Source organism: Notolabrus celidotus, chromosome 10 (assembly GCF_009762535.1).
Source record: "Notolabrus celidotus isolate fNotCel1 chromosome 10, fNotCel1.pri, whole genome shotgun sequence".
NCBI classification, from domain to species: domain Eukaryota; kingdom Metazoa; phylum Chordata; class Actinopteri; order Labriformes; family Labridae; genus Notolabrus; species Notolabrus celidotus.
In genome coordinates, this window is record NC_048281.1 from 7608272 (window position 1) to 7852064 (window position 243793).

At 41.2% G+C, this 243793-nt stretch overlaps 1 protein-coding gene across 1 annotated transcript; it reads right to left on the minus strand.

Annotated features, from left to right (window-relative positions):
• Positions 1-125792: 125792 nt before the first annotated feature.
• Positions 125793-227409, minus strand: tns1b (tensin 1b). The gene is made up of 32 exons (XM_034693520.1): positions 227132-227409; positions 207912-207950; positions 192357-192398; positions 183064-183113; positions 175674-175845; positions 174992-175042; positions 174793-174915; positions 173255-173319; positions 171972-172055; positions 171073-171185; positions 170929-170989; positions 167922-167997; positions 161933-162062; positions 161655-161720; positions 161232-161348; positions 145844-147310; positions 144862-144942; positions 141405-141598; positions 141171-141309; positions 137357-137452; positions 136439-136619; positions 135166-136208; positions 134707-134796; positions 133497-133625; positions 133228-133320; positions 131940-132017; positions 131733-131801; positions 131533-131559; positions 130911-131079; positions 129854-129922; positions 129683-129712; positions 125793-128583 (listed from the first exon to the last, which is right to left on the minus strand). The coding sequence occupies exons 1-32, from the start codon at positions 227150-227152 to the stop codon at positions 128445-128447; spliced, it is 5304 nt and encodes a 1767-aa protein (XP_034549411.1). The 5' UTR covers positions 227153-227409; the 3' UTR covers positions 125793-128444.
• Positions 227410-243793: the final 16384 nt, after the last annotated feature.

Genomic DNA, 243793 nt, shown 5'->3' on the forward strand with positions numbered 1-243793 from the left:
CAAGCAGGGAATGAATCCAGCTTGGGGTGGTTCCTGCTCTACCCCTGCTACGTGGGCCTGGTGTCATTATCTGACTTATACTGCAAAACGTTTCCACAATAGAGAAACCCCCCTGTAGATTTTATGAATAAATCTGTTGCATTCATTTAAAAAATCATCAAAATTCATCACAAAGCTGAAAAAGCACTTGCAGTATCCTCTGCTTCTATCTGCAGCCAAAGCTCACATGGTTTTTCTCAGCTTCAGCGTAGGGACTCGTGCACTTACTTAGAAATCTTCGAAAGTTGTCGAGAAAACATTTGAAATAATATTCAGCGATGTCTCATGACAGCTGCCGGAGCTGCAGCTATTTTCCTCAACCTGCATCTGTTTGCAGAGCTCTCTTGGAAAAGGTACCATGGGATCTCTTGTTGGATGTAAGAGCTGAGCTCGTGGGGAACATTTGGCTCAATCAATCTTGTTATTAATTAATCATAATATTTTCTCTAGTCACCACAGATGGAAGCCCTTACTCTGGGCTGGAACTTCCATTATCAGATGACGATAGCAGCATTGACCTAATGGAGTGCATTTCATACACATGTGTGCAGCTTTGCTCCAGTGTATGTGCTCATGAGTTTACTCCTCACAGACGTCAGTGCGAGTGAATCAGTCTTGGAAGTATTTTTTTAATTTCAGAAGAAGACTGATGTGGGCTGATGTGCAGTATTTGACGTTTCATCGCCACAAGTTCAAAACAAAGTGAAATGGCAGAGGGTGAAACCATTAGAACATTTGGAAAGGCCTTCAGCTCTCCGCTCGAACTGTAACATGTTAATCGATTGGCTCGGAAAATCCAAGTCTGTAACATAATCTATTGGATCACTCAAACTCAATAACACACTTTGATTGCTGTCAGTTTGATGTGGGTTATTTTAACTTCCAGAACTCTGTCGAACATTTGTGGAGAACAAGAAAGCTACAAGTCCGTCCAAGATTGAAGAAAAAATACCTCTCGAACGCATCATCAGATACTCTTTTTTTAGAGAGTGATATGAAACTTTTTATTTCTGTTAGACATCTACAACTCTGTTGACAGTACCATGACACAACTTTCAGCCCAGTGATGGTAAATGATATGTCCCTTAGGTCCAGTCATAGAACAGATGAGGTCAGGTGGTTGGGGTCCCAACCCAAAATACATTTGGCTCCTTTTATAGGAAGTAAGGGTCGACGATTATCATTGGCTGATTATTTGCATCACATTTTATTTTACCCAGCGCAAATACAACTAATCAATTAAAAAGTGCTCTGCTTTGGTCTACTGTAGGTCTGTCTTTCCCTCTAGGTCTGTTTTCACTCACCGCTCTATCTCACTTATGCCAGACTTCCACCAGACCCGTGTCTGGTCCATCTCTGCTATGGTTTGGCTCCGTGCACCATCGTCCATCATCACCTACTGGCTGTGTTTTCAGAACACAGCATGGAGCAGACCAAGGATTTCACAAGGTAATTACTGAATCAATGGTTTTCCACCTCTATGATGAGCCTCTGCACATCCATGTTGTCTTTATTGGCCTCTGAAAACCTCTAACCTGTTGACTCTAGGCCTGGCGTCCTTCACTATGATGGTATGTTGTTGGAGTTAAGTGAAATTCTGAAAATTGACCAGTTTTTTGGGGTTTTTTTTAATCCAGAGCCTGGCTTCCTGTCCTGCTCGATCTGCCTTGTGCTGTTTGATGCGTATTGCTCCTTTTAGCAAAAGTAGAAATCCTACATAGATGCTGCGCACGGCTCAGGATTGTCGGAGCTGAAATAGAGCCGAATCTCAACAGAGCAGATCCAGTGGAAGCACACACATTGACCAGAATTAAAACTCATCAGTTCCGATGCTGAACACGGACCTGGTGGAATAATGTCCCACCAATAACTACTGCTACTTTTACTTGAGTGAAGAATCAGAGCACTGGTACATATTCATCTGAAGTAGCCTGTTTTATTCTTATTGTCATGTCCATATTCTACATTTTGACAGAAAGATGTTTTATTTTTAGTGTAAATTGATATCATTTCCAAATTTTGCAAATCTGTCTCGTGAATAACTAATAATTGGTACGGGTATCAGATCCAAAAAACAATCTAGTTTCTTCCATAAGAAGCTCTATAAATGACATCCTGATGTTGTTTTGTTCTGTAGGAGTAAGGTTGTTCATAAAGTTCAAAATGCTCATCGTCCTGCTCTTTTGTGTAAAGGGACTTTTCTCACATGTGTTTCTCTTTGAATGGATTGAGTTCAAATTCATCATGAAAATCCCTCCTTGACCTGCTGAGTTTAATAACCATGCTGCGCTGTCACTTTGAGTAATATTAAGGCCTAAACCTTATCTCCAAGCCAAAAACGAAAGCGATGTCAAACATAAATATAAAGGCTTTTCTGGCTTTGTCAGAGAGGACAGAAAAAATGAAGAGTTTCTCTGTGTTTGGCAGAGAAGCTGAAGTCGTGCTTGGATTAGCTGATAGGCATATTAGCTGTTTCATTCATGCTTAACAATCATTGGCTCGTAATTCTTGTTTGGCTGCCAGCTGACTAACAACATCTAATCTTGTTCATGCAGATGTCTCTGACCTGTTGTCTGAACTCTCACTGTGCTGATAAGTCAGAGAAAACAGAGATTTCTGCTGCGGCTGCCTTCTCAACGCCAACCTGATGTGGTGTAGCTGATGTGACTGAGTTTATTTTAAGGGCTCAGTTCTGTATAAAGAATCCTCTCCTCTTGCTCCTCTGCTTCTTTGAGAGTTCTTTTAAATAACAGATCCGTTTTTGCCAAATCTGATTGAAAAGGAAAGATAAGGGAGGAAAACGACAGAATCAAACTAGGTTTCTGGAGAGTTTCAAGTTCACTCAGAGGCCGAGCTGAGCGCTGTGCATTTACTGGATCATATTAGAATGCTTTCACACCTGTAGCTTGTTTGCTTTGTTCTGATTCAGATGATAAAAATGATATATTGTTGCATTTTTCCCTCGGGTCGTTTCATGTTCACACTGCAATATCGTAAAGCGAGCCAAAGCACACACCATCCCAGAGATGTACAGCATTACATCACAGTCTCCTTTTCCGAGGTGTAGGTAAACAAATGCCATGCGTACTGGCTTCAAGACGCTAATGATGAAACCCTGACAGCAGTATGCAACGTACAAGACAAGCTTGGCAAAAGTGGAGGTTCTAGTGATGAGAAGGACAAACTCCCCTGGTTAGACGAACTGGACTAAATTTGCAGAACTACATCAGCTGTTAAACCAGGAGCCTGATGTTGCTGCTTGTAGCTCCTCTGCAGATGTTTCATTGGATGGAGAAGCTGAGTAACCATTAACCTATCACTATTCTTATGCTATCAGTAATAATCAAAATTGTCTAGTAAGTGTATTACTGCATCTATTACTTCTCGTGTGATGAGCCAAGCAGCTATTTGTTCTGTTTGTTGGGTTGATTGTGATCTGAATGTCACAAAACTCTCCAGGGTTCGATTGGAAGCGAACTGAAACCACCTCCTCGAGGCATTCTCAGGTCGCTTGTTCTGTTACACATCAGAGTTTGAGTGCTGTGTTCCCATATGTCCAAACGATCCAAGCCAGGGTGGAAAAACAAGCTCTGTTTCAGAAGAACTCAGGTGTGTAGGCACCCAAAGTCTGTGCATTGAATTCCTGATCACAGTCCATCTCCTGTCTCCTCTTCAACTCTCACTTCATTTCTTCTCCAGATACCCTGAGTTGCCCTTGAACTTTCCCTCCATCATGATCATCTGATCTATTTTCCAACCAGCCTAACCTTGCCTCGCCAACTTGTCCATCTGTCTCTACTCCACTGATCAGCCTCATTCTATAGAAGCCAGACTATTTCCTCTCACTTGGAATCACTTGCTTGAACTTGTGTACATGCAAAGATTTAGTGATGTTGATTTTATGAACACAGCACTATATGGAAGTGGGGTAATCTATCAATATTTAACAGGAGGAAAAAAGTAGGACTAATGTACAAGAAGGTTTTGGTAGCTCGTGAATAACCATGCAGCGGATTGTTTTTTTGTACAAGCTCAGGAGGTCAAAAGAAGAACATCCTGCTCCAGAGTTTCTGATTATTTTAAAAAATTCCATTTAAACGTGCTCATTATTCAGTTTGAGACACATGAAAAACTGAGAGCAGCCTTTCCGTTTGAGGAAATATTAATACAAACACTCTTATGAGTCTAAGAGAGGTCAGCTGGGGTAGTATTTCCTAATGGTTTGTTTCCTTTCAGACTGCCAAAAACACCAAAAGCGCTGTATTTATAGTAAATTGCACTAATTCATTTCTGCAAACAGAACATATTCCATCCTGCCCATGTTTTCCATTTAAGCTTTCTGAAGTGCCAATAAAACCAATCCCATTCCTCTCACTATTCCTCACTTCCTATCTCCTCCATTCATAGACCAGAAATAGCCCCTGAATCATTTTGTGGCACCGGCATTGATGTTTACACTTTGCTTTCTTCCGTACTGGAATATTGAACCGTACTTCACACCAAGCGCTCAAAAATGTTCCGTTAAAATCAACAAAAGCAACCAAAGTGTGGAGTTTCAAAGATCTGAGTGGAACTAGCTGAAGTACATGTTGTGTTTTATTTAAAAAACTCTGATCTAAAGATAGATCTCTCTGTTTCAACCTGCCAGAGAAAACTTGTATAGCGTGGTGTGTGGTTTTCTCTGTGCAGTCAAAGTTTTTGAGAAAAGCCAGAGTTCATATCGCTGCATCAAAAGTATGAAACTAACACCACAATATCTTTGATGATTTGGATTGAAACAATGTTTTATAATGCATCTTTGTTTTAATCCACACCTGAAATACGTTAGCGAAGGTTTTTGCTGAAGTGAAGCAAAGAGATGAACTTGAGCCGCACACGCAGAAAGGAATTCCCCAAATTTACAAAGCAGCCATTTTCCTCTTCTCCTCAGAGTAAGATAACGAAAAGATGTCACTAAGTTGTGCTGCTAAGTTCGAGTTCACATAAAGTGGTGAATCTGTCGAATCCTTATAGTTTCCCTGAATCCTACATTATTAGCAACTAAACAGTCCATGCATAGAGAAGATCTGGTGGGATATTGATCAATATGCAAGGTCATTTATATGATAATCCGTTGGCTATCTTTGCAGAAGAGTCAATATAAGCAGTTCTTAGCTAACCCTACGGTTTGATATAGTTGGAAATAGAGATGCATGGATTCATAGCTAAGGAAAGAGTTACTTTAGGATCATTTGGGATCTCTCCAGCTCTCTAGTCACCACAGAAGTTTTTCCCCGTCTCGTTCGGTCTGCTGAGTCTTGTTCTTGTCCACAGTAAACAACATGTCATTGTTGCTAATTTCTTTAATTTGGCTGTATTTTTTCTCTTTTGAGCCCAAAGACCTGAACAGCCGATCAGTGAGTTACAGGCCTAGAAATAAGCATGTGTTGCATCCACTAATGGTGCAGAACAAACTGGCTTTCTATATGTGCTCAAAAATGTCTCATTATAGTGTACTTTTGCACCCATGTTTTTCTGGAGTATCTTAAAATCAGCTGAATTACATGGAAAAACGGACCCTGCCTGCAGCTGTGGATAGCCACTGTTTTTGTTCTCCTGCCAATTTCTCAATAAGGAAAAAGAGCTGACCGGGATCACCTGAGGGTGATACACCCACTGTTCAGAAGTACCTCATACAACCCCTTTAAAGAAAACAATTATGTTCCATTTTGATTCCCTTTGCACTGATATGTTCTTATATTTCTTACATTTTCATTAATTCATCAAAAACAGCACATTTTTTTAACTTTTCTCCTTCTGATAAAAGTTATCTTGGGACTGACAGCAGTCATTGTTCACTTTGCAAAATACATCTTCATTCAAACTCTCAAACACTTCTTTTCTCTTACAGTGAAATTACAGAGATTATTGTGATCTCACGTTGATTAACTGCAGAGGTACCTCCACCGCTTCTTGTGCGGAGCTGTTGAGCTCTGCAGGGCAGAGTGACTGCCAGTGCAGCGGTGTGGTCACTCCACTTCCCAGATTTGTATGTGTAATCCCCCCTTACCCTGCCATGACTCCTTCCTGTTTTAGCAGAAACTGTAAATGCCCTCTGAGTTCACATCCAGGCACACAAGGGTTTAGGTTTCTTTGCTTAATTCCTTTAAAAATTCTGCTGCAGGAATAACATGGGCAAACATCTCCAATGAGAAATGTCTGGCTGTTTTGGCAGTGTTTGTTTCCTTCCACTACTTAACCTTAAATGTTACACAACCCACTTGAGTTTTCACTGCTTTGGAAGCAGCCCTAACTTTAAGTATACGGGCAGTTTTATGTGTTCATTGGGAACTAAATCTACAGTTTATACTAATTAGCCGGGGCCCTAACGCCAACATGTGATGAAGGTGATAGTGAAACTTTATTTGTTATAGTTTGGCTGTGTGTGTGTGTGTGTGTTTGTATGTTTCTGTGGGTTTATGAGGTCAGAACCTACAAATTTAGGCTCCACTGCTTCAATTAGTCGGTCAGTTTTCTGCCTCAGAGCTCGTCAATTAAACACATGGCCACATCCTAATTGAGCTTGTAGTCCAAACTGTTCTGCTCTGATAAATGAGACGCTGAGTAATACGTCTGTTTTCAGAAGGCCCTGATTCTGGAGGATTTAACAAGGTGTTGCATACATGAAAGACTTTTATTTTGGTCTGATTCTGAGTAAGTACAACAACAGCGTTCCAGACGGGCACGTTTTTAATGAGCGAGGCCTTTTTTTAAACAAGAAACTTTTTTTTAAACAGAAGTCAAAGAGTTTTTACTAGCAATGACAGTATCATTATGTTGCATGACAGATGCTTCTCAAGTCTGTTTACTTTAATTAAAAGTCAGCACAGTGACAGATTTAATTAGGGAAGCACATGTCAGGAAATGAAAAATGTGTGCATTAGCTTACAGCGAGAGAACCGCTTACTTCTGCTCTGGAAGTATGAAGTCAAATAATTTACATTCTGGTGTTTATCCTTTTTTTTAATTTCCAAGCTGACGGCTCTCTGACGCTACTCATCATTCACTCCACAAACTGAAAACAATAAATCTGCAGAGAGTACCCACGTGAGATGTGTTCTTTTTACATGCTTCATTTTTGAAGATGTGTAATCATCTGGCACACTTGTGTGTAGAGTGCATGGATCAAAACGCTGATTGAATACATGTGCAGTCAAATAGCACTGTGCTTACAGAGGAATAAATGGATCATTTTAAAGTCTTGTTGTGTATTGAGGTGATTGGTAACATTAAAGAGGATAAGGGTTCAGGTTGTTTCATTTTTCCATATGTTGAGAGAAAACATGCTCTGGATGAGACAGCAAAAAGGTTCAAGTTAGTCAGGCTGGTATTAACGTCAAATAGTACCGTTTGCAGGCAAATTTTTTATTTATTTTTTTTTCAAATTTTTTTTTATTTCAAATCCTGTTCGTCTATTTTACACGCTGCTATCTTTGATCGGGAGTGTGCCTATGTTCCCACATTTCTACGATTACTTTCAAAATTAGGCCCTCTGTTTCCACATTTCCTTTTTCATAAATTTGTCTCAGATGTTATCCCCCTTTCTCCCAATTTGGTAGCCAATCACACCGAACCTATTATCCAGTAGCAATGGACTACAGATGAAATATAGCTTTTAGCTCAATCTGGTGCGCCCGCATCTCTTTGTTTATTGCAAACGTTTAATGTAAGTGCACATTGTCCTTTTAAATAAACAAACTAAACTAAGCAGCACATCAGCATGTCTTATTTTTTCTTGCAATGATTGTGATTGAGACGATTTCTGCTGCTGCTGATTGAAATAAAATTACTTATTCATTCATTAATTTACTATAAAGTGCTTGTGGGAGGATAGGGCTTAAATTAAAGGGAAATGTAGGAACACAAGACCTACATTTGAAAATGTCCTAGAAATGTGGGAACAAAGGGCTATGGGACCATAGGGATGACCACCCTTTGATTTATGCACATTACAATCTTTGCATTAACCTGCCCTGAGGTAACGTGTGTCTTTAGCATGACTTCTCATCGTGTCCAAGTTTATGAAACTTTAGACTTCAAAAAATGTAGCCCTGAGATGGACGCAAAGAGCCTTCTCACCACCTGTACAAGGCAGTAATCACGTCAGTGGTGAACATCAGTGCTGTGAGTTGTGGATACGTGTGTGATCAAATGACAGCAGGTAATCTACCAATTCAGAAACACGGCTCGTGATTACCCTCTGAGCTTCTGGTTAAGCTGCTGTTGACACCTGAATCTTTGCTACAATGAGCATTCCCAAGAGTCCTCGTCTTCTCTCTGTCTAGACTGCTGTAATAACCCAAAGGGAAGGTGTGTGTGTATGTCTGTGTATGTGTATGTGTATGTGCGCACAGAATGGCACCTATTTCAATTGTGGGGGTGTGAAAGTGTGTACATACCTTGTAAAAACTGCTGGAACAAAAAGGAGGATTGTCATCAGAGTGTGTTTACGTCGTTCTGTCTCTTTCTTCAGTTTGTCTGGTTCCTATATTCAGGACATTTTTCCATGAAATGTCATCTATTAAATGTGGAGGTGTAACTCAGCATGCTTCACACAGCATGCTCCCACACTGCTGAATAACTCTCTTGGAAAACTAGTCTGTAAAGTTTATCTGCTGCTTCTAAACCCAATCATCAAAACTTAATCTTCATTTTTTTCTTTTCAAGAAAGATTTCTGCCGCAGAAGAAACTCATTTCCATTCTTGTCCCTAAATCTACTAAGGTGAATGTATGAGAGTATTTTGACTGAGTCAGTTTCTGATTCTACAGAAAGCTGCTGACTGTGAGCCTGTCATCACACCACCTCATAGGAATCCCTGAAGAACAGAGAAAGGTGATGGGAGGAGTTTTTTGATGTATGGACGGCTTCATGGCAGCACAAGAGGGGCATAATATTACATTGTAAAGCTAATCTTAGCAGTGCGTGTTCTGGTTTGGTCTGCCCCATCCCCTGCTGGGCCCAAAGCACCTGAGTTATGTTGTCCAGATGGGGAATAACAGCCCACACCTGGGCTTTGGCCCAGACGACCCCTGCATGGCCCCAAAGCCTGACTCAGTTAAACTTCCACTGAGACCTGCCCCCACACCTGGTGTGTCTGACCAAAGTCTGCTGACACACAATAAAACAGACAAACCTGATTATGTAACACCAACATCATCTCCAGGCCTGAGCAGTGTGCAGTAGGCAGTGTTTCCTCCTGTTGCTCTTTTTATTGTCATTCACAAAAGCTGCTGTTCTCAAGTGGTCCAGCACAAACTGGTGCAGAACCCTTCAGCAGCTCCTTCATGACAACTGATGCATGATACAAATTCAATGTTACTAGCCACACTAAAAGGTAACTATAAATCTACTTTGTTTCTATCTTAGGGTGACCATACATCTCAGTTTGACTTGGACCTTCCCTTGGAGTCCCATGAAATGCCTACAAACACGAATATGTCCTGGTTTTGAACAACCCCTGTCATGGTTTTAACAAATTAAAATACCCAAACAATGCACCATGCTTGCAACAGTGATTTGTCTCTATATATGCCAATCAGTATTGTTGTCAAGGCTGCTGATGTTTTAATCAATACAAAAACATCCCTCATGCACCGCAGGTCAAAGTTCAATACTGATTTGTCTTGGCGTGTGGCTGTTGCTGAGCGAGCTGCCCTGTAACATCAGGTAGGCTTGCTATCACGCCAAACAGGAAGTCATCTTTTTCCAAAGAGCTCCATGAGAGTTACAGTTCCTTCAAAACGTACCAGGCAATCAATACACTACACTACCAGTCAAAAGTTTGGACACACCTTCTCATTCAATGGTATTTATTTATTCTAATTATTTTCAACATTGTAGATTAATACTGAAGACATCAAAACTATGAAATAATCTGGTTTTGCCATAATCTGGATTACAACTAGTCAAATAAGGCTATCCATTGTGTACTAACCCTACCTCTGAACAACACAACTGATGGTCTCAAACACATTAAGAAGGCAAGTCATTCTACAAATGAACTCTTGACAAGGCTCATGTTAATTAGAAACCATTCCAGGAGACCACTTCATGAAGCAGACTGAGAGAATACCAAGAGTGTGCAAAGCTGTCATGAAGGAAAAAGGGGGCTACTTTACAGAATCTAAAATATAAAACATATTCTGCTTTGTTTAACACTTTTTTATTAATTAACTAATTCCATATATGTTCTTTCATTTGTTTGATGTCTTCAGTATTAATCTACAGTGTTTCAAATAATTAAAATAAACACAAACCCTTGAATGAGAAGGTGTTTCCAAACTTTTGACTGGTACTGTATGTTTTGCACACAGTGCAAGTGTTTGTTTCCCGTCCCTCACGATGGAAATGCCATATCAAAACAAGCAAATGCAAACGGTAGGTAGAGGTAGAATTAGAGTGTCCCTATTTAGGTGTTTGAAATAAGGTCACCCAATTCTATCTGCCAGGTAGTCTAACATAGGCAGGGGAGCTAACGCAGACCGTACTGCTAGTTAACGTTAGCTCGCCAGCTGTGTTCCGACATAAAGCAAATATCAGGCAACACAAAGAGCCGGTGATGACGAAGTGTGCCAACTTCTTGACTTTACTGACTCAGTGTTTATCCTGAGGCCTGTGAAGGAGGTCATTTATTGTTCTTGTTAAACTGTATCACATGTCCTGTGATGAAATATGTTGTTCTGAGTTCTGGAGGGTACAATGACAGTTTGAACAGGAGAGAGTTGGTAAATAAAAAACAGGTTAACACCTGACAGGCAAGAATGATTTTAAAAGTCAAATTCAAAGGACGTGTTAAACATTAATAAAAACAATATTCAGAACATGAATCAACTTTAGTCTTTTCTGTTTCATCTCTTTTCACTGCATCTCCCTGAGACCTTTGATTTCAATGTTGGATGGTGAAAGTGAATCTGAAACACTGGCATATAATGATTTGTGATTTATAAATGTCATTGGGATAAACAAAAATTAGTATCCAGCTTTGTTTCATGAAGTCCTCTCATTTTGCAGAGCGTCTTTCATCTTTCGTTTGCTGCTCAGCATTAAATGTTGATTAACGGCATTACTGCAGGTAGACGTCCCACAACACCTTCTTGTTTTTGTTTTTCTTTCTGAGGTGAATGTAAGATAGGAATGCAACCAGTCTGCTGTGCTTTGAGTAACTTTCCTTTCTCAGCATCGAACAGTAAACTGAAGCAGAGTCTGCCCTCAGTGCCCTCATACAGTAAATGCTCCGTTGTTCATTTATGTCTATATCCAAATTCCATTTATGCCATGAACTATGACAGGGTAATTTTATAACTGTAACAGTGCTCCTAAGTTCAAAGACCATTTCCCGAAAAGACAGAAAGCTCCACCCGTCCTCCCCTCCGTTTTTACACATCCTCTTCCTTTGGAGCACAGATAGTTTGGCTCTTCCCCTGAAACCGGAGCGTGGGCACACTGGTTGGACCTGAGAACAAACAGCCTACATGCCTTGTGGCTTCTTGATGGCATACTTTTCAGCACTCAGGTTTTGGAGGGCTACTCGGAGAGTGCATTCCTGGTAATTAATAAGGCAAGAGCAGGTTTCCATTTGGAGTTTTTGAACATGCCATGATAACAGAGCGTGAACAGTGCTGTGGTGCTGAGTGTTGCACAGTCCTGTCTTGTCCTTCAGTTTCGTAACTGTGGAAACTAGAAAAAAACTGTTTCCTGTTACACCCTGTCCTACAGAGACATTGTTTCTGTTGTTCTTTTTCTTTGAGAATATATATTAACAGTTCTGTTTTGCATATATTTTTTGCTTATTTTCAGCCAGTATTTGAACCTATCTACTGTCTATTGCTTCTGTCTCATGGATGTATTCACTTTTATTGCAGCAGTAGAGCACAGTTTGTGTTTAGCATATAGCCTCAGACATCATTGTTATATCTCAGATATTTATTCACACGCAGATATTGAGAAATGATGAGATAATATCTGAAACCCTGTCAGGGCCTGCAGGTTGATGCTGGGAAGGGTGGGGATGAAGTTTGAGTGCAGTCCAGGAGTAGAGTAGCAGGGGCAATAACAGAGCAGAGGCAGTGACTGGAAGTCATGCCGCTCATACACTACCAGTCAAAAGTTTGGAAACACCTTCTCATTCAATGGTTATATTTATTTTAATGATTTGAAACACTGTAGATTAATACCGAAGACATCAAAACTATGAAATAACATATATGGAATTATTAAATGAACAACAAAGTGTTAAACAAAGCAGAATATGTTTTATATTATAGATTCTGCAAAGTAGCCCCCTTTTTCCTTCATGACAGCTTTGAATACTCTTGGTATTCTCTCAGTCTGCTTCATGAAGTGGTCTCCTGGAATGGTTTCTAATTAACATGAGCCTTGTCAAGAGTTCATTTGTAGAATGACTTGCCTTCTTAATGTGTTTGAGACCATCAGTTGTGTTGTTCAGAGGTAGGGTTAGTACACAATGGATAGCCCTATTTGACTACTGTTGTAATCCAGATTATGGCAAAACCAGATTATTTCATAGTTTTGATGTCTTCAGTATTAATCTGCAATGTTGAAAATTATTTAAATAAATGCAACCCATTGAATGAGAAGGCGCGTCCAAACTTTTGACTGGTAGTGTATATATATACAGTATATAGTCATTTGTGTACAAATGAATAAATGATCTATGTATTGACATTTGTTTACACCAGGCTGTAAACAAGTTTAATTCTACTGTTGGATAATTGGCTCTGTAGCCAGCCCAAGTGGCAAACTCCGGTCTCAAACAATGAAGCCAATGCGGAAGTGATATAAACTGCAATACATCGAAAATCGGCTTGAGGCTGGCTGCAGAAACACCGGAAACCACATAGACATGAATGGGAAAAAGACGATCTTTGCAGCATTAATAAACATGTTTACAGCCTGGTTCAAAAAACGGCTTGGCCCTACAACGCTAATCTCTCTAATGGCACACACTGTACGGGGGTGAATTTTTTTCTAACGTGACGGTTAAGAAGATATTACGCTTATGAGTTTTGCCCAAATAAGGACATGACTGACGTGACTCCCGGTCGGGAACACACAGCCATTGGCTAAGAGATTCACACTACGTCACACTCTGTCTAGTTGAGTTCCGCATTACCAATATGGCTGCTGCCGTCGATTGGCTTCAAAACAGCTCTCAGGAACAGATGGGTGACGTCACGGATACTATGTCCATATTTTATACAGTCTATGAGCCAGCCTCAAGTGGGCGCTCGAGGAACTGCAGTTAGTCGCACTTCTGCATTGACTTCATTCATCCTCCAACACTAGAGGTTGCCACTTCCTTTAAATCCAAATATTGTAATGTAAAGGCCAATGTGATTTTTCCATTTGACTGGAGAGCAACATTTTCAACTTTGGCTGCACTTAGCGAGTCAGTTTGAGGTACGATCTATCCAAAACAGTCAGTACAACAAAGTGAAAGCTGCCAGAGCTCGCACTGTCTTTCCCACCGCATGAATTCACTGATAAGATTTATTCACCAGATTGTGAAAAAAAAACTTGACATCTTTTTTGTAAATTAAGCGTTGTAATGCAAAGTGTGCAGAGCTTTCTTTGGCTGTGTCACTGTGTCAGGGTGCAGTCAGTGGGAGAAGTTGTGGTGTAGTTTTGATTGGAATATCTTCTGTTCTGGTGGTTTGGCTCTTTCTAGGAAAAGCATACTTGGTGAAGGGGAATTTATCAAACCAACAAAACAGAACATATTCAACCCGGTGAAGCACTTATCTCCTCCTTCATCGCTGGGACTTTTTCTCTCACTGCTGCTCTGCTGAGTCAGCTCCTTCATCATGTGCAGACCAGTGCAACCAGTGACCCAGCAAACCTGTACTCTTACACTGGAAGCACACATCCCCTGTTGTTAAAGACAGATTTATTTTATTTATAAAGAAACTGTTGAGTAAATGTGTGTTGACTTATTCTGCTTGTGGACAAAGCAAAGGAACACCACAATGTGTGTTCCTGTTTTTGTTGGAGGAGCTTTGTTAGCCAGGCAAATGAAAGGAGATAATATTGCATGCTTTACAAAACACTACAGCCTAACAGTAGTTCCACTGAACACAGAGGGGAAGTTGATACAATAAATGTCCAAATTACGGGTCTTACTCAGCTTTGCACTTTTGATAAAATGAACCACAAGAAATGCAATATTGATCAATTACTAAATTAGAAATATTACTGATCTTAGTTATCCGTTTGGCTTTTCAAGAGCCAGCAGTGATAGAGGCTTAGATTCAGGGTCTGTGTTCCCAAATTGCATTTTTCCCCTGTCAGCACCCACAACTTTAATCACAGAGCACTTCTCACAGGGGCCTACTGCTGCTGGGTTAGAAATGCCCTCACAAAGCACATCCACAAAGAAAGTGCAAAACTGATCGATAAATATCATGTTGTATTAGCAGCAGCTGCAATTGTAGCTAAAACAAACGTGAGAGGTTATTCTCTCCTCCATGTGAATCTCTTTTGTTTTTGTTGACAAAGTTGATGTCAGAAGTCTCACCCCTTCTTGATTTATCTTGTTCATTTTCTCCCGAATGCAGCTTACTAAGCTAGGTGTATCCATACAAGCTCAATCACAATGCACCCAAGTTTGAATCCTCTATTACAATGTTGTGAGAACATTTCAGAAAAGCACAATACAAATTCTCATATCAAAAGATGCACAAGAAATGCACATGTGATCAATGTCAGTTTGTGCAATCCTGCTTTACGTTTAGTTTCATGTGCACGCTCTTTTTCAGCTTCACTTCTTGACACTCTGTCTTCTGATAAGATACTATCAGTCAGTGTTGCACAGAGAATCTGACAGAGCTGAGGCCTTCCACTCCACTGCCTCCTCGATCATTTCCCAGATTAATTCATTCAAACCAGAAACCTCAGCCTCGGTTTCAGTGACAGCTTAGCCTGAAGCAAGCATTTACGGTAATTATGTGTGACTAATAAATTCTGTAAAACCACAAGCAAAATTAAAGTTCATGTACATACGCCTGCTTACCTCAGTGTATGACCCAACAAGAACAAATGAGGCTGAACTGATATCAAATATCTAAAATCCTGACAGGCGCAGTGCAGCCTGAAGTCAGACAGAAAGGTGTCTATTCAGATCAGCGCAGGCTGCAGCGTGAATGTAAGTACTGTGCTCTCTCTGCTCTGTGATTTAAACTCGTCCTGGATATGAATCAGGGAGTTGAGCTGTGTTGATAAGCAGAAGCAACAGGGTCTCGTCACAGACACACACAGAGCATCTGTCTGATGCACAGCCGTGGAGCTGGAACCGACTGGCCTGTCAGCAGGGTGTGTGATGGCTTACACACCTCGCCAAATCATCCGACGTTTCCCCCCAGAGAAGTTAAGAGGGAGTGCTCTTTTGTCTGATACTCTGTTGGACGCACTTGCAGCGCTCCCAGCCCTCAAACACAGCAGCACAGCTGGACCAGAGTACAGCTCCTGCAGTGAGACCAGAACTGTTTGTACCTCAACTTTGAACTTTGTGGCTTGATTCTGTCAGACTGCTGCTCCTATGGAGTGAGACTGGAATACCAAGACATAAAGGCAGCATACATTGCCTTTCCTGCATTCAAACCATGATTTTTTTTTTGAGTACGAGCCCAAGTATTCATTGAGACACAGTGACAGGGTGGGGAATGCAGTGAGGGGCGTGCCCAGTCAGAGTTTTGGACATGCCAGTAACTAGTGGGCTGATATTTGACATTGGAAAAAGTCCTGAGTGTAATTTGTCAAATGTGACACCATAAATAGGTCCCGACTAAACCTGTGAAACCATTAAGCCCTTAGCAAAACAGAGGAACTCCCACTGCGATCAAATTCTTTCCCAAAAAACAATATCGGTTGGAATCAGCTCGGAAAACTTGGGTGGGAAAAGAGATTGAGTAATGTCCTCCCCCTCAGAGAAAACAAAGGGAATTTTTAAGGATCTAATTTTCCCCACCTTACCCACCTATTTTTCATTTTCTCTGCAGCACTGCAGATAACTCAACACCTGTTGTGCTGTTTCGACACGGTGCTTTGGGTGATAATAGACATAACAGAGCTCCTTCAGAGAGATCTACATCTCTGTCTAACGGCGAATAATTGATTTTTCAAAAACGGTGCTGACAGCATTGTGCACTCAGGATGAGGATAAATCCAGTGTTAAAAGAGCTAATGCAACTTATCAAGAGGTTTTAGTCAAAAATAAAACACTGCAAAAGACGTTAAGTCGCCTTTTGATACACATCACCCCATCTCTCTCTTTCAATTCCCTTCTCTGTCCAGCTTATTTCTTATATTTCACATCAAACTGAACATTAGGGCTTTGACGCCACTTTTGAATGCCACTAATGTTATGACTTCACGATTAATGAATGAATGATTATAAATCTGTCACACCCTGTGGGAAATCAGGAAGCAATTCATGAGTAACTTTGTGGATGGCAAGCAGAAGCAAGCTTCCATGAGCAGAAATGGAGACAGAAACAAGCTCTTTGAATGACAAGTTCAGCTTCAAAGCTCTGCCGGATGGTTCTCTCAACAAGACCAAGGTTATTCACAAGCACACAGCTAATGTAGCAGGCTACGCTGGATAGTTTAAATGGAGATGGCTCGACAACTCTACATGCTAGAAACATTCAACAGGGATAGCTAGATGGACGGCTTCAGCTTGCTGGATGATTATCATCCTGAAAGCATACCATCTAGGAAGATGAGGGTCTGTTTGAAATCATTTTTCTAGAAACCAATGAATGCACTTATGAGTTGCCTTCAAGAACCACTACTGTGACCAAGATCATCTTATTCCCAGATCAAGACGATGGCAAGAAATGTTTTAGGTTGTTAAAGCTGGGGTTGGTAGTCAGAATTAGATACACTTGTTGATATACTGGTTAAAATGATCTTTATGTCCCGATGGTAATCAATACATAATGTGTTCTTAAAAAAGAGTGAAAAAAAGCTGCTATCTACAGCCGGCGTAAACCTGGGAAAACACCAAAGAATCACCGTCATTAGGGTCCAATTTATGAAACCAATCAAATCCCGTCCTGCTGTTCTGCCCGCCTCCTGCGCGTACATTTCCCCGGCGTGCACTCCCCGTCCCCTGCCTCTGCATCACCTGACTCTACTGACTGCCCCTCTCGCTCGACCTCTGGCCTGTCCCATCTGACCAGATGAGGTGCTTTGCTCAGGACTGTAGTCCGGATCAGAGTCTAAAAAGCTCTCACCACGGGGGCTCTGACAAGCAAAAGAATTAATGACATTTAGTAAGTCCTACAGAAATGTATATGTATTGTAGCGTCCATCCGTCTTGACGCTGTAGGGATGACGAGATGATTCGTGAACATGTTGAGCTTTAATAACCGGTCACTGTCGGCCGTGATCACGCCAACCAACAAAGTGACAATTGATGTTTGAATGAATGAAGAACTTCTCCTGCTTGTCTCTCCTCTTTCCCGCCCGCTGTGAGTTGTGAGTACTAACATTAGCCAGGTTTGTTTGTGTTTTTAACTTTCACGAGGACCGGTTTTGAATAAGTCAGGATCATATGGTAGTGAATCAGCTGCGCTCGTGAATGTGAGCGTGGGCGTCGTTTTGGAGGAGCTCTGAGGGGAGGGGGAGGGGTTAGACGGGGTCCTGAAGTAAAATGAAGGAAATGCTACATCCAAATTCATGCTAGTTTTCCATGACTACCAACCCTAGCTTTAATATGGCCTTAAATACTGTTTTGAAAAAAATAAAAAAAATGTAAAATGATACTATGAAATTCCAGCGATTTAGTGCAGTTTTAAAATTGAATCGTTTGGCAGCCCTAAGTGAAATATATCAAACAGTTCCTTTAATTTATGTGACGGTTATTTTGAACATCTCATCCAAAACTTGGAGAAGTGGCCATGGATGATTGTCTTTGCTCCCATCATGGCCCCACCTTCAGTAAAAATCATATGTGACTGTAGCAATCGAACCTTAACCTTTCTTTCTGCCTGCAGTAGACAATTGTCCGCCCTTGTCAGAGTGCTTCTAATGACACAAGTTCCAGGAAGAACGGGTCAAACTTTCTCCAGTAGAAGAGGTTGGAAATAAATTGTTCTCATGCTCCGTTGGTAACTGAGTGCCAGCGTGTTTCAGTTTACTTTGATACGGTTGCTTAGGAGCACGCAGAGTTCAGGCAGACGCCTCTATGTTCCCAGGCCCATTACAGCGTTCACATGAACAGTGGAGAGCATGTTCTCACAGACACAAAGTGAGCATGTGTGTAAATGACGTACCTCTGAAGCAAGGCTTTCAAACATGTGCCAAGATCAATTTCCATCAAAGGTCCACGGGGAACAGTCTTCCACCATCTCCTGGAGAGGAGTCAAGTGTATTTTGGAGGGAAAACCACAAAGCAGCAAATGTTTAATCCACAACAGTAGACATCACACAGCTCCTGTGTCAAGTTTGCAGAAAAGGTTCTCAAGGTCCTTTCATGAGTGAGTGCAACGCTAAGTGAAGGTTTCTTTGTTTCAACATCCCAAGCGTGCAATTAAGGGTTTTTAAATTGGTAGCATTGCAACACTTTGACTACTATTCTGGCACTGCTCAGTTTTCTTGTTTGGTCTAAGACTGCCTGTTCCTCTGCAAAAAATGTGCAACTGAAAGTGATCCAAAATTACTTTTTTTGTAGGAGTTATTGCTCAATATATTCTTTTACTACCTTATTTTCATAGTTCTGGGAATCTTTCATTTGATTTATGACAGTCATTTATTCTGCAGTTTTAGATAATGAGTGTGTTTACCTTTGTTTTAATTTTCAAATATATGGGTTGGATTACGGGACTGTCATCTGCTGTAGATCTGTGGTGTTAAAGAATGTCTGGTGAATAAAATAAACCTAATAAATGCTGGAAAGGTTTGCCATCCAGCCCTTAAGCAAATCTGTTGTTTTTTGAGGTCTGGGATTGTGTTTTAATCATCATGAGACATGCATCTGCCTACATGCCCGCTTAATGACTTGAACAGAAGCACAGAAAAATACCTAGAACTCTTCTTAACCTTTAACCCAGACAGCTTAACATGAAGACAGAGCTGTTGTGAGGTTGAATGACAGACTCCTGGACGTTTGACAACAGTCCTGCAGCTCAGCGGAAGCCTGAGAGTGGGCGGTGGCTGTGTTTCTTCTTCCTTTGCTCATCTACATCCTCTCCCACTGTGAGGTCAGAGGCATGTCAGCAGGCCATGGCTGTGTCATTTGCTGGCTGTATCACTGAAAACATCCAGCACAACTATGAAAAATGACTCACTGAGGGGCAAATCCACAAAGAATGGATTAGACACTGATAGGACCATGAATTATGCAACTATTGCAACGGCTATCTTCCCTGCGTTCAAGATACTACGGTGTAATGTGCCAGTAAAGTGTTGCAGCTGGCAGTTTTCCATTGACTCAGACAACTCAGGAGAGCCGTCAGTGCCACTGCTCTGTTCCTGAAGAGCTGAACTACTTTAATTCCTCTCACAGACAGATGAGAAGCTGGGAGTCTTTATACAGTTTGATGCGAGACCTTAACTCAACAGATGTGATACCAGTTTACCATCTCGTACACAAACCCTCCATATAACCCGTATTGGTCTGAATGTAAGACCGCTTGATTATAAGATCAAAAGCAACCACATGTAGCCTTTATGGTGATCTGCAAGGCTTTAAGCTGGATGACAGCTCTGGTCGTGGACATACCTGACATCATATATCTTGGCTGCCTGACAGTTGTTTAGTGTCTCTGCTGCATGGATGACCATTAAAGATCAGCATCATAACTCTGCCTAAGTGATTGAATAGCTTGACCTACCTTCAACTCATTTTGTTTCGAACTATCACTGTGTCTCTCCCTCTTTCAGCCCCATGGTGCTGTAGTTGTGAGCCTCAGTCATTAGTGGTACTGCTGATTTGCTGTGATCAAGCTGCATAATAAGGAGACAAAGTAAAGGCTGATTTATGCTTCTGCGTCGCCCCTAAGCAGCAGGGGTTGACGCAGACATGAGCCACACATACTTGTGCGTCGATGTGTCCGTGTCACGCAGTAATTCTCTTGCGGTCCGCATCGATTCAATGCGTAGTTACATTTTGGAGGAGTTGCAGGTCAGCTACATGCGTAGGCCTCTGTGTAGGTATGGGAGCTAAGCTGACCCCCGGCGTCGGCTACACTGATGATTCGATTCAGAAGTAAAAATCAGCCTTAAGTCCCAACAGTGTGCATGTATTAGAAATTAGATACATGGAAATACTGCAACACCAAAAACCAAGGTGCTCTCTATTCTGCAGTACAGTCAGCGATGGATTTAACCTTTATCTCTGTACTCTTTTCTTTTGTATTGGTTTATGTTACTTGTCACCATCCACTAGAGATAAAAAGGGGGATTAGCCTCTGGTTTAAAAGTGCAACAGTACCTTACACCTAAATTATTTCCAAGGCCATCAGGTGGTGACACTGAGGGGTGACATTGTTTGAAACCAGATTCCAAATTAATTACACCTCCCAATTGATTTATTGCCTCAGTAGAGGGGTAAACAATATTTCCCAGTATATTTTCACATTTTGCAGACTCTCGCCCTTTGACCTTGTTCACAATCAACATAGATGAGGCAAATATTGCACGTCCTATTGCCATCGGTAGGTCATTTTCTCCCTTGGATAACTGTGTAACTTGAGAAGTTGTGCTGTGGATTTGTTCTCCTTAAAAATCCATCAAAGTGTTCCTGGATCAGTTTAATCTATGTGCTAATCCTTGGTGCCTCAGAGGGCATAATTAACGATTCTTAATTCCACTGCTACATCAACATCTCGCTGTCTGTAATGTGTTATGGTACCACTCATCATCACTGAAGAATGACAAAAGAGAGTTTAACCTTTCAGCCGTTGCTTCACACCATTATCGTTCAACTGGACTAATTTTAAAATGTTTTTTCAGCTGCGAGATCAACTTTGAGCCAAGGAGCTAAATCCTCATTTAAATGCTTTATTCTTCTTGTTACACTGTGTACAGAGAGGAGAAATGTTCCAAGATGAATAAATCAGAAAATAAGTACTTTCACTGCATAAGCCATACTCCAGTGCAGGCTCTCACTCGGGAAATGGATTGTGGTTTTGGGCATTAGCACTGTTATATATTTCATCCAGACCCACTTGGACTGGCTGATTTTTAAAAAGGCAGCTCTGAGGTCTTGAACCTCGAGGAAGGTTACTGGTTATACATGCCAGTGGTCAAATGTTGCTTCATTTTCAAGAAGCATAACAGTTTTGTTTTTCATGTTTTATTTTTTAAACTTGCATAATTAGAAAATAAATAGTACTATGGTAAATGTAGTCCATTTGAGTAGGAGTTTTGTAAAAACAAGACATCTTGAATTGTGATGCTTGCCGAGCTGCAGACCACTTAGTTTAATATTGAAGCATTGGAACTAATCAGTGTCAGGAAGTGAGAGTTTACATTCAATCATGCATTTGTGTTCTCTAACTCTTCTCCTTGTTCCACCTTCCCATTCTTTCAATCTTCCTCTCGATTGACTCTTAAAGCTGGGGTTGGTCAGGTGGGAGTTGAGCTGGGGCGTCGTTTTGGATGAGCTCTGAATTCATGCTAGTTTTCCGTGAATACCAACCCTAGCTTTAAGGTTCCAAGGTAGCTGAGGTGAGACTGGTTGACAGGTTTAGTGTGTAGAGGATCTGTAAGTACAGGGCACAGAAAGTCCATTTTCCAACGTGGGCTGTAATGGCTTGATTCTAACAGTTGAAAGCTAACAATTATCAAGAATTCAACATTTATCAAGGGTAAAAACGTATTTTGTCAAAGTAACTGGTGATTAACTTTCCCATTAGGTTGGGTGTGTGACATCCCGCCCTCTCAACCTGTATTGACCTGGTTTATTTGGCTTCCTGCTTCAGGAGCCAATGGACAGAGAGAGGAGGAATATCAAGGTAACTGTCAGTTCCTGAGTCAATCAAGCCTCAGCTTATTTAAGCTGCTCCCTGACATCTCTCTATCCTCTTTTCCTCAAGTTTTTGATGCTGTTTTCTTTGCACTCAACACTCATCCATCCACTGCCTTCATGACTAATCAATCAGACTTACATAATTATATCTTATCTTTAATTTACAATAATTGAAGTAACTTAAAATGTATTTCCCATCAGTGTTACTGGCGGCTTTGAGTAACTACATGACACTGCTACAACAGTAAAACTCCTGCACATAGTCTTACTGTCAAAACAATGTTCACGCTGCCAACACATGTATTTTGATAGACCATGTGCAGAAGTTTGCCTGCTTTTCTTGGGAGAATAATTAATCATCTAAGCACTTGTCCTATGAATTGGATGTGTGAGTTTTTTTTGGTTTTTTTTCACAATTTAATAAAGAAAATGCGCTACATTCAAATGCAAAGAAAACTTCTAGCTTCCTGTTGTAACTGATTTTAATACAAGTCCCACACAATCAACCAATCACGTTCAGTGTTTTGGGGTGACACCAGGGCTGGCCAGACAAATTTTAAGAAGAGTCCCAAACCACCCCAGGTCACACCTCTGGACCCCGGGTGACTTGCAGATTAAATATTTCACAGGCACAGCCATAAGCACTCACAACAACGAACGCCACTTTCATTTCTTACTGCATTGACTCTGTGTCGACTCCTTGAGCATAACTCATGCTGTTTGGTGAATTGGTGAAAAAACATTTTCAAACCTCAGTTAAACATCTGAATTCCCCCGTAGAGTTCATTGATCCAGTCCAGATTCATGACTCAACCTTTGCTCAGCAGTTTTTGAACAGTTTGCAAACTTTGCAAAAAAAACTTACTGGAAGTATAAATGGGAGTTCTTTGACATCACTGTGAGGAACAAACCTCCGTTTGGTTCATAAGCATTCACAGCAAACCACATTATTACACTTTCATTAGCATGGTCATGAACCTTCACAGTAATAAACTTGATTGATGAAAGTGGAGCAATGTGAGCCCGGTTATTACAATCTGAACCCAGAAGGATAAAAAGTGATGGGTGTTGGTTACTTCAAATAAGTGCAGCGTGTCCAAGAGAATTGAATTACAGAACCTCTTCTCACCTTGTGAAGTAACCTGAAACCTAAACTTTACGTTGAGAAATGTGGAGCTGGCACAAACAGGTCATTCCCTCCTCAGAGTTACCACAAACCACCTGCCCTCTTCATCTGCCTTGGCCGACTTAATGTTTATTCCCACCTCTTTCCTGAGCACGATGAACTATTACACCAAACCTTTCTTTGTGGGATTTTCAGCAAGGAGAGAGAGAGAAGCATAATCTCAGCTCATGAGGAGCTTAGTCATTCAGCCCTCATTGGCCATATTTTCTGAAATAAAATGATCCATGGGTTGAACACGGAATGAAAGTCTAATGTGTGTGGTGTTTGGATTGGTATCTTTTTTAGCTATGAGTAATCCAAGCTGTGAATTAGTGCCGTTGGTCTGGTGGGAGGCCTCAGGATTGAGAGGTCACCTTTAGGTCAAACTACGTGGTCTCATATGAGTTTCTCCCTCTTTAGTTTTACGGAGGGCCTTGCCCTCCTCGTCACCCTTTCTGCTCTTTCTTGGTAAAGCGATATATCTTCTCGTGTCTCGGGAGCACTGCACAACTCAAACTATGTAAATCATGAAAGTGTAAAGCTCCTGTCAGTTTCAGTGTTTTGGCCTTCAGGGTGTTAGAACTTGAATGGCGCTTGTGCATTCCTCTTTCTGGAGATCTCTCTGTAACACAATCTCATGGCAGTTTTTTGAATTAGTCACAACCTTTATAATATATAGAATCATCTCAGGACATGGACCCTACTCTTTATGTGTCAGTCAGTACAGTTTTAACCTGATGAATCCGAATCTGAATTTTATTTCATACTCCAAACAAGAAAGTCTGTCTCAGTCAGTCAGCACGAAAGCTCTAATGGTGGCAGTACGAAGTACAAACCCGACTATCCCACAGAGTTGCGCCAGAGAGACCACTTCTTGTGTGAAACTTAAAGCTCCTGTGAAGACCTTTCGGTTTATGTTGATTTTTACGACCCCTTTTGGAAAAAAAGGACATCTTAGCTCTTTGCTGATCCTGTTCAGTACATCCAAAAGTAGTGTTAGTTGATGAAAAATCTCATCTTTTAACTTTAGCTTTCTTTTAACCGTCCAACTTCTCACTTACTTTGAATCTTAACTGTTGAAAATATGACACCTTCCCAGTAGAATTGGTTACAAGCATTAAATATAGCCACACAGGGCGTTGTAATGGCGTAGTTGATGGAGTCTGCGTCCCATGCTTAGAGGCTGTGGTCCCCATCCAATGGTGATGGGGTAGATTCTGTGCTTGACTGACTTTGGTGCATCTCAACCTCAACTCTCTTTCCCTACAGTGCCCGTCATCTTGCAAGCTGTTCCATTTAATAAAGGTTTCAGAATTTTTTTGGCAACAAAAAAACAAAATCACACCTGGGCTAAGAATGTGATTTTGGTTAAAATCCAGTGCTCTGGTATTAAAGGGGATATGAAATCTAGTCTCCTGGGTCCATGATCATCCCATCACTCATCCATGTCTTCAATTTGCCACGACAGCCTCTGGACTATTAAGGCTACGTCCACAATCATTGTAAATGTTTTTTTCACTGAAGGCAGGAAATGATCTTCCAGTGGTGACTCATTTGTTGTATTTGCTGACTGTTATGAATAACGTGTTGTTTAAAGTGGTTTATAAAGTATGCCAATTATATGTTAAGTTTTGGATGAGCTTAAGTTCCAAAGTGAAATGTCAGATAGCTGAATAGTGGGCTAATATATGAAATTGTGTGACTTTGTAGAGGACAGTTAAGTTCACCTGACTATGTATTTTCCCTCCAGGTTTCTCTCCAGTTTTGGCTTCTGTGTTGAGGGAAAGAATGGATCCAAACTGGAACTGGCTTGTAGGGCGAGTAGGAGAAGTTATACCATTTGTAAAAGGATACACTTTATATTATGTTGGTTGGAGATCAACCAAGGGATTCCAGATCTCAGCTCGTCTTACAACATATCTGATTCTATTTTTCTTGATGTGGTCAGAAGGATACTCAGCTGTTCCAACAGAGTGTGCCACATCTGTCCAATTTCTTTGTTTTATTGGCCTCCCTTAAACACCCTGCCGCTATCTATACACGTGTATATGCCTCCAAAGTCTCCCTTGGATGAAAAAAATCTGCACTTGCCTTGGAATGGAAACTTTAAGAGTCGTGGGTGATATCAAATAAAAGTATCAATCTGGAAAGTTGATTCTCTTTGGTTTCCTCTCAGATTCCAAGAGCAAACTTTATCTGAAAGCCTGAAGACAGAGCTTCAGTCCAGCCTGCTACAGCCTGCCTGCACGCATCTGAGACGCACTTATGAGGGAGTGAGGCGTTACCCTCACAACTAATACTTTTCCATCAGCAGCCATAAAACTTGTGCATATTATTATTTTCCATAATCAATCAGGAGCAAAGTTGGACTCAGAGTTGGTTAGATTGAGTGCTTCAGCCATGCTGGGATCTGGGATTTTCCATGCAGGCTGAGCTAAACTAATTAGCTATTTATTTATTCACATCCATAATGCTCCAACTTTCAGCACGGTTTTGTTCTTGTGAATTCAACACAAGATAAACCCTGATTTCTGGGAAGGTAGGCATGAAGTGGCCACATTATTAAATTTCCTTTCAAACATCTGTGTTTTTAGATTAGACGTGGTGTTTGCTCAGCATCACTCTACACAAACAACATGAAACAACAGATCCAGTGGAGGCACTTGCCAAAGAGACACAACAATTCAGAAAAGAAAACATTTATGAAACTTCTGAGGGTTTATCTTTTCAGCGGTGTTCTCTCTCTCTCCTGCGCCGTCTCTCTTTTCCCCCTCCATGTTGCGGTAGGATTGTGTGTTGGATTTGTTTTGGATGTCAGGCTGTCCTTGCTGTGTTTGGATATTCCGGATCTCGCTGTGAGCTGCCCTCATGTTCACCACACAGTTGTCTTTCTCAGGTTTTATAAGTCGAAGCGTCGTGGGAAAACCCAATAACCACCCTTTCATCCTTTCTCTTGGCTTTTTTCTCTCTTTTCCTTTTTATTATTACACCTTTTTGAAACATTTTTCCACCCTTCCTTCCTGCGACTACCTCATCGTTATCTCCCTTATCTTTTATTTTTATTTCCTGCTCCACCTTTTGTGCCTTTATCTGTACTTTATCTCTGTTACTTGCATGTCTCCATCATACGTAGTCTGAAATAAGAGGACAAATGCACATGTTATGCCATGTTTCTGCTGGGGGGGATGGTGTCTAGCTCTCAGCTTGTGAGTCATTCTTTTCACTGGGGGATGATGTCATCCTCGAAAGCTGTGGAAAAGTTACCTGATTCAGTCACCCGTGGCAGACGCCATGGTAGAAAAAAAGGCTGAGCAGTGTTAGGACTGTCTTTAAAATTGCATAGCCCTACTTTCCCCTCTTTTCCCCTCTTTTCTGCCATCTCTCACACTCTTTTCTCTCCAACAGTAATGGCCTTGCTTTGTTCACTCAGCAGCATGCTATATGCTCCAAGGCCAGATGGTCTGATTTAGGAGGCTGATGGAGACTCAAAGAATATGAATATTTCACTCCATGGCTTATATGTGTGAGAGAGGGAGGGACTGTTCATATACAGACATGTTTGTGAGTCGTGTGAGTGGATGTGTGCTGAGGAAGAGGCACAGTCAACATAAGCGATTGCCTCATAGACAAAGCCTGTCCCCTTAGAATGACATGCTACACCCGGTTAGAGGAATTCACTCTCGCGGGGAAGCAGTGGATTTCTCAGCAGAAGAAGGCCCACTGCTGGGTCAGAGTTCATTTCACACAGCCAGCTGGTATATGGGCCATGCATGAGCTCCCTAACAGCAGCTGTGTTTACATCCAGATTAGATTTATACAGCAAAAACAGGCCGCAGTGCTGCCACTGTGTCCTGTTCCCCTCTCTGGCGCTTTCATCTCACCCTCATGCTGCATGTCCCAGAACAACAGCTCAGCTTGAAAGGTTTATCCCCTTTCAAGCACTTTGACTCCACTGAAATGATGACAGGAAGTGCCACTGTTTTAATGTCTATGTTCCGTGTCCCCTTTGTCATCACAAACACCTGCAGCATGTGTGCACATAGCTCAGAGATGCTTCAGCTGTTTGTTTGTGCAGACACTGACAGATGGATGGATAGATGGATCTGATTACAGCAGGATGCTTCAGGATCGTTTTACTTATCACCTGATTGATTCAGTTTGCAACAAATCCCACAGCTATGTTTATGATCAATGATTCCCCAGTCTGCTCTAATGCACAAGGCTTCACATACTGCAGCTTTGTCTTAGCCCTCTGTGTCTCATAGAGATATCTTTTAGAATTTGAATGAGACATATCCATTTAATGTCATTGACACTGATCAGCCATAACACTATGACTACCCACCTAACATAGTGTGGGGTCCCTTCTTACCAGGTCCCATCAGGTCAGGAATAAACAGCCCTGAGCTGATGAGACATAAATCCACTACACCTCTGAAAGTGCGTTTTGGTATCTGGCGCCAAGACATTAACAGTACACTCTTAAAGTCTTTGAAGTTGGCAAGTGGGGCCTGAGGTGGATCCAACTTAGCTGTCCAGCACATCCCACAGATGCTTGTAGACCAAGTCAATGCTTTAAACTTGTTGTCATGGTTGTTGCCTTCTCTCATTGCCTCGTGGTGCAGTTCTGATGCTCCCATGTCCATCCTTGTGGTGCTGAACAAGGGTCAGCTTGGACACCCTGACCGGTCTGCAGCTACCCAGCCCCTTGCTGTGTGTCTGTTCTGACACTTCTCTATCAGACAGCATTGATTTGTTTAGCACTTTGAGCTCCTCTATTTTCTCAGACCACAGGGTCCAGTCTTCACTCCCCACAAGCATCAGTGACCCCATTTGGTACTGATCATTGCAGACCAGGAACACCCCACAAGAGCTACAGTTTTGGAGATGCTCTTTACTTGAGGCAGTACAACTCAACTCTCACCTCTTAACCTCTCTGATTGTTTTCATTTGATCCACCTTGAGAGTAACGTCTTTATTACTGTCCTCTTTACTTACTCTATGCTCGCGTTAAAAGTAAAAAGGCTTAACGGATGTCGCTCACGCAGGGAAAGTTTTGGGAAGAAGAACAGAGAAACCTTAGGCTGAAGAATGTGTTATTTAGTACGACTTACACATGGAAGATAACAAGGTCAACATCTCTTATTACACAGGATCTTTAAACCATCTGTGAAGCCCTGTGAGATCTTGCTCTGCGAAAGGTGCGACTCCATAAACTTTACTGACTGGATCACTTTGCTTGTTAGGCAGACGTGAAAGAGTGGCAAAAGTGATTGATTTAGATCATTCCCTTTAATGTTTTTTTTACTTTATCGAGGTTGTGAGACTTCTGTTCCCCGTTGAAACTTTAAAGACATTTATGTAAGAGTGATGAATGTCTTCATAACAGCAGTGGATTTCAGAGCCGTGCAGAGGAAGCGCAATCAAACCGAGGCGGCTCAGAAAGCCACTGAGAGGTGAGAGTGCTGCCCTTAGTTTGACAACTGAGAGCAGTGTCATTAAAACACTTACTATGTTATGCCTTAGAACTTGAAATTAAAGCAAGCATGTTATGTTTGTCATGCACAGCAAGGAAACACAATTTGCGAGAGGTCACAGGGACACTGAGCCTCACATCCGTTTCAAGCAAAAGAGAACAGGAGGAGGAATATTAGACGATGGCAGAAGCAATTAGCTTCCTAAGGCTACTTGGAGTTCAGGCGTTTTATATTTCCAAATCACCCAGGCCATGAATGAAGAAACAGCATCACCCTTTTCAATAAAGTTCACCTCTTGTGCTGTTGACATGCATGGAGGCCCAATATGACTCAGATATAATTAGAAAAAATCTGAAGGTTTCAAACTGGGACAGGCTGTAAGTTCATGAGAAGTGTCCAAGTTTTTGCAACCAAGTTATCAAAGCCTACAGGAAATTGGGCCTGAAATAGTTTAAAATGCATATGATCTCAACGTCGAAGGTCTCATTCAGCATCCACTTATGAGCGAGAAAATAAACTTCACTTTCAGCAAACCTAGCTTGAAAATATGTTGGCTAGACCACTCGTCAAGGCTGTCCTTAGGTGGCCATTTACATTTTTATCGACGTCTTCATGGCTCTGCACAACTGTGAGAAGTAAAATCAACGTAGTGCTGTCCTACAGAGTAAACTTCAGTCGTCTGAATAAGAAACAGAAGACGACGAAGGGAATTCCTTATGTCCAAGGTCACTAAATCATAAACTACAAAATGTTATTTAATGCATACTATGGTTAGCAGTTAGCTTATATGCAGCAGTAAATGGTAAGTGCACTGTATTTCTATGGCACTTTCTCCAGGTGCTTTTACATTACATGTCACATTCACACCATGTTCATACACTGATATTAGAGGCTGCTCTGTAAAGCACCTGTCAATTGTAATATCATTCACATGCCTGTGGCAAGGCAATCAGGAGCCATTTGGGAGTGTCTTACCCAAGGACACTTTTCCATGCAGACATTTGAACCTGGGATTGGAGCCCAACCTACCTGCCTGACCCTTATGCGGCCCGGTCATAAAATGACAGGAGCAGGCACAGAATAAATTTGATGTGGGTCTTTATTCCCAGACTGGACTTACAGAAAACATAAGAACAGCATTAATCCTTTAAGATGAGAAGTGTAGATAATCCCAGTTTTGATAATAATTAATGGCTATCTCACACTTCTGATCCAGGAAAATGTTTCAAACCATTCACTCCAGGTAACTACGCCTACATTTGAAAATTAGCAGGTTGAAAAATGTCTGAACTCTATAGACAACAGTAGTGGCTCTTTTCTAAACAGAGAAAGCAAAAAATAAAGCTCTCATTAATACATTTCTTCAGCCACAAAGATACTCATTCATCTCAGTCACCTTAACCTTAAGTGCATAACTTAATTACGAATTCACTGTGCACTTCTATTAAAAATTGTGCAGATACAGCTCTAACAGTGCAAACAGTTTACATGAATATAAAATACATTTCATTAAACTGAACTCACTTCCACTCCAGCTTGTACTCTGCACACACACATCTGGATTTCAACTCAGCTATCACCCCTCTAAATATAGACCGATAAATACAGAATACAAACATTGTAAAAACAGCAATTAGATCAGAGTATTTTTACTCTTTTCCTTAAATTTAATGAACGACCAGTCACACTGCACTGCTGTTCAGGCTTTCCCTCAGCATGGCAGAAATCACACACTCAGCACATTCTCTCAATCTACAAAAATTGTCAGGAATACAGTATCTTTAATTCTCAGCCAAGCCCTGCAAACTTAAACATAACTTTATATGATGCGGCTGCTGACCCTCTTTGGATTACATTCATGTTTACAGGTATATTTCCTTCTCTATGGAGAAAGATAGACACCTTAGCGGTCTAACATCTAGTAGTCTTTTTGTTTACTTTCACTCTCCTGTCTAATGTCTCGTGAGATCTCATGAGATCTCGTGTTCTCGCGAGTCTAGCCCTGCGCCGCTTTTAAAGGGACAGCGTTACCTCGGTAATGTGAAACAGCTCTCATAATACTTATGGCCATAGGTTAACATATCAGGCTATCAAAACAACACGTAACAGTCTTTGGTTCCCCCGGCTACACTTAATTTCCCCAGAAGACGTGAGCATCACTTTAAGTCACTGCCACACTCCAGAGCCGTTCCCCTTTTAGTCAATGCTAATGTGTCCACAAGAAGCGCCACGGCACATCTCAGCTCCACCTCTTTCCAATATGGCGCCTGCTATTGTTGGGCTTCAAAACATCTCTCCTGAACCCGATGGACGACGTCACAGAGACTTTGTCCGTGTTTTCCACAGTATTTGGTGCAAACAGATGAACGGCTGTCTTGTGACTTTTTCTATGATTGGAACATTACCATGACAGAATTAGATTCAATACCAGGAGAGTTTACAAGACTTTGACAGAACTTTAAATTTAGATTGAAGATTATTTCTCATACTGCTTGGATGCTGACTTATCGACATGATATCCTAAATTACAAAGTTAAAGATGTGGGTTTTGGTTTGCAGCAGCTTTAACTCCACATTATTACTGCAGAATGGTAGATGTATTCATATCAGATTGACGATTCCTTGTCCTTTGACCGAGTGTCCTCACACAATCATCCCACAACAAGTTGATAAACGACATCTGCAATGGAAACATGTTAGTTTTGTAATGCAAAATACAAAAGGGATCCTGTTTCTATCAAGGGTCCTATCAGAAGTCCAAGAAAGTGTTGTCGCAAAGGATACTGAAAATGATTGATTAGAAAAAGACTAAAAAGCGCTCCAGTTCCTCACTTAACTCACTTTGACATCACTGTTTTCCTCATTTGACTCCTTTACCCCCTCCCTGTTATTTTAATTCAAACCTGCACTCTACGCTGCCTCCCTCCTTCTCTTCCTTCCTTCCTTCCTTCCTTGACAGCCTTTGGCCTCATTCCCTGACCACCACCAGAAGCCTCGGCTGCCCCTCCCCCTGACCCCCTCCACCCAATCTGCTTTACTTTTCCAGCTGCTGGTAATCATGCAGGTGCCTGATTGGTTGACAAGCCCAGCTGCTGGCTGATGGGAAGACCTTTGCACATCCAGCTGCAGGAGGGAAGATGGACTTTGACCAAAAGGAAAAGGTGACAATTGCAATCCCCCTCACTCAACCATAACAGAGAAGCAGCCAAGAATGCAGATTGAAGGAAGGGATTAAAATGACCAACCTCCCAGCTCCCACCCTCTGCTTCACCTCCTGTTAATCATCATCAGTATCATCATCAGCATTGGACATCTTGCTAAAGTAATGGCAGGACAGGGCAGGCTTGTCAAAAACTTTGTTTGGGAAGGGCTGGGGTTTACCACAGCCTCCATTAAACATGTGACTTCATGTTGTAGGCACAGAATAACTTTGATGACGTGCATGTCTTTGTCTCTGTGATCATCTCTTGCACATGGGCATGTGTGCCGAACCATGTGTGCGAGATCAGAACGGGGCCAAGTGATCCCGGGCAGACCTTAAAAGGCCTGGCTGCTCTCCCACTGTCAGTCCATAGGTGGGCTCTACAATTCTTCCAGCATAGCTGCTTCATATTTCGTACAGCCTCAGAACAAATAGTGGAGCTGGTGGGAGGACCCCCTGTGGGTTTTATTACCCAGTAAATTCCATTACAGGGAACACACATTGTTCCTTAATATGGCTTCAACAGAGCCTCATAAAAATTGCAGATTGCATGTTGTGGACAAGAATAATATGAAGTCTGTTCACCTACCGCGATGAACTATGACATGAGAATAAGTTAGACTGCATGGGAACAAAAGAAACTAGACTAATAAATATTGCTGGTTCATTCAAAGGTTAATTAATATTTTCATTTTGTTATAGCTTCACCAGTCAATCCGTCAGCAGCTACACAAACAAGGATCAGATATGATGTGGAGGTCACAGGGGTTTGATTGTAGAGATGATTAAAAACCAATCTGAAAACCTGTATTTATTCACTTTCTGTATTCTGGAGATGTTTACAGCGGAGAAGCTCGAATCAATGCACCCTCAAGCACCAGTCAGAGGACAGCTAAAGTTAACTTGTCAAACATCTACAAAGACAATTGATTACTTGATTGAGTTGGTGGAGATTCAAACAGAGCTAAAAAAACAACAACACAAAAGCAGATGTGTAACTCAGGTGGCAGGAACCACGTCACTAAATGATTGCTAATTGATCAATCAATTAAGATCGCTTACAATTATGTCACAACTCAACCTCACAATCAAAGGAATATCAATGAATACGGAATTGATAAGATCTTAAACTTGAGTCTTAAATTGCAAATTGCAAAGCAGAAGACACTAGGAATGAAAAGGTACGATATTAACATACTTTTTTATACCACTCATACAGTACAGGGCATCGGTAAGGTGCATCTGCATACTGATCTGAATGCATGCAGAACTAAAGGTACTTCAAAGACTAATGGTCAAATTCCACCAGATCCGTGTCGGGTCCATGTCTGGTCCTTCTCCGATCCGTCATGACACCGGATCTGGTAGGATTCTGTCCTAGTCAATGTGTTAACTTCCACTGGATCCACTCGGATCAGATACGCAAGACTTCTATCTTTGCCGGATACCGGAGCACGACACATCAATATGCCCAGAGCAGATGGAGCAGGACAGGAAGTCAGGCACCAAAACAAAATGAAAACATCCTGTTAATTTTCAGAATAAAACACTCTGTGTTATCACCAGATCGTATTTCACTGAAAACCTCGATCACATGACTCCAGCTGTCTGTTGGTCCTGCTCCGTGCTGCGTTCTGAAAACGCAACCGGTGGGTGTTGACTGCAGCGGATCGGAGAAGGACCAACAAGGATCTGGTGGAAGTCCCGTTTAATTCTCACTCGCTCCTGTTCTTCACCTCTTCTCACTTCGTACACACACCAGCCTGCCCCACCCCTCTCTCTGTATCTCCCTCACTGTGTGTCTTCAATGTTGATCACCTCACCACGACACATCCTGAGTTTTGAGTCTCTTTACCTGTGATCTGTTTTTTCAGCATCTGAGCAGCAAGAGGAGGAAACTTGATGTTATTTCTTGGCGAATCAAAACAATGAAGACCAACATGATTACTTTACCAGACTACATCAAATTTAACCAGCTCTGCATACTAAAAAATGTCAAAGTTTGACATTACATACAGTGGGAGCGGGAGGGGCAGAGTGCGCTCATGAATAGAGCGTAGATCGAGTCACCTCTCAGGGAAAAAAACACCCAGCCTCTTGTGGGGTCACTTGTTGTTGTTTGTAGGCCTGTCATAAAGTCTTGATTCTGAAACTCAAGGTATTTAGCAGGGTGGCTGATGTCCAGTGTGGTGAACAGTGGCATGTAGTGGCTGGCAGTCCTGTATGTGTGCTTGTGTGCATTAGTGTAAAGAGGCTGCAGTGTCACCAAAGCACGGTAAAAAATCAGCATTATTATTTCTAATAACTTGACTATTTTTGTAAACACATTAACCGCCATGTGGCCAACAGCCGTCTGAAATGTACTCGGTAAACAGAACATCTGTCTGCATTTGGCCCTTGGCAGGTGTTAACTTCAGGCCCTGCATTACTCTCTGTTTTATTCTGTTTCATTTGAAGACTCAGCAGGGGTTTTGTCGTGAGATTTCAGTGCCACGCTGCCAGCTCTTCAACAAGATGAGGGTCATGGTCCCGTTCCCGTCAGTAAGTCATTGTGCAGACTCGAACTGAGGAATTTGGGGACTTGGAAATAGTTACAAGTTTGTGGAAAGTACAGGAGGAAGTAATAAAAAACTCTCTCCAGTCCTTGTTCTTCTCACAGAGACTCAGGGCCAGGCTTGCACTTTTAACACAAAGCTGCTGCCACTGCAGTGAAAAGTAGAGGTCTAGATGTATGAACTCAAACTGTATAAAGGTCACACTGACAGGCATCCTTTAGGCTAGTGTTCGCGCTCTAGCTGATGTCCAATGACGAGTCTCAGAGCTGTACCTTTCTCTCCCCTCGCTCTTTAAATACAGCTGTTGGATTTAGACGGAGCAGCAGAACACGCCTCACTCTGCCTCTGTGGAAAAGTGTGCTAATGTGTCAGGTTTTAAACTAATTTGTCAGGTTTTTAATGTTTATTGGTGGTGCTGTGGACATAATGCTTAGAGGCTAACATGGACAGGGTAAAGGATCATTGTGGATAAAATGCTGGATGGATGGCATCAAACTTTTAATGAAGCCTTCCTCATGTTCCTATTCTAAAAAGCTGATTTGAATTCATCTGCATTTTGATCAAAAAGTACAAATTAGACTCAAAAAGCCAGTTTGAACACATCGCTCACTGATGAGGCTAAAAAAGCGTCATATTTCTCATCTCGTTGAGCAGAAACAGAGCAACACGGAGTTCCTCCTGCGTGTGATCCATCAAATGTAAGTCAAATAGTAACTTGTGATTCAGCTCAGGTTTCGTCTGTAGACTCGTGAGAAAAACATCTGGGTCTTCTGTCCTGTGCAACATCCCACTTGACCAGTAGCAGCTGGTGTGTGGGTGACTCTGGATGGACTGCTATGACTGCAATGAGTGAGCTAATCTGTTAGCATGTTAACTGCTGGCTGGACACACTCAGCTGTGCAAGCTGTTGCAGTGAAACTTCACAGACCGTGGCTTTAACAGAATGTTTTCTATTATGGTTTGAGTAAATAGAAGTGGACAGATTTGTGTGAGAAATGATTTATGACAATTATCTCTGTTGTTTAATTATCACGGTGCATTCAGATGTGCTCATGTGAGCTCTCCAGACTTGTGCTGAACACTGCAGCTGGAAGTCTTCAGCCGGGCATAAGACCAAAGAATGTGAGGAAAGTTCAATAGTTGTGGGACAAGAGTACATTTGAGGGGATCCTAAAGTTTAGTTTTTTTTTTTTTTTTTTATCTGGCTAACTAGTATTTGCATGAATATTCATAATGGATATGGTGTCATAGTTGTGCAAGCTCTTAACTCGCAACAAATTACTTTTGTCCATAAAAAGAAGAGGCAAAGTGGTACTGAATGCGTCCCTGTTTTCAAAGTTTAGGAGTTTGTCAGGTCCATTTCAGTTCCCATTTCCTGTCAGTATCTCGCTCCCCTATAAGTACTGGTCCACAATTTAGAGCGAATACCAAATATGAGGCTTCTGACTGCTTTGGCTGTGTCCATTAGTCATGCTGTTGGTGGTACTGGTCCATTTAGTCTCCAAATGTTTGTTTAGACTGATTATATCTGAAGTTGTTGATGCTTACTTGTATTGGTAGCGTAGCAACCCTTTTATTAAATTATCAAATTTATTGCCCCTATAAATCTGCTCTCAGCATGTAGCAAGCAAGGGATTATGCAATTATCCATTCTTATTCATCAAACAACCAAACGACATTGCTCAAACTAAACAACCAGTGCAAAGCGGTTCTGCAACCATCATTAACAAGGACATGAATCACATTACAAAATCTCAAGTGTCATTATGCTATTCTGGACCCACACTCTCTATGACATTTAAACATGACCACAACAGGCCAAAATCTGATTGCAAGTTGTTCTGAACTGTTTCCTCAAACCATAAATCCCGCCTGTTTGAATGTGAGAGTTCTCCAAAGCTTCAGTCATTAACCATTGGGGGATTAGATAAGTCTTGTTGGGGATGTTGTCTTTTTGCTATGGAGTGCTTAACTAATGTGTTTTTAACAACTTTCTTACAGCTTCTTAGGAATGGGACATTTCTTTTTTTTTTCTAGCTGTCCCATAACCTGAGCTCTCTGCAGTAGTTCAGTTTTCCAGCAGCAGCACTCTGAGATAAATGTGTGAGCAGAAACAGTTTTTAATGAATCATATAACGGCTTCTTAAAGAAATGTAATGTATAAAAGTAGATAACCTATCCCTATAAGTTAAAGTTGTCATGCTTTAGCTCTCTTAGCAGACACTGTAAGTGCTGGGAGTCTTTTAGTATGGCCTTGAGTTCCTCCTGCAATTGCACAACCCAAGTGGGAGCACTGGAGCAGTTTCTCCCATGGAGATCATCTGGCCTGATAGCTCTGTGGTGAATACAAGCAGAGAGTTCAAGGGTATGATAAAAAGTGAGAGATATCAGTTCCCACAGACGTCCTTGCCAATAGTCAGTCGATTGGTTACAAAGTTGTTGAGTTTGCATGTGAACATCAAGCTTCTGAAGAAGTATAACGATGGTGAAAAACTGACTGAAATACTCACACGACCTGGAAAACAGAGCTTTTGGAGTTACACTTTAATTAAGTGTATCCTCTTGGCTTTTTAACTTGTTTTGCACACTAACTGATGCCGATTTGTGAGAGAGACAATTCTGTCATGGTTTCACCCTCTTAGCAGCAATGACAAGGGATTTTACAGAAGTTACCAATTTCCAAGTCGTTCAAATGGAAATTTAAATTCTGACCAACCAAGTGGTCTAAAGGTAAAACAAAACTCACAAAAACTGAGCACAATTTGTCTAAAACAACCAAACACAGGATCACTCACAGCCAAATTCCACAGGATCCGTGTCCAGTCCATCTCCGATCCGTCACGGCACCAGATCTGATAGGTTTCTATTCTAGTCAATGTGTTAACTCCCACTGGACCCACTCCGTTGCATTTTGGCTGTGTCTCTAATCCAGCAGGTCAGAACGCAACGGATCAGATTAAGCACGATGGATGCATCCATCTCAACAGAGCAGATGGAGCGGGACAGGGAGTCAGGCACCAAAACAAAGTGAAAACATCCTGTTAATTTTCAGAATAAAACACTGTGTTTTCACCAGATCGTTTTTAACTTAAATATAACAACAAACCGTCATGATGAGCCGAGACATGCCTGGAGTCAACAGGTCCCATGTTAGTCTGCAGGTAAACAATGCCAAATTGGTTTACTGAGAGTGGCTAACATTAGCAAAGCTAGCACCACCAGCCTTCGGTCCTCCTTGCAGGTTAAGATTCACATGCCTGTGCTAGTTCCATATAAATCCTTGAGGCGGTTATATGTCAGTTAAACTAGACCCAGCCTTTATACAACTTTATCTCCACTTTCTAGATTTAAATACTGCCAAACCACACCACACTGGATGCCACTTGTCATATGGGCTTGTTTACATCCGAGTAGACTAGCATTACAGCATTGTGGCAGATATTTAACAAACTACAGCTATGTCTAGTGGCACACAGCAGTGCTACAGCTTATACAGAATATATTACCTGCATTTCAGACCTATATTAAAAATAATAATAATTTGAAGAGTAATTGTGTTGCAGACAAGCAAGGATGCAGGCGTTTAATTGTTGACTGAAGGTTCATATCCTTAGCAAAGATGCTGATCACAGCTCTGTAGTGGTAAATTTCCCGGACTAGACTCATGTCGTCAATTTTATACAGTCATGTGTCTATCTGTCCTGGGGTGATAAGCAAGCATGCTGTTTATGACACTTTTATGAAAATGTTCTTTTCACATTGTCTTAAATCTGTCCCCACTCTCCCCATGGTGAGCTTGGCACGTCACTAACCTTAAAATAAGACACTAATAATGTTCTGTCAAGATGTGAGGTCACATTTAGAGACCTCCGACTTCTCTCATTTGTATGAGATTAGGATTGCATAGAAAACCACTTAACCCTGACAGACTGTGGTAACCTCTTGTCAGACTGCATGTGCTATTTAGTCTGTAGAAACATGAAAGCTGGGACCAAGGAGACACCGGACAACTAGTGTTGAAGCAGCAGATTAACTTTTAGCAGGTCAGAAATGACTGAATATGCTGATACTGTTTTCCTGTCATGCATGCAGTGACAGTCTAAGTATTTCACTTTGAGACTGACATGAGAGTTTAAAACAGATCCGTCCCTGATGTCTTTATAGCTTAATGTGATTTTTATAGATGTTTGCACGATGGTTTGTAGTTGCTGCGGCTAAACAACCGATTACTCTCTGGAAATAGTAAAGACATCTTCTGTCCTCCAACACACAAGAACATGGACAAGCCTACAAAAGTTCATGTCTGAAAAACCCAGAGGTACACTATGAACTTAGAGCCAGGATGTGATCATTGCAAGCCTGTTGTAATGCCATCTGACAACTTCACTGTTTTTAATAAAATATAATTTAACATTTAGTGAATGCATCTCACACAGAGCATGTGAGCAGAGGGAGAGAGATGTAAAGACCGGCCACCACACCCTTGGCAGACGTTGACAGGCTATATGGACGTCTGCAGTATGGGTGTGCCTTTCCTATTACAGTCTATCGATCGGTTGTGTTTTCCCAGACTTCATTCATAGAAAAATTGGAAGCAGCTGCACCATCTGCCTTCTCTGTTTGCAAACCTTAAGTAGGATATGTATACAGGACATACTTTCGGGGTTAACACTAAAGTCTAACGGGCTAACATGCTTCAGACAAATGTTTCTTACCATCTTTCTTAATCATTTCCTTGTCATGATCGTAGCCAAAGTTGAGGACTAATGAAATGAATGTTGATACTTTTTACAACCTAATCAGCTGTTTGGCTTTAACCTTACGTGACTTTGATTGTGTAGCTTGTTGGACTGAAAATGCAATCTGTGCCTTACCTTACAATGCAAGAGGTGGTACTGCTGATATCTCCAACCAGGTCAAAAACTGCCCCATCTCTATGAACAGATATATGCATAAGAATACAGAATCAATTTATGAACTGAAAGAGTTCTGCTTTTAAAGTCTGAGTTACTTTGTTAAACTGCTTTTCAGCAGAAAAATAACGGCTTTAAGGGAAATGAGAGGGTCTTGATTTTAGTATAGGAACTGTTCTGTTCTTTTTTATTTGTCCAACATATTCATTTATTTGTAGTCCGAGTTGTAATGACCAATAACGTGCCAGCAGGTTTAAGTATATGCAGGAAAATCTGTCCATACAGAGAGCAAAGGAGGTGAAATGCAAAGACAACCCAGCTCCCGAGCGGCAATCATACAACATTTATTTACCTCTGTAAACAAATGTCTGCATGCAAGTGCAGCTCACAGTCAGTTCTAGATTTAAAAAGTCTTCTTGAGTAGCTTAACTCTGCGTCACATCAGCCGAGCATTTAGTATTCCTGATGTAGAGGGCTTCATAGATTATCAATCCAACATCCACTCAGTGAACAAACTTTTAAAAGTTGTTTTCCTCCTTAAACATCAGAAATGTAGTTTCAATTTAAAAAAAAATCCGTATCTTAATGTTATTTCAGTAAATGTAAGATCTGCTAATTTCACTAAACACACTTTTTGGGTTTATACTGATGGAGTAAGTCTAGGTGAAGCCCCTGCATGACTTACTTTTGACCGTGAAACTGAGACCCATCAGAAACAGATGAACAGGTGTCTGAATAGGGGGTGTAGTTAACCATGAAATGACGGGCATATGATGCAATTTTCACTAAACTTCTGATCTGAAAACAGAGTTGCTTCTCAAGTTGATAGTTAGACTTTAAACAGAAAAATGGGGTCTTGGCTGGATGTTATTTCTGCTTTCTGCTAGTTACACCAGAAATACAGAGGGAGAGAGTTGACCTTCATCTCTATTGTTGATGGTTTCAGGTTGATCTGACTTTAAACAATGAACACCACCCAGAAAAGGACATTTGGGCCTGGATACATTGGTGATCTAAATACAACTATAATCTACTGAAGCCCTGACAAATTGCATCACCCTCAGAGGCTTCATGTTGACAGACAATAGCTGGTGGTTGATGACCAAATCTGTCTGTTAGTGGTCCTCCGGGTTGATCCTCATATCATGGCCAGCTGTAAGGACAACATACCACTGGTATCCAATTGTGAATTCAAACTCATCACATGCGTCATCCCTCTGAAGCTCTTCCCTTATTTTGGATGTGGAGAGGTTGGTCTCTTTTCTCAGAGTCCATCACAGATAAGTCTGTGCTTTGTTATGAGAGCTTTATTGCCTTGGCAGTCTTCAATCAGCCATATATGGATTATTCATTGGGGCCTACGACTTCAAAGCTGTAGGAAAATTAAATATCAGGAAATGTCTCCTTTTCATCTTCAGATCTTTGTCAAAGCTTAGAGGGAGTACTGGAATATCCCAGTACTGGCAGTAAGACAATAAAGATTAATAACAGAGTACAGACAGGCTGAATGTCAAGGCCTCCAACTTAAACAGCTTTTAGATTAGTATAAATATTTTAAGAGCATTATGTACAGTTTCAGGGTATTAGATAATGTGATACTAGAGCTCCTACATTAATCTTCCATAGAAGAAGCTGAAACATGAAAATACATGAATCAAACCTTCAAAAAGAGCTCATCAATCCACAACAGCGTGGCACTCTTCTTGTGTCTGTTTCTCGTCATATGTTCTAGTTTTGATGCACGTTATCATCGACCTTTGGCAGAACTATCAAAGCACTTAAAGCAAAGATGATCAAAGATACAGAATAATATACTTTTCTGGCCACACTGACAAATACAATCATCTGCTTTTAATACAAGACACACAAAGTCAGATTATGATATTCTGCTACAGACCTTGATGGTTCAGTGCTAATATGGCAATGTATGTAAAGGTTCTGGACACAGTCTGGTTGTACTTGATTTGTGATTGCACATCTTTGCTTTGTGTCCTTTTCTTCTCTTCCTCACTATGACTGAGCTGGACAAAAATGTTTGCCCTTTTTTTCTCTTGTTTGGTTTTTCACAGCGTCATACGTCGCTCATATATCAAATGGCAAAGGTTCATCTGTTGCTGTGACACCTTTAAAACTTCATCACGTCTCATAAGAAGAGAGGAGAGGCTTTCTTCATGAGTACAGAACAGAAAACAGGCAGAGCCAGCGACTTCAACAAGCTGTGAAGTGATTAAACTGAAAGAGACCTTAACAAGAAGTGATCTAACTGAAAAGGGTGTTTTTCCCTGTCAGCACAGTAAGAGGCCAGATCTCATATGTCAGGATAATAAAGTGACATTTTGCACAGTGAGGTGTGTTTAGGAGAGCACTCAAACTTTTCACTGGGACACTGAAAAGGCTGCACAAGAGGAAGCATCACACACAGTGGCAAAGAAAAACCAGATGGTCTTTTACCCACAGAGAAGATGAAGGGGACATAGTTTTAGAATGACTGGCAGAAATTAAGGATGAACAAACGTTCTTTGACATTTCACGGTTAATCTATGAGTCACAGACTGGCTCTACTACGCTCTCAGACAACGACTATTATAACTCAGGAGACAAAGCTGGGCTGACCTCTAGTCTCACAGGAAACTATCTGACAGTGAACTTTGTAATGTCAGTAGCCATTGCTACAGAGGCAAGTAGCATATGTTGCTAAGCAATAGCAAGGACAACAGTGTAAGACAAAATGATGCATTTGCATGATGACATTTTATGCACAAGGAGAGGAAACACAATTTGAAGCCATGTAATTGTTGAGTTTTGTGTCCCAGTCAGATAACATCAACTCTCTTGTTGTGTAGGGACTAAAGATGAGACTATCAGTCTTTGCTTCTGTTGCCTTTCCTCTGGCAGGACTGAAGTCCTTCCCCCTGTAATCTATACGGCCTCATGCCAAGAAAGAAACACCCTTAGGAGTGTAAGCCTGATCGCACTGATGCATCTTATCTGAATTTGTTTTTTTTAACTTGATTTATACATGCTGTTTTGGCTAAGCAGTTAAATCTTACAATTTATGTACAGTGGCTGTGGTCCTCTACGTAGCAGCTCTTGGTTTTTCCCTGTTTGATAGGTGACAGGTCAGGTAATGGGCATACCTTTGATCCGTTTTTCTGTAACACACTTGAGAGCCTTTTAAGACAGTGTTTATGCACATGTCACATTTGGACATCCTGATTCATTTCTTGACTCTTTGATGGTTGTTTAACATTTCTGCTTCCTTGCTTTCTCTTAAAAAAGAAACGAGTGACATCCGACCTCAGTCATGAGGGGTACAGTCACTATGCAGGTAAGTGGCACTCTCCACTGTCTTGGTATTCAATTTCTAAACCCAAATATATATTTTTCACCACTGTGTTGGTATTTTAGCTTTACTTATTTACAGTGGGAGGATATGGAGACACATCATCCATATTTGTATACAGTCAACAGCACAGACTTTAGAACAGTCAGTATAAGGTGGGGCCACTTTTAATGATGGCTTCTCGTACTCCAAGAAGACCTGGCTCAGTGGAAAGCATATCCATGTTTAAATCATCCTGAATATTACGTAGTGATTGTTTGTACCCTTGCGTGCTAAATGCTCTTTGCATCCCTCAGACACAGACTATGAGAGAGGTTACGGATGCCAAGTTCCAATCTTGCCAAGCAGCAAGTCATAAATTATCATCTGTGTGATGCTGAAGCGGCTTTGTGCTGACGTCCATTCCAATACACTGAGGTTTCATTGCTTATCTATTCCTTGCCCATGGCAAACGTTCTACCAATAATATTTACATCACTTACTATGTGGCGTGTGGGTCTTTCTCTCCTGTCTTTCATGTGAAGGCTGTGTTTGGGTTAGAGGCGACACTGGTGATGAACTTTTCTCTCGAGTGCAGCTATCATGCACCTTTGAACACGGATATGTAGAGATCATTTATTGATATTCTCGCAAATTGTGTAGACCACATGTGCAGAGTGCCAAAATGGTCAAACAATCACGGGGTAGATCGTTTCTGTTACAAATCACAATGACTTACATCAAATGTGGTGAGTGTAAGTATGTCGTTTCTCTTGTTGCAGTTGTGTCTGAGTTTTTGTGGAAAGTTTTAGCTGCATAGTTCACATTGTTGGAAATATGCAGTAATGTTATTGTACTGTATATCCATGGGTGTTCACCCTCCTGACAGGCAAATTTCAACTCTCTACTTTAAAGACAGACGGTCCAAAAGTCAACTACATTGAGGAATTGTTTTTACAGGCCATTTTCTTTTCATCTGGGAAAAGTTTGTTTAGGCACCAGTGTCTCAATTAGCTTCTATGTTTTGATAAGGTGTGGCCCCACTAATGTCCTCACTTCAACCTTATCCACTTTCAAATGATTATATGTTTCCAGCATAGAATAAAGCACCAGTTCACCCACCTCCTTTTCTAAACTATCTTACTTCAGGATCATAGCCTGCCTTTGATTTTTCCTGTCTCATCCAGGCCCTGCTTTTAAGACTCCCGTGCAAAAGCAGTTGACTCCTTACCTTCTCACACACCTTGGCTGTACAATGCTTTGATCTTGACTTAATTACTATCCTATATGTCACTGAAAGGAGAGTGGGAAGTGAAGTGTTCTTGAACAGAGTCCACAAAAGAGCACGCCAGGATCAATGGAGCTGCCTGTTGGGTGGAGGTAACTTAATCTGGTGGTTCTTTTCAAAGATCGGCCAAGGCCCTTGTGATTGACTGTGCACTAACCTCAGGAGAAATTTTCGGGATTTGGCCAGTCAAAACATCCCTCTGTGATTATAGCGAGAAGGGACAGAGCGAGGGGGAACACGAGGGAGGATATATGTTGAGCAGTAAAGCATGTGGAATAGAAGGCTTACTGCACAGAAGGCTCCATTTAAAAACATAAAGTGATGTTCATGAGAAACACATCTAGTGTCGTCTTGTCTGTAAGAGCTACAGCCATCGCCAGAGGGAAGGATGAAATAATAGCAGTATAGGATGTGGCATTTGGAGCACAAAGGTACAAAAAAATTCAAGACCAAAGGTATACATTATCCACAACGCAGGTTTGTACTTGTTGCAAAAGCTTCCAGTTCAACTATGTGCCTCGCTGCAGATTGATATTGTTTCACAGGGGATAATTTCACACTTTTCGCTAAGGCTATTCCGTCAAAATCTTGTTTAGCAGTGAGACAGTACATAATGTCAAAAACATGCTTTCCTCAGGACTGTTTCTCACAGTAAACTGTTTCCATTGCTTTCAAACTTGGAAAAGCTTGTTCAGTTTGAAGCCAGACAACAAGCTTTGAAAAATGAAGCATCCATCACTTGTCTTTGCAACTTTCCAAGTAGCTGTGAGACAATGCTTCACACGAGACTGCACGGGCAAGAAAAACTGTTATGTTGGGATTTGTATGTGATTGCCAAGTATCATGTCAAAACCTTGCACGTTTCTAGCTGTAACATATTGGTTGTAAAGGCAATTAGCTCTGCCAATTGCAAAACCTGTCCCGTCAATGGAAAAAGCCATTTTTCAAAACTGTAATTCAGCTTGTGATGGGAGAGCCCGCCCAGAAACAGATCCTTGGCTTCAGACAGCCAAAACATGGAGGCCAAATGTTGTTCTGTGGAGATTTTATTTGTTTCAACAGGTGTCTGATCATTCTTCATGAAGCCTGGATCAATCCCAAATTTACAGCAACAAACAGATCAGCCTCAAGTCCACGGTTCAGCATTGAGGATGCTGTTTTTTGTTACTCATGCTACAGTGCCTGTACCAGGGACATGATCCATCTTAAGACTGTCTCAGACTGGCTGCTTGTTTTTGGCTGTGAGTTGCTGCTGTCAGCTCTGTGTTCAAATTTTCACCCAAATTAAAACCATAAACTATCTGTTATTAAGATTTCTTAGCTTTAGAAATGCCATATGGATGAATCTTTACAGGAAAGGGCAGAGACACGTGTGCTCCACTTTAAATATTAATTAATAATTACATTTTGATAAAAAAAAATATAGCCTGTATAAAAACCCTTTGCTCAGCAACCTGATAAATGGGGCACCAGGGGGCATAGCTGTGTAGCATACCCAATATACAGAGGCCATAGTCCTTGTCCCAATGAATGCTAGTTCAACTCCCAGCCACAACCCTTTGCTGCATGCTTTCCCCTCCTCTCTACTTCCCAACGTTTCCTGTCTCTCTTCAGTTGTACTATCTGAAAAAGACAAAACATGCTCAAGAAAATATTTTAGAAATAAAGCAGGCTGTTAGATATACCCAAGCTTTTTGATGTACATAAATAAATGGACTACAGAGATTTTATTCTTGGGGGTAGTGACTTGAAAAGCTTGATAACTGCTGTATGGTTTTATTCAATGAGTGAAACATTTATTTGTTCTCTTCCCTGCCTGTGTTTATCAGTGTTTAAACCAACATACAGCCTCCTTTCCCCCTTTTTTCCCCCTCTCATTTCATTCCTCAGTTACTCAAATATGTGTACATGTGCATGTGAGTACATGTGCATATGAATATGCAGATGTGTATATGGGTGTACATGTATGTGAAAGTACTTTTTGTTTATTTGTATTGTATTTTTCTCTCATTAGACTTACTGCTGAGGTTAAATTTTGTTTTTGTTTTTTCGGTGTTTAAACTTTTATTTATTTCTTGTTTGTGTTCCGATGTTTGTGCGTTAAGACTAAAACATTTAAAAGCATAAAAAAATAAGGGAAAAACTTGATCTAAAGGAATTGTGAATAAAATACGCTTAAAAAATCTGAAACTGTGCATGAATCAAAGTGAAAAGTTCTGCTATGTACTAAATGTAGCCCGCTTGGATTGCCAGCATTGTTAAAAGAAACGTAAGCTAGCTGTTTGTCCCTGCTCCCAGGCTTTATGCTAAGCTAGCCAAATGCCAACTTTTGCCTAACCAGAGCGATGTACTTAGATACAAACATGAAAGTGAAATTATCTCATTGCCCTCTTGGAAAGAGAACTTATTAAACTGCAGCTTTATGTCTACCTTAACTCATCAAACCTTATTACTGTGTAAAAGTGATAAGCTGCATATTTTGTTCAAATGAGATCACAAAGTAAGTGAAGAGATGAGTGTACTCCAAACTGATGAATGATTTATGACTTTAATAACTCTGCTGCTGGCATATTTTGATTCAGAGGGCCTGATATAACCTGCGCACCATCATCTAATGTTCTCTGACCAGCTTGATATTTCATATTACTTTGTATTTATAGAATATGATGAATGGGACACCAATAGAGCAAATGTAAGTTGTTCCAGCGATTACCCTCCCCCTGACAACTAACTGGAGCCCAACTACACATGCTTCATATTCATCTGTCTCTTCGTGAAATCCTCGTCTAGATGCTCTCTCTTAAAAGCTTTTTCCAGACATTTTATTAATGATACTATAAAAATAATAAACGGTCTCCTTATAAAAATGTCACATTCCTACTCAGTCAAGCCTCGTCCTGTTAGACTTGTAAATTTAGCAGGTATTTCCCTCTGTTTTCCTGTAATCTGTAAAATCAAACCCCCTTTAATAAACCGTTGAAGACAGAGATAGATAAAGGCGCAGCTAGCTTGCTAAGGTGTGGCCATCTTTTAGCTGCAGGTGGAGGATCTCTGTGCAGCAGAGCTAGACTTCAGGATTACGTCTTTTTTTTAAGCTTGACAAATGACTGCAATCTTTAAATAAGTAGCTAAAGTTGGCAGAGTATTGAAAGAGACAGGGTCAGTGTACTGTGCCTTAAATCACTGTTATCAACATGCATTTTAAACCCTAGAGCTAGCATTCCCCAGGGCTTCGATATGTAGATTACTTATAGTTCATTCAGGGACATTTCAAATAAAATTAAAGTTATTATTCTCTAAACTTGTTTTTTTTGTGCAACCCTTTATTGTGGAATGAAAACGAGACAAGTCTTTTATTTACAACTTGAAATAAAGAGTGTTATCTTGATTCAGCCCACGTCATGGTCAGATAAATAAATACTTATATTTTAATTGGTTTAAAGCATCTGAAGTCAAGCTAAGTGGTGCTGGGTATTCTCTGGGAGCTTTTCATACTTGCCATATAAAAAGCTGCATAATAAAACATTCAGTTTTCAGGCTTCTCTAACATTACATGCAGGCTGCTATATGAGGATCATTGCTAGAGGAAAAAAGTACTTGCACTTGTATTTGGAATATATCACATGAACAAACTCCAGCTCAAAATGACTGTTATAATGACTATGCTCCCTTTTCCTTTGCTGGGGAGCTTTGTGTCAGGTTGCCTTTCAAGGAATACAAACTGCTCAGATGTCACCTGAGATCTGATCCCAATGTGGGCTACATCACGCTCCTCAAGGCACGATGCAGCAGTGCTGATCACATACAGTACACACTGCAAGTTTTTGGCATATTAAGACACACATTGAATGTATTTGAGGCATTTAAAATGTTCGAGTGGAAATATGCGAATCACCTTTTTGAATAAACAGCTCAAAAGTGTTTTAGGTATGATAATATTTTAATGGCAATGTGTTAGTTTGAACTGTAAAAGGTTCAAAAATTGCTTTGGATAGAATCATAACTCATTAATGTCAACATGAACTTATGTATCAGCATGTGAAGAATCAAGACTGTAAGTTCCCCATCACAGTGGACCTTCACGGATTGCTGAATTGATTTAAACATAAACTCTGATCCAAGTCTTGTGATCCTTTTTCTAACTACTTGACCCTGATAAGGTCCAAACATCGAATGATTTACATTTTTTGACAGTTGTTTTTCATTTTAACTTTGTCTCAAAATGGGAAAAAAAGGAAATAAAAGTTTGTAACACATGAAAAGGTATTTAATGCTTATACTGATCTACAAGACCCCCTGGAGTATCAGGCTTGTTTGCAAAGAAAGGGAACATATTTTACTCCAAATGAATGCATGATGGCTCATTAAAATGTATGCAAACAACACCAGCAGACAGAGACGCTATTTGCTCTGCAGTGCAGTTGGTGGAACATTTAACCCTTTGAGCATTCTCTGTGATTAAGACAATGTCATTTTGTCTCTTTTGTGCAGGTGTACTGGGTGCACAAGCCACCAAATCCCTTCATGTATCAGGCCCTCCCTTTGTACTAAAATATAACACTTCTCACACAGAGAGAGTTTGATGTAAAAGCCTGCCTCTATTACAAGCTTGCTTCATATAAAGGCCTGCCACTATGCTGTAAGAGCAAATAAAGGCCCTGGATTATATTTACGGTACATTTGGTTTTGCTGACATGTAACCAAATTGCTACACTTTTTTTTCAGCACGTTTATGATTTCTGCATATCAAATAGTTAAAACAAATCTACAGGCCTCTTCATAAAACTCTGAACAGGTGGTGCTTAAAGGGTAAAAATATTTTTTACACATTATTTACCCTGCAATATACTTTATCTACCATGCAACATACACGACTAATAGTGAAATATTATGTTTTACTGAAATGCATGTTTGCTGTTACTGTGGATGCTTGAGTTGTGCACTTAAAGTCAAGCCTTTCTTAATTATATTGTAGATTGTGTGAGGCCAACAATGGCTTAATTTCTTAGTTTTAATTATACTGAACTTGAAAGCCTTATTAGGAGATCAAAGCCTGATGATTCATCATTATTATCTAACTTGACCGCATCGCCTTGCTCAAAGCTGCTGTATTTGATGAGTTGAGCATGAGAACATGTTGAAACACGGACTTACATCTCTTTAAAATGCCTTAGGATTGTGAATACCTTTACGCAGTGACAGCACGCAGTCTTTAATGTCATAAGTGTAATTAATGTCAATAATATCCCCACACACTCAAGCTCATTATCATTGCTCCGTGTCACGCTGATCTTTGTTTCCTTGTCACACTCAGCAGATTGAATACATCTCATGACATTTTCCCCCACTGCATATTTCATGTAATGAGAAGGAGAGACTGTGATCTGGGTGTCGTCTGTGTAAACAAACTGTGCATGGGAGTAGCTTGTTAGCCAACATCACTCCCCAGCACTGCTGATGTAAGCTCAGCTATTTTTCCTAATTTTCCAGGCTCCCTGCTCGCATCTGTTTAGCCTTTAATGCAACCACATGACAGAGAGTCAATATTATCCAATATTCTTTATAATGAGTGTAATTTGAGCAGAATGAAAATATGCAGTCTGCATCAGCTCTGATTATTCCCTGGGATTTTTCCTTGCTTTGTTGACTTGAATCTTTTGGGAGTGGAATAACCTGTCCCATAGAATTTTGAAAAAAATCAACATTAAACAGATTTTTTTTTTTTTTTTATTGTAACAGGCCAATTACTACTTTTAATCCCTACTTTTAGTTTGTTTGACAGTTCCTTTCCAAGTGAACCATTTATTAATCATTCCAAATAAAGAAATGTTTGCACACACCCATGCACTGATAGATATGAAGAAGGACTTCTTGACAGATGCAACCAGTCAACACATTAAATGAATAGGCAACACTTGACTTATCACAGCTGGACTGCAGAACTGTTCGGGGGAATTTTACTTTGTGTGCTCATACAGAGTGTCTGATACAAATATTCTAAATTTATGGGACGTGTAGGAAAGAAGAAGGTTTATGATATAGGTTAAATGTGTGGGAGCACAGACTGTATGGATTTTGAGAATTTAGGGAGTTGGTGAAGTAGCAGGAAATGTTTTGGGTGGGGGGAACCGAAGGAGTAGGGCAACAAGGGCAGGGCGATGTTTGGAAAAATATGGGAAATATAGGATGTGCTGGCTGGAGAGGGCAGCGAAACCTTGGCTCTTCCTTGTGTGCACAATTAATCATTTACTGTGTATGATGATGATGTGCATGTCAGAACTGCACAGATGTAATCAGTTAAAATGCATGAAACACAGGACTACTATGAAAGATGTCGTTTCGGGTTATGATAAAGGTTAGGTTAGTCCATCACTGGTTTCATACAGCACCGCATTTATTCTAATGGGCCAATCTAAAATGATTATTGTTAGTGTGAACTTTATTATGTGTGGACATGAAGAAACATGTTGGATACAGTTGAGACGAGCAGGTTGAGAAGATTTCCAGCAGCATATGATGACATAATGGCATATAGGTGAGGACAACTATGAGAAGAGCGTTAAAAAGTGGCACAGCTAGACTGGTTGGCCTCACTTTGTATCCAGCATGCTTTGTGCACTGAAGCAGTCGCTTGATTCTGTGAGCACCATCTTCTGGGTATAATACATCAACACTCTTTGTTTTATACTGTTGGTCATTGGTTGCACCAATGTCCAGGGCACAGTACACTTTTAAGATGACAATAAAGGTATTAAAAGTGTGTCCTATATTTAAATTTTTACAGTATATACAATACCTACACTACCAGTCAAAAGTTTGGACATGCCTTCTCATTCAATGGTCTTTATTTATATTAATTATTTTCAACATTGTAGATTAATACTGAAGACATTCAAATTATGAAATAATCTGGTTTTGCCATAATCTGGATTACAACAGTAGTCAAATAGGATTATCCATTGTGTACTAACCCTACCTCTGAACAACACAACTGATGGTCTCAAACACATTAAGAAGGCAAGTCATTCTACAAATGAACTCTTGACAAGGCTCATGTTAATTAGAAACCATTCCAGGAGACCACTTCATGAAGCAGACTGAGAGAATACCAAGAGTATTCAAAGCTGTCATGAAGGAAAAAGGGGGCTACTTTACAGAATCTAAAATATAAAACATATTCTGCTTTGTTTAACACTTTTTTGTTCATTATATAATTCCATATATGTTCTTTCATAATTTTGATGTTTTCAGTATTAATCTACATGTTTCAAATCATTAAAATAAATACAAACCCTTGAATGAGAAGGTGTTTCCAAACTTTTGACTGGTAGTGTATATTTGAAAATGTCCCTTCGTGGTTGTGCGTGGGGTAAGACTGTTTCTGTTAGGTACAGCGACTCTTCTAGGGCAACACTAGCTGTACGCCTTTTTCCAGTTTCTGTGCTAAGCTAAGCTAACCATTCCCTGTCTTCAGCCACAGAGTAATAGGTAACAAATACGAGTATGATCAATCTTATCATCCAACTCTTGGCAACAAAGCGTATGAGCAAAATTTAGAAGTCCCTGAACAAAACTGTTAAAAACCACATCATCAGTGCCCAAGTTTTCATAGCCCCTCTTCTGCCCTTTCATAGCAGGAACTTCTCATCTAATTTTACTGCTCTATTTTACTGCTTGTCTCCTGTCTCCTGTTTCATCTTCAGAAAACCCATCTTTCATCCTCCATTTGTTTCCCCCAAGCTCACCGCCTCACTTTCCCTTTCTTGTTCAGTTCCAATTCATTAAACATTTTTGGCGCTGTAGGAACTTTCTTTTCCATTACTGTACCATTAATCACATCAGACATTCATTCTCCCCACCGGCATGTGGACACCCCTGCCCCCCTCCTCTCCCAATATAATTAGTCTTGTTTGACAGTTGTTATCTTGGAAAACGGCAGTAATGGCTAGTGCCACACAGAAGAAGCACATGAAAGGGAAAGGAAAATTGAACGACTACCATCTGAACACTGAAGTACACCAACCTGTGAGCTGTCACAGGATGGGTGAAGAGTAGCTGAAAGTAGTGCATCCTTGTAAAAACAGGGCAGAGCAGATGAGGGAGAAGCTCAGCAGTTGGTAAGACATTGCAAGACTTGGATGGGCTGCTGTAGTAGACACTTAAAACAGATGAAATGTCTGTGAGTCATGCTGGCCCATGGATAGTTAATGGTGCAAGAACACTTGCCATCTGAAGCTGTTCTGTGTTTGCATTCGTATGTTTGTGTTTGCCTGTGTTTTTAAGCCAAGTGTTGTGAGACTTAGATTAAACACCAGTGAAATTTTGTGATTCATTTTGCCTGAGATCCTGCTGAGGTTTAAAACTGGATCTCTTGACATGCACTACAACAAGTGGAGCTCTAAATACACTTGAGTGATAATACGCAAGAAAGCTTTTCAGTGGCATGAGGTCAATCACCTGACATGACCTGATATAAAAAAGCCTCTGCAGTGCATCGGGTTCAGCAAGTTCTACCACTTATTTTCAGAAAAGCTCTGACTGCAGTCTGAGCTCCATGTGGAATACTGCAGCGCTATTCAGACTGGAGCATATGCTATGCTGTACGTCATTGTAGGCTAGCATGTCACATTCATAATGCAAAGTCTTCCTCGGGCGCACATGCAAAATGCATGGTGATAGGAACACCGAGCAAGGACTATAGGACACATTGTGTTGTTGAGGCACTGTTAAGGCCACTAAAGGGCAAGCATCTTTAATTGAGGAACAGTTACACAAGAATTGGCACTTCTTGGGTGTCTGACCTTTGTGTAAGGGGTTGATGAGTTGCGGTCTTGAATAACTATAAGTCACTAACAGAAAATTGCCATTCCTGATGTCATGCATTCTCATTAACTAAGATGGCACACACACATAAACTCACACACACACACAAACAGGCAGAGTTTGTTCACAGAGAAAAGACAGAAGTACTGATAAAACTTTACTGAAGTAAAAGTGGAAAAGCACAAACTGAAGGACACATTTTAGTGTTTTTCAGAGTTTGTGCAAAGACAACTTATGTGTTTATAAAAACCTGAACCTGGCTGGTTAAAAACAATCAATAATTCCCCATGATGAATTGAGTCTCAAGTAAAGAGCCTAGCCTGGAGTTGTAAGGGGAAAAAATTACAGATATGCTATACTTGGAAAATGTTGGGGATTAAAAGTTAAAGCATCAAATGAAGTATAGATATCAGAAACTCTATTTAGGCACAGTAATTAAGAAGCTGTATTAAGTTACCTCCCACCTTTGTAAATCAACAGATGATTGTTGAAATATTCTACCCTTCTGTTCATATTCCTGATATAGTTATTTTTATTTAATTTTTGGGCTTTCATAATGCTGTATTATCAGGTATATAAGTTGTACTAGTATTTATGACATGGTCTGTTTTGCAGGGATTCAGCATGCTTTGCGTATTGAAGCAGCTGCTTGTTTCTTCAAGGGCCATCTTCTGGGTAGAATACCATCACACTAGAATTCCTCTATCTCCATTTTATACAGGTAAATTTGCACCCATAGGACGCACCCTACTTTTAGATGAAAAAAAAAGTTTTAAAAGTGCGTCTTATATACCAAAGTTGGAAGCAGAGCTGTGCATCGTGTTCCACAATCTGCAATGTCATCCTTTAGAGATGCTTGCAAGCAATGAATTCAGTCAACACAAAACCTCCAAGGTCAGCCATATAGTTCATGAACATTCTAGAAGTACAGACTTGTTATGTGCTGGGTTGAAAAACTTGAGCCAGACGGGTGCGGTATTTCCATAATACTGCTGCATTTTCACTGAGACCGAGGACAACTGCGTTGCATAGGCCACCCATGTTGTGCCGTGACGAGGCTTGTGCAGTACAGTAAACATGGCAGGGGCCTTTTGGACGGGCTTCTCAGGCCCCTGGCCAAGCTGTCTGTAGTGGATGCCAACCAGAACTGACTGAAAAAGAGGCAGAGTGTCCTATAAGTTAGCCCTGCCAGTGTATTCCAAGGGCTTGCCCAAGTGGATGAAATATTCACAGGACTGCCAATGGAGATGAAAGTAACTGCAGACACGTCATTAATTTGTCATGTTGTCCGGAGGAAGCCTTCTTCTAATTCTACAGCATGGGTTTGCCTTTACAGATCCCAAATTGTGATGGATTTTCCCAATAAAAAAAATTACTAAGGGCAGAGCAGCTCCTAGTCTCTTGAGATTAATAATACTGATGACATATGCTGGTTATTCTCAGTTTATACAGACTGAAGTGAATCATCCCAATCATAAACAGACCTTGTGTTTTTGAGCTGAAAACACGGCCACATATTTTCCCTTGAACATGAAACAAGTGCAGTCAATATTGACCTGAAGTAACTCTCCAATAAAGATGGACACATTGATTATACCCACGAACCTGAATCTGTCTACCATTGGCCATCGTCCCTGCTGTCACTGCCACCCAGTCAGCGTGGGAACACACACAAGCTCCACACTCATGTAATTTCCTGGCTTTTGTAAACATTCCACGGGGAGCGGGATATTACACCACACAATCGTAAATATATTGGACACTGCTCTTGACACACTCTGCGTGCGTGGATGTGTTTGTGTGAAGGAGCATGCATCCCTTCACAATAGGGCTGAAGAGAACACACTGTTGTCTCTTTTTATGTACACTTCTGATATCTGTTAACTTTTACTGATGTCTGTTTGGGTTTTGAATGTTCTCACTTGTTCATGTAGACTTGATCCAGATGCTTCTCGTACATGTCCAAAAGTCGAAAGAAAAAAGTGATAAAGTTGAGCTGACAGAATATGTACAGTGTGGGCCAGTGTTTTACTGAGGTATTTTGCACCCCTCTTGTCAATGCCAATTCAAAAATTCAGCCATAAATACTGTTATTTCTAAAATGATTATTCAGTTATACTTGAAAAAATGTAAATCTTACATTATGAATTGTATTTTACTGTTAATTAATTATGTTGCTAGAATTTTAAAGAAACCATCTCTATTTTTTAAGGTATGCTATCACCGTCAATATGATGTGTTCATTTGTTCTGTGAGCTGAATCAATCTTTTTGATGGAATTGCAAAGATATTAAATAAATATATGGCTGATAGGTACAGTGTGTAGGATTTAGTGGTACTTTGCAGAACAAACTAGGTAGAGATGGAATATAATATTCATCAGGTATTCAATGAGTGAATAATCACCTGAATATAAAAATGTCATTTGTTTTTAACTTAGAACGAACCTCTTACGTGTACATGAGGAGCAGGTTCCCTTCCACAGAGGCCGTTATCCTGCGCTGCCATGTTTCTACAGTAGCACAGAATTGACAAACCAGGAAGTGCCATTCCTGTTTCTGTATTTAGTAAGTTGCCATTCAAAATGTGTTGGTTGGAAGACAATGAAGAAGATAATGATTACTGATGTGTGAAAAAAGAATTTGTATTGACGTGTATTGTACAAAACAATGATGGTATCAGGGAGACTAACTTCTGTGGAAAATATTTTAACCAGCTGAATGAATGTGTTGAGTGAAGTCAGCAAAACACAATCAGATTTTTTTTTTGCAATTACAGGTTTGAGCAGGTACTGATGGTGTAGCACATCAAAGTCTTATCATTAGAGGCTTTTCTCCACCTTTAATACTTTATTGTGTTATACTGATCTTGGCTAAAAAAAAAAAAAAGTAACGCAGATAAATTATTTTATTTAAAGCTAGGGTTGGTAGTCACGGAAAACTAGCATGAATTTGAATGTAGCATTTTCCTCAGGACTCTGTCTAACCCCCTCTCCCCTCGGAGCTCCTCCAAAACGACGCCCCCGCTCACATGCACGAGGGCCGCTTATATGATCGTGACTGATTCAAAACCAGTCCTCAGCACATCGTTTGTGATTTGCACTACGTCAACTCATGTCTCACTCATGTCTCACTCAGCAGTAATAAAACACCAAAACATTATCATAGTGAAAGTTAAAAACACAAACAAAAATGAAATGTACGCACAGGGGGCGGGCAGACTGGCAGGACGGGATTTGATTGGTTTCATAATTTGGCTCCTGATGGCAGGGATTGGTTGGTGTTTTCCCAGGTTTACTCTGGCTGTAGATAGAGACTTTTTTTTACCTCTTTTTTGTGATCAATTGTTTATTGGTTGTTTTACAGTGGCTTTGACATTGCAAAAGCCACTCTTTTTTAAGAACACATTATGTATTGATTGTCATCCGGACCTAAAGATCATTTTTAACCAGTATAACAGAAAGTGTATTTAAATCTGACTACCAACCCCAGCTTTAAGTGTCACACTTTGCAAAATCAAAGTACATTAATAAAGCCTTCTCTTTATCACATTGTAACCTTTATTCATAAATATTTTGCATGCTAAAATAAACAACTTCATCTTTTTCTTTTTCAGAATTCAGCTGTTTTTTCTGAAGCTCACGATGGGAGGCAATTTCTCTTGTTCAACCATTTCAAATATCTATTACTGTCACAATATTATAATAAAAAGGTGCTTTCACATTACAGCAGCCATTTATCCACACCTTTCATATTTCTTTATGTTTTAATTCATTCATTAATTCATGCATTTAATTGCACACATAAAATGGGTGAAACAGCGCCCCCCTGGAGAACATTGTAGGTTAATGTACGTAATCGTGTGGTGAGACAGGGTACTGCATCTTTACTTACCGTAGCAGAAAGCAATCACGGCAGGTTTACCAGAAAGAGGCAAGAAGGCCACACCTGTTAGCAATCAGCTCACAGGTGTGTGTTCACTGTCAGGCGGCTGCGGGACTCCGTGAAGACTCTGGAGAAGAGGAGAAAACAGTTGTCCTCTTGTCAAACTAGAAACAAATGACAGAAAAGAAGTGTTAAGAAAAAAGTTAAGCTTACTAATTCCTCAGTGCTAGGTAGCCGAGTCAGCTAGCTTGTGAAGCTTTGAGTGACATTTAAGCTAGCTGCGCTGAACGTGGAAGATATAACAGCTTCAACTTTGTCAACATGAACAAGTCCTGAGGGAAACTGAAGAACATGGATGTCAACAGCCTTCTCTTCAAAAACTGTGAGTCTAACACAGTGTTTATGTCTTAATTTCTGCGCTTTTTGCTGTGTTTGTGTTGCTAGCTTGTGACCCTGTGGCCAGCTGACACATATGTACAGGGCAACTTACAATGAAGGGGTGGTTGTGGTGGATTGGATCCCTGACAGGAGGAGCAGGCCCCTGATCCGAAGCGGAGGGTTCTTGTACATGGCCTGAGTGAGTTTTCCTGCAGAGTTTTTTTCATGACTGTCTCTTGCTCACTTGTGGAGGCTGTGTTTACTAAATGTTCTGTGGAGGCTACCTGATTGATCTAACAGTATGTGCATTATCCACTGCTCTATGACTGCTTAGCATCAGACATTAAATCCCAAAGTTCTGTGATTGTTCCCAACAAAGGCGTTTTTCGACCAGAGGAACTGTACCCTGGGACTAGGGACTTTACACCTGAACTACGTGCAATTCGATCGGTGGACCCAGGGTCTAAATTTAGTTCAGTGGTAGATAATCTACTTCCTAAAATAACCCTGCTATGGGGGGCAGTACTTTTCAAAGGTCCCGGGGCTTTTGGGGGGCAGGGCCTGCAATGCTGAATGTGTCTGATTGGTAGATTAACCGCAGTGTTTTTAATGCGCCCGCCGTCCACAATAATATCACACACATCTGTGATTCACTTGATTTCTCTTTCTTTAATGTGTTCTATCTTTTTTGTATGTGTGTACTTTCAAAAGAAGAAGCTGGGATTCTCTTGATTTAGCAGCTTGTAACAGTAGTCTTCTCTCAGCCCACCCCAAAATTGTCTTTCCCGGTGTTCCGGTTTTAAAAGTGACCCTGTAAACTGGAGACCTTCAGCTGAACGTGTCAGTGTTTGTGGAGTTTACACAGCTGTTGAAACACAGAGGGAGTTCCTGGGAATGCAAACTAGTTTAGTTTTTATTAAGATTTCAAAAAATCCTCATCAGATATTTCATGATCGTCTAAATACGTTTATGAGGGATGCATCCGGCTGAGAGTCTCCAGTTAACAGGGTCGCAGTTTAAACCAAAACACAGGCCGATCTCTGCCACGGCTTTTTGAGTTCAAAAGGATTTTAAAGCCGTGTTGAAACGTCTTTGCTACTCGTGCTTATCTCCTCTCACGTGTTGATTCAGTGAATCCATCTGTGATGAAATATAGCACCATCTAAAACAGCGCCAGCTAAGTCTCTTCATGTTAACAGGCTAACTGTTGTGTTGCTCATAATGATACCTGCCTGCCTGTCTGCTTTTATGGTGTCATCTGTGATGAATGGCATTTGTCTTTGTTTTACTGCCCTCTACTGGTCTGGTGGTGTAGTGTATTTACCTTTTTTTCCCCTCCATATGTCACTGGCCTGATTTGCACAATATACCCAGGACATTGGCCCGTGGTCAAAACGCAGACAACAATGGGGGCACAGGAACCTTTTAGTTCAGGGTAAAGTAGTTCAGGGGGCTAAAAGACTGGAACTCTTGCGCAAAATGTACCTTAAGAGACACTTCGGGCATTGATCCCCTAACTTGTTCTCTTTTTGGATTGAGATGTTCACACATGCAGTATTGTCTGCTTGGAGTCAGGCAAGTGGAGTCCTGATTAATGACTGCCTGAGAGGATATCATGTTTGTTTCCAAGCATGTCAAAAACTCATAAGAGCTCTGACAGCTTTACATTGTTTTCTGACACTACTCTGTTATTGCTTTATTTTAATTATCTATACAAGTCATGCATAACTAACACCAGAAATAAGACTGGACTGTGTTCCACCGCCATCAGTTTTTCTTCCACATCTCATTTCCTCGAAATTGCCTTTTTTGTGGGATATTTTATTGGATTTAAATTCCTAACAAGAAGTCCTGTGAGGGCACAGCTCATTCATGGGGATTAAGTGTCCCCAAACTGTGACTTTCTCACGTTGGGTCATGTGCTACAAGTTGCTGACGGTCGAATTGTGCAGTTTCTAAAAGAAAAAGCAACACAAGCATTGTTTTTCTGATTGTTAGTGATAATCTTATCCTGGGTAAGGTCAGAGAAATTGAGGAAGAGATCCTGGAAGGTATTGAACTCCCATCTAACTCATATCAATGCAGAATGCATCTAATGCCTATCTTGTTTAATCATTCAGCTGTGTCTAGTAGATGTTTTTAACTTGCACAGCTCTCACTAGAGATGCACTCTTATTTAATTCATGCTGCTGTCTGTGCCAGCCTCACACAGGCTCACATCTCGGGTCCATTTCACAGCAGTAGTGCCAAAAAACGTTTCTCTTTAAGCCTCTTTCTCAAAACAACAACAAAAAGCAACAAACAATTAAAAAACATGTAAGGTTGAACCATTTTTATATTGTGGAGATTATATCCTAATTTAAGCATACCTATTAATAATATAGTATATATATATCACGTCTGTTCTGCTAAATGCTGCTAATTACTTCACCCTGCACCTTGAACTTGGCTGTACAATTAGTTGCAGTGCAGTTAATGTTGTTCAGGAGAAAGCTCTGCATTCAGCCGCCCAGTAATGTGTTCCTCACAGGAGTGCAGCCCTGCTGACACACAGACATGATGTGCTTTCTTTTTTGTTGCTGCAGTTTCCAGTTAAAGCTAGGATTGGTAGGACACAGAAAACTAGCATGAATTTAAATGTAGCATATCCTCAGGACTCTAACCCCTCCCCCCCTTCCCTCGGTGCCCCTCCAAAACGACGCCCCCGCTCACATGAACGAGCCAATGATTTGGGACCATATGATCATGACTGATTCAAAACCGGTCCTCAGCACATCGTTTGTGTTTTGCACTACGTCAACTCATGTCTCACTCAGCGGTAATAAAAGACCAAAACATTATCACAATGAAAGTTAAAAACACAAACAAACATGAAATGTACGCGCAGGAGGCGGGCAGAACGGCAGGACGGGATTTGATTGATTTCATAATTTGGCTCCTGAAGGCAGGGATTGGTTGGTGTTTTCCCAGGTTTACTCCGGCTGTAGATAGAGGCTTTTTTTCACTCTTTTTTAAGAACACATTATGTATTGATTGCCATGGGGACATAAAGATCATTTTAACCAGTATAACAAAAAGTGTATCTAAATCTGACTACCAACCCCAGCTTTAAAAGTGAGCCTGAGGAGAATACAAATGGAAATATATTGCTTTTTAGGTCATTATCTGAGTCAGTTGGCTCTTAGTTTGGCTTTTGTCTGCAGAGCTCAGAGAGGCATGAACAGCACCTGAGCACCTGAAAGTTTCTGACTGCCTCAGGTTGATTTTCAGATTTTCAGATAACTGTCTTTGTCTTAATCACTGTAGTGTGTTTCTCGACTTGCTCCTGTCATTGTTTGTTTCTCAGATTTGTTACTTTCTTAAACTGCTATCGTTTCTTGATTCCTGAATAGAAATAGCTAAAAAAAACAAAGAGCACCATTCAAGCACGAGAAGCGATGATGCAACACCTTCACCTCTTTTGCAGATTCAATCAGGCTTGAGTTACATTTCGATGTTTCCACCTGATAAGATGAATTCACATCATGATATATTTCTGTTGCTCTCTGCGGCCGTAACATACTTTGGCTCAGACGCTTGTGAACGTGATGCAGCTGTAATAGCAGCTGCATGGTTGACTTCACCTGTTTTAAAGAGGTGCACATCACTCATCTTCACCTTCTCCTCTTTGTTGGAGCGACTGTACTTTTTCCAGTGAAACACATTTCACCTTGTTAGGTATTTTAAGAGTAATTGAAGCACTTGGACACCAGAAAAAAAGTCTTAATATTGTATATACAGTGTTTTAGAAAAGCAAACGTGTAACTGATAGGTCTCAGGTATAACATGTCTGAGATGATTTATGTTGAATTGTTCCATCGCTGGTACTTGGAACATTTAAACCCTCTATGTATAACATCAGCCTCAGTCCCTGGCATCAGGGTGGAGCAGATTGTCTGGGTGCAAATCATGCAAGTATAGCGCTGTCAGAACGGTACAGACAGCATTCATCACATTCCTCAACAGATGCCACAGACGTAAGACCAGCACGCCTAAAGTGCAGTGAGGCTGAACCTGGTGGCTAAACCAAGGAAAACAGAGCTGCCTGGGCCTCTGACAGAGAGCGCTTTGAGGTGAAAATACTGTTCAATGAACAGATTCTTGCCATTTCCCTGTCTGCTGCTCGCACCACCCAAAATGTATAAACAGACCTGATGAATATCTGTGTTGATAGATGCAATAGCTTTCAGTTTAACAGCCAATTATGCTGCACAGGGCAGTATGGAATGCACTCACTCACATCGCAGCTCTCAGCGCTGTGTAAGGTCCAGCTCTGAATGATTGTAGAAGAAGTTTTACTGCAGACAAGAAGATTCTTCATTTTACTGTGAACTTTTTTGTTCACTCACAGAAAACTTCCAGTTCTTAAGAATCTGGCAATGAACTCTAGGAATTTAAGAACAGCCTTTTATAGTCCTGTGGATCATTCAAGATATCTCTAAAAATGCTGTGATAAATTTGACTTTCTTCATCTTTCCCATACCTTTTAGGACGTTAGGCTGATTTGTGCTTGGAACTTTTGTTTGAAGTATCGGTGTAGAGATAAGCTTATCCAAATGTCCACAAGGCCCTTTCATTTGGTAGCCAAGAAATTTAAGTTCCCATTATAACAACACAGAGAAGGCAACTTTCTGCAACTTTCCACACTAACTAATGCTGGCCCACTTATCAAAAGCTCTGTCTGTGTAGGTGGAACGATTAGGAAGGGATTTCATTGAACGTCAAGCAGTCTGTTTAATTTGTTACTGTATAGAGCAAGGGTTCCCAAAGTGTGGGTTGGGACCCCCTGGGGGGTTGTGAGACACAGATGGGGGGGGTCGTGAGATGTCTTCCAGAAAGTTTTTTTTTAATGATCTAAAATAGTACATTTAACCCATTATAGTATAAAATATCGACAAAATAGTAGCTAAACTTGTAATAAAACCTTGAAAATAGAAAATATAATGTGCCTGTCTTTTTGCCAGATGACTCATGGAGCGACGCCTGCAAGCTAGTTCAGGCAGACAACTCGAGCTGTAATGCCATACACATCACATCCCACTCTCATAACCATCATCCAATCCTGCCCTCTGCCTCTCAAATTGGCGGTCTATTTAAACTGGGAAAAATCTCCCATCTCTCCCTCTGCCTGTCAACGCCTCTGCTGCTGCATGCCTATTGCTGATATTTCTTCTTCCCCGCCGCCTCCCCAGCTTCCACTTGCAGGCTCTGGGGGTGTTTAGTATGTTTGCTCATCAATGTCTGCATGTAAACTTATCTGCAGGAAGTGATGAGGCCGGAGCCTGGGCGCCAAACATGAATATGTATTTGCTGCTACAATAAACAATTTAAACGTGAGTTGTCTGACTGAACTAAGTTTAGGGTTAGCGAACAGTTAATCATCAAAAGCATCAGTAGTAGTAGGTTAATTCATAACAGCACAGGAAACACAGATACATGCTCATATAGGTGGGCTAATTTTCTGCAGACCAGCTAAATGAAGCCACATCAAGTCACTTTGAGGGACAGTGGGGGTCGCGAGTCTTTGGCACCTATAATTTGGGGGTCGTGGGCTGAAAAGTTTGGGAACCCCTGGTATAGAGCGATATAAAGTTGTGGGAACAAAGGCACGCTCCCCTTCCTGCCTGTAGACTGCCTCTCTGCTCCGCCCTCCGTCACAGTCTCCATCTTTAAAGCTGGGGTTGGCAGTCTCGGAAAACTAGCATGAATTTGAATGTAGCATTTCCTCAGGACTCCGTCTAACCCCTCCCCTCCTCCCTCAGAGCTCCTCCAAAACGACGCCCCCCCCGCTCACATGCACGAGCGCCGCTGACTTGCGACCATATGATTGTGACTGATTCAAAACCGGTCCTCACCAAAACATTCTCATAGTGAAAGTTAAAAACACAAACAAACATGGCTGCTGTTACTACTCACAACTATCATTCTAGCATTATCCAGTTGTACTGGTGACACGATATCAGGAGAAAAGTTATAACACATATAAAACTGTAACAGCTCTACTGTTTGTTAAACGTGGTCAGTGTAGATCCTCTTAATTCCTACAGTGTTGACAGTCAGTGAAGGCATCAGGAGAGGTGTAGAGTGTGTGAACGGGAGAGAGGAGAGACAAGAGAAGTTCTTCATTCATTCAAACATTGATTGTTGCTTTGTTGGTTGTCGTGATCACGGCCGACAGTGACCAGTTATTAAAGATCAACGTGTTCACGAATCGGCTCGTCATCCCTACAGCGTCCGGACAGACGCTACGAGACATATACATTTTCTGTAGGACTTAGTAAATGTCATTCATTCTTCTGCTTGTCAGAGCCCCCGTGGTGAGAGTTTTTTAGACTCTGATCCGGACTACAGTCCTGAGCAAAGCACCTCATCGGGTCAGAGGGGACAGGCCCGAGGTCGGGCGAGAGGGGCAGTCAGTAGTCAGGGGAAGCAGCGACAGGAGACGGGGAAATGTACGCGCAGGAGGCGGGCAGAACGGCAGGACGGGATTTGAATGGTTTAAAATTTTGGGACCCAAAAAAGGCTGATTGGTTGGTGTTTTCCCAGGTTTACTCTGGCTGTAGATAGTGTCTTTTTTCACTCTTTTTTTAAGAACACATTATGTATTGAATTTCATCAGGACATAAAGCTCATTTTAACCAGTATAACAAAAAGTGTATCTAAATCTGATTACCAACCCCAGCTTTAACTCTCCTCATTCATAGGACGGTTATTATATTAATCCTGACGTTTTGTGCAGCCCTACGAAAGAAGTGTGCAACATTGATGTCTCTTGCAGAGAGACAACGATATCTAGTCCGGGAGCTTCACAGCACTGTGCAATAACTGATGCCCATCAAATGACCAAAATAGTAATGAAATTAGAAAATAGAGACACAACTCCATTCCAATGAGAATGAAAATACATTTTATCAGATACTCCTAAACAGAGAAAAGGATACAGGGTCCACTTGCTATGTGATAGTGTCTGCTTCACCTGCTCAAGCTCTTTGCAGCTTGAGGGTTCAAACACTGAAGCATTTGCATTTGTAAAACAGAGATTCAACTTGTGAGCCACAGGTATTCATTTAATACTCAGTGGTCACAGAATATGTGTTGTGGTCACGTGTAATCAGGTCAGGCTTTTTTATTTACCCAGTGTTTGTATAGGGACACATCTGTGGCAAGAACACTGATGCCATAGACCAAAACATACCGTGCCTTATAATATGCATGTTATTCTCAGAGGAACACAGCGTATTGTGACTGAGTGTGCTCTGATTCTTTTTTAAGTGAGGTCCCTGTGTTTTTCCATCGTAGCACCACATTAAAAATAGATCCGATTTTTGTAAGCACACACTGTCCGGTCTTGGAAGTGTAGCAAGTTTCTGCATGATGTTTTTTCAAGTTCATCATCCTTGACTTTTGTGGTGTTTCAGCTTTAAAAGAAAGCTTTGGCTCTGTGATGAAGAATTTCTTACTCAAATAATCCAAAGTGATGCAGCTTTCCAAATCTCAGTTTCTCATCTTAACCTAGTTTGTCAGTGCGGGACATTCCCAAGAATCTTAAATAGATGTTTAACTTACAAAAGCAAGACGAGCTGCTCTGTGAATGGATTTGTGCCGTAATGGAAGGGCATCACACGTGTGGTTTGTAAAAGAAAACAACAAAGAAAATGTTACGTGAGGAATAACTTGCAGCTAAACAGGAAGTCCTCAGAATTAACTTAAAGTGAACTTAAGAGACTTTTTCACAGCACATTTTTGACATTTTGTCTCCCTTTTTCCTGTTTCTGTCTAGTGCTGTGGCAAAACACCAGCAGGAGAGGGATTGTGTTTGATTGTGGTCGACCAAAACCCAGACTACTGACCAATACGTGTTTGGAATCAAGACTGAAAGGATCAGATTTAAAGTGATGGAGTGGAGAATGGAAGTAGGCAGAGCCCTGCGGGTTGGCAGAAAGAAGAAGTTGTGAAAGATTTTAACCAAAGGACAGCCAACTGGATGGCATCTGTGGTCAGAAAGCCATGGCCTTTATTTCCTTGGATCAAAGGTAGCCAGTTCTCTAAGTCTGTTTGGAGTATGTCTGCTAAAGCATGAACTTGGCAAGTCTTTTTCTGTATAATAACACAGTTGATTTGTAATCCACCTTTCATACAAAAATGCAGCTTTGATGCCTGTTTCTCAATATGGAGACGTTTCCCATCCACTGAATATACACATTAAGCTTTTTTTGCTTTAGTGTAGCAATGTGGGTTAAAGTACATCATTTTAAATTTAGTGATGAGATGGAATTCATACAGCTGTTGTCTGTAATCCACGGCTGACAATGGGGAAAAAATATCTCCATTAGCTACTAGCTTACTTAAGAGATACCAGTTGCTTTTATTTATACTACCTGTCAAAAGTTTGGAAACACCTTCTCATTCAAGGGGTTGTATTTATTTTAATGATTTGAAACTCTGTAGATTAATACTGAAGACATCAAAACTATGAAAGAACATATATGGAATTATTTAATGAACCAAAAAGTGTTAAACAAAGCAGAATTTGTTTTATATTTTAGATTCTGTAAAGTAGCCCCCTTTTTCCTTCATGACAGCTTTGCACACTCTTGGTATTCTCTCAGTCTGCTTCATGAAGTGGTCTCCTGGAATGGTTTCTAATTAACATGAGCCTTGTCAAGAGTTCATTTGTAGAATGACTTGCCAGATTATTTCATAGTTTTGATGTCTTCGGTATTAATCTACAATGTTGAAAATAGTTAAAATAAATAAAGACTGGGAAGGTGTGTCCAAACGTTTGACTGGTAGTGTATACTATCAATGTGTAGTGCATGACCTACCCTACAGGGGCCTCTGCAGCATTCTGGATCCTATTTGAACATATTTCAGAGTTCATTTGACAAATAGAGACAAAACGTTTTAGGATTCCTCTAGTACATTCCTTTTAACTGGCAGCCACAAGACGGGTTGTAATGTCTGCAGCATAATCCCTGTGGGCAAATCCACCCTGGTCAAAGAACATCCAATAAATGTTCTTTCTTTTCCCTCTGACTGCCTCAGACTGCTGGTGAAACACAGAAACTTCTCTTTTTCTAAAGCCACAAGACGAACACTGTTATTTGACTGAATATGGGAGTTGCTGATCTACCGTTGCCCTGTTCAGTTAGATTGTTAGTGAATTTAGTGTCCACTGGGTTGTGTTGTATCTAACACAGACCAAACAAAGTTCAGTAGAAGTTGAGGTAAATGAAAAGCCAACTCTGATAGCCGTAGTGTTAAGTTGATGTATAGTCCTTAGAGTGGTATTATATTACTCTGCGCCAGCACAAAGCACAATTACTTCTAGATCTGTGCAGAGTCACTCGTTCAGATTCAGAATATTATAGAAATACAAGGGGAATAAAGATTGTTAAAGATCTGAATGCACCAGTCTGTGACATCCTGAAACGGTAAAATGGCCCTGTTTCAAAGTTGTGATCCAGTTGCTCAGCGTCTCCAATCACTGGAGGTCATAGACTGTATGAATAATGGACGTAGTATCCATGACGGCACCCATCTGTTTCTGAAGCGCTGATTTGAAGCCAATCGTCGGCGGCAGCCATATTGGAAAAGTTGAACTCAACATAGCTGCTGTCGAGCGAGTGTGACGTAAAGAGGCAGGCTTTGAGCCTCCTAGCCAACAGCTACAGTGTTGCTGCCTGTCAATCAAGTCAGCTGTGCCTCTTGTAACTGAAAACGAGTAATCTCAATATATCTTCAAAATTGCAGCGTTATGAAAATATTCCCACCCCCCTGACAGTGTGTGCCGATAGAGAAATGAGCTATCCAGACTACACTCATTTTTGTACCAGGTTGTAAACATGTTTATTTCTGCTGTAAGGATCGTCTTCTTTAAATTGGTGTGTATGTGGTTTCTGGTGTTTCTGCAGCCAGCCTCAAGCGGATCCTTGATGAACTGCAGTTTATAACACTTCCACATGGGCTTCATATTTTGAGACCGGAGGTTGCCGCTTGCTTGTGAAGGAGATACATACTTTATTCCCCATGAAATACTGTATCTTGTGATTGATGAAGGTCAGTTCTTGTATTTGCTCACGTTGAATTTGTTTCTGTTCTGGAAGACATGCTGCAGAACACGCCTGTTTCACTCATGGAGGTCATGGTTATGTCACTAGCTTAGCTCTGTTAGCTTGCCTACAGTTCTAAATGACTTCCCGTACTGTAAATACAAGTGTTTTTCCCAGCTCGCAAGGCACTTCATGTCTTGCTTGTGTATTCTAAGTATGCTGCTCATGACACCAGAGAGCAGGCCAGCTTTACCCGGGCTTTTTCACAACACCTGGCTCATATTTAACCAGCCTATTAATAGATTCTCCTCCAAATGTAAACCACTTGAACGAGGTCAAACTGCTGACACACGCATCCATTTCACCACCTGCAGCAAAGGACGATGTGAGATGAGAAAATTCTAGTATAGTGCTTTTCATATTTGACATGTATCATCCAAAGCCTTAGCCACACTACATGACTGTTGGAGCCATGTGGTCTGTGGACTCTGGGCACATGTATGAAAGATGGCCTCTCTGAAATGAACCCCTCCACTGCTCTCTAATGTGAGTGAAGAAAAAAACCTGCATTTACTCTGAGTGACTTTTAATCGTCTTGTAATGGTTTTACTGCTTAGTCCTGTATAACTGATGAGTTTGGGTGGCCTCTCACATAAAACGTCTGTGTTTGGTTTTCACTAATTGCTCTTGCATGACTTGGTCGCAGGTGTCAGGCTCAGACTTTTGGTAAATGTTTGGCACGGTTGAGTAAGCAAAGTTTCAGGGCCTACCTGGAATAGTTGAGGCTTTAAATAGAGGCAGGGCGTTACCCGTTTCCTCACTTGATGCAAACACACACCAACTGATGAATTACAAGTGGACTGGAAATGATGAAGACTTTGAGAAAATAAGAGTAATTTTGCAGTAATTGCCATCAAGCTGCTCAGTCTTCCAGTGCAAAGGCTCTTACATGTTGGGAGTGTGAGTGTGGTGGGAGGTGGGTATTTTTAGCATCAAACTCCTCTGTTCCAGTGGCATGGCACTCAAGCACAGCATACCTTCTGTGTTGTGCTTTCCTCCTTAAGACAAGTACTTTCCCCTCAATGTTTTGTGTGCTGGGCTGGCTGCCAAGGCTTTGGCTTCACAAAGGGTCACTGAGCAGGAGCTTTAAATAGAACTGCCTTTTGCTGACTCAAAAAAACAGTGCATCAGATTCACTGCCTGACCTACTAGGTGGCACTTTGGTACCCCAGTTTAGAGCCTAAAAATTCATGTTTTTGTCAACTACAACATTCAGCAATGACTGTTTTTAAAGGATTTCCCACTTTATTAGAGTTTGTATAGACGATGCATAAATATAGGTACACATGAATCAATTAATCTTTATTTATAAAGAGCCAAATCACAACAAACTTTATCTCAAGATGCAAACAGAGCAGGTCTAGACCATACTCTGTTAAATTATTAACCAAGACCCAACACCAAGACAGGATAGGACTCAGTCTGATCTCATCTTAATCCACCATGAGCATCACATCTCATGAGTAAGTCACAGCGGCGAGGAAAAACATCCTTTTACAGGCAGAAACCTCGAGCAGGACCAGATTCATGTTAGACACACATCTGCCTCAACCAAGTTGGGGTTGGAAAGAGGGATAGAGGAGAATAAGAGCCAGAGGGAGCGGTGATAGTGATGAGACGAGTAGTATTTGTAGTAGTTGTTGTGGCTGTTCCCGCTGGAGTCCAGCACGTCTGTATCAGCTGGAGTCTGGAACGTCCACAGCAGGAGGACCTCTATGGCAGCTCAGAGCAACCTATGAGACAATGGAGCTCAGGGTCGAGGGAGAGAGTTAAAGTAATTAATGGGGGAGATCGGAGGAAGAAGGTGAGATAGAATCCCAGTGTGCCAGTTCCCCCGGCAGTCTAAGCCTATAGCAGCATAACTTAGAATTGGTCCAATCCTGATCCAACTCTAACTATAAGCTCTTTAAAAAAGGAAAGTTTTAACTCTTAAAAGTAGAGAGTGTGTCTGAAGAACATGAAGAACTCCAAAAGTCAGACCAAGCTTACAAATTCAATGTTCTAGCTTACAAGGTCATTACAATTTTCAAAGCAGAAAGAGAGAAAAAATGAAGACTCTGCCGTTTAAATTCAAACCCTACATTGCCACAGATATCAAGAAAGTCTGAGCAACTAAACGTAGAACTGTAACGTGGTCCTGAAGGACAAACGTGTGACTTTCTTTATTTTTTTAAAGCATTAACTCGTACAAAAATATACAAAAATAATGCTTTCAGTCATCCCGTATGACCCACAAGAGTTATTCAAGCTTTTCTGTACCTGCTGAGCCCTTCTCTCCTTTGTCTGCTTTTTCAACTTTGTCATCATTTTTCTATGCTTAAGGTGTTCTTCGGACATCTGCGTCTCTCAGCCAATAATGTGGCCAAAAGTGAAGCAACCAGGATGCATGGCTGTCTCCATCTCTTCCCGCTCAGAGAGGCTGCATACAGCAGGCAGGATGAAGTCTGGGGTTGGGTACCCTGCAGAGATTTGTGGCAGGTGGGTGCGTTTAAACACAACATGGCAGTGTGGGTGGCTGTGGCTCATGAGAGGATGTGGGTGGAGACTGGAGATTCAATCCTCTGCTCCTCCGTGGTTGAAGTGTCCTTGAGTAAGATATGATACTCCAAATGGCTCCCTAAAGCATTAGCTGTGTGAGTGTGTGTGAGTTACAGTTGGGTGGAATATGACAATATCAAGGATGAAACGTCAAGACTGAAAACCATTTTGTACATAGTATGTTTTGAGGTGACCTTACTGAAGCCTCAGTTTTCTTTCTTTTTAACCTGTGATCAGTTTTGTTCTGTGAGCTCAAACAGTGGTTACCTGTGATCATCTGTGTGTGTGTCTGTTACAGTGGAAAGTGGAAGAGGCAGGGCGAGTGGAGAGTGCTGTCACTGAACATATTGCGTCGTCTCTCAGGTAAATCCTACACATCATGCCTCTTACGGGGCCATAGAACACAAAAACTGAAATAAGTCTTTAGTAAGCAGCCCTGTCATGAAGTCTTGATCCTGAAAACCTGGTTTCAATGGCGTAGCTGACATAAAGTGGCGCGAAAAGTGGCGTGTGGCGTTCCTGAGTGCATTTGTGTGCGCTAGTGTGTCCCTGCAAAGCTGTGACATGCAGGTAGCAAAGGGAAGCTGCAGCTCCACTAAAGCATGGTAAAACTCAGCAAAGATTTTTATTAATGATGTGGCCAATTTGGTACAAATATGAACTCTGTATGTGGCAAATAGGAAAGGCTCCGAATTCAAAACAAGTGACCAGCGGAGGTGGGTTGTGTGATGCCTTGGCAAATTGTTCATGGGTAATGAGCACCGAGCCCAACAACTGTAACAGTAGGATGATGAAAACAGACAGTGTCAGAAAAGGCTACACAGCTGCACAAAACGGCACATTGTGGACTATGTTGAATGCAATGGAAGCCTTCATGCAGGAGAACAGCTAAAACCTTTTTACCTCTAGGAGATGCCAAAAAACAGGTACATGTTCTGGTTGACTTATGTCTTGTATTTTAGGGTAGGGTAAGTAGATGAAATAAGATGACGGCTGTCAGGTGAAGCCCAAACTCCAGTGTGATTTTGTCTGATGAGGACTGTAAGAACATTATGGATGGTGATCTGATCTCAATTTATAGTCTATTAACCATAACTGCTTTCTGTTAATGCAGCTCCATCTCCTCTTCAGTTGTCCTTCAGTTAAACCAGCTCTTCTCTCGTCTAGTTCAGAAGGAGGGGGCGTTTTTCTGAAACATTAAATAACATCAGCCAAAGAAACCCTACCTTTTCTGCCTTTAACACACAGCAAAGCACTCCCAGTGTTGTTGTCAGCACCCATGTCTGAGGATTATCCCATTGGCCCACCTATCATTAAGTGATTAATGTGCCTCCTCCACCTTGCGGGACCATCTTCAGCCAAAATGAGCGCACTTCCTGGAAAAGTTTGGGGCAGCGTCAACCATCTGTCAGGCTCCTCCATGCTAGCGTGCTGTGACAGATATCTGTTAGTGAGCTCTTTACATGTACTTACAAGTGTATTTGAGCATGTGTCTATGTATATGTGGTTGGCTGTCACGCCTTAAATGGTACATCGTCCAAGTTACTGTCTGTTTGGTCCAAACAAAATTAATGTGTGGATTCTTCACATGTAAAAGTAATTTCTTTATATTTTATTTAATTGCTTAATTCTTGAAAACATGGATGGAACGCTACATTCCCATGAAAAACAATCTCATCGCTGGAATCTGAAACATTATAAGATGTCTCACACAGTGTCAAAGTAATCCTGCCAAGCTGCACTCTGCTGACAGTGATCTGTTTGTAGCCACCCATGTGACAGGTTATCAGCCAAAACATTTAATATTACTCATCATGGTACCGTGGCAATAAAAATATAAAACCATCCAAGGAACTATCTGTACCTCAGCCGTGAACACGTTGATAGCATCAATCAGCAAAGAGAATCAACATGCTAACTGAGAGAGATAGAAGGGATTATTACTGGGTGTGGGATTTTCAGCCGTAGGCCTTTAAAAACATGAAGCAGTTCTAGGAATACATAATGAAACTCACCCCTCTTGAAACTCTACTTTCTACAACGCCAGGAGGCAATCCTAATGGGGCTTGTTCAATCTCCAGCTGTTGCAATTAGGCTGCTGGATATATCTTAATAACCTTTGCACGACATGTCTTTCATTTGTATGACTAACATGATCATTCGAAGAGATTGCAGCAGACTTTTTCTAACTTCCTCTTAATGAGACGTGCCCAAAAAACACGAAGTGTCACTTTTGACTCCCAGCTTTAATTGGGTGTTATCACGTAAGGCCTGTATCTCTCATAACAGATGCATACTCTGTAAGTGTCTGTATGTAGAGTCAACAACACCTCTGCTTTTCCCTTTTAAATATCTCTTTGAAATTATCTTTGTCTTTAGTTCTTGCTTCTTGGTCAAAAAGGTGATTTAATGACTGTTCTGCATGTACAGTTGTGCTCATAAGTTTGCATAACCTGGCAGAATTTCTGATTTCTTGGGTAGTTTCTGTTGTCATTATGATATAAAAAGAGTAAACACAGTTGTTTGACAATAAATGGCTTCACCCAACCACTAACCATGAGTTCATTCATATTCTCTGAAAAATCCAAAATTCTGCCAGGGTATGTAAATGTATGAGCACAACTGTATATTCTCCAAAGTCTGGACAACACAAGTGTTCTCAGAATGTGAAGCTAAAACATTTAGAGCTCCCTCTACTGGCTGGCAGCAGTAAAGGTCCTAAACCCCACCTCCTTCATGTTAACAGATGAAACATTGGTCCAGCTATAAAATTAGAATACATTTTTCTCAAACATGGTCTTTGTCATTACAGTTAGTTCCTCTCATGCTGATTTATGTACAGTGTTAATTTTTCAGAGAGGTTTAGTTTTAATCAGTAATTAGTTGTTAAAAAAGACGATTCATTGACAGCTCTGTTGACACATGCAGCTCCAGCAGTGTTTTTTGTGGGATTATCAGAGTAGAGGAGGAACGTCGACAGGAAATGTTTCGAACACTTATATCTTAACTTAAGATAAAGATTAGATATTCCTGTATTCGTTCCGCAACTGGGAAATTTAAAGTGCTATAGCTGCAAAGTAGGTAGTGCAAAACGGTATAAAGTAAACAAGAGCATATAAAAGAGCAATTATTAAAAGTTATTAGCAGTTAAAATGAAAGAAAGTAAATTAAGCATATCTTAAGAAGTATAAACACAACTAAATAAGTAAATTTACATTTATTTATAAAATCAGTGATGCAGTAAAAAATGTGCACAGACCAGTAACAGGTTAAAAAAACTTCTGATTGAGCTTCCTCTCTTGAAAGTCTAACATTGGAGCGATAGAAATCAAACGTCACATACTAATGCCAAGTTAAACTGCAGATAGTGCTTGGATTCAGCCTGATGACATTGTTTTAACAAATGAAGCAGTGCTGTCAAAAATCAGGCAGCCCCAAGTTGTCTCGCATTTTGTCTACGAGGTCTGAAAGAAAGGTTAGGTGCTTAGTCGGTTTTCAGTCTTCATTTTAGTTGTTGAGGAGGTTTTTACCAAAAGCTGGTTTATCCACGGAGGTCTCCTCCTCTCAAAAACAAACTGACCAAGTGATGAGAAACATGAAATAAGCGGTCTGATGTCAGAAATCAGTGTTTCTCAGATGCCATTTGGCCGGGCTCTGTGGGCTCTGAGCCCGGCTGCTGCTAACTTAACTCACTAGCTGACTAAAGTCATTTATTCCGTTCAATGACATAGTTATAAATGAAGTTGACAAGACATGAAACTCTAAGAAATTAGTTTGTTGGCATAGTTTTAATGTCAAGCTGACAGCTGTGCTCATAAAAAAAAACCCTCTCAGAACATACTGTACAGCTACATGTTAGAAATGAAACCAGCGTAGGCTGATGTTGGAGTTTGTTTTGGCACTGATCATAAAAAGAATCAGACATTCTCAGGTTTGTGTTGAATAGGCCAATCTGATTTAATTGAAATAATCTGAGACAGGTACGGCCCTAATGTGCAGAGTAGCAGACTTGTTTCTTCTCAGGACAGAGCTCAGACAGAACTCAGCCAGCCTGCAGACAGATCCCTCTCCACTCTCTGGGACTCGGGGATGGAAGAGTGGAGGTACACTGGAAGGAATGTCTCTGTGCACATGTTTCTGCCTATAGTGGAGAGGTAAAGTAGGAGAAAGGCATGAATTCTAGTGTCCGCCCATGAACCGTGGCCCCCAACTCTCAAGGCTTCAGTGCGATAGCGTGCACAAATAATTTCTGCATAAATGGGTTAGAGACAGGGCGGGCCGGGGCGAACATGAATAAATTGACAGACAGACAGACATATGACCTGCGAGTGGCTGCACAGCCGTTTGTACAGCCTCGCCTTTTATTGGTTTCAGTTTAAGCCCAATCTCTGAATCTACACACTGGTCTCATTTAGCCCGACTCATGCTAGGTGTGGCACAGTGGCAGGCGAAAGGAAACCAAAACCAAATGGGCCCCGGGCTTGGCCCCTGAGCTGAAGCCGCCGTTGGTCCCTCCAGGAGCTGGCTGCTGTCTGGTGGCTGCCCAGGAAGAAAGGAGTGTAAATCAGGCTACACAGGCGTGGTCGACCGCACAGCTCACCACGGCTCAGCCAGCCACATGGTAGATTGGCAGCGCGACAGTCGACAGACACGAGCCCCGAATCCTAACGTGCAGTGAAGGGTTCACGGGAGGTGGGAGAGGCCAGCTGTGTGTGTTTCTGTCTCGGAGGGCATTCGCTCCTAACGAAGAAAGACACCTCTGGCAAAACAGATAGGGTAAGAGGAGGACAGGGAGGGGAGGGGGTAACAGCAGCTCAAGTCCTTTAATGATCCAGTACCATTGGAGGTTTGAAGGACTACGAAAACAAGCGCCATGACCAAACTTCATGAGGCGAGCAGTGAACATGCAGTCTGGTAGGAGGAGGAGGAGAGGAGGTGACTGAGTGCCCTGCCAGCCCCCAGATTTAAACCAGAGCTCTTGAGTTTGTTGACTTTCTTGTGAGAAGGCGGCGGCCATGCCAGCTCCATCTTAATTCACATGCTTACTTTGCATGAGAGACAGTGAATGCGTACCTTTTAGGATTCTGTAAATGAGCCATTTGTTTTAATCCCACAGTTAATGTACGTGTGTGGTGGTGTGTGTTTTAGCTCTTGAAAGTGTTAACATGTTTGTGTAGAAATTATTCTGTTTAGAGAATGACTAATGAAACTAAAACGACTTAAACATGATCTCTAACCATCCATTTAAGGTTTATGTTGAACAGATGTTGCCAACCTTTTCTGTGTCTCTGGGGCACAGCAAGGTTGAGCTGCAGAGTCTGTACTTTGCCGTCCATCAGCTCAGTTATTAGATTTAGCATAAGGGTCCAGTCTTTTCTTATAGTGTAGTGTATAGTGTCCAAAAACATTAGGAATTGCATAAATGGCCCCACCAAAAAAGTACTGTGGATGTTTTGGACGGGGAGTCAGATATTAAAGCTAGGGTTGGTAGTCACGGAAAACTAGCATGAATTTGAATGTAGCATTTCCTCAGGACTCCGTCTAACTCCTCCCCCCCTGTCCCCTCAGAGCTCCTCCAAAACGGCGCCCCCGCTCACATGCACGAGTGTCGCTGATTTGCGACCATATGATGGTGACTGATTCAAAACCGATCCTCAGCACATCGTTTGTGTTTTGCACTACATCAACTCATGTCTCACTCAGCGGCAATAAAACACCAAAACATTCTCATAGTGAAAGTTAAAAACACAAACAAACATGAAATGTACGCTTTGCAGGAGGCGGGCAGAACGGCAGGACAGGATTTGATTGGTTTCATCATTTGGCTCCTGATGGCAGGGATTGGTTGATGTTCTCCCAGGTTTACTCCGGCTGTAGATAGAGGCTTTTTATCAATCTTTTTATGAACACATTATGTATTGATTGCCATCAGGACATAAAGATAATTTTAACCAGTATAACAAAAAGTGTCTCTAAATCTGACTATCAAACCCCAGCTTTAAGCCATACAAGAGCAAGTCTGCCGCTGCTTGTGCCTAATGCATCCCTGTACATTGGCACTCAGCATGGCTCTTCAAGAAGTGTACCTCAGCTTTCTCAGTCAGTACATGCTCCGAGGAATTTATTTCTTGATGAGCTACATTTACTCTGATGTCTATTAAAAAAAAATAAAACGTGGCAAAATTCCCTTTGAAATGATGCAACACTGAAGTATTGTCTCGTCTTACCTCTTTAAAAACTCCTGTGTGGGTTCTGAGAAGATAACGAGTAGCTACATGTCGACTGGAGCCTAAAATATAAACCTGCATGAGTCAGAGCGATAATGATCAGCACCAGAACAATAAACGTGCCCCTACACACACGAGAGATCACACATGCCACCAAAGCGTATCTGCATCTTGACTGACAGATGTAAACAGGATAAACTGGGTACGGGTTCTAAATGTTTATTGGGATAACACCTACGCTTTAAACCTAGTTTTCCAAAGGCGTGTGACTTCAGTGCCTTCTGCTTGCAGACGTTGCCATTAGGCAGAAGTGCCAACCTGGCAGATGACTCATGAAATTCTGTCATGGAGACTTTACTGTGTCCAACTGCTTGATTTTGGGTAACTTTTTAGTCTCCAAAACTTAGATTATCTTTTACCCCCTTACTTTTAGCTAAAGGTTAACCAGACACCACGTTCCCAAACATTCTCATTTGTCCTGAGAAGAAGCTGCTCAGTAAGTTACTTAAGAGACTTGCATTTTCAGAAGGCATACCCAAACCAACAGATGCCTTTAAATGGAGAGCAGCAGTTGCACTAAAGCTGGAATGTTTACAGAAGTGTCCCCGTGACCACAAATCACTGGTGTTTATACACAGGCCACAAGCAGAGCCACACACAGCAGCGGAGGAACATGGGAGCGTCATATGGCTCTGATGCAGGAAGCCAAAGACAACCGGATGACATCAGTGGGGTCTACCACTAAGCCCAGTGATACGGCGGCTTTCGTTTACTGAAAATTCAGAATCACAGTTTTCTGGTGTGTCCTTGTGGACGGCACTGATGTCAGAGTCTGAGGGAGATATGTTGTTGGTTTCATAATAAGAAGAGGACATAGCTTTTCATAATACTGAGTCTCAGGATAAACAGGGGGTCATTTGAGTGGATCAGAGGCAAATCTAGGGCAAAATGTATGCATTCTTTCTCATCCCAAAGAAAACTACTTAACTTATTGTATTATATTGGATGGATGTCCATGTCCACAGCTAAACAATTAGAAGATTCACTATCAGAATTCTGAAGAAGTTATTAGTTTTATTTTATTGTTGGATCAAAATGCCAGTGTCTAACATGGGACAACCCCCAGATCTGTGTCTGGTCCATCTCCGAAACGCTGCGGTCTAGCTCAGTGTGCTCTCGTCCGTCAACACCCACCGGTTGTGTTTTCAGAACACAGCATGGAGCAGGACCTCCGGACAGCCGGAGCCATGTGACCTCTCTTTATCCTTATTGTCTTTCTGGTCCTCTGAAAACCTCTGACCTGTTGACTCCAGGCCTGGCTCCGTTCATCATGACGGTTTGTTGTTGTAGTTAAGTGAAATACGATCTGGTAATAACACAGTGTTTTATTCTGAAAATTAACCGGATGTTTTCATTTTGTTTTTGTGCCTGACTTCCTGTCCCGCTCCATCTGCTCTGTTGAAATTGATGCGTCGTGCTCTGGCAGCCGGCAAAAATAGAAGTCTTGCGTGTCTGATCCATAAGGCCCCAGCCTGCCGGATCAGAGACGCAGCTGTAACACAACGGAGCGGATCCAGTGGAAGTTAACACATTGACTAGAATAAAAACAGATCCTGTGCTGTTACGTATCAGAGACGGACTGGACATGGATCTGGTGTAATTTGGCCATAGGCCACATGCTATTAGCTGGGACTGTAACTCTGTTCAATGGCTACTGTCTTAATGTTATAATGTTCTACATCTTGATGTAAACAAGCACAGATGACAGGTGGCATCTCATAGTGCGGTGCAGTTTGGCAGTATTTTGAGATACTGAAATAGAGATAAAATGTGGTTGATTCTTCTAGTTAAACTGTCATATAACCACTCAAACCTGAGCGATGTGTAACCAGCACATGTGGACGTTAACCTGCAAAGAGGACTGAAGGCTGGTGTTGCTTGACCACACTCTGTAAACCAATTTGACATTGTTAACCTGAAGACTTTGTGATCCTACATTTAGCCATGTTGAATAATTGTGCTAAATTGTAACTTTCCTGAGATTTTCTTATCTTTAGACTATTTCTGTTTAAACAAATAGGAAATGAGTTGCTTTGGAAAATCCTCAATGTGTAAGTCCTGCCGTTTAAATAAAAATATGCTCACTCTTTCACTTTTTGAGAGGTGTACTCCGGTATTGATGCTTTTTTTTTTCTTTATTGCACTTTTGAGGCTCACATTATTATTAATGTAATCTAATGTTTCAGTTCAATGCAGTTTGGCAAGAACAGGTACATATGAGTGTTATACTGAGCTCTATGGGTAACAGTCTCTCAGAGAAACTGATATGGAGAAGGTGGAAAGATTTACTGGCAGCTTGTGAGGATTGCCGATGGGTAGAATCAGACCAACTCTGAGCACTGATGGAAATGAACTGTGTTCTAATGTTTGCTGTCATTGGCAGTGGGGTGTTCCCCTGTCACAAAGCTGAAAACAAGATCCCTTCTTATGAAGAACAAAATACACAGAAATATTAAGGAAGCTACCTTAAATTTTGTAACCCCAATTCCAAAAACAGTTTGAACGCTGTGTAGAATGCTGCTAAAAAAGACATTTGATGGTGTGCAAATCGTTTAAAGGCTGTATTTATCAAATGTTGAAACTGAATTATTTTTTCATTAAAAAAATATGCTTGTTTTAATGTAATGCCAGTAACACGTTTCAGAAACATGTGGACATGTGAAATAAGAGGCTGATATTTAAAGCATTAACATTTGAACCCTCCTCGAGATGCCTTAGTAACCATTCAAAACATCTCTGTGAAAACTATAAAATCTCAGGAGGTAAAAGTTATTAGAAGCTTACCAAAGATCTTTGAGTGGGTCCCAACATTTTACACAGACCAACAATTTTATAATCTAATCAACTTCTCATTATGATGTGGGTCTATTTTAGGTCCCTGTGCCAAATGGTTAACACCCCTGTCACAGCTTCCGCCAAGAACTAAATGAATTTCTCTTTTGCTGCCAAATACCACAAAAGGGGGGCTTAAGCAGGCCCCTTTCCAATTGCCTTCCATTAATGTTAACTTTTTGACCCAAAGTTATTAAAACCTGAGCAATGTCTACTTGGATTTGGAGATATGGAGGTTGTCACCAATGCCTCTACTTCTACTACTTTTTTAAAATACTCGCCAGTCAGAAGTTTGAGAGAATCCTATAAATATTAGTTTTAGATTGAGTCCTGATGCAGACATTAACATCAGGCATCTCAGAGTCACTTAAAACAGCCTTTAAGTTGGCGTAAGTGGAGGTTAAAGGATGAAGGTTGTTTCACTGATGGTTTTTCCACATTACTAATCAGTCTAGAGAAATCAAAAGAAGGACTTGGCCATGTAACTTTGGGTGAAGGGTTCACTTCACTTACGTGTGAGAATGACAAGTTTATTGGAGATCAGCACTGACATTATTGCAGTCATTTTGAATGCAAGCTGAGATATTATCCCTCTGATCTTGACCTTGAGATGGGCTCTCAGAGACCATCTTTTCCTCGAACCCAGACATGGTCGATTGGCAGGCCACAGCTTGTTAAGCTGAGCTCCTTAGATCTGCGCTGTGTGACTCCTGCAGAGAAGCATCCTGTCAGGCCAACTTTCTGTCAGCAGCTTACAAGTTACGCTGCCTCTCTTTGGCTCCTTCATGGCTTCACCTTAAGAACCAGTTGGAGAGGAGGGGAGTTTATACAGACCTCCCTGCTTAGGGATTCTGGGAACAATACTTTGTAAGTTCCCATGGCTCTCCTTTTTAAGTTTTATAGAAAAGTGACCCATTTGTCTTCAAACTAGGTTATTCATGTCCCTCCAAATGTCATGTGACAACAGAGAGTAAAGCTACACCTGAGCAGTGTTTATTTCTCTCTGTTACACTTCTGCAGACGTTTTTCTCTCAGACTCAGAACCCTGACTGTACCGTAATCAGTGTTAGAAGACAGTCTAGTAGATAAGGCTTGTGTAAATATTATCTGAGTATATTTAGGTAGACATGTTGAATGAAGGTACCAGCATAGTAGCAGGCTTCAGTGTTAGTGTAAGGCTAATGGAACGCAGGCATGAAAGCCTCATGCAGAGCCTCTATGCTTTAAAGACTTTGTTTTGTGTCACTGACATGATTGTTCAGAGTCCCTCTGCTTGCCAAAACATGCATTACACTTGTTGAAATGAACACATGAAAGTTTTCTTTACTTGAAATCTTAGACGTGCTCTTGCATGTGCATGATGAAGTTAAAGTCCTGACCCAGTTTGAAAAGGCCTTAACTGAGAATCACAACCTGAGCAACAAGGAGTCGTGTATCGCTTATTTCTTGTATCATGATGATGCCTGAGAATCCATGCTCTTCATTTTATTGAGGATGTCTTTGTTAAGTTTCTTCAATGAAATCTTACTATACAGTCATGGCCAAAAGTTTTGAGAATGACACAACTATTAATTTTCACAAAGTCTGCTGTTTCAGTTTTTATAATGGCAATTTGCATATACTCTAGAATGTTTTGAGGAGTGATCAGCTCAACTGCAATTAATTGCAAAGTCCCTCTTTGCCTTGAAAATGAACTTTATCACCAAAAACACATTTCCACTGCATTTCAGCCCTGCCACAAAAGGACCAGCTAACATAATTTCAATGACACACAGGTGTCACACACATTAACACAGGTGTGGGTGTTGATGAGGACGAGGCTGGCGATCAATCTGTCATGATTGAGTGACTGGACACTTTAAAAGGAAGATGGTGCATGACACCATTGTTCCTCATCTGTTAGCCATGGTTACCTGCAAGGAAACACGTGCAGCCATCATTGCATTGCACAAAAAGGGCCTAACAGGGAAGTTTATAGCAGCGAGTAAGATTGCACCTCAGTCAACCGTCTATCGAATTATCAAGAACTTCAAGGAGAGAGGTTCAATTGTTGCCAAACAGGCTCCAGGGCGCCCAAGAAAGTCCAGCAAGCGCCAGGACTGTCTCCTGAAGGTGTTACAGCTGCGGGATCGGGCCACCACCAGTGCAGAGCTTGCTCAGGAATGGCAGCAGGCAGGTGTGAGTGCATCTGCACGCACAGTGAGGCGAAGACTTTTGGAGGAAGGCCTGGTGTCAAGGAGGGCAGCAAAGAAGCCACTTCTCTCCAGTAAAAACATCAGGGACAGACTGATATTCTGCAGAAGGTACAGGGACTGGACTGCTGAGGACTGGGGTAAAGTCATTTTCTCTGATGAATCCCCTTTCCGATTGTTTGGGGCATCTGGAGGAAGGCTTGTTCGGAGAAGACGAGGTGAGTGCTACCATCAGTCCTGTCTCTTGCCAACAGTGAAGCATCCTGAGACCATTCATGTGTGGGGTTGCATTTCGGTCAAGGAAGTGGGCTCTCTCACAATCTTGCCTAAAAACACAGCCATGACTAAAGAATGGTACCAGAACGTCCTCCGAGAGCAACTTCTCCCAACCATCCAAGGGCAGTTTGGTGATGAAGAATGCCTTTTCCAGCATGATGGAGCACCTTGCCATAAAGCAAAAGTCATAACAAAATGGCTTGGGGAACAAAACATTAAGATTTTGGGCCCTTGGCCAGGAAACTCCCCAGATCTTAATCCCATTGAGAACTTGTGGTCAATCCTCAAGAGGCGGGTGGACAATCAAAAACCCACAAATTCTGACAAACTCCAAGCATTGATTATGCAAGAATGGACTGCCATCAGTCAGGATTTGGTCCAGAAGTTGATTGACAGCATGCCAGGGAGAATTGCAGAGGTCTTGAAAAAGAAGGGTCAACACTGCAAATATTGACTTATTGCATGAATTCTGTGTAATTCTCAATAAAAGCTTTTGATACTTATGAAATGCTTCTAATTGTATTTCATTATACCATAGAAACATCTGACAAAAACACCTAAAAACCCTGAAGCAGCAGACTTTGTGAAAATGTAATATTTGTGTCATTCTCGAAACTTTTGGCCATGACTGTACAGTCGGGGTGTGGAGATTGAGATACGCATAACATCCTTGCTGTAAACACCTGGCTCATCACTTTTTTACTTAAATATTTTTTATTGATTTTCACACAAACAAATAGACAAATGTACACAGAAAACTGCACGATGGGATCAGCTGGTTCTAACACAAAACCCATCCCTCATAACCCAACAGTCCCAATGTCCGTATAGGGGCTCAATAGTGCAAACATTTAGTAAAAAACAGTCCTGGAGTAAACAGTGTTTAAGTGCTGGAAGTCAGGTCATCAGTTATTTTCGAGGATTACAAAGGTACTAGACATAACAATAATTGGGTGGGAATACATAGAATAAAGAGTGTAAACAAATAAAAATAAGAAAAATAAAAAGACTATGAAGATGAAAATTGTAAGGTCAAAGACAGACAAAGAAGGAGGGTGCTTCTTAAATTGACTGAAGTTGCTGAAAGTGCTCCATGAAAGGTCCCCACATTTGATCTGGCTCATCACTTTTAAAAGACTATCATTCAGCTTGTTCGAGTTTTTCAACTTAAGCATACTTCTCATCTTATCAGGTCACACGCTACTCCTTTAACCCTGTCATTCCTTGATAAGTTGAACTAAATATTCTTTACGGGGCCTTAAATCTTAACATTCAAAGTTTTGAGGGCAGGCAGCACAAGCTCTCAAGCTTTCCTTGATCTATGCAGTCATAATGTATTTCAAATCCTTCCATGTGGACTGTCGTACAGCAGTTGCTAAACTACACTTTCCTTATTAAACAAAAAAGGATATGAATTAAATTTCTATTTCTATTTTTTCTGAACTGAGATGATGACAAGAGCATTAACAGAAGGATTGAAAATCCTTAGTGTTATTTTCAATGCCTGAAACAGCTGCAAGAAGGGAGGTGTCGGATCAATCAATCAATCAGCTTCTACGACTCGTCTCATCACTATCACTTCTCTCTCTTACTCCCCTCTGTCTTTCCAGACCCAACTCGGTCGAGGCATGATGGCTGTCTAACATGAGTCTGGTTCTGCCTGAGGTTTCTGCCTGTTAAAAGGAAGTTTTTCCTCCCCACTGTAACTAGCTAAATACTGCGATGTGCAATGCTCATGATGGATTAAGGTGGGGTCAGACTGAGTCCTACCCTGTCTTGAAGTTGGGTCTCTGTTCATAATTTGACATAGTGTGGTCTAGACCTCCTCTGTTTGTAAAAGCGTCTTGAGATAACGTTTGTTGTGATTTGGCACTATACAAATAAAGATTGATTGATTGATTGAATCAATCAATCAATCAATCAATAAACCTTTATTTGTACAGCGCACAGTCAAAACAAACATTATTTCAAGACGCTTCTACAAACAGAGCAGGTCTAGACCGTACTCTATGTTAAATTATTAACAAAGACCGAACACCAAGACGGGATAAGACTCAGTCTGATCTCATCTTAATCCATCATGAGCGTTGCACATCACAGTATTTTGCTAGTTACAGTGGGGAGGAAAAACTTCCTTTTAACAGGCAAAGGCCTCGAGCAGAACCAGACTCATGTTAGACACACATCTGCCTCGACCGAGTTCTGGTTGAAGAGGGATAGAGGAGATGAAGAGAGAGAGAAAGCGATGATAGTGACGAGACTATCATCACGCTCATGAAAACAGCCTTTTTTAAAGTATTTTCTAAATGGGGGTGCACTTCATTGTCTAAAGTAAATTGAATGTGATTTTTTTTTTATGAGATAACATGACTTTCTAATGGGACGGATCTGTGCTTTGTCCATCGGGGGGCGCCAACATCAACACAAAGTGAAAGTTATTCACAGGAGCTTTAACAGGCAACATCAAGTGTGAGAGGAAAGTGTAAGCTGTGCACATGTATCATAGAGATCAGCTCAAAATGTATTATGTTTATATTTTGCAAGAGATGTGAACAGCAATTTGACTCAGAAAAGGGTTCTGAAGTGAAATAAGACTATTTGTTTTATTAACAGGTGGAGGCTTTTCAAATGTATAGTATTTGAAATTCAGTAATAAATTAAAGCTTTAAAGATGAAAAATGATTCTGAGATGTTTAATTGGGGAATTGATGAAACTCTAAGACATGAATCTTTGTGACCTTCTCATATTTTCTGTCATTATTTCAACAAATACCAGATCATTCTGATTCCTGTCAGTGTGATGGTGATGGGAGGAGGTTTTTCACAGCTTAAAACAAACTTATGACATAATGTTAAACTTATTATCTCAAAAGACAATTACATCCTTCTTTGGCTTCAGTTTGGTGTAATTAAATCTTGAGAGACCTGCTGTGAAAATCTAAATACCTTTCCTCATTACGTCATCGGCTTCTAATGTGTTTGAGTTTCCAACTGTGCAAAAGGGCAGCCATTATCAGCAATCTGGCTCTGTGGCTGGCCGAGGATGAAGAGGGTGTGTGTGTCAGGGCAGTGTCCACGTTCAGCCCTCTGTGGCCAGTTTACAATGGAAGCTTCACTGTTTCCAAAGTAAAGACATGTCAGAAGCATTCAGCTTCAGAGGTGACGTCAGATTATGTTTTCTATCATTTTTCAGTTCTAGAAACAACAGAGATTACTCAGATCCTCATGCCTGAATGAACACAAACATTGAAACGATTATTAGGAGACTTATATGGGTGTTTTATTTTTCCATTATTACTTGACCTGGAATGAAAAACCAGCCCTCATTACTCAAAGATTTCTCCTTTTTATTTCCTCTCTTTAAAATTTGCTTTGAATGGAGGAAGTCTGGGTTTGTTTGCAGATAAAATGAAGTAAAGTTTGTCACAGTCAAGAATGACTTTCTCTGAGTCTCAGAGTGAGAAAAACATATTTGAAGAATGTGTGGGATGATTTTATAGAATGTAAAACACTCTTTTTTGTGTGTTTGCACAACAAGCGCTGTTGTGTTCGACCACAGTGTGACACCACAGTGGAAAAAAGTAAAATTATGGACTCTTTTTTTTTGGCCGGATCCTGACTCATGACCTCGTTTATTGATGAGGAATTTTTGTGTTTTATAGTTTTTCCAAGAGGAGTGGATTTGCTGTGATATGGTGCATTACTATTGCAATACACTAAATGCAATTATTGTTTTATAATATGTGAATATTTAAAACCATCTCTATTAAGACAATAGACAGCGTTTATGTTGAGGTGGAAAAGACCCTTGTATTTATTTATTTATTGCAGTTTTTGCACTGGTAATGACTAGGGATTGGCATTCCAAGACAAAATAATACTCAATAATCATTGGCATCTATTCGCTGATAATTCAAATGTTTCTGCCACAGGAGGTCCATTTAACTTCAGAAATCTTTGTGTTTTTTGTTTGAATTGTTCAAAGGATCTTAAGTTAAACTGTAAGCTAGTTCACCGTCACAGTCGGTAAAATGGAATCAAACTTTTAGTCCAATTTGCAGGGTTAACAGAGACACTGTAGCCTTTACAAACCATTTGAGTTAGAACTGAAGGTTAACTTGGAATGTTAAAGTAGCTGACTTCAATAGTTTGGAGACGCTTGAGATGTTAAAGCTTCAGTGGGAGAGTTTATGTGATTGGGTTTGATGAGCAAAGCACCTTACATGGCAGCTTTAGTCATCTGTGCTTGAATGTGTGTCAGTGGGTCAATCTAAAGTGCAAGACTAGAAAGGCACTACATAAGAGCAGACCATTTACCATGACCAACAGTAAAGTCAGGGATTTGATGTGCAGCATTAAAGAGTAGCCTGTTTGTGCTCATAGAGTCACAGTGCTCATTCATCATTATATTTCATACAGGCTTCCCTTTCTTTCACTTTCTATAGGTGTAGCAAGGCAGAGCCAGGCAGAGCCAGGCAGCCCCCCCCCCCTGCTGTGAAACTTAAAGAACACAACATAAAGAATGTTTTCTTGTCACATAAGAGCAGACCACCTTTACACACTCCCAACACTATTACAGCATTTCCTAGTTGACCTCACATGAGAGGCTGGCGCTAGCACTCCGCTGCTCGTAACCACATCAACCAAATTTGAGGGGGGGGACAAGAAACATGGCTGCTGGACACATGTACAGATCAAAGCGCCTTATTGTGCCCTGTGGTGCAAACACCAGCCACTGGAAAAAAGTCCTCATGTGTGAGTATTTTTTCAATCATCAGCCTTGCATGTTTCATTAACCCACTACACAGTAGATCTGAATCTGTGCTTCCGAGTTGCATTTTCCCCCCTCTCTGTGTTGTCCAGTTGATTTCACTGTACAATCTGATGGCCGTGCTCTCTCCAAAGACTCCTCTGTGCTGCTCCTCCGCTCTGAGGCGTCATCCCAAACCTCTGGCTTTGTCCAGGAATTAATGCGTCTCAACCTCTGCAGTTCACTTTGTCTTTTCCTCTGCAGCTCCATTCATGGAGCAGCACAGTGGGTCCTTGGACCTCACCCAGCACAGGATGCTGAACTTCTTGTGTCCACCTTTCATGTGGTTCCAGGCAACAGGGAAAGAACAGGACACACAGCCCCGCACACACACATACACAAAAGGAGAGACTGATAGAGCGAGAACGAGAGAGAAAAATAGAAAAGAGAGTGATAGTCGTACAGTGAAAACAGATCCCTTGGACAAATTTCATTGTCTGTGTTCAGTGGCTTGAATTTCTGACCTCAGCAGCTGCAAACAGTGCTGCCTCTTGCCTGTTTTGGGGGCTGCGTTGGTCACGGCACTGACTTAAACACTGTCCTCAATGTTGTATGTTATGACCAGATGTCTAGAAAGTCAAATGTTTTTGTCTTTGCCATGTGCTCCTACCGTAGCGAGAGCCACCCTGAGGTTTCCGTTTTGTTGAAAGACAAGAACCATTGAGGAATATCGCGCCAAATGAGACACAACTTGAACTTGTGAAAGGCAAAAATTATTGCTGGAATGAAAATAAAGCAGAAGTTATTCTTACTCCCAACACTAACATGGCTCCCTGACACAAAAACAGAAACCCCTGAATTTATCTTTCTCTCCAGTTTGTCTCCATGCTCCTCTCTAATCCCTTGTGTACTCTTTAAACCACTCAATCACAACCACTTCCCAGTGCCTTCAGCCAGTGCTCCAGCTCCGTAATGACAACCCCAGATGTGGCTTAATAAATACTCTGTGGCCTGATGACTGACCCTCGGTTAACTCTGGGAAGTTCACCGGAGATCCATGTTTTAAGGCACCGTGAGCCTGCTTATTCTACACGGAAGATGTTTTTACTCTTTTAAGAATAGAGCGTGCAGGAGGCTAAGGAGCTGGAAGGGAACCATACTCTCCCTGCACGCCCAGAAAGTATGGTTCCCATTAGGGACACATCATATTTCATGTCTTTTTATCAAGAAGATGGTCAGGAGTACGGGCTGCGTGGAGCTAGTGAGACCGCAAGCTAAAAATATATCTGTGCGCCACGATTGAGGCGGCAGTAGTACGCCCATTGCATGCATTGAAATGATTTACCACGGATCAACGTCAGCAGCATCAACAGGCCTAAAAACACACTGTGTACTTACATGGTCATGTGTTATATAAGCCTGACGGGTCCTTGTCAACACTGACCACGACAGGCAGATGTGGAAGATGGATGCACGGGACAGTAGCTTGATTTGTCAGAGTTAAAAGGTTGAAAAGAGACAGACGCTCATGTTGTTGTGCTTCTTCTCATATCAGGTGTTGGTGACTCATCACCAGGAGTCAGCCCCTGTGTTACTTTCCAAGCATGTGACTGTCAGATTCTTTGTTGTCTGAATTCTGCTCTTCAGTTCTTTTTAGTAAGTGCAGTGCCAAATCAAAATCTCATCAGCTCACATGAGTCTCATGTTTTACCTGTAAGATGTTTGTTTGTCACTTTATGAAGTGGTGACTAACACAAAGAGCACTGCAGAGAAACTATCATGTCATGTGAAGCTGCTGTCTCGGAGCGTTCACTTGTATTTTTCCTGGTCTGTTTGTTTTGGAGAGGAAAGAGCTCTAATGATAAATCAGCTTCTGGCAAAAACTGTATCAACAGTAAACTCTGGAGAGTCATCATGAGACTGGTTATCGTTAACAGCCTTTCATTGATTGTTTAAGTCATCAGCCCTTCAGGGAAGCCTCATCAGTCTTCACGAGTAAAGTTAAAGGGATAGTTCTTTTTTTTTTTTTAAGCAGGGTTGTATGAGGTACTTGTCAAGTCTATTAGCCACAGAAGATCCCGGTCAGCACGGCCCCTTTTGTTGAAACCGTCCAGAGAACTCCAACAGAGCTTTTGTGGGATGAGCAGGACAACTAAGTCCCTTTCATGTAGGCCACTGTCACCACTTCCAGGACTCAAAGAATCTGCTGCTATCGTCTTGATGCCAGATACCACAGCACACTTTTACAGGTCTAATGAGGTGTTTTTCGACCGCAGGAACTTTACCCCGGAACTATGTGTGTTTCGACCGAAGGAACCAGGTTCTAAATTTAGATCAGAGGTAGTTAATCTCCCTCCTGAAATGCCCATGCATGGGGGGTAGTTCTTTTCAAAGGTCCCGGGACTTTTGGGGGGCAGGGCCTGCAATGCAGAATGTGTCTGATTGGTAGATTACCTGCAGTGTTTTTATTCCGCCCGCCGTCCACAATAACATCACACACATCTGTGATTCACTTGATTTCTCTTTCTTTCATTAGTTTTTATTTGTTCTATCTTTTTTGTATGTGTGTGTACTTTTCAAAAGAAGAAGCTGTGATTCTCTTGATTTAGCAGCTTTTAACAGTAGTCTTCTCTCTCAGTCCACTGTGAATGCGTCTCTCCCGGTGTTACGGTTTTAAAAGTGACCCTGTAAACTGGTGACCTTCACCTGAACGTGTCAGGGAGTTCCTGGGAATGCAAACTAGTTTAGTTTTTATTAAGATTTCAAAATATCCTCATCAGATATTTAATGATCGTCTAAAGACGTTATTGAGGGATGCATCTGGCTGAAAGTCGGCAGTTAGCAGGGTCGCTGTTTAAATCAAAACCCTGAACGATCTCTGCCACGGCTTTTTGAGTTAAAAAGGATTTTAAAGCCGTGTTGAAATGTCTTTGCTACTCGCACTTATCTCCTCTTGTGTTGATTCAGTGAATCCATCTGTGATGAATGGCATTCGTCTTTGTTTTACTGCCCTCTACTGGTCTGGTAGTGTTGTGCATTTATTTATTTTTTCCTCCATACGTCACTGGCCTTTTCACAATCTACCTGGGACTTCAGCCCGCTGTGGAAACGCAGACAATAATGGGGGCACAGGAAGCTTTTAGTTCAGGGTAAAGTAGTTTTGGGGGATTAAAGACCCCAGAACTCTTGGTCGAAATGCACCTATAGAGACCAGGTCTCATCAGGTCAAGACTATTTCAGCCCTGATCTGAAGAAAGGGAGGCCTAAACAGTATAATGTTGAGCCTGATCAGTGTTTGTGTCACATCCGAGAGAAGTGCAGAAACAAACCGGCTCTGTGATTCTCTGAATGTGCAAATACAGTGAACACTTAAACGGACATTCGTGTTTGGGTTTCTTAAAATTAGCTGAATGAATATGGATGACTCATGAAGACTTTCACATGCACTGAACACAAAAACATCAGTGCGGTATAAAGTCACGCTACTTCCATGAGTGTAAGACCAGATTCTCAGAAGTAAGAGTAAATACTTAATCAGGGAAGGATTTTATGCGAGTGAAATGTGTTTGTAAAGAGCCTTGGATCCAGCTCTGCACCTTCTTGGCTGTGAAGTACCAGAGCACATCCATCTTTCTGTCTCCCTCCTGGCTGCCATCTCTTTAACACCTCTTTAACACCACCTGTGACTTATTTCACCTCCAGCTTTGGCACACATTTTCAACACCACCCACTGCCTGGCCTGTTCCTGGTTGGCCTGCAAGTTAAGGTCAGATCGTCCTCCATGTGGGGTTCATCCTGTATTCATTTTTGTGTTGGGTTAGATTATTATATGACTCATCTTTTTAGCATAACACACCCACCCCACCTGTAGGCTTCAGCTGTGGTCAACTTGGATTTATGTCTGTTGTACTGGATTTCATCAGGGTCGATTTCATGCAAGTACAACAAATCCAATCAATCCCAGCTTCTGCAGCAGAATCATTGACAGCTGGCAGGCTGGGGAAAATACTTTTTATTTCAAAGATTCAGCCTGTTTTAGGTTCTGGGAACCTTTTTGTCATACAGAAGGTGGATGTGACATTTAGAGTTGTAGTTGCTTCACTGACAAAGTAAACAGGTGCATCTAAATTAAAAGGGATTTCATGAAACGGTTCAATAGTTCCCATCAGTTATTTGAGTGAAAATGTTATATATTCTGGATTTATTACATGCAAGCTAACGTGCTAATTGTGTCCCTAAGTCGAATTTAGTACACACAAACAATCATATGGAAGACTGCTGACTTGTTAATTGTCCAGAGGATGATCTTAGACACCCACCACCAGGAGGGTAAGCCACAGAAAGTCAAGCCACTAAAAGGGCTTGCTGTTCAGAGTGATGTATTGAAGCAAATTAATGGAAAGTAGACTGGAAGGGAAACGTGTGGTAGGAAAAGGTGCCAAAGTAACAGGGATGACCGCAGCCTTGGGAGGATTGTCTGTAAAAGTTAGTTCAAGAAGTTGGGAGAGCTTCACGAGGAGTGGACTGCAGCTGGTGTCAGACACGTCTCCAGGAAAGTGGCTTTAGCATTTATAATACTTAGTAATAATAATCATCCTTTGTTCTTAGCTGTCATAGTTTTAATTACTGAGCTATTTTTCATATCTGTTAGGGACATGCTGTGTCATACAGGCATTAATAAGGGAAAATGTATTTAGTTTTTGTGTTAGCATTAGCCTGCATTTGTGTCTGAGCTCAATATACCTGGCTTTTTAGCTTGCTCGTAAGGCTGCACAATTGATAACAATTTTATTATTATCGTATTTATGAGCATTTGCAAAACACAACCTAAAAGTCTGAATTTATTGTGGTAAATTTTTATATAATAATGAGCCACACTTTCTCACTACTCCCACTTTGAGGCCTGGGTATAGTGACCTAGCTTGAGCTTCCCTCAAGCTAGGTCACTATCCCCAGATTATTCAGTGCCAGTGTAGTACAGGAAGAAAAACTGCAGATATCATGAACCTTGAACAGCAAGTGGATACTGAAACTGTGAGTAGTAGCTAATACTCTTTAATCTTAGTTTTCTTTTCACACTTTAAACTTCGAACAATATGGTCACACATCACATCACTTTCTTATGTCTACTTGCTAGTGCTAGTTGCTACTGCTCTCATATAGTAGCGAATCTATGGCAGCATGTGCAAATTTAGGGGGCGATATGACCGAAGATTTATATCACAGTATTTTTCCTTCATATTGCGCTAATGGTATTATATCAGGGTTTACCAAAATTAAATGGGGTAGTCTTTTCAAAACATGATTCTGGCCCTGTTTGCTCTGTGTTGTAAGTGTACACATCCTAGCAGGTGGAAAATGTCTACTAATGTTAGAAAAAGGCCTTGGACACAATGGGCTTTTGGAAGAGTAGCTTATCCCATTTCAAGCTGGAAGTTAACTATACTGGTGAGCGAACTGAGTCTGAGGAATGAAGATTAGAATTAGGTTGTATCACACATTAGGTTTTGAGGTTTGACCATAGATACTTACCTATAGTGATGTGCAGCCTGTGTCCAAAACAGGGTAGCCTGCACCACCTGTTGAGCTGCAGTGTTCTAAACATGTTAGCACCACTGTCTGTCGTCATGCACACCAGACGAGCCTGGTCTGGGCCTCAGGCAGACAGTGCTTCCTTTATCCCAATTGCAATTATTTCACCAGTGTGCTCGTCAGGGAAAAATTATGTTTGGAGGCATGTGCTGCGCAGATTCCAGTCCTTATCAACATAGTGTATTGTGAGGCTGATATGGCTCGGTGGTGCGGCTGGACCACAAATCAATGGTGGCTGTAAAAGCTTGCAGGTTGCAGATGTCATTTCATATTTTCTCCCTACACTCTGTGTAGAGCTCTGGCCGACACTTTTGGCTGAAATATTTTCGCCGGGGCAGCTGGTATCTTGGGTCCAAGACATGGACCAATTTCTTGAACCCATCCATTTCCACTGTCTGGATCCGCACCATGTCCATAGCGACGTATTTTGCAACAGCCTTTGTGACATCTTTCCATTTCTTGCTGCTGCTCTCGTACAGCACAGCAGTAGTGAACATGGCCGGTATTGTCATTTGCGTTGCTTTCGTGCGCGCTGCTGTTGTTGTGGAGCTGCCTTTGGCTGACACAGCACAATGGCACTTCTTGCAAATTACAGTAGTTTGCTCTGTGTCAGACGTTCTGAGGCCGAACCAGTTCCAAATGATGGAAGAGGTATTTCCTTTTTTCAGCACCAGTTTTTCCAAGCCAGTCTTCCCATCTGTTCGGTATCTTTGCTCATTGGGTTGCTGATAATAGTATCCTCTCTCAGCGGCGTTTTGGCTCACTGTTTTGCTTTCTGCTCTCCGGGAAATGTTTACTTCCTCTATTAAGCGTCATCACTGACTCGGTGTCACCGGCATTAAAGGTGTATGTGCATTTACTTTTAAGAACGGCTGTAGCAAAGCAGAAACGTGATCTCTCACTATGTTGGGAGAAATAAATTTCCCACATACAACTACTTGGCCCAAATTATGTGTAACAACACTTTACCGCGGAAATTACGTTATTTTGCAAAATCCATTTCGTGGCAACATATTATACCGGTGACGGTAATGACACCGGCTTACCGCCCACCTCTAATGCATTGCAATAATTAATTTTGTTAACTTTTTCCAGGGTTCCCACGCGTCCTGGAAAAACTGGAAAACCTGGAAAACAGTTGACCAGTTTTCCAGTACTGGATAACACCTGGAAAATGGGAGAAACAGTTAAATGTCCTGGAAAATCACGGATTGTCCTGGAAAATTATTCCAACATGACTGTGTGCGATCTAACAAGGTTGAAAAAACACATCCCCATTCAACATTCGTGGCCATTTTTGTCATATAGATCTATTTAGGTCAATTTATGCACTGACACTGATTATTATTGTTTATTATTTCAGTAAGGCAGCTTCCAGAGTCCTGGCTCTTTTGTTTTATACTTAGCTAATTTTATATTTTTTGAGAAAAGAGAAAGCTGAGATGAGAGTTGTCCATCATTGTTGCTTGGTTGCACTAATAAAGTGAAGTGCTGTACATCTGTGGTTGCATTATTCTATAATCAATTTGCCATAATTTGTAAGCATGTAAGAGATGATTTGATGGATAGCCATAGACTGCATGTCTTCAATGTAGACTTCCACTGAGAGGAATATATTAGACTACTTAGGAACTAAATTAGGAACTAAATTTAGACTGTCATACCAGCTTGATCACCACTGAAAATGTCCTTGAAATGTCCTGGAAAATGATCTCTGGAAAAGAGTGGGAACCCTGTTCTTCCATGCAGTGTGGAGAGTGAGTTGTTGTGATGTGAAGACAGGGCCTTATTATCAGCCAGCTTCATATCGTTCAAACACTCCTCTCTAACTACGAGTGCGGGCAGTCCACAAGTTCCCATAAGTTATTACATACACTCTTACTCTTGGAAACACCATGAAGAAGTTGCTAACTTCTTCTGCGAACTAATGAATTTAGCTGTCAGGTAGATTGTGTTGCTGGAGGAACTTAGCATTTGGCTAACCCCCCTAATCTCCAGGCACTGTTCCATTTTGGTCAAATCTGATTATTCAAATAATCTTTGAATAGATGCCAATGATTATCAAATAGTATTTTGGCTTGAAATGCCCATCCCTAATATCTATCATATTCAATTTTGTAAACGGGGAATGGTTTGTCATCCATGACGTTTGTTTTCATTTAAGATGTGCGCTGCATCATGTGGTTTGGCTTCTACTGCCGGCTTTTGGCTTTCTTTTTTACAATATCATGGACGATCTTTCAAAACTGCCTCCATGGCATTCGCTACCATATCAAGTATTTAACTTGTATCAATGCATGTATGGGCAAGGAGTATATTGCGATATATATTGACATATACATTTTTGCAGCACAGCTCCACATGTGTGTCTTGTGTTAGCGCCCAACACACTCCTCAGCTTAACAGAAGGTGTGTCTCTCATACTGAATCAGCCAATATTTGTCCTCATACACCATAAAACAACATGAATAATAACACAAATGTGTGCCTGACAGCCACTTGAACCTCATACCATGTGTATGAGGACATGTTGAAATAGTTTATTATGTGTGCAATCCACACAATTGCACAATGGGATCACAATTTATAAAGCAGGTTCAAAAGGGTGCTAAATGCAATAAATCACACCATTGTTTGGTATCCCCAAGTTACATGAGAACCAACACTGTGGCCAGTGCCCTTCAACTGCTATTTCATGTGTGCAGTAAATTATGTCTCCAGCTTCCCCTCCAGGCGATATTTCCTCATAAAGTAAGGTTTTTTATTAATTTGACAATGCTGAATAGACAAAAAGGCTGAATTTTACAAGGAGACTTGATGTCTGATCTCTGCCCTGCTCCATAATTCCTCTAAGGAGGATTTCTTTCACTGATACATTAGTCTAAGATGGCATACATGTGTACATTAACAGTTTGTATTTCTGGTTTAGGGGAGACCTTCAAAGAGGCTTCACATGTAGCATGATCTCATATTGTACATGGCCCCAATTTACAACCATGGATGCAGAAGTCTTCATCTGAGTCCCTGCATGTGCATGTACTTGGAGAAATGTGTGCTTGCTCTGACACGGGTGTTCTTGTCCGTCTGTTTGTTCAAACACAAACTCTGACACCCTCTTAAGTAGAGGTCAGTGTTTACATGTGGGTGTGTGTTTGTGTACAGCACATAGAGCAAAATGACTCAAAGAAATGGGGGGGTGTAAAAAAAAAAATGTTCCCATGGAAGTGCTGTGAGCTATACGGTGCCCTCAATTTGTTTGGTCGCTCCTGTCAGGCTAATGAGGTGAGTGAGTGAGGGCGGCCTGGTGGAGGCAGAGGTCAGCCAAGAGCCAGCGCTGCCTGCCAGGCTGCTGTGCTGTGAGGCTGTTGCCCAGAGCCTGACTGCAACTCTGGTCACGGCAAAGCCCCCTGGCAAGACCTGGCACACGGTGAACCCATCTGCCACAGATGAACACACACAGCCTGGCAAAGGCAGACTTGTAGTCATGTATGAGTGGGACACTTGTCAATGTAAGAAGTATGTATGTTTGTATTTTCTGTACATCTTGAAGGCTTGAAAAATAAAGAAATCACACACACACACATACACAAGTGTTCAGTGTTTGGAGAGGTTTCCTTCTAGCCCCCACAAGACCGCCATGAGGGCGGACTGCCCCCACCAGCTGCCAGTAGAGCACTGAGAATGGATGCTTCAGTGCATGCATCAATATGAGCAATTCTTTTAATTATGGGTGTTGTGCGGCTGGTGACGCTGTATTTCCTGGATATGGTTCCAGATATTGGGTCATTCTCACAGACTGAAACCAAATCTGTTCACGATTTAAATTCCTCCAGAAGTTAAAATCTACTTTTTATCTTGTATGTGGTGTAAAATATATGCATGTGTGTGTAACTTTGGTTTGTTTTCCAATGTTATTTGGCGGTCGATAGGCATACTTAAATGTACAAATTGGGCTTACCCAATATTGGAGCCACATGTTGTGCTCAGATGCTGTGGAGTATAGCTGTCAGGTTAAACTCCACAGTGGGAATATCATATCTTCTGTATGTATTCTTCCTTCATATGCAACTGTATGCACTTTATTATAATGTTTACAGGACTAAATAGTTCCACTTATCCTTAGAATCACATTTATAAAACCCTGATAACAGAGAAGCAGTTGTACAATAAAAAGTGAATCTGAAATTGGACAAATCAGGTGTGTAACTTCACTGTTTGATTTGATCTGTTCTAATATTTTAGCAATGACATCCCTGGGTGTTTTAAAGCATACAGGCCCTAAAATTGTGACCCCCATACCCCCCCTCAATTCCTACGCTGTCTTCAGAGTTGCAGCTCTGTGCTGAAAATGAGTCGCCACACCTGCTGGGTGCTGCAGCTGTGGCTGTGACACTGAGTCCACAGAAATGGAGAAAGGTCAGAGGTGATCACCTTTACTCCTCTCAGTCTCCCCTTCAGCACCTCCCACCTCTCCTGCCCTTAAACCCCTCAGGGTAATGTAGCAGCACCAGTGTCACACATGTATATTTCAACACAATCCCATACACAGCTGAGGGTGATTTGATCCATGGGTCAAGGTCAGGGAGCAGATGGGGCTTTCTATGTTGACCCTTGTGTGGACAACAGGGCCTTGATTAGTCCTCTGCTGGCTCCTCCCTCACTACTTCTGACCCTTTTTTGTAGAGGTCCCCCATTAATGAGAATGGAGGGCCCATCACCATACCTTTCTTTAATACTGACCCAACAACACTGGCATGTTGTTGTGCCATGTGAGACGTATAACAAATGTTATACGTCAACATTGCAACATTGCTTTCAATAATATGAATGATCCTTCATGATCCCTGATGTAAAGATGTTCATCTCAGCTTCTAGTTGAGAGGAGTGACAGAGCTTCTGTACATAATAATCTCTACAATTCATTGATATTTCCAGTTGCCTATCATCATGGACTTGAGGGTTCTTTGATTTTTGGTATGTGTACAGTTATGTTTAGGGTATAGCTATGATACTATCATTTTCAAGGGCCAATTACTGTGTATTATGACATATGGTATAGGGATGGGCATTTCAAGCCAAAATACTATTAGATAATCATTGGCATCGATCAACGATTATTCCAATAATCCCCGCCCCCCTCAGCAGAAGGACGAGGTGCTGCTAGTAGTGGGCAGTGTCTGTCTCAATCTTTACGTCAGTGTTTCTGTAACGCAGTGTGGCGTGTGTGTTTACATTTTACAGCCATGATCAGTCTCTTTTGAAATGCGTGTATAGTGGTGTTAGATTCAGAAACAAAAATCGCTGGGACTGTCGCTAATGTTTTCCTTTTCTTTTGCTATTTAATGCAGTTAGCATTCTTCTTCTGTTACTTAATGCAGTTAGCAAACAGCTTTAAGACGCTCTATAGCCACCGTCTGACGGAATACTGTATTACAACCAGTAGGGATGGGTACCGAATTCGGTACTTTTATAGGTACCGACCGAATTCTGTCGGTACTACCGAGTACCGACTCGCGTAAAATCAAACGGTACCATGTTTTGGTACCTGAACGCATCCTTGTGACTGTGAGGGAGTGGAAGAGTATGTGATTTTCCATACTTTCACCCTGTAATAAAGTCAGAGACTGACCGGGTGGACGTCTCTGCTCTCTGCATCTGCCCCGGAGCGTGCCAAACGGAGCATGCAGCTGACGGGCGCGCGCACTCACCGCGAGGCAGAACTTCATGAGGATTAAGTTTATTTTCTACAGTCTATGGTTTAGACTGACCCTCTCACTCCGACTGCTTAACCCCGTTTATAACCGTTCCTGTGTGCGTGAACGCCCAACAAGTAAGTTGTGTGTCCTGTTATTATAAAGAGACGGAGAACTGACTTTTTCCCGTCCGCAAGCATTCATATGTGTTACTTGATAAACTCCTGAAAGAGCAATTAGACGCCACGAGCACGATCACCTATATGATCCTGTTTCTGTTCATTTCATGTTAAATTGAATAAATGTTAAATTCAACAAATTTGAGATTTTTTTTAAAAATTAATATTTATTACTACATAAAAACACAAAAGTACCGAAAATTGGTACCGTTGAGTACCGGTACCGACTCCCAGGTACCGGGTATCGGTACCGTATCGGTTCAAATGTGAAAGGTACCCATCCCTAACAACCAGGCACCGTTAAAAACGATGACACATTTTACTTTTTAAATGAGAAAATATTCAAAGTAACTCTTCGATCTTTACAAAGAGAACGAATATTAGAATATTTGAAAATCATTGCCCATCCCTAATATGATATTGTAGTGTACAGTATCTTATCGTATCATGAGTTACCTGTTGATGGCCGTCCCTACATTCAGAGACAGACATTCATACAATCATCCTGTATGGCAGTGACAGATAGTCAGGCTCAGTAGATACAGTAGGTGTGTGAAGTAGACTTTTTAAAGCTAGTATCATTTATTTATTTTATTCTAAATTATATTTTGGTCCAGAAAAAAAATAAAAGCCAAAAAATGTGCTTTTATTTGATAAGACGGCTGAAGAGCAGCAGGATAAATGAGGGAGAGAGTTGGGGAGTGAAGTGCCTCTGGTTATTGGGCTCATGCTTTAACGCTGAGCTGTATCAGCACCCTGTTAAATTTATTCTGGAACTGTCGGGCAGTATAGCAATTAAACTTTTTAACAACTTCCCTGACACTGAATTCTGAAACCAGTTCTCTCTGGTCTCTCCAAGTTGTGTGTAGTATTTGTGTTGGGGATGCTGTAGAGGAAGGGCAGCCCATCAAGCCCTCCGGTGTTCCATGCCTAAGTGGACCACTGTAGGCTCCCTGAGGAGACGCTGCTAAAATAAACAGGCAATCCAGCAAGAAATGAAAACAATGAAAACCAACAGTGACTGACACAACACCAGCGTGCGTGCTTGTGTGTGTGTGCCTGTGAGTGTGTGTCTGTGAGTGTATTTGCTCACATATGTACGTCACTGATATCTCTGGGAAAGTGTTCTCCCGCTCAGGCCGGATCTTCGCTGGCAGATGCATTTGCCTGGTGGGATTGTGTGGATGTGTGTGTTTGTGTGTGTCTGTGTGGAAGGAGAGGGATGTAATCGTGGCAACTGTAAACAGTCAGTTTATCCGTCTTCCCTCTTTCACAGTCAACTTCCCCCATTTGTTGTGTGCCAGTGCATGTGTCTGTGTATGTCCGTCACCGCCTGTGAGTAATGATCAGATCCCTCCTCTGGCTGCATTGCGTGCAGAGGGACACGTATGACGTGAGCTGTGACTTCAATCCAGTTATATCAGTTTAGAGTACATCTGTAACTGGGGAAGTTTAAAGGACAGTCGGCTTCCAAACTTTTAACTCAACTAAAGTCAACTAATAAAAGTGAATGCAGTGACTCCTCAGATTCAGTCCAGTTGTGTCTCATAAACTCACATCAACACTCAAGAGGCAGTGTAAAGCAGAAGTGGCATGCGATGGCTTTATGTAAAAATAAAGACTGGTATGAAGAGAAATGTCATTTTCAATATGACTTTTGTTACATAACTATTATGTAATGCATGCAATAAAACAAGATGGACTAGCTGCTTGTGACACCTGTTCTCATAACAATTCCAGTCATAAGCCAGATGAGGAAGAAGTCTGCCCCTTGCAGTGGAAGCTGGCGTCATTGTCACGTTTGCACTTGTGCTGTGAAAGAAGAGACCCTGACATGAACCCAAACCACTTGCCCGGCTTGTGACTCCCACCGCAGTAAAACAACAACTGATCCTCTGAGTGTTTCATTAAGTTAAAAACCTCTAGGTCTTTCTTTTCTTGACTTTTTCTCCACACTAAGATCCAGAGATTTCCCCTCAAAAAACCCTCAGACGTAACCTCAGCAAGGACATGTGAAGGAGCCAGAGAGTTCTGGAGCTATGCAGCTACTTCCTATACTGCTGTGCAGAGTGCAAATATGACACATAGGTGACTTACAATACGAAAGGAGACTATGTGATGATATATAATACAATATGAAATAATATGATACACACTAATGGGGGATCCATAATCAGAATCAGAAATACTTATCCCATGTTGGGAAATTCAGTCATTACAGTTGCTATACACAATAAGTTATACAAATACAATAATACACTATCTAGAAAATAAATGGTTGAAGTCCCTGGAGATCAGGAAGAGGGCACTCTGGTGGTCTGTCTGGAGTCTTGCTATGGCAGTGTTGAGAACGCTGGAGCGTTTTCTGCATGGAGTCAGAAATTTGTCTGAGTTTGAGATTACATGGGATCAGCAGCATGGACTGACACAGCGAGCAGTGTGGACATTAAAACCTCTAAACGGTACAAGGACTGTGATAGAGATTCTGGGATTTGAGGATATAAAGGTGGGGTCTGGTATGTGTTAAGTTATAATGGACATTAGGGATGGAGAGCTGAAGAGGATGCCAGGGCAGGTAGGATTGGACACAAGTTCATTCTCAGGTTCTGGAACAGGCGTGGATCGGAGTCTAGACGCTTTGCAGGCAAGATGAGAGCTTCAGTGTTTGCTTTCCAGCTGGGAAACCAATCTACCCTTCTCTCGTTCCCTCACTTTTCTACCACTTTTTGTTTTTTCTCTTCTTCACCTCTGACCTTTAATTGAGGGATTTGGAACATAGTTTGCTAAGTCTGACTGGTGTGGTCAAGGTATTTTGGCTGTTTTCATGAGAAATGGTATAGTTACAGGCTTGGACAGACCTTTTGGAAACTACTCCTGTGAAAATATCTCCTGTCAAATAGAGGATAGGATACATGCTCACCATCCTTTTCCTTTTTACCTTTCTTACCTGCTTTTCAGCACTCGGCCTTTTAAAAATGTGTCGCTCGTTAGTCATAAGATGAAGTATTGGAAACTTAGACCTGATACTGCTGCCAGATAATAGTAAGTCATCAGCCAAGCAATTTAAATTCATCTTGAGAGGAACGATGAAGTCCATACCAAATTTCTTGGAAATCACTCCAGTAGCTGCTGAGAAATCGAACTCAAAACGTGAAAAGACAACTTCATGACAGTCGCAGGAGAAAGGTCAGGAGTCCACCAGAGACATTATGATTCTGCGCCAGGAACAATAAATGCTTGAACCATATTTTTTGCCGATCCATGTGGTAGTTGTTGCTGTTCTGGTCACACAGAGTTAGGGTTAGGGTTTTATTGTCATGATTTATGTCTGGGAATTGAGAATATTTTTGAACACATTGCTCTCTGAGCCAAAAACAACCTGTGAGGGCGGAGAGATCCTCGAAGTTTGTGTGGTTGAACTCTTCTGGGGACCATGGGTTCACATCTGTGCTAAATCCCATGAAAATCCGTCTTGTAGCTGCTCTTTCAGTCTTGACCCAAGTGACGGACTGACCAACCAGCAAACCTACAACAAGCCTACTTTCTAAGAGCCTTACCAACACGGCTAAACAGATAATCAGTGTGCACATGGCTGCAAAGAAACACTAGGTTTCCTGAGGCCCTTTTTTCTTGACTTGCAGAAAAAAATCTTTCAGGACTCATTCATTGTCAACGTACTCATTGTCAATTCTTTGAAAGACAAACATTCAGTCAAGTTATTTCACAAAATCAAACAAACACGATAAAGCACAACTTCAATAAACCAGAAAGGTCAAAGGTCCTGGGGGTTAATATGCTCAGAGTAATCATGGTTCCATATTGGACAGGTTCATCAGTCTCTCCTTGTGCCCTGTGTTTGCTTTGGTCCAGTCCCGTCCCCCCCAACCCCCCTCCTCAGCTTAACACTGCACTTTTCCAGAGCACGTGCGAGGGGGTGCTGAGTAAGCTGAACACGTAGATTTTTGGGGGTTGATCTGGGATGACCACAGAATCCCTCAATCCCGGCTTCTTGACCTGCAATCAAAGCCCTGACTTTGGGAGAATACGGGGGTTGGGGGGGAGGGGATTTGAGGCCACATGCTACTCATCCACCTGCACACTGACAGGCAGACAGGCCATGTCACAACAATCTCAAACACCCCTGTGCCCCGGCCTAACCTTAGCCAACCCCCCTCCCTGCCCCAGCTAACCCCTACTGACCCCTGCAGCCATCTGTTACAGGGCTCTGGGATGTGTTGATTGGCCAGGGGGGAGTGGGGTGAGGGGTGGGGCCCGGGGTAAGGGATTGGGGCTCCTGGATTGTTGAGGGGTGACTGAGGAGCTTTGAGGGAATTTGTACACAAAGCATGACGGGGTTCAAAGTGACACCTTGCACAGACTGTCTGTAGAGAGCAATTTAAACACCTGTCTGCTTCAGTCTGTTGCAAACAATGGTTTTACAATTCCCAAACACGTATCTGGCAGCACTGCACTGGATCTTTCCTTTAAGGAGCCCAGCATTCATTCACAACAGCTCGGGATGAGAGCTGGCTCATGTTACAGTGTCGCATCCATCTCTGCCTGCTGTCTTTCTTCACCGGAGCCATTAGCGATGCTGTACAACCCATCATGGGGGGACAACTACCCACTCCCTGCTAAATGCAACCAAACAATTTGTCTCCAGAGTTGCACACATTCGACCAGATGGAAAGGTTGTTCCATATGTGAGGGCCGGGTGTTACATCTATATTATCATTAAGTTGTATGATGATTTCGTGATACATTTTTTATGTATATTGTTGGATCATAGCACCTGTATTAAATACCATGCTCATAGTGTGTGGCTCTGTGCCCAGCATGAAAGAGTTAGGTGGTTCCTGGGATACCATGCTGCACTTAAGGACGGTGTAAGATGGCAGTCCAAGTAAATGAAGACTCCAAAAACTCCAACCCCAAAAGAGTGAACCCTACGATGTCACTGCAAAGTCTGATTTGTTGAATACATCAGCTGCAACATTTCACTCACCATTATTGTAACTTGGTTGAGCTAAAAACACATGGGGGCATCCAAACAGCTGACTCCCTTTCTCTTTCATAAAGCCTGTTTTTTTTTTTGTTGAACTTGGGGGGGGGGGGATTGTTGGAACAGGTGAATCTGCTCCTTTATGCAACAGACTCATAATACCGGAGACGTCAGGTGCATTTCTTCCCCCTGCCCATTTTTGTCCTCATTTGGACCGAAGGCCACTCTGCTCCTCCAAACCAAATACTGCAGTACCAAGACTGACCTTTGCCCTGTACCTCCAGATCTATTTTAACTGACATGTGTTTGACATGTACCCAGTGACCAGATAGAGGGGGGCGGTCCTCGTCAGTGTCAAAGGTAACGCGCTCAGATTACGCAAAGTAGTCAGATAAAGTCATCCGTGTGTTTAATGACACTTTCAGATCTGCACACATCAACTTTGCTGCTGCCACTAACCTCTGTGATGATGGTTTGACAGGCTTGCACCGCACTAGCAAACTAATCAGGAAAACCTGTCTGCCAATAACTCTCTGGATATTCAATTATTTGAACACTTCTTTGTTGACTTGCTGATGCTAGCTACCAGCTAGCCTTCATTCAGTAATCACTGTCTGTTTTTACCAATAGTACTCGTTTACTAATCTGGTTAATATAATAATGTAATCAGTGTGGTGACGTTGGGGTTGTTTTAAGGAGCTTAAACATTAGGTGCACTAATTAGAGTAGTTAAAAAAAATAATAATAAATAAGTTAAAAGCAAAGTTATGAAACTACGTAAAGAAAATGATAATGTTCTGGTAATTTGCTGTTTGAAGGTCAATCTTAGGCTTATGACTGTCATTCTCTTAATGTCTATGGGCTAAAGTTCTATTAACTTGGGGTACAACAAATATCAACACATCTGGGATTGCAACAATATTTTCTATTGATTTTTTTAATTGAGCATAGCATTAGCTCATACAGGCCATGAAGTCAAGCTCTGCCCACATTGCATCAGCTGCTCTTATATCAGCCCCATCAGCTGACAGCTCAGCTGATTACATCTCATTGGCAAATAGCAAAACATGCGTTCTATTTAAACTGCTTCAGCTTGTTGTTGCTTCCCCTGCAAACTGCTTTGCAACCCATCTCCACCCCTGCTCCTACTTTTATACTGTCTGATTTTACCAGTGTCATACTTAGGGGTGTAACTATTCTTTTTAACAATGAGTCGATTCATATCATGATTCGTGGTTGCTGATACGATTAAAGGACGATATTGGTTCATTTAGAACGATACGATCCGAAACGATTCAGTGACTTGAAATCAGTTCAGTAACTTTTTAGCCAAAAATTCAACCAGTGTGACTGTGAAATAAATCCCTTGATGCTGAACAGTCCTAGATTCCTGTTGTTGCAGTGATGTTTTTTGCCCAAGCCAAGTTTTGACCTAGTCCCTGGCTAAACATGCTGGTGAGGCCTGAGGCCTGCTGCTGCAGCGGGAACGCTGCAAGAGGTACCTGGATGGTCGGCGTTGTGTGAAATCCCATGGCGCCTTAGTAGGTGGTTGGATATCCTACAAAAGCGAGCGACTTATTTAGCTGGACCGCAATGGTGCCTTGATCATTTCTGGCTCGCCGGCTTCTCTGCCATCCGCCATGCTATGTTTTGTTGTCTGTCACAGACAGGCAGCCTGAGTTCAATAACGTTTAACATCTTTATCATTAAAAGTGCAAAAAAAACACATCCATATAAAGTCTGCCGTGCTTAAATCCAATGTGTTATTTCCTAGTATGGATACAATCAATTTGTTACCTTATAAAACGATGTTAGATCGATATAGGTCCTCCTGAAGGCCAGCTTGCTGAGCACAGATGAATGTAGTCGGATCATAGGAATATAAATGGATACATCGATGTAGTAGATAAATCGTTACACCCCTTGTCATACTGTATGTGTTGTCACTGATGCTTGCTCTGTTCTTTAACCCAGGGGGTCTTTGCTGCTGTTCTCTCTGCCTTGTATGCACATCAAAGAGAAGAGAGGTGTTCTCTCCCCACCTCAGGCTTTGGCATTCCGTGATAGCATGTGAAAGGGCCGGGAGCTCCCAGAACAGAGCCATACTAACAAATATAACTTTTTGCATGCAAATTATACATTATCTTGACGATGGTGGTCCTGACTGAACACATATTGCGTAATAATAGAAATGATAGATCTGTTGCAGTGGTTTCAGCAGGGCAGCTGAACTAACGCAGTATAGCCTGTGGTGGCTTGCATTCCTGTGTGTGCATCAGTGTAAGTGAGAGCGCTGCAGATAAACTAAAACACATAAAAAAAAAATAAAAACTTTGACGTTTTTATTTTTTACTAATGTGACTATTTAGTTAAAAACAAATGAGGTGAATCGCCCTCTGAGAGTTACTTGCCAAACGTAAAATCTGCCCAGGTTTACACTTGATGGGTGTTGATTTCAGACCCTGTTTCCAAACACATAACTAGAGGTAATCTTTCATTCATTTGAAGTCATGTTTGTAACCATCTGACAGATGTAGGTGCAATATTCGTCTGTCTTTGAGCTCTGTTTTGGTCTCTTTACACCTCCTGAGGGATAACCTCTTTACTTGTAGCTCTGTGTTGAACTTTCTTAACTCACTTCCTCCTTTCTTGGTGGGTCTGCTGTTTGATGCTGGGCAGGCAGTGTGCAGTGGTTTCCATGCAGCTGCCAGTTACAGCTTAAAAAAAGTTGAATAGAGCAAAGTTGCAGGATGTGAAAACTTTGGACAAAGCCAAAATAACAGAAAATATGAAGGCGAGCTGCAAAACTGATTGTAATTCTGTTTGGGTTCACTTTCATAATGGAGCAGATTGAAAAATCTGCCTCTGAACCCTCCAAATTACTTTAACTCTCCAGGAAGTTCCTGTAATCAAAGCCATTGCATGCCTATTAGACGGCGTGACAACATTATTACTACTGTATGATGCGTGTGTGAGCAATTTTACCTTTGTTATTTATGGAAAGGAAACAGAAACATCAAACGCCAGCAGCAGAGAAATCCAGGCCAGTCATGAGTTTGTGCGTTTGCAATAACATCCTGAAGGTTGTATTTTTAGTTAAAGTCTTTGAGTCAGGGACATGAGGCGGGCAGCCTAGGAGGGCTCTTACTGTCCAGATGGTGACAGCACTCTGATGGTTTTGCTTTTGAGCCGCCAAGATGGAAACATTGGAAATAGGAGTGAGTCACGCGCACCGGTCACAGGATGGACAGTCATTCATGACTCCAGAAAACACACACAGATACAAAATATGTGTGGTTACATGAAAACACACTGGCTCAAGGTGATGCAGAGGATGCACACTTTATTAGAATTGCTTTATTGTTGTTTCCTTACATACACTGGTGAGTAGGTGTGACCACAAACATCCAGCACATAAAAGATGAACTTATTAAGTGCTATGTGGCAAAAACACACGCCATACACTACCAGTCAAAAGTTTGGACACACCTTCTCATTCAATGGTTTTTATTTATTTGAATTATTTCAACATTGTAGATTAATACTGAAGACATCAAAACTTTAAAATAAATTGGGTTTGACATAATCTGGATTACAACAGTAGTCAAATAGGGCTATCCATTGTGTACTAACCCTACCTCTGAACAACACAACTGATGGTCTCAAACACATTAAGAAGGCAAGTCATTCTACAAATGAACTCTTGACAAGGCTCATGGTAATTAGAAACCATTCCAGGAGACCACTTCATGAAGCAGACTGAGAGAATACCAAGAGTGTGCAAAGCTGTCATGAAGGAAAAAGGGGGCTACTTTACAGAATCTAAAATATAAAACATATTCTGCTTTTTTTAACACTTTTTTGTTCATTAAACAATTCCATACATTTTCTTGAATGAGAAGGTGTTTCCAAACTTTTGACTGGTAGTGAACATAAAAAATAATCTCTGATGGTTTTTCTTCTCTTTTTGCCGACGCGGTCACGCTTTTAAAGCTGAAAGGAAATGCTCGCAACAGAGATGTCACAGAAATAAGTGAATCAGTGCCAGATACATGGATGCAGAGCAGTTTTTGGCAAACTAATGACAGTTTTTACATCATTTAGTATCATTTTAGTTTCTATATGTCCTGCATTGTGCATGAATAGGATGAGTACAGTATATGTGTACATTTGCTTTCTGTTTTGAAGGTTTACACTCCATCTGGCAGAGTGTGAACTGACTTCTCTGTGTATCAAATTGGCTGCACGAGGCCTGACACTCTTCCTCGCTCCAAATGGTGACATGTTTCCATGTGTGAAAAGGGCAACTGGCTTTAGCTGGAAACAAGACACCTGTTGCTCTGGTCCAATGCTTTTACCAAGCAGACCAAAATAATATGTTAACCAGATTTATCTTGTAGTTTCAACGTTATCTTTCAGAAACTGTAAGGATACTTTAACTTTATTGAGCAAAAGTAGAAAAATAGAATAGTAGAGGGAAAATAGAACAGACCGGCAAGATATGTAATTATATATGTGAAAATAAAAAACATATTTTCTTAGAACTTGAACATTGGGTGTCTGGACAACAGCAATCAGATATTTGGTTTCCTTTTTCATTCATTGGTTATATTTAACATGTAACTTCAACCTAAGATGCAAGAATGGAGTTGAAGTTGAAACACTTGTATGCAGGTAGCTTTTCATAGAGAATTAGAAAAGAAAAAATTGTCCTCAAGCAAGAGCCATCATTGCCCATATTGTATTTTGGCCATATTGGTTTGCCTCCTTTTGTTTTCCACACTAGTGATTCTTTCAACCTGATTCAACCAAAGCCTGCTTTAACCGCTCTAGCCTTTGACTTTCTTTAACCATCAGCATGACATTAACCACACCACCACAAAAGTCTTGCAGGGGGGATGCTAGGAAGCTGAAGTTTGCATCTCATCACCTACCCATACTCTAGGAGTAGGGGGAAAAATCCATTCAGCATAGTATCGCGATATTTTGAGTGACGATATTATATCGATTCAAGACGGCCAAATATCAATATTCTATTAGCCTATATATCATGTAGTCTATGGTACTTTTTGGAGAGGGAAGTACAGAATGCACCATCTGTGTTTAAGTCCAACGTGTGGACTTAATTTGGATTTTTCAACAAGGAGGGGCAGAAAGAGATGGACATGACCCACAGTGTTTGCAAGGAATGTCGTATGAAAATAAAATACTGCGGGAATATGACGAACATGTGGGCTCACTTCATCCGCCACCACCCTTAGACAGCGATTGAGGAGGATGGCAAAGGTAATGCTAAGATATATCCACTGAAAAACCAGCCAACGCTCACCGCTGTAAGTTTATCTAAGCTGCCCCCCAGTTCAGAGCAAGTCTATCACAAACTTCATGTGCAAAAACTTGAAGCCATACAACGTTGTGGAAAAAGAGGGCTTTTGCTACATGCTAAAGACACTGTTAACTCTAGAGGAAGAGTTGGTCAGTCTTTGCTTTCCTTTAATTAAAATAAACTGAAGTGAAGTGAACAGATTGAAAATACTTTGTTATAAAATAAGGCACATATTGATCAAGCTTTCCTTTGGGAACATAATGTCCTGTTGAAAAGTGATAAATTGCAAAATATCGCAATATATCGGATTGTAATACTGGCATATCACAAAACCGCAATAATATTGAATCGTGACTTGAGTATCGTGACAGAATCGTACCGTGGGGCAACTGGTGATTCCCACCCATACCATATTCACAGTCTGTGCAGTGGCCTTTTCTAAGCATCTCACTTCACCCTTTCTTTACACTCTTCCACTACGCTTGTGTGCCAGCATGGAGGATCTGCCATATGGAGAGCCATCCAAAACCTCTGAATGAGCAACACTGTGTCTGTACCAATGCTGGCTTACTGAAGAGATGCAGTGCTGTTCATTTTTTTTCATTGAAGTAAATAAGAGTTTTAGTTTGTCACCTGGTGAGTACTTAAATGTTTGCCAAAATGCAACCAAAGATCGTTCTTCTGATATTGTGGAGGGATTGGTTTGGAGTGAGGGGAGTCTGTCCCAAAGCTTGCTGCTATATCTGTCCTCTCTGACCCCTGCACCTCAAGGAAGGGTGCTTCATTCAGCTGTGGACGTGATGTCAAACATGGTGCACTCTATGATGGGATGAGTAAGGTCAGGTTTTTAGAAAGACCGGAGGTTCTATTAGCTATGAAGCTGAACTCCGGCCTCAGGGAGGAAACACAAGGATGTTGATAGATGACTCATTCCAGTGCAGCATCAGTGAAGCATCAGATGCTCTAAACTAAAAAAAGGTCTCATCCTGTCTTTAGCTTTGACAGATACTATTATACATTCAGTATATCACGTATGAAGCTGTTTGTACTACCTGACTCCTCTGAACTTAGCCTCTTACAGGATTGACCTACTTTTGCTTCTGAGGACCTCAGTTGTTGCAGGGGAAGCAACAACTGAGTGTTGCATGATTGATCATCGTTCTGCTTGAATTTCAATTTCTCTCTTTTTTTTTTTTTTTTTTTTTTTTGAACTTTATTGCCACAGTTTCAAAACAACAGGCAATTTATACAAATTTACACAAAAAAAGTTTCCCCTTGAGATTGGGCCCCTTCCGACTCACAGAAAGATATTAGCTGAGCAGTCCCACACAGGGTGGAATATGCACACATCAGCCATACATTGCCACTCACAATCATCCTCATTTACATATACAGGTACGCACAGGTAGACCTACCATTCACATGACACATAACAATACATACATACAGACATAAATTTAGACATACATATATACCTAATATTTATAGAGATGAACATCCAAATAATAAAACATAAAAGTCCTAATTAAAATAAACAATAACTGTTCTCCATCTTATTTGAAACACAGGCAGCGTCAGCCATAGCTGGGCATATGTTCCACCATGTATACATGTTTGACTTTTTGTAACCATTGGTTAACTGAGGGGGGATTACGCTTCATCCAGTTTATAGTGATTTTTTTTTTTTAGCAGTCATCAACAAAATGTGAAGAATAAAACACTGATCCGAGGTAAACAGGTGTCCAGGCCATATTTCCAACAGAAACAGTAAAGGGTCCAGGGAAATGTCTGTTTCTAAGATTTTCTCCATCTCCTCTTTAACAGGTCTTTATTTTTGGGCAATCCCAAAATATGTGGGTATGGTCACTCACCATATCACAGTTCCTCCAGCATTTATTCATAGAGTTGATTTTGAAGGTACAAGTTATCAGTTGAGTTCTAAAAAACCTAACTTTAATCTTCCAGTCAAACTCTTTCCATAACTGACTTCCAATCCCTTTGTGACATCTCAAACATGCATTTTCCCATTCATTGTCATCCACTACTTTATTTAATCCCAGTTCCTATTTACCTTTTAATATGTACAGTGTCATCCGACATGTCTGATATTAGATATTTGTATGGGATATTTGTTTTTTTTCTTAGTTGCTATGCCATGTTCAAACAGATTGATAAAATAAGACTCAACATTATTTGGTTGTCTTTTAACATTATCCCAGTCGGTATGTTTAGTAACATAATGTCACTAGAGAGCAAGCCAAACTGTTCTTGGAGTTGTGAAAAAGCTTTAAATATACTACCTTTAAACAACTGATTTATGAATTACTGAATTATTTTCAGCCCACTGTCAGCCCATCTTCTGTAGGCATTATCACACGTGGATGGGAGGAACTCAACATTTCCTAATATGGGCATGACCCGTGACAGAGCCACAGCCCCCTTCAACTACTTCTGGACTAAGCTCCAGACTTTCAATGTGTGTTTGATCCAAACATTTTTAATTTTAATCTTTTTTCTGAGATTTTTCACTAAGAAATGGGAGGGTAGAAAGTGATACTCCTGGTAGGGAGTTTTTTTTCAACAGAAGCCCATCCGTTCTCACGATCCTTGACCACCCATGCTTTAACTGCACAGAGCTGAGATGCCCGGTAATAAAGTTTATGGTTAGGTAGACCTAAACCTCCTTTTCCTTCTATTGACATCAAACTTTTCAATTGGACTCTTGGTTTCTTGTTTTGCCATATAAACTTTGATAATTCTCTTTCTAACAGTTTAAATGTGGGCTGCGGCACTGGGATGGGGAGGGACTGAAACAAGAAGAGCAGTTTTGGTAGAATATTCATTTGGACTGACTCTATCCTGCCAAATAGTGACAGGGGTAGCACATCCCATCTACTTAAATCTTTTTTAATCTCTTTGACTAATTTGTCATGATTTGAGGAGAATAGCTGTGTAGCTTAAGGTGTGAGAACAACACCAAGATATCTAAACCCCTGGTTAGATCTTTTGAAAAACAACTGGGATGGCCAGTCGCCTGTAATCATCATAGCTTCAGATTTATTTATATTAATTTTGTATCCTGACACCTCATTATATTTATCAAGGCTATGTAGGAGGGCAGGGACAGAAGTGATAGGATTTTCTAGAAATAACAAAATATCGTCTGCGAAAAGTGATAATTTGTGTTGATTTTGTCCTTAATCACATATTCCCTGTATGAGAGGATTAGTCCTCATTAATTCAGCCAGAGGTTCTATGCTGAGTGCAGATAAAGAGGGCAATAGGGTGTCTCCCTGGCGTGTACCACGACCCAGAGGGAAAAATTCTGAGCAGTGTCCATTAACCCTGACTAGATCTAGGGTTTTTATAAAATATATGAATCCACTTCAGAATTGTATCATTAAAGCCCATATAGCTAAGGGTTTGTTCTAAAAACATCCAGTTGACCCGATCAAATGCTTTCTCAGCGTCTAGGCCGAGAAGCATCAACGGGGTCTCTCTCCCAGCTGCAGTTGATTGTAGATTTAACGCTCTCCTTACATTGTCAGTTCCCTGTCGGTCACTCATAAAACCTGTCTGATCTGGCTTTACAAGTTTTTGATATGTTTTTGAAGTCTGTTTGCAATAATAGAAGTCAAGATTTGAAGTCTACACAGAGAAGGCTAATTGGACGGTAAGACATACATTGTGTGGGGTCTTTATTGTCTTTATGAATGACACTTATTACAGCATCTGACCATGACCCCGGAGGATTTCCCTCCATTAAGGCATAGTTAACTCTGCATAAAACCGGGGTTAATTCACTTACAAAGGCTTTATAATATTCTCCAGGGAAGCCATCTGTCAAGTTTGAGGATACTTTCTTTGATGTCTTCCTCTGTAATAGGGGATGTCACCATATCTGCCTCATCTGTTGATAATGTTGGTAAGTTAATAAGGCTGAAAAAGATTTAATTTTTTCTAGTTTTGTCAGGTCCTCCTTCTCTTTATACAATTCTCTAATAATTAGCAAATGCCTCTGCAATATCATTTGGTTTGGATAATATTTTTTTGTTAAGTGGACATTTTATCTTATGCACTACCCTCAAATTCTTTTTTAATTGCACATGACAATAAGCTGTTGTATGATGAGTCTCATAGTGGGGACAAATATTATATTCTTTAAGCCCTGAGACCTGCTGCAAGCACACAGATTTCCCAGTCACTTGACACACAGAGTGTGATGTTTACAGAAAAGAAAAAATAGATTATAATGATAAAGAAGGTAAAGTTGACTATTATGGACCCCTCTGCTCCAGCATGAACAGTTTGCTTGATGGACAATGTTGTATACAGGGACCACTATACTACTACTACTACTAGTAGTACTACTACTACTACTACTACTAATAATAATAATAATAATGTTTATTAATATGATATATGACAATAGCTGCTTTTGCGTTGCTAGCTACATTTCTCTTTGGGTATCTTTGGTGCACTGAAGCTCAATTTAAAGTTGAGTAACTTGAAGCATAGCTCACTACATTTAGAAGTAGCTCGCCCATCATTGACTTTTTATTGTGTGTGGCTCTGTTGCAGTGGGACGTATTAACACATTTTCATTACAAGGATCAATATTTTCAATTCAATTTGCTTTATTGGCATGAACAAAGACATGTTGCCTAAGCACATAAGAGTTATACATATATATTACATATATATTCATTATATATTATATGCATTACATATTAGGGCTGTCAACGAATATTCTAAATTCAAATATATATTTGAATAAAAAAAAAAACGGAGATTCGATTGTGAAAAATAATATTCGACTGTGGAAAAAAACACATCGGCGGCTGCTTTGCGAGTGGGCGCACTGCATGACGGGTCAGGGACAGGTCACAGGAGTCACACATGCACAGCATGAAGCAGACGGATGAGAGAGAAATCCTTCCGTCCCTGGATCCTCAGAGCGCTCTGAACGCGTATTTTCCTTCGTTGGGAATACAGTGAATAAAAAGAGATCGGGCCTCTTCACATGTGGACTGTCTCGTGTTTTTGGCAAATAACATGTTAGGCCTAAGGCCCTACATTGACAGTGGACTAAAAGAGCCTGACAATCCGTGACACTGGGATAAAATGCAGTTTTTCCTCTTTTTTTTATACAAGCGCCAAGAATGTAAGTGCACTCCTTTTTCGTTTTTAACTTCAATTAATGTTAATGATATTTGCTTCAATCACTGAATGAAGTCTGCCTATATTAGGGACAAGAGTCGGGACCTTTAATTGCTCGCACAAGACTTGTTCAGCACCATAGACTGTTCAGCACTCACTCAGCGCATTACGCACAGAGAGGGGGGCGAGCGAGCAAGCGAGAGGTCTACGGTCTTAAAAGTGTTAAGATATAGACCATTAGGTCATTTACTTGTTTTGTAATGTGTAGGTATGTTTTAGGCATGTTATATCTTAAATAAAAATATATAAGTAGTTATGTCTCCTGGTATCAGTTTGTCCACCTGTTATTGACATAATGCGCAAATATAGATATTCGAATGGTTCGAACCTCTGGGGTTTCTTTTTAGAGCGAATATTCGAACGTCATTTTGGAGCAATTTTGACAGCCCTATTACATATATGTTCATTATATATTATATGCATTACATATGTTATCATTATATATTATATTCATTACATATATATTCATTATATATCATGTTCATTACATATATTCAGAAATACATTTCTGTGTTGTTGCCATGGCGATAAGAGGTGGCATGCATGAGTTGCTCAGTAGAATGTTTCGCTGTGACATCACAGTCCTGAAGACATCCTGCGCAGGCTTTAAACCAGGACTTCAATCCTGTTGGAGCTTGTGGGTTTGTTAGTTGGAGATTAGAGAGAGATAGAGATCGTTTTTTGTTTGAGCTACTGTGTCGTATTTTCCCTTTACTCATGGAGTTCATTGAAGCAAGTAACGGTATTTACAAACCGATCAGGGTGCTGTTTGACACACCCATTTATGAGCGTGCCAAGCAGATCTGCTGGCATGTTCAGTCATACAAAGCCAAGGTGGCTTTCATGGTCGAGCTCCTCCAACTTCAGCAGAGAAACAAGCTTCCATCTGAGCTGACTGCTGAGGCCATGATCGACCTCTTGGTGGAGGACAGCAAGAGCACTACGAGAATCCAGCTGTGGGAGTTTGAGATGGAGGATTTCGACAGTGATGTCAAGCCTCTACTCCACCTGGTTTGGGAGGTCAACACCAGCATGCTGAAGCGGGACGTCGAGTTCGAGGCAAGAAGACTCCTCGACTCACCAGCCAGCATACCTGCCTCCTTTAAGCACCCCAAGGTCGTCAGGAAAGCATGGGAGTATGCTGGGACTCTTGTGGAGCAGCATCAAAGGGCACCTGGGCCCAAACAACTTGGCCCTCAGGATGTGGTCTTGAATGTGGTTCCAAAAGTCCTGCAAGGCTTTTGGAGACCAAAAGGACCCATTCCCCGAGAAATGCCATCTCAGAAGCTCAGTGAGATGGCTGTCGGAGTCACCAAAGCTGTGCTGGACCGTGTCTCCACAACACTGTCGTCAACCCTCCGGAAAGTCACCTTCTCTCGGTCTGTGAGAGATCAGATGGTCATCCAGATCGACAAAAAGGTCAGACAGATGTACACAGCGGACACCCTGAGGAGGAAGCTGAACTCCTTCGAGGCTGAGGTGCTAAAGATCCTCACCTGGTTCACTGCCAATTCCATCTGTGAGCTGTTTGAGCCTCGAACGCAGACTGTCATCCCTGCTGCTCATCCTCGTATCCTCATTGCCGTCAAGGAGCCAGATGTAAACCAGGCCGCAAAAATCCCAGCTCCCGCTGTAACCCTGCCAGCTGAACCTCCAGTTAAGGTTTCAGTCCTGGAGGGAGAAGTCATGGAGGAGGAACCATCTGATGAACCAGACTCTGCAGTGTTACGAACTCCATCACCTCCTGCTATCCTGCCAGCTGTTGCTGTTGACCTGGCTTCAGACCTGGAGGATGAAGTCAAGGAGGAACCATCCAAAGAACAAGACTCTGCTTTGGAACTAACGCCATCACCTCCTGCTATCCTGCCAGCTGTTGCTGTTGACCTGGCTTCAGACCTGGAGGATGAAGTGATGGAGGAACAGTCCACCAAAGAACAAGAACCTGTCATGCTGGACCATCCAACAGCTGTTGATACTGATGAAGATCCTGCTGTGGTGCCATCTCCACTACCTCCCTATATCCTGCCAGTTGAACCACCAAACATGGTCTCAGTCCTGGAGGATGAAGTGATGGATGAGCAGTCCACCAAAGAAAAAGAACTTGCCATGCTGGACCATCCAACACCTGTTGATCCTGATGAAGATCCCGCTGTGGTGCCATCTCCACTACCTCCCTATATCCTGCCATCTGAACCACCAAACATGGTCTCAGTCCTGGAGGGTGAGGTTTGTGATGTGAGGACCAGCGAAGGACCTGCTAGTGTGCAACCTCCTGTGATCCATGAAGAAAAGCCTCCTGCCATCAGCCAGGTACCAGAAGAACCATCACCAGTGTCCCCTGTGGGAATGACTTCATCGCCTCCTGCTACCCTGCCAGCTGTAGCCACTGCCACGGCTTCAGTCCTGGAGGGTGAGGTCAAGGACAAGGTCAAGGTCCCAAAGACCAGAGTCCAAAGGTTCCTCAGGCGGCTCAGAAAGTTGCTGTGCTGCTGTACCCTGCCCAAAGACGACTGAGCAATCATCAGTGTCATTATAAATGACATATACCTATAAATAATTGTTCATTCAAAAACTAAAAAAAATAAACATGTTTCACTGCAGTCCGTTTTCAGATGTAATTTTCACTTGAATATATAGTGAATGAATGAAATCTAATGTAAAGGTGTTCTCTGACAGGTTATTGAAGGTGCTTTTCATCATGTTGGTCTATTTTTAAAGCTGTTACAGGGATTCTGTCAATGTTAGAGAGTTTGAAGGTTTTAAAGACAAGAAGTTTTCATGCAGACATTTTCATACAGCCAGAAAAACACTCGACACAGAAAATATAACATACAATGGTTGATCAGAAGCTCTTTTGAGGTACAAAGGTTTGGTCTTTTGCTTCCTTTTTCAAATGTTTAACATTTTTAAACTCAAAACTTGTTGGTTTGTGTGAACTAAAAGATGAGCCTTTCTCACTGTGCAGCAATGACGGTATAACTTTCTACAGTATGTGATCATAAGTGATGGTGCTTTACTGCCTCACTGCAGCTCTTTTTAAAGGTGACATAATATGCTCTTTTTCATCAAAATATATTGTTCTAAGAGGTCCCCAAAACATGCCTTCAAAGTTTATTGCTCAAAAAACACTTTGAAATCAGATTTTGGTGTGCCTGTAAACACCTCTGTTTCAGCCCTGCTCAGAACAGGCTGTTTTCTGCGTCTGTGCCTTTAAATGAGAATGAGCTCTCTGACCACGCCCCCTCAGGAAGTGCATGTGGCCTGGGCTGTCCAGCACGTTAATCTAATGTTTCCATGTTGGCTGAATAGACACGGCTGCTCACAGACCTGTGTTACTTCAACCCTCTGAATCTGATCCAGAATCTGATCCTGACGGAGAGGCGCCTGCAGCAGGACCTTTCTGAACGATTAGTCACAGATTTAGTGTTTCTTGTTGTTTTATTTGTCAGTATGTCAACGTGTGTCTTGCTCAGAGGTGGGTAGTAACGAGTTACATTTACTCCGTTACATGTACTTGAGTAGTTTTTTCAAAAATTTTTACTTCTGAGAGTATTTGTTTTGCAGAGTACTTTTTACTCCTACTCAAGTACATTTGTGTAAAAAAATATGTACTTTTACTTCGTTACATTGGGCTGTCCAGTCGCTACTTTTACCGTTCCTTTTTTTCTACATTTTATATTGTTTTATACTCAGCCGATCTCTCACGCAGCTCCTTCTGATCCAGAGCTATAAATAGCCTCAACACTGAATGAACGGAGAAGTAGCTCCGCCCCCGCCTCCACCTACAGCTGGGGAGAGAGGCTGCGTAATACCTGCGTCCCCTTTGGAGGAACATGTTTACCCTGTACCCAACATCCGGACTCTCTCATAACTTCTAAATGACGAGGAGAAACAGTCACATTATGCGCTGCTTACTTTATCTATACGGTGGAAATCTTGAGCTTATAGAACAATTAAATCTTAAAAACATGTCATGGTGGGTTATCAGTTAGGTAAGCTAATGATCATACTGGTTAATATTAAATCTTAAAAACATGTCATGGTGAGTTATCAGTTAGGTAAGCTAAGGGTCAAACTGGTTAATATTAAATCTTAAAAGCATGTCATGGTGAGTTATCAGTTAGGTAAGCTAATGATCATACTAGTTAATATTAAATCTTAAAAGCATGTCATGGTGAGTTATCAGTTAGGTAAGCTAATGATCATACTAGTTAATATTAAATCTTAAAAGCATGTCATGGTGAGTTATCAGTTAGGTAAGCTAATGATCATACTCGTTAATATTAAATCTTAAAAGCATGTTATAGTTAGTTATCAGTTAGGTAAGCTAATGATCATAGTAGTTAATATTAAATCTTAAAAGCATGTCATGGTGAGGTACAGTTAGGTAAGCTTAGGATCATACTGGTTAACATAAAATCTTAAAAGCATGTTAGAAATGTTGGAAAGTAATCTAAAGTAACTTATAAGAGCAGTAAGGTAGCATGCTAATAAAAACAGCTGCTTCTGAAGCCCAACAGTCACCTCAGAGAGATTCTTCAGGACTGAGTTCATGGCCTTTTTAAACACTTCCAAGTTGTTTTAGTATTTTCAAGTTATGTTTTTAAGTAAGATGTACTGAAAATAAGTTAAAGGTTAAAAAAGAAAGTTTGGAAGGCATAGATATATTTTTTATTGTAATGTTGGAGTATTGATGTTCTGGAGTTCTGATGACATCTTAGACAGTTTGAAGTTCTAGCTTGTTTTAAAAAATGAAAGTGGGTACATTAGTTTGTGCACATTGCAGCTTCTCTTTCTTTAATGTTTGAAAGTAAACCATGCCTAACAGCATTCATTTTGGCATTTTCCTATTTATGTCACTTTATTAAAGGCAGTGTGCACTTCACATTGTTATTAGCATTTCCAATACAGTACAATTTTATATATGATACTACTCACAAGTTACTCATTACTTGAGTAGTTTTTTTTTTAGGTACTTATTTACTCTTACTCAAGTACTTATTTCTATGAGTACTCTTACTTCTACTTGAGTAACATCATTAGAAAGTAACAGTACTTTTACTTGAGTACTGTTTCGGTTTACTCTACCCACCTCTGGTCTTGCTACACAGCGACGAACATGTAGCTATGTGGCTATGCTAACTAGCGCTAGCACTTTTCCATGAAAAATAAAAATCATCCACTAGATCTTCAAATCTGCATATATATATACTGTATATACATACGTACGTACATACATACATACATACACACAAATAAATAAATATGAAAGATAATAATGTTAAATAAAATAATTGTATATATGTACTTCTAATGGGTCAACAGGTGAGTAGCTGAATAAAGCAATGAATATAACAATGATAATCAAAATAAGAGGAATAATAGTTATAAGATACGAAAAAAAAATGTAGATTCAGACTAGTGATTAAAGAATCGTTAAGAGAAAATAAAAATGAATATAAATTAATGTACTTACCTAAGCTCCTTTTTAGCACACATGTGCAGGTAATGAAGAACGAAGGAAGAGTTGAGTTGTATTTTATACAGTCTATGGGCTGAACAAGCTCCGAGCTCTAACTTCCGTTACAGACCAGGTGTCATTATGACCTATGAAAAACACGGAAAACTGAAACGTCTCGTTTCAGCACACATTTACAGAAAGGTGTAGAAATCAAAACAGGGGCAGAATGGATTTTTTTCATTTTCAGGGGGTTTGTAGACATGTCAGGGAAACATATTTCAGGTAGAGAACCATTAAAAAGTCCATTTTGCATGATATGTCACCTTTTAAAGCAGGTACCTGTTCCTAGAGTTAAGTTGGGATCCAAACTCTTGCCTGGTTTGCCTGTCGCAATGTTTCCCTTCTGGCTGTAGGTAAAATACTTGATCTGTTTTCTTCTCTCAGCGGTGACAGAAGCGGGGAAAGTTGGAGACCCTCTTGCAGAAGTCTTTTTCCGTGAGGAGTACATTCTCAACAATGCTATAGGTACGTTTATTCAGAGTTCTACCTGTGTTATCTATTGAATGGAGACACATGAACTTTATCAGTTTGTTTATTTTAAGTCAGATTTATTTCTCGTCTACATCTTTGATTTTGTCCTTCAGGAACATACAAGAAACCGTACATCGCTCTTATTGATGGGATTACGATGGGAGGAGTGAGTACTTTGATTTTTTGTATTTGCTGCACCCTGCCTAAAGGTGACTGAGCAGTCATCAGTGTCATTATTACTGTAAAACTCCTAAAAATAAATGTTCGTTTGAAAGTCAAAATAATTCATTTGTTTCACTGCAGTCAGTTCAAACATATAAGTTTCAATTAAAGATATGTATGAATGAAATCTAAACTAAAGTTGTTCTCTGACAGATTGTTGAAGGTGCTTATCTCCATTTTGGTCTTTTTTGAAGGTGTAAAATGTGGTTTATGTCAATGTTAGAGAGGTTGAAGGTTTTAAAGAGAAAAGTCTTCAATCAGACATTTTCAGAGATTACACTCAACTTCTAAAAATGTAAGAAAATTCAATTTTTACTGCCTCCAATAAAAAGAAAATATTTGTAAGTTGTTAGATAATTTAGAAGTTAACTCAAGAGATGGCTACCTTATATACCCTGTGTTCAAGTGTTTCAAAACTTCAGATTAAATAGTTCTGTTATCAAAACCCAAAACATGATGATGAGGTGGACACATTTTGTTGGACCAGTTTTGGTGTTTTTATAATCATATAGCTTTTCAGGAGCTCTGCTGTTTTATTGATCGAGTAATGTGGTAGCGTCAAGCTAGCATGTTGGCACACTATCTTCTCCTGTTTGATGGTGACTTCTCCAAATTCTTTTAGAAACTCATGACGGCCCAGCAGCAGGGGATCATGCAGACCCATGAGCATGAGTACACCTGTAGGGGACACACATACTGAATGACCAACCAATGAAGTCAACCTTCACCAGGTCAGTCTGCTAACACCTGCTGGTAACACTCTAAACAGCTGACAAGGTACATTCAGACACTAAGAGGTGCACAATAAAGGAGGCTTTAGAACAGGGGTGTCAAACTAATTTCAGTTCAGAGGCCACATACAGCCCAGTTTGATCTCAAGTGGGCTGGGCCAGTACAATCATAGCATAATAACCTATAGAGAAGGACAACTCAAAAATGTTTCCCTTTGTTTTAGTGCAAAAAAGTACAAGTACATTCTGAAAATGTTCACATTACATGAACTATCTTTCTACAAAAACAGCTGTTGTATTGTTCGCCATGATGAGTCTCATAGTGGGGCCAAATATTATATTCTTTAATCCCTGAAACCTGCTGCGAACACACCAAGCACACAGGTTTCCCAGTCACCTGACACACAGAGTGTAATGTTAAGAGCAAAAGAACAGATAGATTATAATAATGAAGGTAAAGTTGACTATTATGGACCCCCCTGCTCCAGCATGAACAGTTTGCTGGTTGGACAGTGTCACATGAAGGGGTGTGGTGCTAGTGCTAGTAGTGACAGAGCGCACCCAATACGTACACACATGTATGGTAAGCACGCACATGATATGTGGCTCCTTTTTTTTGAAAAAGGTGGATCCACCGCTCCTGCTTTTACAAGTTTACACATACAAGTCTACATATACGAAAACTAAATATCTTCGAAATTGCCACCTTAGAAAAAAATTACCCCCCCCCCATACGGTGTGTGCCGATTGAGAAATGAGTTATCCAGACTACACTCATTTTTTGTACCAGGCTGTAAACATGTTTATTTCTGCTGTAAAGATTGTCTACTTTGAATTGGTGTTTATGTGGTTTCCGGTACTTCCGGAGCCAGCCTCAAGCGGATCCTGGATGACCTGCAGTTTTTAGCACTTCCGCATTACTCATATTTCTAGACCAGAGGTTGCCGCTTGCGTAGACCACTAAGCTAACGGCGCCCCAGTGGTGCCACTTTTTATCAGCTGTACCCGCACTTCTGTGTATCATAACTATCAACGCTGCCCCATGCTTAGCTCAAATACCGAACTGGTAGCTAGCAGCGTGGCGTGAACAGAAAGAGCTACACATCTGCACAGAAACTGTATGTTGCTGAAAGCAATGGGAGTTGTCATGCAGGAACACCGTTTAACCCCCTCGACAGACAGTATCTTATACCAGTGCGACTTCTATTCTGGATTTTACATCAACTTATATCAGTCTTCATATCAGGCAGATATGTCTAAAATAATCAAACAAGGTTAAGCTAGGAGCGATAGCAGACAAAGAAAATACGTTTTTGTATACTCTTTATTGGATTATCAGAAGCACAGTCATGCTCTGAGAAATGTGTTTGGAGCCAATTAGTACGTAAATACAGACCAATATTAAAGGTGTTAAAGCTGGTCACAGAGTGGAGGAGAAACTAAAGGGCAACGGCACACAGAAGCAAACCCAGATTAAAAGGATAATCCCCCTGTCATCCACCCTCTCTGCCCCCAAACAGACCATCTAATTCCCCCCATCTTGTCATGTGGACCCCCTGCAGAGACTAAATTACCATTTCCAGTTACCGCTCTATTCCATGGTGTAAAGAAGATGAAAAGATTATAATCCTCCTCCTCAGAAAGACTTAAGCAGGACTTCCAGTGGGGTTGTTACATTTTGCTGGAACTAAAGCTTTTTTCTTTTTTTTTATGTGCTCTGACTTCAAGTTTGAAAAAGAAGAGAGCAAGTTAATGAAGACTTCTGTAAAAGACACAGAGCATCACATTCGACTGGCAGAACACACATTTTAGTAAACATTGACAATAACTTGCATGGGAGCTGTTTGTTTGTATTTTACTGATACAACAGTTTACACTGTTAATTTTTCCAAATTAAAAATTCAAATCAGAATGAGAAACACGTCATGCAGTTCAATTCAGAGAAGCTTCTTAGTTGCGACAGAGATAGTTAAAGTGTACCATGTTGGCACAATCGTGGGCAGCCTGCTTGGTCTCTTTGTCTGAAAGGAAACACTGGCATCAAGTGGCCAAACATATCATTACAGACACTTTACTTAGAGAGAAATACAGATATCTACTGTGATTCAGTAAACTGTAACAGTTATCATTGTTAAAGCCATTTGAAAAATATGTTGTCTAGTGATATTCAACAACATGATGAATATTGAATAGCTCCAGTAAAGAAACATAATTTATCCAGCACTTAATGATGAAGTGTTTATGATACCTCACACTAGTAACAGAAAGCAAATAGGTGATCATTACAGCTCTGTGTCTTCTGTATGAGTTAAGAAACTCTCTTATTAAAACTGCTTTTTCAAATCTTATTTCACTTTTGGCTAAATGCACACCAACAAGTCCTTATAACGTGTGTCCATTCATCTCTTTGGATAGGGAAAGTTTAAAGAGCAGCCGTGCACCAACCTGACAGAGTGATATTTATTTCCTCTCTAGGTTAGCATGCAACATTGAAGGGTGCAACTTTTTGTAGTTAGTAGCATTTAGCAGGACAAACTAGGAAGAAATGTAATAAAATATCAATCAATCAGACTTCATTTATAAAGCGCTTTTCATACAATGACATTTTAACACAAAGTGCTGTACATAATAACTTAAAATAGAATAAATTAAAAAAACCTCTTAAAAAAGACCTCCCACTCCTAATTCCAACCCCAGCCCCGACCCCTAACCCACCCCCCAATCCTGAGGTTAAGAACACAATATATGCAACAATAATAATAGTAGCAATACAAATTAGATAAATAAATAAATGAAAAATAAAAAAGAAGTTGCTGAACAAACTGAGGAAACACTCAAGATACCTTAATGAGGAAACACTGATGGAAACATAAGATGTTAAAACTCAGCACAGGAAATTAAACTCACCAAAATAAAATACATTTCTAAGATAATAAAACACTAAAATATTACACCATCAAAATAAAATAAGATGCTCTACTTCAAATAAATAAATAAAATAAAATGAAATAAAATAAAAAGTAACTAAAATTTGAACTAGATAAATAAATAAATAAATGAATAAAGTAAGGGGAAATAAAACTGCTATAAGAATATAAACTCAGTTAAAAGCGAGACTAAAAAAGTAGGTCTTGAGTTTGCTTTTAAAAAGTTTTTTTTATCTTAAAGCCATACACTTGATGGTTTTCATATGCAGCTCAGGCTGGCCGTTTCTTTGCTTTGTTTTAAAAGCTTAATCAGTGATATGTGTCTCAAAAGCAGAAACGCAAATCAGAAATCTGATCAAGTTCATCTTATGAGTCAAAGCGTTGTTCAGGACAGGAAGGGCTGCATCTCAGTCAGACCATCTAATTCCCCCCAGTGAAGTGAATTTAAAACAATGTGGCTGATTTTGTCTTGCAATATCGTAAAGTGCTCAATGGAAGTAGGTTCTCTGTCTTTCTTTAGCCCTTCGTTCAGTTAGTTTCTCTGCCTAATCATTGTATTCAGTGCTTTCCAAGCTATGCAAGTTGCACCTTTTAACTTGTGAAGACAGACTCAGCTTCTCTCAGTGCTTCTTATGTTTGCTCATCCTTACAGCATCAGATACTTTCACTTCAGAAGTGTGTTAGTGATCACTTTGGCGTGCACGTGATCTCATTCTGAAGTCTCACTCTGTCACTCCTTTTGTACAGCGAGTTAAAAAGTCTTCATAACATCCCAGTTCCTAAATGTCCCCATGCTTTCTTACGTCTGTGTATTTTATGAGTTGGGAGTTCTCAGGACCAGAGAAAGGGCAACCTCATTACATCACTGGAATAAGATGGATGTCAAAGTTTATAGTGTCACATTCCTGAAGCTACTCATTTTAAATGTCTGCATTTTTTTATCATTTTATTAAGCTGCTAAGGGTACAGAAAATTGCAGCCTATAAAATTTTACTATAACAGTTTCTAACTTGTATGAACGTATGCAGTGATGTCATGAGAGTGCACCACCAAAGATCCCTGTAGATTGATCTGGACATCATGGCCAGACTGTGTTTTACTGGGAAAGGGTTTGTTGCTGTTTTACTGTAATTCACAAAGTATGTCTGAATGTCTGAAAAAGAGGACCCCATGTTTTACTCCTCCTCTAAAACAAGTGGACTGAGACTTAAAGCAGAGAGTGAGCAAAGCTGGGTCAATCAAAGAGATGTTACACATTAGGTTTAACATCATCTTCATATTTCAGATAACATGTCTCAAACACTGATACGTATATTGAGCACTGAGTTAGGCTGAGACCTCTAAACTAAACTATAACCATAGCTCAATGACTTCTTCCAATGCTCTAGCTAATGTTTGTAATTTTAAATTCTCGGTCACTGCATTGTGATTTAGGTTTGAATTGATACTTATAATGAGAAACTGTGTTATAAGAGAGTCAAACTTCTTCCATCTTCTGATATACACTACCAGTCAAAAGTATGGAAACACCTTCTCATTCAAGGGTTTGTATTTATTTTAATTATTTGAAACACTGTAGATTAATGCTGATGGCATTTCAACTATGAAAGAACATATATGGAATTATTTAATGAACAAAAAAGTGTTAAACAAAGCAGAATATGTTTTATATTTTAGATTCTGTAAAGTAGCCCCCTTTTTCCTTCATGACAGCTTTGCACACTCTTGGTATTCTCTCAGTCTGCTTCATGAAGTGGTCTCCTGGAATAGTTTCTAATTAACATGGGCCTTGTCAAGAGTTCATTTGTAGAATGACTTGCCTTCTTAATGTGTTTGAGACCATCAGTTGTGTTGTTCAGAGGTAGGGTTAGTACACAATAGATAGCTCTATTTGACTACTGTTGTAATCCAGATTACGACAGAACCAGATTATTTCATAGTTTTGATGTCTTCAGTATTAATCTACAATGTTGAAAATAATTAAAAGTAACAAAATCCTTTGAATGAGAAGGTGTGTCCAAACTTTTATTTGTAGTGTATGGTAAGCAGAGCCTCATCAGGTTGTTGTCAAGGAAGCACAAACATTGAAACGTCACAGCATAATGATTTTACAGGTTGCATTTTGTTTGACTTGTTTCAACCTCCACTCTTAACTATTGATAGCCCGTAAAAAAAGATAGTGAACAGGTGGTGATGTAAATTAGAATCTCAACAGGGTGAGCAGGATCCTGACTGCTACTGATTTAATATGATGTGTGATGTGTTAGCTCTACTGCTTAGATATTCCTCCAATTTTCGCTATCAGCAGTCTGTGTCCGTTAATAATAAACAGGGAAGCAGTTAAAAATGTGTCAGATGTGTTGTTGCAACTTCGGAGCTGCTTAATCCTAGCATGACAGGAGAAAAGAGTGTGTTAAAATGCTGAATAGGTGTCTGAAAAACGTACTAAGTATTTGTATGCAAAATGGAAAGGTTTTAACATTTTTTTATGCTTTTATCAAAATTAATTGGAGTTATATTAGTTGTACTTGTACGCTTGAGAGCATTTGTTGATTGATCAGGAAACAACTATTACAATCAATAAAGAAATAAAGCTATATTATATTTATGCCTGACTCACTATCAGGAGGATTTTTACACACATACTGAAACATTTTTGATGGAAAGCTGAGCTCAAACCTTGTATAAACCCTCAGTTTTAAGTTGTTTTTTTAGGCATTTGTACCTTTATTGATGGGTCAGCTGTCTATCTGGGGTGCATGTCAACCCATAAAACCCTATTTAATAAAAATAACAAAACAAGATTGAACATTTTTGATTTGTACTGCTTTTTAATGTGTTTTTCATCAGAAATAGTAAAAGCCATACAATGTAGCAAACCAAAAAATAACAAAGCTCTATACAGGCATAGTAGCTCATTCACACACATTCTTCAGTCCAGGCTGATCTGTCGGGGTGGGCAGATGTCTCTGGAGTTTCCATCTTGGTAAACCAATGATTAACATTCAGTTTCCGTTTGAGGACGTCCTGTGTTTGTTTTTATGTTTTTTTTTAAATCTCGACAAGCACTAAGTAGGCAAAAATACAGATTCTTTTGTCTCATAGGCCAAGTCAATACACTGAATTCATGTGAGAATCAAACCTGATAACTATCGATGGCATCGTTCAGTAAAGGGCGGGATTGAGTAAGACTGGAGAATACTGTGTACAGGTTACAGTCAGCAGCGTTATGCTAACAGCGTGACTGAAGCATGCAGACTGTCTAATAAATATTGGAACATTCTAGTCACATATAAAAGCCCTGTAAGTGCTGCACTTTGTATTTTTAAAGACATTAGACTTAATGTATGCACCTACACTAACTCTTATATTTAATGAGTTAACATCATGCTGCCAACTAATCGTAGAGCATCAGGCACTAAAGAGGGAATCATAATGTCTACTTCTCATTCTCTAAAATCCAAATAAAATACAAAAGAGCGCATGAGTCAACATTTAAGTTCTTTAAGCTCTTCTTCCCTGTGATCAAATTACTCCAACATTAACCCTTTGAATTCACAGCTAAAACACTGTTTAAGTATGCAAGATGTTTTTTTGTGTAATGATCTTTCAACACCACATGGGGGCAGCAAACACTGACTGATCAGACTAGATCCCCATCGCCTCACTCCAGATCGTTTAGGGGAGAGGGAGTCTGCCTCCACACAACATGAAATGGGCCCATCAATGTCTACGCGTTCTGTTTTTACAAGTCAAACACACTGATAATACTTCAACATATAAGTGCTAATCTTGGACAATGTTTTTTTCTAGGCAGGTTTAAGTTAATAAAACATTTGAGTTGGCATCACTTTGAGAAAACTCCAATTTGGACTTAGTAACAACAATCGTTCATACAAAATGTTTCCCCTCGCTTAAAAATGAAACATAAAAGAAAAAAACCTCCCCAAGAAACAATAATGTTAACAAAAGGAAGTAATGCTGTGAAAAAACATTCAAAAACAACAGTGATACACTTGGAAATGCACACACTTTACACCTTATATACGTCAATGCACTTGACTTCAGCCAGAATAAAGAGCAATCTTTTCTTCTCGCGTTCAGTAATTTGATGTATACTTTATAATACATGTATACAAGATAACAGAGCAACAAAGCAAAAAAATAAATATCTTAAGTCACTGTTTAGAAGTTTATATATATATATATATATCTATATATATGTATATTCATATGAATAGCTTACTTTTGGGTAGGGTGTGGGTGTTAACAGTTTTGGCCGGCTGACGCAAAGAGCTTCTCTGTAGTGATAGAAACATTGAACATAGGAAACATTCGAGCAGTGTAAGCCAGACGTTGCTTTTTATGTGAAGATTGTCCTCATGAAGCTTCCTCAGGCCCTTCAGTTATCACTTAAATAACGGTGCTATGTAGGTAAGCCTCTTCTTTGCATGTCTGAACGTAATCAAAGAAATGTGTGAAGACATATACGCGTTCTTCCTGATGCTTTCACATGATATCACCGACTGCAAATATCGTCTTGGTCGTTCAGAGGAATCTGTTGCATCTTTAGCGACACTACTGCATCGAACAGGAAAGGACCAGCGGAATTTAAAGGACAATCTTGTTTCCAGATTTGGCTATTTGCATATTTAAGACAGCCTGGAAGAGTTATACGACTTTTTTTCTTCTTACAAAGCTCTGCGTTACAAAAAAAAGTCAGGCACCAAATGTCATCTATAACAGTCCTACTCATAAAGCAATCTAGAATATTTACAGAGACGTCACCTGCTGCAAACAGTGCTCGCAGTGGTGCAGAATTGACCTACAGTATCAGTACGTACAGAAAGAGAGACAGTTCAGTATTTTGATTAAGCAGCCATATTTGTTTTACAAAAAGAATACTTCTGACCCTCCGACAGTGGCACACTATACATGCCCTGACTACTTTTTTAAAATCTTTGGTTTACCAGTCAAAAGCCTGATAGATTTACAACCCACCTTTACATCGCACTACTTAACTTCTTCTTTAGAAAAATAAAAAATGAGACAATTGCTAAAAAAATAACATTTGAACACACAATGTCATTCCCTCTTCCTGTCCACGTGTTACCCTGCCAGGGAGGTCACAAGCACCTCCCGTCCCGTTGTCACACACAGCCCGTCCCCATCCTGCACTTCCTCTGGTCCATTCTGAAAACCCGCCCAAGAAGAAAAGCACATGCATGAAAGCTGCTGACACATACACACCCACACACACACACACAAACACAGTCAAACCTTTTCTCTCTCACATGCACTCAGACTCAAACATGAACGTAAAAGAGCAGGAAAAAATAAGGTGACGTGTAGAGCTGGAGGCGTAAATGTCCAAATCAGAAAGAAAGTGTCTGTGGTTAAAGGGAAAGAGAATAACCAAAGGCATTTAAAAAAGCGCCAGGGTCTGCTGACAGCTTTCATCGTTTCTGAGCCGCGATCATCTTGGAGACGAAGTTGACGATGGCGCTGGCGGGCTGGTCAGGGTCCATCTCGGCGAAGAGGTGGCTGACATTGTCGGTTGTGCTTCCCTGCTTACGAGCCACAAACCCAAACAACCTAGAAACACAGATTTAGATACTGGTCAGGTATTTAGAATCAGAATCAGAATCAGCTTTATTGGCCAGGTATGCTTGAACACACAAGGAATTTGACTTAGGTCAACTGTGCTCTCTTTGTACAAGGCATAAGAATAAGACCTACAAATAAAAATAAAATAAAAATAATAATAACATCAGCTATAAATACAAAAGAACAACAAATAGGCATGACTAATATGTACAGGCTAAAAAATATGATAAAAGTGCAGTAGTGAGTAGCTGCTATTCCCTGTTTCACCTGTGCTAAACTTTGACATGGTCCTGTAGTTTGTTAGAACTAATGTTATTTGATCTAAGGCCTACAAATCCATGCTTCACATGTCCATCCTTTGATCTGATGGAACTGTTTGGGCACATGGATGTTCATTATGTTTGGTCAAGTTAGGGAGAGGCCTAAGAACCCTAAGAACACCGTTCCAATAGTTAAACATGGTGGAGGGAGCATCTCGCTGTGGAGCTGTTTTTGATGCATGGCATCATGAAAAAAGAAAGTTATGTTGACATTTTGAGGGATAATGTGAAGGTCTCTGCTCTTATTCTAGGGCACTGGGTCTTCTAACAAGACAATGACCCAAAGCATTTGTAAAATTGGTCCAACGGCTCTTAAAGATTACCGAAACCAAAGTCCTGGAGTGGCCTGCACAGAGCCCAGATCTCAATCCTGTTGAGAATCTGTGGCGGGTGCTCAAAGTGAATGTCCATGCTCAGAAACCATGTACTTTAGAGCGGCTGGAACAGTTTGCATTGGAAGAATGGGCCAAAATCCCTCAAGAGACATTTGCCAACCTTGTAAAGAACTACTCTAAGAGGTGTCTGTCAGTTGTGGCTCAGAACGTGTACACTATTGACTACTAATGGCCAGGGGGCTAATCATTTTGGACATGTCATTTTTACCTTTTCTTGTTTCAATTCATTGCATCTATATAATATCCTAATCAAACTCAGTGAACATTTTGACTTTGTTATTTTGGAAACAAAAACTATAGACACTTGTTGTTAATGGTCATTTCCATTGAAAAATCAAGGGCCTCCACTGTAATTAACAGAAGTGAACTTACTTGGCTGTGCCTCCCTCAGGCTTGCTCCACCTGTAAAATTAAAAATACATAAGTTAATATTTAAGCTCACTTAGAGGAACTCGCAGGTCTTACACATTCAGCTATAGTATGAAATGCACCTTAAACTATATCTGGTTTATTGAGCAATCAGTTGCATGTTTTTGTACTCACTTTCTGTCCTGAGGGTCAATATCGCAGAACGTGACAGTGTTAGTTGGGTAGTGGCGTCGGAAGAAAAGCCTGTAAAGGAAGAATTCATCCGTTTACAACAACTCTGAGAAAAGATGCATGATGGGGAGAGGCAGATTATGTGGTTCATTTCATTAAATGTTTCCTCTAACACATGGTTTCTTTTTTAAAGTTATTTTAAGGGAGATATTTTTGCCTTTATTTAGAAGGACAGCTTAAGAGGGACAGAAAATGGGGGGAGCAGAGAGCCGGGGGATTACATGAAGCAAAAGGTCCTGGCCTAGGAGTCAAACTAGCGACCTCTGCGATGAGCTCAGTACATGGGGAACACTCTTCAAGCACAAGGTCAACCGGCGCCCAAAACATGCAGTTTTCATCAGGATGTTAACTTTACATTAACTGTATTGATCATTTATTCTAGTGCAATTTACAGCTTATTGTCTGCTCTGTTTGTTTTTCAAGTTTATTATAATTCAGCATATAAAACACTTTGATAATGTGTCATCATCTAAAAAGTGGGCTGTGTCCGATGCACAACAGATGTACCAGAATGAAATGTAGAGGGGCTATGTTGTTGTTTTACAGTACTTTACCCAGAAGATGGTGCTAGACTAGCTTTGAATGGACATGTGCCATCATAAGAGCCACAGACCCACCAGCCCAAATTAGAGAGAGACAATATTTTGGCTCTACTGCATTCATCTGTTCTTATCTCTTCAGTAGCAGGAGGAGTAGCATGACAGATAACAAAGACAATGGTGACGTCTCAGTTTCTCTTAAGTGTGGTTGAGTTACAGATTTATTCTTCTTGGATCACTACAAAAGAATAAAATGTTATCCCTGACTGAAATACTGCAGTAAATTTTAACACCCTGATCCTTTAATCCCATTTTAGCTATTATAGTGCTCCAAATTAATCCAGTGGATCATGTTAATGTTCCATTTAAACACACAGTTAGCATAGACTCCCAGAACTCTCTGCAGTAAAGTTTCCTAATGTCTTTCAGTTTGATTTAACATCAGGTGGACTCAGACTTACTTCCTCTGGTTGTCGGTCAGCGTGATGCCTTGTGAAGACACCTTGAAGTGCACGACAGTGGCAGTAGATGGAGAAGTGGCAGCCAGTGTCTCAGATATGGCCTTGGAAACAGCCTGAGGGCCTGTCAGGGACTCCATCTCCACTGAGTTGATGTACAGCACATTGCATGCTGGGAAGAGAGCAGATGTGACAGTTAGATAGAAGTGGGGAAAAAGAAAAAAAGAAGTACGTTGTCAGTGAACGAACCAGAAGGGTTGGTTTGTATTCAATACCCAGTCTAGTTACTAATGTTATTAATGCTCATTTTGGTCCTGTTCATGCAAACAGATTAATGTCCTTGCATAAGGGAACATGCTGACTGGAACAAAGCTTGGGCCGAACAGTTTCAGAAACAGATCCATCCAAATCATTCCACATGAAACATTCTGCCTGTTATGAAGAAGAAGCTGGGCGCTTGTTAACCAGCAAAGTCCAAAAACAACCCCCAGAGTCCGGTTTGCATGGGGACATGAACAGTTTGTCTCATTATTCGGTGCAAGTTTAAACATAAGCAGACAATCGACAGACAAAAAGGATGCACATTCCAGGTGAGGGTTTGCAAGTAAGAGTGCACAGGGTTTACCATGGGAATCAGCAGGGGCCCTCTGCACTGGGGTAACAAGGATGTCATGTTGTCAGTATGAGTGATCCATCAGAGTAAATACAGCAGATTGAGTATGAATAAAGTCATCTTGTTTTATGTCCTAATATCTCAAAGCTGCTCTTGCTGACACTGAGTCTCAGAGATTAAGACATTAAATGGCGAATGAGTTGATGTTCTACCTGCTCCTTGTTTCAGCCTTTCAGCCAGGGGATTTGGTGCTGCAACTTCAGGCAACTCCTCCAGGAGATCTGCAGAAAACAAGTAAATAGGGACGTTACCAGTTATGGCATGAATTCCGTGTTTCTGTAGTTCTATAAAAGAAAAAAAAGTAATAACCACTTATAAATGCATGAAAATGACTGAAAACATATATTTGTCCAACAGACCTGTAGTGGGGATAAGTAGTTTGCAGGGCAGGGCCAGTGGTGTGATGGCATGTTGGTAGACCAATGCAGACAGACAGCCTGTTTCAGGGACATGGGAAAATGTGAGAAACAAACATAGATTGACTTAATTCATCTTTGGAGCAAAATCTCACTCAGTGTGAGATCGCGTGATGTACCCGAGCATGCTGTGTAGTAGTTCTTCTAGCCTTTGAAATGTGCTTATTTTTCAGTGTTGTATCATATTGTTCCTACTTTACTGAGCTTATTCCTGTGTGTTTAAGATGAAGGGGCTGAAGCGGTGTGTTGTTTTACATGTCTTGCCTTTTTTCAGTTCAGTTGTTGGATGAAGTAAAGCGTTTTTGCAGCCAGTAATATCAGACACTCGCTGAAGTTCTTTCTGAATTTGATATCCTATCTTATGTGGCTAGAATAGTTCTGACTCCACTGATATAACATTACACTTCATTAACATTCTCAGACTCTGATCTCCAGCTATTAAAGAGATAAGAACAGATGAATGCAGCAGCGCCAAAATGTTGTCTTTCTCTAATTTGGGCTGTTGGGTTTGTGGCTCTCTTAAGCAGGGAACTTTTAAAACCAGGACGCTCAGTCAAGCTTTCATGCATGGTTTACTCTTGGGACCAACTGCACTGCTCTCAGTAACGTCACTTTAGTTACATTAGCATTCATATGCAGCATTACTCCCCAACACAAGCATCTAAAGTCCTTTGATTTCTGAAATGCAAAGTGACGGAAATCTGACACTTCTTTCTGTACTTCTACGCTCTGCAGCTTTTCTTTTAGTTTTGTAGAAAATCTCTTTCCATCATTTGGTTTCAGTGGTTATAAGATAAAAACAAAAAGCAGTAAAACAAAAGGAAACAACGATAAATTGAGTTGTGAGTTGAAGACGAGAAGGAGAAGAAACGAAGAGGAACAACAAAAACAGTTCACAGAAGTCAGCTCGCCTTATTTTGGATTTGGCTGAGGAATCGTTGTTGCTCTGTGTTCATGCAAACAAACACGCACTCAAACAAACGTCATACAGCCTTGTTTTGTAATTAGTAGGAGGAACATGAGTTAGATCCCTTCAGTCAATACTATAATTACAGAAGAATTACACGTTCCAGAACTCTGAGAGGGCTGCAGATCTGTGGAGGATGCACAGGCAGCAAACAGACGAGAGTGATCATGTTTAACTTTCATTTATTCTAGCCTCTTCCTGCCTTTATTGATTTACCACTGTATAAGTGAGCATGTGGTTCAATAAGAAGGGAGAACAACTTACCAAAATAAGGCTCATTGGGACAGCCCTTCAGTTTCACTCCTTTAGGGCTGCTTTCAATCAGGAAGTGCCTCACCAGCTCGTTACTGACGTCACCTACAACAAAAGAGGGAGGGAGGGCAGCCAGTGACACAGCTGGTTAACATGGAGACATCAAATATATTTTGCAATAAACATATCAAGTATTATTCTGTACTCATCTTAAATAGAGACCATAATAAAGAGAAAGAAGACCTTGATAAAGTCTTTAAAATGACCATCCTGCCCCTTACCTTTCTTGCTCTGGTGCACAGTCGGTGGGGGAGAAGCCACCTTCATCGCCAGACCATAAGCCCCCTTGAATGAGTGACTGTCGCGAATAACGAAGGCCCCAGGCTCCCTCTCTCTCAGCAGGCCAATAGCTAGAACACAAAAGGGCGTTCAGTAATTTCATTCCATCAGAACATTGAGAGTAAGGCTCTGTTTACATGTTTCGAGAGAAAGTGATAAACCGTTCATTTACACAGAAACCGCAATTCATGGGACCGAACAGCACTAAAAACATTAAAAGAAACATGCATACAGATCGGCACAGGTGAAATACCAGAAAGCAGTGTTAGAACATTAGAAGTGGGAAAACCATTCTCTGTACGGCACTGGCTTAATATGAGTAAAATAAATTGGAGGTCAGAGAAAGTCAGCTCACCAAAGGATCATGGTAAACTACAGAACAGGAAAGAAGGGCCTGAATCTGTCTTTGAAAGATTGCTGTAAGCCTGTGTTTCATTAAAACTACAACTTCTAACATGACACTTTGTTAAAGACACTCCATTGTTCAAGCAGAAGGGCTTTAGATTCATTACTTCACCCTTTACATTCAATGACTCAGCCTGTCCACATGTGATGGTTTAAGGAAGGAAGATGGATGAGATGAGCAACACATGCAGATGTTCCCTAATTCTGTACATATGTTGCGGCTTTTCTTCTGGGAGTGCATGGCACTACGTATAAACTGTGTGTGTATTTGTGTGGGTGATGTCACTGCAGTCGAGCATGTGCTTGTTTTTAACATGATGCTATCCAAAAGTGTCCATGAGCAGATGCAGACGGAGCTGCCAATAGCCACTGACCAAACAAACACCAAACACATGACTTCAGAGAAGTGTCCTTCCCGGTAAATGCATATGTGGGTACTTTTGAATCCACAAAGATTCACCATTACATTATTTTAAATGCATTAATCAAGAGGGTTTAGACACTCAAAGCAAAGCATGAATGCAACACAGGAATGATTCAAAAAAACAATGTAGCCTTGAGGTTGGATGATTGTAAATTGTTTAAAATGACCAAAAGCCTAAAAAACTGTGATGGAAGTTGAAAAGGGTGATGGAATAATCCTTTACTTATTTGGGCATTTGATCAAAAGCCAGATGGAAGTCATGGGAAAGACATACACACATCATTGTCAAAAAGACAATTAAAAGAAAAGTCTAAGCATCTCACCTTGCTCCCTGGAAATGTCTGGCTTGTACCAGAACTTGGACGTGTCTTGGACAAACTTGACATTGAGCCGGCTCTCAGGACTGCCATCTGCTACAATGACAAAAAGAATGTCACAGAACATCACATAATCTCTTAGCACTAGTCTACATAGCAAAGGCACTATGTTTTGCTGAAAACCCAGTACCATTGGATGACAGAAAATACACATCAAAGAAGTTACACCCCAAAGATTTACAATGCACTCAGTATAGTCTGTTGAATAGCTGTGATGTGCACCGGCTTTCACAACAAATGGAATAAACTAATAGCTCAATATAAGCAGAGATGTGGTGGCAAATACTCTGGACTGAAAGTGACTCTAGTGATATGGTTGTATTTTCTTGGAATTGTTGAGCAAGAAGAAGAATGACAGAAAGATCCCAAAGTCATTTTTCCTGACACTCTACAGAAGAACCTTACCGGGCATATTGAACCTTGAGAAGTCCGACAGGGTGTGGAAGTAGCCAGGAGTGCTTCCTCCGCTCATTGGGGACATGATCTTCCCGTTCATCGTGCCATAGGACACTGCTCCATTTGGTCTATCACCACTTGACATGCGCCTCTTCTCTGGAAGTTGGGGCTGGAAACTTGGAGCTGGACTCCCCTGCCTGAACCCGACACCCATCCCCATCATCCCTCCATCTTGGTAGCCTGCAGGCGAGATGGGGAATGATGGAGTGGGAGGTCCCTGGTAGCCTGAAGAGCTGCTCTGTCTGGATAGGTTCCCATGTCTCTCATCTGGGGTGGTGTAACCGCTGTGCATGGGATGGCGGTCCAAACTTGGGCTCCTCTGGGAGACCTGCGACACAGAAGGGTGACGGCCCAAAACTGGACTTCCTTGGGAGTGTGTGATAGATGGCTGTCGGCTGAGCACAGGACTGTTCTGCATTGGCTGGCCCAAGGACGGCTGTCTGCTGAGGACTGGGCTGCGCTGAGACCCCTGTCCCAAGGAGACTTGTCTGCTGTGGACTGGGCTGCTCTGAGCTCCCTGAGACGGACGATGACCAAGGATGGGACTGCCAGCGAGCCCGACCATACCCACATCAAAGCCATTGGCTGGTGATGGTTGCTGACCCAAGATGATACTGTCCTGATTAGCACTAGGGTACTGCTGTAGAACAGGACTGTGGATGGTGCCAAGCATATTTGTTCTGTGTTGTGCAAGGGGACTTCCATGGTTGAGTGTTGCCTGGGGGGGCTCTGGGTTGGGTAGGCTTGGTTCTGAGGGCACATAGCCCCCCAGGTAGGTGTTGGGGCCAAGATAGGACTGTGTAGGGGTGGTAGTGCCAAGGTAGGAGGAGGTTGGGGAGCTGGAATCTAGGTAAGAAGGAGTAGGGGTATTCAGGACTTGATATGAGGGCGTTGGAGTGGGGTAGGCACTCTCTGTAGTCTGGGAGCGGAAGCCTGAATCAGTAGTGGGTTGGGACGGAGTGCTAACATTGCTTTCTGCCGAGGGGTGTTCACTGAAAGAGGACAGAAAAAATGTCACCTTTATTCAATGCATAATATATGAGCAGGAAAAGCTTATTGTTACAGAAATATGAGCTATGGTGTGATTGAAGGTGGAAGAAATCTATGATTGCAAGATACAATCCTTAGTTTAGAAGTTGTATTTTTTTTACATTTTACGATTGTCTGGCCTGCAATCTGGTCTTGGACCATTAACCAAAAGGGCACAAAGCACGTGACTCACCCCTGTGAGCTCTGGATCGGGCTGCTGCTGGACAGAGGTGGGTTCAGTGTGTGGGATGAGGGACTTGGGCTTCTTTGTTGACCCATAGTTACTCCTGGTGGGCTGGCACTTTGAGGTGATGGTGGCTGCTCTCCACCTGTCACTGCCGACCTTGCCACAGACTCTACATAGCTTCTGGGTGCTGAAAGAGAAAGAGACATTTTCTGTGTAAGTTGGACGTTTCTTCCACTGCTGCTTTTAATTTGTCCTATAATAAAGTTGATTCATTCATATATTTAAAAATCAGAGTGCTTTACAAACTCAAGTGAATGCTACAACAACAGAGAGGAAGAACAAACCTGTCATAAAGACTGCAGTTAATAACCAAACACTGAGCCCAAACAGTCTTTAAAAAATGGATGATATAATGAAACATTCAAAGATAATAAACAAAGAAATGCAGCAGGGTGTCAGTTAGAATGTACGTTGCAGTGGGAGGTGGTGGTGACTTTTCAAGACAATGAATAAAATGGTTCTTCCAAACATGGCGTGTATGTGGACCACGACTGAACACTTGTGGACACTTTGTGAAAGAGATTAAAATGATGAGGATCTGTTGCATCGTTTACTCTTACCTTCCTCACCCTCACTGCTCTCATCATCTGTGGAGCATCAGCAGAAATAATCCAGAGAAACAGAATAGTATAAAGAAACAGAAAGACAGCAAGGGAGTTGGATAAATGTTCCTCTGTGCTATGCTTGTTCAGTTGTGTGTTGGAGTGTATGTATGTGATTGGCAGGGTGTTTGTTTAAACACACTTGCTGTCTGTTACATTTTTGTCTCTCTCAGTTTAAAGCTGCAGAAGGAAACAATAGCATGTCATTTGCCTGGAAGTCACCACAAGTTTTGATTCTAATGAATTTAGTGAAACAACCAACCTGAACCTGTTTGGTTGAGGTGGATTTCTGCTGGGTTATGGGGCTTCAAACCCAGGGCTGACAATGGAGTCCTGGCAAGACCAGGAGGGGACCGACCTGAAAAGAAAGGGACATCTTTCAACGCACAGCTTTGAGCTTCATTGATATCTTGACAGCTGTCACCCAATCACAGTCTAACAAGGATTTAATATTATTGAGGATCAAAATACAGCTCTCCGAAAAATCAAGAGACAACTGAAAAAGTGTTTTCCTGTGGATCAACTATCTTCAACATTTCTCTCCACTTCGGATCTTTCCATTTATTTTCACTGTTTGCAGCTCAAGTTCAATCAACAAAATACTGTTTTTTAAACTTATGAAGAGTTCAGACATCAGTATTTGGTGGAGTAATCCTGATTTTAAAACTACATCTCTCACGCATCCACGAGCCATTCACGTTGCTGCGACGTTATGTCACTCTTGATGCAAAAATTTAAGCAGTGCAGCTTTGTTTGATGGCTTGGCGGGTGATCATCAAATCAGTACCTCATGAAGCAGACTGAGGTGTGTCTGTGTTGAAAGTTGCTGATTGAAGGAAAAGTTTGGAGTGGTCTCTTCATTTTTACCAGAGCTGTATAATGTCACTGTATAAAAAGAGTCAAGATAAATTCAAAATGCCTGATACCTTTAATTTTCATATCATGAAGGTAATCTATACAGTTTAAATTATAATTATTTTATATCAGCTGTCAAGACAATAGATAGATGCTCATCAACACAGGTTTACACACAAGAGCAACATGTTCAGAGGGGTGTGCTCATGCTCTGATGAGAGGGCAAAACATGCATGTGATCAATCACACTGTGACAACACCTCACTCTACGTCAGCAGAACAAAGTGTTTGTCAAAAAACATGGAAGCAGAGCTGGGTCAAACTGAACGCATACACAGGAGGATAGTATCTGTTTCTAAATGGTTGGACTTGTGCATTGTAATCATTATGCACCACAGTTTGTAGTTTTGCTTTCTTGAACTTCTTAAAAGATACTACCAAGATATTACTTTTACTATATTATTAAGAGGAACAGGAGCTTTGACTCAATCTCTGCTGCACTAAAACTGGAGGGAAAGATGGGGAGTAAAGTCGTCACAATAGCCTTGTTTATATTACTGACACTTGAATTACTACATCTTAACTATGAATGGCTGTCATTCAAGATGAAACTCTCTGTGTCATTAATCTTTCTCACATCTAGTCGTTCTTTACAGAGCCGACTTCTCCTTTATTCCCCTCCAGCACAAACACAAAATAATCACAGGGAAGCACAAAAACAAAACTCTAATGCTAGCAAAATAATCAAAGGCCAAGACATAAATGTCTGATAATCAGACTGCTGGGGAGGGCAGGCAGGGTTCTGAATGTGGTTGCAGCAATAAGGAGCCAAAACAGCAACACAGAGAGCAGCAGCTGTTGAGAGTCCTAAGGAATGACTGATGAGTCTGTGCTTTACTTTGGTTACTTTGTGCTAGCACCGCTTTGGTCCAGACTATTTCAACAATAGTTAAATACATGACATTTGAAATCCATGGTCCCTTTAAAATTCATGTTTTCTACCCTTCCACATTTTTTTTCCTTTTTCAATAATGGACTGCTCTAAAATGTGGACTTTCACATTCCCTGCAGACTGAACTTTACCGGCTTCAGTGACTTTACATCCGGCCTAATCATCAAGGCAAAATTACATTTTTTGCAGTACTTTGGTTTATGCAAATCTAGAATATCAGCTCTAATATTTTATTTACTTAAAATGTTAGCATGCAGGGGCGCTGGTTGCCTAGCGGTGTAAGCGCCCCACATACAGAGGCTATAGTCCTCGTTGCAGAGGTCGCCAGTGCGACTCCCGGCCGCGACCATGTCCTGCATGTCTTCCCCCTCTCTGCTCCCCACATTTCCTCTCTCTCTTCAGCTGTCCTATCATAAAGGCACAAATGCCCAGAAATATGACTTTAAAAAATAAATAAATGTTAGCATGCTAACCCAATAAATGTTAATCTAGGTTAAAATCATGCAAGCTAAATATCTGCATGTTTGAATTTTGACAATATCTTAGCATGCTACACTTATCACTTTGATTACAGCACTGCTGTGCCCCTGCACAGACTCATACAGCTGTTGGCGTGACTGTAGCCTCCTCTTGTGCTACCAGTCATACTTAACTATCAACTAAATACCTCACATTCAATGCTAAATCGCTAAACAAACAGTCTGGTATGACTACAGTCTGAGTGTTCTCTTCATTGTGTCTGTTTCGCTGCCAGTGCTGCTCTCGTGAGGCTCTCATGCCAAAGCGGTGCAGGATTGTGATAAGTGACAGACAAAGGGTCACTCGGGCAGAGAGGAGGGATGGGGATTGGGAAATGGGGAATCTGTTTGGCTGACATTGTGGGACAGTGGAACTCTGGTAGAGACACGTGCATCCTCCACTTACCAAAGAATCCAAATCAATTCTTTGTCCTTGAAACCTAAATGCCCCACATTAAATCATGTGTGGTGTGTGGGGCAGGCTGAGTGAGCGCTTGGGAATGTGATTTGAGGACACATTACTCAAGGTGACAGTGTAATGGGAAGTAAATCTGTGCAGATATCTCACCATGCGCCACTAACAAGTTTTGCAAATTACGGCAAAACTAATTTTAGTTAACTGGTGACAGTTAACTCCATTAAGTGCTCAGCTGAGCAAACTGTGACGAGGTCATGAGGTCAATCCAAAAATACAAACAAGAAGGTATCATGAGTATTTTTCGAAAAATACACTTCTGATACACTGTGTACTTCTTTTCTATTTCATTTTGTATCTCAACAAGTGGCTCTGCTAAGTGTCACCGTGTACAAAATGTTCCCATCCTGAAGAGAAGACAGGATGTTACATAACAGAGTGGGCGTTAAAAATATGGTGTGTTTTTATGGCTGGCTTTTATAGGTGTGTCCTGGGGGGGATAGGCAGGAGGACTGCATGAGGTAATTGGTAAAGTTGGCAAATGATGCGTTACCTAATCCATGACTGTTGTTCTAGAGGAGGGTGTGTTTGTATTCTATGGACGTTCAGAGAAAACGAGGGAAAATAATCTACTGATCCATTTTTTAAGTCTGATTTCAATTGTTTTTCTTACATTGTTAAGGACTCAAGAAAGGGGATTGTTTTTGCTTGAATAAACTTTTAAACTTTCCCCTTCTCTAAATAACTTTCTTTTATCACAAAACTTCAACATGAAGCTTTTGCTGCCCGACCTAGAATCTTTTTTAGACTTATTTTCTGTGTCCTTAAGGTTCTCATTTTGAATCTCAAAGGTTGTAAGTGTACTGCTGAAATACCGTAAAGGCCAGTCAGTGTACAGGACACACTTTTAATACTATTTTAGTCATATCAAAGGTAGGCTACATCCTGTGTACACCAGTGAAACCAATATAGCAGTAAGAGCGGAGAGAGGTTTTTTATTGTGTTGTGATATTTTTCCCAGAAGATGGCGCTCCAATTGTACTCCAATTTAATCGTACTGAAATGAATCGAATCGGCCTGAATCCTCACACCACTGGAAACCACTGAACATATAAGGGTTATAACTTTTATAACTTTAAAAAGAAAAGTTAAATATTTCCATGTCAATTTTTGGAATAACGTGTCAGTCTTGGATAATTGTTTCAATCAGTGTCCAGCCTTACTGTGTAAACACAGAATCTGAGGATAAATCAGGAGATTAAATCATTTGTTGGATATGTACAGTAAATATGCCTGAGCCTCAGAGTGCCTTCTGTCAGCCACAGGGACAACTTACACAGGTTGAAGTAAGGGGTTTGCGGCGAGACGGGGAATGCAGGGGTTTGGGGAAACACCTCACCACCAACTGTGGGTGTAGGGCTCATGGAGCCACCGTCCATTTCCTCGAAGGCTTCGCGGTAGCTGTGCATGTGTCTCTGAGGAGAGGAACATTGATATAAAAACAGATGCATGTGTCAATGGACAGTGTATAAAAAGTGGGGGAATGATGTTATTGAATGCATGCTTTTACCTCCTTAGGTCGTCCCCCAGGATTCATTGCAATGGCGTTGACAAACTCTGGAGAAACACAGCGGACGGGGGAGCGAATGGGGCCATCGGGTGAAGCGCACTCCTCTGGACCATTCTGGTTCTGCCCATCGCTGGTGATGCGACGGCGAGGCAGGGTTGCAGGTTCATCTAAGGACACTGTGCGGGACTGGACACCTGAGTTGACCGACAGTAAGTGTTAACAATTCAGCTAATGAGTTTCTCTGCTGCTCCAATTCACTGTTCTCCTCCATCACTGTCATCAGAGGTTAATGGATGTCAGCCATTGTGAATGCTTTCTGCACAAGCCATTGTGTGCAGTTTGCAGTCAATGCAGGAGGCTGTGGCTCTAATAACTTTAGAATACAACATGCACGCTTAAAGGTTAATGATTGGTTTTTGATCAAACACAAGTTTAAAATTTCTAAATCAATAATAATCACATTCCAAGAATTAAACCTCCAACACAATAAGCACACACACAGTTAGTTCAGGGGGAATTAAAACTTGACCTTGTAAACATGTTACATTAAGTAGGCAATGTTCATATTCTGCAGCACCAGCTTGAGCTCTAATAATTCACTTTTGTTGCTATATTAGGAAAAATGTCCAATCTCATAACCCTCCCTGATAAACAGATGCAACTTTTTATGACTTATCTAATGCGTCAATGTGGCCAGTTCTGGCTGAACCTCAAAGCAGCCAGTAAGCTCATTTCAGTTAATCTGGTTTGAGCAGGGAGAAAGCTAACAGTATAAAACAAACAGGATTTGAGTAAAGAGCTTTAAACTAATAAGAGATGCCACTGTCTGGCGGATCGAGGCAGCAAAGCATGATGTACTGGCCGAAGCAGCAATCACTGGCAGTGCTGTTTAAGACAAGACGAGGGTTAATGGGAGAGAAAAGGCAAGCTCAATACAGAAGTGAGGAGAATTAGAACAACAAACTCTAGTGAACAAAGTGTAATCCTTCTGACTCGTTCTCACAGTGAAAATAAGGAGGGACCTTGAGCTATCTGTTTCCGTTTCAGAGTTTATTTTTTACACCTAAATGCAACAATGTCTCAGCAAGAGTCGGATGACCTCATAGAGGAAATTGGAAATGTCCACCAGCTCATGGTGACTTTCACTCTGTGATTGATGTTTTTTTTCAGTTTAGTACAGACAGACCTTTCCATACAGGGAAAAACCAATAAACACACCCTTATGAACCTGACTGTGGTGGAAACAGTGCAAATATTAATCCCCCCTTCCCTTCCTTCAGCTGCACTTTGAAGTTAAGGAGCTAAATCCTGTCTGATGCAGTATCTACGGGGAAAAGTGAGTGTAAAATTAGGTGTTAGAGGCCCTTTTATTACCATTTCTATCATCTACAAAGTGGGCTGCGTCGTATACCCCAGTGTGACCAGTGTGCACCCATAAGATGCAGAGAGGTGTTTTATTGTGTTGCTATATTTAACCAGAAGATGGCGCTTGAAGAAGCAAGCCACAGCTCCAGTGTGTAAAGGATGCTGGATACATAGTGAGGCCGACACGTCCAGGTGCTCCACTTCTCCCTCATTAGGTTATAATCATGCATTTAGAGAATATAGTGGTATACTGTTAAGTAAATGAACCTTGTGGAGTGCAAGAGACCAGCAGAAGTTGATGGTGCAAGTCTGAGTGGATTGGTCACACAGTGGGTCTGTCTGTATCTCACAACTATCGACACTACCACAAGTTGTGCTCAGTGATCGTAAAGGGAGCTGTCAACAGATAGTAGCTACACATCTGCATAGAAACTGCACAAATGGAAGTCTTCAAGCAGGAACATAGTGAATACTTTTTTCCCTCTGGAAGCCCTAAAAAATACAGACTACCTCTTAAATACCTGTGTAACTTCTATCCTGGATTTTAAAGTAAATACTAATACATTGAGAAATAATTAATTTAGATCTAAGGTGGCAAAGAATTGACATAGGATTGTTTTGTGTTACTACTATCAGATTGTTCATCATTGTTTGATGCAATACATGCAATATTCTCGTGTTGTAGAATAAAAACGATGGTATTCAAGCATTGATCACAACATATCTGCTAGGTTTCTTTCCAGCTTCAAACATCTCAGTGTTTGCAGGATGTTTGTTAAGAATCTTGGAACTGACAGCTTTGAGAAGCATGTAGTCAACACCCCAAAACAGAAACACACCCACCGTCACACTGAGCCCTGACTCTGAGAACCAGATGTACCAACGATGCACTGCTCTACAGTAAAGTACTGTCAAACACTGTGCTGTTGCCTTAGTGACAGCTAATGATTTCCAGCTGGGTGGCTGGAGATCCTCAAAAAGTGACTTTTTGTTTTTTCTCCTCTCCCGCTTCTCAGCTATTTAGAATCCAGCTTTCACGTGGAGAGGCATTGGGTACATTTCAAAAACATAAACTTGACGGTGATCTTTCTTTTTTCTTTTGGAGAGAGGGAACTCATAGTTTCCATATGTGCACATCTGCCTCTGACAGAGGTTTCCTAAGGTAAGAGTGCGGGGATCGCATTCCTTGTAGGGTCAGTTCAGATGAATATGAGAGTTGTTTTTGATGGTTAAAAGAACAATGAAATTGTCATGAACACTACTTGTAGAGTAAAACTTCAATAATGACGACAGATATAAAGTTCTCAATCCAAGTTGAAATATTTCACTCTGATGTCGTGTTACTAAAAACAGTACTGTCAGTTAAAAGGAGGCCAGACTGACTTCTGTCACCCAGGGGCCCTAAACAGAACAACCCCGTCTGCAAAGGGGTCACTATCTTTCACAGTCGACACATTAGGATTTAGTTGTGTTTCCAACTAGGCCTGTCGTCCCTCTCTGAGATTTGGTGTCCCTTGTCCTGGCTTTATAAATCCTCAAAATAGTGCAATAGAGAGAGGCAGCCTTGAATGAGGCCAGTGTATCCTGGCCTCGGTATTGTTCCCCGAGTTTGGCGAAATGGATCTTGTGACATTCACTCTCTTGGCAAGGGACAGAGCCTCCTTTGTACTTGCCCTGTCTCGTTCTTGTGAAACTTTAACATTATTCAATTCTTTTTTTTTTTTTAGGCTGAGGTAATTCTCAACCTTGAGGTGGAGAACTTCAACTCAGAACAAACATGAACTAAGGCTGACTATGTATGCAGAGAGGAATCAGTAGTTAGTTTGATGATGCTGCTGCCGTTTGCAAATCTGATGACAGAAAAGAATGTGTAACATATGAAAGGGAAGGAAGAGGTAGAAAAAGACAAAATGAGCAGCTGCAGACAGAGCGGTTAATCATAAACAGGAAATGAGAAATCATTAAATGCAAACCAAAGCCCACCACACTCAAAGGCCAAACAGATACAGACTTGAACTTGGACTAAAGGAACACTTAAGAAAGGAGACTCTCCTTTTTTAATTGTTCCTTCAGATAGGTCAGGAGAACCAACCCGAGAGGGAGTGAGAACGGCGGTGCTCAGACTGAGAAGAGGTCATGTTCGGGATGACTCTTTGGGCACGAGCTGAGTACTCTGGGTAAAGAGATGAATGATGGGAGAGAAAAGAAAGATGATGACAGAACTAAAAGGAAGGATAAAGAGTAGGATGAAGTCTGCCTGTGATGAGAAAAATGATCTTACAACAGAAATTAAAGATGTAAGGAAAGTTTGTACAATATTCTGTTCATGCAGATGTGCCTGCTTTGTAAAGACCCAAAGAAGAAAAAAATGTGAACTGTTTCCAAACAAATGAAAGAGATTTAAAAAAAAAAAAACTCCCTGTTGTCTTAAATTAATTTCAGTATTTTGCTAAGTAAAACACTTTGCTTACACCTGATAACAATAAAGATAATTGAACTTAATGAATGTTAATAGAGGGACTCAACTATTACTCTGCTCTAAGTTGACTTTATTCCATTTCCTGCTCTGCTGAATGTCCAATGTGCTTATAAAGGGACAGTCAACCTGTCAGACTGGAGCGGACACTTCCTGTTTGAGCCGCAGCACTGGGGACTGATGAAGTGACATTCAGGAAACAATAGAGACCGCAGTATTGTCCTAGAGGGGTCATTGTATACAGTGCAGAGCTTATTGCATCAACATAACAGATCAGTTTATATTCCGTCCTGCATTTCCTGCTACAAACAACAGGTAACCCACCACTGTTATAATAAAGATTACTGCAACACTAGACAAACCCCAAGAGGAGGGCTGCATACTGTATTTACTCTTGTAGTTGTGCTGCGAAAAGCTAAACAGTGTGGCTTCAGTAAAAGATAAAGGTGTCAGACTCTTCTGTGACCTTCTGCGATTATCACATAGGTGCTCGGCATAACTGTTATTAATGAAATCAAAACAGTCTTTTACGGAAGGTACTGCTCTCACATATGGAACTGAGTATCACAATGAAATAACTGAAACATAAAGTTCTTACCAGCAACTCTTTGGGCAACCAGACCTTCCACATTGAAGACCTCATCTGGGTCACTTTCTCTTGTTTGGGGCGTCGCTGAAGCAGCACTAGGGCTTCTCATGGACTCAACACCCTCTGAAGACTGGGGCAATGTGCTTGGTGGGTAGGTGTTGATAGGCTTTAGCTGGATGTGACCAGTCACTGTGGGGGGCGCTTGCATGGAAGGTGCCGGCTCTGGTGTACTCTGTTTTCCAGGTGACACCTGAGCTGATGAAGAGTGGCTTGCAAGGCTGGCCGCTGGGCCAGAATAGTGAGTATGAATTGCTGCATCTCCCTGGTAGGAGGGCCTGGTTTGGGTCTGGGAGAAGGATGGCTGCGTGGTCACTACAACACTGTTTTCCCGCGATGGTGCGCTTTGGGACTTTGGCACCAGCGAACGTCCAGGTTCCAGGTCTAACATTAGGAGATTGAGGGTTTCAATAGATTGCTCGATTTCTTGCTGGGAGGCACTGTTGCGATGTGGGAACTGTGGGAGACTGTGGTGGCTGGGCATCACTGCTACAGAAGGAGGTGGACTAAAAGTGAGGCCTTCCGTTACAGGCTCCTCAGGTACCCCAAACTGCTGCCAAACATTGAGACCACGTTGGACGGCATCCCTGCTGCTGGTGGTGCGGGCAGGAGCTGGAGGCATAGATTTTGGCTCAGCACCAAATGACTGAGATCGATACAAGTTACCATTCTGGGTAGCCATGTAGTTGCCAGAGGATGGAGCTGAATCAGTTTGGGTCAAAGTGACATGTTTGTCGGACATGCCATTCTGTCGCCGGACGGTTTCCAGAGACTTTTCTGGGACGCTGCGCTCCAGATACGGCACATGGTCCTGGCCATTGGTAAGCGACTCAGACTGGTAATAAAGATCAGCTGGAGTCGCCCGACCATCCGTGGAAGAGAAGGTCCCTAGACTGTCCACACTGTTGCCCTCTTGACTTGTAGGCAGTTCATCATCTAAAATGTCCGTCTCACGATCAATGCTGTTGTGCCCATTGACATGGACCTGGGCAGGCACAAGGTGAAGCATTCCTCCAGCTGCAGAGGACGGGGTGGACAGGTAGCCCTGTCGATGCATCGGCCCCTCCAATCCACTCAGCAGCTGCTCCAGCTCCTGTTTCTCTTGAGGACTGATTGGTTGTTGAACGGGCGGGGCTTGAGGATGGGCTGAGTGAAGCTCCTCACCTACAGGAACATGTGCCTGGATCACTGTGGAAGTCTGAGGAGCTGCTGTTGCCTCATCAGTCCGGTCAGTTTTGATGGAGGCAGTAGAGTTTCCTGAGTCGCTGCTTACTGACAATGCATGGTCAACTGCAGGGAGGGCATGTTCCACAGCACTGGGTGGGAGGCCATTTGCTGTAACTGTTCCTTCAACAGAATCCTTTTTGCGAACTTTGGCATAGAGGCTGCCGTCCAAGGGCCCTTCGGTGTGGATGACTTCTGAAACAGATGGGTATGACAGAAAGTATGTGATGAATATGACAATCAAAAAGCACATATTTTTCTAGAATCAGTCAAGTAGTTTTAGAGCAATGTAGTTTGGTCATTACAGAGGTTAAATCCATAAATAGAAGTCCACAGGATTCATTAAAACAGTAAAAAGTCAAAGCAAGGGACTGTGATACAGGGTATCTTGAGGTTGTGTGAACATGGACAAACCAGCTGCAGTTAAATGAAATACTGGCTCATGTCCACCTATTCTACCAGCCTCAGGAAATGAGCAGAGACTGTGGCATGCACAGTGGAAAAAGCGATGAAATCACAGGAGCCTGCCTTACACTTTCTCAAGTCAACTGGATAAATCTGTGCCACCTGAGAAATACAGGCGTAATAGAAGATTGATCAGTTGTTGATTCGCTCATGAAGCTATGCTCACTCTGAGAATAAAATAGCCATTGGTGAGTGTCTGTCTACTTTGGCTAACTTACAAGCTTAGTTGGATATGCATACAAATCCTTTATGTGCATTCCCATGCACACGGACACACAGCCATCACAACACTCCAACATAAAGAGGAAAAAGGGTGTCCCAATCGGAAGGATTTAGTCATCACTGGAAAACTGACCTCACTGGGAAAGGAAGGCCTGGATGCTTTCCTGGCTCCCTAAGCCCAAAGCAAAACAAAAGCTCAGCTGATAAATCTCTACTACTTCACATACTCAACACCATAAAGCTAGAACTCTGACAACACCTTGTTAGATAATCCCTTTAATGCTGTGTATTCAGTTATCAAGAAACCGTATAACCCATGATGAGGCATGTCCTCAAATAAAATCTGATTCTTCAGCTGGTAAAAGAGCTGCACAAAGAAGCGGTTTGTATCCCTGTAACTTATAGATATCTCTATCTCAGCTTTAGTGAATACAGCCTCTGTAAATGGAGCCTGGTGGGCGTGCACAGGCTGTGTACTGCAAGGTCTCCTTGGCTGGCCTGCGGCAACTTGCCAAGGGAATGGCGCACTTCAGTGACTTGACTGTCAGGCTGATGGTTAAAACAAATCTTGCAGCTTCAAAGTGCCAGAAAATCACAACTCATATTTTCTCTTACTGATCTGTCAGTGACTTGGATTGGTGGAATAAGAGGCTTTTTTTAGAGGCTTGCACCTTGTCCAGCCAGATAATAGCCAATAACAGTATCAAATGCTAGCTTGACAGTGTATCTTCAATGTCATGAGCTGAGGTCTAACAAGCCAAGTATATTACTGACTGATGCCATTTTCATAACAATAGCTAAAAAGCTACAAAATCCACAAAGACCAGTTGTAGTGCAAATGTAAGGATTTTTCCATTGCTGTTGATGTGAATATTCCTCCCCTGAAAAGTAAGCTGCTAAGACCAGAGGCTCCAAATTAAGTCATCATTACATATTTATACAGAAGAAGCTGCTAAAGTATCAAGTTAGGGCCTGTGCATGCATTCCCATCCATATGAGTGCACACACACTTCAAGAGCATCAGTTGAGAAGCAGAAGTCGTGAAAGCAGAGCTCCCCAACCTTTCTCCATTTCATTACCTTTAGAATCACCTGCTATGTGGCCAAATATAAATCACACAACACAAGTGATCAGTCACAAATCTCAGCTGACTCCACATCCTCAGTGCCTAATCTACAACACATTAGCATGTCTCCTTAAACTAGTCAAAGCGCTGCCAAAATAGATAGCCTCTCCACAGGAGGAGTTTTCCCTACCTGTGTGAGCAGTGGACGTCAGTAAGTCCTAATGTAAGCTGGGAAAAGCCCTGCAGAGAAGCCCCAGGATGGGACATGAGGGATAACAGCAGGAGTTGGGGGAGTATGTTTTGGCCTGTGTTCCTTCTCCTCCTCCCTCTTCTGAGTAGCTGTCTAGGCAGATCAAGACAGCTACCGCTGTTGCTCACTGCTCAGTGGCTCACACTACTCTGAAGGCTGTCCCTGCTGTGTGTGCGTATGTGGGAGGTCTATCACAACACCCTGCCTGACGGTATATCTGGGCGGAGGGGGCAAGGGGCCTTTTGAAATTCAGGTTTTCATGGAATGACATCAGTCTGTTGTGGTTCGCCTCTTTAGCACTTATTTCCCAGGGATATAGTTTGATACAAGCCCCCAATGCAGTTTTATGCTTTACATACAGACTTTTCATTCCAAAAGTTGCCTACAACTTAATCCAATTTATCTCACTTGTTTATGCCAGAGCTGAAAATCTAATGTAGCATGCTCCAACATTTGTTCCATGCACACATCATGTATGTACAGTTGCCCCTCCTTCAGCTTTGGCCCAATGGTGTTGAGAACACTCGTAATGGAAAGAGCTACTTGGTCCAACAGTCATTTAACAAGCTCTCTTCAAGCTAGGAATGAGGGTGAAAACTCCACCCTGCTGCAGTCAGATGGGGAAAACAGAAAGGCTTAGTGAGTCAGAAATAGAAAGACCATTGCATTAAGTGACGGATGATATTGCAGGAGAATAAGAAAGGCTCTTAGATGTGATAAAGTTAGATGTAGATGATTTGCAGTCTTGTCTATTGAGATTGAGTACACAAAACACTCCCTCTTGGCACTGTTTACAAGCTCTTCAGTCTTGGGTCTAAGCTATCAGTACAAATTAACATGCAGGACAGTCATACTATTGAACACAACTCAGAACAATTGACAACACATCCATCGTTCTGGCTGATGAGAATAAACGTGCGACTGTGGCTTCCATAAAACTTTTAGACATGTTCAACAAAATGTACTTGATCACGGATAGTCCCATGATACTGGAGGAGAGGATATTTTAGTCTTTTTTGATAGGGCAGCTTGAGAGAGACACAAAATGTGGGGACAAGAGAGCAGGAGTACAGCCTCTGTAAATGGGGTACATATTTGAACCACCAGGCCAACTGCCCCTGTTTGTCTCTTTCTACCCCTACTCTATCTGTACTTTCACTGATGATAATGGTGATGATGATAATAGCTGGTGAGGCTTGCTGTGTTGGTTTAGTCAGCCCCCTTTAACTTGCTCATGTCTTCACTTTTGAGACATGTCGGATGAGCGATCCACTGAATCCCCATCTCTAAAACAGGAAATCCAATCCCTCTTTTTACGGCAAGCAGACTATTTATGTTGAGACTGCAGACTATTTATGTTCCGTATGTGATACTATGTCTGCTGCTGTTTTAATTTGGTTGAAATGAACATACGTAAGCCTCTACAAATAACCTCTGACGGTGTTTCTTTACTGTGTGTGCATGTCGATGTGCTTTTAAATACTCTCCAGGAGGTAAATGCTTGCTCTGTGATCCCAAGCACATTAGTCAGAGGAGAATGTCTGCGATCCTGACCTCATAGCCTTAACAAATTATACACCAGCAGGGGAGAGAGAACCATTTCTGACCTGTCTGGAATCATCAATTGGTCATGTCACTACATCCTCTTATTTAAGGTCATTATAAAATGCTTATGGAAGCATCAGCAGACAGTCAGAAAGTTAATTTATAACATGAGCATCATGATCATGTGATGCAGCAGGATAAAGTTTGCTGTAATGTAGACGGGCATATTTAAAGAAAAAAGAGGGGACTAACTAACAAAACTAAGTGTTGTGGATGGAAGGTGCTGCCAGATATTTTGAGGTTCTGCAGACCAGATGGTGCAACTGTGTGACCTCCTGATCTTCAAACTTTGAGCTCTGACCTCTGTGGCAATAGATCCCCCTTTACAGCGGAAATAGCATGTTTTTCTTCTAGCTTACACCGACAAACACACCATGTGCAACTCTCTGCCGTCGAATGTATGTCTCCGACGGTGTGTGGGCATTCCAAAACAGTAGGGGGTCCATGAGGGTCTCCTTGCCACAAGTGTAACATTAATAAAAAACAGTGATGAAACACTTTCTGAGAATTTCCCCCCAGGACTCGACTCTAACACCACTAATAGCCCAACAAGAATAGAGCTAAGAGTGTTGTTTCATATGAGAAGCCCAGGAGAATACACAACTTTAATATCTGTGCAGTTAGTCTAACAGTTTGTAAGTATAGCCTGGTGCCATATTTGGTCAAAGTTAATGGCTAAACTATTGATTTGGCAACAAAGCATTGCTTTACTGTATGCTGGGGCTCAAGGACAGCTATCAAAGTAGCACTGTGACCTTGTAAATGATCTACACAAGACTGTTGCATCTTCCTAGCAGGATTAATTTGCCTTGTGAACATCAGAGACTAATGACTGATGAAACTGGAGTCAGCGGGGAGATTGTGGAAACTGTGCAGACTTGAATCACGAAGCAACACAATACAGTTATTGATGTGCAGCACTTCATCACCTAGCACATAGGCTGTGTGTAAAATATGCCTACTATGTTGACTATCAATAATTTAAATGACCAAACAGTATAAAAACTTGAGTGTATTGGGCGCTGGTTGGCCCAGTGATTGAAGCGTACGTCCCAGGTAAAAAGGATACAGTCCTCATCCAAGCAGTCACTGGTTCAACTCGTTCTCCTGACCTGTTGCAGCATGACATCCCCACTCTCTCTAGTCCCCACATTTCCTGTCAGCTAATAAAGGCTAAAATGCCAGAAAATTACCTTAAAAATAAATTATTTGCGGAGATAAGTTTCAAGAGCAGCTGGCAGACCAGCTTATATTTGCACAAACACCATCACCAACTTAATTTCTCAACACGATAAAGGCAACAACAACACAGGTATTGATCTTCAGTTGGCTGATCAATCCTGTGACAAGGACAAGGAGGAACTGCTGCACGAGTCGGTGCTGGAAGTTAATCCTTAAGCAATACGAATATCAGCTGCTCAGAATAATTGCTATGGCATGTTAACACCAGAGCATATTAGATCACATCTTATTTAGACAGTTCACCTAAGTCTTTAACCAAAATGCTTTAAATTTAATTTTAAAAAGGATGATTGTGAGAAAACTTTGTGCCTGCAACACAAAATATATGTTTCACTACAGACAACATAAGTTTTTATAATCAATCAACTCGTAAAAGACTGATGATGCTGATGCAGGAAGCTCAAATTTGAATTTAGACATTACTTCTTGATATTTCAAAGGAAGCCACACCAGGATTTAAAGTGAACTTGCAGCTTATTTTTTGCCAACATCCACAGCCCCAAAACACTTAGTGAAATGTAAGTACTGGACCTCGTTGCACAGCACCTCATTAAATATACATCAAAGATTACTGGGAATCAATGTGTGTGAGTGCAAACTTGCTAGGAGTGGGGAAACAAAGAACAAGGTAATGGAGAGTGGTGCAGAATAGCCAGGAGAAGATTGATTACCACTCATACAGCTGTTCTGTTCAACTCGCCAAGAGGTGAAATCATGGCGTTACAGCAGGTCTTAATGTTATTCCAAAATATAACTCTGCTCTATAAGGTAAATTGATGAAAGATGGAAACCAACACAACATTGCTTATATCTAAATATATCAAGGCTGCTTATTAGAATTAGTCTCCTCCATAAACTGTAACCTGAGAGCCAGGTGATGAAGCCCAAATTGTCCTGAAATCAAACACAAATGCAAAGACATAACGAACACCATGTGTTCTGTATTTGTTGGACAGTTCGCCTGTAAAGAACATTATGTTTCTTTTTGAAAGAGTTTGCGTCTCAGGTAAAGTCATCAGTGCATCCTAGCAACAGGGTTGTACAGGGATAATCTGAGGGCCAGTTGAGGAGAGTGACTGATGAGCTGGATATACCTCTTTGGTTCTGGAGGTAAGAGAATCTTTGAGGGGATTATTCATTCTAACTATGGTCAGGAAAAAACTACAAGAACAGAGCCACTTCATTCTGCCTGAAGACTTAATAGCTTATGCAGATCCTGCTCCAAGCAACCCTTGTCAGATCTTGCTCTTATCATTATCTTTGTAAATGCTTCAGACACAAACTGGTCTTTCTCCTGACCAGACATTTCCTGGTATCTGAGCTGTACCCACGATTCTTTACAGTGCCAGTTCAGATAACCTGTCAAAAGTCCTTTTCCTAATGTCAGCTGACAAAACTCACGGACCAAAGGAAGAGAAAGAAACAGCTAAGAGGTATTCCCTGGCCTTGATTAGGTAGTGACTTGCAGTGTTTTACTGTAAAAGTATAGGCTTTAGTGTTTCTAGAATAACTAATTCTTCACAGGCTAAATCGGCTGTTCAGATTCTGCTTCCACTTTATCTCAACTTTTATGAGCCGTTCCCTTTCACCTAGATTCTTTACACTGCCGCCTCAATGCCCCATTTGGCAAACATATTGTGTCAATGACCACTTATGTGCACCTGCCAGCAGGCACTACAAGGATGATCAAATGGCATGAAACGTGCATAGTTTATTGCCACTTATTCCCATCCAGTCCATGCAGCTGCCATGGACAACCAGAGAGCGTCACTTCAGCAGTGACATCACCGGCTCTCCCATTTCCTGGCTCTGTGTTGTAGGAACACATGAATAGTCCTGAAGTACCGCTATCAGGGGCAGAATCTGGGCAGAGGTTTGTCTCTCTGAAATTCTACACCAACTGATGAAGATGTGCAGTTGAGACAAATGCACTGGGTCTGTATTGATAGTATTAGATTATATAATGCTGTCTTTACAAGCGTTGCTTCTTGTGAAGAAAACCTTTGCAAAAATAACACGGGAGGCGAGGCGAGTGTCCCCAGCAGAGCCAAAGAGAAAATATTTCAGTTCATTCCAAAAACTTTGTCCTTGTTTCCTTGTAAAGTTCACCTCCTGTGTCTGTCCACCCCTTGGCTCAGGAGGGGTCTATTCAGTAAGCGAAGTGACCCATTTAGAGTTATAACACTCCTTCAGAGACAGTTTTTCCTCATAAAAGAAAGGGTGGAAGGGGACCTGGTGCTAGACAAGTGCCTTTGTAGAGTCATCTTTGATTAAGAAAATAGAACAAACACTTCATCACCTGTGAGAAAGGTGTGAAAGAACATTTCATTATCACCTGAACAGTAGCAGTCAGCTGCTGGCTGCTTAATGTGACTTAAAAACTGGTGTTAAAGAAGCAAAGTTAGGCCTAAAAACTGAATCCAGTTAGTTATAACAAATACTAATCGTCCAAGTTGAAGGAAAAAGTGGATGGCCAAGATAAAGATATTTGCAAAGGTCCTCCCCCTACATTGCAAAGGGATCAATACTGCATGGGTAAAAGATTAATTGCAGATCATGGAAGAAGCACTTGTGGTGAGTGATCATTATTAAATATGTTCTGGCTTCCCTGTGGCATTTATATCCAGATCAGCTGTGTAAAGATGACTAGAGAAAAAGAAAGAGGGAGAGAGAATGTCTGGAAAACAGCTGGAGCAAAGCTGCATGCAAGATGAGCAAACAGACCACTCATTCATTACAGCAGATAATTAGCACTGTCTCCCAGGATTAACAATGTCCTGCAAAGATCTTTACAGTACCTCAGCCAAGAGGAAAAAAATGCACACTCTCCGTTTCCCTGGGTGAAATTCAGCTTTACGGATTTATATATGATTGCATCTGGCATTCTCCAAGTTACACAGCCTCTGTCCAAGAAGATGCAACTTTAATTTTGTGGATGATACAAACACTTCATGGTTAGTGGCCGTCTCCTAGCAGAGACCCCTGTCCCTGTGCCCCCACAGCCAGGGTCCAAACGGGGACATGCCACAACACAAGGCACTTGTTCTCTCTTTGTGTTCCATACAGTCTTGCCTAGAAGGCCTTTATTTTTCTGTCTTGGCTGTTATGCAATCAGAGCTGTGCAAAGTTTGAAGTCAAAGCAGTCTAATCCTCCAAAAAGCCTCAGACCAGACTGAGGGATTGATAGCATGGAATCCTGTTGACAACACAAAGGACCAGACATTTCACCTCTGCATCTTCTGGGAGCAACGCCAATAAGATCATGCCGCTGAGCAAGGTGGCTGTGAGCATCAAGAGGACGGCTGACAGAGACATGTCTCAATACTCAGACCAGCAGATATTACAGAAGGTTGTGCTTCCAACCAAATCAATTTATAAGTTAAGCGTTATCTTGTAGTCACTGCCATTGTCCCTTATGGCACACCATAGTTGACCGAGCCCAGGCTCTTCCTGCTTTCTGCTGATGCTGGAAAATAACACCATAACAAATTTCCCTTTAAGAACTCTCAGGTGGATCCGTTTACAAATCAGACTTATAATGCACGTTGTGTCAAACAGAATTAAAACATCACCAAAGTATTTCAAGTTCAAGCAACCGGCTGAGTTACGCATACAGGTGCTGCTAAACAGATTGATGTCAGCTACCGCATCACCAAAGCTGGAAGAGCACTAGTTTGGAGAGTGTGGATCCCCACAGACCTGAGGACTGAACACTAAAGCTGTCTCCCCCCTCTAAGTCATGGTTTCAGACCCCACTAATGAAGCAGTGCAGCATTTATTTTAAGAAATTAATCTAAAAGGTCACGATCATTACAATTACTGTATTCCCAAATCAAGACACTGGTAAGAACTGCTTTACATTTTTAATTTGAACTTAAAAACTGTTGCGAAATGCAAAATAATGGAATTTGTAAAATGTGATGAATATGTGATCAATTAAAAATTACTTGTTTGACAGCCCTCATTGAATTTACAAAAGTCCAGACAGCTGTTCCTGCAGAATAATACATTCTTATATTTCTCTGTGGAGAGTTTATTGTTGATCAGGTGCTTTGACTGTTCTTTGGCTAAAGAGACGTTTAAATCTCAGTTATCCTCTCAGCCAAAACACGGCCTCATCAGTGATATCATTTTGTTGCATCAACTTCTTTCTCCACCAAGATTATGTAACTGCCCTGACCCCACCCCTGTCTGTAACTCAGCAGGCAACACAAACACAGACTTACATTTGACCTGACTCATTTGAGCCCCGCTCTCTGGGTTTAAGAATGCAGCAACAAACAGTCTGTGCCCAACAGGGCAGGCATGGTCAACTCATCCCTGCTGTTGAATTAGCCAAGGCTGCAGGAATGGGAACACAGCCATCTTACTCTGACTAACGCATACGGGATCAAAGAGGAGGCTGTGACCTTCAAGTGAGAAGACACAAAACTATGTTCAAACACACACACAGACACACACACCTGGGCTGCCCATTCTTTACACAAACACTTATTGGACTTCAGATAAACAGTAACTTCATGTCATTAGAGAATAAGCTTACAAAGAGGAAATTAAGGAACCCTCAGAAACATCATCACAGAGCTCTAACAGCTCATGCAGAGACCCTTCATGCTTCCATGATAAAACTGATTTATTATAACTTGTGACATACTTTTGTCCTCATTGCTATCATTCAAAAATTCTGAGTTCTGGCTGAGCTGAAATCTGACCCCAGTTGAACCAGGAAGTTAGTTTGCGACTCTGAAGGAAGTTTACATGGAACAACTCTTCTTCTAAGTAGATTTTTTTCTTGCACTCTTGCATTTCTTGTCCTTCTTGTCCCACATTACAGCAAATAACTTGTTAAATCCAATGCTGTTTTTCTAATAGGGTTAAAGGCCAGAACGACTACAAAGGACCCAAGAGCTAATAAAATCTGAATGATTATTAAGTCACTTTAAACAGCCGTATGTGCCTGCAGCGTGCCTCGTTGTTTCATGAGCACTGAATAAAAGCATTTGTAAAAGATTAAACTTGAAAGGATAACTTCCATGTGAAAGTGGTTTAAACAGTACAAACGATAAGCATATAAAACATTAAACAGCCTGATGTCAATAAGTAATTCAGTTCATTTCTGGATAAAGTAAACATTAAGTTTCTGGTAGGCTATGAATCTCACATGTTCAGCACAGAGCACCCTACTCACATGTTGTGAAAGACATCAGCTGTTGGATTTGAGACAACCTTTCTCTTCAGCGATTTAAAGACCAGAGGACAGACTGGATACAGGTTCACAGCTCAAATCTTCAACACTTTAAAAAGCAGGATATCAAAGATACTCTAAACATAGACCCCACAGTGTTACTCTGACAAACTGAGTGTCTGTGCAGAACAGCAGCATGCCCAAACCCACACTGACATTCTCTGTCACTCCTCCTCCTGTGAGTTTGTGCACAAAAGAGCTTCACAGTCCAGCGGAGGAGTGTGGCTTTAACTCCTCCGGCTCCTCAGAGGAGAGAGAGGAATCTCCTAGAAGTCGGAGTGAGAGTTGAAGTAGTATTAAATGCTAATTTAAGAATGATTAGAATTAAACTGAGCCAAAGTTTAGAACCCAATAAATGAGTTTAACAAATGCATTATGATCAGGAAGCCAGTAAATCCTCATCTGAATAAAGAGGCTCTGTACTGAAATACAGTGAAGCTTATGGATCAAAAGCTTTGTGTTTATGACTTTATATGTATGTTAATCTTTCTCAATGATAAAATATTGGATACTTTAGGATTTAACTTTATCTCAGGCGTTAAATGTTAACTGAACATCAAACAATATGATACAACCAAAGTGACTATCACAAAAAGGAGTCCTTAAAATGAATGTTCGTAAGAAAAGAAAGTATGAAGCTGTCCAATATTTAAATCCATCTTGTGGAAGCTGTCTGTCTTTGCCATCTCTATTATATCTTAATCATTCCACAACTAATTTGTTTGACCTTCTTAAGGAATCACTTCAACTTAAAGATAAAGAAAATCCAAGGTAATTTCGAGATGATCAAAATCCCTTGATCCAACCAAAAATATGTCAGAAGAAAACTGCAGCCTTCAAATTAAGTTGACACGGAGGTTCCTGATGCTTGTTTTATGGTGGTAAGCCCAGACAACATCATAGCTCGGCAGGTAATAGGGTTATGTGAAAATAATAATGCGTGAGGAAGGTGACTGATGGGATCATCTTTAAATTTTTAAAAAAAGCTTTAAAGAAGTGAGTAAGGTTTCATAAAATGAAAAAACATCACCATAAAAGCTGAAAGGTGATGTTTGGTGCTGAGGTTTTGCTTCGTATGGGTGTAAGTGTGGATTCTTTGACTTTTACTGCCAGCCTCAAGTGGCCAATCATGAAACTGCAGTTTTGTTGTCTTCCACATTTCCTTCATTTTTCAACACCTGAGGTTTCAGCTTGTTACAAACTAAGTATTTGATAATAGAGATGTACTCTTGATATCTAAAAACACTTTGGTTTATGGTGTAAGTGCTATGTTTTGATATGTCCTCGCTGTGTTTACGCAGGGTGCAGGCTCGACAAGAATCCCTGTGCTGAAACTCCCCCACAGCAGCTGTAGCTGTTTTTGATGGAATAAACACAATGAACATCAACATCCATCTTTAGAAACCAAAGACCACATAGACAGAACTTACCCAATGCACATCCCAACAAAACAACGGCCATATAATTTAAGCTTTACGCAATGCCTCGACAAGAAGAGGGGGCAAGAAACCTGCGAGGCTCGCTCTTTGCTCGGAAAGGCAGTTACAATCCTGACAACCCGACAACAACACCTCTTTTTTCTAACCAACACTTGTGAAGATATACGTCCTCTAGGCTCTAAAGCCGCTCTGTGAGAGGAGCTAATTGTCTTTTCAGCTCCAACAAGTGTGAAGCCAAATTACAGTGGAAACACTCCAGTTTCCTGGAAACCCTTTCTCTCTTGTTTCTGTGAGAGGGAACCATACTTCACTGTCCTCTCAAGGGCTATCTGCTGGCTCAACCCATTTAAAGGACACCATGTTTGAGTCTGGCTGTGCAGGAGAACGAAGACATATCCTAAAAAAATATTTACAAGTCTTATGAAGAATTCTAAGTTTAAAGTAGAAAATAAAGAGCTTGTGAATGCTTACATTTGTGCTTGCACACTTACTTGTGTGTTTCATGTGTTCCTGCTCCCGTCTGAATCTTAAGTGAAGTCTATTTACGTGACAGTCAGATTAACTCTTAACCGCAGTGTAACCATCATATGACAGAAGGCAAGATGAGGCACACAACTTGGACTGGCCTTGATTTTACATAAATACACACACACACACACACAGACACACTCACACAAATCACCTCGACTGAAACAGAATGAGAGGAGACTTACACCTGTTCTATTTTAGAAAGGCCTATTTCAAGCTGCCGCCGCCGCTGTGTGGGGAACACACTTTATGAGCAGTGATAGAAGCCAGCCAAGTCACCTCTGACCTTTAGGCTATCTGGGAGACAAATAAAGACGCTCTGGGAATGTGTGGACATCAAATATTCAGCAGGATTCTGTCAGTTACTTGCTAACATGTTTCCTTTTTCTGTCTCTTACATTTTTTTAAATGGCAACATTACAATAACCAGTTTTCAAACTATGTTGATCTTATTGTGAGATCCTGAAGAGTGTACAGGGTCTTTAGATTAGTGGACAACCAACTTTACACCCTGAGTCAGAGCCACCGCCCCATGCAGGTGCCTAACAACTGAACCTCTGCAAGAGCACAGAGAATTAAGCCATCTGATAGATCATGCAAGAATATAGCAGTGATTATTTTCTTAACATATTCAAACAGATTTACATTTCAATATTTACCTGATCTCAGTACTTTCTCTGAACGGTTACATAACTAACTTTGAAAAACAGTAAATATCAACTTTCATTTTGCCAACAAAACACAAAGTGACCACTCTGACACTCTCTCCTCTTTCAAAGACAACACAGCAGACTGTCTGCTATCACTCAGGGCGTAACATTGCTTCCTTTTTGGGTGGCAGAGAAAGTATCACTTTGGTCACAGAGTGACCACCGCTCCCTCAACAGGAAGGCTCTGTCCATGCCTGTGGCTCAGCCCAGGAATGTCTCGCACTGCACTCGGGTCCCACAGGGCCCATGGCTTCTCAGCGGCCACAATTTCACCACAATTGAATTCTCTCTTTCGTTTCAAAATATGATTTACCACTTACATCTAGGACAGCAGGAAAACACCGTAACGCTGATTTGGGTGGCTTTAGATTCTTGTTCCGGGGAAAAACGACAGTTGTACCCTCAATACCACCTGAGCAATACTTTATAATCAAAGAGCTGAAGCATTACGATGCTATGACGCTACAAAACCTGAGTCTCTACTCATTCAACACTCAACACTAGCTGCACTTGGATGTGACTTCAGTTTGACCCCATCGTGTGGGAGTTCAAGAGGTGAAGTTGTGAAAAAGTCTTTTAAATCCATTAGGAGGCAGGTTGGATCTTTCCCCCGGGTCACGCAGAAACACAACAGCATCCTTGTTACAGCTCAGTTGCATGATGTTCATGTGTGTGTGTGGGACACTTTTGTCAAGCCCACATCAATGCATATCCACAGGCACATGTACTGTTAAAATTCATTTAAGGATGTCTTAACAACTACTCCATGAGGAGTGTATCACTAAAAATACACATCAGACACATCCTCCACTCACTGACGGCTGATGAATAGCACTCCTTCAGTCTATTGAAGCAGACTGAAACATTGTTCACACAAATAGACAAATGCTCCATAGCTCCTGGATCACATGCAGTAACATCACTGAGATCTGTCTCTTCCTCATCGTTTAATGCCTTAGATCGAGTAAGAAACACATGTTGTGAGAGATGATTGCTCATAAGTGGTCATAAGGCGCAGGGCTGTAAAAGCTGTTGTAATTAACACCTTGTTAACTTTACAACACACAAGAGGGGAAAGCAGAAGGAGGTCTGCCCTCTACGTATGTATATAAATATATGTGTGTGAATTGAGCTGTGAATATAACAAGATCATAAAGAAACCAAATAAGACTCAAGCTACTTTATGAATCACTATTCTAATCCTTAAAACGAAGATATTACATCTGAAGTTTCATCTCAAGCTGGTAAGGTGTGTGTATGTTATTTTTGGTGTGCCAAGCTGCACCTGGTTCAGTATGCATGACATAATCTGCAAACTATAGTCTATAATCCAGCTGCACTTACCGTCCGTGTTGTCCTCACAAATCTGATTGAAGTTTTCGTACGAGTCCCAGCGGATCAGAGAGTCCTGTGTGTTGTAGTCCACCGAGACGCTCGGCCCGTTTTCCAGGTGGTCCACACCTTGACCAGAAGGACAAAGAGACAGAGCGGAGAACGTGAATGTCCAAAGACAACAAGACAATCAAATAAAACAAACAAAGATACCTTTCAGAGACTTACTGGAGAAGAAATCTGCTTCAAGTTCACTTTAAATTACAGACTTTTGAATTACTTTGGGTTAGGGTTAACTCCACGCTATTTCCCCCTCTCCCTCATAATGCATGTCCTCTATTTACAATATGCTGACACAAAACTAAGTATGAATGTAATATAAAAAGAGTAAGAAATGCTCCAGTATTCTAAAACACCGGACACTCAGAGTCTTACCATGGATTTTCTCTGGTCCAAAGGAGAAAATAAATTCAACTTTTCCATATTCTGGAAACCTGTCATCTGCACACAGGACAATATAATGAACAGTTATCAAATCAATCATTGTTCAGTTATTACAGCAGCAAAGAGACAGCAAGAAAACAGACAACAATGCATTTGATTACTTCAATATTAATGTAGAGGGATATTTTTAGAGGGTCAGATTTGAATCTTATGAACAGAACAAAAAAGTCTGAGAGGACATCCTGAGGACTTTTTCAGGAATGTCTTACCTTTGAATGTCTCATCAAGCTCGTTCTTCCCGAACACGATGCCCAGGTCGTGAACAGCGCAGGTGTGAAACTGCACCCTGAATATCACGTCTCGACACGGGCTGCGGTAGCGTTTGTGGTAGCATTTCAACTGGAGGAAGAAAAACACAACAAATACAGGCATCACTGCATGAAAGCGGCGCTGTTTCACCTTCACTCCACAGATGAGTTAAGATGCATCGACCCTTATTTGCTCCACATGTGCAGCCTGTTTAGCATCTTTGAAGGGACTGCTTTGTTTGTTTTCTTCCCAAGAGGTTGTATGAGGTACTTGTCACTAGTGTCACGGCACACTGTCTCCCTATTGGCTGATCACCATGGCTGTCAGGCTAGGGGGTGAGCTTACCTAGTCAGCATGGCTGGAAATTAGGAAAAAGAGTTGATTACGGGACTCAGAACAGGTGTGAGATGCCAAGAAAGCAGCAGCCTATCTAATGAGAGTCACGGGAGAATTGAGGAGTCGCCGAAGACCCCCTTTCCGTTGTTTTGTTTGAGTTTTTGTCCGCGTCTTATAATAACTGAACTGGTGTCGGAACCACGGAGTGACGCCGACGGACCGCAGTCAGGGCTGACCGAAGCCAACCGAGTCGAAGCCGGAGGAGATCCACCGAGAGGGCGAGCCCACTATTACCTTTCCTCTAAGCTGGCAGCCAAATGTGTGCACGGGCATCCCAGCCTCGGAAGCCCTAGGCGCACAGTAAATACCCGGGGTGGTGGTGCCGTGACACTAGTAAGTGTACTTTCCACAGTGGGTTCTGGTCAGCGCAGCCTCTTTATGAGCAACCAGGTGGAGAGCTAGCTGAAATAAGCCAAATGAGGTGGTGAAACTGACCCTGTCTGCAGTGGTTCATGACCTAGCTTCAGTGCCGCTTCTCTGCCTCGTTTCAAAACAGAGGAGCCCAGCTGACCTGGATCCCCTGTAGGTAATACTACTCCTATTAAGAAGTACCTCATACAAACACACTTCAGAAGACTTGAACTATTCCTTTAAGATGTGGCTTATACATACAAAGTGTCGATTCTGATTTTGATGATATTTGTTGAGAAAAGAAACTGATAATCTGATTACTTGTATAACTCAGCTGAATGTGGCTTTAACGCTGAATGCACTCTAAATATGAAGGGAACATAATACAAAACTATCTTTGCAGACTTGAGCCAGAGACATGTCAGCTTGATTCAGCACTGCCTCTTCCCTTACCCTGGCTCAGAGCTACAAAAAGCATTTAAGACCTCTTTATATATATCCCTCGTAATGTAAAGCCTCTCCACATGCATTATTATCCAAACTGTTTCTACCAACACAAACAGCTTTAAAAGCAGCACTAAAAGTCCACACAGGAAAACCTCCTCTCTCCCTCCTGCTGGTTTCCTGACGGGCAGCCTGGACCTGTTAGTCTTTTTACAAGGACCTCACATTTACAGGTACTGGAGGAATATTTACCCTCCACTCAGAGCTCACAGGCTGCTGCTGGGACGAATAAAAACAAACTGAAAAGCATCCTACCGTTACAGTGAAAGTGAGCATTTACAAGACGTACATTTAGACATGTTTGTGTAGATTTGACCAACAGCATCAACTAAAAGCCTTTTTTAATATGATTTTTGAGGAATGTGGGACTGCCTTGCTTCTCACAAACCTATTTTCAACTTGTGGGGCCAAGCAAGACCAACACATATAAGGTTCCCGAATCTAAAAAAGCAAATAAAGGATTGAGAGCAAGAGGAGGGAAGAAAGAATATCCAGTGGCTTAGAGTGGCTTTCTGGGATCTGGAGAACCTCCCACAGAGGGGTCTGTTTCATGAGGAAAACAATACTGGCATGCCAAGTTTGTGAAACAGAAAACTGAAGAAGTAAAACAGTAATTCCAAGCTTACATGTTGCCTTTGGAGGTCTGACACATTTTACGACTAACGAAGACCCCCTCATGAGAAAACAAATAATCCTGAAACATCTGGGAAATTAACTCGCTGCCTTTGGTTGCCAAGACTTAGAAGAGAAGATTGATGTCACTCCCATGTCTGAATGATCATAGGAATTTACTCTTAGCCAGCTGTTAGTTAGCATAGCATGAAGCCCACCTGTGACCACATCACCTACAGAGGTGACCACACATTCTCTTAAACGTCTGTCTATACATGAAAATAAGAATAAAACCTGTGCTTAAATTCACCACAGTACATCTTATTTAACATGACATGTTCAGACATGATGAGGGCAAAGCACGTCAATGTTCGCTACCAAAACAAAAGCTTAGAAAACACAGTCTTATCATGAATCAGAGGGAGTCAAAAGTTCTATTTGGTACATCTATTTGGTCCACAGAAACCAAACCCTGCACAAAAGTTACAAGTCTAAGAACTTTGATCCCATACCACATGTGCTCTATAAGGGAGCGTGTCTATGTTCACACATTTCTAAGATTTTTATCAAAATTAGGCCCTATGTTCCCACTAGTGATGGGAATTCCGGCTCTTTTTAGAGAGCCGGTTCTTTTGGCTCGGCTCACTACAAAGAGCCGGCTCTTTCGGCTCCCAAGTGGCTCCCAAGATTTTTTCTTGTTTGAATGACTGTGTTACCTAACATAATGTTAAATTATATGTCAAATGATTTACTAATGTAAAAAACATACATTATATCAAATGTTTATCATTTAAAATGCTTTATCTTTATACTCAACATGTAGCAGAGTTCTACAGAAATTAAATTATAAAGTACAAAAAACAAGACTCATCACAGTTAGACAAAAAGGTCCAATCTGTAATTGCATGTATATTATTTATAAACTTTGAAACACATTCATTAACAGCAGTTTACCTTCACTGTCTTTATTCTTCACTTCTTGCACTGATGGATAAACAGTTCTAATGTCCATGACCTAGATGACTGAGATCCTTCACAGACAGATCTAATGTGCCTTTGCAGGTTTTTTGTGGACCCTGAATGATGACATTTTCACCTTGCACAGTCTACACTCTGCCTTTAAACAGTCTATGCCGTTTCAATGTGTCTAAAGTTTTCTGTGTTTTCTGCAGTCACTCGTTTTTCCACCTTTCCAGTGCGTTCTCTGTGTCGCGCACGTTCTCCCTCTGGTCTCCCTCCTGTTGGTGTGCTCACTGTGCTGTGTGTGTCTGTAACCCCTCCCCTCCCCGTTCTGCTCAATGTAGACACCTGATTGGTCAAGACGCCACCATGTCTTGACCAATCACGTGAGGCTTTATCAGAAAAAGACGAGAATTTTTTTTTAAAAACCCAGTCAGGAGCCGGCTCCCGTCGTTCACTTCAAATAGCCGGCTCTTAGAGCCGGATCGTTCGCGACCAACACATCACTAGTTCCCACAGTAAATTTGTATCAGATTTGATCCCCCTTTCTCCCCATTTGGTAGCCAATTACACCCAAACCATTATCCAGTAGCAATGGACTAAAGATGGAATGTAGCTTTCAGCTTAATCTGGTGAGCTCTGCTTCAGCCGAAACCATTTTCGATCTGCCTATTTTATTTGATCTTGTAATGATTGTGATTGTGACAACTTCTGCTGCTGCTGATCGAAATAAAATTACTCATTCATTCATTCATTCATTCATTCATTTACTATAAAGTGCTTCCAAAAAATCTTGTGGGAAGATCGGGCTTAAATTGAAGGGAACTGTAGGAACACAAGACCCAATTTTGAAAGGTGGTAACATAGGGCCTAATTTTCAATGAAAAAAAAAAGTCTTAGAAATGTGGGACCATTGGGCTGTGGTACCATAGGGATGACCCCCTCTATAATACAGGTATCTCTGCAGGAAATGTCCATGACTTTTCAACTGTTTTCTGTTTACTTTTTCAAAAACTTTTTCAGTTGTTGAAACTTCTATTTTCAAATTCCATGACTTTTCCAGGTTCTTCATGATCGTACACTTGTAGTATGTCACAGTTTGGCAGTGTTTTCAAATCTGTGAGCTTTACTGAAAACCGTCATGTAAATTACCGGTAAAACCAAGAATTAGTTCCTCTTAAAACAGCAACTATTTATATTTTAATTCAGTGATAAATTCTAAATAAACCAAACAAATCTGGTTGATAAGAGAGCTTTAAAACTTCATGGACGCATCCTTTCTGACCTTATGTTTCTGATACTCTGTTCATGCTCAACTACTACCCTCTGGCCCTGGCTTCATATTTACAGCACAGACATGAACGTGGTTCTGAACTGAACTTCTCTTGAAACTCACGGCAAAACAGTACACAAGCACATTGTTCAAAACGTTGAGCTTTTGCCTCAAAGTCCCAAAGATTCTAATTTTAAGCTTGTTTGGAAACCAAACTAAAATACGCCCAAAGCCAGCCGGAAGAGGAGCAAAGAACAAAAACCTGAAGAATTCAAATCATGTTTACAAAGACTCTCCTCTGTGATTACACCTCTTTTTAATCTCATTGTTCTATTAGTCATTTCTTGGTAGTTTTATAATCCATAACTTAATTTTACAAACACATAGAGATACAGTTTTAGATCTTGGTGCTGACTTCCGTCTCCCTCATTTGTCCATAAGGCAGCAGCTCACGCTCTCTGCCCTGTCTGTGAAATATCGGGCTTTAGCAGCCAGATCTTATTCTGATGATTCATTCAGCAGAATCCATTAGTCGTCTTAAATAAAGCATGAGATAGAAGTTCAGCTCTTCATGGCCGAAACGAAAGCTTTGAGAACAGTGTAAGTGCTACTTTCAAATTCTCCACGCTGAAATTATGAGCCCAGAGGACATCTCATGGATAACATTATGACCTGAATGACAGCAGAAACAGAAACTGCTGATGTGTGCCATTATTCTGCTTGAACATTAGGCAATATGAGACAGAGGCAATATTTTATTGGAGCAAGAATGATTTCTGTAAAACCTCTAAAATGACAAAGAATTCATCAAAGAGAATTAAAAACATCCATGTCTCCTGTATTTTACTGCTAACTGTAATCTAAAATAGTACCTTGTGTTTTTTCACCCTGTTGGGCAGGAAGCACATGGCCATTTTGACGTCATAGTTTCCAGAAAACATATTGTGCGCTAATGAGGGTCTATAAAAGTGAGGTATAGGAACATGTCCAACTGTCTTCCCCAAGGATTTTATGGCCTTAATTCTTCTGTGAATGGATACTATAAACTGCAGCAGCACATGCTTTCAGTACATACAGCCAACGACAGTTTGGAAAAAACCAACAGGATTCCCTCATTACTAATAAACCATAAAAACCTGTGCAAAGTCTGCATTTCTGCAGCTGCTTTCACTGACATTCTTATGCTAATTGTCTTTAACATACATTTATTTTGTCTTACTTTCTGGCAGAGTCAAACTCTGGAACAATTAAATCAATAAACTGTGTCTGTGCTTGGCTTCACACTCCAGAGTTAACCCATTGATGTCAAGCGGTAACCTCCGGTCTCAAAATATGAAGCCCATGCGGAAGTGTTACGAACTGCAATTCATCGAGCATCCCCTTGAGGCTGGCTGCAGAAACACCGGACACCACATACACACCAATTCAAAAAAGACGATCTTTGCAGCAGAAATAATCTACGTCGCTAATTTTCCTTTCGGCACATGCTGTATGGACGCGCCAATTCAGAAGATATTAAGATTGCAAGTTTTGCCCAAATAAGGACATGACTGACTTGACTGACAGGCGGGAACACATAGCTGTTGGTTAGGAGGCTCAAACCCCGCCTCTTTACCTCACACTAAGTCTGGTTGAGTTCAGCATTACAAATATGGCTCCCGCCGACGATTTGCTTCAAACAGCGCTTCAGGAACAGATGGGTGACGTCACGGATACTAAGTCCATTATTTATACAGTCTATGACTGATGTCAGGAAAAAAACTCTCACAGTGTGTCTTGTTTCCTGTTCAAAGACACCACATTTATATCACACACATGTGCTTCTGTAGTACAATATGTCTGTACTCTCTTACCAGGATGTCCCCTTTCAGAAGTAGACCAGGTTCAATGGTGATGCAGATGCTGGTCTGGCTGTCACCCTGGACATTACTGTGAAAGAAAAAGAGCCACATTTAGTAAAGAAGAAACAAACGTGCTTCCATCATTAATGCTGCAAAGGTTGTTACAATACATCCAACATCTGACATCAACTTTAACCATGGGCACATGATGTTCATCGTCTACTAACAATCCACCCATTTACTTTTCACAGCAGTGTCACAAAGCGTAACTGCGGTGCAGTGTGAGGCTAATTTTGGGTATTAGTGTCTACATGATTGGGTAAGTGGTGGAGTCAGATCAAAGGGAGGAGAGTGCTAATGGTTATCATGTGAGAGAAAGAGGCATGTGGACTTTAAGGGGTTGATAGAGTGGAAGTCTGTAACATGTGCACTGACTGTTTCACACATAGTTATTGTTCCTAGTGTAGATGTGTTTATAGCACTGACACTTCAGTGAGGATGTACATGATCTATAAACTGTTGAACAAAGCTACAGGCGTAACTTAAACACACTTTATAGTAGTTTGTGGGCAGTGGTGGACAGTAACAAAGTCAATTTACTTGAGTACTGTACTTAAAGGTGACATATCATGCAAAATCGACTTTTTAATGGTTCTCTACCTGAAATATGTGTCCCTGGCATGTCTACAAACCCCCCGAAAATGAAAAAAATCCATTCTGCCCCTGTTCTGATTTCTCCACCTTTCTGTAAATGTGTGTGAAACGAGCCGTTTCAGATTTCCGTGTTTTTGTTACGTCACAACAATATCTGGTCTGTCACGGAGTCAGAGCTCGGAGCTTGTTCAGCCCATAGACTGTATAAAATACAACTCAACTCCTCCTCCGTTTTTCATTACCTGCACACGTGTGCTAACAAGGAGCTTAGGAGGGAGGCATGCTAGTTGTAGGCTGTCTTAATAAACACAAAGGTCGGTTTTACTCCCCACGTCTGCAGATTTGAAGATCTAGTGGATGATTTGTATTTATCATGGATAAATAGTATTGAGTATCTATACTTTATTTGAGTATTATTTTTGGGGGAACTTATTACTTTTACTCCACTCCATTTGAAAGACAAATATCATATTTTTGACTCCACCACATTTGTATCAGTGCTCTAAATACTCACTACTATTGATTTGAAGTCAGCTGATGAATTCTCTTTTCTGAAATCAGATCCCAAAGAACGGAAACTGTTCATGTGCTTGTGTTTGGTTTGTCTCAGTGGTGTAGCCGTACCTCAGTTTAGCATGGATCAGATCAAATGTTCTTCAGATCAGTGCGTTCATTTAGTCGTGGTGATGATGGCTATGGCCAAGAAGGATGATGATTCTCTACCTGAGCACCACGGCCATATTTTAAACCCACGTTTGAGGTTTTGAAATAAAGAATGATTGTTTGTATTGTTGTAAATCTCTGATCTGTTTACCACACAATCTTCATCACAGCCTACAAAACATCACCATCTAACCTGAGAGAGCATGTGGAGGTCTGGAGCTAACACACTGCTTTGATTCCAGATGAACATTTGAAACTTGTCTGTGTTTGTAGTAACTAAGCTTATATTTCATGGTATACTCTTTAGATATGAAATCATGTTTTCTAGATAAACAGAAATGAGCAGAATGTACACCCATGCATTCTTGGCTGCACTCATGCTTTGTGAAATACGTTTAGAGATATTTTAAAAAGTACTTTGAATACTTCAGTATTTTTAAAAGCAAGTCCTCCAGGACTTTAACTCAAGTACTAATTTGACGGAAAAACTTTCACTTGTACTGGATCTATACTTTGACATAAGTAATGAAGACGTGTACTTTGTCCGCCACTGTTCATGGGACAAAAGAAACAAGGATAGAAGAAGGGAGTACTGTCTTGGGTTGTTGGTATCAGGGGCCTCAGCACTGCTCTTCAAAACTTTGCTTCATTAAAGATCCTGAGAGAAACGTCCTGGGCAAAGATGTAAATCTTCTGTACGTCCCAAGGTAGTCTTTTCTAAAAAAAAAATATCATCCTGCTTTCTTTAAATATCAAATAAGCCACTCATTGTGATATTTGCTGTTAAGTGAAGAAGAAAGAAATGCATTTTCTCCAGTATGCTGTCAGTCCTCTGGTTCTGACACAAGTAGCAACATGTGGTGTTGAAATATGAAGCCAATGCGAAGGTGCTTAAAATTGCAGTTCCTCGTATGTCCACTTGAGGCATGCTCCAAAAGCACTGCCATATATACATCCCCCCCCCCGCCAATCTTTACAGCAAAAATAAACCTGTTTGTAGCCTCATAACAAAAAATATATTTGTCTAAATAGTCAGTTTTCATGTTTAGAACTTGTTAGTTTTGAAGAAATTAAGGTTACAATTTTGACATATTTAGGGGCATGGTTGACTTTGGTCTGGTAGGCTGGTGCTCTGTCGCTGTTAGTTAGGAGGCTGATAGCCATACCCTGACATGCTTAAGTAATCTTTGTCTGTTATATTTAAACAGTGACATCTTCTACAGTACAAATTCAGCCTGTATGCCGGTTCCACCCATGTGACTAAAGCACAGCCCTCCCCTTCATTCTTCTAAAGTCACCTCATCCCAAAACAACAACATTAAAGCATCAAATCCATTATTTCCTGTCTGGCCCTGAGAACCAGCGGGGTCCTCTGGCAGGGAAACCCCCGCAGGCCTCCACACAGATGCCTGTCTGCCTGTTTCATTGGCTCTCCGGTCACAAATAATAACAGACGTGATTGAAGGATCTACAGAAGGGAAACAAGAGCCTAGAGCTGGGGAGGCTAGCTAAATACAATAATGTGAGACAAGCAGAGAGCTCAAACCGGCAGCAAGGACCATGTATGTGTATACTGGGGGACAGGGGAGTTAGGGGAGAAGCTATAAAGGAAAATCAGGGGTTTTATTATTGAGCCATTACGAGCTTGCTATCCCTGGAATCCCGTAAAAGCGTTCAAGTGTGAGTGTGCTTTAAGACTTACTAGATCCCAGATGTGTAGACAGGCTGCATGGCCTGGTAGATTTTCAGAAAGGGACGACAACCTGAAACGCATGAAAGTTGTTACAGAGTGAATAAAGTGAAACAACAGCTAACATATGAGTATGTATCTGTGGAGGAGACCGACCTCCTTTGGACTCAAAGTTGGGGATGCCGTGCATGATGACGTGGTGCAGGAACAAGGGTTTGTTGTTGATCTTGATGTGTCCGGACAGCAGACCGCTGAAGTACTCCACATACCTGAGCGTGACAGAGGAACAGGAGTAATGACATTCATCTGCCAAACTGTATCATGACTCCTTTTTGTTTTACAACAGAGGGAAAAAGTTATAATCCTGTGTTCATCATAACAAAGAGATACAATCTTGGCTTCGACCTCGTATGAAAACAATGAATGTTTTCAGCTCGTCGGCCCTGAAGAACGAGCCAACTTCAAACTCAATAAACGTATTACTTTAAAGCTGCACTGAACAGTATTTGTTACACTGATGTTGGATCAAAAGGATGTGTGTGTTGTGAAACAGGGTTGAAAGTAGTTGGAAACCCCCAAAACAATAACCACGTAATTCTGGAATCCCCATTAGGACGAATGATCCTCTTAACCTCTTTAGAAAAATTGTTTTTGTTTTGTGAAATTCAACTTTCCTTCATTCTGATTCAAGAAACTGCAGCCAGCTTTTCAGGTCAAAAGAGCTCTTTAAAGTATCTTAATACATCCCACCAACATAAACAGCACAGAGACACAGTTGGTGACTACTTGTTGAACATATCAGAGTCTCTAACAGCTCAAGAGCCACAAACTGAACTTACAAAGCAAACCAAAGGACTTCTAAGGCTGCTCCTCTTTCTGCTGTGTATCAGTGTATCAGAAATATCAATAAGCTATTAAAGTGTCAGTATTTTCTTTTCAGCTTGTTCTGTTGTCCTCATGTGGGACATTATTAACAATTAACACAACTGTTTTCAAAGACAGAGGTATCTTTGTGAGACAGTTCACCCTGGGGTCAGACTCGAGAGGTCACTGACCTTTTCTGAGACGGCTGGCCCACAGGAAGCACTTTGTCTTCATAGAAACGCTTCATGGCGAACCTGTCCAGAGCCTGGTCAGCACTGTAAGTCAACAGAGAGATTTGATGAGTACACACAGAAAAATAGACTCCAGATAAGTAAAGCAGCTACCAGTGTTTTTATAAAGGGACTTCAGGAAAAAGGCTGTTGGAATAATGGAATTATGGAGAAATGCAATTAATATTTAGATTGTGTTGAATGTGATCAGTCTGTGTTCTTTAAATAACAACAGGCAGTCATGCGCTCCGTGGAAGGTCTAACAGTTTACATCTTTTCGGTTTTTGGAACAAAAAGTCATTTAATTTCATTAGGTCTAAATTGAATCCAATGAAAACTGAAAAAATAAATCTTTAATTTGACTTTCATGATCATTTAGCTATACAAGATAAGGAGCTGCTTCATGCTTACAATTATCTTATCAAACATATTTTTTGTTGTTTTCCAAAAAAAGGGAAAAAACGAAAAAGAGAGCTTTGTTCTCAGATCTCATGTTCTGGACTCCTCCTTCGTTTTCACAGATCTTTGTCAGGTTTAGATGTGGGTTTTGGTCTTGTGATGAACAATGCTGGTTTATCTCGTTTTCCATTCGAATGTCTCAGTTTTTTATCCCTTTTAGTTTTCTACAGATTCATGATGTTCCCTCTCAAACATTTGTTTCTCACGCACTGTTATGACTACTGCAGTCTGACACACCATTAAAGATTAAGACAGATAAGTCACAGACTATAAGATATGGACAGACTTGGTATCTTGCAGGATCAGTATTTACTAACTACAAAAAGATTCCTGTTTAAATTATTTCTCATCCTGCTCCTTCCTGGAAATTGACAACAACAAAAATGAGAAATGGAGATTTGAGCCATAGTTAGCCTTCTACACAGAGGTTTATCTTCAAAGACTGTAGCAGTTATATTAGCTAGCTTATCATCAAAAGCTAGCAGGACACAGTCATGGAATTTATCCATCCTACTTTAAGCTTTCACTTATTAACAGAGCAGATGTTTATATTAAGTGTTACGTTTATTATGCTCCTCTAAAGAGATTTATTAAACGGTGATGTCATGAATCGAGGAAGTCTCGTGTCTCTGTTGCATAATTCTCGTGTGACTTTTTGAACAAGCTGTTCAGAGCAGCCTTCGGTCTCATCCTGGGATTACTCCAACACACGATTACCTCACGATTTGAAACTTTGCTCATGTTTAGTGTTGACATCCAACATTTTAACTTAGTGTTACACCTACCTGGCAGATATGTTGCTGTAATGCATGTACGCCGCCACCACCACTCCAGTTCTGCCGCGATTACCCTGAAGAGACATGAATCAAACAAAAGTCAACTAAAGATTTCTTGTGAGTTATGATGGCTTTCTGCAGGACAATCAATAACAATGATTGTTCCTCAGTGGAGTTCTTCAGGGCAGTTTTTACATGAAAAGTTCAGTTTTAAAATGGAAACCAATGAGAGGCCAACAACTGAACCCAAATCACTCCTACATAGATCGACTATATCAGTTAGCTTTTTAGTAAGTCAAAGGAGACTTGAGAGTAAATCAGAGGTAGGTCTAAACATCATGCAAAATAGAGTCCTCTACTAAAGGTGAAAATAATACTTGTGCAACCAGACAGCATCTTTCTGTAAAGCCATTTCTGCCCACAGCAATTGATGCCAGCGTTTGTTAAAACCTCATCACCCTGTTAGTAACTCAGGCTTTCTGAAGCACCGTACATATGAAACATTTGAGCCCAAGATGACGTCATCCAAGGTTTTATTTTAGACTTATAGTCCTCCATAAGAACCACAGAACACATTAGAACACTTTACAGAAGTTAACGACTCATCAAGACTTAACCACAAGTGACTGCCCCTTTAAGATTTCTCTGCAGTAAAAACATCACTTTTGATCATAAAGAAATACACAGTTGTATTTGTGTGACCATATTGATATTTAATGGGTAGTTTGCTCAGCTGATGTCATATGTTCGATGGCACATCTATCAATCTTCTAAACAAAGGTCACTGTGGAAGAAACGTGTGCTCCACATTATAAATATCAAACAGTGTGAAGCTCGGGGGAAATGATTTGTTGATATGAGGAAACGCAACACGGCTTGCTTCCTTAGTGACCAACCACGACTTCCAAACCCTTGGATCACCAGCGTTACTCAACTCTCTGAAAAATAACCCTGGTTGTCATGGCAGCTGACTTGTTTGTCACCTCCCTGTGGGAACATCCTGGACCGAGGCACTGAGCCGGAGGATCCCATGGTTTAAGTCTTGTGTTGCACAACACATCAGACTCACAGAGGGGTTAACGTGAAAATGATTAGGTATTACATCTGGGACTTTGGCCCCGCGGTTGTATTTGGATCTACTTTTAATGGCCTGCGTCGGCACACTGAGCCATCAGATGAGTGTGGTTTGCCACAAGAGGATAATATTATGTAAGTAAATTTAGGCAACAGCAGAAACATATTGGTCAACTCAGTTTTTATAGTATTGTTAAAAGATAGAGGATAAATGAACATGAGTAGACATGATGAGAGGCGTGCCTCAGCCACTAATTTGTGTTTTTCTAACCCTCATCCAGCTCAACCCAAACACACACACACATACAGACACTCTCACACACACACACACACTCCACCCTCTCCACCCTGGATGTCACAGTTTCACTTAAAGAGGACGTCATTACAGAAACAGCTACAGCGTCAGGGGGGACGAGGAGGTACTGAGCAGAGCCTGAGAGCACCCTCTGCTGTCCAGCGTCTGTCCCTCTCACCTTGTTGTGTATGACCACCACGTTGTGGCTGTCAGCGCTCAGCCAGGTGTCCATGGCTTTGCAGATGCTGCAGATTTTGTCCAGAGCTGGGGCATGGTGGTCAGGCCAGCCAAAGTCCAACACCTGAGACAGAAAGGAGGTGATGTTAGATTCATGATTCTAAAGGAAGGGAGGGAAGAGGAGAAAGATTGAAGTTTACCTTTGGATGAAGTTGGCTGATGTCATAACGCTTCTCACTGAGGTTGAAGAGCTGAGGTGAAGAGAATGAAATGAAACATGTTCATTATTATTGCATTGTTGGCATTACATTGTGCACTGACAGTGAGGAAGGTTATCAAACATATGATTTAAGGCTGAACACCGTTCTGTATTTTTACAGATCCATATTGGCTCAAATGGTTCTTCAGTTTGCATTCGATCTCTACAAACGAGTCTAACTTACAAACCAGTAAAGATGCAACAAACACTGAGGCTACAGATAAATTGTTGCATTTGATATACATAGAAATAAAGAAGGACTGATGTTTTTCAGTGCAGGGAAGCACTGATATACAAGTACGTTTAAAGTTAGTTTGACAGAGAACACAAAAGTTATCTCTATGCTTTGCTGGTTTTAAAAAGTAAAGGTCTAACATAATGTAGCAGCAATAGTGCAGAATGGCATCACACGTATGATCACAAGTAAGCAGCCATTCACCAGTAAACACCAGATATCAGTAACATCTGAATCACAATAACAGACACGGACACAGCATCAGATCTAAATGTAGCTGTGTAGTTTGGGCTAACTCCTGTTCCTACTGTGTCATTCACTTCTTTTATTTTGAAAGTTTAACACTGTCTTCCTGCTCAATCATCCAGATGTTCACAGGGAAGCGTACCAGGTAGTTGTGTCCGTGTTTGGAGCGCAGCATGGAAGCGACCTCCTGCAGGTTGGCGGCATAGCTCTGCTCCTCCACACTGCCGGGGAAGGAGACAGAAATGATCCGCTCTGTGATGTAGACCAGGTCCAGTTCATAGTTCTCCTCCAGGGCCTGCAGCAGACTCACACTCCTGACAGAGGAACAAAGACACATTTACTGCAGTGAGGATTAAAATGGAGCAACTCGATGACTCAAGACAGAGAGATGGTGAGGGATACAGTACGCAGACGTGATGCAGAATGTGTGATCTCCATATGTACGCTTTATCAGTTCAGCTTATGAGTGAGCACTTCAAAGGTGTGTTTAGGCTTTTAGGTGTTCTGTAACTTTCTATCCTAATATTCCTACAGGGCCTGAGTCTTACACTTTAACATAAGTTAAAATGGTTCGATAGCTACAACTGTGTCACCACACCTCAGTGACAGATGCTCCTCAGTGTCTGATTTAGGAAATAAGCTGATCGGTCTGAATACAAACACTTTCCTCAGAGTTGTTTTTCAAAGTATTCATTCCGTGAATTTAAATCCTTGAGTAAATATTATGACCTAAATATCATCATGAGGATGACTTCATTGCTTTGATTGGATCCAGTGATTTTATATGGGAACTAGGGATGACCACAATTAATCGATTATCGATTAATTGATTGTTAAGAAATTACTGGAAACACACATTTTTGTTATCAATTTTCCAACACGTGGAACAAACATCATGTGGTCTCATATTACACTCATCTATCAGGGAGGTGTTTTAAGTTTATAGCATGTTTTGATGTGATTCAGCTGTTAAAAGTGTTGCGCACAGCGGAGACGCTCAGCTGGCGGCTGCGGCTGCGCGTCAGGTCTCCACGTGCGTTTTTTAAAGAGGATCAATACAAAACTGCTGCCAACAACAACACGGACACAAAGGTTGACAGCTTTAAACAGGATATTTCCCACCTTTGGATACGAAGGCAACAGACAGGAAATTCTGGTACGCTACGTTTACAGACCAGCAACATCAGAGCTGTCTGGGCTTTTCTGCAGCGGGACTGATTATGACCCGGTTGCGCTCCTGGCTGACAGCTGACCGAATACACATGTTTATTTTTCTCAATAAGAACGAGTAGACAGAAAACTGGACACTGTGAGTCTGAAGTACTTTTCTCTTAGTATTATGAGCCTTCACTTTATAAGATTATGTCCACGGAGAATATTTGAATGAGCCTGATCGTTGATAGTCCGCGTGTCAAACGTGCCCGTATTCAATCCCGTCTGTTTTATGCATTTTGTCGCTGTAGAAAATATAATTTAGGGGGAAAACAACGTATTTGGCATTGTTTTTGACGTAAGAATAATATTTTTTGTTTTATCAATTAATCGATAATTGATCGTTAACATTTCCAAAAATCGATCACGGAAAATACTTAAAATGTACATCCCTAATGGGAACACTCATTTCTTTCAAAGAGATCACAAGATGGAAAACAGAGTTTCATTTCAGTCTGTAGTTTCAACCCTGATCATTCCATATTTATTATAAGGATGTCCACCAATGAGAACCTTCTCCGTTTAGCAGATGCGTTGCCCTCAATAGTTTTGTTTCCTGTTTATCACCTCAGCACAACCAAACTGAGCCAACAAACATTTTCAGCTGAAAACCTTTTTTTTTTGCAGGACAAGTCAAGCCATCGTCTTTTTTTTTTTTTTAAATAGTGAGAAAGTTGCATTTTAATACAGATTTTTCTTTTTTAAATTGTTTTTATTGGCATTCACAGGATTATACAATAACGGTATAAGATACATATATAACTGCCTTTTATATAGTGGCATCAACAATGTGCATATGATTAGATTTAAAAAATGGGGGGGAAGAGATATTAGAAAAAATAATAGCTGCATTAACATGTTTGATGATGTCAAACAGACAACATTACAAATAACAATGAACAAGTCATCTTTCAACCATGTTCATCCATCCATCCATCCATCCATCCATCCATCCATCCATCCATCCATCCATCCATCCATCCATCCATCCCAGCTCTCAGCCCGATAAGTCTCACCAAGAAGCACTGCAGAAACTTTGGTGTGGTAGCTGCAGTATATTCTGTGGTCTTGCTGGTCTAAATTACAAAGTCCATCATTTGGAGGAGACCACTGTGGACAGTTTGGATCTAAATTAAACACTGTGGGAACACTAACCTAAAAACCTAAAAGCTAATCTATTGCCCCTTTGTTACACAATTCTCAAACCATCTCAAATCTCTAGATCATTTAAAAGCACAGCACAACACTCTTCCTCAAGACAACAAGAAACAAACATCCTAATATGGAAACAGGCAACACACCACATGCACAATGACATCATTAAAGCCCAGAGGGGTCAGAAAATGCCTTTAAAATGTAAATCCACTCTCTGCTTTAAACACATGTGTTGTTGTTAGACTTCTGCAGTCCAAGAGCAAAGAACAGAGCGAGCGGGAAATTGATTAAGCAGATGAACATGCCAGATTATGGAAATTCTGCAGCCCACAGACCAAACATAATGTGCGAGCACTGGCAGGGGGAATTACGTAAAAGTCAGCTGAGGAGGTTTTTGACCATGGCTGGTTTATCTGGAGTCAAATTAGGTCAAAGATGAGAGAAGCAGAGGAGGGAAGGAGGGCAGGCATAGAGGAAGAACAGTCCACCTAAAAATCTTCCCCCGATCACGACTCTTTGATTGATTTGTAATAAATAAAGTCTTAGACGTCTCATTATGAACAGAACAAGAACACATGTTGCTCCAAAACCAGCAGAAATTGTCCATCAAAAATCTCCTGACTGCTTGTGAGGCATGATCCAGAGATGCAATGAATCCCATCCAAACGCAGAGTATGTGAATCATTATCCTCTTGATCTACTTTGCTGGAGTGCTTCAGATTCTTTGGAGTTATGACTAGTGGCCTGTCTTAGGAGCAATTTAACATCATGGGAATTGCATTTATTCACTCAATAGGAGTTAGATGGGGAGATCTCTTTCTTTAAACAATAAACCTGTGGATATACAGCAACAGAGCCGAGCATAAAGACCTGGCACCATCTTGGCTCCTACCAAGGTACACATCATTTTATATTGCTTCAGCCTGCAGCAACTAGAGTGGTTGTAATGGTTGCAGCATAAATCTTACAAGCACCCAATCAGAGTACGTTGACTCAAAGTGCTTGTCTCTGCCGCAAACATGTTAGGACTGTTCAGTTTGTAACATGACATAAAGGGTTGTTATGTAGACGGGACTTTCCTCTAGTAGTATGTAGTAATTGTAGTTCTGTAGGGTTCCTTTTTGTAACGTCAGATATTCCCGGCTGGGAGACCAATCTGTTTTGCATCTACTTTTCATTTAGCCTTATATGTACAAAATATTGCCCATATTTAGTGATTAAGGATATCAGTTCAAGTTCTTAGCTGTAGAGGAGCTAGGGTGCAGGGTTTGTTATATTTGGACAGAACCATGTGAACTGTTTCCCCCTGTTAAACTGCTAAACTTTTTCTCATCCAACCTTGAAAAAAGTGACCGAGCGTAACTGAAACAGATTGAGCTCTGCTCTGACTTCAGCTGCTGTCTCTAAGTTTCAGAAGGTAAAGACAAATAAGATGGACTGCTCCTTTAAGTGTCCAAACTGCTCTCTCCTTAAAGCACTCCTCTGTGTCAAACTGTCTGCAGAGAACAGTGAGATGAAGAGGTGAAGGCAGAGGTGTCTGGACGGCAGCATATTTCCCACATTTGTCAGCTCTGAGTAGCCCCAGAGGAAATTGCTCATAAGGCTGAGACAGAGGATCTCTCCAGGCTCGCTCTGCAGATACTGTAACCTGCTCTGCTCCGTACATCTGGAGCCACTCAAAACCTGCTTACTGGAAATTATTCATCATGGGCGATGGAGGAGATATGTCACACATGTCCTCTCTCATGCAACTCTCACATCTTATTTAGAATTTTTCTACAGATCCTATCTTTCTGTGTTTGTGATCTGACTTTTTTTCCTTGTTTTTATTACAACTCTCACCCAGATCACTTTCTCATTCTCTCCTGATTTCCATCTCTCTGCAGTAGTGTTTACTTTTCTCGTGTGTTTCTCTCTCCGTCTTATTCTTTTCACATCCCTCTCTTTCTCTGCATATGTATGTGTCTCCCCTCTGGGTGCAGTCGGGGCCAATATAGACGCTGTGGTTTGGTCCTTTTCCAGGTCCACCAGCATGCGCTGACCGGCCGAGAGCCAGCCTGCTTCTCATCAGCTGAAGAGATGAAGCGATTGCTCTTTTCTGCACACACTGTTTGATGAATGACGCCTTATCTCCACATGCTCAATTTCAGCGCTGCAGTGATCTCACGTCTGCATTTGGACAAACACCAAGTGTGAACCAGGAATGTTTTATCAGGAAACCTGAGACATGAGGCTGTAAGAAATACCACCAGATATTTCTCCATTATAAACGTGACCGGACTGTTTATTAAAATACATGAGAGTCACCCTGATCCCAGCATTTCATCAGACGTGCTGTATTTCCTAAAGGTGCAAACCTACAATTTCTCTCTCAAGAGTCAAATATCATTCTATCATACTCTTCTACTGTAAATAATACATTAAAGTATGCAGTTCACCAAGCAAAATCCAACATATTTGTGTTAGTCTGGAGTCAAAGAGTGTGAAATGCAAAAGGAACTTCATGCAGTGACATGACTGCAGTTATCATTCCTCTCTGAGATTTTTCTCCATTTGTAGCACACAGTTTTAAGATTTTAGGCCCTTAGGCTGAACTCCTTCTTGTTTACAGCAGCAGGAACACACAAAGACTCGGACAAAACTCACATAAACAGACTGAAAACTTCCTGCCAGAACCATACCAGATACAAACAAATCCAACAACATGCTGACTCTACCTTAAAAGGAAATATCCTTGATTTTCAACCTTGACTGAATCTTTTTCAAGTTTGGTAAACTGTGTGAAAAATGCCTGCAGATGTTTCAGTGTCTCTGTAAAGCTGCCTCACGCAGCATTCTTCTTCAGCATCATTTGACGATGTTGGCTTCAATGATTGATATATAAATGATGATAGTTAAAAATGAAACTACAGACAGTGAAAGTATACATCCCACCATGTGCAAATGCATGTTATGAACCAGGATACATATTTCAGTGTTTTGGCTGACTGATAATTAGCTGTTCAATTGAGCCAGAGAATCCACTAAAGATATGTTGCTGCATGTTTTAAAGAGCAATGCATCCTGGGATATGTAGGCACTGCCTGTTGGGCTCTACAGCAGGAGAAATCTGCTTTCTAGGTCAGCAGAGTAAAGGCTGATTTATACTTCTGCGTTGAATCAACTGCGTACCCTACGCCGGGGGTCCGTGTGGCTCCCGTACCTACGCCGTGGCCTACGCACGTAGCTGACGTGCACCTCCTCCAAAATGTAACTCCCCGTAGAGCCGACGCGGACCGCAAGCTCTGTGATTGGTCCGCTCAGCGGCTTTGTCTTTCCCGCATTTACAACACTTCCGGGATCCCGGACATCGGCCGCACATCGGCCGTGTATTTCATCTCCTCCTCTCTATTCTTCATGTAATCATGTCTGTATGATAAACAGCAACATGTATCAGCTGTAGATTAACATAACATGCTCTGAAACTCTGTGGAAAAGTAAACAGAGATCGTAGCGGGGCCAGAAGCAGGCGGCCGGCTATCAGAGAGACCGCACTGCCCTCAGGCGTTTCGGCGGAAAATTGCTGCGCGACACAGACACACCGACGCACAAGTATGTGGGGCTCATGTCCGCGTCAGCCCCTGCTGCGTAGGGGAGACGCAGAAGTATAAATCAGCCTTAAGATTTGGTAAACCCACTGCTTCAACTGACTTAAACATGTTGGTGTGTTGTGTCTGTGTGTCAGCTTTGTGTATGAGGCACTCCAACAGAAAAATCTGACAAATTACAAGAAGCTGATGTTCGGTGAAGCAGTGAATGATTTTCGACTTTGACCTTTACTTTCTCTGGAACATTACTCTTCACAACGATGTTAAGGTCATCAGGAAGAAGCTGGCGAGTTCTCGGCTGTCAGTCATATATAATAAACTTTAACTTCAAAGAAAGAGTGCATTTGATTCATGAAGAGTACCCCTACATTAGAGCAAACACTTGACATAGATCTACTGACCGCTCAGAGGACTAAGATAATCTTCTGAAGTGGATCCAGAGCGTTAAAATCTTTAGTATCTTTAGCCTTCTCTCAGGGATCTGGAGATCGTACGTTATCATGTATTGGCAGGCAATTAATGGAATGATTTCACATATAACACTCGTAAGAGCTGCATGTAATCATTACAGACATTCACATCTGCAAAGAAACAGAACACACTCCCTCATATGGATATCTATTTAAAAAAAACGTATCTGCTAATGCAACCAGTCGGTGATGATTAAAGCAGCTGTTAACTGATTAGGCTCATTATCTATGGATTAATATCATATTATACAACACTTGTTTGTCTATTTCCTTTCTTATTGCTCTATGATGTAATCAGGCTGTTGTTGTAACAGTGTGTAATATGTAAAATGTCATCATCCGATCACCTGCATCAGCAGCTGTCTAACATATTTAATCCAACTATCTCTGCTGCTGTCACAGCCAGCAGGCTGCAGCACACGCTGAGTTAACAGCAGAGTAATGGCAGCTGTGGAAGATGACAGAACACACACACTGCCTGCCAGACGTCTGCACAGATAAGAGTATCTGACTCTAAAACATAAAAATAATCCTGTCTCAACCAACTATTCTGACTTCATGTGGAGTATTACATAACGGATCACTGTCGCATGATTGCACTGTGAATAGTTTTCCTTTATATGGATGAAAAATGAAAACACATACTCATGTGTTCAACAGGGATGATCAATCTGGTCAGAAACTGTTTCTAATAAGTAAAAGTTAACTCAGCTTTCTTATTTTGCTGTGAGGGAATCAAACCACCACCCGAGCTGGGCGCAGCATGTCAGCCTGAACTGTTTTGGTGTCAAGTTTACACATCAATTACACAACTGACAACATCTGTGACTCCCTGAGGACCGAGGTGAGAGGGCCTGACACCAAATATCTTTGTGTCCAACAAAACAGTGTGAGGTGCGGTTCAATGGCAGGGCATGCGGCTGCACTGATTCAACTGTTTGAATCAGCAAATATCAGACTACAGCGAAACTCTGTAATCCTGATCCTGCAAAACTCAAGCTGAGTGAGGGTGGATCATATTCGAATCATAAAGCAATTGATCAAACACAGTCTAAATGAAGCTTTTAAGGGGAAATCTTGTGTAGAGGAGAAGAGAGAAGATTCCTACCTGGATGGTCTGCGCCGAGACTCCATGCTCTTTGAGGATTTTGTGGAGCCCTGCAAAACACAAAGGAAACACTTGAGCTTTATTGCACTTATAACACACATACATGCAAAGAAACACCTCAACATCATCCATTTCTTCATCTCCATTTCTTACAGCTCTCTTTCTTTAATGTCACAATAAGGTTTCTACAGTAAGAAGTCCGCTTTGATCTGCAGCTCTAGAGAGCAGTTAAAGACACAGTTTAACATCCTTGTATGGTTTCATGTCTGCTCTGTTGAAATCAGAGAATATTTGGTTGATAGATGCTGCTATGAAAATTATGTGTTTAAGAAATACAGTCTCCCCAAGCAATGAATGAGCACTCATTTATAAAAGTGACGGATCCAACTCAGGTTACTCTCTCTTAGTTTCATCTCTCTCTGGTATTCTAATGTCTATTGAGACTCTCAGTGGTAACAGGTGATGTAGGATGTTTTGTAACACAGTGCTGTAGAAGTTTAAGTTCAAGCTGGGGCTCTTTTGGCTCAGAGATTGCATTTTAAATCACACAGGAGCTTGGACAGTCCACCACAGTTGTTATTTACACTCAACCAACCTCCTCCCACTTCCTGGAAAAGAGGCATGACATGTAAACAACGATGCCAACATCTCACTCAGACATACACCCGTTTACACACACACTGTTTCAGACTGCATAGAGAGTTCATTTACAGTCCTCTTCTTGACCTCTATAAACAGTAAATAGGGAGAAGTTTAGTGATTGAGTGATTGTGGACTAGCTTAGTTCAATAGGCAGTAATCACTGTAGAGGTAAAGCCGACCAGGTTCTTGCAAGAACCAACATACTCCAATGCTGTGATGTCGTGTGCGTAAGTGGACATAAACCAATAAGGACAGAAATGTGATCTCTTATATGTTGTAGGTTGTTGTTCAGCAGCGTGTCTCACGTGGCGCCCTCATAGAGCAGAGAGAGGCCTCACAGAGGAAGTGTGGCTGAAGGTGATTGACTGTGTTTGGCTCCGCTCTGCCTCGCCTCCCCCTCAGACCAGCTCCAGCAGAGGGTCAAAGGGCATGTGGACTTGTTCCCTCCCCTGTGGTGTTTGGGTCACATGTACACAGGAGGGGGCTGTTATCCATCACCAACCATTAGATCAGACTGTAGCTGGCTAAGCAGCGGTGTCAAGAGCACTGGCAGTCTCTGAGGATGAGCCTCAGTGTGCTCTGCTCTTCTAATGCCTCAGTCTGTCCGTCTGTCAGTGCACACGTTTCAATAAGCTGAGAACACACCCTGTGTTTGTGTGCTGTTACTAATAGTTGTTCTAATACTGATACTTATTATGTAATGCCCTCTGTACTTAATTTCTTCAGAGGTCACCAGTCAAATCCCATCATTCCTTTGAGACTCTCAAAGGCTCAGATGATTTAAAAACTGCAAAAGCACAAAAAAGCAGCTTCATGTTTGAAGTTTGGGTTCCTTCAATGTTTTTCAAAACAGGACACAAGGAGGGGCAGTGAGTCGAGCTGCCGCAAACATAGGCCCAACATGATTCAGGTACTCAGCTTGTTTTTTGTACTCTTTTGAACCAGTCCAAAATAAAATGTTATAGAAATATGTCCACCAATTACAACCACCTGAAAGTGAATTATAGTTAAATTGGCATTTCTTCAAATGCCCTGTTGGTGAGCAGTCCTATAGCGAAGTTGTTGAACTACAGTAACTTTTTTCTGTAATTTTAGTCAGTTAATGTTTTTTTGTTCTATTTCATGCCAGTGCAACAACTCAACAACCATCACTAGCTGCTTTCTGATTGTATTTTACCAGCTTCAGAATTTCCTTTTCCTACCCCTTATGTTGCCCAGCACAGAGAGCACAGCAGTACAGGTGTGAGGAGTATACACTACCAGTCACACATTTGGACACACCTTCTCATTCAATGGTTTTTATTTATTTTAACTATTATCAACATTGTAGATTAATACTGAGGACATCAAAACTATGAAATACTCTGGTTTTTCCATAATCTTGATTACAACAGCAGTCAAATAGGACTATCCATTGTGTACTAACCCACCTCTGAACAACACAACTGATGGTCTCAAACACATTAAGAAGGCAAGTCATTCTACAAATGAACTCTTGACAAGGCTCATGTTAATTAGAAACCATTCCAGGAGACCACTTCATGAAGCAGACTGAGAGAATACCAAGAGTGTGCAAAGCTGTCATGAAGGAAAAAGGGGGCTACTTTACAGAATCTAAAATATAAAACATATTCTGCTTTGTTTAACACTTTTCTGTTCATTAAAAAAAATCCATATGTGTTCTTTCATAGTTTTGATGTCTTCAGTATTAATCTACAGTGTTTACAATAATTAAAATAAATACAAACCCTTGAATGAGAAGGTGTTCCAAACTTTTGACTGGTAGTGTAGATCTTCATGGGACAGTGCCCATCTGCAGCTATTTTTGTAGTTGTCTTGACAAGACTAATCTCAATACTTGAAGCGAATGTTCAGCAACAATAAACTGATCCTTAAAATATAAATAAACAACAAATTGCTTTTATAATAAGCTTTGTAGTGTTGAACACCAGTGTATGTTAAAATGTGTTCATAAGCAAAGTATTGTTAATAGATTGAAAACAAAAATATAACACATGTAAGTGTTCTTTGCTCGCCAAACACACCTCATTCAAAGTGTTCACATTAGTCCATGGCCCCAACCAAGGCGAAACAAAGCTAATCCCCCATTTTCTGCCGGTGCTTCAGCCTAAACGTTTCAGTATGTTGCAGAGATCTATAAAGAGCACAGAGTCGCCAGAGGAGGACAGAGATGAATGAGCCAGAAACGGCCTCAAAGAGTCGGTTCAGTGACAGACGCAGAGCGTGCAGAGAGTTAAGAGTGCTCGTGTTGAGTGGAGCGGAGGGACTTCACATGAAAGTCAGGAAAGCCCAAAGTGCTCTTAAACGGACCTGTGAGAGGTGATCCTTCGTTTTCTGAAAGGCGAGTTACACATGTCAGAGAGACGCTGCTAGCTGGGCGCCAACACACAACACACAACACACTCCAGTTCAACCAGCGTGCAAACAAACGTCTTAATTACATAGCAGAGAGAGTCTGAGGAGATGGTGTTTATATTGTGTTAAAAAAAGCTGTTAATTTGTAGTTTTTGTCTAAAATTAGTGACATGAGCCACAGTATTTATGTTAGAGTGTAACCATCTGAGTAAGTCAAGGCATCACACTGAAGTTACGGTAAGTTAGAGGAAACCGATTTCCTCTGTGTCATGATGTCGACATTATGATGTCTGAGAATCAAGATTTTTCAACAGGGGCGATCAGTACATGAGTATATGTCACAAATCCTGCTTTGAATGTTTCTCCTTTTTCAAATAACATCTGCAAGACTTGTGCATCTTCACAACCAGACACAATGATCATTTGTGCTCAAATCAAATCCATCCCCTCGCTGCAGCTGCTCTGAAACAGACTCCACTCAGCGCCTGAAGACTTGTCTCTATTCTTGGACAACTTGCATTGGGAACCAAAGGAGGAGGCGAGGTAGTGGGTGAAGGGGAGGAGGGGGAGGAAAAAGAGGTGGGAGGTGGAGTGGGGGGTCCAGCAGGCCTGTTTCCAGATGAAAACCATCTGTGGAGGTTGACTTTACAAGCAGGCCATTCAAATTAACCATCTGAGAAAGAGTGAAGGAGCTGCAGAGGGAGGGGGGGACGGGGGACGTTGGGGGCTGGTAAAAGTCCGCGAAGGAGACGAGAAATGCTTTTCCATAACAAAGAAAAAGCAACAAGTGATAAAAGAGGTGAAGCTACAGGACCAGTGTTTACAAAATCCGTCCTTTGCATCCTACCTTCCTGAAAAGGTAGCCCGTACTCCATCTCCAGGCCCCCCTCAGAGAGGAGAGCCGCCTCCTCAAAGACCCTCCTCGGTTCATCTCCGGAGAGCTCCCTCTGCCTCTCCCTGCTCTCTGTCCGGCTGTGAACTTTTCTGTGTGAAACCTCTCCCTTTTCTCTGACCGCGGAGGAGTAGAAGAAGAAGAAGTCGAGGAAGAAGAAAAAAAACAAAAACAGAGGGCTCTATTTTGGGCAGCAGCCTGCAGTGGACCGCTGCATGCTCCGGCTCAAAGTCCTCCACAGCGCTCAGTCCTTCTGTCAGCTCTCTGTTCTCCCTCTCCTTCTTTCCCTCTCTGTCTGAGAATCAGCCACCCTCCCCCTCCCACTATGCCTCCCATCACGTTATCTCTCCCCCTCATATTCAACTTTTCCCTCCCTCTTTCTCATCTGAGAACAGATCTAAATTGTAGCTGCTAAAAGTTTCTATCTCCTCAGGCATGTGGGGTCTGATGCATGTTTGTATACACGGACGCATAAATCAACTGCCTGTCGCTCTTTCCTCTGTGTGTGTTTGTGTGTGTTTGTGTGTGTGTGTGTGTGTGTGTGAGTCACTTCTTATGAACTGAAATTTTGTAAAGCATGTGCGCGTCTTACATTCTGACATTTCATTCACCCATTACGAACATTGTGTTTTTGCTCTGTTGATTTCCCAAGCCGCCAAATAATCCATAATCTGAGTCATCAGTTAAAGTCAATTTGCAATTTGTTGACTGAAGCTCTTCACTTTTTTCTTGAATGCATCATTGATTGCTCAACATGGCATCTGTTTGCCGTCACTTTGACAAAACATGTCCAACAGGCTTCCTCAGAGTTCATCTTGAGAAGGTTCTTAATGTTGGGAAACTACCATCAAAGGTTTCTTCACTCAAAAACATCAGCTCTGTCAATAAAATTAGTAAAGAAAAAAAAACACACTACGTAGAGCAGCTTGTTTCTGTTTCCCAGCTTGTCTTTAGGAGAGGATTGTATTTGATTGTACTGTATATCAATATGTCAAAACAAGGCCACAGTACTGTTGGGACTGGGGCACTGACATAGTGCACTGATGGGGTATTTTGATTAATTAAGGTAATTTGCTGATAAAACAGCAACAAATCCCTGAAGTCAGTATGCTCTACAGCAGAACTGCCACTTCCATACTGCGAGTTCAAGGCAGGATACTCACGCCTGTGTTACGCCTCATCTGCAGATCTGCAGTGTATAACACATGGAGCAGAGTGGTGGAGTGAAGTCGTTCACTCCATCTGCGTGTGTATACGTGGTGTTTCGGCTGTGTTTACACCAAGTGGCAACCTCTGGTCTTGAGAAAGGAAGCTGAAGCAGAAGTGCTTATAACCGCAGTTCCTCGAGTGTCCACTTGAGGCTGACTGCAGAATAACCGGAAACCACATACACACTCATTCTAAAAAGAAGACCTTTGCAGCAGCAATAAACACATTTACAGCCTGGTATGAAGAATGTTTTGGTCTGAATAGCTCAATTCTCATTTCGCACACACTTTGTGTTGAAGATATTGAAATTATGAGTTTTGCATAATTAGGCTCTCAGTTGGCTTGACTTTCATGCGGGTGCACTGTAGCTGTTAGTGAGGAGGCTAGAGCCGCTTTAACTCCGCCTCTTTGCTTTATGTTAGGTTGACCGAAAGTTAGGTTGAGTCTTTTCAATATGTAAACAAATCAACATGATAAGAAGTAACTGCTGACAGAAAGCATGAGGGAAAACTATTTTACAGTTGACCCATGTTCCATCTGTTATCATAAAGGAGGCCGGCTTTATGACCTATACTGCAGACAGTCAGTAGGGGGAGCTCTAAGTGTTTTGTCTCCTCCCCTTCAGAAGCTACAGATCAGTTCATTGAACACATTAAAAACTCTACAGTTGTCTCTTTGACTCTTTCCTGGCACACCACTTGGCTGTAAGCTGGGCTGCTGCTAGCTTTAGCTCACTCAATTGTTAAAATCCGTCTTTGATTTGGTAGCATGGTTTAAAAACAAAGGTAAACTGAACACGCAGAGAAAGTGGTCCATTTGAGTGTTCGGTGTCTGGTTCTGGAAAACCCTAAACATGAAACTTATAATGTCAGATAGAGGAGTTTGGTTTGGCACCAAAGTGAAGAGAGTAATTTAAAAAGTCAAATCTGATTCAAATGACAGAAATCTGAGGCAGATACTGCTGCAGTGGTTTCACTTTCAGCATTTGTGCTCTGTTTACTTTGTATTATGAGTCTGTGTAACTTCAGTTGAACTTTTTCTCATAAACAGTCACATGATTTCAAACTTCATGTTTCTAGATTTTAGTGTTTACATCACAAAGAGAAAAATCCTTCTACATGGAGTCAACAAAAGCAAGAAGCAGAAGAGCACGAGACCGACAGACAAAAAGTGATCTGGTGAAGCGAGAGGAGCTCATGTAGTCATAAGACAAATCTCTCTGATGCTGCGAGGCGCTGAGGCGCGGCCAAACATCCCCACACGTCACAGCGTAACCACACAGTGAATGCCCGTGACCAGACAGCAGCAGCTGCACACACACACACACACACACACACACACACAGAAACACAGACAGATATACACTCATGCATACGGCAAGGATGTGTGATCATGCAGTGTGTGACGCTCACTTCATCATACCCGTATCATGGCGCTGTGTTTCTGGCTCTGCCTTTTAGTGAAGGTACTCAGCTTATCATGACCTGAGCCTGAGAGATTTGAATCTCTCTTAGGACTTTAACACAGAAGCTTTTTACTACACTGTCTGAGAAAAGTGAAGAAAAACATAAGAAATGCCAATAAAAGCAGTCGTGCACACACTCACACACACATTCACACACTCGCACACACACACACACACACTGCTGTGATTGTGTTTATTTTGGTCTTTGTGGATAAGGCGGGCATGGCTTTGGGTGGTAGCTCTAAATCTGTTCTTTCTCCTTCCTTTCCCAGACAGAATCCAAAGCATAGGAAGTTGTGTCACTGCTGCACAAGTCCATGCCAAACATGTATGTTATCATTATTTAGCGTGTGTGTGTGTGTGTGTGTGTGTGTGTGTGTGTGTGTGTGTGTGTGTGTGTGTGTGTGTGTGTGTGTGTGTGTGTGTGTGTGTGTGTGTGTGTGTGTGTGTGTTGACCCAAGAAGAACAGGGAGAAAGTCTTACATAATGAGGGTCTAACAGGTGACAGGCCGTACAGTTAGTGGAGTGTGTCTTATTACCTCACTTCATGGGGTCTGTGCTATGAAGCAGGGGTTGCTGCAGTAACTTAAGGGTTAACTCAGGTTTCAGTTCTCTGGAGGTGGTTCACTTCTGAGTGGGGTAGATAACCATGGTAATTTATGCTGAACACTCAATCTGCTCCAGAGCAGGTTATGTTTAGGATGAAAGATTATCCTCTGACAAACTCCGCCCACTGACCAATCAGTTCCCACAGAATGACCAGGACAGAGGATATACTAGTGTAATGAAAGTATGTGAGAGATTACATCAGCTACCTTAAAAATAATACAACACAAAACAACAGAATCATGTGAAGAAGAGATATAAGAACAGTTTCTTTACTGTGTTTCTCTGCTGATCTTGTGACTGTGACAGAGGAGTGCAAAAGTGCAGAAGGGGAAGAAGAGCTGAGGGATGAAATGCTCTAAATATATCCATGATGTTTTCCTCTGGGATTAATAAAAAAATATCAGATGTCATAAAATTCCCTCCAGACTCTGACCTGTGACCACCTCCTAAACATTTTTATGATTTTAAAAGTTTGGATTCTTGAGTTTCAACCAAAAACATTTCTTCAAAGCTCAACCTTGACCTTTGACCACCAAATATTATTATTAATGTTGGAGCCAAAACTGAGGATATTCTCTCCAGGCCTCAGCGAGTTACTGCTCTCCAAAGAATTTGAGAGGAACATTTGCCAGAAGAGTTTTTCTAGGACATTGTGATGCTGCTGTAGAGTTGACCCATTGTCATCATCTAATCCTATTAGACATATGATCCCCAAATTTCAATCTATCTTCAGGTTAAAATAGATATTTTTTTGTGTGTAAAGTGAAGATATGCCCTTCAGTTTTTTCTGGGATTTTGCATTTACATGAATATGAGAAATAACCAAAACTCATTGTGCATGCTGTTACTGATGGTGTTAACAAATAAACTCAGTGGGGAAGTGTAGTTCAACCACTCGGCAACCTCCGGCCGTGAGAATTGAAGCCAATGCGAAAGTGTTATAAACTGCAGCAACGAGTGTCCACTTGAGGCTGGCTCCGGAAGTACCGGAAACCACATACACGCCCATTCAAAAAAGACAATCTTTACAGCAGAAATAAACATGTTTACAGCCTGGTTCAAAAAACGAGTGTAGTCTGGATAGCTCATTTCTCGATCGGCACACACTGTATGGGGGGTGAATTTTTTCATAACACACCAATTTCAGGGATAATAAGATTTAGAGTTTCAATTATGGGCGGGAACACTGAGCTGTTGGCGAGGAGGCTCAGAGCCCGCCTCTTTACGTCACAATTGCTCAATAGCAGTATGTTGATTTCAGCATTTCCAATATTGCTCCCGCCGACGATTGTCTTCAAAACAGCGCTTCAGAAAGAGATGGGTGACGTCATGGATACTACGTCCATTATTTATACAGTCTATAAGTCCAACTTAAAGCTGGATCTAAAAGCCAAGGAGACCTTATTAGGTCCCAGTTCAGATAAGGCCACATTTGAGAAGTAACACCAGCTAGGCCTAGTGTAGTGAGGCTCCAATAAATCATTAGCCTGTGGAAGCATGCATCTTCCCACCACGCTGAAATCAGGCTATTTAAAGCAATGAATTCAAATGTTAAGCTCCATTACCTTTGAGTAGTGAGAAATGTTTGATGCCTTTCAAGATGACAGTTCTTGAGATGCACAATCTAACTGGTCATGATTAAGAGTCATGTTTAACACCTCCTCACATCACCTGTGCTTGTATTCCAAACAGCGATTTTGCTGTCTGTTTACAATATTTCAAAGTACTTCCTCAGAGCCAACATGTTGAAGCTCATTGTTGCCACATGTAGGCTGTTGCTGCCCAATCATATTTAATGCTGATTTTTTTATCTTCACATGCCGACAATTCAATGTCAAAGCTTTTATCTGCAGATCCCAAAATGATGCAGATAATATTGTGCACGCCTAAAAACATGCTGCTCCAGCCAGCTGGAGCGCCTCCATCCGCTCATTGTTCACAACAATCCTAACACAAATACAGAACCCGTCCACAAGTGTTTCAGAGGCGGATGAATCGGCTCCTTTAATGTAGTAATCCAAACAAAAGAGACGACTGGACCTGAGACAGAACAACAGAGAGTGAGGTTAAAAAGAAAAGTAACACCCAAGTTTAACTCACCATGGTGTCTACATGTTTGAGGGGGAGATCACTGCTCGGTGCCTGTGAAGAGAGACAAAAGAGGAATCAATACCTGAAACACTTCATACATCAAAATCTCTCCACCATATGCTGTGTTTGACGTCACAGCGTCCCCTCTCATGCTATGCTGAAGCTACACTCAGTGTCATTCTTTGCCCTAATGTGGCCTGGAGCAGAGCGGCTCCACCTTGAATGTGTGCGACCATCTATAATCCCTCTGTGCAAATATTTACACAAAGAGACAGGTCTACTTCCATTAGCCAAGAGCAGAGAGTCCATCCGTGGAACGCTCTTTTACAGCGCCATATACAGCTATAGACGGAGAGAGAGAGAGGGAGGGGGATCAAGGCAGCAGAGACAGAAAGAGGGGAGAGAAGAAAGGGGACAGAGAAAGAGAAGATGAGGGGGGAGGAGAAGAGAAAAGAGGGAGATAATGAGCAGTGGGTGGAAGCAGAGTCAGGACAGGCTCGGAGACAGAAACCAGAAAAAAGACTGAGACAGATGGACAAGGAGGCTTAGGGGTGAAGACGAGGAGAGATGAAGGTAGAGAGAAGAAAACATCAGAGCAACCTATGATGTCATGAGCATGTGTGGGCTTGGCTAACTGCAGACAACCACACATGCACAGATGTTACTTTCTAAATGAAGCATCACACAATCTGTCCAAGCAATATTGAAACCATCATTCATATATGTATGTGAAGCTGAGAGGACAGTTAATGCCTGTAGCACTTTTCATTACAGAAAACTATAGTGCTCATGATGTACGACAAATTATCATCGTGGCCAAAGACTGTTTAAAAAAAGTGGGTGTGGCCCCTTTAATGTCACTCATTGGTGGTGGACTTCAATTTTGATATTTTGGGTGTCACCATCTTGGTTTTCTCAGCGCTACACCTCAGTTGTATCTTAGCAGAATGTTTTGGTGTAGTCAATCACAAAGCAGCCACACCCTAAACCTCCCTTTCTTCATGAATCCCAAAATAAATGGGACTAAATGGGGTGCTGGTGGCCTAGCGGTCTAGGCGCCCCACGTATCGAGGCTATAGCCCAAAAACAGAACTTACAAAAAATAAATTGGACTAAATTTAGAAAATTAAATCCTGATACATTTTAAAGGACAACAAATCAATGATTGACTAGGAAAATGACAACTTAAGTAATAAACCAATCGAGAAGTCCGGCATGATCGAGGGGCTTTCATGCTGTTCTTTAGAGAGAGGACAGAGCAGTGCAGGAAACTATGAAATGAGGTTTGGGGATGACATACAGCAAAGGGCCGCTGAATTGAGGACAACAGCCCCTCTGCATGCATGGGGCACACGTCCTAACCACCAAGCTTAACTGGTCCTCCTCTTTAATCAGCTTGATAGCCCCCCCCCCCCCCCCCCCCTCCCGCCCTTACTCTCTGTCACTTGTGTGCATTGGCTTCACTTTTACAACCAGCCAGGCAACAGATAACATATTCCCTCTCTCATTAACCTAACCGAGCCGCCTGTCAGTCTGATGAGGTGAAATTTCATCTTTGTGATTATTAGTTGTTTCAATATTTGAGCAGTTTCCTGCAGATTACTGGACTGCTGACTTTTTTCTTATCTTGTATATTTAGTTTCCAAAAATGGCGGTTAGCATAGAACGGTCAGTTAGGATTGGGACTTTGGTTCTCTGAGTGAAGGCACCATCTCTCCACCCAGTTAAGACAATGTGTCCCGAGTCAATTTGTTCTTGCTGGGGACTTCAATCTCAAAATCTCACGCTGACACACAACTGTGTAAATAATTCAACAAAAGATTCAAACAGCACTGAACAAGCAGGGCTCTGTTGTTGTTGCTGTTTTTAAATTCTGTTTTTAGCTCAGGGTTATTACATTTTGGCAAATCAGAAAGAATTGAAGGCAGCAGGACTCTGTGTTAAAGATTAAATATAAAAAATAAATATGTTCTTGTTCATAGAATTAAAATACACTGTACACCAGTTTAGTTCACTGATGTGTTATTAATAACTATTGGAAGGTTATGATAAAGGAATAAAGTGAATCAGACTTTATAAACACAGAGATGATTAATGCTGTTAAACATTAAAAGTGATTCTCTGGTAGTCCTCACCGGACAGTCCCACACAGAGAGCTGGACTGAGACACAGAGGATGCTCCAGATGAATATAAACAGTGAGAGCAAAAGGGTAAATTACAGTCTGTCTGTAGAGGCCCCAGAATACAGACTCAAAACGCCCAGAGAGAAACCACCAACCAGAGAGAGAGAGAGAGACTAGAGCATCATCCTCGCTTTACCCCAAACTTCAGCCTGACAAGTGACACCACCTCGAGACGTGAAGACAATCAAAAGTAACAAGAATGAAGATTAAAGTACAAATACAATGCTTACACCACACAGTTGTAAATCTCTAGATGTCAGATCACCACTTGTCTGCAGAGTAGCTCTCTGACTGTGTGTGCTGTACAACACATGGAGCACAGAGCTTCTTCTAGGAATGAAAGAAAAGGAACCACCAGACCGATGTTTGAGCCTCTAAATGCAGAGGCTGTGGCCTGAATCTGCAGCCGCAGGCATTTTCACACAAATAGATCCTATTGTGCGTGCACACCAAGAAACACACACAGAGACACAAACAATTCTCACCATCATACTTTCTAGCATGTGCGTTTCCGCTTTGATGAATTGCGGCCAGATGGCTGGAGTGTGTTGGTGTGTGTGTGTGTCTGTGTGTGTGTTTGGTAGTTGAGACTTGTAATCAATTGAGAAAGCATGAGACAGCTTGGGAAGTTCTGTATCAGCACAATATTACACAGTGGAGGTGATGGCAGAGAAGACACTTTAAGGAGAACTCCTGCAGTGAGGATAGAGATGGTATCAAAACCTATTAAAAGTTTTTATTACTCATGATTGATCGTCTATATCTAAAGTGAGGGCTGGGTCTTTTATAGACGTAAATTATTTCATGGTTTCAAATCTCTGGCTATGAGCGATACCAAGTTGTCAGTAAACATAACCGTCTTGACCCTTGTCACACACAAGGTGTAAGCATCTGCAAAAGCTTTACTGAGAATCTACACAAATCTTTGATGTGAAGTTCAAATGATGGCAAGTCGTCTGATCAGTGCTGTGAAATCCAGAGTGCAAAACAGAGCACTGAATAATGGCTTGTTAGCTGTGATTCTCCCTCCAATATTATTGATGTAACCTTCTTTATTAGAGTTTAAATCTGTCCACAAATAGAAATAATTACGAGACAGTTATCAATCAGCTATCAGCGCTACAAACAGGTTTATTGAATAAAATGTTTGAACTTCTTTGTCCACTTAATGATAGAGTTAGCAACCAAACCCCGCTTGTTTTCCCTTTTTAGAATCTCTTTATTGAATCAAATGATTTATAATTCCAGGAACAAGTGATCAGGGGGAGTAAATGATGACAGAGGTGAAGAATAAAGGAAATAAGAAGCACAAAGCTGTTGTGACTGCAGCACTATCATAGTCATTAAGGCATGAGCAGCAACAAAAGATGATCAACACCGCTACACAGCAGGTAGTTTCAGGATGTTCAAATGCAGAACAACAGTATGAATCAAACAAACAAGACGATGTGAAAGAAAGGAAATGAAAAAGCTGAGAGCACTGCAGCTCCTGCAGAGTGAAAATCCAAACCTGATCAATGCACTACATGTGTATGCACACACTGATGGCCATGTTCATCCAGCTTCATACACAGTTTGACGGTGAATCTAACAACAGCTTCTTTATTGAGGAGAACAGAACATGGTTCATTGCAGATACTCAGATTCTCTGACTTGTTGGCACATCCTTCGCTCAGAGCAATGCCCTCACCTTGAGCCGAGTCAGCTGAGCATCATAATGCATTTGTTCCCATGAGAGGAGCTAAATGCAGCCTGTTTATCTCCTACATGGGAGCAGAATAGTAACAGGAATAATAATAGACAAATAGTATGATGAAATGTTGCCTCAATAGAAAACATGATTTGTATTTCCTGCCTGTAAGCTCAGGAGAAATAGTTCTGGGAGAAGGAAATTGTTCAATGATGATGACTTCAATGTGTGCTTACAATTACCGACATGAACCTACACTAATACTGACCTCCATACTGGACCATATCTATAAGGGATCTAACATTTTAGAGTAAATGGTGCTTTCCTGTGTGTTTAAAGACCTTATCATAAGCTTTGCATCAACTAACTGACACTGCTCCAGACAAGGCAGTAATCCCTGGATTTGACGGCATACCTGCCTTAAAGTACGTCAGACACAGCAAGAAACAAGATCCCTCGAAGAGAGATGTTTACCTTTCACCTTTGACCTTTCCGTACCCCTTAAAACCAGCTGTTCTTTAGATAGAAATTGAAAGTCATTCAGCTTGACATCTTGATGCAACCTGCTGTTATACTTTTAATCCAGAGACACTGATGATAAGTCATTGTGTCTTTGTAAGCATTAGCAAATGGTTTATTGTATTTAAACAGTGAAATAATACCTCTCAAGCCCCGGGGTGGATCCAGACTATTTGGACTGGGGTGGGCAAACTGGGTTACTGGCTTATGCAGGGGAAGAACAACAGAAGCATCTTTTCGGCTCAGTTCTTTAAGAACTCAAATAGAAGATCTATCTTGAAATTGAAAGAAAGCGTTTAGCCACCTGCTCAAGCAGCAACCTCCAGCCACAAGAATTGAAGCCAATGCGGAAGTGTTAAAAACTGCAGTTCATCGAGTGTCCGCTTGAGGCTGGCTCCAGAAGTACCGGAAACCACATACACACCAATTCAAAAAAGTCGATCTGTACAGCAGTAATAAACATGTTTACAGCCTGGTACAACAAACGAGTGTAGACTGGATAGCTCATTTCTCGATCGGCACACACTGTACGGGGGGTGATTTTTTCATAACACTGCAATTTCAAAGATATTAAGATTACAAGTTTTCCATAATGAGAGGCACAGCTGACTTGATTGACAGGCCGGAACACTGTAGCTGTTGGCTAGGAGGCTCAAAGTCCACCTCTTTACCTCTTACTAGCTTGACAGAAGTTATGTTGAGTTCAACATTTCCAATATGGCTGCCACCAATGATTGGCCTCAGGACAGCGTTTCAGAAACAGATGGGTGAAGTCATGGATACTACGCCCATTATTTATACAGTCTATGCACCTGCTGCAAAAAGTCCAAATTGTTACACTAAACTTAAGTCCCGCCTCTGACAAAGAAATAGCCAATCCCGATTTAGGATTTTGAGGAGCCTGGGGTCAGATGCAGATAAATATGTTGTTTTCTTCCCAGATGGAAATATATAATCCCCACCTTCACCAAACTTTATTGAAATCTATGAGCCTAAGCTAACCATGAAGATGTTTTCTATTGTGTACCTGTTTTGTGTAATCATTTGTTTCTTTGAGTTTTACACCAAACGTTGTTTACATGTTTAAACTGGTTTCAAATTGGCGAACCTCAGGGTTTGCTTACAACTTTAATACACAGACATTCAAAACCAAATAAATTAGATCCAGTGGTTAGAAAGGTGGAATTCCCCTTATTTCTCCTTTTCATGGAAGTAGTCTCATCTTTACACAATACACTGCTTGTTCTAAAAGTAACACCAATTACCTGTCACAGGACTGCGTTAGGACTGTTGTGCTCTGTTGATCAAGTTCATCCGTCTTTCTTAAAATCTCTCGAATGAAATCACAAAACTGACGGACACATTCACCACAGCCTCGTGTCTGCCATCTATAAGAACAACACATCAGAGTCACTTTCACCCAGCTCTCTTTATCGCTGTCACCATCATACCATGTGCTTTCTTTCACATGAGCACAGTGGCTCCTTTGACCAAATTACTAAATTATAGCCCGCGTCTTTAGGAAGGCAGAGGTAGCTAGCACACAGGGAGTTTCCCCCCCGAGCAGCAGGGATAAACGCAGCCTGAAGCTGAGCCCTCCAGGGAAATGACCCAGGGCTAAATATACAGCTGTGCATCTTTAGAGCTGGAGACACAGCCCTTTTAGCCAAGCCCGGTCAGCCTCAGTGTGGACAGCAGGTTGGTTAAAATCACTGCTTTGGGTGTGTGAGTGTGGGTGAGAGAGGAGGAGAGGGAGACAGACAGAGAGTGTTACTCTGAGAGGAGACAGACAGCACTGATTGTGAGTTTTGGAAGGAGTCAGTGTTTACATTCATCCAGAGAGCTGAGCATGCAAAAATTGATTCTGAATGAACAAATGTCAGAGAAGCTCAAACTGGGCCTTTGATTACACATGAGGTAGTCCAAAGGAGTTATCACAACACCAGAGTTATGAACTTCAAGATGATACTAGTAAAAATCACAAGATATTGAGACCGGTTTCATAAAACAGCAAAAAAAATTGAAATTTAATATCAACATATAATTTCCAACCCACACACATGTTTTTGTGGGAGTGTGGTAGTGTTTATTACTTCTTCAGAGCATCAAACAAAGTATTTACCCATTTTACTGCTTTGTACTTCATCTTAATGTCAATCAACCACTGCTGATATCTCTTACTGCCTGCAGCAGCTTTAGATTGAAAAAAAATCAATTGAGCTGTTGTTTTTGTAAGCTTTGCAATATTTCTGACCATACAATTCACATAGATTGTATCATTTTAAAGTCGTTATATTGAGAAGTACAAAAGGAAATCTAAAATGTTTGACAACCCTATTATAGGAGGTCCATAACTTTAGAAATTGCTCCAGTAGATTGCGTCTGCAAGCAGCGACATGGGCTGCAAAGGCTGAAATGTAATCCTATGCATCCACATGGAGTGCTCGTTTTGCTGGCAACAGGTTCAAAATGTTAAAAGAGGGATGACTACAGAAAAAGTATTTTGTTTGGGTAAGATTTTCTTTATTTTTTTTAAAGAAACAGCTAATAAATTGTTCTATTCAAGCTATGAAGCTCCATCAACAAAAACAGTAATTTTACATTGAATAACACAGGAGTTGCTGGTTTACCACTGCCTCCATGAGTAAACTGTATGTAGAACATTTTGTTTTGGACCCAAGCGTACCTTTTAAAAAACAAAATCACAACAATACAAATAATATAACTAGTTAATGGAGTAGGAGACAAGAAACTCCAATGAGCTGAATGGTAAATGTACTGTTTTTGTGTGTAGGGTTTGGTGGCGTTGATAAGGGCAATGTAAATGCCCATTTTTGTACATATTAGTCATTCAGGCTAAAATATATTTTTCAAATTGTTCCAGGATTAAAATAATGTTACTATTTAAGCCGTTCTGTAAATGTACTTCATTCTGTGTCTGATTCGTGGGGTGTGTGTTTCAGGCTTAATTAACTGACAGTCATGTCCGTCACATGCGACGCTCTGCTGTTGTTTGGTTTACCGCTCTGTGTCGATATGTCGGCATGTGAGTCAGACTGAGGGTGTGTGCTGAGAGCCACTCATCCTCTCCTCTCCTCCCTCCCTCTCTCTCTCTTTGGCCAGTCTGGCACATTTTTAGGACAATTGCTTACTTTGGAAACTTACACACACCCCACACTGGCAGCAGAGTGGCGACGCAGCAGCTCTACTCCCATGTTTACACTGTATCCTGGACAAAAGCCCGCGCTGAGAGGTCTTAGATCGCTTCACTTATGTTTCAACTAAACTTCTGTAATGATGCAGAAACTTTGATGAAATGTATCCAGCGTTTCTGGCAGGTGAAAGCATGAAAAATTAGAAGCTGAATATGAAATATCAAGCCGTCTTACACTATTTATTGTTTCAACAGAAATGCAAATGTTTTCTGATGTACAATATGAATCTGCTTCATGCCTTGTTGAATAATCCCAAATCAATGCAGGAGGAGGAAAGAAATGAAAACATCAATCTGATTGTTTTCTCTAAAATGTGATTTCCTGTTGTGGTTGACGGTAGATCAACCTCATATTAAATTACATTCAAAATAAATTCAGATCTTGTTTTGAATCATCAGGAGAAACAGCTGTTTGTGGTTACAACATCAGAAAGCGTTCTGCCTCAGGTACACTCATAAATAAAAGTGAATGACCTTAAAATACTTCCTTTTGTTTTTCTCTGTGCTGGACACTTGGAGATGCTCCTGCTGACTCGTTCAGCAGTGCCTTCTAGTGGGAAGAGACACAAACTGCAGGAGTGGACACTGACTGTCAGGATCATAGTTTACACCTGCAGCCTTTGTCTTTCACAATCAAATCCATCCCTGTATTTCTGCAAACAGATGCATTCACAGAGTCCCCTGATGAGCTCTAAGCAAACTTAAGGTTGACGTGGTCCTAATTGCTCCTTCAGGTCTGCTACTTTTAGAAATCTGAATATGTTTGTTTGCCTTTAAAGTAAAAGCACAGCTGTTTGGCAAAAGCCTTCACAAACGCTCTGAGACAGAAACTCTATTAGCTGCCTAAAAAGGCAATTTAACTTCACTAAAGTCAATCCTGAGCTGATTACTTCTTCAGTGTTCCAGATGCAGTGTTGAAAAGTTGATGTTTAAGTACAGAGAGAACAAACTGAACATTTGCTATCACCTGCAAAGGATGATGGTTCACCCAAGGTTTCTGTTTTCTCCTCTCCAATGCAATTTATTTTTATCGCAATCTGTTTATCTCGTTACCTTGGACTAGTAGCTTTTGATTAACTTGTTTCTGTTATCATGTGAAAAAAATAGTGTATAAAACCTTTTTTTAATACAATTCTTTGGAATTTTATTTAGATAATCAAATTATCTGAACTATACAAATATATTTTGTTTGTATTCTTTAAAATAAGATTTGGCTTATTGTAATAAATTACTACTTCACTGCTCTCAAAAAGTCACCAGCAAAGCACACACAAACACACACTTGCACAGAAACATACACGCACACACAAACACTTGCACAGAAACATACATGCACACACAAACACACGCACGCGCGCAAACGCACACACATACACACACACACACACACACCCACTAAAACATATACAAACAAACTCACACACACAGATGCATGTGCACACTCACACAGTCACACACAGATGCACATGCACACTAACACACAGCTGTTCCTGTCTCATGTTCTGTGCTCGTTCATCTGCAGCTTTCACACAGTCATGTCCCTCTAATGTAAACACAGTGTTGAGAGAGGAGGGGGTGTGTATGTTTGTGTGTATCCCATGGTTAAAGTTAGAGTTAGAGTGCGTGTATGGGTGTGTATGGGTGTGTATATGTGTGCGTGCGTATTGCTGTTCCCACCCCTAGGCTTCATAATTCCAAGGATCCCTGAGGACCAGAGGAGAGCAGAGTGGACGGTCCTTCGCTGTGGGAAAAACCCCTGAGCCGTCTGTGACCCTGAAGCACCTCTGACTCCTGTGTGTTTCTCACCCGCCTGTCCCCGCTCCTTCTGATACCGACCCCGCCGCTCTGTTATGTAACACAAAGCCTCTCCAACATGTGAGGGAGCGGAGAGGAACCTGCCAAGTATTTTTACTCTTTGGCAGTGTCTCAGTCTGTGTGTGTGTGTGTGTGTGTGTGTGTGTGTGTGTGTGTGTGTGTGTGTGTGTGTGTGTGTGTGTGTGTGTGTGTGTGTGTGTGTGTGTGTGTGTGTGTGTGTGTGTGTGTGTGTGAATGCAGAAAGGGTCTGCTCAGTCACACCCACCACTGCATACACACACACCTATGAACAAGTTGTTTTCTCTCATTATTTCTACTCTGCATATGTCCCTATAAGGCAATAACACAGAAACAGCAGAAAAATCACTTAATAAGAGCTAATCTGTGAGATATCTAGACTACTGCACTTCATCACTGCACTCTTTCTTGGCTGAACCTTTCGTTCATATGAATGATGAGGTGTTCTGTCCACTATGGGATTGTTTTTATAATTGAAAGGTATGCATGCAATGTAGATAGTCACCTTAACTACAAAAAAAGACTGTATGTCAGTGCCTTCAAAAATCATGCTAGAAGAGTAAATCTTAAGAGTAATCAGAGAGGTATGTTTCTGTTAAGGGACGCACAAAAAAGATCTCTTTCATGTAACTCATTAATGTGCTTTTATGTTATCATCTGTGTGATATAATATCTGCAAGTCACACACAAGAGTGGCACAATTAATCATGTTTTTCAAAGAGTTTATGTGCAAGGAATTCAAATCTTAATCATTTCACTTTCGTTGATGTTTTTCATCTCATTCAGTCAAAAAGAAAAGCTCACCAAAAGCTTGTTTGCTTTCTGTTTGGAGACTTCCAAGTAGTTGTGTGTCCATATATGTGACATATATTTGCAGAACTACATTTATATTGACTCATGAAATAACTTAAAGGATATCTATCCATGCTAGCAGCATTTGTGAGGCAGTGAGCGTGCACTCACCGTGATTTTCTTTTTTTTTGTATATGCAAGAAGCAAGCTGAAGTTCCTCCAGTGGCCACATGAGGCTCACTTCCAAAACCCAGGAAGCGCAATAAACACTCATATCAGAATGTCAATTTGGCAACAGAAATAAACATAAATCATTCTTTATTCCTACGTACTTTACGGGGTGATTTTTTTCATATTAGGGCTAAAAGTTCTTCATAAATATGCACGCTTGGTGTTGCTGAGTTAACTAACATGTAGTAGCATTTTAGCTGTTTTAAGGAGGCCTAAGACCTGCCTCAGCTCCACCTCTTCGGTGAGTTTGACTGAAAGTTACACTGGGTAATCATTTCCAATATAGTGACTGCCATTGTTGGGCTTCTTTTCAGAAACCAATGGGTGACATCACAGACACTGCATCCATGTGTTCACAGTGACAATGCTAGCATGTTGACGTTTGGTAAGTTCAACTGTTGGACTCTTTAAAATATAATTGTGATAATGGCTACATAAAAACTTTTTAAGAATTCCAAAAACTGTTATGGTTTACCCTTTGGTGGATTGTGAAGGTCTGTGCTTCATTTCATGGCAATCCATGTTTTAGTTATCTTGACATTTCACTGAAGACCACAGTCAGTTTGTGGTGGTACATGAGGAATAGTCAAGGGAGTGAGGTTAGGAGTCAATCTGTCAGTGTTTTACATAATTTCATGGTGATCCATGACAAAGTTTCTAAGATATTTCAAACTAAACCAAAGAGGTTGACCTTCTTACCAATATTGCCATCCCAGAGCCGTGCTGTTAGCAGTGAAACACTTGTTGGTTAGGTTAGAGGGAGAGATTGTGGTCATGGTTAGAGGAAACAACATTAACTGTTGGCAGAGAACCTCCTAACCAGCTGTCCTACTCAGTGAGAGGCTGTGTCATAATGCTGTTGTTTTTCTGGAAAGGACTCTTTTGAGTTTATTCCTGCAGAGGAGAAGGGTCAGTGTTTCCAGGTATATGTTACCTGAATGGGTCACCTTAGTATATTCACAATTTCGAAATTCCTGTTTTATCCATCTAAGATCCCCATCCACGACCAATGAACCAGGCGAGCTCTAATTTCTCTCTGCCCCTCACATTAGATTACCTGCAGTGCCTGACTCATGTTAAATTAAATATGAACTCATATTGCTGTTTAAAAGATATGTGCAGCTGGTTGCTGCCAATGTCACCCTGCCTTCATTTTGGATTGTTGTAAAACGCTGCGTCATTAAGAAGACTCACTCATACACAGATCACCTGTAGTGATCACAGAATATTCTTGTGTTCTTATTTGGATGTCTTTATTATTTGTGCTGCTGAATTACAGCTTGGCGTGCAGACGAGCACATCCTTATAAAGGTCATGGTCAATGCAGCCGGAAATGTCTCACCTCACTTAACTGCAACACGTCAGTTTATGGGATGACTTCATAAACCTGCAGTTTACAAGCCGCTGTTCACACATCATGCAACAACGCTAGCTGAGAGCCTGGGTTATTTTTAGCCACATACAATTCAAGTGTGTTTACAGTTTATGTAAACAAATTCAAATAAGAACGTTGTGTGTTTTTTAGACTTCATAAGACTTGATTTATTTAATTATGGACACATAAGTCCCAAACCTTTCTTAGACGTCCTTAGGTCTTATGTAAGAAATACACACTTCATAATGATGATTCTCATGATGTTAGTAACACTAACACATGACACCACACTCTATATTAAACATGTATTTTGTGGTCTACTTTGTGCATTCCCAGAGAGCTGGGATCATACGGTGTACGGTAACAGGATACGTGGTTGGTGCTTGTATACACAGAGTAACACAGGGCACATCAGGGAAATATGTGTGGTTCTGAACGCAGCACTAATTGGACCACATCTAGACCATCTTTGCCCTGCAGTTACTCATTACTCAGCGATGTCCTGGATCTGCTCCCCCTCTGCACAAGAGCTATTAAAAAAAGGAGCTGGATGACGTAGGTGTTCGTGGGTTTTGGAAACGCAGAGAGTGTGTGCCAGTGCTCGTGAGCACATACATTCTTTCTGTGTGTTTCTGAGAGGAATGCATGTTCAGATGTGAAGTCTTCCTCACCTGATTACCTATTACTCCTCTTCCTCAACTGACCTCATCCTGGCTTTGTGTTTGTGCAAAATAAAACATGCTCCTGGCTGCGTCGGCTCCACATGAGGGCATATCTGAGGAATTCTCCCAGAATGCTTTACACCAGGCCGGGCATGTCCAAGAGCGGGGGTCTGGTTTTGGGGTAGTCATTCTGTTGGCATGACTGGACGGGGTCTTCCATCAACACATCATCAGTCAAACCAAACAAGCTGCCAGCTGACATCACCTCCACACAGAGGGGACTTTTTCATTCCAAATCCCCCCTGTACCTCAGAGCTCACTGTATTTACCTTAACTCGGGACTAAAGCAACAGGTGTATATTTTTACTCATATTACTTTCATATGGAAGTGAACATGGATCTACAATGGTCTTGTTTCTTTCAGTTTTTAAAGCAGCAGATCAGAGTTGTGACTTTATTGACAAAACTCTGTGAAAGTAGACAACTTCTTTCACATATGCAAAACTATTCCTGATGACAGCAAACAAATGCTCCTTACAGCAGTGAAGCTTCCAGAACAAAGAAACTCTTCCCAGTTCAGTGGCATGTCTGCATTTCTAAAATAAAGAGTGATTCATTCAAACCCTTCGCTTCGTCTTAGCTGACAAAAAACAACATAGGACTCCGTCTGCACCTGAGTGTGGCAGTCAATCATGAGGCAGTCTGAAATAAGTGGAGGTATTCACCAAACAAGGTGCTGAGGAGGGCTGAGACACTTGTTTGGTGGCATGCATGCATGCTCTCACGTCCGCAGATTATCACCCACACACACAGCATCACACACTTCCTGTCACACAGAGTCACTGACATGGCTGAGAGGTGACGCATACTGTACGCACAAGAAGACATATTTTCTCATCTGTGTGATATGTACATTAACGTAAAGTGAATGCATCACAGCGTCTCAACACTCTGACTCAGGTGATCAGTACATGTGCATAAAGCAACTTTTACGTATAGCGACTTACGATCTTCAGATGTTCCTGAAGGCCACACTGCTGTCAGGCTGCTCGACCACTGCTGGCTTTAAAAGCCTTTTTCTTAACGCTTTATTGGCTTTCCTATTCCTCCTCTCTCCACTCTCTCTGGAGGTAAAGGTACATAAACAAATGCTTTACACCTCAGCTCGTCAGCTTTTATGAGAGCAATCAGCACCTTTAATGCAGCCATGAAGCCTCAGGAGAGACTCCTGTTGGCAAGCTGAGGGAAAAGGGGATAAAATGGAGGGAGATGGCTTTAAGCTTTTGTGTCCTTCAGCTTTATTCCTCATATTATTAATACAGATTTTGAAATGAAAAGAAAGGAAATATGTCCTATTCTTTCTTTGTATTGACTCACTGAGAAGTAGACACGGAAGTACACAATTTGAGAGACAAATGTGTCTACAGATGTCATCATCCAAAAACAATAACATTTTAGTGTTTGGTGTATAAGGAGGGTGCCCAGGGGCTCCAGTTTGGCCTAGTGGTCAGATTGCACTCCCACAGGGTCTGCTAAATGACATTGGTGTGGAAGTGTCGATTACCTGCGATGATCCTAATGACCAGCAGGGGGCGACTCCACTAGTTGCCGTAGGAAGCCAGATAAGAGTGTCTGAGAATAGGGGCTTACTTCCTGCTTGAATTTTTTCCTAGATAAACATTTTCTAATAACTTTATGGCCTCATTTGCTTTTTCTAAGTCTTCTTTGATAGAGCATGACATCTATTTTACACAGTAAGCTCCCATGAAGAGTGAAATGGGCGGTGAAATGATACTCTTAGGGATTTGGCTTGACTGTTACTGACAAGTTTTTACCCTGATGACTGAAAATATGTTTGGTTAGTGGACTAAAAGCCCCCCTAAAGAGTTGGCTTTTATTTTTTTCAGGGAGTACATTTTGTTTTATTCACCCGTACCAACCAAACATGTGTACAGCACATATCTTATGGATCACAGAGTCATCTTGTGAACTAATCTGGCGTTAATGTTAGCTGATCACTTGGTGTATGATAACTCTTCTCCCTCTCTGAAACGGTCTCGTTCGAGAACAGTCACTTCTGGCTCCAAAAAAAGATGCACAACAACCTCTCCGGAGGCAACACATTAGTCCTAAAGCAAAAAACAATGCTATCTGTAATGTAATGTGGAGTTGTGTATGATACACATGTAGGCGAACAGGTAGTGTGGCAGAGTATGTTTGTAGTAAATTCTTGTTCAATGTCCAAAACTGTTCAGGGGCTGAAATCTTGAGCGGCCCGTCAAAGCGGGAGAACTCAGCCAAAGCAGCCGCACATCTCAAACAAATGTCTTCATGTTGAAGGCATTCACTGCTCAAGCATCTGCAGAGGGTAATAACATGTTGTTGCTTGATCACTGCAGCTTTTATGAAAGAAAAACAAGACATTTTGAGAAAATATTTTCTCTGCGAGCGCATAAAAGTTCAGGGGGATATTTACTTTGGTTTGTCAAGAACCCAAAACCATTTAAACACACAACATACGAGGAAAAGAGCGAGCAAATTATCTCCAAGTCTAACACGGCTTCTGATGCCAATACCAAATAAGGCAACAGAGCAAGCGTGGTTTTTATTGCCCGAGCAAAATCACATCATACTCAGACTACTTCCCACTTATTTCAATGTTCTCGTAACCACCAAGACGTCACCATGATCTAGCAGATCCATGACTCAGTCCACAACTAAATCATTGACTGAATCCAAGCTGCAGAAACCGAAGGATGAAATAAACTGTGAAGCTCTTCTTTGTTACAGTTAAAGCAACACAGAGAAAACAACTTCCAAACATTTTCCAAAGCGAAGCCTGGTTTATTTATAAAGCCCCAAATCACAAGTTTGTCTCAGGGGGCAGCCCCATAATGGGTCATTATCTGCAATAGTACCTGCCTTGTTAGTGTGGCTGATAGAGGCTGTTAGTTTCCAGCCCAGTGTGCAGAAAAATCTGCACCATGAAGGAGCCGATAATGCCAGCTAAGCACGTACAGCATGGGAGCAATTACTAAAACAAACAAGAAAAGGTGTTTCTTACCAGCTCGTAGTTTGTCGTTGGAACACAAGATGAGGACACCTGGAAGTAAAAATAGAAGAGTCAGTCATTGTGAAATTTACTTGGAGATATTTTGGTAGACAACCAAACACAGAAATGAAATTGGAACAATCTTGCTTTTGTCACCTCTATAACAGGGTTCAGACTTAATACTTCATTAAACTACTTAACTTTGACGACCACCCAGAATTATCACCAAGATCTGCAGCTCACTTAAGATTTAGAGAAGGTTGCACCTTTGCTCCTTTCAGTGAACTGTTTTGGTTTAGTAGCCTCAAACTGTGCTGTTTCTGTGTAGCTCAGCTCAAGCAGCCACAGGCAGATATGTCAGTGGAAAGACTCTGATGGTTGTACTCAACACTACCTGCCAAGCGCCAAACAACGCCGAGGGAAAACTAGAAAGTTCCTGGTGGAAGCAGTAAGGTGCTAGGAAGCTAGAAAGCAAGATGATAATGCTAGCCTTACACATTTAACATAATCCTTGGAAGCAATCATATTCAATCAAACTACAAGTACAAAAAGTGCTTGACTATATCCATGTTTGATTCAGTCAATGAATCAACACAAGTAACTGTCTGGATCCAACCAGTCTCACTATCGCAAAAACAAACTAACTTATCGAAGAAAGGTTTGACCAGCAACTCTTCTGCTTATTTAGAAAAACGTGCTGTATCACTTTAATCATCAGGTTAATGAAAGCATGTTAGCATACATCAAATTAACAGGAGAGCTTTATTTTCCTTCTTTTCTTCTGAAGCGCTAATCTTGTGTTGTAAGATCACTGTGGTATCAGCAGAAGTTAGCCTGTGGTGGGATTGCTCCAACAGAACTCATGATCTGTCATTCCCCGGGCTAATCCGATTACCATCCGACTGTTTCCATAATCATTCTGTGAGCTGGGAGCAGGAGCATGAGGGCTGAGGCTGATAAACAGGAAGGATATAATGATAATGGCCACTAACTGAAGATTCAAATGAAGTGCTTCCAGAAAAAGATGGCTGCTTGATGGGAGGGTGAAGACGACCAGGATGTCACTGCTGATATTTCTTTCCTGTGCAGGTCTGTTTGCTGTCCCTTTGTTCCTGTTTCACCATCATTTTTCTAACCCTGGCCATGGGAAAAAAGTCCCCACAAATTAAATTTCCTGCAGTTAGCACCAGCATCTTCTCTGTAGATCATTTACAGATGGCAAACATTAGCACGGGACAGCTTTTCCAGTAGGCTTTTGACTTGTTTGTACCTTTAATCTTTCTTTTATTCCTATCACAGAACGGTGTCTGTTTTAGCTTTGAAAGATTAGGCCTTGGGTTATCTGAACTGTCGACCTCTGAAAGCACCTTTCATCTTGGCTACTGCTCCACCACTCTCCTTATCCAGGACTAATTGTGTCATTGCAGGAACACAAGCCGTCTGCTCTGTTGGGGTCTGCTTTGTGTTACTGCTGAAGGAAGCACAACATTCCTCGTCTGCCCGCAAAAAACATTAAAACTCTGACTCTCTTTAGCACATCTTGCCTTTCCAAAACTTTATGCTTTTATTCGTTTTTTAAGCAGCTTTACTGAGTGTTGTTGGACCATAAGTGGAGCATAAGATACACTCATGCAGAACCTTTTGTGGCTTAGTTCAGTTCATATATTTTTAACTTTAGCATGCCAGGATTTTAGGTTCATTATAAATTGCCTCAATTTATTTTCATGTTTCTCTAACTTGATGTCTTGTTTCGTATTAGCTCATGTACAGAATACATTCACCCTTATGAGTCTGCAACAATGCCACAACGAAGCTCCACTGCCATCACGCTTCTGTACTTCTGCATTGATCTCACAACAACGTAATATTGGCATCCCAGTGTGTGATTGTCACATCACACAACAGCATTTCATAAGCACAGGAGATAAACACAAAGCAGGAGCTTCACATACACACATTCAGACATGCACACACACAAAGCACTGCTTCCTGCCTGCTTCGTTGGCTCACAGCAGCCATGATTACTTGAACCATTGATAAATCAGAATAATGGCTGACACAACTTTTTTGCTGGAGACTGTCAAAGAACTCAGGGTTGATGACAGAGTACAGATATCCAAAGTCACAGAGGAAGAGAATACAATCTCTGGAGCACAGCAAGAGGGGGAGTGGAGAAGCTAGGTGCAGTAGCGTGCAGCAATAGCAGTGTTTTTTTAAACTGTATTTGAAACATAGCTAGCGGTGTTTGCTAACAACGAGAGCAGGTGGAAGGAGCCTCTTCTGCTATTTTTGGTACATCAAACCAGCAGAGCAACTCTGTGCATGTCAAAATAGTGTTATTAAGAATAAATGCTCGATGCATGTACACACACATCTTAATTGGATCACTTTAGCGTCCATGAAAAAGTGAAGTTGGAATCTATAATCAGATTTTAAACAGGTTGAAGACAAAAATGCACATGTAAACATAGCTAGTGATCCCATGTCTACTCTAACACCTCTGTTGACACCTCAAAAGTTGTAGCTCCACAGAGGAGGGACAACTCTGTCCCACCATCACGCCTCTGTGACATTTGTATCAGTGGTGGGATGTTATATGGTTTTAAATATTGTGCCTTCAACTGGCAACATGAAAAGGGCATTCGTATGGATCTCAAAGCAAAAAGACAATAATGCTTCCACAGACCACAAACAGTTTGTGTGATTCAAGCTTTATCTGACTGGACAAACAAACCGTGCTTTAAGTTGTTTGCCTGTTCCCCCTGCAGGGCTTCAGTTTGATGCTTTCAAACCAAACAAGTACCACTGCAATGTTCAGACAGCTGATTAAACTCACCATGTTGAGGATTTGTGAGTCATCAGGACTCTCTTTTATAGCTGTGACTCCATCTACAAAACAGGAATGTTAACTCTAAACAGGAAATTCTCTTTATCAGATTTCATTTTTTCGTTCCGTTTGTAGTAGAAGCTTCTGATTCACTGATATCAAAAGAAGCACTGTAAAATATAAGACATCCAACACTGGCTGTTAGAAGTTTCTTTATACCAGTTTGCTTGCAAAAAGGGACTCTTGACCTTATTGAGGACATGTTCAATATCTTCAACCACATCTAGTTGTGGAAACAGTTTAAGACTGAGAGCCTTTTTACATGTTTTAAGTAATCAAAATGTTCCTCAGTGACTGCTCTCTGTCACATTAACCTAACACCTCGTACATATCAACAACCCTCTTGAACGATGGTATCTCAGTGGAATGCGTTTCTGTTTTCTGAGAGTTTGGTCTGGCCTGGTGTCTGAAGTCGACAGGATACTGTATCTCTGTCTGGCTCAAATCGCCTCCATAACAAGTTATTCTAACCCTCCCATCACCCCCGTCCTGCACCAGCATCCTTATCACGCCACGCACAACGACATGCCGTTCTTTTCTCTGAGGCCCCTCGCTCCTTCAGGTTCAACCCCCCTCTCTCCCCCACAAGCCCAGACTCCTCAGGCCTGGTCAGTGTTCCCACCTGATGCAGACCCAGACCTGCTGACAGCCGGTCCACCTGCAGTCACAAACCCTTGAGTGTGTTTGCATGAAGATCAGCAGCAAGTTCAAACTCTGGTTTAGGAAACCATAGGATGACTGTGTCCAGTGAAAAGTCTCTGAAGGTAACCATGAAAATAATGGTTTCTGATAGAATATAAAAGGTAAGGATGTAATGATTGTGAAATCAGAGCTAATTTGGACATCAATGTTTATTTCATTACCAATTCTTCATGTCTGATTTTAAAACAAGACATGAGAGTTCAAGTATAAAAAATTGTTCATGTTGGTCCCTCTTCTTGAGATGTCACTGGAACATGTCTTCCTAACTTCTCTTATCTTTCTCAGACTGTTATACTTCCACAGTGTTCACACTATCTGTGACATTTGACCATAAAAACCAAACACACATGTACACAGCTCCCATTACCCTCTTACATCATGCCAGAGTTTGTTCAATAGGTGACTTCTTCAGCCCAGAATGAAACCTCTTCTCTTACTTGACGTAACACAACAGACACAAATAAGCTACTGACATCAGTTCATGGCACAATATTTGCTGATGGCAGATGTTCATAGGGACGATATTGGCTGATACCAATGTTTACCTCATAAATCACTGCATGCGTATATGTATTCACAATAAAGCAGGGCATGCTTCAGCATATGGCTACTTCTGATACCCTACACAACTATCTATAGAATAGGAGAGACACGGATCAATTAGTGTCCACTCTTGTCCTAATCTTTCCACTTCTGATGATGTTGACCACAAACACAAAAACACGAGACGATACCCTGTACTTGTGTAACTTTTGCTCTGAACACAATAAGAGACTTCCAGCGTTGACTACCTGTTTTGTGAGCTGCATTGTTCACAACTGTACTTAAGATAGAGAATGCAGTGTTTTCTAGCTGAATCTGCATTCAGAGTTTAAATAAAGATCAATCATCATCAGGGGACTGTCACTTGGCTCTCATGTTGCATAATGGCCAATTACATTCTGTGTCTTTGCTCTCCAAACAGACTGTTTTTCTGTTCACAAACAAAACACAAAGATACCTCTGGGACAACAAATGCAAACCAAAAAGCTTTAGACACCAAAACAGTGTCATCTGCATACAGATCTGTTTTCTGATTCGTTTCTGAATCAGTAAGTTTCATCAGGAGCCTTTGTGTCAGATAAATCTGGACTGCTGTCTTCATGACTCCTCTCATAGTTTCCCTCTTGGACAAACATTGGTTCCAGTAAAGTCCCTGAGTTGATGCCTATCTGCACCACCATGTGGATTAATACAAGAGATCTACCAGTTCATTCAAAGATTGAGATAAACTGTTGGATTCACCGTGAGCAATTTATGTTGGAAATTAAATCAAGGTTAGGGAAAAAAAAATTGGGATACTTTACAACTAAACAAGGCAAGAAAACACAAAGAGCCACTTCATGAATGACTCTCCTCTGCAAACATCAATGACACTGGCATCTGACATTTAGCTGAATGTCATGTCTAACTAAATTCATACTCATTATTTGTGCCAAACAGAGTTAATCGTGTTTTTGATAACTTGAATTCCAAGTTAGCCGATGACGCCAGTATAATCAGACTTCTGATGTGCGGTCAGATTGATGGAGTAGGTAGTCTGCCCACATCAGAATAGCTCACATTCTCACTCACGCTAAGCAGCCGTGTATTAATTTATTGCTTGAGTGGGTCTTTGTACTATTTCAGGCTGATAGAGCGGTCACATCTAAGATCTACCACCAGCCACATTTATCCAAAGTCAGGCAGCAGGTTAGCACTTAGGGTGAACCACTGATCCAGACATTTGTCTTATTTTTTCGGAGTTTGATGATAATGATAATAATAATTTGATTTGTAGAGCACTTTTCAAAACCAGGTTACAAAGTGCTTTACATGGGCAGCAAAATAAAACAATGATGTCAAGATATGTAATTTTTCCAACATTTTGGCTTATGTAATTTAATTTGTCAAAACAAAAAACACTTCCCTTCAGCCTCCAGTATACATTGTTGTTGGTGCTACTCAGAAAATATTACCTATCTATCAGAGATGTGCACATAAGTACACTAAATTATAAAACATCGTCAACCCTCGTCAGCACCAGAATTACTGGTAAGTTTAACTAATTGTTAATACTTTTAGAGCATGGTCCCAAAATGCTGGTTGTATATGGTGTCTCAGCTGTAGCTCAAATTTCTATTTGACTGACGAGGACAAAAGTTGCTTCGGGACATCTTTACTATCTACCGCAGTAAACCAAGTTGGAAAACATGATGAGTATTTACCTGCATGCTATCAGAATGGTTGCATTGTAACTGTTAGCTTGTTATAATGCAGATATTTGCATTCAGTTCAAAGGAGCAGGGGTCCTAAGTTTAGCCCCACAAAGCTGTCACATGGCTGTGGATTGTTTCTGTGCATTTCAGTACAAACGGTCAAAAAGTGCATTTCTTTTCAAGTCTTTCTTGATGTAGTGCTTTCATAGCATGCCTTTTATGTGAGTGTATATTTAAGCTATCACAAGACAGGATCAGAACATACCACTGGCTTATAGACCCATACTTAAATGTATATTTTTACATCTGGACCCAGCACGGAAACAATCCATGAAAGTAAAAGCAATGGACTCAGTGTTACCCACTTCTTCTGAATCACGTTTGTGTTTTGATGAAAAGCGACACAAAGTCTTTGTCCGTGCTCTGCGGTGCGTGGGGAGGAGGCCTGGAGAGAGTGTCTGTTGATGCTATCGGGAGTATTCAAATGAGTGTAATATAATAAAGAATAATTGTGTTGTTGCATTCCGTACATGCTTGTGTTAACTGCATTAAACAAGGGCCCATTTCCTGCAGACAAACGTCCATGTCAGACGTCTCTGGCTTGCAGGACAGCGTTCACATGCAGTCAGCTCCCTGCTCACTACTGACACACTCCAGACACAGTAATGTTATGCAACTGATGTCAGGCTCCTAGGTCTTATTATGTTAATGCGCCCTGCTAATGACGTGAGCAGTTCAGAGCCATGGATAAATTATGAATTCAATTATTGTTTCTCTGCCATGCTTTTGTCTCTGAATCTCAAACTTTTTATTGGAAGATCATGAAGCAGAGAGATAAATCCTGTCAGTAAAGCACATCCAAAGCAGTAAATGATTGCCATGCAGGTCAGTTAGTTTCTACCGTGGAAAAAGAGCGTGGGGGCCGTCTCTCGGCCCTCTGTGCTGGCATATAAACACACAGCTGCCCCGAGTGCTTTTATGTTTATCCAGCTCCTTGCATCTGGCACATCCCAGCAGAACTATTCACTGTGCAAATTCAATTTGTGAGCCGTAACCGGTAACAGAAGGCCTCACTGCTGCCGTGATGCTGGAGTGTGCCAGAATGCAGGTTTGTATGGACTCGTTGGGATGTTATCAAAGCAACAAGGAATGATGGGAAAGCTCAGGTCCAAGCGCCTGTGCCCTATCACTATGTGTTTATTTGATTCTCCATCTGTAATCATTTATTTTTAACAATTACGTTGCCTCTACTGAATGATCATCCTAAAGAAACTTGTCGCTTTATTCTACGTTACATCCATTTCTCTCTCCCGCCTGTCGCTAAAAAAGATAAAGCTTCTGTTTTTCTGAAGAGAAATTTTGAAGAATCTCAGATTTATTGAGCCGACTGGACTTCAGGACATGAACACAGCTGAGCAGCAGTCTCCAAACACTGTTCCCTGTGTCAGTGCGGCGGATTTATGTTCAGAGCTTAAGAACCACTCCAGGAAGGCAGAGCATGAGCGTGAGCATGAGCGTGAGTGTTTAGTGTCTTTTTTATGGTGTATGTAAACATGAGTACCATGAGTTCACAGTCTTCCATACACTTAAAACTCAAGAGCAGAAACTTTGAGTTTGTCGAGCAGTCACTGAACAAACAGGAAACAGTTCAACTATTTTGATCATAGTTTAGGTGATGTCTTGAGTAAAAATCGAAACTTACTGAATTTAGAACTTATAATAATGCTGTGATTGTAGCCAGGATATCATGCAGGGGTGTGTGTTCCACCTGCTTTTGCTCGCCACACTTACGGTTTTTACTGTAAACACCCAAAAGCTACTCAAACATTATCGGTCGATACTTCTCAGACAACAAATGTACAACAAACGGAAAACCAGAATGCTGAAAATGAAAACCCTGAGTACAGATTCTACATTTCTTGTAGAGTTTATAAATAAAGATTAGTACATAATCTAAGTGTAATAATCTTGGAATTAATTCAAGTATCCATAAGCCTTACAAAGATTCAGATCGACATCACTGCAGAAGCAAATCAAAAAGAGATAAAACTGTTGTCGATCATATAAACGTCAGGATAAAAAGCGTGAAAAGAACACACACTTTCTGTTCTGAACGTGTGAGTAACTCGAGCTTCAGAAGAATCTGACAGCCTCTGTATGTCCCTGCCATGTTTCTTCTCCATGGCTGGGACTCAAAGCGGCCCCTCGGCCGACCCGAGTGCCTGTTCAAGCTCAGCCCGGCTCTGTTGGACAGGAGTGACGGCGCGCAGAGGGGAGAAGCTACGGCTTGTTTCTTTTGTTCCAGAGTTACAGCGGGGGTCACGTTCCCTTCCCAGGCCCTTTCAGCTAAGAGCCAGTATTTACCAGCACGCTAATTTACACATTTAGCATGGCTCTCACTGTCTGGCACCAGGCCAAGTGGTGAAGGGGATCGTGAGGGAGGGGGGGTGGGCGTGGGCGAGAGAAAAAGGCAGCCATGGAGAATCAGTGTTGAGGGGGGTGAGAAGTTCCTTACTCAGAGAGCTGGTTGGATTTCCTCTCCTCTGTGCAAACTCTGCCAATCCCTTCACAGATCATCCTGCACTGACGCCACTCTTTGACATTTGGAGTAATTTGCTTGTTTGCTGTCTTTTCCAGACACAGACGAGAAGATCAATAACCATTTTTCTGTATGTCCGCGCAGCACAGATGTCTTGGGGGTGTTTTGCTTAGCTACAAGACAAGAAGCAGGGGAAACGTTGACGTCTGTGAGAAATGAAAGAGGGTCTTTTCCAGTGTATCTTAGTGACAATGTTAAGACAAAAACATTTCTCCAAATGATGTCATTGAACATCTGCTCACTCGCAGGGGATATAAGCAACAAGAAAAGTGTTGTAGGATGAGTGTAAGCCAAGGAAAGTGGAGTCAGTCAGGGAAGAATGAAGAATACCTCCTTCAGACATGTTTGAAAGAAGACAGCCTCACAGTTTAAAAAGGGAAGACATTATATCCATCTGTTATTGCTTCTTCATAAGAAAGTTATCTCTATATTAAAACTCTCACTGTGCATACATTTGCATACTTTTAATTCTAAAGTAAGAAGCTCCTGTGAAGAGTGTTCAGCTTCTAATCAAACAGACTGAGATTTATCGTCAGTTGCTCACTTTTTTATTTGAAAACACGACTTACACATGAAGTGGATGAGATCAGCAAAGAGATACATCCCAAATGCCCAAAGAAACAATGTAAGGTGCTTAAAAAACTGTACACTGGTGGCTGATTCCTCTTCGAACTTCAATCTAAAGTACCAACAAAAGAAAGTTTGCACAGAAAGCTATAAGACGTCTGACGGCTGCAACAGTCAAAATAGTTCATATTGATTTAAGTTGGCGTGGCACCTGGGCTAGACATGCCCTTCTGTTTTATACACGGGGCACCAAAAACATTTCAACCTCTAACTACTTAATGCAAGATGGCTTCTACGTCTTAGGAGTCTATGGAGGGTTACAGTTTTGACATCACACACACGTTGGTTGCATAATGTACCATAGATGGCTTCAAAACAGCCCTACATACAAAACAGAGAAACAAGTCTGTACATTTGCACACCTGGTCCGCCATAAAAGACAGACTTTGTTAAGTTAGATGATGTCTTCTGCATCTAAAACAATTGCTGGGTATGCCACCTTGCATCTTGCATTGGAAATTAACAACAATGCACAGCTATTTTTTGGACATAATGTTTGGCACTAAAAGCTGGGACACACACATTGTTCTGCGAAGTGAAGCAACAATAAGAAAAACATTTTTCTGGGCGAAGAGGTCCATAAAGCTATAAAGTTTAATTCTACCCTTCAACCACAGGACTGACTGCCAGGGCACATCTGAGTCCCAAAACTGATTGAACATTTTGATGTATGTCTTCCACTGAAGCCTTAAACACACAGAAAAATAACCACATAATATGATACTGTGGTTATTACAGTTATTGTGGTAACTGTGCACATAATATTTAACATGTTAGAGAGCAGGAATTTGCCACAGGCGTAGCCATAATCTTATATCACTGTACTGTGCTCTTGAGGACAGACAAAAGAAATGGGATGTCATTATCTCACCACAGGGTCCACTTAGTAGTTGCTCTGGAGCTTTCAATCACACCATGTGACCTCATCAGAAAAATCTTTAATGTTCAAATAAACATTTCTCTGAGCACTTTACACATAAGGTTCCAGAGAGACGGAGCACAGATTAGTCCTGATCTCAGGGGAGGATAAATCACAGCTCTCCATTAATTTTGTAGCAGGCTTTCCTTTTTACTTTTGTCTGCAAACAAACGACAGAAAAGTTACACAAAAGCTGTTGTGTGGTGCGATGCAACACCATGCAAGCGGGCATGAGTAACAAAGTCTGACAAACTAAATTGTTTTCTATTTTAGTGGCTTAACTAGCTGTAAGCAATACAACACTGAGCTACATGATATGATATATAAATCAAATGTATTATTATTATTAGTATGATTCAACGATGGATGTGGCTCCAATGCTCTGTTTCTATTTTCATTCCTATCGCTTGCATCTACCTTGATGGAGTTAATTCAGGACGTTTTCTTGTATTATACCTCCTCGTGTCACAGTCTTCAAGGCATTGGAAGATTTCAATGCTTGTTAGCTTCTTTAAAAAAGAACAGAAGTGTATATTTGACCGCTGCTAAAAGATGCAACACAATGTCTGACACTCACGTTGTTAGGACACAATGTAAGACTCGAGAAACCAGAAAGAAGAGGAAACTGTGGGATACTAAGGCTGTTTCCGAAATCGCCTACTATACTAGCAGTACATACTGATATGTCCAAAATTCAGTATGTAGTAAGTAGTATGTGAACAAGAGCAAAATCTGCAGTATGCCAAAACTCCCCGGATGTCTACTGATTCGGGAAAATATCTCAGTATGCATCAGACCAGTCTGCCTCGCGTACTGTTTCCCATAATGCACAGCGCTCATTCTGCTTTTTCTTTTTCCTCATTTTTTGACGGGAGGAAATCCGTTTTTGGGTGCTGTGAAAGTTATCAAATTACATATAAACCACTTCCTAACTTTTTAAATCATAAATGGATGCTAAATAAGCATTTTATTTATCGGCTTCGCTGTTGTTTACTTCCGCTTTCCGAAACCGGAAATCCAGCGAAGTCTGGCTCAGCATGCTGCATGACAGATCGAACAGAACAGTCATACTACATACTAAATTCAAACGCAGTATGTAGTAGGCAATACCTACTGCCTACTACATTAGTAAGTAGTATGTAGCAGGCCGTTTCGGAAACAGCCAATCACTCAGACTGTGATCAGACTGCAAACCTCAGTGCTCCATTTTGTTTTATTACTCAGATCAGATTTTTTTGCTGATGTGCTTGTCCATGAAGGTTATTTTACCCCTTTGCAAAAAGTTACCTTGCAATATAAATCGCATTTCCCTTCCTTCTTATCTTTCTCTTTGGTAGCACAACTTCAGCCCTCTTCACACGTTCATACCTTCATATCTACAGTTTCTTTTAAACTCCCTCAGAATAAAACTCCTCATGCATGCAGCAACAGTGAAACATAAGAAATATTACGATAGGTATTATGTGACACTTAATGTATAAGGCATTGCTCTGCATCTACTTTGTATAGACTTTAATATGTATTTAAAATATACTGAAGAAAAACACTGATGCAATCTCAGATCTGCATAACCAGCTTCATGCAAGCATTCATTACAACTGCACTATGTTTCCAGCACAAATATTACTGTTATAAATATTAATGATGTGCCCGGGAAGGCTGAATCAACACTGCCATTCACAGGTCACGAACAAGCTCGGACCAAAAACTATCAAGGCCATTAAATGATCATTTCTAACATTTATTCAGCTGTTCAAATATGTCTTCAGGGTCATATAAAATAAGAAAACAATAATTAAGAGAGATAGTTAGAAACCTATTATGTACAGTGCCTAAAATAAGAGACATATTAAAAGGAGTGCACAGTAACTGTTTAGATGGAGACAAACATCTCCTCATCTTTTAGCACTCTTTAAGTCTCAGCTGATGTTAGGTTCAGGAACCTGGCACTGATGTTTCCTGTCTTTCTGTCCGACTGAGCCCCCCTTCCTCATCAATCAGCCCCGAAAAGCAAACAACAATATGAACGCTTTCTGGCAAAACCAAGGAAGCAGGTCTGCTTTCCATAAACATTCCTCTGAGAGACACGAAGGTTTGATAAGAGGAAAAAAAAGAAAAAGAAAACAACCTCTCCACCCTTTCAGTCGACTGCTGGCACACACACACACACACACACACACACACACACACACACACACACACACAGACACACAGACACACACACACACACACACACACACACACACACACACACACACACACAGACAGGGCACATATTTCACATAGTGTTCACATGGATGCTCAGTCGTATGGAAACAAACCGCAGCTCCAGTGATGTTTTTAATTGATTTAACAGAAAAACCTACTAATTTCATGCTTTGACTGTCGCCTGAACACAGAACTTTAACTCTTACATAATCTGACAGCTTTCATTTTTATTGGCTGAAACATTATAAGGTTGAGTGTGCCAATTTGAAGGGTAGCTTTTCATAATATTTACCACTTTCCCAGCAAACTCAAAAAGACTTTGACAGAAGATTATCTTCACCCTTATCTTTTGTTACAGAAGCAAAGAGTGGGGGTTACATGTGATATATCTGAAGGTTTAGGGATGAAAGACTGAGTCAAAGTCATACAAATGTTATCAAATCTGATATTAAAACAATATGTAGACCTTCAGATCACAGCCTGGAGCTGCTTCTCTAAATATCTCTCGTTAAAGGAACTCTATGTATATTTTTTTGGCACCACACAGGTTAAAACAAAGAGTTTGCATCTTGTTGAAGCTCATCAGTCAAAGTGAAATGTTAAGTCCAAATTGAAATTTCAAACACGTCAGAGTCTGAAAAGTCATGCAACGATAGCTCAATGGGTTAGAGTCCATGAAACTACATCATCCACTGGTGTTTGAAACACTCATTTATTATGTCACCACACATATGTTAATACACTTTTTATAAATCTATGCAAAAAAAGAGCTCCTTATACAGATGACACCACAACATTTAGAAGCCAGAGGACTTGCTCTTGAGCAGCTTATGCTCTTAACAGCTGTCCGTGCTTTTGGTTGATAGTTTGGCAGAACATCACATCTGAACATGTTTTAAAGGCTTAAGCAGATCACTGTGTTTTTTCACAAAACCTCATTAGTGCTGAAGCAACACATCTGTGTGGTCTATCTTTGAAACAATCACAGATTCTTAACACAGGATGACGTGGTTGTGGTGGCAGGTTGTTTATTAAATCAGCACGATGACACCACAGAAAAAGTAAATGGAAAGTCTATGCAGGATCATTTTCTTGTTTGGATGCATGGATTATCTGGTTAGTTCAAATAAGAGTGGTCAAGAGGAGAAGTTAACCACCTGAAGAAGCAGTTGAGGGGGAATAGATGGGTCACGTAAATACAGGATTTAAGACCGGAGTCGCTTGTAAGACTGAGAAGTCAATATTGACTTGTTTACTGTGCAACACACATGTAACATGAAGTTACTCATGTCATGTATGAAACAAAGCAGAACATACTGTATGTGCAATCATTTTCTTAGTTTTTCTGCCTCTGCCTAATTCATCTGAAACATTTACACATCAACAACCAACTGTTCAATGCTTCTTCTTTACCTGGTTCACTTTGCATTGGCTTTGTTTGCATGCTGCATATAAGCACTTCAAATGTCATTACAGTCTACCACTATTGAACAGTTTAGGAGGTCTATGGGATTTTAAGTATATCTGAGAGATCATCTTGCAAAACATCCACAGTAACCATTTTTACTATCCTCAGGAGATTTGAGTATTGTAATTGATACTTTACACTGAAATTGGAAACCAATAGTCTTCTTAATATCACATGACTGAACTGTTGACTCTGTTTCATCAGGTGAAGGGTCCCTGATCTCAAACAGAGGCTGAAATTCAAACAGGACAAAGCTGCAGCTACACCGACATACGGCATCAAAGCCAGCAAATCTCATCACACCGAACATCACAATCTGAAGGAAATCTACAAACTGGCAAACTCAAAACCCTGCACATGGCCTAAACAAAACAAACTGTCAACTGAGTTTCATTGGAGGAGCCACATTCAATAAGCATCACAATGCTTTGAAGCTCAAGTCCACCTGTGTTTAGAGGAGGCCCGCAAGGGTCAAACCAGGCTGTGTGTAACTGTAAGATAACCTCCTCTACATCCAAAGTGTGATGGTTAGGCAGCTGATAGAGCAGCCATTTCTGTTCTGTCATGCTAATTGGGTAACAATGTCATCACGTGATCTGAAAAGCCACGTCAAAGAGTGGGAACAGTGGACTTGCGTGTTTCTCAATATGTCCCTTGATTATAAAATGCAAATGTAGCTCAAATAGGTCTCATTATACCAGGCTGTGAGCTTGATTGTGTGGAGTCATTTGAAAGATTAGCTATCATTAAATGTTTCACTCTAATGCTCCTCTTTTTTAAGGGTTTATTATAAGTAGTTCCTCTATTTAAGGGAATTAGTCTGGCGGGTCCGCAGAGGCATTTGGCCTGAGTCACTGAAGGACAGACGAGGAAGAATTAATGACTGTGGGCAACTGTTTTCATTTAAAGCTCCTCCAGAGAGAAAAAAAGTGATGCAGACTTTGTGAAAAAAAATTCTCTCACATAAAGGTTTAATTTGAAGCACAATGTTGGTCAGAGTGAAGTTGAATTTGTAGCACAAAATAAAACCAAACCATTAAAGTGACAGCAGAACGTCAGCTCTGAGTGAATGGATGTGAATATATGGTCCAAGATGGTGGGTTTTGTCTAGCCAGGTGTTACGGCCCCAAAGTAGCCATTTCCAAAGGGGGTCCGGGGTTCAGTTTTACTGCAACATTGTGTGTGCACAAGCTCCGTCATACACTCTGTAAACTCCTTCCTCTGGGCTGTGACAGCAGTTTCTCATGCGGGCAAGTCCACCTGCTTTGTAACTACCTTAAGTGAAACATTACATTACGCCCTTGAAATGTGAAGCTTTTACTGTACCCTTATTGGATGCTATTAATTATACTAAAAGCCCGGCTGTAAGGCATGATGCTTTGGCAGAGCTATAGGTTATTTATGTTGCTAAAGGACTGCAGGTCTACTGTATGTGCCAGCATTTAGTCTAGAGGACAAAGGGTATAAACAAACTGCTGTGCAGACATTACAGTCCTTCTGCAGAGCCCTTTGTGCAGATGGAAGACCAACAATGCAACATCATTTGTATAACATAAGACCAGATGTGTATCAATATATGTATTGATTTATCCCATGCAAGATATGCTAACTTTGTTCTTGAAGATAACAGAGAGAATTGTCCCACTTGAGTATGTTTCAGTGTACCTCAATGCCCTTGAGTCGAGAGCCTTTGCCAAGTTTTCCATCCATCTATCTATCTATCTATCTAAAGAATGACGTATGGAGAGTTAAGGAAAGTGGAGGAACAAAAGAGGACAGAACAGATCTGACAGAAGGACAGAACAGGGGGAGGGAATTCACAAACAGAGTAAAGGAAATAAAGGTTTGGTTTAGCAGCTCGTCCAGCTTTCCCTCTTGAGGTTTCTGCAGTGATGATAAAATGAAACAAAGCTTCCACTCTTATAAACAGGACTCTTAAAGACAGGCATTCATCACAGTGACAGCCTGAGTGTGTTCTGTAATAATGAGAAAAACAATAAAAAGCAATACATAGTAACGGAAGAGGTTCAGCGGTGTCTGCAGGGACTCAAACGCACACAGACGCACACTCGCACACTCACCAAGGAAGGATTACATCAGCAGAGAAGCATGAGAATTCATGCTGCTGGTTTTATATGGTCATGGACCGCTGCCTTAGCTCTAATCCCAGAGACTCTCTCACACACACACACACACACACACACACACACACACACACACACACACACACAGACACACACACACACACACACACACACACACACACACACACACACACACACACACAGTAAGTCACTCAACACACACCTTCCCAAACTGCCCAGCCTCGTCTTATAGTACATGTATGTCTGTCCTGGCTGCATTTGTGGTTGTGTGTGTCTGTGGTTATGCATCTATCATGAGTTGCCTGAAAGAGGGGAGGGGAGGGGGGGTGAGTGGAGCACTGCGTCCCTGGCAGATGGTAATGATGAAAAATGTCTCCTCTGAAATCCAGTCCGGTGCAGGCTCGCTGCCAGAGGATGTTCACAGTTCCCACACGAGTGATGGTTACTGCCGCTGTCCACGCAGGACAGAGTGGCGTTACGTTTATGTTCGACCAGAAATGTGTCCAAGAAATGTACGCCTCACAGACATGACAGAAAAAATGATGTTCTAATCAATGTTATAAATCAAGGAGGGGGGAATCTACAAAGAAGTATCGCTCCCTGGTGTATGAAACATTTTAGCACCTTTCAGTGAATTGTTTTGGTTCCACTGGAGACTCACTGCTCGTGACAAGTCCATTCCTAGAAGTAGCAGACAACAGAGACCTGCTGGTACACTTCCTGCTCATCACCACACAGAGGACAGACACACAGACACAGTTAGGATCTGTCTGGTGAACACAGTGGAGCATTTAGCAGCTTTGATTGAAATATTTTCCTCATGAGTTGATACAGACCTAATCTCTATAAACACATTTTACATATAAACACTAAACCTGTATGCAAGGGACAAGATTTTAAGTGATGGACACTCTCTGGGCCCTTCCTGACCAATCCTGCATGAGCAAGCTATAGTAGTTCTTTAGAAAGTGTTCTGTGTTGGGAGCAAAAAAGGCAAAAATATTGGCCGAATGCAACACTGACACATCTGTTATCATTCGATGATAAATTATGCTTTATCATATATAAATATATATATATATAACGTTGAGAACAATACAGTTCTCAGTGTCTTCAGCCAAAGTAAACACAATTCTTGTGTCACACATTTGATAGTCCGGCTGTGAACAATAACCAGTTGATGGAAGAAGAAGTCTTGGCTCGTATGTTTCATGTCATTAATCCAGATAAGAGCGTAAGATCCAAAATATTTGAAGTTGCTCTCTGAGGCTTAATCATCAAATGATAACTAATGAGATTTTACTGACAGAGACTGAGAATAGAAACTAAATTCCTAGTGTTAATCAGTTTTGGCATAAAAAGTAAAACATGTATTTACTCGCATTCACATCATCCATTGGTTTCTGAGGAGGGGTTCTGAAGCCCAACAATGGGGGACACATTATTTGAAATGCTGACTCAACCTTACTTTGGTTGCGCTAACAGATTTTCTTTGTTGGAAGCAAAAAGAGGTGGAGTTAAGGTGAGCATTCAGCCTCCTAGCTAACAGCTGCAATGTGCCAGCCTGTCAATCAAGTCAGCCTTCACGCCTTATTATAAAAAGGTCATTATAATATCTTCAAAACCAAAAGGTTGTTTTTGTACCAGGCTGTAAAGATGGGCTTTTCAACCTGAGTGTTGGCAAAGACACCTGAGCTTTCAGAGCCAGCCCTTGTGGACATTCGAGGAACTGCACCTCTGCAGTGGCTTCATTTTTTAACATCAGTTAAATGATGCTTTTGTAAGACCCTTTGGATTGTGCCAAAGTCAAACAAAAAGATTTGTACTTATCATGCAATCCTTATATCTTGTCCCCGTGCAGAAGAGAGGCCTTGTTTCAGAACCTTAATGTTTGGTCTGTATGTCTTCATGAAGCTGTTTTCGATCCATTAACCAAACACCAAAATCCAGTATAGAAGTTCTGGTTAGCTTTTTGATGACTGAAGCTGCTCTGTACAATATGTCATGCTGTTCACGCTGTGTTTGGAGGGAAGCTGGAAGTGACAGGACACAGACACAATGCTTGGAAGTGTGCAGAGGCCAACAGGGGCAAGTGTTCAGCCTTGGGCCCCCTAACAGGTTGACCCCTGGCATGTAACTGATTTGACTTGGTGACTTGGAGCAAGAATGCTTTTTAACTGGAACATCACAAAGAGGATGCCAGCAACAATGAATCAGTGTTCACGTTTAGCTGCATTGCGTTAAATGTGCTTAATTAAACTACAGTACAATGAGGCATCTATAAAAGCCATGTGTGAAGGACTTAATGTAATTTACTTGGTAGATATAGTTAGCTGTAATGTGCTACTGACAGCTCAACATCAATCCATTAAGAATGCAGACAGCCACACAGACAGGGCTGAAAATCACAGCTGACAGCGTACGTTACTGTCCAAGAATACGTCCTCCGCTTAAACACCATGCCTTCATTCTTTTCCTCCCAAATCTGAGGCAAATTGGAAGCAATTGCTGCTCACTCAACGTGCCAAAAATTCCCAAAGTGCTGTTGGGTTTTCTCAAGCCTAGGGCGATGTTTTCAGTGCAACAACTTTTGCAAGGTCCTATTGTGAAACACTGCGGCTGACTTCATGGCTGCAGACACAGCAACACTGAATCACTGGAGGAGGGCGAACACACACAAACTTTCTCTTTCTCATGAAAAACAGAACTCATTTTTTTTTTAGATAAAATATCACTTTTACCACAAATGTTTCTCTGTCAGACTCTGCTTTGATCTCCAGGTCACAAAGAGTTAGCTTAGCACAGTGGGATGAAAACAGACTTACACTGAAGAATCCTCAAAAGTGCAACAAATTGTTTTCAGGCATAAAGGAGAGGAGGAGAGGAAGACTGAAAACAAGAGGAGACATACGCCACCACTGTCATTCCAGCTATGACCGAGGGCCACCGACCACAGAACATGGTAAGCCGAGGAGACCACACACAGACACTGGCTCTACAGAAACAAGCAGTGCTGTACATTACACAAACACACAAACAAGTCCACACTGATACAACAAACACAAACTCCAATCCGTCTACATTACAGGATCATTTACACATATTCCTGTCATCCATATGGCTACAGAGCACAGTGCAATGTGAGCACATAAACATTTATAATGAGTTTATCATATTTCTGTACACAGACGTGCACACAAGCAATACATCTAGTGTGCTAATGCATGTGCAACAACAGAACAGAACTGCATGTAAACAGTAAATCCAAATCTAAACCACAGCAGTGCCAGGTGAAACACATGCCTGAATCAAACATCTGATATCTGTTAGAGCTTTTCTTCCAGGCTAATAAAGCAGATCCATACTGCGGAGGGTTTGCTGGGAAACCGAGCGCAGCACACACAACACTTTGGACAGCCAGACACTCAAATCTCAGACAGGCAGCAGCTGTGTTCCCCCTGTTACAGCCACACTCCTTACCTGAAACACTGCGGTGGCCATCCTGTCTCACAGAGCGTGTGTGTGTTGTCTCTCTTCCACTCTTTGGCTTTTCTCTGCCTGGCTAGTGCTGCATCGTCCTTTCCCTTTTTTCCCCTCTCTGTGCAGCAGAGAGGTTTTCCTCTGCACTCCGACCAGATGGTTAAAGCTAAATCCACTCTCTGTTACCTTGGTGCAGCGCAGAGCAGGAGGAGTGTACAAATGTGTGTGTCAGAAAGAGAGAGAGAGAGAGTTGGTGGGTGTGTGTGTCTCCGGGCTAATAGGTCTGGCTAGTCTCTCCCTCTTTCACTCCTCCTCCTCTGAAGAAAATGAGCATAAAAATGTCTAAAGAGTCTTTATGTGAGCGCAGGAGTGGAGAGAAGTGCAGCCAAAGGCAAATCTTAACATCCCACAACTGGAAACGGCGCAGTGCAGCACTCAGCGCTGAATAAGCAGGGAAAGTCTGGCTACGAGCTATAGCTATTTCCCTCTTTTTCTCTGCCTGCTTTTTCTCCTCCCTCTTGTTCAGACCATTTTCACCCTCCTCCCAAACGGGGAGACACATGAGTAACGAGGAAGGAGAGAAAATACTGAGCTGAATTTCCCAGGAAGATTTGAGCAGCTCAGGAAACAAAGGCACAGATCTTTTATTTCTCTGTCACTGTCCTTTCCCCCTCTTTCACACACGCAGTCCTTCTTCACAAGCTCATACCTCATTCTCTCCTTGTTATCAGCTTCTCAAGTTACAGGTTAAATATGAGTCCCCCCTCCTCTGCCCGCCTTTTCTGTCTCTTTTCGTCTCCCTGGCTTTCTCTCCCTCTCTCTACAGCTGCAGAGAGAGAAGGTGCCATGAATGAATCCATTGACTTCACAGCAATTCAAAGTCAAACAGTGTCAGCAGCGGCGTGGAGATACATACTCATCAGTCAGCAGCACAGTTTGTCCTCAAGTCAGAGTGAAGTTATGACAGGTTTGGAGTTCAAATATGTTTGAGTACACTAAAACACAGAGAAACTAGTTCATAGTTCAGATTAAAAACTGCAAATGTGCACCGTCACAAAGAGATAAAGTCATCCAGATGAAGATGACTCAAGATAACTGTTCAATTTCTTGATATCTCATCAATAGGCAACAACATGCACCTAACATTTCGAGTCTCGGGACACCAGTTTGATCACAAACCCAAACACAGAGGCTATTGTCCTTGTTGCAGCAGTTGCTGGTTCAACTCCCTTCACAGCATGTCTTTACCCAATCTCTCCCCACATTTCCTGTCTCTCTTCAGCTGTCTTTTCAATAAAAGCAAAAAGCCTAAAAACATTACTAAAATAAAAACCTAGTATTTATTTTCACCAGTTTGGCTCAGCAGTAACAAGGCGTTCCTTGACTCGGCAAATCTTGGAGTAGGAAGCAATGGTTTGACTCTGTCCCCCTGCCCTTTACCACATGTCATCCCCCTTGTTTCCTACACCATCCACTGTCCTCTGAATAAAAACACAAAAAGCCCTGAAGACATTTCTTTGAAGAGAATTTCCAGTAGTTTTTTTAAATAGAGGACAGTGGAGTCAATGTTGGGACAGTGGTTTAAAGACAGGGTGAGGATGCACTCGAGTCTGCAGGGAGTTGCACTCACCTGTAATGAGTGAACTTCACATGCATTGGAGTTTTGCATGATATTTACTGCCCGTTGTATTAATGCATTCCTATGGGCAACAAGTTTACAGAAATACTCATATGGCAGAAGTTGTATTCAAGTCTATGGAAGAATGGAAGCTGACTGGAAAAGACTCGTCGTAGGTACAGACATCGTGGTGAATACGACCTGTAGCTGTCACAGATACAGTCACGTAGGTTGACACATAAAAACCAAGCTGCAACCTCCGGTCTCAAAATATGAAGCCCATGCGGAAGTGTTAGAAAGTGCAAATCATCGAGCATCCGCTTGAGGCTGGCTGCAGAAACACTGGAAACCACATACACACCAATTCAAAAAAGACGACTTTTACAGCAGAAATAAACATGTTTACAGCCTGTTTCAGAAAACAGCTTGGGTCTACGTAGCTAATTACTCTATCTGCACACACTGTACGAGGGGTGAATTATTTCTAACTCGCCAGTTCAGAAGATATTAAGATTCCGAGTTTTGCCCAAACAAGGACATGACTGTGTTGATTGACAGGCGGGAACACATAGCTGTTGGCTAGGAGGCTCAAACCCCGCCTCTTTACCTCACACTAAGCTTGGTTGAGTTCAGCATTACCAATATGGCTCCCGCTGACGATTGGCTTCAAAACAGCGCTCAGGAACAGATGGGTGACGTCACGGATACTACGTCCATTATTTATAGTCTATGATAAAAACAAATATTTGGCATTGTTATAACATGAAGTATTGATTGATTGTAGCAGCTTTGGACGTCTGCCTTTGAGCTCCCTGATTACAGTCTTATAGTAAAGCATGCACTTGATTCGGCCCCACCCTCAGCAGCTATTATCCAGTAGCAGACAAAGGGACATTACTGAAGAATGTTCAGTACGAATTTGTAGCACATTAAGAGTTCCACCACAACATGGAAAGAATGACCGTTATTCTTTGATGTTGGTGGGAAGTAATTACACGGAAGGTGGCTCTAAAAGTAACACCTTTAGATGAAGCCGTGTGCACCAGATGTCGGCTCAGTGAACGATATTTAATCGGCTATTAATGACAAGGGCCAGGAAGGAAGGGAGGGCTGGGACAGAGCACACATATGGTTTACGGTAACACAACAACATGCTTGTTTATGAGAGATTACCTTTCATGTAGGGACCATGCTGGAGTGTGGGAATCCCCCTTGTTCTCAGGCATGAGTTAGTGTCCTCACTGTGCATACCATCAGTCAGGGAATGTAAAGCATGGGGAACTAATCCGTCTGTGTTTTGTGGTTAATATCCTTCAGTCTGTTATATTTCCTGTTTTTGGTGCTTTTATTACCTTCATGATCTCATTATGTTGTCTGTGAGCAAACCGACACTGCTTTGAACCACCATAACACTGCCTTGGCATATTTCTTTTTTACTTTCATCACTGATTTTCGTCAAGCGAGGCAGAGGATTGTTGGTTTAAGTCTGGTAGATGTCACGTTTTGAATGATTTATCTCACTTTCATGGTTACAGTTATGCTTCTCACCGGGACATCAGCATGAATCCTTCCTCTTCATAACTGTGGACTCATAACGGCCTATCTTAGTGTATCGCCCCCTACTGGCTATCAAAAGAATAAAGGTTGAAGCGATTACTAAATTGGCTTCACTTTTAAAACCAGATGCGATATCTGCCTCTTATTTACAGTCAGCAAAGCAGACAAACATTCCTATCAGGGAGCCGTCTCTTTACTTGTATCTGATTATTCAGACTAGAACATAAAGCCTCTCCCAGAAATGTTCACTGAGAGGAAAACTAGAAGAAGAGATGAGTAGTGTTGTGCAGATTCAGCTGTTGAAAGAAAGAGAGGGCATCAAAGAAGAGAGGAGCGAGGGACGGTTAAAATGAAAGAGGAACAGAGAGGAGGACAGAGAGAACTGGAGGACATATAGAGAGAGAGAGCTGTTTGGGTGAGGTCCAGTTTCATGAGTCTGACTCAGGCTTTCCCGAGCAACATCAGAGCCGAGCAGATCCCTCTCCCCCAGTGACCAGTGGAACTTTTCACCAACGCCCCTGCAGCGCTGAGAGCAGATTTAACATGCATTTTCTCCTGGATGGTCATGATTAGGCAGCAGCAGCAGCAGCTCAGACACAGTGGAAGAAGGCATGGCATGGAAAAGCTGTCACTTTGAATCCAAGGATAAGATGGCGATAAAGGGGCGGGGATCTCAAGACAAGAAAGTCCCAGAGCTCCTCGAGCGTGTAATGAGGAGTCATCCTGCAGCAAGGCATTTCACTCACAGCTGTTGTGGTGTTCAGAGGGGCTTAGTGATGCCGGGAAACAGGGTGCACACTCAGCAACTGTTCCTCCAGTTTCCTAAAGCAATGAATTTATTAAGCGTATGTTGTACGAGATCATTCCCCTCACTTACTCCCTCCGTGGATGTCTCCTGCATGTTTTTGGCCCATTGTTGACATTCTTTCCAACAACTCTTGATTACTCCATCATGTTAAAAGCTGGGCGTTCCTGTTTGTTTATTCTGCTGTATCTATGCACATGTTGCTACCATGCGGTTACTAAATACATGGCATTAAGCCACAGCTCCTTGTGTAACTGGAGCAAGTAGAGCTAATGGAGTATTGTTTTGGGTTGAAAAAGCTCTTAAATCAGTAACCCCATGTTCTTCTCTACGAAATGTTTTGATGCATCAATAAGGATGGATTGAATGAGCAGAATTCAGGTCTGGCTCAACAAACCCAAAGAGAATCACAACACCTCTCTGTATTTCCTCTTAACTGTGCAAACATTTCAGCATTGTTCCTCTCAGTGGTTTGGTTTTACAGCATCCACCTTCACTGGTATGGTTCAGTCTCTCTGTGCTCATCAGCCCCAGGTGGCCAGAAACAGGACTCCAAAGTACATTTTTTGCTACGTGCCAACTTCATGTTTAGATACGCAACTATTAGCTGTAGCAACTTTATGAGGTGATAATATGTCAGTGTTGTGTTTACAGCTTTTTTCACTGCCCATGTGTGACTGGAAAAATATCGATGCAGCTTTAAAGTTACAGTGTGCAGAATCTAGCATGTTAAGCAGAACAGACTCGGTAGAGATGGAACCAAATACTCATTATTGTGTTTAAATTAGTGTTTAATCACCTGAATATGAAAAAATTGTTTTGTTTTGATCACTTAGAATGAGCCTTTTATATCTACATAAGGAGCAGGTCCACTGAGGCTGCCATCGTGCACCACCATATTTATAAAGTAGCACAGAACGAACAAACTACCAACATAAGCGAAACACACCAATGGAATATGAAGAAGAACAAGTAGAAAAAAAAGTGTGGTTATTGTGTGCAAAAGGATTTGCACTGATCAACATTTTTGATGTTAAAAATTAACAAATGGGGGATCATGCTTATCATGCATCACAGGGACTTCTTGTCCTCGAAGGCCACCATCGCTTCATCAGTGGGAGGGTTGAGCAAGGGAGTGTTTCAGTCTAGAATCTAACGGTTAGATATCACTAAATGTTCCCCTTTCTAAAAACTTTAAATGATCTTATTGTTCTCTCGATAGGTTTTCACCCTCATGAAATAAAAGTCTTACTCAATCAGAAATTATGTTTAGAATTTTAGTTTTATAAGAGTTCTCAGTATTAAATTATTTATCCTGGGCTCATGTTTTTATCATTTTCCTGCCGGTGCTTGTTGTTGCTTGAGTAAGAGTGCAGAGTCGTGAGCATGTGTTCTGTCCTGTGACTGATAATTCAGTTTGCCTCAGCGATGTTGGCCTGCTCTGATATGATCACACATTTCTGATAATATGCCCACTGATGTCATGTAAGCCGTCCCTCATTCCCCCCCTGTGACGTCTGCAGTGATCTGACTTTGACACGGCTCCATGCATGTTTCCTTCACAGGAGTTCACTCCGGCTTCCCCATCTCACTGCTGCTCTTACTTCTCACTTACTGCAGAGCCGCCTTACATGGAAAAGGAAGGAAGTTGTTAATGTTGTTACAGGGGTTCAATACCACACTGACATCTTTGAAGCTTCACTTCAGGTCATGTAAGCCTCCTGTGCTTACAAGTCAGGAGAACAATGTGAGGCGTCCTCCGTTAATGGACCATTAATCTCACTTTCTCCTGTGAATTATAAATGAAGAAGCCTGCTCTGGTTTTATTGAAGTCCCATGTGTACAGAAAACAACAGCATGAGCAGGGGGGTGTTATCAACTTGTAAAAGTATGTGCACATGGCCTTTTGTTATTATAAAATAAGCACTAAAATACTGTTGTAGTGTATATCTAAATTATTAGACCTTGATAACAACAATAAGTACTATTAATTATGTGTTAATTATGAGTTAAAATAAAATGCATGTCATGGAGTGACGCTGACAAACAACAGAAACTCAGTTTGCGATGGTCAGTATTTACAGTTCTCTGACTTTATAATTAAAACCTAAAGTCCCTCATGCCCAGTCTCACCTGTGCCAAAGCTACAGCGCTATAAAGTCAATAAGGTTGTGAAAAAGCTTTGCTGGCACTCTGCAGCACTGAAACAGCTTCCAAAGTTTCCAATTAAAGGCCGTTTGATAAATCCGCCCTGAAGCAGTGTGTGCTATCTGAAAGAAGTCAGTGGAACGGAGTGTGAGGTTAATCATGCCAAATGATCTCCGCGGCTGCAGCCCAAGAAAAAGGTTACGGGACAAAGAATGAATTTTGGGGACGTAGAAAAGGCTTACACAGTTATTTCTTTCCACTGCTGTATGATCCTTCTTTAAACTGAGTCATAGAGACTGCAGCTAATAAGTGTAAAGTTAATGCCAGAGCTGTAATGATTAGTTCTATCAGTCAACTCACGTTGTGTTGATCAAAACTTTACTGCAGCAGCAGATCAATGTTTGTGTTTGGCATGCAGAAGTTAAGAAGTGATGACATAATATCTGAAACGCCCTATCTTCAGAGCCTGCAGGTTGACAGTTTGAGTGCAGCACTGGTGCAGGGCAGCGGGGGCATTAGAGGAGCAGAAGCAGGTACCAGAAATCTTGCAGCTCAAAGAGATCGCCAAATTGGGAGGACACTTTTTCAGATGATTGTGAGAATGAGGCATGGCAAATGTGAAAGTAGTGCCTGTTTGAACTAGCTTGCATGTGTGGCTCCATTTGAGACACATTATAAGATAGAGGTAAAATAATGGACAACAGCTTTGATAATCGATTCAATTTTTGAGTAATTTATGAGTCTGTGACCATGCTAGCAGTTCTGAAGGCTGCATTGAGAGCTAAATACCATCTAAGGTTAGGATACGTGCACCAAAAGTGGCTGTTTTAACACACATTCATGCACTGATGGCAGAGTGTTCTTTGTACAGTGCTCATCAGAATTAACTAATCCCATTCACACACACTCACTGACTGCTGGCAAGGCACCAGGAGCGATTCAGGGTTTGGTGTTTTGCCCAAGGACACTTTGACGTATAGATGAGTGGAGTTCAGAATCGAAATGCTGACCCTCTGTATGAGAGATGACTTGTTTGGTTTATTGTAGCTCGGCCCTGTTTGGTGTGGTAGTCTTGGTTTAATCATAACTTATAAGCTTTTTGTTTACAGGGAAAACTTGGGCATTATTTGACCCATCCGATACTCTGAGCCACTGCTGTAATCAAAACCTTATTGGCCTTCTTTCTTCCAATGTGATATAATTGTAATGGTTAGGGTTGGGAGTAGCAGTTGCTCTAAGTGTATATTATTAGCCCATACAGGTGAAAAGCTGGCCCATAGTTTATATGAAAACTGCAAAGTCAATTTCCAAAAGACTTAAATACTCTCTCTTTTAGAAGCATGTAGAATAAGTAAATGAAAACGGCCTGCCTAAAGCTGAACTCCTGGTTTATGGAAGTCTAAGGTCCCCAGTCTGAACTATTTGCAAAACAAATCATGAATATGAAAGAAATATTCTTGTGCTTCGAGAGATGATGATCCATTTTTCTTTATTTGGTGAGAAAAGAGTTAAAGGTATATTTTGGGTTTTGGGGAAATCATTGATCAAATAATCTAGCAAGTGAATCAAAAATAAACCATTAGCCTAACAAGAGGGTAAAGGTTAAAAGTTCCTTACCAGCTGAGCAGGTAAGGATCCAGTTTTTAGTTAATGTGACTTTATGTTTGCTGTCACTTGGGGTTTAGGTCAGGTCTTATGTTTGATGCATGGTCTCTTTAAAGCCTGCTCTGTGCATGAAGCTCCTGGTGACCAGACAGCTACTATAACCATCCACTGTAATAAATCCAACAGGTGAGTGGGAGGCCAGCTGCAAACCTGATGTTCTCTCTCAAATACTCTCCTCATATGTGAGGGCACAGGTGTTTGGATATGTCATGGACTCTGGGGCAATAAACAACAAAAGATAGATAGCCTGACTTATGCTAAGCCACGTGGAGGACTTTAAATCTCCAGATGATCGCTCAGAAATGTTAAAAATGTCAGGGAGTGGTTGCCACTGAGCTGCACACTGTGCCAGAGTGAGTGCTTCTATAAACACAGTGATGTGTAGCTTTATACAACAGTAAGTCTTCACCACGTGTTTTGATTGGACAAGATGCATTTCACCAGTGTTGATGAAGAATAACATAAAGCATCAGCGGGATCACGCCAGATCAGTTGTTCTGAACACTGTTGGACAAAGTTCCAGTCTTTGCCTGGACTCATCTATTATATTTATCTCCAAAGCAAATGTCAGGGATTGGCTGTTTGCTAAATGCCAACATGTAGATAAAACTTGCATTAAATAAAGCAGTAACATGAAGACGAAGGGGAGGGTGCAGGAATATGTGTTATGTGAGGTTTTGCACAAGTCTGATTCCAGCTAAGGTGTGGTACGAGTCGTGTTGTGGGGCAAAATGAATGACTTCATAGATTAAGGACAGTAGGCTTTTCATGCTTATCATTCGTATACTATTCAAGCCATTTATAGAAACAAAGCTGTAGCAGAAGTCCATCCTCTGCATGCCTGTTCCATCGTTCATTTCCTTTACTGTGTTTATTCACTCCCCACGCAGGGTCACTCATACTTCTCTGTTGTCATCAGCTGGTCTGTATCACCTCGTCACATCCGTCCAAAGGCTCTGCTCCCCTCCCTCACTGTTAGCCTATCATGCTGCTGCTGCTTTTTTTTTAAAGCCCCTGTGAGGAGTTTGTAAGAGGTCATTAAACAGACGGAAATTACCAGCAAGGAGGAAGGTGTCAGACCAGATGATTTACGGCACAGTGATGACAAAACCTTCTTCACCTTTTCAACAGTAATTTATTTATTTTTTGGTCTGAAAACCAACTTCACACCAGACATGAAGAAAGTAATTAGCTCACTTTATTTGCCAAATTTACTCACTTTATAAAAGACACGACATTTTTCCTTCATTTCCAGATGAATGAATCTCAGTCGATCCATTCTTCACATTTTATGTCACCAACTGATCTCCGTCCTGATTGACAATCAGGGCGAGAATGATTAGCTGAAGGTTAGATTTTTCAGCCCCTAGGTATAAGCAAATTTGCAATTTTCCTGCATTTGCATGTATTAGTTGTGTCATTCCCTGTGTCTGAAGAACTTGTGACTTAGTGTTTTCACATTGAATTTACATGTAATTCAATCATAAGAATGATTTTATTTGCACATTGTGTGAAGACGACATTCCACATGTACAAGATAAGATCAGCTGAGAGATAAGAGGTCTCCCTTTTTTTACTGGGGGCGCCAAATCACATAAACAGAGAGTTCTTCACAGGAGCTTTTAATGTGGCTTTTCTCTGCTTTCAATTCATTCAAGCCATTTTTATGCTGATCCCTGCACCTCTCCAGCAACGTCCAGTCTTTGCAATTTAATCAGCATTGTCTGAGACATCATCTCATCAGCCTCAGTCAGCATCATCGTACAACATGTCCACTACCACTGCCGGGACATCACAGGGGCATAGTCTGATCATCATATCTGCCTTTGGAGTTCAAGCACCAAGACTCTCTCCTGTTTTGTGGTATAAAAGTGATATCACACTCTAGGCTGTGCTATTTCACTTGATATCTGCCCGGCTGTGATTAACTTCAGCACTCAGCCTGTGGCCTCAAACCTATGATCAAATCCCAAATGTAGGTACAGTACAACACTCCATCTTGTATGATATGGCTTGATTAACCAGATACTTTGTGAAGTGGAGATCATTTAGATAACCGATCCCCACAACTAGAAAACAGAAGTTAGAGCCGTAATTGAAGCTTACAGTTATTGTTATTTTTGGATTTGAATAGCACTCATTTGTAAAGCATGAGAAGAATTAGAGGGACTCAGACTGTTACTACACTCAGCTATGTGAAGAAGCAACCCGGAGCTCCTCCCTTGGCAGACATGATGAGCTAAACGAGGACATCTCCATCAGCGAGCCTCCAACAGCAGATCACTTACTGAAGCATGTTGTGCTCAATGAGAGGAACCCAAGGGGTCACCAATAACAAATCTGAAATAACAAAAACACACAGTGGAAACCGGGCCAGCACAGAGGAACACGTGACTCTCCTCCAGACTCTCAAAACACACATTCTGAGAAATTCAGGAGCCGGAAAAATGAAAACAAATGCTTCATCATTGTGGAGCGGAGGATGAAAAATGAGTGGAGTGAGAGCATGTTCGTGCTCTTGCACTTTGCTTTCTCAGACCCCCTTCCTCATTAACGGTGGAACATGCTCGTTTCCTTCTCAAAACACACTTGACAGGCAACCGAGGATCAGTGAAATCCAATAGGGTGAACTCAGCACCTCAGCTTACTCTGACTGTAAGTGCTACCAACCCATTAGAGTCTGACCGCTGGTAACGTAGGGCTGACGTTTAGACTTATCAGACTTATACTAAATGAGTCTGTGAGTAAGCTGACCAGTAAATATGAATTACAGAACAACATGCCACAACAATGTCAAATTAGGAATAAATAAATAAAGTAAGTCAAAGATAAATCTAAATATTAAATTAGAAAACTGGTGTTTGCAAGTCTGTATTTGAACTTCAACAAACAACCCCTTGAAAATTAATTATGACCCTTATTCCTTATCTCAGTGTAAGACGTTTTCAACTCTGCTGTTCAGCAAGAAGTCTTTGAAGGCTCTCATTCATCCAGGCCATGGTAATTCAAAGCTTGATCCGAAAAGGCGACTAGACCCTGGGTGACCAAGTCCTTTTTAGCAAGAAGTTTTATCAAAAACTGATTTAGTTGCATGGATACTTTATAATGTCTTCCCCGACTTGCACTTGACTTCAATATGAAGACTCAAGACTCGCCTCAAACTCGAGGTTTGTTGATTCAACAACAACACTGGGCTCTACAGTCTACATTCATCCACAACAGGGGAATTTTAAAGTCCAAAACAACAGCAGAGAATAACAAACATGGTAAAAGGAGTAACTCTGTGAGCTTTATATACTTTACACCAACAATACATAACATAAGAAGGACAGCCTCAGCTTAGAGGCTGTAAATAATGGGAGTGAAAGTCAGTTCAAAGGGCTGAGGGTGAGTTGTTGCCATCAACAGCTCAGACCACAGACCACAACTGAGAGGCGTATTAGTTTTTACAGTGTGTTTATGCTTTAAGTCAAACTTAAACTTCCCTGAATTGCTTTTTAGCAGGGTTGGATTTTTTCTTTACACAAAAGAGGGCGTCAATTTCAAAGATGATATCTTCGGGTTTACCTCAGTTATGTGCGGATTTGATGCAGAGTAGTGTGCAGTGTGGACAAACAAATATAAGATGACATTTCATCAACTATAACATTGAAGTTACTGATGTCATGTTACTGATATGCAGATAGAAGTTGCGAGCTTCTTCTGTGGTTGATATTGCTCTTCAGAAATTACAGAGAGAAGACCAAGAGCTCTTAGCACCGAAGTATTTAACCTTTCCTCTCCGCTCCTAAAGCTGTCTTACAGAGAGAAATCCCCAGATTCAAGGATTTAGGGGTTTTATTTAAAGGGGTGAAAAGAGGGAGTAAAGGTAGATGGCTTGTGAAACAGGCAGGAAGCTGAAAATGACAGGAAGGGTATTCAGCACATCTGCACAAAGACCTGAAAAAAATGGACCCTGAAATCACTTTCGTCTCAGCTTCCAGGGCGACCTGAGGCTCGTTCTCTGGCTCTTTCCTGTCGTCACACAGGAGTGAAATCTCACGGACAAGATTTTAAGTATTTTTCACAGCCACTTGTTAGCAAACACACATGTTTTCACACACAGACGCACTCAGGTCTGACCATTTGTTTGCAGCTGCCAGGTTAAATATGGGCCTCACATCAGTCTTATCTGCAGACAGAGATTTATGGCTGTAGTGTGTGCTTGGTATAACTGTCCCAGCTAAGAGTTATTATCAGGAGTTAAGATTCCTAACACTTAAGATCATGTATGACTGACGGTTCACGGAGAAAAGCTTTATCAGGTTTTTAAGATAAATAAATCTTATAATGTCCTCGACAGCCTTACAGTCCGGACTGAGAGCAGATAGTGATCGAGTCTGACCCCGTCTTGGTCACTCCCTTGTTTTTCATCTCAGGCTTGTTAGCAAATTGCTTCCTGCCAACGCTACGACATTTTTAGTTGAAATGTTTGTAAAAGGAAATGCTGCTGTGAGTTTTGGAGATGGAAAGTTTCGGTTTTGTATTTATAGACAATGGGAGTGCATTGTGCATTCCCTGTGAACTCCTTTCATCAGTTTGACCTCTGAACTCCAAAAATTCAAAAGTTATCAACAAATACGTACATCAAGCTGTCATATATCACACTTTGTTCTTTAACAAAGCAACAGGGAACAAATACATTTGACTCCCTGTTTTCAGCTCAGCACTCTTTTCATCCTCCTGTGAGCTTTGTTTGCCTCAGTAATAAACTTTATTTAAAGGGGTAGTCTTATATAATTTGATGTGGGTTTGTAGGAGGTACTTGTGTCTTATCCACAGGGGATCCTGCTCAGCTCGGCCCCTTTGTTGAAAAACCAGCCTAACCCTAACACTAAAGCTGGACGATCAACTGCTGCAGTCGGGGTCAACTCTACCACACCATTTAGCTAATTTTAAGAAAGTCAGACCATACTCTTCAGAACTGTACTTCGCGGTCAGTAAGCCTATTTCTTATTTCACTATTTGCAGACATAACAAACACGTGTTCCTCCGCCTGCAGCATAAACCGTACTCTCCCTTTAAGATAGCGTCAGTATCATTTTGAATATGGATGGGGTCAAAGAGATTAATCAGGGAGAGAGGGGACTATGAGAGAGAATGTATGCCTGCAAAGAACTGAGATTTTCCAATTCAGATAGCTCAAGGACGATGCCACCTTGTAGTAAACTGCTTTTTATTTTTCAACATAAATGAATGCTTTAGGCACCAGAAATGTACTCTGAACACCAAATACAGGTCCTGATGGCTCGGGGCGTGAGTTCTTAGACATATGAAAGTATTTATCTGCTTTGGAAATGTTGAAATGTAATATTTTTAACACTTTGTGCTGTAAAGAAATATCAAAGAGACAAATATCTCAACACCTGGAATAATAAAAATTGGACATTTGTGCACTTAAACTCGGTGGTTAAAGTGGGGGCATTTTTGGTAACCCAGTTTTTGCAATCTCTAAATCCACTTGCACTTTCAGTGGCAGAGTTGCAAGGCTGCAGCTCAAAATCAAAACAGAAAGTTGGCATGTGCTGCTTTCATCATTTCATCCATTTTGTTGATAACTTCCCCCCCGAGGCATTTCCTGCGAGCCCGTCCAAAGCCCCCGCCTCATACTGAGCCCGGCCTGCCTGCCCTGCACCCCTGGCATTTCCTGTGAATAAAAGAGGGATTGGGCAAAGCTGGCAAGTAGCACCCATTTCAATAATGAGTTCCAGATGAAGAGTGTGTATAAACATAGATGTGTATGTGTACTGTATGTGTGTGTGTGTGTGTGTGTGTGTGTGTGTGTGTGTGTGTGTGTGTGTGTGTGTGTGTGTGTGTGTGTGTTCATGTAACTTGTGAGTGCAAATCCTGCTGTAAACCTCTCGTGGCAGTCGTACCTTTGCACGTGCACAAAACATACAACCTTCCCTCCATGACGACCCGGCGCAAACTTCGGCCCCTCCCTTTTTCGACTGCGCGCCCTTTGCCTTTTCAAAAACAAGTAAATCAAGTGACGGCTCCATCCAGAGGTCTTTTATTTTTAGTCAGGGGGCGATCTCAAAGATGCAGAGTTTATCCAATATAAACACACTCTGGTGCAAACACATTTGTTTAGACATTCTCAAGATATTTTTCAGAACATACACTCCCATAACTCCTCCCAGCCCAACGTCTGCATGTATAGGCACACACACACACACACACACACACACACACACACACACACACACTTAGAGAGAAGCTGACTCCACCTTAAACATAATATTTCCTCCTGATAAGCTCACATAGACTTTAATGGGCAATTTCAGATTTTCTCTCTGGCCTTCCGGTGTTCTTGTCATATAGACAGCAACACACATTTGATGCATAAACTCAGGGGAAAACACTTCAAACTTTATTTTACAAGAAAATTAAAGTCTTACCTTGACTTCACATTTCTTGTGGCAGGCAATTCGGCACACTAGAGAAAACAGAAAAAAGAGAAATCAAATCAACTTCACAGTTCATAAAAGTCTCCCAAACATGGAGTACAAATCCAAACACTGTGGTCCAGGATGAATCATGACATTGAGGAGATGTCAGGGAGGTATGAAAAAGCAAGAGGTTCATTCAAATTCCACACAGTGTTTGTTCTGCGGTCAGAGTCAAATATTGTCTGCTGTTAGTGGGCTAATGCTGCCACAATGTTAGCTCTGGGCCTTTAGGACACTGGCTCTCTATCAGAGGTTACATTTATTATACTTAAAGACACATTAAAACATCAGACTCTTTTTTGTTTGCTTTAATAAAATTATGATCAAATATTATAGCACCCCCCCTTTACTTCACAGGTTAAATAACTTTGAATCCAATTAATAATCCAGCAGTCATGTTACTTCCTGTATGCAAACACAATATTCAACCTTACAATCACAAACTGGGCTCATGTTCACATCCAGGCTTGTTAGCATGCTAAAATGCTCTCATCTCATAGATTGTATAAAACATAGGCGTAATCTCAGTGGCATGAACCATCAGTTTCTAAAGTGGGGGTTGTAACCAAATGATGGTAGCAGCCATATTGGAAATGCTGACTCAACTAAACTTTGGGTCTACCTTGAGACAGACCAAGAGGTGAAGCAGAGGCAAGCTTTTATCCTCGTAGCAAACAGCTTCAATGCACTCACCAGTAAGTCATCTCAGCCCTGCCCCTACATATTCAAATTTAAGTACAACTAGTTGTCTTAACATCTTTAAAAGAGATAGGTTATTAAAACATTAGCCCCCATACAGCGTGGAAGAACCAAGCGGCAACCTCCAGTCTAAAAATATGAGGCCAATTTGGAAGTGTTAAAAACTGCAGCTCATTGAGTGTCCACTTGAGGCTGGCTCCAGAAGTACCGGAAACCACATACACACCAATTCAAAAAAGCCAATCTTTACAGCAGAAATAAAAATGTTTACAGCCTGGTACAAAAAACAAGTGTAGTCTGGATAGCTCAGTTCTCGTTCGGCACACACTGTACGGGGGGTGTTTTTTTCATAACGCTGCATTTTCAAAGGTTTTAAGATTATGAGCTTTCCATTACAAGAGGCACAGCTGACTTGATTGACAGGCGGGAACACTGTAGCTGTTGGCTAGGAGGATCAAAGCCCGCCTCTTTACGTCACACTTGCTCAACAGCAGTTATGTTGAGTTCAGAATATCCAATATGGTTGCCGATGACGATTGGCCTCAAAATAGTTGTTCAGAAACAAATGGGTGACGTCACGGATACTACATCCATTATTTATACGGTCTATGTTTTTAACATGTTCGTTGATGGGGTCACCTTCAATATTGCAGCCAGCCTCAAGTGGACACTGTAGGAACTGCAGGGTTTTTTTTGCACTTTTGCATTGGCTCCATTTGTCAACACTGGTGGATTGCTACTTGACTAACCTATATATAAGGCAAATGCACTTCGGTTTTTAGCTTTGTGGTTGAAACCAAAAAGGTTGGGAAAATCTTAACTTTCATTCCAATTTACACACCATCTTTCATTAATACTTGTACGGCTCAACAAAGTTGTTTGGACAACTTCAAGTCTGAACTTTGAAAATGAAAATGAACTTTTGTGCCAGACTTGTAGAAGTTAATGCCAGGAATGATACCGACTCCTCCGGGGATCAACATTTATAGAAGCACTTGATTCTGGATCAAATTGATGAACAGACCAATGAACTAACATCGATGCTTGCATGACTGGAAACACAACAACCCTAACCCTCAGCTGCACTTTGCAAGATTTAAACCTTTCAATAACACGTTTCTTTGAGCTGGGGAAGTACAAACAAGCTGTAAGCAAAGATGCTGCAAGTAGCTTTGGCAGTGATATAATCTATTATCTCTATAAAAATATTATCAGAAAACTCTTAAAACTAAAACTAAATAAAAGAGCTCTCACAGGAGGCAACCATGTGAGCGTTCGGTTGAGAGGAATTTATTAAAATCTCACACACACTCAAACATAAAAGACATTGTTCTACTATTGAATTTCCACACATTTTTATAGCTCCCCTCCTGAGCTGAAGCCCCCTCACTGCTCCCCCACTGGGTCTACAAATAAGGGTCAATAGGGGAGAGCACCTGGAGCAGCGGCTCATAAATTGTCAGATCCCCTCGAAGGACAGAAGAAGAAAAACACTCTGTGTGTGCCGAGGCGTGAGCTTTCCAAATAAAGGAGAAGACTGTATGCTTTTACTGGAACACGCTACACCTTATGTAATGAGTTATTCTTCCTGTCTCCAGCCACATTTTTCACAGCAAGTGTAATATCTGCTGTGATTATAAGTCATTGATATGAGAGCTGGAAAGTGGCCAGTCCCCACA

Excerpts from the sequence above, each read along its gene's own strand:
- tns1b (XM_034693520.1), bottom strand. The coding sequence starts at position 227,152 with ATGGCCACCGCAGTGTTTCAG. Across the intron at positions 167,998-170,928 it reads GTCTACACATCTGGGATCTA|TAATGTCCAGGGTGACAGCC; the intron begins GTAAGTCTTAAA and ends TTTCTTTCACAG. Across the intron at positions 128,584-129,682 it reads CCTGAGGGAGGCACAGCCAA|GTTGTTTGGGTTTGTGGCTC; the intron begins GTAAGTTCACTT and ends CTGTGTTTCTAG.